The 237039-nt window shown below is 38.6% G+C and overlaps 2 protein-coding genes across 9 annotated transcripts in view; one reads left to right on the top strand and one right to left on the bottom strand.

The window, feature by feature from the left end:
- Positions 1-22199: 22199 nt before the first annotated feature.
- Positions 22200-130585, bottom strand: ABCB1 (ATP binding cassette subfamily B member 1). The gene is made up of 28 exons (XM_082692371.1): positions 130365-130585; positions 129873-129943; positions 123979-124030; positions 112454-112625; positions 97530-97581; positions 95351-95542; positions 94774-94945; positions 85333-85457; positions 77342-77513; positions 75382-75495; positions 75128-75238; positions 74317-74442; positions 74003-74206; positions 73503-73673; positions 65671-65832; positions 64662-64838; positions 63391-63537; positions 61034-61141; positions 56036-56113; positions 53279-53362; positions 46137-46340; positions 39417-39517; positions 38034-38174; positions 34402-34558; positions 33489-33686; positions 26512-26718; positions 23921-24067; positions 22200-22878 (listed from the first exon to the last, which is right to left on the bottom strand). Exons 2-28 carry the CDS (start codon positions 129935-129937, stop codon positions 22675-22677), a joined length of 3843 nt encoding a protein of 1280 aa, XP_082548497.1. The 5' UTR covers positions 129938-129943; positions 130365-130585; the 3' UTR covers positions 22200-22674.
- A 48621-nt stretch (positions 130586-179206) lies between these two features.
- RUNDC3B (RUN domain containing 3B) overlaps positions 179207-237039 on the top strand; it is a 147812-nt gene continuing 89979 nt past the window's right edge. For 2 of the 8 annotated variants that reach the window (XM_082692385.1, XM_082692387.1), the window contains exons 1-3: positions 179558-179780; positions 182697-182717; positions 198380-198495. In XM_082692385.1, coding sequence (XP_082548511.1) covers positions 179653-179780; positions 182697-182717; positions 198380-198495 — 265 coding nt within the window. In that variant the 5' untranslated portion in view covers positions 179558-179652. Of the gene's footprint in view, positions 179781-182696; positions 182718-198379; positions 198496-237039 lie in introns of all 8 variants that reach the window. The other 6 variants (XM_082692389.1, XM_082692383.1, XM_082692386.1 and 3 more) reach the window with 6 other exon arrangements.

Genomic DNA, 237039 nt, shown 5'->3' with positions numbered 1-237039 from the left:
TGGGTAGACCCCGCTATGAACTTCACCTCTGCCATTTATTAGCTGTCTGGTCTTGGACGGTTTATTTAATCTGGGTAGTTTATTTCATCAATTCAGTGGCTGAATCCATAAGATAGGAGTGTTATTAGGATTAGACACAAAAGTGCCCAGTACATAGGAAGCCCCTAATAAGCAAGTATTATGACTAAAACATCAGAAGAGGCTGATGAGGAAGAAGGAGGAGGCAGTCGCTCTGATGCTCACTCTTATACGGATCACTCCTCTCCATCCTGCTCTGCCCGTTAATCTGGAGCTTGGCCGCCTGTGTCTGGAAGAACATTCTAGGGGTTGACTGAAACTACCACATATTCTCGAATTAGGTGACAGAAATGAATTTATTTTAGTAGTTTTTCCTCAGAATAGCTGTTCTTCTTCATCCAGTCTACCATCACCATGAGGATTCTTTTTCGGATCAACCAGAAGGCCTGCTCTTCAGGAGTCTTCTTAACAGGTAGTCATAGCCCTTTTTTTTTTTTTTTTAAGATTTTATTTATTTATTTGACAGAGAGAGCGATCACAAGTAGGCAGAGAGGCAGGCAGAGAGAGATGGAGAAGCAGTCTCCCTGCTGAGCAGAGAGCCCGATGCGGAACTCGATCCCAGGACCGTGGGATCATGACCTGAGCCGAAGGCAGAAGCTTTAACCCACTTAGCCTCCTAGGTGCCTGTCATATCCCCTTTTTAAGGCCAGGATTTCATCCCCAGAGGGACGAAAGCCATTGGAATTCTTCAGTTGGAATGAAGGTTGGATGGTAGCTGGAGGACATTATAAAAGTCGGTAGATAGCCTCTTTGGGATGATAGCCTCTTTGGTTTCTACACAAGAAATTTTGGAGGAGTAAAAGGGCAGATACAGGAAGCAGTTAGCAATCTGTTGAACGAAAACCCAAAAATAAGCAAACAAAGGCTCCCAGTTACGAGATGTGCTTGCCTGGCTGTCTGAGTCATCTCACAAAGTGGTCCCTGAAAAAGTGCTTAGCATGGGTTTTCTGTGTTTCAGAACGGAAGTGAGAATCTAGGACAAGTGGGTGTTCGTGGAGAGAGGAACCATGCCGACGTGACAGTGTTTCTGTGTTTGCCTGTGTTAAGGCCAATTCCAAGGGCTCCTTTAATATTTATTTGATAACAATGAAACAACCCTACTTGCACATCCATGCAGTTACTCACTCATTCAAAGCCCAGATTTAAGCCACTGTGGTAAGCTGGGTTTCTTGATGATATTCAGGCTATAAGAAATCTTAACTTTCTCTTTGGGGTAGGTTTTTGAAATACTTCTCCTTTGTTCTCACTTTTAGAGAGTTGTCTTACCACCACTCTGTTATCTTACTTTTTCCATTTGTTCCATTCATTTTGTCTTTCTTCGTTGATCTTAATTTTTACCTTCTTTTGGATTTATTGAATATTTTTATTATTTTGGTTTCCTTTCTCTTAGCTTATTAAGTATGTATTCTCTTATCTCTTCAATAGTTAACCCCTTTCTGAAGATTATGACACGTATCTTCAACTATTGATACCTTCTTCTATTTTACAACAATGCAAATATCTTAGGACTCTCAAACCTCATTCATCTACCTCTGACTTGAATACCATCGTTGTCATATACTTTGATTTTCTCTATTTATGGCTCTTAATGAAAATGTTACTGCTTTATAGAGTCAATGTTCACTTATATTTATCTTTGTTTTTGTCCCTTTCTTGCTCTTTATTTCTGCCTACATCTCAAAGTCACTATCTTGGGTCATTTTCCTTCTACCTGAAGAACACTCTTGTATTTCCTTTAATTAGTGGTGAGTTTTCTCACTTCTTTTTTTCCTGAAAATGTATTTTGCCTTTATGTTGAAAAATGACTTGGGATTCACCTCACTGGATATCAAGACCTTTGCAATGAAACCACAGCAATTGAGGCAATGTGTTTTGGGCAGGGCTAAACAAAATTAAAGTGGAACAGAATTGAGATCTTATAACTGACAGCCAGAAAGAACTCTAATCCATACAGTGTTCCTAGCCACCGTTTTAACAAGGGCAGGGAAGTGGGAGTGGTGAAGATGTGTCAAATGTACCAGATGGTTAAACACATGCATCCTCCAATCCATTGATCGCACCACCTTTTTACTGTTCCTGACTTCCTTGATGTACTCTCTTCCTTCATAACCCATCTTGTAAACATCTGCAACTCCTTTGTCCTCTCTTTGTATTGCTCTCCCTCGGTAAAACCACGACTCTGACTAATTTAAATGATCCAACTACTGCAAGGCTACACTGTGCTGAAGAACACCACCAAAGAAAAAGCACAAAACCATCCGGATGGTCCCACCATGAAACAAAGTCCATGCCCCTACTTGCCACCAGGTCTGATGGTTGTAGTTTTATATATAGATCCCATCCTCCGAAGAATGATTTTCCTCCTGTTGCATCAACTTTCCCATCCTAGCTGGATTCTTCTTGTTGGTACATAGAATGTTATTTTTTCCATCTTAAAAAAGAAAAAACAAAAAACTCTCTTGACCCTACTTCTCCTGCCAATTACCATCCCATTTCTCTCTCTCTGCAACTAGATTTCTTTTTTTAAAATATACATTCAATTAATTAACATATAGAGTATTATTTGTTTTAAGAGGTAGAGGTCAGTGATTCATCAGTCTTATATAATACCCAGTGCTCATTACATCACGTGCCCTCCTTAATGTCCAGCACCTAATTACCCCATTCCTCCACTCCCTCCTCTAGCAACCCTCAGTTTGTTTCCTATGATTAAGAGTCTCTTATGGTTTATCTCCCTCTCTGTGCAGCTAGACATCTTAAAATTATTATTGCTATCACTGTCTTCATTTCCTGCTCCTGTTTTCCCTTAAACCACTCTTCTAAGAAGTCTGACTCTTTTGCACCACTAAAATTGCTCTTTTAAAAAACACTGATAAACTCTATTTAGCTAAACCCAAAGGTCAATTCTTTGTCTTTATCTTATTTCACAAATTTAAACAATTGACAAGTTCATCATTCTCTTTTCCATAACACGTTTTCTTCATTTGGATTCCAGGACACCACACATTTCTTGGATTTTGTAATGCTTTACTGGTCACTCTTTCTCGGTCTACTTTGTCTTCCTCTTTTTTTTTTTTTTTCTTTCTTTTTGAGAGAGCGAAAGAGAAAGAGCACGTGAGCAAGCCAAAGGGAGAGGGAAGAGAGTCTGGGGCAAACTCCCCACTGAGTGTAGAGCACGAGGTGGGGGCGGGGGGTGGGGGGAGGCTTGATCTCACAACCCCGAGATCATGACTTGAGCTGAAACCAACAGCTGGCCATTCAGCAGACTGAGCCACCCAGGCGCCCCTGTCTTCCTCTTCTTTCAACTTTTATACTACCACTGGAGAGCTCCAAGACTCCCTCTTTGGACTTCTCTGTCTATTCTCACGCTCTCTGTAATTTCAGCCAGTCTCACGGCTTTAAATACCACCTGTATCCAACAGTTTCTAAATTATTATTTCTAGCCTAGGGGTCTAGCTTAGACTTCCTTTCTGGATTCCTGACTCATATATATGACTATATCTTTGACATCTCTATCGGGATGTCTATTGTGCCTTTATGTTGAAAAATGACTCAGATCTTTTCTCCAAGCTGTCCACTCCAACAGCCTCCTTCTCAGTTGGCAGCTCCAGTCTCCCAGCTGCTCAGCAAAAACCTTGGAGCCATTTTGCATGTTCATCTGTCTTCCACAATCCATACTCAGTGTGTCAGGAAATCCCATGGGCTCTACCTTCAAAATAGTTCCATAATCTCATCACTTCTCTTTCTCAAGTTCTACCACCATGGTACAGTAATTCACCTGAATTACTACAATGGTTTCTCCTTTCTTTCTTTCTCGATTTTATTCATTCATTTGAGACAGAGAGAGACAAAGAGGGAGAGGATGCACACAAGTCGGGGGGAGGGCAGAGGGAGAGGAAAAAGCAGACTCCCCACTCGGCAGGGAGCTTCACGCAGGGCTCTATCCCAGGATCCCAAGATCATGACCAGAGCCAAAGACAGCTGTTTAACTGACTGTACTGCCCAGGAGCCACTACACAATAGCTCCTTAACAATCTCTCTGCTGCTGTTGTTGCCCCCTTTTCTGCGTTTGTCCGTTCTCAAAGCAACAGCTCCAGTGATTCTTTTGAAATAAGTCAGATCATGTTGCTCTTCTTCTCCCAATTCCCCAGTGGCCTCCAGTGCACTCAGAGCCATGCCTGCGAAGGCTCAACCTCTCTGTGGTCTCTCTGACCTCGGTTTCTGTTCCTCTCCCCACCTCCCTCCACCCGAGCCACACTGGCTTCTTCCATGTTCCTCAAACAAGAGAGGCAGAGTTCCACCAACTGAGGAGCTAGGTATTTCCTCTGCCCCAATTTTCTTCCCTCAAATATTCACATGACTAAAACCCTCACCTTCTCCAAGTCTCTTCCCAATCACCACCTTTTCAGTGAGACCAACCGTGGATGTCCCCTTTAAAAACTGCATTCCCTATCTTTGGGACTCTCAGTTCCCATCACTCTATTTTGATTCAGAGATTCAAATCAACATTTATCACTTCTAGTATACTATGCAACTCACAGATTTATTAACCTTGTTATTTATTGTCACCTCAGTAGTATGTAAGACGCATGCCCCTAAAGATGATTCACTGAGCTAGCCAACATTTGCTGCCCACACTTAAAATGTGCCAGACTCTGTGCTGGGGTTTGAGGATATAAAGAAAACAGGGCATGGTTCCTGCCCTTCCATGGACTGAGAATAAACCAGTACATAAATCATGCAGAAATATACAGTGCGTTATAGAGAACAGAGCCTATCACACATATATATTATCTCATTCAATTATCAAAGCAAGAATCATGTTTAAGGTCAACAAGGGAGAAGCTATTCTTGATTTAAACGTTAGAAATTGGGATTGCTGAAGAGTAGGTGAATTTCCACGTGGCTCAGACACAGTGGCATTAGGACTCCCACTCTGGCCATGTGACTCCAGCTGCCCTGTTCAGCATCCCTGGGGAAGATGACTGTCAGTCAGAGGCTATGCCTACCTATAGTTCTAGTCTCCACAGGACTAGAAGGCTCATTAAATATGTATTAGGGGCCCCCGGGTGGCTCAGTGTGTTAAAGCCCCTGCCTTCAGCTCAGGTCATGATCCTGGGGTCCTGGGATTGAGCCCTGCATCGGGCTTTCTGCTTGGCAGGGGCCCTGCTTCCTTCTCTCTCTCTCCCTGTCTCTCTGCCTACTTGTGATCTCTGTCTGTCAAATAAATAAAAATCTTTTAAAAAATGTGTATTGAATAGATCAATATTTTAAGCTATAGCATAAAAAATTATAAAAAAAGAGTTTCCTCTAAGAGACAAAAGGAAGAACAAATGCCATCTACTAACATGTTAAAATATATATGTAATATGATAATATGTAATATTTATATAATGCAATAACACAATATTTTTATTTTATATTTAAATACAAATTAATGTACAGCAGTTTTCTCTGAAGAGACTCTGATGGACTCAGCTCCTTCTCCAGTTGACCTTGAGCTTGACCATAATATGCTTTTTGGTCTTTCCCTCACTATACTGTATTTGTGGTGAAAAACCCTGACCTTTCATCTCTGAAGATGGTTAGATACTATCTTCAACTACTGTATTTGCACGTGGTCACACTTAACAGCACTTTTCCCAAACTACCACCAGGCCTTTCCAACCTCTGCTAACTTTTCCATCTTCTCAGAGTTCATAGACTGATTGCCCCTGCCTTTACTTTCTCCAAACTATGCTACATCTAGCACTTCTCTCCAAAATTCTTTTTTCAAAACCTTTTCATTGCTTGAAAAACAAAATATAAATCCCTCTCCATTTCTGACCTAGCTTTCTCCTTAAAAAATTTTGCTTTTGTTCTCAGTCTTCTTTTGTTCATTGTAAAATTCTCCTGACTTATTTGACTCACATTGGAAGGTATTCATACGACGAAGAAGATGGGATTGGTTCCAATTCAGCTCTTTCTTTCCCAGTGAATTCTTCTTTACACCCTCTCAAACCAGGAGGACTTACAGAAGTACATGATGGACCTTCAAGAAGCAGTTGGGAAGAGTCTGCTATGAATCACAGTGTCCTATCATTTCTGTCAGCATAGAGTAACGGCACATATTGAGAGTTCCAAGGTCACATTGCCTAATGGAATTCTTGTGCTCTGTGAGGGTTAAGGGAATGATTAGGTGGACAGGAATGGCTGCAGGGTGTCAAGGTTAGAGACGAAATGAATACGCATGAAAGAGGGTTACTATGCTTTAGGTCATTTATGTTGACTTACTCCTAAGGTTATTACAAAACTGTACCTTTTCAAAAGAATGCTCTTCACTTTGCTACAGATTCAGATATTTGCTGATATTGAAGTGTCCATAAATAGTATAATGAAAAGGAACAGTAACATCAAGTTTGCATTTGATATTAGTTTTCACTTACTCACTACACTCTTTCCTAGCCTTAAAATGGTGGCATCCTAAGGCTTCCTCAACCATTGAAAGGGTATTGTAAAATGTTCAGAAATCCTACTGAAGCCAAATGAACTTGCCATCATGTGTAAATCAATTTTGGAACTCAACGAATAATATCAGATGGAATCTAAATTGTATTCACTCACTCCTTTGCTCTGGTTTTTAAAAACTTCTTATTTTGAGATACTTAGAGGCCATATGCAATTGTAAGAATAATACAGAGAGATCTCCTCTACCTCCCCAGTAGTAATACATTGTATTTTGGTGTCAAAATTCATAAGGAAAAAGAATTCACAAGGAATTTTTTCCTTTCTTCCTCCTTCCCTTCCTTCCATCTGTCTGTCTTTGGTTTTAGTATCAAGGCAATACTAGCTTCATAACATGAATTGGGAAGCATTCCCTCCACTTCTATTTTCTGGGAGAGATTGTGGGTTACGTTTTTTAAACTCCCATTTTGTGTGGTTCTGAGTATCATATAGCGCATATGAATAACTTACCACAGTCTACCACTGTTGCTGCATTTTATTTGCCCAAGTGAAATGTAGAAATGTCATTTCCATTACAGTCATGTACTCTTTCCTATTGATAACCTGATGGTCTTATAGATTTCCTCTACTTACATTTAAAACAATACCAGGCTGTGTGATAATTTTTTAGTCCATTTCTTTCTTCAACCAGCAAAAACATTTAGAAAACACAATAGGAGACAGACAGGTTATTATATTAGCAATATTCTTGCTTACCACATTCTTTTTTCCCAATATTTCAAGCTCCCTTTTATCATTTATCTTCTATTTAGAGGACTTCTTTTAGCTCTTCTTTTAGGGTAGTTGGGGTAGGTGAGCTATTTCCTTAGGTTTCCTTCAATTAAAATGTCTTCATTTTCCTTCATTCCTAAAGGATAATTTCACTGAATATGGGATTCTGGGTTGAGGGTGCTTTTCTTTCAGCATTTGAAAAATAGTTTCTTATGAGAGATCCAGTATGATTCAGATCATTTTTCCCTAAAATGATGTGTCATTTTTTCCCTTGCTGTTCACAATATTTTTCTTTATATTTAGTTTTCTTTTTTGTCTTTCTTTTTAAAGCAGCTTAAGTTCACAGCAAAATGGAATAGAAGGTACAATAATTTACCATGTTCAGTTTGAGATCTTCCCAGTTTATGGTCTATTGAGTGTGACTCAACTGAAACATTGACATTGGAGGTATGATATTATGAAATTCTAGATTTTTCTTAAGCCTTCTGCTTTCCTTGATTTTTAGACATTGTTTCAGCAGAAAGGGGGTATCATTCCTTCCTCATTCCTGTAAATGGGGAGAGAAGTCCAGGCTCTCTGCTTGGGCTCCATTCACACATGAGGTTGGGGGGGGGTTCCTTGTGGCTGGGCACTGGTCGAGTCCTGGCTTCCTACTAGGACTCCTCTGCTAACTTCCTGGCTGGGGGGAGAAGAAGTACATTGTTAGAGTTCTCTAGATGGTCATGTCGGCACCATGGAGGATGAGTGGGGTTGGGAGTGAGGAGAACGGCGAGGTGGCCTTGGGACCAGTTTGCGGTGGTAAAAGTCCTAACCCTTCCTGGACCCCTTCTGACACCACCCAGGAGGGAAAGGGAAGTAAGTGCTTCACTTCTATCTTGTGAGGATGAAAAGTCAGCTTCCTATTTAGTCTTCCCTGACATGGCTGGAGGCAGAGAGTGAGGTTGGGGTGCCTTCTTATAGCCTAGCAAGTATGGAAGCTGAGGCTTGAGACTTAGCTTTTTTAGGTGTGGCTCTGAGTGATATCACAAGTTTTTTTTCCTATGCTGTTTGGCTAGAGTACAGTAGCTACTGTCTAAACATTTTCTGTCTTACTAGGTTGCCCCTTTCCTGGTCCTTTGGCTGAAAAGAACAGGCTTTTGCTGGGGCTCCTTTTTGTCTGTGTACACTGGCATTTCACATTCTTCTGCTCCAAGCTGGGGACATATGGGGCAAGAATGAAACAAAGCGGAAAAAAAAAAAAAAAAAAGGAAAGTGGGAAATTCACTACCATGTCGTTCTTTGGTCTCAAATGTCCTTATCTGGTTTGCCTTTTTCAGAGTCTTCTTATGTTTGTTTTACATACAAAGTTCAGTGTTCCTAGTTGGACTCAGCAGGAGAAATAGGAAAAAATACATCTTATCCATCTTCCTTGATCATGCTGCCTGATTTTCTAAATCTGTTTTCCTTTAATACAATGCACAGGCAAAGAAAGAAAATCCTAAAATCAAATTAGCCAGTATTTGTACATCGACAGAGGAAGGGATGTGAAGTAGTCACTAAAAAGATTTCTTGAACTTATCTGCTCATGTCCTCCCTCTACCCTCATAGTAACATCCAGTCCACTATGTCACTTACAAAAAAAAAATTCTACATAAGACATGAGAGTAGGTGGACACTATCTCAGTCTGGCCTCAAGGTTATGCCACAATAAAATAGGGAGTCAAATGCCAATAATTATGGATGCTGACATAGTGGAATAATGAGGCAATGTTAAAGAAACCAGGGTACGAGCTCTTCATTCATACCGCCTTATGCTATGTTTTGCGTTATGTTAGACTGCATTCGTTATGCTTATTTTTACATTTTTTCCTTCCTGTAAGCTTCCTAGATTGTGTGCTTCTCCAGGAAAGGAGATAATCCAAAAATAGTAGCTGGCACATTGCAAGTACCTGATAAATCCTACTCCTTCTTGTCCACCCCTTTTTCTACCCTTTGCTAGTTCAGGATCAAGGCAGAAAGCTCAGAGGAAAACTGCATCTGCAATTAATCTACTATTAAAGTCTTGAAGAAGACCTCTAGATCAATAGCCAGGTACCATCAACCAGTACCTCAAACTAGATTGTGCAGGAAGTGCTGGCCCCCTCCCAGCGCACACCTATTTAGAAGATCCTGACACAGTAGATACCATGGATTTAAAAGGAAGGGGCTGTCAGGGCGCCTGGGTGGCTCAGTAGGTTAAGGGTCTGCCTTTGGCTCTGGTCATTATCCCAGGGTCCTGAGATCAACCCCTGAGTCCTGGGATCAAGTCTTAGGGTCCAGCCAGCCCCTCACCCCCTCCTTGGGTAAGACCCATAGGGCTCCTCCTATGTCCCCCCCCTTCCCCCTCACTCTCTTTCTCAAATAAATAAAATCTTTGGGGGGAAAAAAAGAGAAGGGTTGCAGAACCCTGTCTTTCACTTCTTTCTTTTAGAGCTTTGACCAATTTTGTAAATATGTGTTCATTTATTCAATACATCTTTATGGAGGGAGAGAGGGATGGAGTTAGAAGTATCCCCCTAGAGCCAAGTTTTCCAAACTGTGAACTGAGGATTGCCAGCAAGTACTAAGTAGGTAACAAAGGTCCCCTAGATAACAAGTTCCCATTGGTCAAATGAGTTTGAGAAACGCTGCTTACCACACCCACCCCCCCCTCAGAGGGTCACAAGGCACAGGGGAGACCGAAAATTTCAGTAGTAAAAGAATCATTCAGCTTTGTTTACCTGTGTTTCCTCCCCCACCGCCTCCCCCAATACCCAGTGAAAACACAATATCCATGCTCTCTTTAGCCATATATGTAAAGCTACTTCTAAGAAAAGTATTCTCAGAGTTCCAAGAGCAGGGACGCCACACAAGAAGAGCTGGGGGTGAAGAGCTGAGCTCTGGAAGAAAGAAGGTGTGATCTTCATTTAGCTGAGCTGAGATGCAGGTAAGGATGCAGTGGGGTTCAGAAGAGGTTTTATACACTATGAAATTTTACACACTAAAAATGAAGGAGGAATTTAGACTTACAGAGGTTATTGAGATGATTTTAAGAAAGCAATTGTTATACTGGTCAAGAATGGTAGGTCCTTTTTGCAATAATACATACTGTCCTTAATCAGTCCAAGTCTCAGCAGGAGAAGAATGGTATGCTCAAATTAGGACATTCAAGGAAGATTTAATTAAGGAACCAGTAACAAAGATATGGGCAGAATATAGGGTGTAGGGGATATTTCATAACGGATAGGGGAGACATTGGGGCCACAAAAATGGGGAAACCAGTGCTTTCCCTAGGTTGGCATGATAGGGAAAATAGCAGTTGCCAGAACCCACAATAAGTGTTAGACAAGGAAAACTGCTTTGAGAAAGGCAGTTGGCCCCTCCAGCTGCTCCCAGGCTCCCCTTCAGCTAAACCCACAGAAGTGGATCTCCCAGGGCAGAGAGCAGTGTGGAGAGAAGGTAGAGAGTAAACAGGGAAGAGCAAAGGGAAGATATTTGGCACATGTCTTAAAGTGGAAGTCTCTGGAAACTGGATAAAGATATTTGAACTGTGCCATTTCCTGACTATGACTATCATGGTTCATGCAACACTTGTAAAGTAGTCATCGACTGTGTCAAGACATGGCATTAAGCCCAGCGAAGACATAAAGACAAGAAGATAGAGACCCAGCCCTCAGGTATGCAAAAATAACCAAAAACAGAGTGAAGAAGCTGCAAGTGATTAAAATACAGAGTGAAATCTAAAATAAAGAGATGTACAAAATATATGGGAGTTTTGGTGCAGAGAATTTGCATAGCTCACTTATGACGTTGGCCTTGATATGTAATGCTAATAGATGAAATTGTTGTCTAAAGTAACTCTTCTGGTGGAAATGCAAATTTTGAGAGTTTAAAGGTATTTGAAATTTAATTTCATCTGTTAATAGCCAATAATAACCCATAACAGAAAATTTAGCTATTCAAAAACTTGTTTTCAGAATTAAAGTATATGCAAAAGATTTTCATGTATGCTAAGTGCTGTGAAACACTGCATCATCCAACATTCTTAACCATCCTTTTAAGTATTTGTTCTCATAGAGGAAACCCTCAAGTAGTTTCTCCCTTTAACCCGATAACTTCCCTCCAGGTTTTGTCTGTATGTTCCAGACTTGGAATATGTCAGATCCCAAAGACTTTTATACCATTTTTTAGTTTATGGAGGTAGATTATTATAGCCATGCACTTTTACAAATGATTCAGACAGTCTGAGCCCTAACTTGGCTGGAGCTGGCACTTTCCCAAAGTGATGTAGAAAAACCACCGATAAATCCCAGGTGAGTCATCTATTTAAACTCTAAAGGGTGGGAGTCGTGGGGTCAATGCCCACACTGATAGACATGTTTTGCCTAAGAGAATTGAAGAAGGACAATGAACTTTTTTGGAAATGAAAGAATTTGTCACTTTCCAATTCTGGTTGAATAGGGAAGCCTCAGCTGAAAACTGGTTTGATTATAGAAATAAACTACTAGAGTCCTGACCTTGATAATACTGTTTTAGCTTTCTCTTTTGACTAAAAAGAGTCCTTTTGACTCTTTTGACTCCTTCCCTTACCATGACCTTTTCCCTCCTCCTCAGAAAGAATAGTGTGATTTCCTGCCTAATATGCTAGGAGTTGTGCCTCCTCGATGCTGGGGAATAAAATGCTATGGACAGAGCTTCTCTCTTGCACATTGGCCACGTGCTTGGGAGATGTGGGGTAGGTTTTTTGTGTGTTTTTTTTTTTAATTTTAAAAAGATTTTACCGATTTATTTAACAGAGATCACAAGTAGGCAGAGAGGCAGGCAGAGAGAGAGAAAGGGAAGCAGGCTCCCTGCTGATCAGAGAACCCAATGTGGGGCTCAATTCCAAGACCCTGGGATCCTGACCTGAGCTGAAGGCAGAGGCATTAACCCACTGAGTCACCCAGGTGCCCCTGGGGTAGGTTTTTAAAGTGTGTTCTTTTCCTCCCTCACTTATGGAAGTTGTAAGGTATACATTTTCACCTTTATAATGGAAGTCAAAAGGTTAAGATGTGGTTCATTTTATGATAGCTCACTGCACCTGTGTCAGAATGCGGACCCTCTAAAATAAGGCCTATCTCAATACTCTCACTATTTCAAATAGACCACAGCAAGAATACAAATCCATCTATCCCAGCACAACAGGCCTTTTGGGGCTGGTTCCTACCTTACTTCCCAGACTCATCCCACCACAGGGATCCTCCCAACACACAACACAGGAAATTGACCACCCAAACTCACTTCCCATTCCAGGCTTCTGGGCTGTTCTCCACTGTTCTCTGTGTCCACACCCTCTCCCTACTGTCTACCTGACAGGTACCTACTGGATTCTCCAGGAAGTTTTCTAACACTCAAACCACTCCCAAGAGAAGTGATCGCTCTCTACTTGATTTTCCAAGAAGTCTTGCCTTGTGGCACCAATACAGATGACCAATCTAATTTCTTGTCTCCTACACTGTGTGCGCCCAACATCCAGTCCAGAAGGCACTTGAGGTAATTGTCAAAAGAATAAATACAAAACACAACTTCCTTTTCACACAAGATAACTGGTAGCCTTGAAGGGCAAGAAAAATATGAAGTAAAGGCAGCCAACATCATTTTTCTGTTTACTGAGAAATTTCTAGATATTAGGTATTGTCCTAAATCCTTTATTGTAATAGTTTATGCCCAAATAATCCAACAAGGAGCTCTTGAAATACCTTAATTGCCAATGAGGAAATAAAGTCTTAGAGAAAAGGAAGTAACTTGCCTAAGAACCATACAAACCGACAGCTGAAAGAGAAGCCCAGGTTTTTCTGACTGGAGAGACTAGGAGCTTCTCCATACACTAGACAACGATCAATAAGAGAGAAAACATTTCTGTGTAGCTGCCCAGTGGAGAAGCGAAAATATTAGTTTTCAGCTCCAAGGTCGCTTTTCCTTATGACCCAAACTGGCTCTTTTGAAAGAGTCCAGGTAAAAATATTTCATCATGTACCTTTGCCTTTTGCACATATCTGGAAACATTCCTGCTTTTCTCTTTGCTATTCTGATTTCTTCAGGCTCCAAGGGCAGAGGTCTTTAACCTTGGTGTTAGCCATTCCAACTGGAACAAAGGACTACAAGTGCAGAAGGTGTTCCCTGAAAATCTTTTGTTTAATCTTTTTAAAGAGCAACACTTTTTTTTTTTTTTTTGCATTTAACCTATACTTTTATTGAGGACTTTCAATGGGCCAAGTATTGCTCTAGGTATTGGTGCCCATGGGTAAATGAGGTGCCCACCAAGACACTGCAGCCTAGAGGGATGCTTTTGAAGATCAAGAGAGTTAAGGTAAGTGAAAATCCTTCATAGGCTGTGGAAGAGTTATTACTTATTAGCTATCAATTAGCTTAAAACAATGTTTTTTGGATTTTTTTGCTTTTTGTTTTTTTTTAATTAGGCTCCACACCCAGGGTGGAGCCCAATGCAGGGCTTGAGCTCACAACCCTGAGATCAGGACCTGAGCTGAGATCAAAAGTCAGATGCTTAATTGACGGAGTCACCCAAGTGAACCAAAACAACAGTTTTTACCACCCCTTACAGTTCTCTGAATTGACTGGGCTCAGTGAGATGGGTCTCGTCTCATGATGGTGCAGTCAGATGCTAGCTGGGTCTGCATCTGAAGACTTAACGAGGCTGGATGTCTGAGATCCCCACTCACATCTGGCCCTTGATGTGGCTAGAGGCTCTGCTGAGTCAAGTCTTGTGGCCTCCCCATGTGCATTAGATTTCTCCTTACAGCATGCTGCTGGGGTCTGAGGTGGGGGATGTCAACATAGCTTAGGATCTGTTTTTTTTTTTTTTTTTTTTTTTTTTTTTAATTTTAAAAAAGATTTTACCGATTTATTTAACAGAGATCACAAGTAGCCATCTCCACTTTGTCAGGTTGGGCTCCCAGAAGAAAGCAGGCAACTGTGCTTACTCCTAGTCCCCCTGGGTGCCTCATGCCACTCTCTGCCTTGGCCAGCCAGCTCCAACCACAATGTCCTTCTTTATGTACTTCAAACTCTCTCTGAGCAGGCTATTACCTTCACCTTAAATCTCTCCCTTCTTCCCTATGGCCTGTCTCCCCACTCCTACTTCCTAGGTAACTCCTCCTTTTTCAGATTTCAGCCCAAATTACTTTCATTTCAAGAGCCACAAATCCTTAAATTTAACTGGTTCTCCTATTTCTTCTTTCTTAACTTTGTGTTGTGAAGTAATTATAGACTCAAAGGAAGTTGAAAAAACTGTAGAGGGCTGCTGACTCTTCATCCAGCTTCCCCAAATGACGGCATATAGTCACTGTAGGACAAAATCAAACCCAGGGCATTGACATTGGTACAATACTGATACCAGACCACTCCAATATCTTAAGAACATTTTTTTTTCTTTTACAAAATTATGGATATAATTCCCATAAGTCTTTATTTATTTATTTATTTTTTCAGTAGAGTTGGAAAGGCTAGATTATAGATTTTATGGTAATGATGTTCTCTCCTCCCTATTTTTTATATAAAATTCTATGGCCTTAGATAAAAATTCTCTTACTATATGTTAACAGAAGACTTTAAGATGTTAATCTGTGATAAAACAAAACTAAACCAGAGGAAGATACACACTAAATAAAAAACTTGGCAAAAGAAAGACACTCATTGAACCTCTACTAGATACCAAGGACTTTGCCAAACCCAAGAATCAAGAGATGCAAAGACACAGTCCTTTTCTCAAAGGGTTTACAAACTGGGAGCAGGCATCTGAAACAGAGATGTGAGTGAGAAAAATGAACCACAAAGGCCTCTTATCACTGAGACCTGGGAACAAGTAGCTACTTTGTGTGTGAAGGAACAGACCGAAATACATTTTGGCCTAAATTCAGAACTTGATTCTGGTAAAGCAAACAGAAGGGCTGTCATTGTTTAGAGGTGGACACAGGTGTATAATCCTACAATTAGAAGGGAACTAGGAAAGTAAGAGTGGAACTCAAGCAAAGAATACACATTAGGACCCATCTGTGCTTAGTTAGTACCCTGAGGACCGCACTTCTGAGCACCTTCTGGTCTGATGTCACTTCTAAACCAGAAGAATAAATCGTCTTTCTTCTAAAAGAGTTCCTCATCTCCATCAATGTCACAGCATTTTTTAAGCCAATTTTTATCACACTTCTACCTTTCTCATATACACTACAGATGTTTCTCTGTTCTCATCAGCCCAATTCAGAGCCTCGTTACCCTCACTGTTTTGTTTTTTAAATAAAAATATATGTTTAGCTTCTCTGATTTGAGGCCTGCATCAGTTTCCTGAGGCTACTGTAACCAATCACCACAAATCTGGTGATACAACATTAGAGAAAACACTCTGGGGAGGGTCATCAAAAAGTTAAAAATAGAACTTCCATATGGTTCAGCAATCCCACTTCTGGGTATGTATCTCAAGAAAATGAGATTAGCATTCTTGTGTTGACTGCAGAATTAGTCACAATGGTCAAGACACAGAACCCCACATGTCCACCAATAGATGAATGGATGAAAAATGTCATGTATATAAATATATATAATGGAATAGTATTCAGCTATAAAACAGAAGGTAATCTTGCCATTTGTGACAAGATGGATGAACTGGAGGACACTATGCAAAGTGGAATAAGCCAGACAGACAAAGACAAATTTTTTGGTGAGGATTTTAGTAACATATATATTTATTTATATAAAGTCCTGGTTTTTTTTTTACAACCAAGACAATTTTACTTCTTCCTTTCCAATTTTATTTCTTTTTCTTGCCTGGTTGCTCTGGCTAGGACTCCAGTAGTATGTTGAATAGGAATGGTAAAAGTTAACCCGTAACGGAATTCCTGATCTTAGAGGAGAAACTTTCAATCCTTCACCGTTGAGTATGATGTTAGCTGTGGGCTTATCATTCATAGCCTTTATTATATTCCTCTATACTCAATTTGTAGAGAATTTTTATCAACAAAGTATGTTGTATTTTGTCAAGTGTTTTTTTCTTCCGGTATTTAGAGGATCACGTGATTTTTATCCCTCATTCTATTAACGTGGTGCACCATATTTATTCATTCGCCTATGTTGAAACATTCTTGCATCCCAGGGATAAATCCTGCTTGATCATGGTGTGTGATTCTTATAATGTGCTTTTGAATTCGTTTTGCTAGTATTTTATTGATAAATTTTACACCTATGTTTATTAGGGATATTGGTCTGTAGTTTTTTCTTGTAGTGTGCCTTTGCATTTATCCACCATCCATTCATTTATTCAATTTTATTTCTTAATTCCAATATAATTAATGTTCAGTGTTATATTAGTTTCACATGTCTTGTAATATTCTTTTTTTAAAAAAGATTTTATTTATTTATTAGTCAGAAAGTGAGAGAGCACAAGCAGGGGGAGAGGCAGGCGGAGGAAGCATATTCCCCACGGGGCAAGGATCCCGATGCAGGACTTGATCCCAAGACTCTGTGATCATGACTTAAGCTGAAGGCAGACACTTAACCAATTGAGCCACCCAGGTGTCCACATCTTGCAGTATTCTTACCTGGCTTTGGTATCATGGCAATACTGGCCTGGAAAATGAGATTTAAATTGTTTCCTCCTCTTAAATTTTTTGGAAGAGTTTGAGAAGAAATAGTACTAATTCTTCTTTAATATAGAATTCACCAGTGAAACCATCTGGTCCTGGTATTTTCTTTGTTGGTTTCAGTTAGTGATTCAATCTCCTTATATATTGGTCTATTCAGATTTCCTATTTCCACAGTTCAGTCTTGGTAGGGTGTATGTTTCTAGGAATGAATCCGTTTATTCTAGGTTATCCAATCTGTTGGCATGTAATCTCTTCCTAGTAATCTCTTACAAACCTTTGCATTTCTGTGGTATCGTAGTAATGTCTCCTCTTTTGTTTCTGACTTTATTGGAATCTTCTGTTTTTCTTAATTTGAATCAAGTTTTGTCAGGTTTGTTTGTCTTTTCAAAAAAAAAAAGACCAACTCTTAATTTCATTAATCTTTTCTATTTTTTTTTTTCTGGTCTCTATTTCATTTCTTTGTTACTTCCTTCCTCTTGCAAATATTGGGCTTAGCTTGTTTTCCTTTTTCATGTTCCTTAACATATAAAATCAGTTTATTCTAGATCTTCCTTAATGTTAACATTTATATCTATAAATTTCCCTCTTAGAACTACTTTGGCTGCATCTCATAGATTTTGGTTTGTTGTGTTTCAATTTTCATTTGTTTGCTTCTTTCAAGATTTTTTTGATTTCCACTTTTATTTTTTCTTTAATTCAATAGTTGTTGAGGAGCATGTTGTTTAATTTCTACATTATTATGAATAATCCTGTTACTGATGCCAAATTTCATATTATTATAGTTGGAAAAGATACTTGGTATGATTTCAGTCTTCTTAAATTTGCTATGACTTGTGACCTATCACATGACCTACCCTAGAGAATGTCCTGTGCGTGCTTAAGAAGAATGTATATTCAGTTGTTATTGGATGGAATGATCTCTACATATCTGTTAACCCATTTGGTTTTGAACATTTCTTTGTTGATCTTCTGCCTGCATGATCTATTCACTATTGAAAGTGGGGGCCTGAATACTCTAGCATTGTCTGAAGTCTCCTGCTATTATTGTATTATAGTCTATTTCTCTCTTCAGATCTCTTAGTATTTTGCTTATTAGATGCTCTGTTGTTGGATGCATATATATTTACAATTGTCTTATCTTTTTAAAGAATTGACCCCTTTATCATTATATAAGGACCTTCTTTGCTTTTATCATCATTTGTGGGTTAGAGTCCATTTTATCTGATATAAGGACAGGTACCCCTGCTTTCTACTTGCATGGAATATTTTTTCCATCCCTTCACTTTTAGCCGACGTGTATCTTTAAAGCTGAAGTGGGTCTCTTATAGGAGCATATAGTTGGGTCTTGATTTGTTATCCATCCAAACTCTCTATTCCTTTTGATTAGAGAATTCAATCAATTTACACTGAGTAATTACTGACAGAACTTACAATGTCATCTTATGGTTTCTGGCTGTTTTGTCATTCCCTTGTTTCTTTCTCTCTTGCTGTCTTCCTGTGTGAACTGATGATTTTCCATGACTGAGACACCCAGGCACCCCTCCCTTCAGCATTTCTTATAAGGCAGTTCTAGTAGTGTTGAATTCCCTCAGCTTTTGTTTGTTTGGGAGAATCTCTCTTTTTTTCTGAAGATCTTTGCCAGACAGCATATTCTTGGTTGGCAAGGATTCCCCCCCTCCCCAGCACTTGGAATGTATCAGCCACTCTTTCCTGGCCTACAAGGTTCCTGCTGAGAAACCCAAGTATAGCCATATAGGGGGCCTTTATAAGCTTTTATATTTTTCTCTTATTACTCTTTTTAATAATATGATTAGCTGTGCACTAGTTTATATAGTTGTTTGTTATTTATTGTCTTCTTCCACTAGAATGTAAATGCCAACTCAAATTTTGTTGATTTAAATATTAATCACATCTAAAAATAAATATAGAGTACTATTTGGAATGGTGCTTGATCAGAGTTGGGGATTGCATTCTATCCAAGCTGACACATAAAATTCACCATCATACTAGATTCATTATCAATTTAGGACTCATACACTTCTCCTTAAATCATACTTAATATCCTAATAAAGACAATAACAAAGTCACACTTCTGTCTAGAATGATGCATCTATTCTGTGTACTATTATTAAAAACTATTAATTCTGTCCCCAGAAGAGGATGGGAAGTCCTTGAGTGATGTTCATACTTCTCCTTGATAACCTGTAATTTAAGTACTATGATGAAAAGTTAACACTGATTATGTTATATGATATAGTGATTAAAAAGGCAAGAAAACAAAGAATTTAATACACATGCCAATTCAAAACGAAATAAAGAAGAAATACTAATAACAACGACAGTGCTGTGAAGTGTGTAAGCCTGACGATTTACAGACCTGTACCCCTGGGGTAAATACTTCATTATATGTTAAAAAAATAATTAATAAAAAAAGGAATGGTGCTTGCTAGTGAGTTGGGGGGAGGGAAATGGTTATTCAATGAGTGTAAATTTTCAAAAAAAATTTCAGTTATGCAAAATGAATGTGTTTAACATCTGCCGTACAACATAATTCTTATAGTTAATAATACCTAATTGTACACTTAAAAATGTGTTAAGAGGATAAATTTCAAGTTCAATGTTTTTGCTGTAATTAAAACATACAGTAGCAGAAATCACTCAAAAAACCACGTGATTAGCCAGCTGAGTGCCTGCTTAGCTCAAAGGGAATAGAGGTGTGCAGTGTAAGAAGGTAGTATTTAAAACTACCTTTTAAAACTATTTTTTAGTAAAAATACTAAACTAGTATTTAAATACTAGCTACAGCTGGGTGCCCAACTGCAGAAATCTCTTATTACTTTTAAAAGTCTTTGTCTTTAATTTTTGACAGTTTAATTATAATGTGTGATGAAGAGAACCTAAATTGATTTAATGTGATGCTTTGCAAACTTGAATATCCAATTTCTTCCCAGGCTTGAGATGTTCTTAGCCATTATTTCTTTCAGTAGGTTTTCTGCCCCTTTCTCCTCTCTTCTCCTTCTGTAACTCCAGTAATTCAGAAACTGCTTCTTTTGATGGTATTCCACGGATCACATAGGCTTTGCCCACTCTTTTCCATTCTTTCTTTGTTGTTCTCCTTCAACTAGATTATCCCAAATTATCCCATTATCTCCTGTCTCACAAACTCTTCTGACTGAATCTCTATTACATTTTTCATTTCATTCATTGTATTCTTCAGTTCCAGAAATTGTTTTTTTTTTTTAAATTTCCTCTTTGTTAAACTTCTCATTTTGCTGAATTCTCTTTCTGTGTTACTTGAAGTTCATCAAGTTTCCATAAAACAGCTATTTTGAATTCTTTACCAGATAAACCACAGAGCTCCATGTTATGGAGTCAGTTACTGGAAAATTACTGTGATCCACTGATGGTGTCACGCTTCCCTGATTTTTTCATGTTCCATGAAGTTTTACATTGCTGTCTTCCCATGTGAAGTAGCGGTCACTTCCAGGTTTTATTCACTGGCTTCAGAAGAGAAATATCTCCTATCAGCTCTGCTAGTAACTTGCAGGATTCATCAGACCCTCTATGAATACAACTGATTCACACTTCTTGCTCCCCATATTGACAGAGATCTTAAGCTTATGTGCTGTCTCTTGACTCCACACCGGGCCATGTAGTGACTGCCTTCCTTCTGTTTCACCAAAAGTAGCAGGCAAGCTCATGTTTGTGGCCGCTCTTTGGAGCCAGCCTCCTGTGTGTGCTCACCACTAGCTGTCTGTCAAGTCTTGCCCTTACCACCATCATTGAGAACTTGTACAAGAACCAGTCCCAGGACTGGGCAGAAGATATATGTGTATGAGTGAAGAACACTGAGCATGGGGATACTCCATGGGCTAGTTGGGGGGAGCTACAGGCAACATATTCCGTGTGGCTTGCAGCTAAATTTCTTGATAGAGTCCATGACACAATTGGTAGGATCTGTATCTTTTCAGTGCCCTCTGAGAGTCTTGTTTGCTGCTCGCCCAGTTTCTTCTCTTCACCTCCTGAAGTCATGCAGCTCAAGATTCAGTACTCCGGATGAAGAAAATGCACCTCTTCGGCAGCATTCTGCACAGCTGGGGGAAGCCATGTACTCATTCATGCTTTCACCTCCTTCCAAAAGAGAAGGAACTAAGATCTCTCTTGGGCCCTCAGCTGTCTCGCCATGGGAGAGGAGTGGTACAAGTCAAGCTGTTCCTCTTACCCTCTCCAATGCATTAAATTAGTATTTTTTGCTTTAATTTTTTTTTTCCTGGAACTTCTCCTCTGGACTCCTGGGCTTCTACAGAGGCTCTCTCATCCACGGGTTATGGTCTAACAGGGTTTTCTAGGCCTGTGGCTGAGAGGGCCTAGGGTCCATAGCCAGGACCAAGGTCTATATGCCTATTACCCAACACACAAGTGCGTGAGATTTTCTCAGGACCCTGGGTTTACGGCGTTGGATCCTATAGCTCCCCAGAGGCATTTCTGTTTGTTGATGGATGATAAACTATTGTTGTTGAGGGAGGAGGACAAAAGCAAGGAACCTCTTATTTCACCATGAGGCTGCTATTACTAGTATTTTCTTTTAATCTACATTTCTCTCATTATCAAGATTGTGTACTTCTTTTTTTTTCTAATGCATTTCTTCTTTGGGAACTACCTGATCATGTTCTTTGCCCATTTTTCTTTGGAGGTGATCGCATTTTTTTTTCTTTTAAAATTCTTTGGACCATAAGGATATCAATTATTTAGATAAATATGGCAAATACTACTATCAGATTTTGTCTTTCAATCTTGTTTGTAGTGCTTTGGGTTTTTTTTTTTTCTTTTCTGGCCACAGTATCCTTCTTTGTGGTATTTTCTTTTTTCATTATGTTTGCATACATCTGCCACCAGAGGCGTTAGCTTTGGAAGAAACCAATTACTGGGGGAAATGATTCATTATCAAAACAGAGAAATAGTTATCATATTTTTTAAAGTGCAGAAATATTAAAATCCTGTAAGAGCCCTTTATAAATGCAAGGCAAAATATTTATAGTACATCAGAGTATGCACTTCATAACTTCACATCCTGAGCCTCACCCCAGCCCCTAGAATTCTGTACTGATGTGTGTGGTTGGTTTGAGAGCCATGATAATGTGAAAACACAAGAACCAGCAGGATCACGTCCACAAAGAATGAAGACTGGTGGTTCACTGTGAAAAGATGTGTACAATGGGAATTATTTACACTCCTCAACCATTCTCACAAAAATTAATGGAAGTTTTAAAAGCAGTCTTTTTATTCTTTAAATGCAGAAATAATCTTTAATATTCCAACTGGGAGATGATGTATTTACAAGCATTTTAGACAAGATGATTCTGGTCATATAAAAGTTTAGTTTTATTATAGCACTTGATGCAAACATTCAGTACTTTTTGCCACTTCTGTCATCTTTCAGCAAGGCAGTCAGTTACAAATAAACAAAAACTATACAATTTATTAACAAAATCTACTTTGAATTATTCTATAAGTTTTAGAATGCAATTAATACCAGTATTTCCGTCCATTTGATAATGTGTCTTCTGGTTCCTTTAATCTTAAAGTCTGCAGACTCTGAACTTGGTGGAATGATCTTTGGTTGCGGTAGGAAATGTTAAACAAATAATTCTACAGAGTTTTTCCAGTAAGCGCTTGCTTTTTAACTTTGATTAAATGCCATGTTTTACACAAATATTAGAAAGTATTTAACAGCTGCTATGGTCACAGTTCACTAGCGCTTTGCTCCAGCCTGGACACTGACCATGGAAAAGTAGATGCCTTTCTGAGCCAGCAGCTGTTGATGCGTGCCATGCTCCTTGACCCTGCCGTTCTGAAACACCACTATTAAGTCTGCGTTCTGGATGGTGGACAGGCGGTGCGCGATCACGATGCAGGTGCGGCCTTCTCTGGCTTTGTCCAGGGCTTCTTGGACAACCTGATCAATAACCACATAAATTAATTCTGATAAAAACAGGCCTCTCCTTTCTTTCTCCATCATAAGGCTCACAATCTTCCAACAAGAGGTGCTTCTTTAATGACAGTATCCGTGAAATATCACAGAATTGATAAAGCAAGGAATGTGTCATCTCAGAAGATAAGGGATTCCTAGACTGGATTAGTTCTGAGGCAGAAGACATCTATTCTTGGAGTTATAACAATAAATACGGTCTGTGCATTCATCATTTGAAAACATGTACTGGTGTGCCCACCCACACAACATCCGTCAGCGCGGCCCTCCAGTCCGTCCAGCTCTACAGCAAATCCAGGGAGACCGAGTGCAGTCTGAACACAGCCTCCTTGAATTTTGGGATTTTAGTAAAGATCGGGATGTCTCAGAATTAATATGTCTTTCAGATACCTGAAAAGCCAACTTTTTCTCAAACTGAAAATGATTACTAATATTTATCTTAAGGTAGAGTCAGTTTTTATACTGCATTAACCACCCACTTCTTCATACAGTTGCTGGAGAGATGCCACTGGTGGAAATGGGAAAGTGGCCCCTGAACACGGCGTCTTCGGTCAATACAAAGTGATCCAGGGTTATTTTTTTTTGGAGCCTGGGTGCTACAAGACTAATTTCCCCTATTTTGTCTTAGGGTTCTTGAATCACAGCAGCAGAAGGTATCCACATTCTGCAGAAAGCTGATGTAAGTAACAATCAACATAGCTTGGCTGAATTTTGTTCTCTACCATGGAAGACAGAAGCATTTAAAGACAACCAGATCAAGGGTAATGAATCCAATTTTAATTCGTACCTTTTCGGGGTACCTGGGTGGCTCCCTCATTAAGTATCAGCCTTCGCCTCAGGTCCTGATCCCAGAGTCCGGGGATCAAGCCCCACCAAGGGCTCTCCCTGTTCCGTGGGAAGCCTGTTCTCCCTCTCCCACTCCCCCTGCTTGTGTGCCCTCTCTTGCTGTCTGTCTCTGTCAAATAAATAAAATCTTTAAAAATAAACAAATAAATAAATAAATCTGTACCTTTTCACTTTCTGTATCCAGAGCTGACGTAGCTTCGTCCAGAAGCAAAATGTGAGGCTGCCGAACAAGGGCGCGAGCTATGGCAATGCGCTGCTTCTGGCCCCCAGAGAGCTGGGTTCCTTTGTCTCCTACTCTGGTGTTGTATTTCTGTGAAGAGGGTTTTGTTATTAGGAGACACAGAACTAACATTCCTAAAAAAGAGTTTGTCCGCAGATAATAGGATAACCGCTTCCATAAACACACAAAAATGTTTCGGTTCAGAAGCTAAGAATGGGCTCACAGAGGATTATACACCAAAAATGCAGCTCTCAATGGCAGATTTGATCTCTCTTCTTGAAAATAGACATTTGGGGGGCACCTGGGTGGCTCAGTGGGTTAAGCCTCTGCCTTCAGCTCAGTTATGATCCTGGCGTCCTGGGATGGAGCCCTGCCCCACGCTACCTGTTCAGGGGGGAGTCTGCTTCTTCCTTTTCCTCTGCTCCTGCTCCCACTATCACATGTGCTGTCTCTCTCTCTCTCTTCCTCTCTCTCTCTCAAATAAATAAAAATCTTTAAAAACAATTAAAAAAAAAAAAGAAAATAGACATTTAGGTCTGAGAAGCTATGTTTTAGTGTAAACAAATCAATATCTTTATGAGAAAGAATACTGTTACAATGTTAGTCTCTTCTAGTCTTCTGGTTTCGTTATATTCGGGGCAAAGTTTGGTTCAAGGAAGGAAATCTGACTTAAAATGGGCTAAGCAATACATAAAACTCATTTTACTTACAACCAGCAGGTGGTGCTCTCTGCATTGAAGTCAGGAAGGGAAGCCATTTCTTGGGATGCTAGCTAACCTTCCGGTATCTGTTTTTATAAATCTCAAAACACTTCAAAAATCTTAATGGATGCTAAGGAATTCCATCTTGATATCTAACCTTAAAGCTAACATAAATATCCTGGTTTAATTTTTGTGACTTCAGAGTTCTCCCAAAGTTCTTCACATATTGTGTCCCACAGTAGATAACTGTCAATAATTACTCAATAGAATGATAGTGACAGGAGTTAAAAGGACATGTAGGAGAGAGCAGGAACAAGATGTGACAGCATGTGTAACCTAGAAGACAATACTCATAATTTTCAGCTCCTTGCTAGGCTGGAATTTTAGTCAAATCCTGGGCTCTGATTCTGACCCCCAGAGTTTCAATTAAAAATCCATGTTCTGTGGGGCACCTGGGTGGCTCAGTGGGTTAAGCCTCTGCCTTCAGTTCAGGTCATGATCTTGGGGTCCTGGCATCAAGCCCTACATCGGGCTCTCTGCTCAGCAGGGAGCCTGCTTCCCCCTCTCTCTATGCCTGCCTCTCTGCCTACTTGTGATCTGTCTCTCTCTGTCAAATAAATAAAATATTTAAAAAGAATTCATGTTCTATGTAGGATTGCCTATTTTTATTGGCTGTGTCTGGCTGCCCTAGTCCAAGGGCTGTCAGACTGAGATCTCCCCCAGCGGGTGGAGTCCAAGGACCCCAGAACCGCAGGCGCCTCAGGAGGCAGGAGTGCTGTGTGTCCCATGTGAGGGCAGGGGTTTCCAGGCTGCACTGAGACCCTATGATCCTGCTGTAGCAGGTAAGGCAGGGCTGTGGCTCTGAAGGAAGACAGTAACCAGTAAAGGGGATTAAAGCTGTATCTTTCAAGTTTTCTAGCCTTGGGAAAGACTGATCATCCATAGTGGGGCATGAAGCTTAAAAGAAGGGGAGAGGGACAATTCCTCCCCCAGGGGGGCCTATGATGTGGGGGCAGCAGATATCACAGGAAGAGCCTCAAGAAAAGGAAGTCTGGGAAAGAGCTGGTATTGCCGTCTTTCCCCATAAGGAAACTGCCTTCCCCACTGGTTTGAGGCTACTGAGCTTTATTTTTGAGGGGTGCTTCCTTGTGATAAAGAAACTAGTGATAATGGGGTGGGTACAGACAAGTCAGGTCAAAGTGACTTCAAAATGCAGTACCTAACCTAAGGGTCTTAAGAGAGGGCAAGAGATTCCTTTTATGTAACTTCCCAGGAAGAATTCAGAGGGCATCCATGGGTAACAAACAGCTCGGGAGCCCCATGGAAGATTTCAAGAATCAGCCCTCTAAGCAGAGCCTGGGGGCCATGAAATGTGCAATGATGAGAGAGTACATAGTAATACAGTCACACCAAGGGCTCAGCTCTATTCAGGGAGAGCCTTCTTTCTGACCTGGGTTCAGTTCCCCAGCCTGCCTGACTCCCCAGAGGTAGGTTTGCAGCTTGGGGGAGAGCAGCAAGGAGGCAGAAGGAAGGTTGGGAAAGAAATGGGGGCAGAGGGGCTGTGCCTGCTTCTGTGGGTGCTGTACTGAGTGAGACTCAGAGGGAAAGGCTTCCTCCATATATGTCCTTCTCGGTCAGGCTTGCTCACCAGGGAAGCCAGCCGGGTGATCAGGCAAACAGTATCAAATGGGGATAGGAAGTGTGGCAAGACATTGTATACAGGTGTGTATTTTGGTTGCTCCCTTCTCTTCACCTTTGGAAAACCAGCCCTTTAGAAATCCAAGTGCAGGCCAGGGAGGCTGCCGTAGGCTCCTATTTTGGAGAAAGACTTACATCAGGGAGTGTCTCGATGAAGGGGTGTATGTTGGCCTCCTTGGCTGCCTGCACGATCTCTTCCTGTGACACGACCCGGCTGTTGTCTCCGTAGGCGATGTTCTCCGCGATGCTGCAGTCGAACAGGATGGGCTCCTGGGACACAATGCCCAGGTGGGCTCGGAGCCACTGGACGTTCAGGTTCTTTATCTCCTCGCCGTCAATCAGCTGAAAATGAGCGTTCATAGGTAACTTCAGGACCGGCACATTTTTAATTTAGCAAAATCGGTATCCTTATCTCATACACTAAAATTGCCAAGTTACCGTGGGACACTTTTGCTGCTGTTGCGTTTGGACTGTCAAAGTTAACTGAACTAGGTCACAGTTTTACACTCTGATGAACTGTCACGTTCCTTCTGTTTGAACTCTGGGTTCTCATATGCATGTGATAAGCAGGATAATCCCCCCACTCCCAAGATACCCAGAGTCTAATCCACGAAACCTCTGAATGTTACCTGCCATGGCAAAGGGAATTAAGGTACAAGGTTGCTCATCAGCTGATCTCAAAATAAGAAGATGATCTTGGATGATCCAGTGGGCCCGATGTAATCATGAGCGCCCTTCACTATTCAAGAGGGAGGCAGGACAGTATCAGAGTGGGGCAATAAGACCAAGACTCAATTAGTCATTGTTGGCTTTGAAGACTGAGGGAGGGGCCAGGAACTAGAAGAAAAGGGTCCCCTAGAGCCTGCAGAAGGAACGCCATCCCGGTGACACTTTGATGTTAGCTTGCTGAAATCCATTCTAGACATCTGCTTCCAGAACTTGTGAGATACTAAGTTTATGCTGTTTTATTCCACAAAATTTGTTGGCACCCTTATTCTTACGTATCGGTTTTTTCATAAGAAAAGTAGCCGAGATTAGACTGGAAATCAGTAACTCCTGTGAGCACACAACAGGTCTGCAAGTCAGTCTTCTCAGAATCAGGTTTTGGAAGAGCGGGGTGCCACAGTTAAATGGAAAAGAAGTGTGGGAAGGTGGCTGTTGGATCTCTAAGTAGTTGTTGATCTTGGAAAAAATGAATTAATTTCTCTGAGCGTTTCTTTGTGGGTAAAATGGGAATTATGATAATAATTCCTAAACTCCTAGAACCAGGTACTGCACAAGATCCTGAGTAGACCCCACCCAGCACAGTGCTGGGCACTGGGTATGTGTCCCAAGACCATCAGAGACTGGTAACTCCATGTCACTGTAATTAAAACTACAGTAGAGGGATGAAGGCTGGGTGGACGGAATGATAGCAGACATCTACCATGTTGGGCCAAAGGAGTGGGAAGCAGAAGCTGTCTCTTCTCTGGTGACCTGGCTCCCTGGGTTACCCTGCAGGAGCCTGGGAGTGCTCCTTCCAGCCTTGCACAGATGCACAGATGTCTGCACCAAGCATCGACTTTGCAAGAGAACTCTGGTATTCAAGTGAGATAGCTAGTCGTTCCCTCTGGAGAAGCCAGTGAATCAGCTTCAGGCTTTTCCTGTAGTGCTAGTGAGGGTCTACCATGCTATATATACCATCTGGATCTCATGTGCCTGACTGGGTGCCCCTGGGAGATAGCTGGCAGGTACAGTCTCTGCTGCAGGAACATGGCTTCTGTTTGTGAAGCTGGCAAGTGTAGGGATAGGAAACACAGTCATGACCTTCTTAGTACCCAGCCCAGTTGCCATGGAGACTATTTCAGCATCTATGTTCTAGGCTTCCTCACAGTGTTAAGTGAAGTGGGAAGTAGAGGGTAGAGAGAGGCAGTAAAAACCATACAAGAATGTGGCACAACAGCAGATCTTGTGAGATGGAATACTGTACTTGAGAAATGGAAATTTCAGGAAAGGAGTAGCTTAATTTTCTTCAAGCTTACGCTGCTGGCAGGAAAACAGACACTGCTTAACTAGTATCATTAGACAAATTTCAATGATCCCACTGAATTTTAATGAGTTTCTTTATCACGCTGAATACAGTAACACTCTTGGTCCTCCTCAGTCCCACATGATACACTGGAATTGAAAATTCTTAAAGCCTGTGTTAACTGAAGCATCCGTTCTGTAGAGAAAACATGTTTTAGAAGCCCAGATGGAAAAGAGACCAATGCAGAGGCTCTTTGGCAGAGGCACAGGTCATGGTCTGAGGGAAGACCAAGGAACTTTGGGGGGTCGGGAAACACTGTTCAAGAGACACTGACCTAAATAAAACTTAACCAGGAAATTCAACCCCTTGGTAATAATAAGGTAAAACCAGGTTAAATTACTATCTTGTTTTAGATTGCTAAATGTACTGCTGTCTTCATTAGCATAATCAAAAGGTAAATATGTAGTATTCTGCTATATGTACTCTGATTACATGATTACAGATATAAATTATTGAGCACTGACTGGATTATAAGTCCTGTGATAAGCTTGACTCAGGCATTCTCTTTTTTAATCTTCACAACACCCCTAGTAAGATAGCTGTTTTTTGTGGGTTTTTTTTTAAAAGATTTATTTATTTTAGAAAGAAAAAGTGAGTGTGTGGTGAGTGGGGGGAGGGGCATGAGAGAAAAACCCAAGTGGATTCCATGCTGAGTGACCCGGGGTAGGGGGGACAGCGGAGGGTGGGGGCTCTATCTCACCGCCCCTGAGATCCTGACCTGAGTCAAAACCAAGAGTAAGACACAACAATTGACTGAGCCACCTAGGCACCCCTGGAGTAGGTGTGGCTTTAATCTCCATTTTACAGATTAAAAAAATGAGCAAAGTTAGGTGACTTACACAAGATCACACAGTAACTATGGAACCTGGGGTTGAAGTTTTACACTATAAGTTGGGTTTTGGTAACACATTGCCTTATAATTGAAAGATGATCTCTGCCTTCCATCACAGAAGAAAGCCCCCATGTTAGCTCAGGCGCTCACCCGGTAATATCCAGACCATGATAACAGGCTTCTGATGATGGTGGGTGTGCTAGGAGAGGGGAGACAGGAAAGGTCGGGGAAGACTAAGACCAGAGGCGATTTAACAGTGAGGGTAATGAAGTTCAGCTTCAAGAGTCCCAAATTGCAGGTAATTGCTGGGGGCTGAACTGTGTTTGGGGTGAGAGGGAGGCCAGGCTGCAGTCAGGAATCTCTTCTGGGTGAGTATTTACGTATCAGCCTATAGAGGAAAGGGACCTGAGCGGCACCTGGGGGGGCTCAGTCGGTGAGGCGTCTGCCCCCCATTCAGGTCATGATCCTGGGGGTCCAGGGATGGAGCCCCAAGTACTCCCAGTGCTCAGCACCGAGTCTGCTTCTCCTTCTCCTACTCCTCGAACTCATGCTCCCTCTTGTGCACATGCCCGCTCTCACTCAAATAAATAAATAAATGAGAAAAAGGATTTGAATCTTTAAGGTTTCACTATTTTCTTGTGATTTGTTTTATTAGAAGTAAATATTCACTTTTGTACCTAATTTTGCATTCATAATTTTGTATCTTTCTTAGGTAGAGTCCCTAAAAACGTACAACCTGGGGGTGGCTCAGTGGGTTAAAGCCTTTGCCCTTGGCTCAGGTCATTATCCCAGGGTCCTGGGATCGAGTCCCACATTGGGCTCTCTGCTTGGCAGGGAACCTACATCCTCCTCTCTCTCTGCCTGCTTCTCTGCCTACTTGTGATCTCTGTCTGTCAAATAAATGAATAAAATCTTAAAAAAAAAAAAAAGTACAACCTGCCGGCCCCACAAAACTTGGAATGCCCCCGCTATACAACTCCATAGCTTCATTTTTCAAGACTCTCCACAGGTTAACCTACACCTTTCAAATTTATCAGTTAAGTGGTTCTCAGATGATGGCTGCCATCAGAATCATCTGGGGAAATTGTAAAAATTAATAGGCCAGGTCCTGACAGAATGCAATGAGCCAGGCTGGCTGTGTTCTTCAGTTGTTCTGAGAACCACAGCTCCAGTCACCATGACTCAAAGTATCATTCAAGGCCCACCGACGGTCATGAGGACTTCCGGACCTCAAGGTCACGTCCTTCTTCAGTTCTTATGGGCAATCATGCCCAGAGCCATGTTCATGTTTACATGGCAAGGAGAACTAACTACTAGTCACCTACAGACTGGGTTATTAAGGGTTACTAATTGATATGCATCAACAAAACTTGGCACATTTGTTCGTGCTTCTTGAGGACACTTCCGCTAGAATTCTGGCTGCTGTGTACCACTTGGCAGGACTTCAAAGCCCTAGCACAAATGTACAGGAGCCGATAACAGTGTTCCTACAATAGACAAGGACACGCTGTTTTTCTTGTGTTTTCAGTGTTGTCTTGAGATGGTTATTGCCCTGTGTACTTGGCATTCATTTCCATATTCTTCTCTGCCTTTCCATATATGAAGGGAGTGGAAGGCTAACGGCTGTTTCCCAGACTCTCTTCTGGTTCTGAAAGTAACTGTGGTTCTACCAGCGAGAGGCACTGTGCAAAATCTGGAAGGCCTAGGCTGATTCTCTTTAGTAGCCAAACTAACAGAGGTGTCTATGAGTGCAGTGGGGTGGTCGTGAGATTGTTTTTTTTTTTTTTTTTTGCTCTCCCTTAATGGATTATAATTTAAAACTTTAAGAATCACAGCTCTCATTAAGTCTGCTATTTCAGCCAAAATCAGCTATATGGACATTGGGAGCAAATCACCTACCAGCCACAGCTCACGTTATCCTTTTTTTTTCCATTTCAAATTTATTTTTCTCATTTTTGCTGAGGTTTTTATTTTTTTAAGTTATTTTTAAAATTTAAATTCAATTAATTAACATATAATGTATTACTGGTTTCAGAGGTAGAGGTCAGTGATTCATCAGTCTTATACAATACCCAGTGCTCATTACATCACATGCCCTCCTTAATGTCTATCAGTTACCCCCTCCCCTCACCCACTATCTCTCCAGCAACGCTCACTTTGTCTCTTGCATCAAATGACATCTTGACTGCTCAGTCTTTCAACCTCAGGTCCCGTAAGAGCCAGCTCTAGACCTATGTTCTTTTATATAACTCATGGAAGTATATGTCTCATCTCTTCAGGTAAAAGTCTTTGAGTGCAGACATCATAACCTATAATTCATTAGAGCTCAACATTTAATACACTGCTTACTCAACATCTGTTAAGGGTCATAATCAGTGTCTAAGAGCTAACATTTCCTTCTATAATTGCTTCCTTCGTCTCTTCCTTTAGAGTTCCCTGTTCAAACTTTAATAGCAAAATTGAAGCATAAAATCAGAATCCACAGAAAATATGAACCAAGAAAGTAAAAATAAGAGACAAAGTTCATGTAGCTGTTAAGAAACAGACTGAGTAGAATACAGTTAAAAAAATATTTTTTTTCTTTTTTTTTTTTTTAAAGATTTTATTTATTTATTTGACAGAGAGAGATTACAAGTAGGCAGAGAGGCAGGCAGAGAGAGAGGGAGGAGGAAGCAGGCTCCCTGCTGAGCAGAGAGCCTGATGCGGGACTCGATCCCAGGACCCTAAGATCATGACCTGAGCCGAAGGCAGCGGCTTAACCCACTGAGCCACCCAGGCGCCCCAGTTAAAAAAATATTTATGGCTAAGTGTGACTGAATTTAAAAAGGGCCCTGGACTACAGGCTGAAACCTCTACTTTCATGACCGTCCTTAATGCAAGTGGGGTCCATGCGGAGCTGAGGCACCAATAAGACTATACGGAACAGGTATCCATTCTGTTTGGTCAGTGCCCATGAAATTCTAGTAGTTTTTTTTTTGTTCATTTGTTTGTTTGTCTTTTAAGAAAGGGAAGGGTGGAGAAAGGATAGAGAGAGAGAATCTTAAGTCGATTCCCCACCCAGCATGGAACCTGAGGTAGGGCTTGATCTCATGACCTTGAGATCATGACCTGCACCAAAATCAAGAGTTGGACGCTTAACCAGCTCAGCTACCTGGATGCCCTTACTGTTAAATATTTTTAATAGCACCTCTGAGTACAACCAATAATTAATACTCACATGATAAAAATTTCTTCTATTCCTTCCTAATTTAATTCTTTCCTATTCTCTCTTGTAGTCATTTAAAACTTCACCACTCCCTTTATGACTCCTAGCTCATCCTCAGGACCTAAGATAGCGTCTGACAAGCACTCAGTAAACGTTTGTTGAATGTTGAATGAATAAATGCAACCCTTCATTTATTCTTTTAGTTCATGAGAAAAAGGGGATCCCTCTATATCCTTTATCTGGTCCCTCAAGTTGTTGATCTCACTTTTCTTTTTTTTCTTAGAACGTGTTTCAATGCCCTCTCAATGATTTTATCTCAATCCTCAGCCATAAAAATGTTCCAGCTTTCCCCGTCCTGACCGTCTCCCTGGACTCTGCCTTCCCGCTCACACTGCTGTTTTAATTGTCTTTCTTTGACCTTTGATCTTTTAAATAGTCTGCACTCAGTCTCCACCTCCCCTTCTTACTGGGCCTCAGCCAAGCTAAATGCGTTCCCACCACAACCCCCATTCGCCAAGAACACTTAAAAATGTCACAAGTAGTCCATTCATTATCAAATCCTATCATGTCTTTTCAGTCTTCATCTTCCTACCTGTCCCCAGGATCTGTCATTGCGGACTCTACTTTCTCCTTCTTGAAACATACCCCATCCTTGGTTCCCATCTTACTGTCTCTCTTGGCACCTCTCCCCCTCCTCTATCTTTCCGGCTACTTAAGTTCTTTGCTAGCTCTTCTCCTGTGAGCGGAAGCCTAGCCAGGGGAAGGGGGAGGGTGATAAGAAAGGCCACTCATGAAGGAGAGCGGTGGGGCCGTTGCAGAGAGCGCCCGGAGAAGCAGCCTGGGAAAGCAGACACAGCTTGGAGCCCATATGTAGGATGTAAGACTTTCAGGGAGACTGTTGTTCAAGGGTTGGAAAAACTGTGGCTTAGAGTCAAGAGTTACATACATGCAGGCATTTAGATGATAAAAAAGTTGAAGTGAGGAGGTGAGAAAGAAAGTGTGCTCACCACTGTACCAGCCAAGGGGTCATAGAACCGCTCAAGCAGCTGGACCACCGTGCTCTTCCCACAGCCGCTGCTGCCCACCAGCGCCAGCGTCTGGCCCTTCTTCACCTCGAGGCTCAGCCCCTGCAGCACGGGGATGTCTGGTCGAGTGGGGTAGTTGAACACGACTTCATTAAATGTCACGTTTCCTTCCAATGTATTCTAAAATCAGAACAGTGACAATAAAGGTGCTAATGGCAATCCTGAAAACTCACAGTACAGAGAACCCCCTCTAACACCAGGTGTCCAAAGACAGTGAACTTGTATTACAGTGACGCTGCAGCTGTTACTCCCAGAATGCAATCAATAAGATAAAAAAGAGTCAGGGGTTTTATAGCAGGGATTGTTAATGCAACACAAATATGCTAACTCAGACATGTTCCCCAAGAATACATTAACCTATAGGGCGCCTGGGTGGCTCAGAGGGTTAAAGCCTCTGCCTTTGGCTCAGGTCATGATCCCAGGGTCCTGGGTTTGAGCCCCTATCAGGCTCTCTGCTCAGCAGAGAGCCTGCTTCCTCCTCCTCTCTCTGCCTGTCTCTCTGCCTACTTGTGATCTCTGCCTGTCAAATAAATAAATAAAATCTTTAAAAAACAAACAAACAAACAATACATTAACCTACATATAATAAAACCTGGTAAACAGGATTTGCTTATAAATTGGGCAGTCTATCTCCTTGTAGCCTTGTTATACAAAAGTACTGGATGTAAATAAATGATTAGCATTTACTAAAATCACCTCATGATCTAGGCAGTTTCTTTTTATTCCCAGCAAATTAAAAAAAAAAAAACAACCCACAGATTTTATTAAATTTCCTCTTAGAATATTTCCACTCATCAGTTAGGAATCTGTCTTACCATCAAAACATCAGACTTACCGGCTGGAGGCCTCCTGTGCTGTAGCTGTCAATCAGAGGGGTTTTTTCAATGATCATGATGACGTGGGCTGCTGATACTTTGGCTTTGGCATAGTCAGGGGCAAACGAACTGACCTGCCCCACTGCCATGGCACCAAAGACAATAGCTGAGAAGACCCTGCAAAAACACAGACGAAGCATGTGCAGAGTTTGGGTTATAATGCTAGACAGCTTACCGTTCTTCAACCACAGAGCATTGCCGCAAACAGTGAAAGAAGTTAAAAAATAAAACCAACAGACTCTTCTCCTCATATATTTCATGTCAGTGTAATACACCGTAAAATAGCCCCATTTTTCATCTGTTTCTCTCACCTCGCCTTCTAGTAATGTGACTTGGCAGCTCCTCCACTTAAGAACAGGAATTCATTTTCCTAGCCTTTGAATCCGAGTTGGCCTATGACTTGCTTTGGCCAACAGGATGTGGTGAAAATGACTCTTGCCAGTTCTAAGCCTATGACTCAGGGGGCTTGGTGTACCTTCTCTCTCTGGCACGACCACAAGCCCAGCTAGCCTGCTAGAGGACAAGGCACAGATGGAGGCAAGCTGTGTGGGCTCCAGCCAACTAGCTTGTAGTCTTCTGCACGCATGGATGAGACCAGCTGAGATCTGCTGTCTACCCCGGCTCAGGAGAACCGCCCAGCTGACCCACAGACTTGAGCGCAAATACGAATGCTTATTATTCCATGTCACTCACTGGGGCTTAGCGGCTGGTTGGTAAGCAGTGTGACTGTGGCAATCAATAACGGGTGTAGGCATTAGAGACAACGTGGACAGACCGAGAGGATATTCAACTAAGTGGAAGAAGATTGAAAAAGACAAGTGTCATATGATTTCCCTCACGTGGAATCTAAAAATACGAATGGATAAATAAAGAGCAGAATCAGACCTAGAAATCAGAGAACAAACTGATGGTTGCCAGAGGGGCAGTGGGGGGTGGGGAGCAAAATGGGTGAAGGGGAGTGGGAGAGACAGGCTTCCAGTTAGGGAATGAGTAAGTCACGGGAATAAAAGGTACATCATAGGGAATCCAGTTCAATGATATTGTAATAGCCTTGTATGGTAAGGGATGGTAGTTGAACTAGCGGTGAGCACAGCATAATGTATAGAGAAGCTGAATCATCATGCTGCACACCTGAAACTAATGTAACATTGGGAGTCAGCTATTAACAAAAATAACAGATATGGGCAGTGGTGCTGAAATTACCTTGGGTTCTTAGAAAACATGGGGAGCTGTACAGCAAAGAGTGAGCTCCTTATAGAGACAGGTTTCATGCTGCTCACAAGATGCAATCCCCATGCTTAACCTATGGCATGGGAATCACAGCAGTTTAAAGCTGGGAAGGACTCTACAGGATATCAAGTCCAGTTCTCAGTTTGTTCCCTGAGCGACTTCCCCTAAGAAAGCTTCCATCCTTTGTTTTAGGAAGTAGCAAGTTTGATTAAGTCTATTGTTAAAAAAGTTCTTTTCAAATGGAAGAAAAGAACTTTTGCATAATCCTTTTGCATAATTCAGCCCTTAACTGGAATATAGTCAAAAAGGCCCTTTACTTCTTTGGTAAGTCCTTTCCCTCTGGACACTCCAGTTGCCCTCCTCTGGACACATTTCTCCATGTGCCTTTTTAGTATTTTATTTTTAAATTATTTTTTCCTTTCCAAGTTTTTATTTAAAATCCAGGTAGTTAACATACAGTGTACTATTAGTCTCAAGCGTAGATATACTGATTCAACACTTCCAAACAATACCCAGTGCTCATCACAAGTGCCCTCCTTAATCCCCACCGGCTACTTCACCCATCCCCCCACCTCCCCTCAGCTAACCTCTATTTTGTTCACCGTGGTTAAGTCTGTTTCTGGATTTGCGTCTCTTCTCCCTCCCCCACCCCCCACTCCCCGGTTTTCATCTATTTTATTTTTAAAATTCCACAGGTGGAGTTCCACAGGAAATCATATGATGTTTGTCTTCCTCTGAGTTTTTCTTTGCTTAGCATCATACTCTGGCTCCATCCTTGTCATTCAAAAAGCAAGATTTCTTTCTTTTTATGGCTGAGGAATACTCTATTATATATACATGTCTCTTCTTCTTTATCCACGCATCGGCCAAGGGACACTTGGGCTGTTTCCATAATTTGGCTACTTCCATACACCTTTTTAAACAGTGGGCCCGAGGGCACCTAGGTGGCTCAGTTGTTAAGCATCTGCCTCAGGTTCAGGTCATGATCCCAGGGTCCTGGGATTGAGCCTTGCATCAGACTCCCTGCTTGGCGGGAAGCCTGCTTCTGCCTCTCACACTCACCCTGCTTGTGCTCTCTCTCTCTGTCTCTCTGTCAAATGTGTCTGTCTCTGTCAAATAAATAAATAAAATCTTTAAAAACAAAAAACAAAAAAACAAAAAAAAAACAATGCGCCTTAGAACTAACACAGTACTTGGGAACCCGCCCAGAAGAATACTGTCACATCTCCTCTGGGCTCTAGAAAATTATACAAATGGTTAATCTCCGGCTTGTCATTATTTACTCTTATAAGATCTTTTACAAATGGACTAATCTTCAGACAGGTCTCTCCCTTCCTTTACTCAAAAGATTGATCCTCTTGATCTAAATGCCCATGTGTCAGCAACTTCCATCAATTCGATGCCTTACCTTGAAGTGAAACAATATATCAAATAATTATCTAATTTTAGCCCCAATGACAATGATGCTTGGTTTAGTCTTTTGGTCCAAGTCATAAGTAGGTCCTGCATATCATTTGTCAGACACTGATATTAGGGAGAAATTGTAAATCTTCTGTTGAGGTCATCATGAGCTAGCCATAATGCATACACAGCAAATGTCTAAACAGAATGAAACCATTACCTCCAACCTTAGATAAGCCAGGTTTAGATGATTCTGGTTTAAATGTAAAACTGTCCTACCACTAATGATGGTATTCTATCAAAGGGCAGAGTCTCACCCACCACCAAATCTAGATGCCCAGAAAGATTATACATACTTTTCACTACCCAACTGCACATCTGAGTATTTCAGAAGAATAATTAAGTGCAGGTCTGTCTTTCCCTGACGGAGGAACAATTTTCTGCCTTCATAGCAATGGAGCACAAATCCCAGTCTAGCTTTTCCTTTGTCATTTTTTAATTTCTTCAGCTCTTACCTTCAGCTCTTCTTGTGTCAAGGAAAGCAAATGTATTCTAGAAACTCCCAGGGCTTGCAGAGCTCAGTGTCCCACACTTGCTCTTTAGTTTCCCTGTTCAGAAATTTCGTTAAAAGGATCCAAACCCTTGGTTCAGGGTTAGGCTTCTTCCCAAACGCCAAAACCTCCTGGAAACCCCTCATTGAATCACTACCCCCACTGAGCCACAGATTCAGAAAGGCCAATGTATGAGTCAGCACTGGGGAAGGGACAGTCATTGATTCCACAAAAGAAATGGGGGTACTTCTGTTATAATACACAGAGACTTGGGCAAGATTTCACCTTCTGAATCACCAGGATCTCTTCATGAAGCTTCCCAGTAAGGTTTTCTATCTAGGCATGAAGTATGTATGTTTACCTCAGTTATATTTCTAGAGTTCAATTGCCAATATTAACCCGATACTTACAACAGAACATCCGGAAACTTCATGAACCCGTTGGCCACCAGGTAGGCACCAAACCGGAAACAGCCAGCGTAGGAAAAATACATCATTGCCTGGGTGATGGAAAATGAGATCCCGAAGATGTGTGCTTTCTTCAAAGAGTTTCTGAAAAGAAGATGTTATGAAGCTAACTTGACTTTCATTGCTCAGTCCTTAAAACATTACCTTTGCTAGATCAGCCACAGGGCATGGCAGATAAAAATGGGTTCAGTTTCCAAAAAGGTAAGATTGGTGCTCACTTTTCTACTTGTGAAATTTTAGGAAACTGCCTAATGGAGGATTAGCTATACCTGAAAGTGTTGAGGTAAAGTTAAAATAAGCCAAGGAAAACATGAAGGTTCTGTTAGGGATTCATAAATGGAAGTTATTTCCCTCTCCCTCCACTTTTGGATGTACAAAATATATGCACTCTAGAGTCAACATTTGTTCAACACGCATTTACCCAATACCTACAAGCTATTCTTGTATTCAGTCATATTCTTGCCCTTGGGGACCCACCAGTCAAGTTGACTGTTGATTTGATTATGCAATGAAGGTACCATATAAAAAACATGCAATGAAGCTACCCTATAAAAAACATGTTAGGGGAAGAAAAGAGGAAGCACTGAACTCCCTGGGGGAGTAAGAGAAGGCAACACAATGGCATAAATGTTGGTGAATTTTCTGAGCCCTGTGACCCAGGTGATGTGGAGGTAAGCACAGGCTGGTGAACGGGCAGCCCTGTGGGCCTCCTACCTTGGCCTCAACCAGGTCAACTCCATTTCCATCTGTCTCATATACTGGGAGTTCAAATGAAAAGTTCTTCAGAAAAAAAGACTTATTTAAAAAAAAGTTTGAAAACCCATCAATCAAGTCCAACTCTCTCCTTTTACTATGTAAGAGACTCAGAGAGGTTGGGCTGACTGTTTAGAACCGTCACTGGATAAGTGCATTAAAGGAAATACCAAAGTTCTCCACTAGAGAAGCCTCAAGAGAGGAAGGAAAGGCATATTCAGGAAGCATCACCCCTTCTACCCAGGTCCCACAGATACATCAAATTTCATGTTCTATAGAGAACTCATCCCCACTGAGAGCAAATAATAGGGTCATTACCTAAACCTGATATCAGAGAGTTATTCTCTATCTGTTCTCCCCCTCTGCTTCCCGTCAGTTACCCACTGTTACAGGATCTACTTCTGAGAGGTCAGGGTCTTGTGATTTGTCTCCTGAATAATTACAAGTGCTTCCCAGCTGGTTCCCTTCTAGTGACTTCTCCACTTGTTCCCTACCTTCTGGCCAAAGTAATCTTTCTAAAACCAAAATAACCCCCCCCCCCACATTCCCCTGCCACTCTTCAGTGGTTATTACCTGTATGGGACTTGCAAACTCTGTGCATACATGTATTCAAACTTCTGTTCCTGGGTCAAAGAAACAACAGTTCGGAAGTTTTCGATTGCTTCAGTAGCAATCTGTAAAAAAGAGCACCAGGTCCAAAGGTGAATGAACAGTGGTGGTTAGTGTGAATGCCATAAAAAAGATTAATAAATTAGTTTTATTATTATATATTATTTATTATGACCCATGAGCTTCTTCCCTATGAAAAAGAAAACTAATATACTAAATCAAATTTTAGATCTGGAAGGAAGATTGGCTGATTCAGTCTCCTCCTTATAGAGAGAGAAGCTAAGGCTTAAACAAATGTGAACACTTAGCTAAAGCCAGAGCTTTCTTTACAGAGGCAGAATTCCCCTGTGAACTCAGTATTTTACAACTATTGCAGTGTTCTTTCTTCTATGATGATCACATTTTAGGTTTATGATTATTTTATATATATATAAATATATATTTTTAATATATTTTAAATGTGATGTTCATATTTTTCTCATTATAATTATCATTCATGACAACTGAGGAATATTTGAAAAATACTGAAAAGAAAAAAAATGAGTAAAAATCTCCATATATGTGTATTTTACATATTAGCTTATATATTGTTTTTTTCTAAGCCTATAAGTACTTAGAAAAATTGGGACCAATTTCTTTTTTTGGTTTTTGCGTCATTATTTTTTTACCTTAACAAATATCAAGAGCATTTTCCAAGCTCATTAAATACACTTTAATAATGAGATTTTTAATGGGCCACATAATATCCCAGCCAGTTAAGCATTCCTTTATGGTTGAACAAGTTTTTCCATTCTCTTCCAATTAAAAACAATGCTGTGTGGGAAGTCAGGGTGGCTCAGCTGTTAAGTGTCTGCCTTTGGCTCAGGTCATGATCCCAGGGTCCTGGGATCAAGCCCCGCAACAGACTCCCTGCCTGATGGGAAGTGTGCTTCTCTTTCTACCACTCCCCCTGCTTGTGTTCCCTCTCTCACTGTGTCTCTCTCTGTCAAATAAATAAATAAAATCTTTGAAAAAAAATAAAAACAATGCTGTGATAAACATCCTTACACATAAACCTTTGTCCAAAGTAAATTATTTTCTTGAGAGGTTTTTTTTTTTTTTGTTTTTTTTTTTAAAGATTTTATTTACTTGACCTACAGAGATCACAAGTAAGGCAGAGAGGCAGGCAGAGAGAGAGAGAAGCAGGCTCCCTGCTGAGCAGAGAGTCTAATGCCAGCGTCGGGGCTTGATCCCAGGACCCTGGGACCATGACCTGAGCTGAAAGCAGAGGCTTTAACCCACTGAGCCACCCTGGTGCCCCATGAGAGAAGTTCTTAAAGGTGAAATTACTAGTCAAAGGGAATAAACAAATTTTTAAGGAACATGGCACATATTATCCATTTGTTTTCCAGAAAGTTTCTCCCATTCAGTTATTTTTTAAATGAATGCAATTTCCAAACAGTCTTTGTAATTAGGACAAATATATCCTTTTAGAGTCTAGGTAAAGGGCTGTGGAAAACCTGAAAAATTCCAGTGCACAAAATAAGATTTCAGCCTGTATCAGCCATGAGACTTTGAAATCTCTCTGTGTCTTGGTCTCCTCATACGTAAAATGAGGGGGATGGACAAGAGTGTCTTGAAGTCCCTTTCAACTCTGTAATTCTAAGAAAAATAGCTTTTAACTCTAAATCTAAATTATGAATCAGTGAGTAAGGGAAATTATTTTTCTATGAAGATGTTCTTCCTTTATCTGGCCTGTACACTGGTCAGAACAGATTTTTTTTTAAGAGCCAGGATTGGGGCAGAGGGAGAGAGAGAGAGAATCTTAAGCAGGCTCCATGCCCAGTGTGGAGCCTGACATCGGGCTCAATCTCACGACCCGGAGATCAAGATCTGAGCTGAAATCAAGAGTCAGATGCTTTAACAGACTGAGCCATCCAAGTGCCCCATGGTCAGAAGTGATCCAATAAAGACACGTTCATTAACAGTTGAATGATTAACAGCTCAAAAATCAAACATGAAACCTTACTTACTTCTTACTAAATCCTATGCCAATTACCTAATTTCAAAAAGAAATGTAAATATTTGATACAACATAAGTCAGTTTTTAAAGAGTAATTCAAAGAGCTATTAGAAGAAAAACAGTAAGACCGTATACTTGTGGGTTAAGCCGCTGCCTTCGGCTCAGGTCATGATCTCAGGGTCCTGGGATCGAGTCCCGCATCAGGCTCTCTGCTCAGCAGGGAGCCTGTTTCCTCCTCTCTCTCTCTCTGCCTGCCTCTCTAACTACTTGTGATCTCTCTCTGTCAAATAAATAAATAAAATCTTAAAAAAAAAAAAAAAAAGTTAAAGGGCGCCTGGGTGGCTTAGTGGGTTAAGCCTCTGCCTTCAGTTCAGGTCATGATCTCAGGGTCCTGGGATCAAGGCCTGCATCGGGCTCTCTGCTCTCTGGGGATCCTGCTTCCCCTTCTCTCTCTGGTGCCTCTCTGCCTGCTTGTGATCTCCATCTGTCAAATGAATAAATAAAATCTTAAAAAAAAATAAAGTTAAAAATATTATTCTCTGACCCAGTTAGGCCAAGAATATTGAACTATGTTTACCATAAACTACTAACAAAGACAGGAAAATGTCCAGATTCAATTCATGTTAAAATATTTTATAAAAATCTGTACACACGGGACACCTGGGTGGCTCATTCAGTTAAACAACTGCCTTCGGCTCAGGTAATTATTCCAGGGTCCTGGGTTTGAGCCCCGTGTCAGGCTCCTTACTCAGGAGGGAGCCTACTTCTCCTTCTCCCTCTGCCTGCTACTGTGCCTACTTGTGCTCTGTGAAATAATATAATTTTTTAAAAATCTGTACACACTATGAAAATAATATACATTTATTTTAGAAAATCCTCAAAGTGCAGAAAACAAAAAATTAGAAGAACAAATTGACCTCTAGCCAAATCTGCACACAACCCTTGTTCAGACCCATGTTAGAAATATTTTCAATGATAATGTGCCAAACAAACGGAAAGGTTCTTCATGTTACTAAGGAAATTCAACAATTTATAAAAATGTCTGCTGAAAACAGATTCTACTGTAAATTTCAGTGGTTTCTAAGAAATATTTTCTGTGCACCATTTTCTAAGTCAGGTGTGTTTTGTTTGTTTTTAAAAAACCAAATGGTCTGTAAATGTGGTCACTCCATAGAGGGTGTAAATAGCCCAATACAAGTGAGTTTATGAGTCACAGACCTCACATAGTGAGTAAAACCATAAAGTAATCACTTCACAACCATCTTCATTTTGCCTCATGATGAAGCAATTAAGAAAAGGCTTAATGAGTACTCTGCATCCTCACAGCTTCATTTTCTCCAAGAATTTTAAATAGAAACTCAGGAAACCACTATGAAGAGAGAACTTTTTTTCAAAGTTTATTTATTTATTTGAGGGGGAGAGAGAGAGCAAGCAGGGGTAGAGCAGAGAAAGAGGGAGAATCTTAGGCAGACTCCCCACCTAACACAGAGCCCAACTTGGGGATCCTTCTCACAACCCATGAGATCACAACCCATGAGATCACCACTTGAGTGGAAACCAAGACTCAGATGCTACAGACTGAGCCACCCAGGAACTCCAAGAAAAGAGAACCCTAATATGAGAAGAGTAAATAGCATTGAGTTTCCTTCAATAGCCATCGTGAACAAAGTAATTTTGAAGAAAGCAATATATACATACACACACACACATATATATATATATATATGTATGCATACATATATATATGTATAGGATAGGAAGAAAAGTATGAGGAGGGTTTTTTTTTTTTCTTTCTAGGGAAAAAAATTATACATACATATATATATGTATGCATACATATATATATGTATGTATAATTTATAAAATTAAAAAATGTAAATTATAAAATGTAAATACATATATATATATGTATGTATAATTTTTTTTTCCCTAGAAAGAAAAAAAAAACCCTCCTCATACTTTTCTTCCTATCCTCAAACAAGATAAGACTCTGCATGATCTCTTCTCCCCTCTGCATGATCCTCTTCTTCCCTGCTAACCTGTGATGTTTGATTATGGTTTTTATTTCTGAAAAGGAAAAAGCACCAATTTTATTAAGATGTTCACTAGTCAATAATAATGTGACAGAAATCAATGGAGCTCAGACAGGGTAGAGGTTATGATCAGACTGCCCCCAACACGGTCTTGCTCTGGAATCCTGGCCCTACTCTGTCTCTGTAAGGGCAAACCAACAGACCCAGTGCTGGTCCCCATGGAGCTTATGCCTTAGTAGGATAGACAGTCCACTATTCAATAAACAAAGAAATAGCAGACAAACAACAAGTGCTGAGAATTCAGGGATCAGGAAAGACCTCACCAAAGGGGTAATAATGCTGAGATCTGAATAATATAAAGGAACCAGGCAAGGGAAGATCAGAGGGAGCCAGCTTGTAATGAGGCCATGAGGCCAGAATGGGGTGGGCATGGGAGAGAGTCATGAAAGACTCACTCAGAGAAGATGTTGGGGCGGGGGGAAGAGATCATGCAGTCTTATCAACTAGGATACAAAGTTGATCTCTTCCCAGTGTGATCAGAATCCACCAGAGGGTTTTAAGTTGGTAACTGGTTAGTGAGTTCTTGTGTTTGTAAGAGATCAGGGTGGCTTCTGTGAGAAGAATGTAGAAAGTGGGTGGACAAGAAGGGAAGGAGTGGGAGCAGGGAGATCAGTTAGAACTATTGCTTTGTGATTTGGGGAAGTTACCCAACTTCTATGAACCTTGGGTTTTATTAACTAATAAGAATTCCAAAAAGTGATTGAGTATCAAAGGAGAAAATGTACACAGAGCTCCTCACATGATGCCTGACATATATTAAATATTCAGTAAATGGTAACCTGGGAATGAGGAGCTTTGGGAGTTGATTTTCAAAACTACACAGACCAGATGGTCTTGGAATCACCACTTTCCCTACCTGTTCTTGCCAGTCTCATGAAACACCCCTGAATCAGAGCATGTATCTCATTTCTCAACCTCTGCTCAGTGAATCTGCCACATTCACACATATCCATGTCTACCTGCACCTCTTCCTTGCTCCCGGGACAGATCTCCAAGAGTCTGAAATCTTGAGTTTCCTTGGGATCTCAAGGAATTCTGGGATCCACTTTAGAAGTGCTAACCTGTGATGTCTAACAAATTACCTTATAATTGAGAATCTTGATCACCTTCTTCCTCTAAACAATGTAAGGTTCCTTTCTGGGACATTCTGAACACCTCAGGAAATGATGATATTCCTAAACACTAATACATTTTCTTTCTATACATTTTGTCCTAGATTTTTCCATGCTCTCACATGAAAAGTCAATACCACAGAAAGAAAAAAACAAGACAGTGGAGTATTAAATGAGGTGACTGTTCACAGAACATGTCCCCTGATAGGGGTCAATGTGACAAGGGCCAGCCCACAACCAGATGCCAGTGGGTCAGCTTGGTCCTGCTGAAGCTTGGGACTGGGTCTCTGATGGCCTGAAGGGGAGCCTCACATGAGACCTTTCTCCCATAGACACTAGTTAGGAAACACTAAAACTAGTCCAATGGAATTCGTGAAGGAATCCAAAGGAAACAGGATAAAAAGTCTGAGGAGATGGCTGGGAGGTAGAGGACAAAGTGTCAGTGGTGATGAACTTCCATGAAGAAGTACCTACTACATCATTCATTATTCTCTGGTGTGGTGCCTGGTCCTGAAACAAAGTACCTCAGATACATGGCCTAGAGAGCCAGAGCCACTGGATCTTTCTGGGTCCCTGCCCTGACTCTTAGGAACTCTGGAGGGTCTACTAATAGATGTATCCCTATCCAGTTTGGGGGCTCAGTCATTGCTCTGACCACTTCTATTTCTGTAGTGATACAAACCATGTGCTATCAGATTTGTTTGGTCATTAGAAGAACTATCTGCTTCTTCACAGAGGCACAACTTTGGATCCTGGCTATGAGGCTTATCAGCTCTAAGGCACTGGGGCCACAACTCACCTGTGCCTCAGCTTCAGCTGAAAAAGGAATGAATCATAAAGCCAACTTCTTAGGGTCACAATGAGGAGTAAAGCATTGCCAAGGAAACACTGTAAATGCCATACAAGCATTTGTTTCAAAACAACAACAGCAACAACAAGTAAACAAGTATGTAGGAAGAGAAGGAGAGGAAAGAGAAGAAAAAGTAGTAATAGGAGCCACACTACCTGTAGTCGGGTAAAGATAAACAGAAATAAGATGCCAGCAGGAGGCATGATAAAAAGGAAAGAATGCTAACAATTTAAGCCTGACAGAATAAATACCTTTAGGACTTTTCCATATTTTAACCACCCCCCCCCCATAACATGTAATAAAATGGGGCTGCTTTCCTCAATAAAGGAATGGATTTCAGCTCGCTTGAGGGAAAGAAGGACAGAGGGAGAGGGCAGAGAGGAAGAGCATGAGGACAACGGTATGAAACAATGAAAGCCTAACAAAATCAGTTGTCAGGCTGTGAGCCTCAGACTTCGTTGGGCTTCTTTTCTTCAGTTTCCAATCTTCCTCCAGTCAAGTGAGACTGCTTGAAGGTCTGGGTATAAAAACATTCTCCGAGCACAGTGAATAGCCGCGAGTAATAGAACGATCCTGATTAGAATATTTCACTCTTTCAGATCAGCATTTATATTTAGGTTGACTCACCTTCCCAGCACCTTCCAGTTCTTTCTTATCTTTCAGTGCTTGTCCAGACAACATTTTCATTTCAACAACTCCCGCTATTGCAATAATGGGTACGATGGCTAAGAGTAAAAGTGTTAACTGCCAGCCATAGATTAAGGATATAATAATGCCTGTCCCAAGATTTGCTATATTCTGGGTAATTACAGCGAGCCTGGAACCTATAGCCTACAAAATAAAAACACAAAACGAATTACAGAAATGCTTTCATATTCTCTTTAAAACCCATGCCTATATTTTCCTCAGGATTATGACTTCAGCTTCATGAAATTCTATTAATTATCTTCTCACTTACAAAACAAAAGGGAAAGTTTTACTCGTAAATTTATCTGGTTTCTAAAATGAAAATTTCCATGATGACATCAGAGTAAATACTGAAAGAAGATCAATAATTCAGAGCTAAGTTACATATTTCTATCTCTTCCAATTTTTTTTAAAGAGTTTTATTTATTTATTTGATAGACAGAGAGAGATCACAAGTAGGCAGAGAGGCAGGCAGAGAGAGAGGGGGAAGCAGGCTCCCCGCTGAGCAGAGAGGCCGATGCGGGGCTCGATCCCAGGACCCTGAGATCATGACCCGAGCCGAAGGCAGAGGCTTAAACCACTGAGCCACCCAGGCGCCCCTCTTCCAATTTTTTTTAAGTAGGCTCCACACCAGTACGGGGCTTGAACTCACGACCCTGAGATCAAGACCTGGACTGGGTTCAAGAGTTGGACGTTTAACCAAATGAGCCACCCAGTCACCCCTCTCTTCTAACTTTTAATACCAAGAAAATTTTCATTAATCAATGAAACCATGATCACTAAAGCAAGCTCTTCAAATAAACAAGATAAAAGGGGCTCCTGGGTGGCTCAGTCGTTAAGCACCTGCCTTTGGCTCAGCTCATGATCTCAGGGTCCAAGGATGGAGCCCTGTGCTGGGCTCCCTGCTCAGCAGGAAGCTGCTTCTCCCTCTCTCACCCCCGCTTCTTGTGTTCCCTCCCTTGCTCTCTCTTTCTCTGTCGAATAAATGAACACAATCTTTTAAAAAATAAATAAACAAGATAAATAATCTGATAGTTACACTGGAAATGGTGGAGATTTCCAATGTTAGATGCATAGCTACTCATAAGTTAAGTCTAATATATGTCATTAAGGAATCCAAATATATATGGGTCTATTTGAGATGCCTATTGGGTTTAATTTAACCTGCAGTTGATTTGGGAAAACTACACAGAGCTGAAAGTTATGGAATTTAACTTAGGGTATTAAGCAAGCGTTAGAGACTTTAGTGTGAATGCCAGAGGGGGCCTGGAGCATAACTTTCAGTAGCATGCAATGACTTCCAGCTCTAAAGCCAGAAGTCAAACTATAAAGTCAATTCAGTCCACTACTCCATACCGTACTTCTCTACCTTAGAAACACCTAAGCCCTCAATCGCTTCCAAAGTCCGGCTCTGATGCCCAGATTTGGGAATGGCCCAGGTTTTTTCTACTCCCAAAGCTTTCTCTGCCTGACCAGGGCCAGACTCAGGTGTAGATTCCAATGCAGTAGAGTCCAGACCGGTCACATCTTCCTCCGTGTATCCCCTTCTCCATCATTCCAGTATCAACCCTCTAAAATCATTCAACACCTACATGATATAAATACCAGACCAGGAATTAGGGGGCAAGGGTATTATAACTACTAGGAGCCTCTGTACATTAAATTCTGTACCAGGAATTGCGCCAGACAGCATGAATAATGGAACATTTCTTTCTGTTTGATGCAGCCGCTGAGTTTCTATCAAAGGGATGCTTAACCAAATTTGGTTTGTCAAAAAATGAAGTGGATTTCAGAGCCAGGTCTCTGCATTTGTACGTTTCCAACCTAAAAGTCAAAGGTTACAAACCGGACAGAGTCCATGGCATGGGGACAATGTAAACTGCTCCTGCTCTCAGAATCTACGCGTCCTACCCAGAACTCACTTCCCACAGCTACTGACAGAGAAGTGCTCAGAACATCCACAAAGCTCACAGCAAGTGAACGATTCTAGCACAACAACCTTCCAGACATAGGAATGTTCAGGTCTGGATGGCAGTCAAGGTCATGAAAATGGATCAGAGAGGACAAATTCTCCTCTCATGTACATGAAAGGTGAAGAAAAGATCAAGAACCTCAGGCTTTGGGGTGTGGGGAGATTATACTCCTCCGTTTGACTTGAGTTAGCACTTGAAGTCATGGCGCTGGTTACTGTTCCTTATGCTAAAGACTAACACTGTTCCACCTCTAGTCATCACACAGAGCAGGACTCTAGAGTTCTGAGGATCACAATGAATGGGACAGCATAGATTAGTAGTAGCCTGGTAATTTTCATTTCAAAAAGTAGAACTGAGAGAAGAGAACACTCCCAAAAACCATAGCCCAAGCTTGAAACAGGGGGAGACAAAAGCAGCCCAACACTTGAAACCCATCAAGACCCCTCATTACCTCTCCACCCGCTGTACTTTCAAGTAATTCTATCTCACTTCCTCTTCTCATTTTCCTGCCCATTCTTCCTTGTTACTCCCTGCCCTGATATTTATTTCCTCCTCCAAACATGACCATATTGCTTGAAATCTAATTTAAAGCACTTGTGCTTACTGGGGGGTGGGGGGGAGCCCATTTCCTGAGCCTCTTTCTGTAATTAGAAACATAACTCCATCTTCCCCTCAACCACCTTCTCCTGGGGATATAAAAATACCTTACATACATAGTGGCTTTTGATCTGTACGTGGCTCTCATTTGCTTTTATTCCCCTGCAGAAATCTAGTCCTAAAACCAAAATAAAACTTTAAAGCTCACTATTTCATATGCAAAATGCTTAGATTATTTTCTCCTGATTTCTTTCCTAGAAGAACATGCTTCTGACTCAGCAATACATCCAAGAAAATGTTTCCTTGATGGTCAAGTTAAATATGAAGAACATTTAACCTAGATAAACACTATCAGTAACTATATACGCACAAACTTGAGTTAGCCCTGGCTTGGGTAGAGTGATTTTTGACAGTATTGCTTCCCTTGGATATTTTTGGATATAAAAAATTAATTTCACCACTTCCCACTGTGGAGTAGAGATACAAACACACAGACACAGACACACACACACACACAGGTAAATTTAAGTGAATATATGTATATGCATGCATATAGCTGCGTGTATGTATGTTTACACACCTACACACATCTGCCCCAACATGAATAGGTCAGCTGGTAGCATTAAGTGGATACAACTGTCCTGTCTCCACCAACCTGTGGTAACGGCTATGTCAGACTTTTCTGCCTCTGACGGTACTCACAGACCTACTCGCTTCCTCTTCTCTGGTCCTTAGCTACTGATCGAAGTTCTGGAGAACACTTCTGAACCGGTGGCTCACACGGGGGTGTGCAGGCTAGTGGGGCCATTAGAGTGTGAGTTCGAAGATACCAATGAAAAGCAGCAGGTCAACACCAGCAGGCAATCCGGGGCTCCCAGATCTCTAGGGGCTGAGGAGCTCACAAACGACAGGAAAGTGACAGGCCTGGCCACCAGTCTTAGACATACAAGAAAGGGCCACGGCTTAGGACAGGCCATAAACCCAGAGGAATTTCAGAGAAGGGAAGAAGGACAGCCAGCACACAATGCCCACACTGTGCCTGCTCAGGGTTCTGCCACTGGGACTGAGTCAGTATTTCCTCTAGGCTGTGTCCTCCACACCAAACAAGGTGTGGGACGTGCATGTCCCTGTGGGCACATGAGCACATTCAACAAGATCTCTGTGAAAGGCATGCTTAAGGGAGGGCAGCAAAGTTTAACTAGGGAAACTTGGATTTCAGAAATTTGAGGACACACTGTGTCCGCACGGAGCCTGATCGCCAAAGACTCACTCTTGAAGGGAGGGAGAAAAATGGATTGACCCCAAGCTCACTGACTGATTCTCCTGCCAAGTTAACTTTTAAAAATAGAGACTGATGCTTTATGTCTTCTATCTAACACCCACTTCTCTTCTCCATTTCCCAAGAAGTCCTTTAACAATGTATCCAATGGTGTTTGTTCTCTTTTCTCCTTTTTCTTGATCACCCTTCCAGCAGGTTTTGCTCCCACCACACCTTGAAACAGTTCTTGTCAGAACCATGGCACCTTCTTTTTTTTTTTCTTCCCCCATCAGCACCTTCTAGAGGCTGGAGCATGGTAAGATGTTCCATCACCTTACAAGGTGATACCGCTTATTAGCGGTATCTGACATCCTTGAATGCTCCTCCTGAAAACACTTTTTCCATGTTGTTTCTAGGACACTGCTCTAGGACCCTCACTGGCTGCTCCTTCCCAGTCTTTTTTGCAGGTACGTCCTCATAGCACGGACCTCATGGCCCAGCACTTTCCATGCTCTCTAGCTGTGTATGCTTCCTTGTCTATTAACCCAGCCCCCTGGTTTACAAGCCATCAATGCACTGAAAAATCTCCAAATGTCTATTTCCAGACCAGACTTCTGTGCTCAGCTCCAGACCCGTGCATCTAATCTGCCTTCTTGATATCTCCACTTGGACATCTCATTGGACATCTCAAACGTACCATGTTCCAAAAAGAACTCTCAACTCTCCCTCAAATCTGTTCTTTCAACAGGCTCCCAGTTTCATTAAAAAAGCAACTCCATTTTTTTGGTAAAGGTTTTTATTTATTTGGCAGAGAAATATAGGGAGAGCACAAACAGGCAGAGCCGCAGGCGGAGAGAGAGAGAGAGGTGGGGAGAAGCAGGCTCTCTGCTGAGCAGGGAGCCTGACGTGGGGCCCGATCCCAGAACCTTGGGATCATGAACTGAGCTGAAGGCAGCCACTTAACCAACGAGCCACCCAGGTGCCCCACAGTTCCATTTTTTAAAGTGATGCTGGTCAAAAATTATGGAGACATTCTATATTCCCATTCTCTTATACCCTACATATAACCAATAAATTCTGTTGGCTGTACCTTCAAACTATGTCCTGAATCTGATTACTTTTTGTCACCTTCACGATGACCACTCCAGTCTAAAATGTTATCATCCCTCCCCTGACTTATGGCAATACATCCCCTGCCTCCACCCTTGCCCCCTTCAGCCTAGTCATACAGCAGCCTTTAAAACTTTCAGATCCCAAGGGGCGCCTGGGTGGCTCAGTTGGTTAAACGACTGCCTTCAGCTGTGGTCATGATCCTGGGGACCTGGGATTGAGCCCCTGGTCAGGCTACCCCCTCTCAGCAGGGAGCCTGCTTTTCCCTCTCCCTCTACCTGCCATTCGCCCTGCTTGTGCTCTCTCTGTCATAAATAAACAAGATTTTAAAAACAAACAAACTTTCGGATCCCATCACTTCTATGTCCAAAACCCTACAATGATTTCCCATCTACTTCCAGATATAATGCAGATCTCAATTCTTATGCCTCTTCCTTTCACTCACTTTACTGCAGCCATACTACTCTCTTTACTCTTTTTAGAACAGTTATGGAAATGCTCCAGCCTCAGGGCCTTAGTAGTTCTGATTCTTCTGTTTAGAACATTCCTCTCTTATTTATCTACAGGGCTAGTACATTTCCCTCATTCAGGCCTCTTGCATATACCACCAAATCTCTGAGGCCTGAAAGCCCTTACCTGTACATCCTGCCATTATTTTTTCTCATAGTTATTTTTAATGATGATCCTGGCATGCTGTGTGGACACCAGAAGGCCAGGTTGTTGTCTGCTTTATGAAGTTCAAAGTTATTTCAAGTAGTACACATGTGGCACTGATAGGTTCTATACAACTTGATCTAAACCTCCATGTTCACTGATTTGTGTGTTTTAAGCAAAGAAATCTGCATTTCAACAAGTCACAAGCCACAAGAGGGTGGCTCAGTGGATTAAGCCTCTGCCTTCCACTCGGGTCATGATCGTAGGGTCCTGGGATCGAGCCCCGCATCGGGATCTCTGCTGAGTGGGGAGTCTGCTTCCCCCTCTCTCTCTGCCTGCCTCTCTGCCTGCTTGTGATCTCTCTCTCTCTGTGTCAAATAAATAAATAAAATCTTAAAAAAAAAAAGTCACAAGATTTACATTGTAATTTAAAACTCTGTGCGCTTACACATTCATAACCTAATTTAGTCTTACGGAAGCCCCCTGTATTTGATAGAAGAAACTTTAATATAGAGCTACCTTAAAGAAAGACTAAAAGATTAATAAGGTTCAAGGGAGGGAAAGGCACAGCAGACATCACATGCTTTTTTTTTTTTTTCCTTCAAATCCTATATCATCTTGTGCACTTTTGCTATCAGTAGTTACAGTGTAGAAGAAATTGTCACTTCCTGCACAAATCAAAAACCTCCTGGTTCAACAGTTTCTAGTTGAGCAGTTAAAGAGTCATGTACTAGTATAATTTGAGCTTTACAACCAAATGAAGTTGTTCCTTCTACCACTGCTTTAATGTTTTAATGTGCTTCTCATTTCTTTCAACCTGTTTTTATTTTTATTATTATTACTATTTTTTATTGAGAGAGAGAGAGTGCACATGCATGAGCAGGGTAGGCAAGGAGGTCTAGAGAGAGAGAGAGAGAGAGAGAGAGAGAATCTTAAGCAGACCCCAGGCCGGCCTAGCGGGGAGCCCGATGTGAGACTTGATCTCAGACGCTGATGGCATGCCTTGAACTGAAATCAAGAGTCTGATGCTTAACCAACTGAGTCACCTGAATGCCCCTCAACCTGTTTTTAGATTTTTCTTCCCTCTCTTCTAAACTGCAGTACTCCTAAACATGTATACAGAACCTACATTCTTTTTTCAGTAGCAATTAGTTCTCTGTTGATTAACTGAAACCAAAACAGACTGATCTTGCATGATATGCTGATAAATACTTCCTTTTCTAAATAATTATCCTTCCATGTGTATCCTGTAAATAATATGACTAACTAGTAAATAACAAAAGAAAGCTTGTAAATTATATATACACTATACAGTATACAATGTTTATTTAAGTGGTTAACATTTTTGCTATGAGGCAAATGATTTATGGTGTTAAATATTTATCTAACATTTTAATGATAACGAGAACACCGAAAATGGGAAAATTAATTCCATGCGGAGATCCAAAATGGCCAACTAAGACTAACACCAGCAGACAGAAGGTACATACCCCTTTAACTTGAGCAGCGTCATTGGCAAGCCTAGTTGTCAATGCTCCAGTGGTGTTTTTAGGGTCATCAAACCAGCTCACATCCTGTGGCACAGAAAAAGATTCTATTATCTTAAAGCTCTACTTATAAGACCCTTAGCTCCAAGGGCAAGGATAAGATCAGGATGGTTATCCTTTATACCCCTTCATTTCACACTCAGGATTTGATACTCAGTAGACAAGAAAGGGACTTAATAGACAAACACATAAGTAATTTCATTTGTCAAAATAATGTTCTGAGTGCCTGCTACTTAGACATCCAGAAAGAGAGGCTGAATAGGCAGTTTAGATAACTGGAGTTCAGGGCAGAATAAATAAATTGGGTTTAAGAAATCAACAAAAGAAATTTAGATTGAAATTTAAGATTAACACAAAATAGGATTTTTTGATAAAGCCATTTACCTTTTAATTTTTAAAATTTACTTTTATTTAAATTCAATTAATTAACACATAGCACATTATTAGTTTCAGAGGTAGAGAACAGTGATTCATCAGTCTTCTACAATACCCAGTGCTCATTATATCACATGCCTCCCTTAATATCACCCAGTTACCTTATCCCCCAACCCCATTCTCACCAACCCTCACTTTGTTTCATATGATTAAGAGTCTTTTATGGTTTGTCTCCCTGTCTGATTTCATCATTTTTTTCCCTCCCTTCTACTATGATCTGGTTTTGTTTCTTAAATTTCACAAGTAAGTGAATATGATAACTGGATTTCTCTGATTGACTTATTTCACTTAACATAATACCCCCTACTTCCATCCATGTCGTTGTAAATGGCAAGATTTCAATTTTTGAGGGCTGAGTAATATTCCATTTTGTGTGTGTGTGTGTGTGTGTGTGTGTGTGTGTGTTTGTGTATGTATATACACCACATCTTCTTTATCCATTCATATGCTGATGGACATCTGGGCTCTTTCTGTAGTTTGGCTATTGTGCACATTGCTGCTATGAACATTGGGGTGCATGTGCCCTTTGGATCATAACATTTGTATCTTTGGGGTAAATACCCAGTGGTGCAATTCTGGAGGGTAGCTCTATTTTTAACTGTTTGAGGAAGCTCCATGTTGTTTTCCAGAGTGGATGTACCAACTTGCATTCCCACCAACAGTGTAAGAAGGTTCCCTTTTCTTCACAACCTCCAACATCTGTTGTTTTCTGACTTGTTAATTTTAACCATTCTGACTGGTGTATTATCTCATTGAGGTTTTGATTTGTACTTCCTTGATTCCAAGTGACGGGTAGCATTTTTTCATGTGTTATTAGCCATTAGTCCATTTATCTTTTTAAGTACATAAGTACTAAAAAGATTGTGAATTTGTAGTATGAGTTATATCCATAATAAAAATAACTATGGTCCTATTATCCATACTGGTGATTTGCAATTAAAGCAATATCTATCATATTTTCCCCAAATATTTAAGAAACAAAAAAGTGTTACAAGTTATTACAGCATGCATCACTTTGCTTTTTAAAAATTGCTGTGTTAAAATGCCTCTTCCAGTGGCATGTAACTTCCTTAAAGACAGGGACTGTTGAGGTATGAATGCCTGACAATTCTTCGTATTATGGCTCTGAAGCTGAAGGTCTTCATATGTATTTGTGAGGCTTAATAATTTATAGAGAGGGCATTACACAAACCATCATCTCGGCTTCCGAAGTATAATGGACTCAGGAGTCAGCCTGGAGGCTGGGACGGTAATGGGGCATTTGGCTCTGGACCAAGATCAACATCCTCAATGGAATCTCAGTTATAATTATGGTTTGACTCAGTGTCCTAGGACAGGGCCCCCCTCAAATAGTGTTCTGTCACTCATTCAAGTCAGTCCTGGCTCTGTCAGTCACTGCAAGCAATTCCCACAAACATGCTTTTTAAGTCATGGTGGCAGGGGTGGGAAAGGATGGAGGAAGCAAAGACAGCCAGGAAAAGGTCTATGTCATTGAGGCACCCTAACGTGGCAACCTGTGCCTCTCAGCCAGGGTTCCAGCACCCCTGGCACGTCCAGGGCATCCTTCCGCCACCTCATTTTATTCACTGGCAAGGGATCAGTGACTTTAAAATGGAGAGTTATAAAGTCACAGACAAAATTTTCAGGATTGTTAGAGAAACTTTCTCTTTGAACTGGGCTGTTTCGGGTGACATTCGCAGAAGCCCCCTCCCCCTTTCCCTAGGAAAACATTCGCCTCTGCCTGTTGCTGGGGTGTTGAAGATCTGAAATGTAAGAGGCATTCCATCAAGCTGTTACCAGCTTGTTAAACTACAGTGTTAATTACTGTATCCAACTAACCCCAGCAAAGAAACTGGGGAGAGGGGATACATTTTGCTTTGTGGAAAGACAGGGTTCAGGTGACATTCCTTAGTGGGTAGAAACATGAATGTCTTGAGTTTCCCGGGGGAAAGAAGGAAAGAAAGAGAGAAAAGGGATGAGGGGGACTGCCTACTCTGCCTCCAGTTGCCCTGAGAAAGGCTGGTGGTGAACCTGCTCTGGGGACCGTCTGTGGCCATCCCATTCCTTGTCCCGCCCACAGCAGAGAGACAGCAGAGCCTCTGAGCCAGACCTGGGGGGTGGTCCAGCGGCATCTCTGAGGGGAGTCGAAGGGAAGGCCACCACAGGAGCTCGCTCTGAGTAACCTGACTGCACTCCCGCTCCATGAGGCCACATGTACAAGCAGGGAGGTCCGCCCAGCCCAGGCTCAGTCCTCAGCAGACATACCTGTCTCAGCATCGATCTGAAAACCAGGTACCGGAGCCGCTTGGTGAGGATCTCCCCGGCTTTGCCGAACGTGAAGCCCTGTGAATGAGAACACGCCACAAGAAAGGAGACCTATCAGAGATCCTGACACCAATGACACAGAGGGCAGGAGCCCAGATGTCACTGCTGAGAGGACACGAGACCAGGTCAGAAAGCCCGATGTCAGTCTTGGCTATGTTTCGGTCACTGTGTTCCAAGGTACAGAGCCACACTGGTGGGTGGGGCCAGGAGAGCCCAGTTTTGAAATCACAACTCCCCCATTACTGGCAGGATGATGAGGGATTTATTAGGAAGTATGTTTCTTTGTCCCGACTCCTATCCCTGTTATTTCTCCCGGGGAGCCGGGGTCTGTCACCCAGGAAGCTCAAGTTGTTTCTAAGGCAGAAGCACTGGAAGAAGGACGGCTGTATTATGTGTCATCCAAACCAGGACACACTGAAAATGGCAAAAGGATGCTGTTAAGAGATACACCAGGACCTGAGGTGTCGTCTGGGAAAACAGAAATATTCAGCCACCCCAGCCATCAAGGAAGCAGGGAATAAAGATAGCAAATTCCTAGTTTCCAAGTTAAAAAGAAAAGAAAAGAAAAAAGCTAAAGTCTTGGAGCAAAACAAGCTGGGCAAGAAGGCTGACCAAGAGAGACTTTTCTGCCCTGGCCCTCTCCTTCCCCCAAGAATCTAACCTTCCTCTGGGAAATAGAGAGTCCCATGTGAGTGTGCTGCCATGCCTGGTCACATCTGGGGAGGAAGGGCAACAGAACCCTCATCCAGTGCATGTGGGGATAAGGACCAGGAAGAAGCAGTGCTCCCTGTCCTTCTGGAGCTCCGGGAAGTGAGAGTCTACAGATAAGGGCCGCCACACAACGGCACGGGGGAAGCAGAGCGGACATGGCCCATGGCGCATCAGAAGAGGAGAGGCCCTAATAACAACCCAATTTCCTACAGAATCAGAGAGGTGGAAAAGGACTTATAGCTCCTCTGTGGCCCCAGCTAGTGCGTGAGCATTACTGAGAGAGGGAAGAAACAGAGGCAAAGAGCGTAAGTGAAGAAAGAGCTAATTCTTCAGAGTGGTTCGGTAAAGGGGGACAGCCTGGTAGGACCATATAACTGAAGGCCATGGGCCATACCAGTTGCCAGCATGAAGCAGGCAGGCACATGATGCTCACAGACCATCCCCCTGCACTCCTCTGCTAACAGAGACACTGACCCAGGAGAAGGAGGAAAGGGAGAAATGCTAGATTCATTGAATTAAAGCCTGAAATTACTAAAACAGTTTAATTGATTTAGAAATGGCCAGATTGAGGTTTCTCTTACTAGACTGAATGAAATGTGAATGATCTTGCTCACTACAGGAATATTACCCCTATTTTTGTCAAGACCTAGTTGTTCAGTGCTTAGCCTGACACTGTAAGTTTATATAAAATACCTGTATGTATACATAGGACAACCCTTTTGGTGATGGAAGAATGTCACCTTTAGGACATCACTACTTTACAAAAGAAACAGGTTTAGTTGCCAAAGGACCCAAATGTAAGGTGGCAGAGGTGGACTGTGAATCTGGGGTTATGAGAATCCTAACTAGAACGGGAACCAGAGCCTAAAATCTTATCACCCACAGAACTCCCTCCTTTTGTTTCCAAATCAGGGGTAGGGACTCTAATGTTGTTGGCCACTGTGCCATCTCTGTAGTTCTGAGGTCCTATATTAGAGCCTGTTTCCACGCAGTTTTGCCAGCAGGTCAGACTCCTGACTGCCCAAGCATCATCACGTTACAAAGGGGACTGCCTTTCCCTGCCTTTGCTTTCCTAGTTCAAACCTTCAGAGTTGAAGGGAGCAGCTCAAAGCCTCCCGCCCTCAAAATCCCTCAACCAACTTCACACGCACAAATCTTTACGTTCTATGGCATTAAGAGTTGCTACAGCAATCTTCCATTTGGTTAAAGCATTCTGTTACGCTTAGGCCAAATTACCCAATGAGATTTTAATTGCTTAGTAAAGAAAAAGTTCATACAGTCATTTTTCTTTTGTACTTCTTATAATGGAAAAAAAAACCCTTTCTGTCTATATAAAAAATTAATACATACCTATAACACATTAAATATAGAGACCTATTCAGAATTTTATCTTAAAAAATTACACATGGCTAATATCTATTCCTTCAATAAGTAACTGAATGTTTGCTGCTGCCTCCCACAGGCCTGGGAACATGATTACATGACTCCCTTTTCTTCTTTTTCTTTCTTCTTCTTTCTTTTCCTTCTTTCTTCTTCTTCTTTTTAATGGTGCAGTTGTTTAATTCCTAGAATCCAGATATGAGGTATCCATTCCTCTAGGAACTAGTTATATTTCCTACTGTAGTCAAAAAGATTTGTTTGGATACAATAAAGTTAGCCTTTTTAATTTGTAATACACACACACATTTATTCCTTCCTTCGATTTTTCTGGCATATCTAAGTTTTTGGTAAAACTTCTAATATGTGGGAACTTGGGTGGCTCAGTTGGTTAAACAACTGCCTTCAGCTCTGGTCATGATCATGGATTCTGGGATCCAGTCCTGCATTGCGCTCCCTGTTTGGTGGGGAGTCTTCTTCTCCCTCTGACCCTCGCTCCTCTCGTGCTCTCTCTCTCATTACCTCTCAAATGAATAAATAAAATCTTAAAACAAAACAATACCTTTCAATAGGCATTGTGTCCCCAGTCTGCAATGGGGCAGACATCATGCTTGTGCAACGTTAAGGAGCCCATTGAAACCCATGAACCAGACACTTGCCCTAAAGAGACACAAAGATCTGCTGGCACTCTCCCAGGGAGTGCTTCTGTGTTAAAAAGTTTAGAAGGTGGAATTGGCTCCTGGAGTTGTATTTGGAAGATGAGTTCAGGAAGGTTGTTGTTAACAGGCTTTACCCTCTGGGGGACTCAATAGCAAGTAAGTAGAGCTTGCCTGGGGAAAACAGCTTCTTCTGGAGGAAAGAGAGCCTAACAGATTGGTGTAGGATGGACCAGAAGCTCTTCAAGGTCAAACTTTTTTCAGGATCCAGCTTTACAAATAAGCTTCTTGCCTCTGAGGATAGAGTCCTCTCATCCATGTTTCAAACATTACAGGAAACAATTTCCTTCCTTCAACTTTATCCAGTTGGCTATTTATCACAACAAAACAAAGGGAGAAAGGTGTTTTAAAACTGATGTTGAGGGCGCCTCGGTGGCTCAGTGGGTTAAAGCCTCTGCCTTCAGCTCGGATCATGATCCCAGGACCCTGGGATCCTGGGATCCATGGGGCTCTCTGCTCGGCAGGGAGCCTGCTTCCTCCTCTCTCTCTGCCTGCCTTTCTGCCTACTTGTGATCTCTGTCAAATAAATAGGTAAAATCTTTAAAAACAAAACAAAACAAAACAAAACTGATGTTGAGACCAGAAGTCTTGACGACTCCTCCAGCTATAATCACAGACACACCAACAGTAGCATCAATCATGGTTGCAATGGCACCTCCATGAGGGAATCCAGGAGTTCCTTGCATATAAGAACCTCCTTATGATATGCAAACTAGCCTTTCTGATTATGAAACATTGTGTATTCAAATCCGCTAGGCCCTCCTCAAGGCTTCTGGGAAAGAGCTGGGTCTATGACATTTGCTATTCTTTTATAAGCTTTGTGTCAGGAGAAAAAGATTTTAAAGTCTTGATCTTTCAAGTAGATTTACATTTACATGAACACGTTTCCAAGAGATGTCTTCACTTTTCTTCACGAGTCAAAGCTCCAGCTGGGGCTAGGAAGAGAATGGTCCTTACAAATGTCCTTCTGGGAAGAAAAATGACCTCAGCCCTGGCCATGGCTCCCTCGCCTATGGGGATGTGCATGCCCAGAGCACCAGAGGCCTCTGGGCATGCGCGAACATTGCTGCTCCACCGCGGGGCTCCAGGGTTCTGCCGGGCTCTGCCAGACAGCTGCCTGGCCGCTCCTCCAAGGCTCCTCTCCAGGCACGGAAAGAACATGTGACACTGGTGACATTATTCATTTTAATCATCAAGAGGAAGGTACTAACATCCCTATTTTACAGATGAGGAAATCGAGGCTTAGTGTACATTATTTATTTGCCTGAAACCACAAAATTAGGAACTGGTGCAAAGCATACTCAAACTTCACCTTACCGCACTCAACTTTTAGAGCTCTGAATTTCTTTGCAATTGTTTTACCCCAGTGATGTGCAGCTGTAAAATCTGACTCTTTACAAAAGTGTCTACAGTTTCTGTTTAGGGCCGGCATTCTTCCATCATTAAAAAATGTTCCTTCTCCTTTACCAAAAGGTGAATGAAAAACTCTTCAAACATTTTTTAGATCGGCGCGACTTGCTTACTGTGTCTTGCTTTTTGTTGTTTTCAGGATATACCAAGACATGTTGAGGATTTAAACTAACTGGCAGTACTTATATCCAAACTCAAGCCCAGGATTCCCCTGAATTCCATTTTTGAGTCCTCAGTTTTCATGTCTAATCATCAGATTAGATCAAACACCTTCTTCCCTCTGATTTCATTAATATTTCGTTTGGGAGAGGTGATGGTGGTAGGGGGAGAAGGTAAGCAGGTGCTCCAGTGGAAGCAAAACATCTTTGATTTAAAATATTTTTATTTTTAAAATTTTATTTATTTATTCATTTGTTTGTTGGAGAGAGAGAAAGAGAAAGTATGTGAGTTGGGGGGAAGGGACAAAGGGAAAGGGAGAAACAATTAAGTAGGTTCCATGCCCAGCATAGAACCTGAGTTGGGGCTCGATCCCACGACCCTGAGCTAAAATCAAGAGTTGGAGGCCACCCAGGTGCCCCAAAACATTTTTGTTTTAAATATGTCAAAGAAACTTGGATGCTAGTAGTCCAAGTAATAGAGCAAATTACATAAGTGTTTAGAAATTTCCCCAGCTGAACAAGAACACATTCCCAAAAATGAATAAAGTGAAAATGCAGACACTTACCTGAAGAAAGAATGTAATAAAAGAAATAATTCCAAGGACTAGAAACAATAAAGAAAACATATTACTATTCTGTCTTTTTGTTTCAGGATCTTCGTCTCTGGTAAAAACCTGTTGAGAAAATATTTACAGGTTTTCAGTTCAAAGACTAAGGAAGTCATTCTGGGTCTGACCCATTTCCCATCAAGCACAATATTTGGGGGTCAAGAAAGGCTTAGTATACTGGAAGTCAGGGCTGGTTTCCCTAATGCCAATCTAAAGATGTGCAAACTTTGTCTTCCTTAAGGGCCAAGAATGGGTCTGTTGCTCCTAAAGGACCCAATACTTATTCTGCGTATACTTCCTCTTAGAGTAATGAGTGCCACAGGGCCACACCAGATATGTAAAGTAGAAATGAGAATAAATACCGTCCTCTTTTGGTAGGAAACTACATTGTATGGCAATTTGTTGTTTTACAATTTGGACATTACAAGCTGGAGAGAAATCTGCCAATGCCATTGTGGTAAACCAGAGAGAGGCAGCCATTCACTGAGCCCACACCCTCGGTAAGAGAGGAGCCTCCTTGAGCCAGCCTCTTTTGTAGGATGGGCAGTTTAGACAGCCAGCTGACCCAGCACCACACATGGAGATCTTTCCAGAGATGGCAAGAAAGCTAACACGATGTCTTGGGCTTAGAGAACACAGAGAAAAACTACTTCACGGGGAAAGAAAACAAACAACTCCCTGCATAATGGGCCAAAATTGTAACAGAGCTACATTCCTAACCCAACCCAGTAAACTTTATCCTTTTTACAGGAAAAAAAAAAATCCACCTCAAAATAGCTAACAATCAGTGAGCTCTTATCCTGTGATAGATATTATTCTATACAAATTCACGTGTACCATTCCTTTTATCTTCACAATCACCTCCTAACATTTATTATCATCATGACTTTACACAGAGGCACAGAGAAGTTAATTAACTTGTTCAAGGTAACACAGCTGGCAAGTGTTGACCCCAAGATTTAAACCTGAGCAATCTAACTTAGAGCCCACAACCTTAAACCCTGTGTTACAAACCTTCAACGGGGTGGATGACTGGTTGCCTAACCAATATCTAGGTGTCTGTGTGCTAGCCCTGGGTCACTTGTTTCCAGACTTACCGTGACATGAGGAATGAAAACAATATAAAATCCTTAGGTTGAGTTTTTGTTACACACAGCCAAACCCATTCCTAATGAGTCCACTTCCATTTTTTTTTTCCTGATGATGCCACGATCTATCTCCCTGCCTATACCACAAATGCTAGACCAGGAATCAGTTCCCTGGGGACCACCGGCCAAATGTTTCTGTAAAGCTTCCATGGAATAGTATCATGTTCATTTGTTTCTGCACTATGGGTGCTTCTACACTCCAACAGTAGAGCTAAATATTTGCAATGGAGACCATATGGTGCCCAAAATCTAAATTGTTTACTCCCTTACCCTTTATAGAAAAAGTCTACTAACCCCTGTCCTAGAACATATGCTCCATGCTATCAAACACTTTATCTCCCTCTTGGCATTTTTTTTTTTTTTTAACACCTGGAACAGTATGTGGCACAGAGCCGTCACTGCAAAAATATTTCTTGAATGACTACATGGAACATACGAATACCAAAGAGAAGTCAGTTAGCCAAGCACAGGGAGACGGGCACATTTGTGGATTTTTTGGTACATCAGAAGTTCGTGTTTGGCCTCTTTCATGCAGGGAGCAACTCCCTTCTCTGTAACGTTTTTAGCCATTATGGCAAGGGTATCCTCCGCTTGCTCTCTGAACATCTACCACAAAACAGAGAGCATTCCTGCCTGGGCGGTGGCTTTATTGTTAAAAAACGTCATCATTAAAAGCAGATACAACCAACATACATCCATATTTCGGAATCCATTCCTTTTTGTTTTCATCTGAACAAGTGGGATGGACGTCTTCCAGAGGCAGCGTGCCAGGCCTGCTCACGCCCTGACGAGTGCGTATGTCATACCACAGCTCTGTCTCCAGTCAGTCTGACAAACACACCTTGAACTCTCTCTGTGCACCAGGGATAGGACTTTTCATGATGTTTACTCAGAGCCCATGGACGGCAGGTGAGACACTCAGGTCAGGTTCATATCACAGACTACCTTCAGGAACCTGGGCCCTAAGAGAGCAACTAACTGCAGGGACAAAGGCAGGCTTGAAAAATTAGCCTTCCTATCCCAAAGCAGACTTACATCCTCAAGTTGCTAAGTTTCATAAGAAGGTACAGTACTTTTTGTGGCTTATGCATGCAGCTACAAATAGAAACAGCTCATTCTTTACTCAGGACTCACACATAAACCCAGAAAATGAACATAAACACTTACCCCTATAATCCTTGAAAATATTACTGAAAAGGCTGGTTGCAGGCCTCCATTTATGACAGCACAAAATATACCAACCACAAAATAAGGCCATTCAGTTATATTCAGCTTCAGAATCCTCCAGAAGGAAACTGGAGGTACATTTTCATTCTGGAAAGCAAAATAATACAACAAGCTAGTTATAAAAAGAATTGATACTTTTTATCAGTTTAATGAGACAGTCCTTCCATAGGTACCAAACAATTTTAAAAAGATTTTATTTATTTGAGAGAGAGCGCGATTGAGAGAGAGAAAATGGGCAGAGGGAGAGGGAGAGTGTGAAGCAGACTGCCTTGCTGAGCAGAAAGCTAGATGCCGGGCTTGATGCCGGCTGATGCTTAACCGACTGAGTCACCCATGTGCCCCTGTACTAAAATTTTTAAAGGAAGGTATCTTATTCCTGTTTATGAGTTGATCATTATTTAATTTTTTAAAAAGTACTGACAGATTCTATTATATTGCTCTTTTATAGTTTAAGAAATAAATGATATTTCCACGAACATTTAATACTGACCTGATATCTGGAGTATTTACAAGTACAGGTAAAAGAAGAGAAGTGTCCACATTTGAAGACCCATTAGAATCTCTTTGTATCACAGAGGCCCCTGAATGGCTCAGTTGGTTAAGCATCCAACTCTTGATTTGGACTCAGGTCATGATCTCAGGGTCTTGAGATCAAGTCCTGTGTGCAGCTCTGCACTCAGCAGGGACTCTGCTTCTCCATCTCCCTCAGTCTTCCTCCCTCTGGCCCACCCCTTCCCCGTGCATGAGTGCCAGCATTAAGAAATAAATAAATCTTTAAAAAAAAAAAAAAATCTTGGGTGCCTGGGTAGCTCAGTAGGTAAAGCCTCTCCCTTCAGCTCAGGTCATGATCCCAGGGTCCTGGGATCGAGCCTCGCATCAGGCTCTCAGCTTGACAGGGAGCCTGCTTCCTCCTCTCTTTCTCTGCCTGCCTCTCTGCCTCCTTGTGATCGCTGTCTGTCAAGTAAATAAATAAAATCTTTTTAAAAAAATCTTCACATTATAAGTTATAATTCTAAAATTCATGTCTTATAAATTTTCATTCATGAATTATAACCTGAAGTCTAAAATGTTAAAGATTTTGGTTTGTGGAACATTTTGGGAATAGGACAGGAGGATTCTGGAGAAATCTTTTTTTATTCCTACTCCTGCCACCCCAGTGCTAACCCAGAGGGAGGACTGAAGACATAACTAACTCTACATCCTCTCCGTACCAAGTCCTCTTCTGTCCCAAGCTTTCTGTCCTGGCCTTGTGGGGCATGTATACTCTTGAGAGTTGATCTTCTCCTTATTAAACTGGATCCTGAGTCTTTTGGAGGCATTTCCAAGGCATCAATTTCACTTTTGGATTCACTAATGGCATTTTCTAATTCAATTTCATTTCCTCTTGTCTAAAATAAATAAGAAATAAGCACAAAAAGGTTAGGCTCAAAAACAAATAAAAATTACTTGCCAAAGATCAGCTATCAAGGAAAGTGGTAATTAACATCATTGTAGGAAAGGACAAAGTTAAACTGCTGCTGGGGGCATGGGGTTGTATGTAAATGGGTGGTACATTTGAAAATTAAACCCGCTGAAGGGGAATTGCCACTGAATATGCTGAAAGAACATGACTTCTCCTCCTTGTACAGTACCTTGTCATCTACTTTTTCTGGGTGTTTTGGGGCTCAGTAATATTTGCTTTGGGCCAGCGCTATCAAAGGAAATATGGCACATATTCCTGTAACCCACATTTATCATTTAAAATTTTCTCAGTAGCCACATTAAAAAATGTGAGAGAAAAATCCATTTTTACTCTGCATTTTATTTAACCTACTGTATCCAAGATATTAGCATTTCAACATGTAATCATTGTAAAAACTTACTGAGATATTTTGCATTCTTCTTTTGTACCACATCTTTAAAATCTGGGATGCATTTTCTATTTAAAACACTTCAATTCAGAATAATTGTCACTGAAGTATTCAATAGCCACATGAGGCCAGTGGCTACTACAGTAGATAGATGACCTTTAAACCTTTTTAAACTTTTAATTTTCTCCAATTACCCTTCTTTATTTCCCCTCCCTTTCAATAGGAAGAAAAATCTGGTCTGAATTCCCTAAGTATTTTTCCTCACCTATCAAGATAATCAAGTAAAGTAACATTTATTTATAGTACTACACACAACAAATCAGTTTGTACTTGAGATATTTCAGGAAAACTCTAGACTTGGACTATATACCTGCATTGTGACGAGTTTGAAGTAAATGCCTTTCTCTTTCATGAGTTCATCATGATTTCCTTTCTCCACAATGACTCCATCATCAAAGCCAGCGATGACATCAGCATTACGAACTGTAGACAAACGATGAGCTATCACAATGGTGGTCCGGCCTTTTCTGGCCTAAAGAGAGAGAAATTAGGTTTTTGAATACATGGACAATTACAGACAAAAATTCATTCAATTTATATTTACTGAATGCCAATGCCTTGGATATTGTAAAACCATCTAAGCTATATAAGGTCATCTCTGGCTTCAGTAAATGTTTAGTCAACAGATCATGGTTTAAAATGATGTTTTATTATAATAAAATTATAATATAATTTTAATAATATTAAATGATATTAATATTATTAATATTACAACCATACATTATATGATTGTTATAATTATATAGTTCTATAATTATATTAATTAATAATTATTAATATAATATTTAATAATATTGTAATAAATGAGCACAAATGTGATGGTCACATATTAATACTAGATAAACTTCTAAGAATTTTACTCAACCTCTATCAGCCTGAGTTTATAATAATAATCAGGGGCTTATACAAAATAAAAAAAGCTATAATCCAGGCACTGGCCAATCAGAGCAGACCCAAGCCAGTGTGTGGTCTGGGTACACACTAGACACCATCAGTCTGGGGACTCCTGGTGTCCTATTTCACAGAACCTCTGGATGATTAAGATGGACAATCAGTGTGAGGCAGCAAAGTCCAGTCTTCAGTGCCAAACTGATCTGACCTCTAATCTTAGCTCTGCCATTTATGAATTCCACAATTTTATCCAAATCTTTTAACCTGTGTGAGGCTCATATAAAATGGAGATAATATTAATACTGATTTCTTCAAGTAGTTGTGATGACCAAATAATATAACGTACACAAAGCATTGTGATATGTATACAATATTAGTTATTGTAATGTTACTTATTCTGAGGTAGATGCATTATGGGAAAACTGAAGAGCTATGCAAATGTTTTTAAGTGCTCGGTGTCATTTTTGTTTAATATGGAAGAGGTCAAAAGGGTTTAATATGGAAACAGAACATTCTGAGATTTCTTTCACCTCTGTAACTTTCCTTAAGGCTTTGACTTTTTGACTTTGTATCTCTCTCCAGGAACTAGCAATAATATCCTCAAACTAACAATACGAGGTTATTAGGATCAATATAAAGAAGAGAAGTGGAAAACTCTGACAAGAAGAAAACAATACATGTAGAAACATTAGGTGGTAGCAACTAGAAGTTAGAGAAGATAATGAATCAATTCTTTGGATGTTTTTTAAAAAAGGGGGGCATTTGGAATTCTCCCCCCAAAATTTATATTCTAAAGGAAAAATATTTTTTAAGAGTTCATGTATTTTGGGGTGGGTGGGGAGGGTAGAGGGAGAGAGAGGGAATCTTGGTGTTTTTTTTTTTTTTTTTAAAGATTTTATTTATTTATTTGATGGAGAGAGAGATCACAAGTAGGCAGAGAGACAGGCAGAGAGAGAGAGAGAGAGAGAGAGAGAAGCAAGCTCCCTGCTGAGCAGAGAGCCCGATGCAGGGCTCGGTCCCAAGACCCTGGGATTATGACCTGAGCTGAAATCAAGAGTCAGATGCTCAACCAACTGAACCACCCAGGTGCTCCTAAAGAAGTATCTTTAGAACAACCTTTAAAATCATTTTCATAATTTAATACATGTTTCACTGTAGAATAATAAGGAAACACAGAGGTCAAGTTACAGATAAGCAAAGTGAAGGGAGAAATCACAGCCACAATCCCATCTGCCTCTATTTTGGTTCACTCAGTTTTTAGTAACTTGCTTTTCCCTTCCTCAACAATCTATTAAACACATTGGCAGGATATTTAAAGGAATATCCAGTGTCATTTTGTTATTAGGGAAGGGGAAAGCTGGAACAAATATGAGTTCATCTTTGAATTCTACTGTGACACTTCTACTCATGGCACTTCTGGGTTAAAAGGTCTTCATATTCTGGAGAGGAAGATGGTAAAGTAGGAGGACCCTAGGTCCATCTCCTCCCACAAACACAACTAGGTAACTATTATATCATCCTAGATACCTGAGAAATCCACCTGAAGACTGAAAGAACAAACTCTACAACTAAGGAGAAAGAGGAGGCCTCACTAAGAAGACCGGAAGTTAGGAGATGTGGTTTAAGGAGAAACAGTGCTGCAGTGGTGGTGGAGAAGGGCATGTGTGAGAGAGGGAGAAAGACAGAGAGAGAAGAACACACAGGGAACTCATATGCAGAATATTTCCCCAAAGCCACTGGCTTGGGAAGCAAGATGGGCTGGATTTTGTGAGTTCTTGCAACCATCAGGGTTTAAAGCCTATAGTTTTAAAGGTCAGTAGGTTGGCTGGGATAAAGCTTGGGGGGCACCACGCTGATCCTGGAAAGAAGGCAGACAAATAACCTGGGAGTGGATAGCATGGAAACCGTGACCTAAAAAATGGGTGTGGTACACTGGGGGATATTATTCACTCTTTGCAAAGCATATCCCTGAGAGGCACTGTTTGAGGAGACAAAGGAACTGACTGGCACCATTTCCCTTCCTCCACCCCTCAGCATAAACACAGCACCAGTCACCTGAGGAAAGCAGCTCAGCTCAGACAATGGCTGCCTAATTTACTTAAACCAGGCCCCGCCCTATTGTGCTCTGGAGGGACTGCCTTCTAAGTCACACTGGCGTCAGAGGGAGCAAGGTAAGTCCCTCTTCTAGAAGACCAGCACAAAACCCTGCCCACTCCCTATCTCCTGACCAGTGAGTTCTACCAGGCCTCAGTTCTTGTAGAGTTGGTGTCAGGTCTCATTTCATTAGCAGACAAGAGCACCCCTAGCTAAAACTCACCACATTCAGGCCAGGGACCAAACACTACCTACAGCAGGCAAGGAGAGCCTCTGCAAATGACTGGCCTTAAGGACAGAGCAACCAAAACACAACAGCAGAGTGCACATAGTACACATCATTGACACTCCCTGAAGCACCAGGCCCTGGATACTACATGACCTCTTCTTCATAAAGCCATTATCTTCTGGAAGCAGGCAACATAAATGGCTTTTGTAGCACATAAAAGAAGGCAGAGACTTAGACAAAATGTCAAGATGGAGGGATTTATCTGAAATGAGAGAACAAGTCAAAGCCATGGCCTGAGAACTAAACAAAACAGAGATAAGTAACATTTCTGATGGATAATTTAAAGCAATAATCATAAGGATATTCACTGGGCTTGGGAAAAGAATAGAAGACATCAGGGAGACCCTTACCAAAGAGATAAGAGAGTTAAAAAAGAATTAGAGATGAAGAATGCAATAAATGAGTTTGGAAACAGGTATGATACAATGAACAGCAGACTGGGAGAAGCAGAAGAACGAATTAGTGACCTAAAAGACAAAATAATGGAAAATAATGGCGCTGAACAAAAGAGAGAAAGAAAAATTACGGAACATGAGAATAGACTGAGGCAACTCGGTGACTCCATCAATCATAATAACATTCATATTACAGGAGTCCTAGAAGAAGGAGAGAGAGAAAAGGGGGCAGAAAACTTATTTCAAGAAACCATAGCAGAAAGTTTCCCTAATCTGGGAATGAGACAAATGTCCAGATCCAGAAGGAACGGAGAACTCCCATCAAAATCAACAAAAGCAGGTCAACGCAAAGACATATTGTAACTAAATTTGTGAAATATAGTGATTAAAAAAAATCTTAAAGGTGGCAAGACAAAAGAAATCCTTAACTTACAAAGGAAAATCCATAAAATTAGCTGGAGCTCTCTTAACAAAAACTTGGGAAGCCAGAAGGGAGTGGAATTATAATATTCTAGGTTCTGGACAGGAAAAATCTGCAACCAAAAATACCCTATCCAGCAAGGCTACCATTCAGAATAGAAGGAGTGTCAAGAAATATGCCAAACAAAAACTAGAGGAGTTTGTGATCACTAAAATGAGCCCTCAAGAAATATTAAAGGGGACTCTGAGTATGGAGAGACCAAAAGTGACAAAGATAAGAAAGGGTCAGAGAAAATCTCTACAAATAATGACAAAGCAAGTAATAAAATGAAAACAAACACAAACCTATCCATAATTACTCTGAATATAAATGGACTAAATAATCAAAAGACATAGGGTATCAGAATGAATAAAAATACAAGACCCATCTTTATACTGTCTACAAGAAACTCATTTTAGACCCAAAGATACTTACAGATTGAAAGTGAAGGGATGGAGAAACATTTATCATGCAAGTGGATGTCAAAAGAAAGCCAAAGTAAATATTTATATTGGATAAACTAGACTTAAAAAAAAAAAAAAGACAACGAAGGGCATTCTATAATCATAAAGAAGGCATTCCAACAAAAAGATATAACAACTATAAATATCTATGTACTCAACAAGGCAGCACACACACACACACACACTATATATATAACATATATATGTAATAATATAAAATTATTATAATAATTTTATTAATACAATGATAATACAATAATGATTATGATAATATGATATGATATGATAATATGATAATACAATAATAGTAGGGGAACTTTAACATCCCACTCACATCAATGGACAGATGATGCAAGCAGAAAGTCAACAAGGAAACAGTGGCTTCGAATGACACACTGGACCAGATGGATTTAACAGATGTATTCAGAACATTCCATCCTAACATAGCAGAATATATATTCTTTTCAAGTGCACATGGGATATTTTCCCAAACAGATCACATATTGAGCAACACAACAGGACTCAACAAATACAAAAAGAGGAAATCATACCATACACCTTTTCTGGCCATGCATAATGAAACTAGTAATCAACCACAGAAAAAATTTGGAAAGACCACAAATACATGGAGGTTAAACAACCTGCTACTAGAGAATGAATGAGTCAACCAGGAAATCAAAGAAGAAATAAAAAAAAAATCATGGAAACAAATGAAAATGAAAACAAAACAGTCCAATACCTTTGGGATACAGCAAAAGCAGTCTTAAGAGGGAACTATAGAGCAATACAGGTCTATGTCAAGAAGCAAAAAAAAAAAAAAAAAAAAAAAAAAATCTCAATAAACAACCTAACATTATACCTAAAGAGACTAGAAAAAGAACAACAAAGGAAGCCCAGAGCCAGCAGAAAGAAGGAAATAACAAAGACTAGAGTTGAAATAAATGATATAGAAACTAATAAATAAATAAACAAACAAACCAAAAACCAAAATACAATAGAATAGGTCAGTGAAACCAGGAGCTGGTTCTTTGAAAAAACTAATAAAACTGATAAACCACTAGCAAAACTTATTTAAAAAAAAAATAGCAAAGACCCAAATAAAATCACTGACAGGGAAAAAAAAAAAAACAAAACACAAGCATCACAGAAATACAAACAATTATAAGTGAATATGATGAAAAACTATACACCAGCAAACTGGACAACTTGGAAGAAATGGATAAATTCCTAGAAACATAAAAGCTACCAAACCTGAAAGAAGTTGAAAACTTGAACAGACCCATAACAGCAAAGAAATAAAATCAGTAATTGAAACACCTCAAAAAACAAAATCTAGGGCCAGATGGCTTCAGAGGAACTTATACCAAACACTTAAAAAGGAATTAATACCAATTCTTCTCAAACTATTCCAAAAAATAGAAAAGGAGGGAAAACTTCTAAAGTCATTCTATGAGGCCAGCATTAACCTGATACTGGAACCAGATAGAAACTCCACTAAAAAAGAGAACTACAGACCAATATGATGAGCACAGATGCAAAATTTCACAATAAAATACTAGCAAACAAAATCCAGCAATATATTAAAAAAGTCATTCACCAAAATTACTGGAGATTTATTCCTGGGTTGCAAGTGTTGCTCAATATTCTCAAATCAATCAACATGATACACCACATTAACAAAAGAAAAGATAAGAACCATTTCATTTCATTTCAATAGACACAGAAAAAAGCTTCAGACAAAGGACAACATTCATTGATGATAAAAACCCTGAACAAAGTAGGTTTAGAGGGAACATACCTCAACATCACAAAGGCCATCTGTGAAAGACCCACAGTTAATATCATCCTCAATGGGGAAAAACAGAGCTTTTCCTCTAAGGTCAGGAACACAACAGGGATGTCCACTCTCACTACTGTTGTTCAAGATAGTACTTACTGGAAGTCCTAGCCTCAGCAATCAGATAACAAAAAGAAATAAAATTCACAGACCTGTACCCCTGAAGCAAATAATACATTATATGTCTATTAAAAAAAACACAACCTATTTAAAGGCAGTTAAATATTGCAATGATTAAAAAGGCATTAGCTGAAAAAAAAAAAAGAAAAAGAAGGAAAGAAAGAACTAAAGAAACTCACAACTATATGGTCAGCTGGTCTTGGTAAAGCAGAAAAAAACACCCCCTGGGAAAAAGTCTCCAATAAATGGTGTTGGGAAAACTGGATAGCAACTTGCAAAAGAATCAAACTTGACCACTTTCTTGCAGCACACACAAAAATAAATTCAAAATGGTTTAAAGACCTAAATGTGAGACCTGAAACCATAAAAAATCCTAGAGGAAAACACAGGTAGTAAACCTCTAACATCAGCTGTAGCAATTTCTTTGTAGGTATTTCTCCTCAGGCAAGGGAAACAAAAGCAAAAATAAACTATTGGGACTTCATCAAAATAAAAACTTTTGTACAGTGAAGGAAATAATCAACAAAACTAAAAGGCAACCTACTGAATGAGAGAAGATATTTGCAAACGACATATCTGTTAAAGAGTTAGTGTCCAAAATATATTAAGAACTTACAAAACTCAATACTCAAAAAAAGTGTTCAACCACTATATTGTACACCTGACACTAATATTATACTGTATGTTAACAAACTGGAATTTAAATAAAAACTTTAGAGATTTTCATATTCCTTGTCCTCTCAGAGCTAGGCTAATTATTACCAATACATGTCAGAGACCAAGCAAACAGTGCCCAGCACAGTGTAAGCTCTCAAATCTGATGTGGGGAATGAGACATGTAAAATCAAGGACTGTAGGAAGGTCAGACTCTGTTGACAGACAAGGACATTTCATGGCCCACGTAAGTTTCCAACATCAATTCTCTTCCCCTTTCCCAAGGACAAGAGATTTTGGTCATTTCCCATGGGATCTTCAATGGGTATTTGACATCTTGAAAATTAAACGTGAACCTTCATTGTATTTTCCTCTTATTGACAACAGCAAAAATAGAAAACCTAAATAATGAGGTTATCTCCACAGCCAAGTTTTCAAGATCAAAACGAAGACCAATTTTCATTTGAATCTCTCTACCTCGTTGTTTAATTTTAAAATTTTGCAAGTTTCTCTCAGTGAAAGTTTATTCATTTCTACTTTAAAAAAATAGAGAAATAAATAGAAATGAAATGAACAGATCCAAAGAGGACTGGAGATGTGATTTTGAAACTTGACAGCATCATGTTAGGAGCCATCAGAAATGTCCTTTTTAAAAAAAATAATTTTCAAGGGGCGCCTGGATGGCTCAGTGGGTTAAGCCTCTGCCTTTGGTTCAGGTCATGATCTCAGGGTCCTGAGATCGAGCCCCTCAATGGGCTCTCTGCTCAGTGGGGAGCCTGCTTCCTCCTCTCTCTCTGCCTGTTTCTCTGCCTACTTGTGATCTCTCTCTCTGTCAAATCAATAAATAACATCTTTAAAAAAATAATATTCAAGAAGAATTAACAGAGGGATGTCCCTATGCTTACAAATTAGGTTGGTTTGAATTGAGGCTCACAGACCTTATCCAGGGCCACCTGAACCACTGCTTCGCTTTCAGTGTCCAGGGCTGACGTGGCCTCGTCCAGCAGGAGGATCTTGGGGTTTCGAACCAGGGCCCGAGCGATGGCGATCCTCTGCTTCTGTCCACCACTCAGCTGGGCCCCTCTCTCTCCAACCAGGGTGTCAAATTTCTACAACACAGAAAATAAAGTGGGGTTGTAGGGAAGTTAGCAAAACAACAAGCTATGCCAGCTACATTTTAAGATGGGAAGTAATCCCATAAACAACCCATAGGCAATATGATCCAGTTCCTTAAAACTCAGCAATAACCAACCCCAATTTTTATCAATATGCCTACTAGGAATTGATGGTGCTAGATCAAGCTTTAAAATCTGAAGTCATCGTGATTTCTCTTCTTAGAAGTTTCCTTTAATGCATAGTGGATTCCTAACTTCTTCTGCATTAGGCTGGCATTCCAATCTTTGAACCTCCAGCATGGCAGAGATCGAGAAGGACTTACATTGGGTAGTTTCATGATAAAGTCATAGGCGTTGGCTTCCTTAACAGCTTTCTCAATCTCTTCCATGGTGACATTCTCACGGCCATAGCGAATGTTTTCAGCTATCGTGGTGGCAAACAGCACAGGTTCCTGACTCACCACACCAATAATTTCCCGAAGGTACCTTACATTGATGGCCCTAATGTCCTGTCCATCAATACAGACCTGAAATAAAAAGTAAGCGTGAGTTCCGTGCATTGCCGATTTGAAACATGAGATGTGCCCGGGGTAACTGCTGGTCGCCGAACCATCGCTTTCGGCATGAGCCGCCTCACCGTGCCGTCTGTGGGGTCGTAGAGCCTTTGCATTAGCTGCACTGTTGTGCTTTTCCCGCAGCCGCTGTTCCCGACCAGCGCCACTGTCTGCCCACTCTCCACCGTCAGGTTGAGGCCCTTCAAGATCTAACAGGGCAGAGGATCATAGGGGAAGGGAGGGAAAAATGAAACAAGATGAAACCAGAGAGGGAGACAGACCATAATAGACTCCTCATCCCAGGAACAAACTGAGGGTTGCTGGAGGGGAGTGGTGTGAGAGGGATGCCGGAGGGGAGTGGTGTGAGAGGGATGCCGTGGCCGGGTGATGGACACTGGGGAGGGTATGTGCTATGGTGAGGAAAAATAAATTAAAAATAAAATAAATTTAAAAAGGAGATGTCTTTAAAAATAATAAAAATAGGGGCGCCTGGGTGGATCAGTGGGTTAAAGCCTCTGCCTTTGGCTCAGGTCATGATCTCAGGGTCCTGGGAATGAGCCCTGCCCTCGGGCTCTATGCTCAGCGGGGAGCCTGCTTCCCTTCCTCTCTCTCTCTCTCTCTGCCTGCCTCTCTGCCTACTTGTGACGTCTGTCTGTCAAATAAATGAATAAAATCTTTAAAAACATAATAATAAAAATAAATTTTTAAAAAAAAGATCTAACAGGACAAACGAGAAATAAACATAAGGGCAATGCACAGATCCCGTGTGAACTGACAGTTCAAGTCAAAACTAGGGGCATGTATACATTTAAAAAAAAAATCACTAATATAAAGTATCAGAAACCCTTCCTCCAATCCATGGTTGAATCGCTGATGAATCAGGTATCACCATACCTTAACTTCCTTTCGAGATGGGTAACTGAAGTGAACATTTTTGAATTCCAAATTTCCCTTAATATTATCTGGTTTATGTCCATTCTTCGAATAGCTGTCAATGCTTGGCTTCTAAACAGAACACAGTTTCAGAAGATGACTAGGTTACACCGCCTATCTTTAGTGACATTTGTGAAGAGTGGAATAAAGCAATAAAGAAACCGACTTTTAATTAGAGAAACTTTGGCATGGATAAATGTCTAGCCTGGACTTACATTGTCAATTATCTTAAAGATTTCATAAGCGGCTCCTCTTGCGTTTGCAAATGCTTCAATGCTTGGAGATGCCTGTCCAATACTAAAAGCCCCGATTAATACAGAAAAGAAGACCTGAGGGATGGGAAGGAAAATCATCAAGTTACTTAGCATTTATTACAATTTTGTGCATACATCTTTCTTCTAGCATAGTTAATTATATTATTATTATTATTATCATTTGCTAATTCACTTTTAAAGTGGCAAGCCGACATAGAGAGTCCTGGGTGTTAAAAACTTTTTAAAAGTTTAAATCTTTTTGATTCACAATACAGGATTAGTCTTACTTGCTCAGTGAAGCAATGGAACAAGTTCCATGGAACGAGAATATAATAGAATATATATTTATTTAATGGCTAGTTATTTGGGTTTAGATCATCAGCAGGGCCTAAAACAAACAAACATCAAAATGAGTGTCAGGAGACCAAGGTCCAAATTCTGGATAAGCCCTAACTGGCTATATGTCTTCAGGGAATTCGCCTAGTGTTGCCAGGCTTTGATTTCTTCATTTGCCAAACTAGGCAGGACTCCATCTGTTTTCCTGACCTGGAAACCTTAGAGTGAAACGGTACATGTGAAATATTTCTTAAATGAGAAAGCACACATCTAGGGCATTATATCTTGATCAGGTTGTCTTCTTTCCTTCTACCAGACTGTGTACTCTCTGAGGTCTGAGGTCTGATAAATGGTTTTTATTTTTTTTTCATTTTGCCCAAATGAAGTTGTTTTTCTTCAGGTTACAGAGAACTAATATCACTATTCATTTCTTTCTAAATCACACAGGAAAATTACCCATTATTTATACAGAAGAAATTTTGATAAGTGATTCTTCATTCATTTTCCCAGTTACAACTTACAACTACATTCAAAGTTAGGGCAAAGTATTCCTGCCATTTCCTTTTGGCAAAAGAGTAGCAGAAACTTGAAAAGTCTACGTGGCTACCCCCAAGTCATACAGTTAATAAGTGGCTGGAATGTGAACCAAGTCAGCCTGATTTCAAATCCCAAGCCCTTACTCATATTCTGCATGCTTCCATTTTGTGAAGCCGTTCTGGGATCAGTGAAAACAAAAATTGAAACTGCATATCTATACCACAAGGAAGTACAACACATTTCTTATTCCAACCTAGGCTCACCAATAGCATTACTATCCTAATGAAGGCTTTTGGTAAACATCATTCTTAAGTAAATAGCCTTGCACATTTTGGACAACACATTTATTATAGCCACATTACAAACCTGGTTCCTAAAAAAGGGAACTGTTTTAAGGGACTCAACAAAATATGGTCACCAACAATATACTTGTGCTCAGCCTATGACAAAGGAATTGAGTGACTCTTCTAACAGTATGTAGTTTCTTAGATCATGATACAGATTGAGCTTGGTTTATTAACTCTTTCATCATTTTTAAATAAAAGAGTATAGCTCAAAAGACAAGCTTTCTGTGCTTCTATATAATTCTATAAGGCAGAGAACCTCCAAATAGAATATCTTTCAAGGAAGAGTAATAATATTTCCCTAACTTTCCAAGGATGGACCAGCTGTCATTCAAAAGAACTTGAAAAACAGACAAATGGTGTATTTTGCCATTTGTCGTTGTGAATAGTCAATCAAAAAATAAAAAATGAAAGGCTTACCATTGAGCCTGCCACAAAGAAATCATCTCAACAAATGAGAGTTAATGCTACAGAGATTAGTGACGTTAACATTATTAAGGCTGCAATACAAACTGTGCAAGGGATCTGCCAAAAAGACACTCAATACATGTCATTTCCTTTCCCTTTTTAATCTAGTAGTATATAGCTCTTTGTCTTATTCAATAGTTCTTCAATACCTATTCTCTAACATCACTCAAGCCAACGCCATTCAACTTCATTGCAATTTTTACAGGAGAGTCATTTTTAAAAATAACATCACTTACAGTGAGTACTTGTCCAATAGAATATTCATGGGAGAGGACCAAGGAGGTCCCATACCAGAATGCCAGAGCATATGATGCATAGATCAACAGGAAAGCAGCACCAATAGAAATGTTGGCCGTGATAGCTTTCTTAATCCCAATTCTTTTAGCTTCTTCTAAGTTTTTGTTGTACCTGGGAGAAGTAACAAAAACTATCACATCTACTCATAAATCATATGAAATGGGCCAAGACAACATGATGGTTATTAAGTACTTAGAATGTGCCCAACCCTGTGGGAGGTGTATTTTCTCCTTTTGTTCATGCATTGACCCTATGGTGTTAGCACTACTGTACTCCCTTCTTAGAGAAGAGTAAATTTAGGTTAACTTATCTACAGAGATTAAATAATCTGGGGAAGGGGCACCTGGGTGGCTCAGTGGGTTAAGCCTCTGCCTTCGGCTCAGGTCATGATCTGCCAGGTCATGATCCCAGGGTCCTGGGATCGAGCCCCACATCGGGCTCTCTGCGCTGCAGGGAGCCTGCTTCCTCCTCTCTCTCTGCCTGCCTCTCTGCCTACTTGTGATCTCTGTAAGATAAATAAAGAAAAAATAAAAAAAAAAAATCTGGGGGAAAGTATTCTAAAATTTCTTCCCTGGCCTCGGCAATAGTGAAATAACGCGAAATAATGTTTAGTAAACTTCCAGAACTTGTACTGTTTCATAGGTGAGACAAAAGAAAAGCTACAAAACCGTATTTTCTCTTTAAAATCTGCATGCCTGGGGCACCTGGGTGGCTCAGTGGGTTAAGCCTCTGCCTTCGGCTCAGGTCATGATCTCAGGGTTCTGGGATGGAGCCCCGCATCGGGCTCTCTGCTCAGCGGGGAGCCTGCTTCTCCTTCTCTCTCTGCCTGTCTGCATACTTGTGATCTCTATCTGTCAAATAAATAAATAAAATCTTTTAAAAAATCTGCATACCTTTTAAGTTTAAGAATAAAAAGCAGATGTAAGGCTAGAAAGTGCTCAACACAAAGACTATATATAAATCACTGAATGCTTAAAGAAACATAAGGAAGATTCTTTTTTCTTTTTCCTTTTTTAATGTGAGCCCCATTAGTTTATCTCCATGTCTCTTCTCTTAAGAAGAATCTTTGTAAATATAGAATCAAGGTAAAATTATTAGAGAAATGGGACAGAGTATAACTGCGTCTTAAACCTGTCTTTATCCTCTTAATCACATCTCCCTGGGAACTTAGACCATTGCCTTGTGGAAAGCAGAAGTTCATAACTGTAGAAAGAACTTACTTCCATATAAAATTAGTATTTTGAGGTCTTTGACCTATTATAAAAGCATGACTATACAAATGTGTTGTATTATATTATTTTTGTTGGAGGATTCACTCCCTGAGTTGGAATGTACAACAGAGATCAAGTTCTGTTCAGGTCAAGGCATGCACTCTTTCTTGCCTTGGTGACTTTTTTTTAGCTAGTTACTTTACCAGTTCAAAGCCTGCCAAATGAAATGTACATGACTACTATATCCACTAACCAAATTTAAACAGAACTTTAAAGTAATAAAATAGTAACACACTATTAGAATTTCTCCCTGTAAAAGCATGTATTCCTAACTTGCCAGTTATAATCTTAGTGTAAAAAAATTATTTTTGACTAACGTGTTTCAATGGTTGATTATTTCCCACCTTTTGAGTTGACCTGAGGCAAAAAGTAAAAGGAGGCATCAACAATAAGTAATTACAAATAAGAAACTTTAATGCATATGACTCACACCTTTTCTATTAGTTCTTGCTTACCGAGACTAATGCAGAACTCATTTCACTGATATGTTGTTGTACCATGCAGCCAGAAGAAACAGTTTCAGAGGAAGAAGCAACAAGGAAGAAAATAATTTAGATACAGGAGAAGATAAATAAGAAAAGGAATAAGGTAAGGAGGAAGGAGACATCAATGATACTACTTTTATACAGACTTTTTGATTTATGTTTTGATAAAAATACCACAGTACAAAACCAGATATTAAAATCACCTACCCATTAAAAGTGTTAGTATGAGAATGGTAATTAAGGTCACAGTTCCTAAAATGGATTAAAGATACATAACAAAAACACCAATATTTAGGAAAAAAAATTCTTCTTATATATTTTGAAAAATATTTATCAGTGATACAAACAACCATTCATAAGAGCAAAAAACAATTTTAGCTGAGCAGAGAAATCAATACAAAGAGGTAAGATACACACAAGGGAGAAAAATATCATTTTAAAATCAAGGAGAGTAAAGCTATTCTTATACTATGGAATTGAACTCATTTAAATTCTGGTTAGATTTCCATTCCAAGAGAGCCAGCTTCCTCCTATACCTGTTAATCGTAAGAGAAAGTCAGACTAAGACCTTAATTACTTGTCCATGCAAAAGCAGAGAAAGGGAGGGAAAGAACTAAAAAGAAAACTGAAGGCTTGCATTTGGCCCAAGAATAATTTTAGCAATCCTGCTTCCAAATTACATCTGAAATCTAGGTACCTGTCCCCCCTCTCCTGCCTGTAGTCCATGTCAGGCCACCGTAAAAGCCTTTTCAGCCAGGCTACAACAACAGCCTTTCCATCAGTCTCCCTGCTACCAATCTATATCTATATCTATATCTATATATTAGATACAGCAGTTAAAATATCTATATCTATATCTTTAGATATAGAATATCTTTATATCTAGATATTTAGATATAGAATATCTTTTTTTTTTGTCGTGTGGTATTTTAGAATATCTATAGATATAGATATAGATATATTTTAACTGCTCTACTTTGTTCACCAAACCAATCACAGACAGAAATGATCTTAAAACATCATTCCTTTGTTTAAAACCCTCAATCACTTCCCTGTGCCCTTGGAGTCAAATCCTAACTCTTCCATGGCCCCCACTTCCTTCAATAGCCTCTCTTCTCATCTCCCCTCACTCAACTTAGCTCCAGGCATACAAGCCTTATGGTATTTTCTAGAACATACCAAAGTTTGCCATCTCTGGAAATTTGGAAGACTCTTTTATACCTAATCCCACCAGGGTACACTCTTCTTCTTCCTTCAAGTCTCAGCCTAGATGAAACCTTGTCAGAGAGGCCTCCCCATCTGCCATATTTAAAGTAAAATTTCCGGGGCACCTGGGTGGCTCAGTGGGTTAAGCCTCTTCCTTCAGCTTAGGTCATGATCTCAGGGTCCTGAGATCAAATTCCACATTGGGCTCTCTGCTCAGCAGGGAGCCTGCTTCCTCCTCTCTCCTTTGCCTGCTGCTCTGCCTACATGTGATTTCTCTCTGTCAAATAAATAAATAAAAATCTTTAAAAAAAATTAAGCAACAACAAAAAAACAAAGCAAAATTTCCCTCCTTACCCTTATCAGCGTACTACTTGATTCTTTCATTGCACATTTTAAAAAGCTGATAATTTCATTAATTTCTTGAATGATTTCTTTTTTATCTTTCTTTCTACCTTCCTCTCTTCCCTTTTTCTCCAACTTATTCTTTGGACTAAGGATCCTTAAAGGGGAAAGTTCTTCTATTTTCAATTAACTATTGAAAACCCAGAGTGTAGTACACTGCTGAATGAATGACCTTCCAAGACATGGCCAACTGTTAAGAAAATGAGGCCAGCATGTTGTAGTCCTGAATCTACTCTTATTTAAAGACAAAACTGATTTCCAATTTGCCAGGATAGAATCTCCTTTCAAAGACATATCCCAATAACTAATATCTTCTGAAGAAATGATGTCACAAATGAAATCAATCTCTGAATACAGTAAGATGTGCCCATTTGCTTAGTCTTTTTTTTTTTTTTTATATCTCTGAGACATGTTTTTTTCTTTTTGAGATTTATTTATTTTGGATTTGACAGATAGAGATCACAAGTAGGCAGAGAGGCAGAGAGAAAGGAATCAGACTCCCCACTGAGCAGAGAGCCTGATGCTCCATCCCAAGACCCTGGGATCATGACGTGAGCCGAAGGCAGAGGCTTTAACCCACTGAGCCACCCAGGTGCCCCTCATTTGCTTATTCTTAGAATAAAAATTTAATCCCCATCTTCTTTAGGAAAAAAAAACCCTTCACTCATTTAAACTTTTACTGAACTAAAATGATCAGATTTATGTAATTTCTAAAGCCTGGACTTAACTTCCATGATGTATTTTCCCTCCTTACTAATGTTATATCCCCTATATAATAATAGTTTTTATTGCTAATAACAATCTCCTTTTAAAATTATCATATTCATCAAATTTAGGACATCATTAATTGGGAGGAGTCAGTGTTATTCTATTATTTTATGTAGCATTAAGGAATTTAGTAGGATACTCCATCTCCAGCTGGGACCCAAAGGGCTATAGCCTCAGTATAATATGCATATACCCCAGGAAGAGTGACTGCAGGGGAACTCGTACATCTCAACCCTGGCTTCAAGTAAAGGGAGCAGAAAACAACTCCCTGAGAATTTGAACCACAGATGATACTCACGCAGGTCTGAACTATAAATTCACACTCCTGGTGTGGTTCAAAAACTGCTAGATGAAGAATTTCATGTCAGGTGGTCTCAGGTCAATACCATCCCCAGGGAATGGCAGAAGCAAATGCAAATCCTGCCTGTAAGAATCGATTTCAATCCAGATCCATGGCAGTTCTAAGATGGCACTGATTGTAGGATTTATCTTAATTTCAGCATCATGAGAGAAAAATATGCATCTTAGAATCAATGGAATTCTGTTTATTATCTTATCATTCATTGCTGGTTTCACAGGATTTTTCTCTGAATTGTGATTAGATGCCCAGAGAACTCACTGAGCATTGTAGGCTGCAGAATCTACTGGAATTTCTGTGCATACAATCATACCATCTGTGAATAATGACAATTTTCCTTCTTGTTTTCCAACCCTTCTAGCTTTTCTTTTTTATTTTTTTAAAAAGATTTTATTTATTACTTATTTGACAGAGACAGAAAGAAAGAGGGAACACAAGCAGGGGGAGAAGCAGGCTTCCCACTGAGGAGGGTGCCCCATGTGGGGCTTGATCCCAGGACTCTGGGATCCGGACCTGAGCCAAAAGCAGACGCTCAACCAACTGAGCCCCCTCTCTTCAGATCACCTAAGTCTTCCGCCTTTTTTGTTTTATTTTTATTACTCTTACTCTTATTTGTTCCAGTGGGTGTTATCTACTGGATAACACTAAATAGGAAAAAAAAATGCTAGCAGATATACCCATTTCATTCATTATTTTAAAGAATGCTTTGCACATTGCACCTTAAGTATGATGTTCCCTTATGTATCTCTGATTTATACTCTATATTAAGAAAATTCTTAAGCCTAACTTTGAGTTTTTGTCATAAATCATATGTAATTAATGCTTTTCCCCCACCCATCAATACAAAACATTTCTTCCTTTCAATCTCTTAATGTGCTTAATTATATTAATAGACTTCCTGATGTTAAACCATCTTTGCACTCATGGGAGAAAGCTAATAAGTTCAAGACTTTTTTTAATCTCATGATATTTTCACATGGATTTGTTTAGCTAATAATTTATGTAAACCCTCTGCATCTATGTTTTAGGTAAAACTGCTTAATAATTTTCCTTTCTCATATATCTGCCTGATTGTGGCTTCAAAGTTGAATTCTCAACTTTCCCTCTCTATATATTTTTCCCGTTCTCTGAAACAATTTCTATAACATAGCTTTATCTCTTTCTTGAAGTTTTGGGAGAACTTGTCTGTAAAATTATGTGGACTCTGTGGGTTTTGCTGTGCATGTAAGGGCAGAACATGGAGATTTTTAACTTTGGATTCAATTCTTCTAGTGACTGTAGGTCTACTCAAGTTTTCTTCCTCCAAAGGAAGAGTTTAAGCCTGTATTTTTCTAGGATATTGTCTATTTCATTAGGGTTTTAAAATTTATTGGTATAAACCCATACTTCTTAAAAATAGTTTTTTAAAAATCTGTAGCAATTTGTCCTTATTTATTCATTTTTAAATTCTTGATTAAATTTGCAAAATACTTGGTTATTTTTCTTTTTGTCTTCCAAATCATGGAGCACAACCCTACTGATGAGGAGCCCAGCAAGAGGAGAAAAAAATCATAGAATAGAATTTATCCTTGGAGGGGCGCCTGGGTGACTCAGTGGGTTAACCATCTGCCTTCGGCTTGGGTCATGATCTCAGGGTTCTGGGATCAAGCCCCACATCGAGCTCTCCACTCAGCAGGGAGTCTGCTTCTCTCTTCCATTCTACTTCTGTGTGCTCTCTCTTTCTCTCTCAAATAAATAAATCTTTTAAAAAATTGTATCCCCAAATGTAGTGATCCGAAGGGGCATGTGCACCCTCACATTTATAGCAGCAATGTCCACAACAGCTAAACTATGGAAAAAGCCTCGATGTCCATCAACAGATGAATAGATAAAGATGTGGTATAGATATACAATGGAATACTACGTAGCCATCAAAAGAAATAAAATCATGCCTTTTGCAATGAGGTAGATGGAACTAGAGGCTATCAGGCTAAGCGACATAAGTCAGAGAAAGACGATTATCATATGATCTCACTGATACGAGGAATTTGAGAAACAAGACAGAGGATCATAGGGGAAGGGGGGGAATGAAACAAGATAAAACCAGAGAGGGAGACTCTTAATCTCAGGAAATAAACTGTAGGTTGCTGGAGGAGAGGAGGGTGGAAGGGATGGGGTGGTTGGGTGATGGACATGTGGAAGGTATGTGCTATGGTGAGTGCTGTGAATTGTGTAAGACTAAGGAATCACAGACTGTACCCCTGAAACAAGTAATATATTTTATGTAAATTTCCTTAAAAACTAACAAAAAATAATTTTTAAAAAAGTAACCCTTGATCTTATACAAAATGTTCATTTAGTATTAGAGAACCAAGAATTGACTTAATGGGGAAAAATTATCATCAGATATAAAATATGTTTCAGCCTTAAGAAACTATTTTATTAACAAGTCAGGAAATAACAGATGTTGGCGAGGATGCAGAGAAAGGGGAATCCTCCTACACTGTTGGTGGGAATAAGCTGGTACAGCCACTCTGGAAAACAACATGGAGGTTCCTCAAAGAGTTGAAAATAGAGCCACCCCATGACCCAGCATTCGCACTACTGGGTATTTTCCCTAAAGATACAAATGTAGTGATCTGAAGGGGCACATGCACCCAAATGTTTATAGCAGCAATGTGCACAACAGCCAAACTATGGAAAGAACCTAGATGTCCATCAACAGATGAATGGATAAAGAAGAAGTTATACACACACACACACACACACACACACACACACACACACACACACACACACAGGAATACTATGCAGCCATAAAAAGAAATGAAATCTTGCCATTTGCAATGACATGGATGGAACTAGAGGGTATTATGCTAAGCAAAAAAAGTCAATCAGAGAAAGACAATTATCATATGATCTCCCTGATATGAGGAATTTGAGAGCCAGGGCGGGAGGTTGTGGGGGTAGGGAAGGAAAAAATAAAACAAGATGGGATCAGGAGGGAGACAACCATAAGAAACTCTTAATCTCAAAAACAAACTGAGGGTTGCTGGGGGTTGGGGGGGTAGGGAGAGGGTGGTTGGATTATGGACACTGGGGAGGGTATGTGCTATGATGAGTGCTATGAAATGTGTAAGCCTGATGATTCACAGACCTGTACCCTAGGACAAATAATACATTATATGTTAATAAAAATAACTAAAAAAAGAAACTATTTTATTTTCACTACCCATCTAGAACATTCTAGAAAATTCTTTGAATTAGCAGATATAAGAAGAGTACAACTAAAATTACAACTTTTCCAGAATATTAGCTATGCTGTATAATATCCTGGAAGCTACTTAAAAATACACATACACACACACATACACCCCCTTATACTTAATACTGTCAATTTGAAGGCCATATATAATGAAACAATTTAAAATTACTAGCAACTTAAAATAAAAATCTCAAACCTTTCAAGTTCTTTCTTTTGTCCTCCAAAAGCAATCACAGTTCTGATGGCTGCTAAGACCTCTTCAGCTACTGCTCCAGCTTTTGCATATGCCAAGAGTTCTTTATCAGTAAACGAAGACAGTATCTGTTGAAAAATGCAATTTCAGATCATTTAAACATTTTTAAAATTTATCTTTTGTAAAATAAAAATAATATATACACCAATGATCCGTGTATGTTAACGTATGTATAGAATAAAGTCTGCCTTTCATTCATCTCTGGTCATGATGTCCTAAGTATACATATTCACACTGTTAGCACTTCAAATTCTTTCTGGACTGAGATGGTATGCAATATTTAAACATTTTTATTTTCTCACCAACTACCTCATGGATCTTCATCTAAAGAAATAAAACTGGGGCTGTGGGGAGATCTTCAAGTTCAGAAAAGGAGGTATATAGGATAATCATAAACAAAATGAGAAAAAAGGCATTAATTACATAAAGGAAATACAATATGAGCTGAACACAGCAATTGTTAATTGCTCTCTGGATTGGAAGGTGTCAAGGTGGGAGACCAGAAAATGCAGAGGATCAAGCACAGAACGGGACTTGGATTTCAAGGTTTCCCAGGGGCCAGAGGAAGGAAAGAGTTCCCTCTTGAGCAAAACAGTGTACTCAGCCACCAGGGAGATCTTTTATTTTATGCTCGCTCCATGATCCTTCTGCTTGGTTCCTGAGCATTTATTCTGTGGCATGGTCCTGGGTGGATTTTATACACGGGATCTCATTTACTCTTCTCAGCTGCACAGTGAAGTAGGTATTATTTTTCCCCACTCTGTATATGAGGAAATGAAGAGGCGCAAAAGTTAAACTAATTTGCTAATGAGTGAAATCGCTAAGATTCAAAGCTGAGTCCATATGGCTGCAAAACCTGAATTAACAGACAGGAAGGAGCGTGAACTTCTCTTGATCTTGAACCAGGCACTGACATATGAATGTGCTCCTGGAGGGCCCTGTTGTGAAAATGGGATCAACTAGCACAGGCAAAGGACTCTGTTACTAGTTGTCCCTGGAATGCCTATGTCAAGTCAGACACTGAAGGGTTACATGCAAGTGATTAGTAATAAAGTTTGAATTAAACAGCATTACACTTTTTAAAAAAGATCTTATTTATTTAATGGACAGAGATCACAAGTATGCAGAGAGGCAGGAGGAAGCAGGCTCCCTGCTGAGCAGAGAGCCCAAAGCGGGGCTCGATCCCACTGGGATCATGACCTGAGCCGAAGTCAGAGGCTTTAACCCACTACGCCACCCAGGCACCCAGTATTATACTCTTTCAATAGGTAATTTAGAGGCATTTGCAGACTCACTTTTTACAAGGAGTATCAGTAAAAAGCACAAAGTTGTTTTGATTTTAACAGCACTTCTTCTTTTGCTGTGTGTTAACGTAGAGGAGCTGCGACAGATTTAAGAGTGGAAAAAAAAAAAAAAAAGAATGAAACTCACAATGTTGAGTTAACAAATGTGTGACTACTGTGAGGAAACTGTGGTTAATCTGATTGCTTTAGGAGCCTGTTATGCAGAAGTTGACAGACCACTGGTAAGACCAGCTGAGATGAGAGCACCTCGGGAAGAATTCTTACAGGAGACACAGAAGAGGTCAAAAGTGAAAAAAGGAACCTCTTTGATAATGCACCCCGCGGTCTCCCCACCTCCACCCCCGTCATTCTTAGGCTGACATTTAATGAGCACGTGTCCCATGAGAAGGCAGGATTCCTGAATGCACATGCTTGGAAAGGAGGACACTTCTCCTTTTCCTTAGATCCATTCAAGCTTATTCCATCCAACCTATGCACCCTGAGATATCTTAATCCCTTAACCTTAAATACACCCCATAACAACCCTTCAGGGAGGCAGATTTGAGAAATTTTCACCTCCTTGTTTGGCATCCTGTAATAAAACACTTTCTCTCTGCCACAAAAGTGGTGTCCGTGTTTGGAATGCAGGACATCAGGCAAAAACCCTTGTCCAGTAAAAAGAATGGGTGGGTGACGGCAATGAGCATTTATTAATCATGTCCTATGTGCAAATATTGTGCCACACGTACCTACCTTTAGTACCCAAAGCAATAACCCAGTTATGCACTAGACCTGCCTGGTGTCTCAAAACAACTCAAAGGAAGCAGAATTTGCCACCCCAAACGTGCCCCTTTGGCATATTATTTTCTTGGACTGAAGGCTTAGATCTGTTTAAATTTAGGGTTAGTTTCAATACTCCTTCCACCTGCCTCTCTTTCTCCTCTTCCTTTGAGACTCCACTGGTGGCAAATGTTGGAATTTCTGTTATTGTTCCATAGGTCCCTGAAGCTCTTTTCATTTTCTCTCTGTTTCAGAGTTCAGTGAATTCTGCAGTTTTCTCTCCAGGTACAGATTCTCTTCTGTCATGACCACTCAGGGAGACAGAGACCATCCACCACACCCCGAGTTCTGCTGTTGTATCCTTCTGTTTTCTCATTTTATTTCATCTTGTTTTTAGACCTTCTACTTCACTGCTGATATTGCCTATTTTTTTCTTTTATTTCGAGAGAATGTGTAATTGATTCATGAAGCATTTCTATGGTAGCTGTTTCAAAAATCCATGTCCAATAATTCTAATATGTGATTTATCTCAGTGTGTCAGTTCATTGTTTTTTGTTTCTTGGTTTGTTTTTGTTTTTCTCATTGAAGCTGTGCTTTTCTTGGTTCTTTGTATGGCAAGTTACATTTTACTGTATCCTGGACATTTTGCCTGGTGTGTTAGGAGAAACGGTCCTGTTTAAATCTTTAATTTTTAACAAGTGGTCACCTTGTATGGGCTTAGCCTGAAATTCCTGGCCTACTTTTGTGAGCTGTGTTTCCAGTGGCAGTTTCCTGTTCAGAGGCTTTGTGCATTATTTTGGTTAGCAGGGTGTATCTCGAGCTGCTAGCACTCCTAATGGTCTCTGTTTCTGTCACCTGAGGGAGTGGAAATGCATTCTAGAAGGTTATACTACTGGCCATCTCTCTCAGTGGAGGCAGTGTGTGGTGGTTCCCCTTGCCTGTGCCCTCTAGCTGCTGCCCTGTCTCTGGGTGGAGAGCACACTTGTCGGAGGCTGCTTACTGGACAAGGAACCTTGCTGTGATTGGGTTCCTTCCTGTTCCTCTTTCCTGCCCCTGTTAGGGAGCAGAGCCTCGGCCTCATGGGGACAAAGAACCTTCCAGGCTGGGCCACATTTCTTTTTTATCATGACTGCTAACCAGAGAACTTATGAAATTAGTTTGAAAGCACACCAAAACTTCATGGCAGAGTGAGGATTAAAACTGAGGTCTCCAGCAATAAGCCTGTAGCTCCGTTTATTAAATAAATAGTATATGAAGCAGTACATAGTTACTAAAAGATTAACTTTCTGTTTTCCTAACTAGAACAGACATCAATACATATTAAATAGTTCTTTAATAAATACTGACATGAAGAGTTTGCCAACTGACTTGCTTGATGTTCCAGTATACAGAAAAATCAATTAACACATAAGATTTTGCCAAGTATTTCAGCTAATAGAGAAATGCTGTTTAACCACCAAGACTATCATTTACACGTTGTTGCTCTCAGCAACAAATTAACCAAGTCCTCAGAACCTCAATTTCTTCCTGTGTTAAATAAAATAATATCTACATTTCAGAAGGATAATACATACTTTCCTGACATATTAGATGCTCAATAAATGGTAGTTACTATTTGTAATATCAAAATACTATCCATCCTACAGGGTAAAACTTTTACAACTTAATATTTACCATCTGATTTATTTTATGTTAGGCTTGACTATGGTTGGCCCATCAGTATCTTATGTTTTGGCCAAATGAGTTTGTAGTGCTTTCTCTAAGTTGTGGTAAACGCAACAGAAACTACAAACTTGACCAATCCCTACTGCCATGCACTCTTACATCAAATCAATTTAAAACGAACACTGCACCCAGCCTTGAAAGGGAAAATAAGTTTTATAAAATCATCAGAGACCTGGGTGCAGAGCTGGGGAGGGCCAATGATACTCCTTTGCCTTTGTGGTTGGGAGGAAAAAACTGCAGGCTTGGATATACATGCACAGGGACTAGAAAGTATATATTTCTTCAAAATTATTTTCATACCAATAGATTTAAATATGTTAAACACTAGAGAACCATTTATAACACTGACAGAACTGTTAAATCAATTTACAAATTAAATGAAACCTAAAAAAAACCTTAAAAATCAATGTTAGTTGAACAGGACATATGTGCTGTTCTGTGAACTTAAATCTCTATGAATATGGGATTTTCCACAAAGCACACAGCTCTTTTAAGAGTTGAGTGTGCCCAGACGTCTGGGTGGCTCAGTCAGTTAAGCATCTGCCTTTGGCTCAGATCATAATCCTGGGGTCCTGGGATTGAGTCCCACATTGGGCTCCTTGCTCAGCAAGGAGTCTGCTTCTCCCTCTGCCTGCTGCTCCCCCTGCTTGTGCTCTCTCCCCCTCTCTCTCTGACACAGAAATAAATAAAAAATCTTAAAAAAAAAAAAAAAAGAGTTGAGTATGCCTTTGGGCCCCTCGGTGGCTCAGTTAGCTACGTGCCTGCCTACAGCTCAGGTCATGATCCCAGAGTCCTGGGACTGAGCCCCACATGGATCTCCTTGCTTAGCAGGGAACCTGTTTCTCCCTCTCCCTCTACCCCTATTCCACTGCCCCTCTCCCCTGCTTGTACTCTTTCTCTTTTGCTTGGCCTCTCTCTCTCTCTCTCTCTCTCTCTCAAGGAAATACATAAAATGTTAAAAAAAAAAAAAAAGACTCAAGCATGCCTTTTATATGAAGTCAGGCGATGAGATGTGAGAGCTACTTCTTTCTAGCTAAACCCTTTCTCAAATAACCACGTGGTCCAGGACACCATGGAATCCAAACAGGGGTAGGACTTAGGGAGTTGAGAGGCACTTATTCCCACCGATTTTGAACAAAGTATTTATGCCTGGGTGACTCAGTCATTAAGCAGCTGCCTTCAGCTAGAGTCATGATCCGAGTGTCCTATGATGGAACCCCACATCAGACTTTCTACTCGCCAGAAGCCCGCTTCTCCCTCTCCCACTTCCCCTGCTTGTGTTCCCTCTCTTGCTGTTTCTCTCTCTTCAAATAAATAAATCAACAAACAAATAATTTAAAAATAAATAAATAAATAAAACCAAGTATTGACGTGCTCCTACAGCCTCAGGACAATTTGGGCCACGTCCCCAGGGAGAACCTCACGGAGCTGACCAGCTGAGGATGGGCTTTGCTGCAGTTTTCCTGGACATTTCCCTAAATAGTTTATTTTAACAAATAAATCAAAACACACCTAGTTAAAGGTCCAAATAGACCCCACTGTGAGCAAGGAGGAACTCTACAGAGGACAGACCTATAAGAAAAAGCAGCCAAAGCATAACAGCAGTGCACACAGCATACACCACAAACACCTCCTAATGCACCAGACCCTGGACAGCGTATGATCGCTTCTTAGCATTACTCTCAGGAACAGGAAACCTACAAAGTGACAAGATGGAAGAACTCACCCCAAAAGATCAAGAAGAAACCAGAGCCAGGGAGTTTCTCAGAACAGATGTAAGCAATCTATCTGAACAAGAATTTAGAAAAATAGTCATAGGAATACAAGCTGGGGGGTGCCTGGTTGGGTCAGTGGGTTAAGCCTCTGCCTTTGGCTCAGGTCATGATCTCGGGATCCTGGAATCAAGTCCCACATTGGGTTCTCTGCTCAGCAGGAAGCCTGCTTCCCCCCTCTCCCTCTGCCTGCTTCTCTGCCTACTTGTGATCTCTGTCAAATAAATAAATAAAATCTTAAAAAAAAAAAAAAAGGAATACTAGCTGGGCTTGAAAGAAGTATAGAGGACACCATAGAAATTTGCTGCAGAGATAAAAGACCTAAATATGAGTCAGACCAAAATTAAAAATGCTGCAATAAATATTAGAGCAAAAACAAATGATATGAAAAAATTTTTAAAACCTGGTAGAACAGATCAATGAAACTAGAAGCTGGTTCTTTGAAAGAATTAACAAAATTGATAAACTTTTTGATAGATTATCAAAAAGAAAAGAGAAAGGACAAACAAATAAAATTACAAATGAGAGAGGAGAGATCACAATCAACATTGCAGAAATACAAACAATTATAAAAGAATATTATGAGCACCTCTATGCCAACAAGTTGGACAATCAGGAAGATACAGAAAAATTCCTAGAAACATACCAACACCAAAACTGAAACAGGGAGAAACACAAAACTTGAACAGACCCATAACCAGCAAAGAAACTGAATCAGTAATCAAAAATACCCCAAGAAACAAGAGTCTAGGGGGCTGATAGTTTCCCAGGGGAATTGTACCAAATATTTAAAGAAGAGTTAATACTTATCTTTCTGAAACTGTTCCAAAATAATAGAAATGGAAGGAAAAGTTCCAAACTCATTCTATGAGGCCAGCATTACCTTAATTCCAAAACCAAAGATTCCACTAAAAAAGGAGAATTACAGACCAATATCCCTGATGAACATGGATACAAGAATTCTCAACAAGATATTAGCATATTGGATTCAACGGTACAATGAAAGAATTATTCCCCACAATCAAGTGAGATTTATTCCTGGGCCTCAGGGATAGTTCAATATCTGCAAATCAATCAATATGAAAGACCACATGAATATTAGAAAGGATATGAAAGAAAAAGTGAAACAAGATGGGATTGGGAGGGAGACAAACCATAAGAGACTCTTAATCTCACAAAACAAACTGAGGGTTGCCAGGGGGAGAGGTGAAGGAGAGGGTGGTGGGGTTATGGACATTGGGGAAGGTATGTGCTATGGTGAGTGCTGTGAAGTGTGTAAACCTGGCGATTCACAGACCTGTACCCGTGGGGCTAATAATACATTATATGTTAATAAAAAATAAAGAATTTAAAATTAAAAAGATTAAAAAAGTTTTAGAAAGGATCCTTTCAATAGGTACAGAAAACACATTTGACAAAATACAGTATCCTTTCTTGATAAAAACCCTCAAGAAGTGGGGATAGAAGAACATACCATGACATCAGAAAGGCCATATATGAAAGACCCACAGCTAATATCATCATCAATGGGGAAAAACTGGGAGCTTTTCCTCTAAGATCAGGAACACAACAGGGATGTCCACTCTCACCACTGTTGTTCAACTATGTTGAACTGGAAGTCCTAGCCTCAACAATCAGATAACAAAAAGAAATAAAAGGGACCCACATTGGCCAGGAAGAGGTCAAGCTTTCATTATTCACAGATGACTACGATTTTCTCTGTAGAAAACCCAAAAGACTCCACCAAAAAATTGCTAGAACTGATACACAAATTCAGCCAAGTTGCAGGATATAAAATCAACATACAGAAATCTGTTGCATTTCTATACATAAATAGTGAAGTAATAGAAAGAGAAATCAAGCTATCAATCCCATTTACAATTGCACAAAAAAACCATAAGATACCTAGGAATAAATCTAATCAAAGAGGTAAAACATCTGTACTGAAAACTATAGAACACCTATGAAAGAAATTGAAGACACAAAGAAATGGAAAAACATTCCAGGCTCAGGGATTAGAAGAACAAATATTGTTATAATGTCTGTATTACCCAAAGCAATCTTCACATTGAATGCAATCCTGATCAAAATACCAGAACGCCACCAGTGTTTTTCACAGAACTAGAATGAATAATCCTTAAATTTGTATGAAACCAAAAAGACCCTGAGTGGGCAAAGGAATGTTGAAAAAGAAAAGAAAAGCAGGAAGCATTACAATCCCAGGCTTCAAGCTCTTTACAAAGCTGTAATCATCAAGACAACATGGCCCTGGCACAAGAACAGACACATAGATCAATGGAACATAACAGAGACTCCAGAAATGGAACCTCAACTCTATGGTCAAGTAATCCTCAACAAATCAGGAAAGACTATCCAATGGAAATAAAAAAAAAAAAAGACTCTTTAACAAACAGTGTTAGGAAAATTGGACAGCCATGTGCAGATGAATGAAACTGGACCATTTCCCTATGTCACACACAAAAATAGACTCAAAATGGATGAAAGACCCAAATGTGAGACAGGAATCCTTCCAAATCCTCAAGGAGAACACAGGCAGCAAACTGACCTTGGCTGCAGCAACTTCGTATTAGACATGTCTCTGGAGGCAAGGGAAACAAAAGCAAAAATGAAGTACTGGGACTTCATCAAGATAAAAAGCTTTTGCACAGTGAAGGAAAAAAACCCAACAAAACTAAAAGGGACCCTCTGGAATAAGAGAAGACATTTACAAATAACATATCAGATAAAGGGCTAGTATCCAAATCTATAAAAAGCTTGTGAAAATGAACAACCAAAAAATAAATAATCCAGCTAAGAAGAGGACAAAAGACATGAAAGGTATTTTTCCAAAGAAGACATACAAGTGGCTAAAAGACACATGAAAAAATACTCAGCATCACTCATCATTAGGGAAATACAAGTCCAAAACCACAATAAGATACTATTGGTCAGAATGGCTAAAATTAACAACTCGGGAAACAGCAGACATTGGCAAGGATGCAGAGAAAGGAGAACACTTTTGAGCTGTTGGTGGGAGTGCAAACTGGTTCAACCACTCTGGAAAACAGTGTGGAGGTTCCTCAAAAAGTTAAAAACAGTACTATTCCATGATCCAGCAACTGCACTACTAAATAGGTACCTGAAGGGTACAAAAATACTGATTCGAAGGGGGCATGTGCACCCCAGTGTTCACAGCAGCTCTACCAACAACAGCCTAATTATAAAAAGCCCAAACATCCATCTACTGATGAATGGATAAAGAACTGGTGTGTTTCTGTGTGAGAGAGTGTAAACATCTATACACACACTGGAATATTACTCAACCACCAAAAAGAACAAAATCTTGCCATCTGCAATGACATGGATAGAGCTAGAGTGTATTATGCTAAGAGAAATAAGTCAGTCAAGGACAAATATCATATAATTTCACTCACATATGGAATTTAAGAAACAAAATAAATGAATATAGGGGAAGGGAAGGAAAAATAAAATAAAAACAAAGAGGGAGACAAATCATAAGGCACTTAACTGTAGAGAACAAATTGAGAGTTGCTGGAGGGAAGGAGGGATGCACTAAATGGGTGATGGACATTAATAAGGCCACTTGTGGAATAACTGATAAATCACTAAATTCTACTCCCGAAACCAATACTACACTATATATTAACTAACTTGAACTTAAATTAAAAATAAATAAATAAATAAAATAAAACCAAGTATCAAGTATATAGTCTGGGTCACCATATGATATAAAAACAGCCTTCCACCATGGGGGAAGGTGTAGTGGGGACCGTATAAAATCTGGATTTACATGCTTTACTCACCTTTGCCCAGATAGCAGCTGACAGTCCAAGAACAGGACTGATGGCCAAGATCACAAGGGTTAGCTTCCAACCACGTGTAAATCCCACTATAAAACCGATGAAAAACGTTGCTATTGACTGAAAGAACATTCCAATTTTGTCACCAATTCCTTCGTTGATTTTGGAGACATCACTAAAAGAACAGACAGTGTTAGAAGTAAACATGAGAATTGCGGATTAGAACTGAATCCATTTCGCTGTTACGTTCTGAGTGTGGGGCAATTGGTTTCCATCCAGGATTTTGCTCAGAAACTTCCTCAGAAAACATCATGTTGTTGCTCTCCTGCACTGCTCTCAGATGACTTTGAGTCTGGCAGGTCTCCCTCATTTGTTGCTAGTCATGCAAATGCCTTCATGCCCTGCCAGGGTGGTAGGGACCAAAGAATGTATATGGCATGGTTGCTGCTCAGAAGGAATTCAGTCTCATAATGACTTCTGAGTTATGCACTGATATCTCTGAACAGATCTGACAACCTCTCTTTTCATTTAAGAAGGAATAAGAACCGTGTCTGAGTTAAATGTAAGAGCGGGTACTTACTCTGTGAGCCGGGTGTTAAGCTCCCCCACGTCATGCACATCAAACCAGCCAATCTCCTGTCGCATGATAGCATGAAAAAACTGTTTCCTAATCCTGAGTATCTGTCTTCCAGCAGCCAGGCACCAGAAGGACACCTGGATGTAAGCAGCCACCAGCACTCCAGCCCCGATCCCACTGTAATAATAGGCATACCTGCAAAGCAACGAGAACTCTCCACAGACACAGTTTTATGATCGCCATGGCTGTCCCCAAAGACTACTTGTACATATATTTTCAGTCACCTAGCTGCCTTACCACCCTTAAATTAGAAGGGATGGTGACAGGCAGTATTGGTGGGTGGCCTCCAACTGCATCTACACCAAAGAGTGGGGTTGTGGCTTCTACTTTGGCTCAAACCCCAGCTCTTCACTTTGCTGCTGTATCATCCCGGGCAAGTGGCTTGACCTTCCTAAAGCTCAGTCTTTTAATTTCTTATCTGCAGTGAAACGCAGATAAGAGTAGGAAGGCAGCAGTGTGTGCCATGCACTTCGGCCAGTGCTGGGCACCCAGTAAGCTTCAGAGGATATGCCAGTTACTAGGAAAGGCTCATGTGATGCCTTGAAGCATCAGAGCATTGAGTAAGACCTACTGCTGTATTCCTGTCTACTTAGATTGCCTCGGGATGGGTTGATGAGCTCTTTGAGGTGTTTCTGCACATTGGAGAATAGAAAGAAGTGACAGAACTGGTCAGAAAGTGGAGCCCAGAGATGGAAATGGTCCCTTGGCCTTCTGGCAGAACACATAAGTCAAATAAAAAGTATTTTTACATCATCTTTCCAACTAGCCTTTGTGAGTTACCATAAAATGCTTAATGAATCAAGTACCGTGCTTCCCAGTTTAAACTGAAACAATAAAAAATTTGACCATGTTCTAAACTAGACCCTTGATCATCTAGAAATGGTGAACTTATGTTTCTTTGCTCAGAATCTTTATTTTTTTTAAAAAAGCAAACAAGTCTTGCACCTTACTAAATGAGTTCATTTTTAGGTTAAAGACAAATATTCTGAAATGAAATATGGGATTCCAATATTCCTATCTTTACAAGTTCATTACTTGCCACCCTCCAATAAAAAGACTGGTATGAGCCACACAGAAGTTATAAAAATGATTATGTAACAACATAATCACGGAGATTACTATTTGCAACAGGGTGTTCAACCAGCAGGCATCTTGGTAAACACATCTCCCCGAGGTTATCCCTTGTGATTACAATGTATTTATCTGGGATGAGGTAATGAGAATACTAAATTATAGTTAATAGACAACTCAATAATTAATTATTATCCAAGTGTTAAGCAACATAGAAAGAAATGGCTCAAAAAAAAAAAACCCACTTAGCAAGCAGAATGCTTAAGAAGGAGTTAATGTATTCTAAACCATCAGTCCACATTAATTCAAACAAAATACAGTTAAGTATTTGTAAGAGTATCACAAGACACTTCCATCTCAATATAAAAAAATGCCTCTCCATAGGAATATTTTCTTCTCATCTTTCAAAATATGATCAAGAATCTCTATTTTCTTCAAATCTAACAGATCATTTACAGGATAATGTGAAATCACTACTTTCTGATTAACCAACTAGTACCTTTGGACATTTCTTATAAGCTGTTTTGGGGAACAAACTTCGAGATACATAAATCATTAACAAAAGCTTCCCAGGGTGAATGAAGGTCAGAGGGACTATATTTATTCTGGGATGTTTTATTTCATTGTTTAGAATCTGATGCTGTGTTAAAGAAAAAATTATGTTGATTGATATCATCATATCTTGACTAAAAGAACCCAGGAAGCAAGCTAATAATTACAAAGTCATTGTAAACATGTGATTCTTAATTTAATTCCATTTTTTAAAAGCCACTTTGAACTCCTTTAATTTCCCTGTTATGATATTCTATACTTACAATGCATATATATATATCTAATGTAGGCTTAACCTTGACTACAGCTCATACTGCAAATTCATTTCTTAAAAAGTAAAAAAAAAAATTTACATTGTATCCTCCTAGAAAACTAACAATGATATTATTCTTAAAAGTCTAACTCTTTATTATAATAAGGTAAAATTTTATGCTACAAAAATACAATGCTAAGTTGGATACAGAAAAGCTTAACAATAGTAAGGAAAATGTCTAATTACGTGGTCATTTCCTCCTCCAGAATGTTGACGAAAGGTGGTTCATTTGGATTACCTAGATCACCACAAAACAAACATATACCATTATGTCTCTTTGTTCTCCATTAAAAATAAGCATGTAAAAATGACTCAAACTTGTGTCACTTAATAATTTACACAAAAATAGGTTAAACTGATGTTCTAACTATGTGGAAGCCTTATGGCATCCATTCAAATTCTTCACTGCTGGCCATGTGCAACCACACACAGACTTAATTCAGTGATGTTTATTTGCAAGAAGAAAACCACATTTATTAAGAAGCAGTGTATCAGCTGGAATACTGGCATCCATGAATTAAAATATTTTATGAAATACTACTCTGAGATGACAGAGAGAAACTCTTTTCTAGGACCTCTATCCTGATAATTAAATACCACTGCATACTCAACATTAAAGCACTTAGCATTTAAATCTAGCACTGCATTTTTCCAGCTTTTATTTTTATTTAAAAAATATAAAACACAAAAGTTTATGAAATAAGCACCACCAAGCTCATCATGCAAGATTAGCAGATGTCATCATTTTTAGACAAGGTACATTAAAACCTCAACACTGCCCACCCAAAACACACACACACACACACACACAAATACACACACTCTACTGTTCAATATTTTGGTGTTCATTTTTTCAGTTTCTTTTCTATATGTATGTCTACTCACACATAAATACACACACATGCTTCTTTTAAAAGAAAAATCACAGCCCACAATCAGTGGCCCATTTTCTGTCAATCTGTGTGTATGAACGTGTATCTCCATATTTTCAAAGTTGTGTCTATTTCAGTTCTTTCCAACCTTTCACTGTTACAGGCAATGCTGTATTACACATATCCACACCGGTCTATTATAGAGGAATGCATGGCATATATTTTTATAGGATAAATTATCACAATCAAGTTTGCTGGACCAATGGGGATGCACACTTCAAATCCTATAGTCATTTCAAAAGTTAGGTCATGAGAGGGCCTCATTCAGAGGAGTCTGATTTTGACAGGCATGGGGAAGAGGCGTAAAGGCAAAAGCAAAGCAATGAGGACAGAAGTCCACAGGATGTTTGAAAAGGGAGGAAGCCAGTTTGCCTGGCGTATGTTGTGGGGATGGAAGAAGGTGGGTATGTGGCTGGAAAGGTCGTCTGGGCCCCACAGGTAACGTGTATCAAACTAGTAGTCACTCAGCAGTTTGAGCAGAAGAGGACATGATTAGAAATGGGGCTGGGATGACTTACCTGCTAGAAATGCATAGGATTACCTGGACTAGAAAGAGATTGAACAATGTAAGCTATTACAGTGACATAAGCACAGAGGGTCTGAATAGAAAAGAAGGAGAGTACCCATAAGATTCAGAGAGAGAAGTTATAGGTTCTAGCAACTGCTGTGCAAACAGTAAGACCTCAAGCCTAAGCATCTGGAGAGCAATGGTATCATGCTGGGAAATAAGAAGTCAGGGGGACGGTAGGGGGGAAGCAGATCTGGTCAGATGTGAGAAGATTATTGGTTTAGTTCTGAAGATTTTTATTCTGTGGTATCTGGAACAGTCAGCTGAAGATGTCTAATAACTATTTAGACTCTAGAGTTCCCATTCTGCAGAGAGCTCTGGTCTGAATGATTTAGGAGTCATGTGCTAGAGGCCATAGATAAATTCAGGAAAGAAAAAAGCCATCTCTCCTTATCAGTGAGGACAGGGTGAGGGTTAAAGAGAAGAGGGTAAGCAAGCACAGAACCCCAAGGAATTTACATTTAGGGGTAACAGAAAGTAAGAAAGTAATAGAAAGATGCAGAGACAACAGCTCAAAGCACATAGCCCAGAACGCTTTTTGCTCTGTATTGCCTTCGGTAAGGCAAGAATACATGTAACCAGATGGATTTTTCAAATCAGCTATGAGATTGTTTCTGCTCTGTATTTTCAAGGGCAAAATATTAAATAGCTAGCTGGGTAAGGATTTTTCTCCACATGCAAAAAAGATCATAGGTATCTTAGAAGATATCTCATTAGGGATTTTCAATCTTTTCCATCTAGCCAGGAAATGCTTCTAATTGGTATTCATTGTTGCTAGTGCGTATTAATACCAAAGCAAGACAAACTTTCAAATCTAACTCTAAATCTGTCTATTCATTGCTGCTACCAGTTTTCTCAATTCTAGAGATAAGGAGCAAAGAGAATTTAAACAAATGGTGGCTTCTAGGTCCATAGTCACTTTAGACTGCTCGAAAAGCAAGAAATTATGTTAAAGGTCAAAATTGACTCCTTCATGTTTTTGTACAACACATACATACACTCACACACGTGTATGTATAATATCATAAATTAAATATATGTATGTAAATATGTATCTCTCATATATGAATATATGTATATGTGTATGTATATACATACAGAAATGTAGTCATCAGACTCTAACTTCAGCAAGTGCCTTCTACTTGTGCTTCAGTTGTATCAAACTGTGCCAGTGAGAATAACAATGAGGCATTCAAATCATCTGACAGAGATAATTGCTACTGACCAATGAAATAACAACGTTACATTCTCTCAACTCCCTCCAACCAACTTTTCTTTTCCTCCAATCAAATCCTATTAATTAAAAGTGCTCTGGCCCAGAGATTTTCCCTGCCTCTATGAGCTTCTCACAAAACGCTCATCCTTAGTTAGGCATGCCTTCACAAAGTCAAAACTTTAAAAAGATTTATTTTGGAGAGAGAAAGTGAGCATGTGCATAAGTGGAGGGATGGGCAGAGGGAGAGAATCTTCAAGTGGACACCCCACTGAGTGCAGAGCCTAACACGAGGCTGGATCCCACAACCCTGAGATCATGACCCAAGCCAAAACCAGGAGCCAGATGCTCAAGTGACTGAGCCACCCACGTGCCTCACAGAATCAAAACTTTCAAGCTGAAATGACCTGAGAGATCATACAGTCCAATTACTTTTTACTTGTATAGATCTTAAAGGTTACACCCAATCCAATAGTTATAAGGAAGAATGCTTAAATAGTATCCAAAAATTAATACTGTTTTTAAGTAGAAAAAGCCAGAAACTCTCTATATAACATGTGTGTGTTTGTGTATGTGTGTGTGTGTGTGTGTGTACATGCCTAACAATATCAACCAAATAATGAGTACAGGAAAGCCAAAGATTTTTTTCCCCTGCTTTTTTTTTTATTTTTTATAAACATATATTTTTATCCCCAGGGGTACAGGTCTGTGAATCACCAGGTTTACACACTTTACAGCACTAACCAAAGCACATACCCTCCCCAATATCCATAATCACACCCCCTTCTCCCAACCTCCCTCCCCCCAGCAACCCTCAGTTTGTTTTGTGAGATTAAGAGTCACTTATGGTTTGTCTCCCTCCCAATCCCATCTTGTTTCATTTATTCTTCTCGTACCCACTTAAGCCCCCATGTTGCATCACCACTTCCTCATATCAGGGAGATCATATGATAGTTGCCTTTCTCTGCTTGACTTATTTCGCTAAGCATGATACGCTCTAGTTCCATCCATGTTGTCGCAAATGGCAAGATTTCATTTCTTTTGATGGCTGCATAGTATTCCATTGTGTATATATACCACATCTTCTTGATCCATTCATCTGTTGATGGACATCTAGGTTCTTTCCATAGTTTGGCTATTGTGGACATTGCTGCTATAAACATTCGGGTGCATGTGCCCCTTTGGATCACTACGTTTGTATCTTTAGGGTAAATACCCAGTAGTGCTATGGCTGGGTCATAGGGCAGATCTATTTTCAACATTTTGAGGAACCTCCATGCTGTTTTCCAGAGTGGCTGCACCAGCTTGCATTCCTACCAACAGTGTAGGAGGGTTCCCCTTTCTCCGCATCCTCGCCAGCATCTGTCAATCTGTCATTTCCTGACTTGTTGATTTTAGCCATTCTGACTGGTGTGAGGTGATACCTCATTGTGGTTTTGATTTGTATTTCCCTGATGCCCAGTGATATGGAGCACTTTTTCATGTGTCTGTTGGCCATCTGGATGTCTTCTTTACAGAAATGTCTGTTCATGCTCTCTGCCCATTTCTTGATTGGATTATTTGTTCTTTGGGTGTTGAGTTTGCTAAGTTCTTTATAGATTTTGGACACTAGTCCTTTATCTGATATGTCGTTTGCAAATATCTTCTCCCATTCTGTCAGTTGTCTTTTGATTTTGTTAACTGTTTCCTTTGCTGTGCAAAAGCTTTTGATTTTGATGAAATCCCAATAGTTCATTTTTTCCCTTGCTTCCCTTGCCTTTGGCATTGTTCCTAGGAAGATGTTGCTGCGGCAGAGGTCGAAGAGGTTGCTGCCTGTGTTCTCCTCAAGGATTTTGATGGATTCCTTTCGCACATTGAGGTCCTTCATCCATTTTGAGTCTATTTTTGTGTGTAGTGTAAGGAAATGGTCCGATTTCATTTTTCTGCATGTGGCTGTCCAATTTTCCCAGCACCATTTATTGAAGAGGCTGTCTTTTTTCCATTGGACATTCTTTCCTGCTTTGTCGAAGATTAGTTGACCATAGAATTGAGGGTCTTTTTCTGGGCTCTCTATTCTGTTCCATTGATCTATGTGTCTGTTTTTGTGCCAGTACCATGCTGTCTTGATGATGACAGCTTTGTAATAGAGCTTGAAGTCCAGAATTGTGATGCCACCAACTTTGGCTTTCTTTTTCAATATCCCTTTGGCTATTCAAGGTCTTTTCTGGTTCCATATAAATTTTAGAATTATTTGTTCCATTTCTTTGAAAAAGATGGATGGTACTTTGATAGGAATTGCATTAAATGTGTAGATTGCTTTAGGTAGCATAGACATTTTCACAATATTTATTCTTCCAATCCAGGAGCATGGAACATTTTTCCATTTCTTTGTGTCTTCCTCAATTTCTTTCATGAGTACTTTATAGTTTTCTGAGTATAGATTCTGTGTCTCTTTGGTTAGGTTTATTCCTAGGTATCTTATGGTTTTGGGTGCAATTGTACATGGGATTGACTCCTTAATTTCTCTTTCTTCTGTCTAGATGTTGGTGTAGAGAAATGCAACTGATTTCTGTGCATTGATTTTATATCCTGACACTTTACTGAATTCCTGTACAAGTTCTAGCAGTTTTGGAGTGGAGTCTTTTGGGTTTTCCACATATAGTATCATATCATCTGCGAAGAGTAATAATTTGACTTCTTCTTTGCCGATTTGGATGCCTTTAATTTCCTTTTGTTGTCTGATTGCTGAGGCTAGGACCTCTAGTACTATGTTGAATAGCAGTGGTGATAATAGGAAAGCCAAAGATTTAAGTGCACCTTTTGTTTTAATAAAATACTTGCTCAGACTCTTAACCACGTTCTACTCCTCTGGCTTCCGGAACCTCCTTCTCCTAGTTCCTCCATGACTGTGATGCCTTTTAATTCACTGATGTCTCATGTTCTCCCTCTCCCTTCAAGCCGGTGTTTCCCAGGCCTCCACGCACACTCCCAGGGTGACTTCAACCACTTCCACAGCTGTAGGGATTCCCAAATCTGGACTGGAGCTATTCAAATCCTCTCCTTCCTCAAGGTCCTGACATGTTCAGGACCTGTCAGCCCATTCCTCTCCTCTAATAAGAGATCCTAACTTGTTTTTCTACTCAATCAGGTCTTCACATTGTCATCAGATTTTATTTTTGCCAACAAAAATATAACCATGCTGGGGCACCTGGGTGGCTCAGTTGGTTAAGTGTCTGACTCTTGATTTGGGCTCAGGTCATGATCTCAGGATTGTGGGGCTGAGCACTGCATTAGGCTCCACAATGGGTGTGGAGTCTACTTGAGATGCTCTCCCTCCCTCTCCCTCTGTCCCTACCTCCCCCATGCTCTCGCTTTGTCAAATACACACATATGTATATGTGTGTGTGTGTGTGTGTGTGTTTGTGTGTGTGTGTGTGTGTATCTTCCATGAATAGCCTTCAAGGACAGTCACTGCATCAAGAATAAAGTCCAAGATCCATAACATGTCATATTAGCACCTTTTCAACCTTGTCACAATATATCTGACAGGATAACATTTTTGAAAGGTCAATGAATGATCTTCTGAACATTTTATTTACCCCCACACCTTTCTCATTTCAGCACTAGGGCACTGTACAGTCACTGTCTGGAGGGAGGTTTTTTGCAGCATTAAAAAAATAATAGTTTTTTCTTGGTTTCTCTGTTCCTGAAGCATTTGTCCTTGGGGACTGTAGAGTACACAGACCATGACAAAGTATTTTGATTAAATGTCATTAGGCTGAGCTCTACCCTTTTAGACTGAAGAATATTTTCCACACCCTGAGATTCAGCAGAGAAGTGATGACAACTTTCTTTCTCCAAGCTTCTATTCATTCTCCTTTCTCTACCAGTAATGCCTTTTACCACATTTTTCTGATAACGATTCCTTCTGATAACGATTCCTTCTCCATGAATACGTTCAAATAAGACCGCGTCTCAAATGGCTTACCCCTAGTAGAGTGACTCACCTTGTCAGAGAACTCCAGAGTAACCGACACATGACTCAATTGACTAAGTCAATGCTAGAACTATGGGGATCGATATCTATCTCTGCCTCCCATGCCCACTGGCATGGCCCCTGCATAAATGGACTCCCTTAGTCTTCTTTGTCTCCTCAGTACCCTGCTCTACCTGCTGTAACCTAGCTTGTCCCAAAGGTTTACAAGTGGTTTCACAAAGCCACCACACATGCAGATGACTGCACAAAATATTCCATCCAATCATTCTATTTTGTATGTAAGTGCCTCATATAAGATTAAAAAGATAGTCTAAACCAGTACCTTACTACCCAAGCAAGACTTCAAAGAAACCACAACGGAGTAGTGCCCACCACCATGACCAAAGATTCTATGCTATTTAAGGATCACACTACATTGCATTTTTATCTGACACAAATATCTCAGTATGTTTCCTAATTTTACCTACTGAACACTTAAGAACAGTATGAATAAAAGTATGAGACATAAATACGTTTTGCAATTTTCCTAAGGGAAAAGGAGAGTGTATTATAAGAGTGATTTTTAGAACCCATCTGCCACAGAGCTTTCATGTTAGGCACTATTTCAGACACCAGAGACACAACCTAGCATGAGAAATCCATTTTGTTCTAATCGTAATGGACTTCTGCACAAACAGGAAATGCTTTTACTTTCAGGCCCAAACCTCCAATGCTGAAATTTCTAAGATAGTTTTTCCCAGGAACTTCCTCTCTCCCTGCCCCCGATGCCTTTCTTCCCACTTGACAAGATGTAATAAACAAGTAATCCAATAAATCCACAAGATAATTTTTAAGTAATAAATCTTGTTGAGATAAGCAGTAATGCTATAGTGACTTTCAGGTGAGTTAGAGACAAAAGGTCTTTCTGAGGGAGAAGTGAAAGTTAAGAAGCCCTTACAGAGAGATGGGCAGTTTCTGCAACACCCCAAGCCAAGAAGAAAAAGGGAACACTCAGAGAACAGAGAGAAGGCTGCTGCGGGTGGGGTAAGCAACGAGACTGATGGGCAGGAGGGGGCAAGGTCATGCGAGCCATACTGGCCAGTGAAAGGAGTTTCTATTTATTCCATGCAACAGAAAACCACTGGGAGAGCTGTGACCTGACTTGGGTTTGTAAAAGCTCACAGCGACAGCTTGTGAAGAACTGGATACAGCTGGGCAAAGTGGAGTTAGGAAGTTAGAGTCACATCGGCGGCGACGAGCATGGCTCCATGCACAGGTTGCAGCCAGAGATATTTCTGGTGGGCTCTATGTGGAGTGAGCTCAGCGCTGTGGCGGGTGGTAGCAGAGCAGACAATTAGCAGAGATCCTGGCTCTGAGCTCCCTCCCACCTCTTTCAACCAAGGAGGGCTCTCCATGAAGATGACGTTCCATGAGAGACATTATATACTCTGGTGATGGGGGTCAGTGTGATGAGATGAGCCACAAGGGGCATTCTAGCTCAAGAACACTAGGAGCCCAGTCCTTCCAGTCTTCCTGGGCAGGAAGCTCCATCAACCACATGCAAGCGGAATTTGGGCCTTTTACCTAGATGATCAGTCCCTCCATCACTGGCCCAGGCTAGAGCCTGCTGCTCAGTGAGGCTGGGCTTAGTGCAGGGGACAGGTGACTCCGGGAGCCACACTCTCCTCAGGTGTGCTTTCTTCACATCCCTGGCCTGAAGAGCTACATCTCATGGCTACCTTGCCTGACATACCTATAAGCAAATGTACAGGATGTCTTCATAGAGAAAACACCAAGTGAAAATTTGTATACCACAATTTTCAGCAGAGTTTGAAACCACTAATAGTAGAGTTGACAAAATATTAGACTAAAAGGTAGCTCTGAAAACTGGCAAGCAATTCCATTGTATTTACATGGCTTCAACTTCCTTGCTCTTGCCTTCTATAGATTAAATAAATTATGATTAATAGATTAATAAATTATGGATTTGGGCCAAGTTCTAGGCCTCTTTTTGCCTATGAAATCCCATGATTCAATCTTTCATTAGGTTCATTCCATTTTTTAAGGATCAGAAATAGGTCAAATATCATCTACATATCTTTTTTAATGTTGTCTTTACTATAAATTGGAGAGATGACATGGTAGCTAATCTACATTTTGGCTTGAAAAGCATTCTCCTAATAATCATACACACAAAAAAAATCTGGCTATATTCTACTACTATTCTAGAAATACTAGCCATATCTTTTTTTTTTTAAGATTTTATTTATTTATTTGACAGACAGAAATCACAAGTAGGCAGAGAGAGAGGAAGGGAAGCAGGCTCGCTGCCGAGCAGAAAGCCAGATGCGGGGAAAGCCTGATGCGGGGCTCGATTCCAGGATGCTGGGATCATGACCTGAGCCGAAGGCAGAGGCTTTAACCTATTGACCCACCCCGGGTGCCCCATACTAGCCATATCTTTAACATTAATACAAACTTCAAAAAATGCCACGCTGAAAGTATACTTCCAAATATGTTGTCGATATTGGATACTCAATTTTCTAGAAAGTGAGCTCTAAGAATTTTTCTAGTGAAATGTTTAGAGGCAGAGGAAAGCCTTGAGCAAATGCAAGAAAATAGATCCATTATGGAAATTTTTACAAAATACTTAGAATTCAAATATTATCTATATCATTCTACTTTGGAGCATACAAAATGCTGGCCTTGAGGGCACATGGGGCAATGTTTTCTTTGTGTACGTCAAAGTCTTGAAACACACATTCAAGGTCTGTACATGATTTATTCACTCATAGTTAAAGCAGCAAAATACAGATGATGTTGTGAGGATAATTTTACAGATAGTTTTCATGTTCCTCACAAGTTTTAGAGCAAGGGAATGGAAATGATAAATATGAAAGTAAGCTCTTTCCACATTTTCCCTTCTTGTCTGAATTATGAAACTATACTAGATTTTGTGTGACTTACATTTTCTCCATTCCTTGGCTACCAGTGTGGAGGAGACAAAATAGAACCAACCCTAATATAGTTATGGAGAAAGAAAAAAGCCATCAGGGTGGGTGTATCATAAATTGAAGCATTAGAGACAATAAGTAATCAAGTGTGTATTGAACGAGTACCTAGGGCTGACAACCACCACAAGGCATGCAAAATACCCTCCGTATCCCTTAATTCTGGATCAGCGTGTTATCTTTAGCATTCTCCTTTCTGCGTGTCCCTCTGTCTCCTCCAGTGCATGGGCCTGGGACCAGACTGCCTGGGCTCGAATCCTTATTACCATCTCTATGACCAGAGGCAATTTAAATTTACTCAACCCTCTAGACCCCTTTCCTAATCTGTCAAGAATGAAGGAGTCCATACATGTAATGTATTAAGAAGAGCGCCCACAAATCTTAAATGCTCAGTAAACGTTAGTTTTAGTTATTGTAAACGATGGAGTCTTTTCTCAAGGCTCAAGGCTCTCACTCTTTCTACGTTTCTCTACATCCTATCCCAGGAAGTTTAACATCCCTTCCACTCAAATATTGTCCACTCTCTAGTCTTTTTCTGAAAGCCAAGATTCAGTCTTATTTCTTCAACTGCCTGGCTGTCATTTACAGTTGTACCCAACCTGTCATCTTCAACACATGTCTAAAATCACAATCGTCTTTATCTGTGCATTTCCAGAAAGTTTAAAGTCTCCCGAGAAAGATGAGAATTCACGGAATATGACAGAAATTCAGCGGTGGTTAATTTTTGTTCAGCAAAGTTGTATAACAAAACCAGAGAGTTCCCCAGGCCTGAATCATCAGAGATTTTCAGGCAAAGGAAAATTCTAAAAACAAGATAAAGACAGATGGGAGTAGGGTGTCAAGAAATCAGGTCCACAACAAAAAGAGCAGGACAAAGGCCCATGTCTGATTATCAGCACAAGACATCGGCAGAAAAGAAAGACCTCTTGCAGGGGTTTACTGTAGCAGCATAGAGGGATCTGCTCACTTTAAGTTTTAAGAGCTGTCTGGTTAAACCCAATGTTTACTGTAAAACTCGCAGGCTTTAAAAGCCTTAGCAAATCCAAGTCTCCTCTACATAAGGAATACTTCTTGTCCAGAAAGGAGGTTCTGGTCCTTAGTCTACCCCCATGGAGAGGTAATGAGGTATTACAGTGGGAGGGCAAAAGAAGAAAGGTCAGAGTGTCAGGGTCCTGGGAGTCCAGTAGACTGGCTCTGCCTCCAGAAACATCAGGGAGCTCATTTGCTCTCATCTCTAGGCCCAGCATCAAAGCCTTTGAGGCTGTCCCCACAAATGATTTGTTATCTGGAAATGGCAATCTGCAGACAAGCAGGTGAGCGACAGGGAACTGAGTGTCCCTGACTAAAAATTGCAGTAGAGATTGCACACTGCTTCTGGAAACACACGGAAGGATATATAGCAGGGTAGTGGCAATAAGGGGTGGTGCTGAGAGAAGGATATTAACTTATTTCTTCCTCAATATTTATTTTAGAGGAATTTCACTTGTTACATAGAACATGTTTATTTTGTGCAGGAGAGAGGTACGATGCTGATCAAATCTGGTTATCACCTCCTCTTGGACCCCTCCTACGATTCTTATATATGGAGTCAGGTGCCCTTCTCCTTTCCCAGGTATTTTGTGCATCTCTGTATCACAGCACTAATACCCACATTTGTGGGTTCATGTATTCATTCCTCCCACCCCACTAAGTCTCTTGGAGGGTGGGAATGAATACTTAGGACATGTACTGTGCCTGGCATGTGGAACAGTTTAGCACAAATTTACAGGTTGAACAATTGAAGATAATAACCCCCCCATTCAGTGCCCGACCTCAGGGACTGGTGATCCTTTACCAGAAAGAGACAGAAGGTAAATACTTTAGGCTTTGGAGACCATATGGTCTCTGTCACAATAATTCTACTGCACAGAGGAGTGTCAAAAAAGCCACCAAAAATATGCAAATGATTGGGCATAGCTGTATTCCATTAAAATTTTATTTGCAGATACTGAAATTTCAATTTTATATAATTATCCTGTGTCAAAAAATATTGTTCTTCTTTTCTTTTTCTCCCCCAATGATTTAAAAATAGAAAACCATCCTTTAGCTCACAAGCAGTACAAAATTAGGCAACAGGGGTGCCTGGGGAGTTCAGTGGGTTAAGCCTCTGCCTTTGGCTCAGGTCGTGATCTCAGGATCCTGGGATCGAGCCCTGCAATCCTTCTTCCCCCTCTATCTGCCTGTCTCTCTGCCTACTTGTGATCTCTATCTGTCAAATAAATAAATAAAATCTTTAAAAAAAAATTAGGCAACAGTCCAGATTTGACCCCTGGGCCATCGTTTGAGGACCTTGCCTTCTCAGGCATGGCTAGTGGTTCACAGTTACTAAGGAAATGCTGCTGAAATGTACAATTATCCACATCTATAACAAGGACTGAGTAACTCTAGATATGTCTCAAGCTTTAAACAATATAAAAATGAGTGTCACAGAGTTCTGTAAAGATGAAATGATATAAAAAACCATATCATCATTGCAAGTTATGTAGGTTTTCTGTGAAGAACATGGAAGCATGAGTTTACTAATGACATGACCATGGTAATGACCATTTACTGAGTGCTTTTTATAAACTAGGCCCTGTTCTTTGAGCCTTAAATGACTAATCCATTTAATTTTCACAACCACTCCATGAAATATGTTCTACATAGAATATGTTCTACGTAAAAGAACATTAAAAAGTCAACATTTTTATAGACAAGGAAATTAGAATATGAAGAAATCCCCCAAAGCTCAAAACTAAAAAATGGTGAAGGTAGGGAGGCTGTGGCCAGGCAGTCCAATTCCAGAGCCTGCTTCTAACATTGAATATGGTTTCTCCTAAAAGCCTGATAGAAGCACAGTTCAAAGCTTTCCCAAGATTAGAAGAGTGAGCTAAAGGAGGAGTACAGGCGAGGAATGCAACGTCAACTACAACCCCAGCTGGAAAACACGTATTGCAGGCATCTATGAAGGAGCCTGCTGTGACCAGCCCATGCAGTCATTCTCCAGTCTGGGAGACTGATCAGTAGACAAACACACAGGCCTCTCAGGGAGCTAGTCTCTGCACCTGGACCACTGTCTGGGAACTCATTCATGCTTATTAGATAAATGAGTCTGATTACTGTCCATCTCATCATATCTGCAGGAGGTAGACATAGTCATGATTAGTACTCCCACTTAAAGAAATCTACTGTTTTTTCATAAAGTAAGAGATAATATCTGGGTAATGAAAATATAGTGTATAAAAATCTTGGTGGCTCAGTGGGTTAAAGCCTCTGCCTTTGGCTTGGGTCATGGTTTCAGGGTCCTGGAATCGAGTCCCACATCAGACTCTCAGCTCAGCGGGGAGCCTGCTTCCTCCCCTCTCTCTGCCTGCCTCTCTGCCTACTTGTGATCTTTCTGTGTGTCTCAAATAAATAAATAAAATCTTTTTAAAAAATCTTAATGCAGTTTCTAAAAAAAGGCCACTGGACATTACAGTAGTTGAGAATCAGCATGGGCACAGATGGGGGCATCTGGATGGCTCAGTGGGTTAAGCGTCTGCCTTCAGCTCAGGTTATGATCTCAGGGTCCTGGGATCAAGTCCCACATTGGGCTCCCTGTTCAGTGGGGAATTTGCTTCTCCCTCTACCCTCCTCTTGTATGCTCTCTCTCTCTCTCTCTCTCAAAAAATAAAATAAAATAAAATCTTAAACCAAAATGAATGGGCACAGATGTATACATAAGATCTACTGGGCTACCAGAGTACTAAAGAGTTGATTCTTCCACTGTAATGTGTTAGGAAAACTAACTCCAAAGAATATTGCCAGATACAGCATGCAGAGGAACCAATAAACCTAGCGCTGTGAACTTCCTTTGGGTGAATGGTATAAAAGAAAGGGGCCAATTCCAAGATGGATCTTCTGGCAGCTCCTTTTGGATGCCATAAAAGGACATAATAAACACACAGGAATTTTACATAGCTCAAACATACTTTAAAATTTTCTGGCCCAACTCCTATCTGCATTCACAGAACTCAAGTAAGCCAGCCTCAAGGTAAACAATGCATTCTCCAGAATTACAAAAATGGGGTTCCTAGGACCACTGACAGGTATCAAAGGATCTATAAGTACCCCAAATCAGTATGAATATTTATACGCACATTTTGGGGGAAAAGATTCATAACATTCATCAGAGACTAAAAATTGAAAAAGCTATGTGAATATCCATGTATTATCAAATGTATTCTCAAACAGACATTTTCAAAAGCTCTACCACTTGAGCGCACACCAGGCTGTAAGTCTTTGGGAAGCTGAGTTTTAATCAATCTAGGCTTGACCAAAGGTGACTCTTTTGCTCAGAGATATCAACCAGTTCCTCCTCGGTCAACTGTGAATGTGAGAGTGTGTATGGCTCCCAAATATTTTCAATGGTTCAGTCTCTTTCCTGCTCTCCTGGAAGACTGTTTTAGATCTCCTTCCTTTATCAGCCACGTGTCTTACTTCTCACTTCACTGAGAAAATTGAAGTAATCCCAAGAAAACTTCCACAAATTCTCACCTCCTCCTTAAGTCAGCTTTGGGCGCTGGCACTCACATGTTCTCCATTTCCACCCATTACAGTGGATAAGTTTATCTGTGCTTCTACCTAAAGCAAATATTCCTTTGGGGCATTATATTCCATCCTTTGTCAAGGACATCATGCAAACAACTCTCTTCCCTCACTCTCAAAGCATCATTTTTCTTCCCTATCTTTTGGATCATTTCTACTAGCATACAAATAAGCTATTATTTCTTCCATCCTAACACACACACAAGCTATTATTTCTTCCATCCTAACACACACACACACACACACACACACACACACACAACTTCTCTTGGCCATATTTCTCCAAGGAGCCCAACCTGTGACAATACCCAAAGTTAAGTTTCTGGTATTTATTGCCCAAACCTACTGTCTTTTTTTTTTTTTTTTTTTTGGTCTTTCTTGATAGTAACTGCATCCAGATCCAGTCTATTCTGCTTCTCAGGCTACACATTTTAGAATCATCCTGGACTCCTATCTCTGACACACATATCTATCATGTCAAAGAATCTCATGACTGATTCCTACTTATCATTTGATGTCTAGATTAGGTGGGTTTTTTTGTTTTGTTTTTTTACCTCTTCCTGAAACTTCCTGGGATTTTTCTGACTTAACAGAGCTATCTTTTTCTACATATCTCTGCCAGCACTTCCAAAGTGGATTCTGATGCTTGTGAATATTATCTTCTCAAACTACCAATTACCAATTGGTACCAAGTACCAATAGGAACTGTAGGCCAGATCCCTTCAACTTCCACACAGGTAAACCCACTAGTATATTTACTAAACATTGCTTTTAGGTGACAGATTTTTAAGTTTCCAATAAAATCAGTGCTGCAAATAATACTTACTTCCATTAGTTGTGTTTATGAAAGTTACGTTTCCTGCAATTCCTGCATTTGCAAAGCTATCTGTCATGTTTCCAAACACCAGCATCATGAGGGGGAGTGCAGCTCCATGGATGATGGCAGCCATTGTCCCCACCAGCATATACAACTTATCAAGCCAATTTGAGTAGCGAAACTGAAAAAAAAAAAAAAAAGGAAATGTAAAGAAGAGGAACAATTAGCACAGTATTTTTTTTATATTATTTTTTATTTTTTATAAACATATATTTTTATCCCCAGGGGTACAGGTCTGTGAATCACCAGGTTTACACACTTCACAGCACTCACCAAAGCACATACCCTCCCCAATGTCCATAATCCCACCCCCTTCTCCCAAACCCCCTCCCCCAAGCAACCCTCAGCTTGTTTTGTGAGATCAAGGGTCACTTATGGTTTGTCTCCCTCCCAATCCCATCTTGTTTCATTTATTCTTCTCCTACCCACTTAATTAGCACAGTTTTATGGATAGTTTGCTCTACTTTCCAAATACATCCAAAATCCTAACATTTCTCATTTCTAACAATCCTAACAATCTCATTTCTTCTACTACTACTACTACCATCCTGGTCCAACCTAAACAATTATGATAGCCTAATTCTAAATGGGCATTTGACTCTTATACTCAGTTCTGACCTACTTCTTCATATTGGACTCAGTTTGTCTTCTTTTCTTATATATGAGGTTTGACGAGAGGGATGGGACATTCTGGAAAATTGTAAAATTCTTTAAAGGTACAACTATAAAAATATGTATTTGTTCTTCTGATTTCCAAGGGTAGAAACCACTTTTCATCTCAATTTTTTTTTAACCAAGAAAAATCTTTACTGTCAAAGTCCCCTCTGAGGCCACCACTAAGGAAGTATTTTGCTGCTTTGGAAAATTGCTTGAGTAAAAGATCTGCCACATAATGAAATTAGCATGAAGGTAAAATTATCTGAATGCAATCAGGCCTCAATAGTAAGAAGGAAGGAGAAAGGAAGAATCCATTATATGCATGCTTCCCCAAAAGAGATTTCCTTAAAAGGTAGAATATAGCCATAATGCCTGACCAATGTAGATGTGCATAATCTCTTTAATCATAGGCAGGTCAAAAGTAAAGACAGCTTCTCTAGACCCAGAAAGTGATGAGAACAGACAGTAATGGGAATGGGCTCAAGGCTCTGTGGCAGTGCACTTGAGAAGAAATCAATACTTCTGCCATATTATTCAAGGAACTAGTTAAGGACTGAAAGACAACCAAATGAAAGAAAACAGACAGATGAAGCATTCTGTGAGGGTTTGTGGATAAACCCCAATGCAGGGGATTGTCCTGTGGTTGCATGAGGTAGAGTCAGCAGGTTTGTAATCTAGGGAGGAGAGTGGATAAAAAAAGAATCATAGGTCTAGGCAGGGAACCTAAACCAAAACAAAGATCAAGATCAGGCAACATAAAAGACACATCAGCAGAAAGATTTGAGACAAGGAGACAGAAACCAATCTTAAAGTTAGCTAAAAAGGAACTAATAGTAGTAACAACTAGGAATACGTACAGAATTGACAAGTGGAGAAATAAAAGGCAGAACAGTTCTTGGCAGTAGTGACTGGCAGCTCATGAAGTAGGAAAGCATTGGTAAAGCTGAGCTTTAAAATTAGCAAAAATTCAGGGTGCCTAGGTGGATTGGTTAAGTGTTCAACTTTTGGTTTTGGCTCAGATCATGATCTCAGGGTCGTGAGATCAAGCCCTATGTCAGACTCTGTGCTCAGTGTGGAGTCTGTTTGAAGATTCTCTCCCTCTGCCTCTCCCACATATTTTCTCTCTCTTTCAAATAAATAAATATTTTTTTTTTTAATTAGCAAAAATTCAAGTTTGGTGGAAGAAAAATATCTAATATATACTTCAAACTTTTTCTAGGGGCACCTGGGTGACTCAGTCAGTTAACCATCTGACCCTTGGTTTCAGATCAGGTCGTGATCTCATGGGTTTTGAGATTGAGCCCGGCATTGCGTGAAGATTCTGACTGACTCAGTCAGTTAACCATCTGACCCTTGGTTTCAGATCCGGTCGTGATCTCATGGGTTTCGAGATTGAGCCCGGCATTGCGTGAAGATTCTCATCCTCTACCCCGACAGAAGCAGAGCACAAAAGCCTCTCTCTTTCTATCTCTTAAATAAATAAATATTTTAAAAAACATTTCTAGCTCTTAGAAAAGCAAGCTCAAATTTGAGTTAATGACATATCCATAATCAATAACATCCTCTTCTTTATAAACTAAAACAGGGAAAATGTGTTTTTTGGCACTTCTTTCATATTTTATTGAAACATAAGCTAAATTTTGTCATTATTTACTTTGTCTTAACTAAGCATTCATCCATCTCTTAAAAAAAAAAATCATAAATAAGGGGTGCCTTGTTTAGGCGACTGACTGCCTTCAGCTCAGGTCACGATCCCAGAGTCCTGGGATAGAGTCCCACATCGGGCTCCCAGCTTCATGCGGAGTCTGCTTCTCCTTTTGACCTTCTCCCCTCTCATGCTCTCTCTCACTCTGTCTTTCTCTCAAATAAATAAATAAAATATTTTTTAAAAAACATAAATAAGGAGAAAGAGATGGACAGAAGCCATTTATTTTCTCTTAGAGACTCCTTTAAAGTGGATAAAATATCATGTTCCTTAGTAGAGGAAGAGAAAATAGTTGATATACAAAGATTTCTCTCATCACCACTCCCATAGGATCTTTTACCACCAAAACTAGTCACTGACCATAATAAAAACAAGCAGGCCACGAATATAAATATTTACTCAATGCCTACCCAATGACTAAGAAAAGACAGATAAACACCAAAGGTGTAAGTCTTGCCGTCAAAGTGCTTAAAAAGGAGAAGGAAGGCCAAGCAAAGAAGTATATGCAATCTATATACTGCACGCTAAGACAGCGTAGTGTATGCAGTAAAGCAGACATAAAAAAGAGCAAATGGTCATTTCCTCCTTTGTGGAAAAGCCCCACAGAGGAGGTTTTTCATCTTCCCAGGCTTGAAAGTTTGGCATGTGTTCAGAAGCAAGAAAGAAGGCGTTCCAGCCAAAAAGAACAGGCAGCAGAGCAGTATGCTCAGAGAAGATGGGGGTATGTGGTGTAGAAGCAGTAATAAAAAGCTGACTGGCCAAGAAGCACCCTTCACGGAGTGAGGGCAAACCAGAGGAGACAAGAGTTGGAGGGAAGGGACACAGGAAATTTCTTTTTGTGCTATTTGATTTCCAGGATGATGGCTCATCCTGGAAATGCTATCCGAGAATGCTCATGGAAGGAATTCTGAGTTTGGAACGCAGTTTCATGATACTGGCGTATATAGCAGAAGTCATGTGAGTTGGATAAGATCATCCAGGAAGAGAGAAAGAGTGACTGGGATCAAGAATAATTTGAAAATGAAGTAATCAAGACAGCATGTTGACTGGGGCAAAAGGAAAAGCAAGAGAACGGACACCTGACAGCAACATCGAGGACAGACTAGTTAATGAAGTCTCACACATGTTTACAGGTACATCAGGCACAGTGGTGACTGGTAAACAAACAGGAAGGAAACTGAATTGGGCAACATCCTACAGAACAAAGAAAAAAAATGTTTCAAGAACCTGAGTAGATGGATCATTAGTGGATCTTATATCTAATGGGTAAACAAGATATCCCCATGATGCCCCAGCACCACTCAGCTTCAAGGGGGTACAAGTCCTTTCACAATGGAAGGGTTCAATATGTCATCACCTTAACCAAGTGATCAAATTTAGTATTGTAGAGAAGTCAAATATTCTGACATTTGATATTTCCAGATATGAAGCACACAGCATCCCCCACACAATCTTCTTACCGCAAAATATGTAATGTGAATGTTTATAATTTTCAGAATATTAAAAATGTAAGCCATAGAAGAACAAGTGAAATGATGCCATAAGAAAGCAATAAAAAGAGTCTAGAAGATGAAGCATTCTATAGGACAAACAGTATAGTCTTTTCAGCATGTATAGTCATTTCAGTCATTCAACAGTATAGTCATTTCAGTCATTTTGAACAAGAAAGCTTCTAGACTTGGAAAACACAATATCTAAGTAATGTCACTGACTAGATCCTCTTTCAAACAAATCAATTGTAAAAGATATTTCTTTTCAGAGATAACAGGAAATATGTGAACGTGAACTGGACATTACATAATATTAAGGAATTAGTCCTCACTTTATTAAATTCAACACTATGTTATGTTTTATAAGAAAATGTCATGTAGGAAAAATTTTGAGGTGTGTCAACAGGCAGCTATGCAAGAAACATCACAAAATCTATAATTTCAGGTGAAATGGGAGGCAAAATGTTAACAGTTGTTAGATACAAACAATGGGTATATGAGCATGAGTTTTATTGTTCTACTTTTCCAGATGTCTGAAAGTCTTCACATTAAAACTTGGTAAAGGGAGAATGGTTCTCAAACAGGCAAAGCTTAAGCTTCATCTCAAGCTAGAAGGAACAAGCTAAGAGTAGGCACAGATACAAACATGTTTCCAAGAACAAGGACAAAGCAGACAGAGCTCAGAACCTCATGTTTATTTGTGACAGGAGACACAAATTTGATTTCTGGAGACAAAGTAATAAGATTTGAGGAAAGTAGTAACATAAGACTAAGTAGCACAAAGGCCTCAGTGAAATGTCTAGTTCTATCACTTAATAGGAAGGGAAGTTTGGGGAAAATAATCTCTTAACAATACCTCAGTATCTACATTTATAAAATGAGGAAAATATTCATATAGGCAGCAAGCCTCACATGGTGGTTGTGAGAATGAAAGTGAGAAATAAACTTTAATTAGGCACACAATATAATATAAGCAAGTACTGTTATGGGTTTAGGAAATGTAAAAATTAATAAGACTGTTCATTAGTTTACAGTGAAGGAAATGAAAACAATGTTGTGACACATCAGGTAAAATGTCAGACAGAGGCTTAAACTAATTATAATCAGAGCCCTTCAAATATAAGGAAATGTAAGATGTTTGGCTAGATATTGATAAGAAAGATAGGAGGCCTGCACCCAGAACTATGTAGAAGGAAGGATGACATAAAGGCAAGTGGTTTAGGTAATATTCAGCAGGCTTGATGGTTAACTTGACTTACCATGGTGCCTGGGTTGGAGAAAGAAGTCAATGAATCCATGAATTTATTCATTCATTCAACGTTCGAAAGATTATTTGTTAAGAAACTAGTAAGGCTCATGTTTGGTTCTAGGTAGTGGCAACAACAGTGAAAAAGACAAGCTACCCGTCCTCATAGAGTATACACTCAAATGCAAATAGAAAAAGGGGGGATTGATGTATTCAATATTCACTCAGTATGTAAATACCTAGTAAAGAAAACATATAAAAACTCCCTCCCTCATAGAGCTTAGACCACAATGACAGCAGAGTCAGCTGGCTTAGCCTGCCTGGTTAGGGACTTCCTGTCTGAGAAGACAACATTTGAGCTAAGACCTCAATGACAGGAAGGATATAGTTAGTTTCTTGATGATCTGGAGACAGAACATTTCAGGCAGGAAAGGCAAATGCAAAGGTCCTATGGTGAAAAAAAGCTCTGTGTATCTCAAGGACCAAACAGAATCATCACTGTGGCAAGGACAGAGTACAGGAGGTTTGTCTGCAATGAGATCAGAGACGAGCCAGAGGACAGATTACACAGGGCCTTTCCAGCCAGAGGAATGACTCTGGGTTTTACTCTAAACTTCCCAACTAAATACAAAAGAAAGGCAGGAACTGAGGAGATTTTATGTGGCTACCAAGGATAGAATGGCTTTCAGGAGAGCAGAAATGGAGCAAGGGGACCAGCAATAGAGAATGGCTGAGAGAACAAAGCCTTGGCCAGGTGTGGTAGGCACTATAATGCCCCTGCTCCGTACACAGGACCATATGCTAATCCCAGGAAACTGTGAATGTTTCCTTACATGGTAAAAAGGACTTTACAGATATTAAGGATCTTGAGATAGGGCCTGTATTATAGATCCTGTATTATCCAAGTGGACCAAATGTAAAAACAAGGATACTTATAAGAGGGAGTGGGGGGTGGGGTGGGGTTCAGACTCAGCAGGAAAAATGATGACTGAAGAGGTTGGAGGGATGCAGGAAGAGGCCTTAAGTCTAGGAGGGCAGGCAGTCTCTAGAAATTGAGAGGGGGGGAAGGAAACATTTTATCTTGAGTCTCCAGAAGGGATCCTGCTCTGTTGACACCTTGATTTTAGCCCAGTGAGACTTCAGGTCCCAGAACTATAAGGTAATAAATTTGTGTTGTTTGAAGACACTAAATTCGTGGTGCTTTATTACAAAAGCAAGAGTAAGTTAGTACACAAAGTCCAAAAAAGGATAACAAAGATAAAAGGAATCAAATATTGAGGCTGAAATGTTGAAGAGTGACACCTTTGAGTTTATAGCTTCTTAGGTGGAAGTCCACCCAGGTGATAAACCCAAGGTCCGTGTTCACAAGTATAATTTATTAGGGCAGGAGTGAAGGCTGTTGGAACTGAAAAGGTCAAAGAACATCAGGCCAAGGAGTCATTATTAAGGTTACCCAAATAAAAGAATGATGAGAGCACAAGTGAGAGACCTAGAAGCAGTTACATGCCAACGTCCTCAATGGAGGAACAAAAGTAACTACAAATTGGTAAAGGAAACCGCTGCAAATGGATAGAAGATACTAAAACTGTGTGGAGTGAAACTGAAACGGGAAAAGTCTTGCATGAATTTGGAAATGTCTATGTGAAAGGAGATTATGCTGAGTGAAATAAGTCAAACAGAGAAAGTCAATTATCATATGGTTTCACTTATTTGTGGAGCATAAAGAATAGCATGCAGGACATTAGGAGAAGAGGAAAAATGAAGGGGGAGAAATCGGAGTGGGAGATAAACTATGAGAGACCCGACTCCAGGAAACAAGCAAGAGTATTAGAAGGGAGGGAGAGTCACCCAGATGCCCCTCATGAATGATAAGTTTTAAGAATCAGATTCTTGTGACACCTGGGTGGCTCAGTTGGTTAAGCAGCTGCCTTCGGCTCAGGTCATGATCCCAGCGTCCTGGGATCGAGTCCCACATCTCCCTCTGCCTGTGCCTGCCATTCTGTCTGCCTGTGCTTGCTCTATCTCCCTCTCTCTCTCTGATAAATAAATAAATATCTTAAAAAAAAAAAAAAGAATCAGATTCTTCCTCTGTTACCTTAGGAGGGAAGGAGGAAGGATCTGACCCAGGGAGAGACAGGCTTGTATATTCTGTTTGTGAAATAAAAGAAGAGCTCATCCACCAAAGGGGGAAGAAGAGAAGAGAAGTGGGAAATTTGAAAAGTGTAGAGGTTTGACTTAGCCAGTGAGAAGAGGAGGGGTAAAATTCTGGCTGGGAATATACCTGTTGTGAGGTGTGCGACAACAATCAGGTGAAAGAAAGCAGACCGTGATGCTGTTTGGATAACATGTAAAAGGATGATTTTTAGTTTGGGCAAGAGAAGCAGCTGCTGGAAAAACGGTGGGGCAACGGGCCAAACATCCAGAGAGAATAGTGAGCAGGTTGAAAAGAAAGGAGATGGCCAACTGATTTAAGCTGCTCCTCCAATAGGTCACTCCAGGGGCACAACAGTTTCAAAACATAATAAAGGATGTTAGTGTACAAGCAGATGGCTGACGTGAAGGGGGTAAATAGATGATTGCACCTGTGAAGGTCAAGGAGCCATTATCCGAACACCATAAAACTTATGCAAGATAGTAGGAGCTCTGAGAGCGGAAAGGGAGACCCTGTGCCTGGTGCTAAAGTCTCCAATGATGAATGACCAGGTGGCCAGAAGATAACGCATAAAGAAAAAGACTCTTTGATTCCGGGCAGATAAAAACTTAACCGATCATAAACTATCATAAATGATTCAAGTTGTTAAAGGCTCTAGCTCTGGAGGGGTACTTGGGTGGCTCTGTGGGTTAAGCAACTGCCTTCAGCTCAGGTCATCACCTCAGGGTCCTCAGATGCTGCGTCGGACTCCCTGTTCAGTCGGGATTCAGCTTCTCCTCTCCCTCTGCCCCTTCCACTGCTTGTCCATGCATGTGTGCTCTTTGTCTCAAATAAATACATAAAATCTTAAAAAAAAAAAAAAACAAAAAACCTCTCTAGCTCTGGAGTAAGCAGATTGTGGCAAATTCTGGACCTGCCCTCTTACTAGCTATGTAAATCTGTGACTGTGAGTGCATTGCTTAACTTGTCTGAGTCTGTTTCATCATCTAGCGTAAGGTCAGCGCAACCTCGTAGGTTATCAGATCACTGTGCTTAACAAGTATGTGGCACAGAGGAAGCACTAGATAGGTAATAGATCTTATCTATTTAAAAAAATTAGTTTTTCAATAAGATACAAGAAGTAGAACGTTCAGAGTCGAAACCACCGCACCTTTCTGGCAAGAGCGTGTAATCTTTCAGGAGTGCTATGTGTAGGAACCGCAGCCCCACTGGTATTTTTCTTGTCCTGATTTCCATCTGTTCCGTTTCCTTACTTGCTTTAGATTTTATTCTACTTTTATGTTTCTTGTTCTGTTGAAACAAGGCCCAGTATTTTTTAAAAAATGCTTGTAGAAAAACTTGAATATCGCCTACCTCTTTTTGATCACAAGACTTTCTCAAGATTGCCAAAAAGTCTCATAGTAGAAGTAAGGTAATACTGTAAGCTGAAGACTTGCAGTTTCGAAAGACCTGTATCCAAGGCTGGACCTTGGAGGGCATCTAGAACTTGGATTTAGGGTTGGAGTTAACTGATAAAAGTGGCCAAATTATTTGGCATAGGTGTTCTATGCTGAATACCTGCCTTCCTTCTATGAGTCTGGAATTCTGGTATATGCCAAGCCTATATGATCAGCCCCTAGCACAAATTTTGAGTGCTGAGTTTCTAATGAGCTTGTCTAATAGCATTTCACAGTTGTCCCAATTTAAGTGTGACTCCACTGGGCAAAGACTCAGGGGAGCTTAAGCCTCGTTTCTCCTGGACTTCTGCCTCACTCTTTCCTTTTCCCCTTTTGATTTTGCTTTGTATCCTTTTGCTTTAATAAATCTTAGCCATGAGCATTACAAGTAGGACAATGTGCTGAGTCCTGAGAGTCTCTCTTCTGAGTGAATCACTGAACCTGAGCTTTTGGGGGGCCCTGACACATGAGTTTTAGTCTTAGCTGATAACATCAGCACTATACTGTGAAAAGTTCTGAATGTGTCCTCATGTCTGTAAGTTTTACATACAAGTTCAGTTCAGTTTTCTGTGTCAGCTCTTCAGGAAAAAGACATGAGGAAAAGCCATATAAATAATACAACTCTTCCTCAAAAGGCTTGCAGTATATTCCTTCTATGCTATCTTGAGCAATGTGATTGAGAACATGAACTTCACAGGTCTGAATCCTGGCCCTGTTGTGTACTAGGTGGGCAAGCTAGTATGTCTGGACTTAGTTCCTTTACCTGAAAGATTAGAATAATAGTAGTATGTGTCTCAAAGGGAGTTGTAACAGTTAAATGAGTTTTATGTACTTAGGACAACACATGGCATATAGTATTGTATGTGCTGTTATTCCCTCACACTTAAACTCCAGATTTTTTTCTTCCGTGGCTTAAATTGTATGGATGGTATTACCTCTCTATATTAGATTTATTAGATTTTCTTTTTTTAAAAGATTTTATTTTTTATTTGACACAGAAAGAGACAATGAGAGAGGGAACACAAGCAGGGGGAGTGGGAGAGGGAGAAGCAGGCTCCCCATTGAGCAGGGAGCTCGATGTGGGGCTGGATCCCAGGACCCTGGGATCATGACCTGAGCTGAAGGCAGACGCTTAATGACTGTGCCACTCAGGAGTCCCTAGATCTGTTAGATTTTCTAAAATGAGACTTAAAAAAAAAAAAAGATTTTATTTATTTATTTGACAGACAGAGATCACAAGTAGGCAGGAAGACAGGCAGAGAGAGAGGAAGGGAAGCAGGCTCCCGGCCAAGCAGAAAGCCCAGTGCAGGGCTGGATCCCAGGACCCTGGGATCATGACCTGAGCCGAAGGTAGAGGCTTTAACCCACCAAGCCACCCAGGCGCCCCAAAAATGAGACTTTTTTTTTTTTAATTTAAGCTACAAATAATAAAAACTAAACAAAAAAAGACAGAAACATTTTGGTCTCAAAATAACAAAACTGAAATTAAATCTTGGGAATAAACCATATATATATATATATATATATATATATATATATACACACACACACACACACACACAAATATACATATATATAAACTTTTTAACATAAAAGATTCTTTTAATTAATAAGAATGAAGTATAAAACAAAACAAAAACTGCCCCTTGGTCACCTGAGTAGTCTTTTTTTTTTTAAAGATTTATTTATTTTAGAGAAAAAGAGGGGGCAAGCATGCATGAGCAGGGGAAGGGCAGAGGGAGAGGGAGAAAAAGAATCCCAAGCAGACTCCAAGCTGGGCATGGAGCCCAACATAGGGTTCAATCCCAAGGGCCTAAGATCATGAACCTGAGCTGAAATAAAGAATCAGACACTTAACCTACTGAACCACTTGGGCACCACCCCCCCGAGTGTCTTTTTAAGAATGCCCCAAAAATATAGTTTCATTCTCAAAATATTCCAAAGAGAGGAGAGATAGGACAAAAGGTGAAACCATAGCCAGAGCAACTTTATGGCAAGAAGATGACCATGTAAGATTTTATAGTCAATTTGCTAATATCTGCTTTATAAGATAGCCTACACCTCCCTCACCACCAACTTTTAAAAAAACATCTGGTGTGTTATGACTGAATTATAAAGTATGCACTCACTGTCAGACTTCATTTGTTCAGTAGTGTTACAGGTTCTCGGGAAAGAATAAAAGAAGGACCCAGGTAGAGAGAGACCATCATCCAACCACAGCTTTAAATCCCTGTCTTATTCTAAATCTGACACAAGAAAAATTCTAAGCAATGACCATGCAACCAGAAAATGAGATGAAGAATTTTATAAAGGTTTTCAAATTAGAGATTATTATTTAGCACAAAGAAATGATGACAGGTACTAGGTTCATAGTCATAAATAATGCATTGCTAACTTCTATTTTTTGGGTGCCTGAGACTTTGACCTCAAATCTGCCAGAATTTGAGAGCCACTGATGACAAGGAAACTTGTATCCTGTTAGAACCACACTCTACCTAGTGGCTGAGACCAATCACAGGAAAAGTGTTTGCATAGATAACAGACCAGAAGCCACATAAAAAAATTAGCAGAACACTGAAATGTAAGCCAAGAAGAGTGGCTGTTGAGGCTCAATCATAATACGACATGATTGGCATTCCACTGAAAACAAGCTAACTTAAACCTATTCATTTTGCCTCTTCATTAACATATGCTCCAAGACTATTATTATACCAGATGAAATATCTCTTTTCTAGGGAAGAAATCAAATTTCCAAAGCAATTTGATCACTAAGTAAATTCAGACTCACCATTGCAAATGTACTGACAGTTGGTTTCTTTTCTTTCTTCTCATCTTTTTTACTGAAAAATAGTAATAGGATTACACAAAACTATTAAAATTACATAAATTTTTAAATGACCAAATGAACATAGATCCTATATTTAATAATAGGACAAAGAAACACATCTGTATTATTCCATAAAACCATATGTTAATAGTATGATCCCATTAATGAAGTTTAAAAATATTTACATGTATTTTAGAAATCTGTATATGTGATTATCACTGGGTATTGAGATTTCTATCAAAATATTTTCTTCTTTGTACCTTTGGTATTTCCTAATTTTTTATGATGAATACACAGACATACAACTTTTGCAATTATTAAAAATAATACTAGGGTGCTTGGGAGGCTTGGATGGTTAAACATTTGCTTTTGGCTCAGGTTATAATCCCGGGGTCCAGGAATCAAGCCCCGTGTTGGGCTGCCTGCTCAACGGGGAGTGTGCTTCTCCCTCTCCCTCTGCCCCAACCTCCTGCTTGTGCTCTTTCTCTCAAACGAATAAAACCTTTAAAAATATTAAAAACATAAGAGAACGTACTGTTTTCATTCTACAGTCTCCAATTTACAATGGTTTGACTTTTGGATGCTGAGAAAGGGTTATGCATTCAATAGAAACTCTGCTTCCGGTAAGGAAGCTGGATGTTTTCCCTGGGCTAGCAACATGCAGTACAGCACTCTCTCTTGATGCTGGGCAGAAGCAGTGACCTACAGCTCTCCGTCAGCCATGAGATCATAAGGGTAAACAACCCATACACTTAAAACCATTCTGTACCCATACAACCATGCTGTTTTTCAGTACAGTATTCAATAAATTACATGAGATATTCAACACTTTGTTACAAAATTGGCTTTGCATTAGATGATTTTGCCCAACTACAGGCTAATGTAAGTGTTCTCAGCACATGTAGGGTAGGCTAGGCTAAACTATGATGTTCAATAGGTTAGGTGTATGAAAGGTATTTTCAACTTACGATATTTTTTTTTTAAAGATTTTATTTATTTATTTGACAGAGAGAAATTACAAGTACACTGAGAGGCAGGCAGAGAGAGAGAGAGAGAAGGAAGCAGGCTCCCTGCTGAGCAGAGAGCCCGATGCGGGACTCGATCCCAGGACTCTGAGATCATGACCTGAGCCGAAGGCAGCGGCTTAACCCACTGAGCCACCCAGGCGCCCCAACTTACGATATTTTTAACTAACAAAATGGGGCTGGGGGAAATACCTAAGTTAAGGAAGATCTGTAATTAAAAAATCATTCATATTCTCCAGAGTTAATTCTCTTAATCATTATCTAAGCAATGCTAGCAGTAGATATTCTATCTACATACTACCTACATATTATCCTCAATCTTTCTACGAATGGAGAGTGGTGGCAATCAGAAGCTGGGCATAAACTAACCTAAGAAGAAAGATAATTAAATCATTCTCTCTCAGTCAATCTAATTCTGAAAGGAAATCTGGAGCCCTAAATGTACCATTAAGGCAATAAATCCAATCTAGAAAAGCTATGATCAGAAAAGATGGTCTGTAAACTGTCAGAAAGCTGTCCTCAGGAATAAGAAGGCTGATTATTACTTTGAGCCCAGATTCAAATGACTCTAGCTATAAGCTGTTTTCCACTCTGTGTAACAGCCACCTAGAACATGAAAGCCAGCTAACCGAAAGAAGCCTCTGCCTCTTTATTTTCATATGTACCAACTAAAGACTATTCCAGAGAAGAATCACATGATTTTTATACAGATTTTCAAGTTCAAAAGTAAATTCGTCTTTGTCTTTGTTCTTTATGCTAAGCAAGGTCAAAGAATTGAAGAGACTTCTAAAGGAAAAAAAAATCCACAGCTTACTCCATATTTGGCTTTAAAGTGATGTTAGACGGACATGAAAACACACAAAATACACAAACATAACTCTTCAGAATTGGTCCCACCCTATTCCCAATAAAGCATGGTTTCAGTATCTCTGGAACCAGGATGAGAGGAAAAAAGCAGTCACACATAATTGAATTTTAGCTCCAAGCCTTTTATTTATTTTTTCATTCTCTAAAACTGCTCCTATTCTGGAAATTTTATAATATTTCAAATACTGGCTAAGTAAACACTTCCCATACACAATCTCATTTAATCTTATCTCAATCTCTGTGAGGCAGGCACATTTTTGTCCTTCTGTCAGAGCTGAGAAAGCTGCAGGTGAAGAGAGCTCAGGAAGTTGCCCAAGGTCACACAGCTGGAACAAAGCCAAGTTTAAACGGAAAAGCCTGTCCCCTAAACACTAAGCTACTATTCAGGGCAACCTCAGATTTCTAGGATACTGCATTATATAAAAATACATTTCCACATTGATCTCTCATCCCTACTAGATCATTAATTTATCCTCATCAGCTTGAAACACAGGACTTATAAAAAGCTAGTCTCTTATCAGACCTTTAGAAATACATATATTCCAAATGATACTATCACCCAACCAATATACATATTAGGAAAGCCACATGCTTCTTTTTAATTCCGAATTAGAACATATAGTTAAAAAAAAAAAAAACTCACAGAACAAGAGATGGGATTTGTGGTTATCAGAGGCTGACAGGGCATGGAGATGAGAAGAATTTGATCCAAAGGTACAAAGATAAGGCTGTCCCAGGGGTGTAAAGTACATCAGGAGGAGTACAGTCAACAGTTCCATATGATACATAGGAAAGTTGTTATGAGTAGATCCTTAGAGTTCTAATCACAAGCAGAAAAAAGTCTTTTTCGCTTTTTCTTTTTATTGTATGTGTATGAGATGCTAGATGTTAACTGAAAATAGTGTGATAATCATTTCACAATATACGTAAGTCACAACATAAAGCTGTATACCTTAAATTTACATAGTGCTGTATGTCAATTATATCTCAATAAGACTAGGGAAAAATATACAGTTATACCAAGAATAATTAAAATCAGTGATGATGAACACAGCTTAGTAAGAATTTCTCACCTAAAAAACCCACAATTTTGTGTTAAAAGAAGTCTATAGGCAGGGTAAGAAGCAATAATAAAATGAAGGTATGAGCAGGCTCCAACACATTTCTTTACCATCTCCTTCCACATAACCTCAGTACTTCTTACTCCAACATCCCTAAGTGGTTGAGTATTTTTTAAAAAATATTTTATTTATTTGTTTGACAGAGAAAGACACAGCAAGAGAGGGAACACAAGTAGGGGCAGAGGGAGAGGGAGAAGCAGGCTCCCTGCTGAGCAGGGAAGCCCAACGTGAAGCCCAATCCCAGAACCCTGGGATCATGACCTGAGCCGCAGGAAGATGCTTAAGGACTGAGCCACCCAGGCGCCACCCCCTCCAAGTGGTTGTATATTAAGGACATAATTCTTTAAGGTATCAAACAAAACAAACAACCTAAAAACAAAAAGGGCAATATCTTCCTTCCACTATGCAGAGTTTTTTTCTTTTCGTGTATATGAATATTTTCATTAAGAAAACTTTCAAATAGAAAAACTGAAAAAGAAAAAACACTGATAATGACTACGCACACAAAATTCACCTAGACTCAACAATTGTTCACATTTTGACCATACATTCTTTTATCTGTCTAAGTCAGTACACATTATCATCATTAATATTTTGCTGAGCCATTTGAAAGTAACTTGTAAACATCGTGGCACTTCACATTTTCCTACCATTTTCACATTTCAGAAAATAGCAATTTTTATATCAACTAATATCCAATCTACTGTCAAATTTCCTCAGAATATTTTCTATAGGTTTTTCCTTTTCTGATTTTGAACTTAGATATAATCGAGGTTCATATATTATATTGGATGGTTTTGTCTCTTTATCTCTTTTTTATCTTTTTTTAAAAGATTTTATTTATTTGACAGAGATCACAAGTGGGCAGAAAGGCAGGCACAGAGAGGGGGGAAGCAGACTCCCCGCTGAGCAGAGAGCCAGATGCAGGGCTCGATCCCAGGACTCTGAGATCATGACCCAAGCCAAAGGCAGAGGTTTAACTCACTAAGCCACCCAGGCACTCCAGTCTCTTTTTTAAATCTATAAGTCCTTCTTCTGCCTCCAACCACATTGACTTTTTATAGTAATAAGAGGTCTTGTAGACTGACCTGCATCTGGATAGGTCAGTGTCAAACTGAGTCCAAATTGGGATGTGTGTAAGTATAAAATGCACAGCTGATTTGAGAACTTGGTATGAAAAAGAGAATGTAAACTGTATTATTAATAATTCTGATTACATATAGAAATATCTTAGATATTCCAGCTTCTTTAGAACATACCTTCAAAATTAATTTCACTTGTTTCTTTTTTAGTTTTTTAATGTTACTACTAGCAAATTAACAATTACAAATGGGGCTAACATTATATTTCTATTGGACAGCATCAGTCTAGAACCTTGATAGGGTTCAGACCAAAATGTTTTTGCAAACATACTTCCCAGGTGGTGTCACGTCACTAACACAGGACTCCACTGAGTGATGCTAGGTCTGATCACTAGGTTAAGATTGCTAACTGCAAAAATCTCTCCACTGAAAATCCTCACTTTCTTTTTGCCTAGCAAACAGTTGGGATAATCATTAGATACAATTTTTCTCCAAATGGTTTGAGATCCATAACAACACTTGCCTGAGTCAGTGATAACAATGCAGGTTCCAATAAGTTAGCTGGCATTCTTCTACAAAAAATATTCCTTTATTCTCACTACCTTTTCCCACCTTTTTTGTTTTCCTCTTCATTTCAGAATTTTATTAAAGATTCATGGACTATAATGTATACAGTATTTCACAATCAAGTACAGTGACCAGCTCTTGTGTTCTTTTTGAACAACAAAAATAGTCCAAGTTCATTTTTGTATGTGTCCCCCCATCCCAACATACATGGTTGTAATTAGCCATTTCTCCAGGGAGTACAGCTTCCATTTAGTGAGGAATGATATTCAGAAACCAAGATCTGGCAATAAGTGTACTCACTGCTACTGTCCCCTTCAATGGATAGAAAGTGAACTATTTTAAAACTCGTGAGTTCATACTGAAGTACAGTTCAAATTTAATATTGTTGTTGAAACCTTCTTTGATGTCCCTACTTACATTTTTCTTTTACATTGAAAAGCTTCGTTTCTAATAATAATATACTCACTAAATAAATAAAATCGTTAAAAAAATAATATACTAACTTCTTTTAGTTTTTTTTTTTTTTTTAATTATTACAATTTACAACTAAGAATGAACCTATGGAGCAAAGTTTAAAATTTCCTGTATGGACACTGCACTGGGATCAAAATTTACTTAACATTTCCCTATGTGGTTCCATGACCAATGATTACACACGAGGCTAGTAGCTTCCTAGGTCCTGCAGTCTTCTTTTTTCAGAATTTATTCTACAAGTGTCAGATATGCATTTCCTTTAAAACAATAACAACATCAACAAAAACCCACGTTTAACACCTACATGTGGTTTTGGCTTTCTGTCCCATCTGCCATGCCACAAACATGCAATGTTTCTGTGACCAGAACGTTTATGTTTTACCGGAAGCAAGAGACTGGACCACGGAGCAGAGCGCAAGCAGCACATGTCCGGGGACGTGGGCGAGCAACAGCGCTCGTGAAGCAGAAAGTTCATGAACCACAGAAAAGGATGTGAGAGCAGTGGCGTGTCAGGGGCAGGAAGGCTGAGAAAGAAGCTCGCCAAGGCCGTGGGAATGCGTAAACGCAGTCCTCCACTCAGCCAGAGAACTTCCGCAAAAAAACCATTTGCGTTTAAGGTTAAAAATACCATCTTCTTTTATTTCAGAGCTGGAGACTAGAAATCCATCTCCCAAATTTCTCAAGCCACGCACAGTATGAAAGTGAAACAAAGTGGCTACCTTTTTTTGCCCATTTTCAAGAAGTTCTTCTCTGCTCTTCCATTACGGCCACCTTCAGGATCCATTGTGACCTGAGGAGAAACCACAGGCCACCGGTCAGATGAGGAACCCGCAGGAGGTGGAGGTGACAATAGTCCACGCCGGCAGCTGGAGGGCGGCGGCGCATCCTGGACTTTGGCCGACGCCGCCGCGGGGGCTCTCGGTCCGGGCTCCTCTCGGGGCGGTGATGTTGCCCCGCGCACCTGCGGCCGGCTGGGAAACCCGCTCCCCGGACCGCGCCGGCTCTTTGCGCTCAGGGCAGGGCAACCCAGTGCGCTTGGTAAGCGCGGAAGACTGCGGGCTGGGGTGCTCCAGGAGCATCCCGGGGGACTTGCTAAGAGGAACCTTCCCCTCCCTCCTCTCCGAAGCCCTTCTCCCAACTCAGGAAATTGGGGAGCCCGACCCTTCCTGCGAACTTGTCCCCATCTGGCCCTCAGCTTCGCGCGCCCCTACCTCGGACTTTCCTTCGGACCAGCCACCAAGATGTCAATTTTGGAAGAAGAGAGATCGTAAAGGAAAGACCGGTCAGACACGAACAACGGACTCGGCTTCTTAGAGCCGGGAGGAGCCGCTGCTCGAATGCGCCCGGGTTTCCTGCGTCCCTGGGAGTGAGGCGAGAGCTCACAGCCCACACCCTGGCGCTCCCGTGCCCAACCAATCAGCCTCATCACTCCGGCTTGCTCCGGGCCGTGCTCGCCTTAATGCTGATTGCAAGACGAGTTACGTAAACAGGCTGGATTTGCGGGAGGAATGTCCTCTCCTTTCTCTTGCTCTTCAGTAGAAGTACCACAAGAGAAATGCGTATCAGCTGGATCATGGGGGACACTACACATTTACAGAGTCATAGCTCTACATGTCTGCATAACGCTCCATATCCCTGGAAATATTTATATTCATCAATTTCCAGTGAAACCCAATAACTTCCATGGGTCTCGAGTAGATAATAGAAATTTTCTTTGCCATTTCATCTAATACCTTTGATAAAACAATCTCCGACCTCGTCCATTCTGTAGTTAAGGCAAGTTAAACTTAGCTTTCTAGCAGCACCTGGAAAAAAGCCAGGTGAAAATTTTCTCCAAGTCTTTCTTCACTATGGTTGGCGGTTTCTGAGGTGTAGCTGTTCATCTTTTATTTGAAGATAAATGGAAGGAGAGAGGAAGATTTTTGAAGTACGTAAATAGAAAATGGACATTTCAGAGTAAAATTAATATTTAGAAGTATGTGACCTTTACAGGTTTTAGCCATCAGATCAATGTCCACGTTTTCCCCAAGGCATTTCTAACTTGATATTTTAATTCGGATTATCTTTAAAAAGTATCATACGTTAGCATATTACTTTAGTTGAAATCTAATTCCATATTTACTGCTACCGTTTACTATTTTTTCTTGTCCACTGTTTTTTCTCACTTTGATGAAAAGTGCAATGTTCACAGGAAGAATTCATAAAGCAATGTTAACTCACATAAGAGCTTTTCTTCTTATAAGCCTAGGGGAAATAAATGTTTTTGTCACCTTTAGCCTTCATTCTCTGACCTACACCTGTGCCTCTCAGCCAGCTGCAAAAATTTAAAAGAAGAAAAACTTTATTTAATTGTGCTGTGTACTTTGTGCACTAGAGTACACCTGTGCCTCTCAGCCAAATGCAAAAGTTTAAAAGAAGAAAACCTTTATTTAATTGCATAGTGTACTTTCTCTACCTTCTTTAAGAAAATCATCCTTGAAAGCCCTAATTTTCTTTCCATCTTCTATTCCAAATATTCCATGCCATACTCCGGTTTCTCTTCAGATTGTATACATCTTTCACCTTTTACCAAATATCCTCTGAATTGATTTTTTTTTTCTTAGCCATACAGTCAAGTTTCTTTACAAGCTATAAATTAGATTTTCTACCTGGCTACAAATTTTCTCTATGTTGTAATTGGATATGCACGTGACAGCAGGGGTTCACTGGCTAAAGGCCTATCACCAACCCTGTGGTCCACCTGGAGTAAATGTATAAAGCTTTCATCTTTTTCACATCCATTTTTAATTTGATTCATGATTCTGCCCTTTGTTTCCACTGTTGTTTTACTTTGTCCCACCTTCAGCTTATGTAGTCTTCTTATATTTTATGTATCCATGAAAATGGCCTTAAATCCTCCCTAAAACAATGCAGGATTTTTTTTTAAAGTTTAATATTATGGTAATAATATATCTACAGGCTTAAGCTTCAGGGGAAAACCTCTATCAAGAACATAAGTACTTTAAGGAATAGTTCAGAGAGTATATTTTTTAAATTTTAAATTTTTAAAAATTTGTTAATCTAAATTCAATTTAGTCCACATATAGTATATTATCAGTTTTTTTAAATTTTTAAGTGTATTATTAACTTTAGGCGTAGAATTTAGTCCTACTAAATTCATCATTTGCATATGACACCCAGTACTCATTACCTCAAGTGCCCTCCTTAATGCTCATCACCCAGTTACCCTTCCAGCTTCTCTCCAGCAACCCTGTTTCCTGTAAGAGTCTCTTACGGTTTGCCTCCCTCTTGTTTTTATTTTATTTTATTTTTCCTTCTCTTCCCCTATGTTCGTCTGTATTATTTCTTAAAGTCCACATATGAGTGAAATCATATGGTATTTGTCTTTCTCTGACTAACTTCGCTCAGCATGATACCTTCTAATTCCATCCACATCATTGCAAATGGCAAGATTTCATTCCTTTTGATGCCCGAGTAATATTCCATTATATATATGTCATATACATAAAATCTCATATCTTAATCCATTCATCTGTTGATGGACATCCATAGTCCAGAGTTTTTTTTTGTTGTTGTTGTTAAAGATTTTATTTATTTATTTGAGAGAGAGACAGTGAGAGAGAACATGAGCGAGGAGAAGGTCAGAGGGAGAAGCAGACTCCACATGGAGCTGGGAGCCTGATGTGGGACTTGATCCCGGGACTCCAGGATCATGACCTGAGCCGAAGGCAGTCGTCCAACCAACTGAGCCACCCAGGCGCCCCCATAGTCCAGAGTTTTTAACAAACCTCATATATATATATACATATGTATATATATATATCTTTGAGTTTTTTCACTCCACTGGCATGAAAATATAGATATACAATGTGATGGACCTAAAGCAAAGGACTGTTCTAGCTACTTCTGAGCTGCAGTTTTGCCTTCTTTAAAAGATTTTGACTCCTGTCAGGCATTTCTTCCCAGTACTCCTGGTAATATCTAACAGCTGAACTTGACAGTTCCTTCTCAAGCTTCCTTGATTTCCAGTGAAACCCAAGTCTTCCCTCACACAGCTTCAAACAAGCAGCTATTTTTCCTTTGAGAAGTGTGCCTCTCCATAATTCTGCACCTTCCTGTCCTCCACCGGCATGCAGTCCTTCTACCAGCTCGTCTCTGTTCTCCCAGCACTCAGTGTTTGTGTCCCTGCACACCCTGTGGGATTAATAACACTGGCTAACATATACTAAGCACTGGCCATGTACCAGGAACTGCCCAAGCACTTGAAAAAGATGAACTTGTGGGATCATCACCAGAATCCTATGAAATAGGCACTATGACTTGTTGCTCCCATTTTACAGGGAAGAAATTGAGGTTTGTGTTATTTTCACATAGTTATCTGATTGGTAAGCAGCTGACCCAGCTCTGGAAAGCAGTCCAGCCACCCTAATTACCTCTTAATCACAAGACTACGCTGCAGTACACTATTATAGTGCACTTGTTTGCACTGCCTTTTGAGGCCCCATTAGACATTTTCATCTACGACACTGTCTTTGAAAACCTGCAATGACTCCGTACCACCTCCTATAGCATATTTAAGACTTTCCACCAGCTTTGGGACCATCTTCATCTACCTCACCTCTTTCTAGTCTCTCCCTTACCCCCAGTACATACATACATACACACATACATACATACATACATACACATTTGTTCCATTTCAGCCTCAGATGATCGACTCTCTTCATCCTCAGTGGAAATCTTTCCACATGTAAATCTGCAACTAAATTGATTTACAACAGTTTCCATCTTCAGTATCTGACTCCACTAAACACTTTGGGAGTTAGAGTCAGAAAAACAGATTCAGTGTTTCTGCTGTTCTGTTGCATAAGTTTGAATGGGTTACTTAACTTCTCTGTTTTTCAGTAATGTCTTTGTGAGACAGGGGATAATAATGATACTGTATGGTGTTATGGAAAGATTAGGTGATCTGTGTATTTAAAAGGCTAGTACATCACCCAAAATAGCCCCAAATATTCAATAGTTGTTATGCATTTATAAAAATACCCCTTCTCAATTGATTTTTACCTTTCCTTAACACTCTTTAGCACTCATGTATATAACTACATTCATTTATTCTCTGTTGCTTTCAGTAGAGCGACAGAGAAAGGAAATCCAGGTGTGAATAACATTGTACACCTTCATGGCCACTGCCCCCTGCATCTGTCACCATGAATACTGAATACTGCAATATCTTCAAAACTGGTCTTTCTACTTCTACGTTGACTCCTATTTAACAGTCTTGCTCCACCCTCTCATCCCCAAGTTCTACTGTTAAAGACTAAGTCAAGTCAAAATCTGTCACTAGCCCATGGTTTCCTCTCTTACTCAGACTAAAATACAAAATATTGGGCGCCTGGGTGGCTCAGTGGGTTAAGCCGCTGCCTTCGGCTCGGGTCATGATCTCAGGGTCCTGGGATCGAGTCCCGCATCGGGCTCTCTGCTCAGCAGGGAGCCTGCTTCCCTCTCTCTCTCTGCCTGCCTCTCCATCTACTTGTGATTTCTCTCTGTCAAATGAATAAATAAAAATCTTTAAAAAATAAAATAAAATAAAATAAAATAAAATACAAAATATTTCCCATGGTCTGTAGTCTCTGTGTGATCCGGCTTCCTCTCACTTATAATCTCATCTCCTATTATTCTTCCCTCATTCTGTTCCAGTCTCATTAGCCTCTGATCTTTGTTTTCTGGCTTTTTATTTTTTTAAGATTTATTTATGTATTTGAGAGAGAAAGAGAGTGTGTGCGTGTGCACGTGCACGCACACACGCACGTTCAGGCGCCAGCATGAGAAGGGGCAGAGGGAGAGGGGAAGCCAGCTCCTCACTGAGTGCGGAGCCCCAAGGGGGCTGATCATCCCAAAACCCCAAGATCATGACCTGAACTGAAACCGGAAGTGGGAGGCTTAACCGACTGAGTCACTCCGGTATCTCTCATCAGCTTCTATTCTTTTTTTCCCCCCGAAAGACTTTATTTATTTGTTTGAGAGGAAAGTATGATCAAGGCGTGGGGGGGGGGGTGGTGGCAGGGGCAGGGGGAGGTGCATGCAGAGGGAGAGGGAGAAGCAGGCATCTCCTGAGCAGGGAGTTCCAGGAGAAGCTAGATACCAGGTTCCTGGGACCATGACTCCTGGGATCATGACCTGAGCCAAAGGCACCTGCTTAACCAACTGAGCCACGCAGGCGCCCCTCATCAGCCTCTGTTCTTTGAACATGAAAAGTATGCTCCCACCTCAAGGCATTTGCACGTACCATTACCTCTGCTGGAAACTCTCTTCCCCTAAGACAGTTGTACAGCATGACTCATTTCCTCATTTTTTCAGATCTTTACTAATATAGCACGCTATATTGCTTAAAGCATCTTGGTAAATGCTCATGAAATAGCACATGGTAAATGCTCATGAAATAAATGTCAAATAAATGAATGAAAAAAATAAATGAGTCACTTGACTCAGGAATGTGTGGACTAAGTGTAAAATTATATAAAAGTTTTTGATTCTAAGATAGAAAATTGTTTTTAAATTGTATAAGATAGAAAGATTCTAAGATAGAAAATTGTTTTTAAATTGTTATAAATTGTGTTTGTTTCTTTCCCTGATCTCTCCAATAATTCATGTCCCCTATTTCTCCTGGTCCTCTATTTCACCAATCTGAGTCCAAGTTGAAAGTTCAATATTGTGAAAGAAGAAATACAAGTTTGTGTCAATGAACTTAATTGACCTGAGTCAGAGAAAGAATATACCTGAAATTTCCAGTCCAAAGATCAAGACAAATGATTCAGTTGCGGCAATAACAATAAAGGGTGAATATATTCTCCACCCATTTAGGAGCAATTGCTTTTTATGTATGAAAAATATGTGACTGTCTTAATGACAAGTGAATTGAATGCTTGTGTGTGAACTCACGTTGGATTATCTCAGATAGCTTCTATGCACACGTGCACTTAAAAAAACAAAAGCAAGGTCATCGGGGTGACTCAGTTAGTTAAATGTCCAACCTTTGGCTTCGGCTCAGGTCATGGTTTCAGAGCCATGAGATTGAACTCTGTATCAGGCACTGTGCTGGGCCTGGAACCTGCTTAAGATTCTCCCTCCCTCTCGCTCTGTCCTCTCCTCATCCCCACGGCTCTAAAAACAACAAAACAAAAACAAAAATAAAAAAGCAAAAGACTAAACACTTAACAGGCTCTATCCATTCCCAAAGAGGTTATTTCTGGTAATGTTATTTAGTCAAAGCTACAACATGACCTGTACCCCTGGAGCTAATAAGACATTATATGTTAATAAAAATTTAAAAACAAAATTTTTTAGAGCTATAACATGGAAATAGTGACCAGGATAATAAACTGACTTAAAAATAAATTATTGAATCAGGTGTCAGTCAGTGGCAAATAGAAGCCTGAATTTTACCCCTCTATGAATCCTTCTCTGCCTACACCGGCCAGAAGTGATTTCTACCTCTCTCTAATCCTGCTGCTTATTATCTATAGTTCTTATTTGACATTTATTGTCAATGTCATTTATAATTAGGACTTTTAAAATATTTTAGCAGTACAACAACCTACACAAAATAAAGGTTTAATAAATGCTTGTTGAAAATATTAAGCATTGGAAGTCTGATGTCAGAGACAGTTTTACAGGATTTAGATCCACAGGCTAACTGCCTGAGTTACCATTAGAGTCCTTTGAGAGTTCTATAGTCTCTACCAGCCTTAAAACTGAGTGAGTCATGGTTTTCTCTTAAAAAATAAATCTACCATAATAGCATAAGAAGAGGTTTTTGTTTTTTGTTGTTGTTTTGTTTTTTTTTATGAATTACAGAATAAATGGGAGAGAGAAAAAGGAGTAGGATGAAGGGGAAGGTAAGAATGAAGTGAGTCTCAGGAGGGTTTGAATTCCAACCTCATCATTTATCAGCCAAGTGGCTTTGGACAACAGGTTACTTAGACTCTCAAAACCTTGACTTCTCCCTCCTGAAAATGGAGACAATAAGAGAATCCACCTAGGTTTATGTAAGAAGTAAATCAAGTAAGACTTGGAAAGTGTTTGGTATTGATTTTTACTCAGATATGCTAACAAAGATGATCGATGAAATACCAAGACAAGAATAAAAATTAAGAACTCAAGAGCAAATGTCATGACTAGAAAGGGCTAGTGACGGCATTAAAAGAAACAATGATATGGAAATAATTATATGTAATTGTTTTAAATAAAGCTAAAAAGAAGAACATGAAAATTATATTGAAGAAATTCAGGAAAAATAATTAAATGAAATATTGTATAAAGCATGCTGGTGGGGATAAGGAAGTAGGTCCAGGATCCTGGACTTCAGTGGTGTTCATCCTTCTCTCAGTGGCGTTGCTGTTTAGTAGGGAGCAAACAGCGAATACTATGTGGCAGATGCACTGATAGATGCTGATGATATAAAGATAAATGGGCACAAAGTCCATCAAGGGGTGTGTGTGTGTGTATTTTTAGGGGTGAAGACTATTACTATAATTTTAGTGTACAGGGCAATTGTTTTGTATTTGCATTTTTACAAACAAAACTGAACTTCCACATCTAAAATGATCACTGTCTTCAATGTCAACACCCACGGAAGCTATGAACCAATTTCAGTGATGCCTGCCAAGAAATAAAGACATTTGAGCTTTTAAAAAAATTTGTCTTCAGAGTCTGCAGAAATGTGTTTTGAATGTTCTTAATAGTAGCAAATTCTGCCATTTAGTGAAAGTTTTAAGTTTTAGAAACAAGAGACAAGCTAGCGTTGCAGCGAAGAACGTGGGCTTTGCCATTAAAGTTTGAATTTAAGTTTGGATCGTTTGACATTGAACCATAAATTTATTCTCACGGCAAGTGAAATTCCTCAATCATAAAATGAGGTCGTGAATGTAGAGCAGTTCACTTAGTCTCCGGATGTGTAAGTTCTGAGCATTTACTTCTATTGTTCTCTTCATTATTGTTATTATTAATAGACTAGTGAGGGACTTACTTAAGAGAAGTTTCAGTGGAAAAATGAGTTATTGCTATCAGGGAATGAGCCCAATTTTCTGCGTGCTTGGTAAATTTGTTCTAAAGATTATTCCTAAAGGGAAATTTCTTTGAAGCGCAATACTTATTGGGTTAGATCAATCCTGGTATATAGTATCTATTTAATCATTGTCTTACTTAACAGCCAAATCTTTTGCCCTGACACATCAGCACAGAGGAATTTCTGACATAAAAATAATAACGTGTCCTTGAATGGTTTTTGAATTTGCAGAGTTCGTTAAAAAAAAAAGTCATTTCCTTTTTTATTTTTTAATTGTTTTATGATTCATTGACTTTGAACTTGTCTAATCTGAAATGAACTCTCTCCTGGGAACAAGGTCAAATCAGTTCAACGAGCTGGTGTTCACTCATTTTTTTTTTTACAGTTTGTATTATTTCATAGGTCAAATCTCAAATCTACTTAAAATCTATTTCCATACGTAAGAAACATTGTGCTAATAGACCAATTTATGGTTGGTTAGATGTGCTTTTACAATTATAACCCAATTTAAGGAATGTTTCATTTTACATTTATATTGGGAATTCACTCAATCATTCATTCAACACTAGCATTTAAGCACCTGCTATATGTCACATGCTATTCTAGGTTGGCATGCATCAATGAACAAAACAAACAAACAAAAAATCCCTGCCCAGGCAGAATTTATGTTTGATGATGGGAGTAGGCAGATTGGCAAAAGTATGAAACAAGATAAGTGATTTAGTATGTTACAATGTGAACAGTGCTATGGAGGAAAACAGACCAGAGGAAGGAGACCAGGTGTGCTGGTCAGGGAAAGATCACAATTTTAAGTAGGATGACCTCATTTGAGCGAAGACAAGCTAGAAATGAGGAAAGATCTCAGTAAGCAGTTAAGCTCTTGGAAATCCTCGAATATTAACACTTTTAAAATTATTTCTGTAAAATTGTTGCACTGCAGGGTAATTCTCATGTTCTGGTGTTTCTAGATTCATGGATATTCAGGTTTATGAGAATGTGGAGGTCATCGTCTGAAGTTCCTTTGTTAAACCTGGTCTCTAAAATGCTAAGAAACTGGGTTGTGTGGGTGGCTCAGTCATTTAAACGTCTTCCTTCGGCTCAGGTTGTGATCCCAGGGTCCTGGGATCTAGTCCCACCTCGGGCTCCCTGCTCAGTGGAGAGACTGCTTCTCTCTCCCCCTCTCCTACTCCTCCTGCTTGTGTACTCTCTCTCCGTCAAATAAATAAATAAAATTCTAAAAAAAAAAAAAATTAACAAAAATAAAAAATAAAATGCTAAGAAACTTGACCAAGTCCACACAATCAGTTAGAAGGAGGGTCAAGCCAGCAACACACGTTTCCTGACACTGAGTTTGCTGTTCTTTCTAAGGTATTGAGAGGGGTTCTAACAGTGAGGTTTCAGATACATGTTAGGGAGACAGGGACATTCATATTTTCTAGCTGTTTTACTTCACATTTGAGTAGAGTTCCCCTCATTTTAATTTTGTTTTTGTCTTTGATGAGTGATACTGTTTTAATTACCATTCTTCAGGACCCAGGAAAAGGACTATCAATTCCAGAGTGCATTCTCTTTATTTGCCTTAATAATGTCTGCAGTCCAATTTTCTAAAATGTTGGACCTGAGGTTTATTTCATGGTTCAATACTTAGAAAAAGAGGGAAAATAATCATTCACTACAAGTTGCATTTTTATTGTAACTACTAATAAGAAGATCTATGAAAACACCTTCAATATTGCCATATAAATTGAAGGGATGATGCTAACCATAGTAACATATAAAAAAAAAAAACTTGTATTGTGTGATCTTTGAATGGGATGATGAAATCTGGTTGTTTTCTTTTAGTTTTCCTTGCATTAGTCCTTCCCAGTGAGTTATTCTATAATTCTGCCAAGTATTTGGTTGTCCTATCTCTTTTGTGTGGCGTGGCATGCCATGACATTGTAGTTATCTAATTGGCCATTGATACTTCAGTACTTTTTTCTGGGCACCGACAACTGAGTTTGTAAATAATATTCTGTTATCATCTCTAGCTTTGTGCCTTTTATTTTATTGATTACTATGCATTTCTGCCTCAAAATCAAATAGTGCTCGTCCAAGCCAGCTATATTATAATTTCATCATATGGCAAAGGCAAACCTTCTTACTATTCTGTAATCAGATTTTCCTCATCCCCCATCATCTTTGTTACCATTAAAGATCGCAAATTCTAAAGCTCATCCTGTGGAAATTGGCACCTGGAATTGCCAACAGATCTCACACTGAGCACTAAAATTTTGATCCGGTCCCCAAGTTGTTTTCTCTTCCAGTGAGCACATCTCAAAACACAGCATTTACTTTGTATCAGAAACCTGGGGTGGACAGAAGTCATCCTTGGAACCCCTGCTTTCTCTGTCCAGTTCCCAAATCCAACTTCTTCTCAACAGTGAAAAGAACCTTGTCAGAACCACTATAAACACTATTCTTTCTTACTTAGGCCACTATCAGGACTTCCTAACTAGTTTTCCCAATTCCATTCTAGATCCCTCCTAATCCACTCCCCACACAGCAGCCAAACCAACCTGTAAAACTGTACATATGGGGGTGCCTGGGTGGCTCAGTGGGTTAAGCCTCTGCCTTCGGCTGGGGTCATGATCCCAAGGTCCTGGGATCGAGCCCCGTGTCAGGCTCTCTGCTCATCGGTGAGCCTGGTTCCTCCTCTCTCCTTCTCTGCCTGCTTGTGATCTCTGTCAAATAAATAAAATCTTTTTAAAAAGTGCACATATGACAATGTTACACTGCTAGGTAAGACTTACAATGGTTTCCCATAGCCCTCAGGTTCTATTGTGAAGGCCCTCCATGATCTGGTTTTTTTGCTCATTTTTTGAGACTCAGGCTACTTCTCTCTTTACTCCTTCAGGGTCCAGCCTTGCTGGCCTTTTGGCAACTCCCTGGAGCTTTTGCTGTGACCAGTGTTCCTATTGCCTAGATTCCTGACACAGTCTTTCTGTACTCACTTCCACTCCTCCCAATGGCGCAACATGTGTGTGCACAAACACATACACACACACACCATTCATCACCTCACTAGCACGGGTTCATTCTTCTGGCTTAGGGTAAAAATCACTTCCTACAGGAAATGTTCCCTATGCTTCCTGATTAGTATATCACCTTGATATTAGCTCATGAGGTGTCTTGTACTTCTCTCCCATCACAATTGAAATTTTTGCTTATTACAAAATGTGCCTTTCACATTCAGATGTGAGCTCTATAAGCACAGTTTGTGTTTTATTCTTTTGTTTCCTAACAAATAAAGCACAGTGTGCACTCCATAAATATTTGCTGAATGAGGAAATGACTGAATTAATACCACAGCTAATTCCCCTCATTTCCCCCTCATTATATCCCACTGGATACACTTGTTTTTCAATCCTCATTCCACATTTGTAGAACAATATTACAAGGTTTTAGCTGGCAAACAACATGACTACCCTCATATATCATTCTCAGAAAGATTCCCACCTCTTGAGACTAGGAAGGAAATAACACAACGGTATTTTTTTAAAAATTGGTTCAATCATGTCTGAAATTCTTTGATTTATGGAGATTTGATATTTGGGTTTATTACATGTTGTTTTAATTATATTCAGAAATGCTAATACTTTGTTAATATTTTGTCATTAGATTTGGACATCTTCCTTCTTTAGGGTTTGAAGTAGTATGTGAGTTTTTTGTACAGAAACTAAGTGATGGATACATACCTTTTATAACTAAATGATGTTCTATAAACAAATACATCTCAATTTACCAATTGTATGGTGTCTTGAGTATTATCTCTTAGATCAATGCTGTTTTAAGATTGTTTTAGCACTTCTATAAGCTCTAAGATATCTAAAAGATAAGATATTCAGTGACAACCTGACTACAGAAAGTCAGCTAGAAAGACAACGTTCTCATTTCATTGAGTATAGAATAACTTGTCATTAAATTTCTTTTTAAGAAATCATAGTAACTGTTAATCCACCTTAAGAAAAGGTCTATGTTTTTGGCTGAAGTTTTCCTTCTTAAACACCATGTTTAGAACAGTGATAATAGTGATAATATTCACTGAATATTGTATTATGTAAAGCCATTATCTTCTATCAACTCATTATTAAAAATTACGGGCTTATGGAATGTCAGAATGTGGAGGGAAGAAAAGATCCTAAAACATATGCGTTCATACCTTCCCATGCTATGTCTTTCCTCGTTACCCCAATTATTCCCATTTTTCCAGACACTTCCTTTGCTTCCTTTAACTGAAATAACTGTATAAATCCTGTAACTGCCTTGATGGAGAAGACTTGACAAAGAAGAGGGTTTTTTTTTCTTTTTTAAAATTTAACTTTTAATTTATGTATTGATTTGAACTGCCGCATCAGAACAGATAAGGCAAATTTTCATCAAGTTTAATTGTAAGATTAAGGTTCATATAATAGAATTTTCTCACTGCTACTTACAAACACTGCCATGACACTACCACTATGGATGAAGAAATCTAGGAAGGATATTCTGGTCAAATTAACATCTAGATCCACTAGGGATTAACTCTCCAGGATTTTGTTTTGTATCTACCCTTTCTAAATTGTAGAAGAAAACATTTAAAAATGACAAAACCATTAAAGTAGGATACTATTGTTTCTTCACCATCCTAGGATCATCATATATGATACTCTTTTAGTCAAGAAGACATGAAAAAATACTTGGAATTGTACAAATCATTCTTGACTAAGTTTCCATGCCATTACTCCCAGAAAGTAGCAGTACTAAAACTCTTTTCATACACACTCCACTCACAGTGACTCTGACAACACCTTTCTGGATTTAATTACCAATCTTCTTATGTTCCAGGGCTAAGTACCCTGAGTACCATGTCATCCAGAAACTAGCTTTGAAAATCACTCATCAAATCATTCAAATATACTCCAGCTTATTAGTTTTGTTATTCCTAATTTTACCTTTTAGAAACTTGGAAATAGGAGCACCTGGGTCGCTCAGTGGGTTAAAGCTTCTGCCTTCGGCTCAGGTCCTGGGATCGAACCCCGCATCAAGCCCCGCATCGGGCTCTCTGCTCAGCAGGGAGCCTGCTTCCTCCTCTCTCTCTCTGCCTGCCTCTCTGCCTACTTGTGATCTCTATCTGTCAAATAAAATAAATAAAATCTTTAAAAAAAAAGAAACTTGGGCGCCTGGGTGGCTCAGTGGGTTAAGCTGCTGCCTTCGGCTCAGGTCATGATCCCAGAGTCCTGGGATCGAGTCCCACATTGGACTCTCTGCTCAGCAGGGAGCCTGCTTCCTCCTCTCTCTCTGCCTACACGTAATCTCTCTCTGTCAAATAAATAAATAAAATCTTAAAAAAAAAAAGAAACTTGGAAATACATAACAATTACAGGTTCATGTTGGCTTGAAGTTTTCATGAACTCAAATTGCTTTCCTTGTCACCTTGATGGAGACCATTTTAAGTTCTCCTTCCAACAACACAACAATGCACCTCAAATATTTATCCTCTCAAACTCTGATATAGTTACATTTAGTATTAATTTATGTGGTTTACTTAGGGGGAAAAAAATCAAACATGGAAATACAGGTTCTCAAAAAAAAAAGATGCCCTTAAGTAGTACACTAGTTGTCTGAAAAATCTCAATTCTGTTTCTTAAACATGTAATGTTGCTCTGAACCTGAAGAAGCATGATGAGGTGGTTAAATATATGGATTCTAGAATTCAAATTTCTGTATGGGATTCTGGTTGCAAATTTCTGTTTTGTCACTCCCTGACTGTGTGGTATCATGCAGCCTTTTAACTTCACTGAATCTTCATTTCCCTTTTTTAAAAATGAATATAATTGTAGCCTGATTGTGTCAGAATTGTGTGAAAAACATCTGACTTTTAGCTCAATAAATATTAGTCATTATTTTTATTTCCTTTCTTCAAATGCATTAGGAGTTTCTTTGAGGGAAAGGTATTTTCTAATATACAACAGAGTTAAATTTGGAGTCACCAAGCTCTTCTCTTCTGATTATTCAATTTGTGCCACTATTGTCTTTTGGCACCATAAAGAAAATAAAACATTAATGTTTTTAAATGCTTCTCTGAAATTCTTTGATCTTTGCAGAGGTTGGTTTTGTGCACATGTTGCAAATAAAAGAATCAGGACATGAAGTTTCATGAGAAATCATTTCTGATTTATGAGTTTGCATTAAAAATGTTACAGAGATAAATATGAATCATGTGTAGTTGTGCATATAATGAATTATCTTTATGAAGAAAATTATATCGTTTGGGGGGTTTTTAGATACTCTTGTATGATCAAGATTTGTGACCTATATTGTAAGGAGGTCCCTACTCTTTGCTACCACATACCATGCCTTGGTAATCTGATCCCAAAGGAAATATATTATTTTAAAGTGTTTCATAGAATTTTGTTCTCTGAGTTCTGGGAACTCTGTGACAAAAGCATTTGACAAATATTTATTGAGCAATTGCACTGAACACTCTAGATATAAAGAGAAATGAGGTAGTCCTTTCCCTCAAAGGAACTCCTAATGTATATTAGAAAATACCATATAGTAACAGAACCAGTGCAAGTAATGATGAAGAAGGGATTTTTCGATAAATTATATTTGAGCAATTGATACTTATGTAAAAATAAATCCATTTAGATTTTTACCACATACCACCTACCAAGGTTATTTTGGACATGTGCTTTAAAGCATAAAGAAAATTAATGACTTTAAAGTGCTGAGAAAGCACTGTGTAGACACACAGCATGAGGCTCTTGGCAAAACAAAATTAGACATTTTAAAAGATGGAAATATTCAACCCAAGTGCAAAATAATAGTTGGTACTTAGTAACAATAACTTGGCCTTTTTGTTGTTGTTTTGTTTTTGCTTGTCCTCTATGGAAATATTTTTTAAAAGTAATACCTAACTGGTAAGGTGTGGTGAAACATGCATTTTTATGCATTGCCATTGCATTTGTTCTTATTTTTTTCTAAGATTTTATTTATTTGAGAGAAAGAGAGAGAGAAAATGGGAAGGGAAGGGCAAGAAGAGAGAGAGGGGCAAGCAAATTCCCTGCCAAGCATGGAGCCTGAAGTGGAGCTGGACCTCACATCCCCAAGAGCGTGACCTGAGCTGAAATCAAGAATCATACGCTTAACCAACTGAGCCCCTTAGGAGCCCTAGCATTGCCATTGTAATTGCAAATTAATATAAACTTCTTAGAAAACAATTTGGCCTTAAAAAACGGGGTGCCTGGGTGGCTCAGTGGGTTGAGCCTCTGCCTTCAGCTCGGGTCATGATCTCAGGGTCCTGGGATTGAGCCCCACATCAAGCTCTCTGTTCAGTGGACAGCCTGCTCCCCTCCCCTCTGCCTCTCTGCCTACTTGTGGTCTCTGTATGTCAAATAAATAAATAAAATCTTAAAACAACAACAACAACAACAACTAAATCAAAAACCTTACAAGTGGGATCCTTGGGTGGTACAGTCAGTTAAGTGTCTGACTCTTGGTTTTGGCTCAGGTCAGGATCTCAGGGTTGTGATTGAACTCCACATCAAGCTCTATGCTCAATGAAAAATATGCTTAACACTCCCTTTCCCTCTGCCCTCCTCCCTACCCCCAGCTTTTCCCTGTCAAATAAATAAATAAATCTTAAAAAACAAAGCCAAAACACCCCTTACAAGTATTAATATCTGTTCTAGTAATTAAATGCCTAGATAATGGTTTTAGAAAAGTTATTTTAAATACAAAACAATGTTTTTTGGTTTGGGAGCAAGATGGTGGAGGAGTAGGAGACCTAGGTTTCGTTGGATCCCAGGAGTTCAGCTAGATAGTTATGAAACCATTCTGAACACCTACAAACAACAGGAGATCAAAGAGAAGAGCAACAATTCTAGGAACAGAAAAGCGACCACTTACTGGAAGGTAGGATGTGTGGAGAGTGAATCTGAGGTGACGTACAGGAAGATAGACCTCGAGGGGAGGGGCTGGCTCCCAGCAAGCAGTAGAGGAGCAGAGCACAAAATTGGAACTTTTAGAAGTTTGCTTCACTGAGGGATGTCACTCCAGAGGGGAAGCAGGTGGTGAGGCCGTCATGGGGACAGTGTGGTCTCACAACCCAGGGAGTCACAAAAAGGCCAGGGGTGTCTGAGTGTGGCAGAGCCCTGAAGTATCAGAGCAGGTAAACTGGCTACAGAGACAGAGCTAAGGAGTGAGCTCTCCATTCAGGGTTACCTTCAACTGTGATCCAAAGCACAGTTGGGCCACTGGTCTTCAACAAGGGACCCCACAAATGGCAGATCCAGAGAGATCCCCTCCTTCCTCCTCCGGGAGGAGTGGCAGGGTGGCACACAGCAGGAATATGCTGGGTTTGGAGACTCCAAGTGGGGCCCTGCTCCAGAGATAGAAATGCTTGGTCACCTGCCAGGTGAGAATGGAGTGTGGACAGAGACCAGGGAGATGGGAGGGATTGATTGCTTTTCTCTGAGGGTGCACTGAAGAATGGGGCCCCAAGCTCTCTGCTCCTCCATGTTGGAGATCTTCATTCTCCTCCAAAGCTGTAGAGAAAGTGTTCAAGGAACAAAATATACTGAGAGCAAACCTGAACAGATCACTTAGCCTGGCCCCTGGCAAGGGTGATACAATTCCACCTTGGGCAAAGACAGTTGAGAATCACTGCAACAGATCCCTTCCCCAGAAGGTCAACAAGAACATCCAGCCAAGACCAAGTTCACCAATTAATGAGAACTGCAAAACTTCAGAGCTATGGGAATACAGCATATAGAATTCATGGCATTTTCCCATGATTCTTTATTCTTTAAAAGTTAAAATTTTTTAATTTTATTTTTTCTTTTTCTGTTTTTAAAAAATTTTTCCTCTTTCCCATTTTAACATTTTTAAATTATCTTATCAATACCTTTTAAAAAAATCTTTTTAAATGTTCATTATTATAGTCATTTTCTATCCCTCCATTGTATTTGACCTTATTTTTTGTATACATATACGTTTTTCTTTCTTTAAAATTTTGGGATACAGTTTCTTCTAATAGATCAAAATATACCTTAAATCTAGCGTATGACTTTGTTCTAGTCTCCACACTGACCACATTCTTTCTTCTTTTTTTAACCAACTTCTTATCTTATCAAATCCTTTATTAGAATCTTCTTTAATTTTCATCTTTACAGTCATATTCATTGTGTTTACCCTTACTTTGTATATACATAAGTTCTCCTTTTTTTTTTAATTTTGGGAGGCAATTTCATCCAACAGACCAAAACACAACCAAAGTCACATGTGTGGCTCTATTCCATTCACCAGTCTAATAGATATATACACATATATAACATACACACACACACATATATATATATATTTCCCCCCCCCCTCCATTCTTCTCCCCCAAGATTCAGGTCTCTTCTGATTTGGTTAGCATATATTTTTCTGGGGTCATTGCTACCCTTTTAGTATTTTATTCTCTCATTCATGTATTCTAATCTGGATAAAATGACAAGGTGGAAAAACTCACAACAAAAAAAAAAAAAAGAGGACAAGAGGAAGTACCAAAGGCTAGGGACCTAATCAATATGGACATTAGTAATATGTCAGAACTAGAGAGCTCAGAATGAGGATTATCAAGGTGCTAGCTGGGCTTGAAAAAGCATAGAAAATACTAGAGCATCCCGTTCTACAGAAATAAAATGCCTTTCTGGAAAAATAAAAGAACTAAAATCTAACCAAGCTGAAATTTAAAAAGCTATTAATGAGGTGCAATCAAAAAAGGAGGTTCTTCTTTAAATGTTTGGTAGAATTCCCCCGGGAAGCCATCTGGCCCTGGGCTTTTGTTTGTTTGGAGATTTTTAATGACTGTTTCAATCTCCTTACTGATTATGGGTCTGTTCAGGCTTTCTATTTCTTCCTGGTTCAGTTGTGGTAGTTTATATGTTTCTAGGAATGCATCCATTTCTTCCAGATTGTCAAATTTATTGCCGTAGAGTTGCTCATAGTATGTTCTTATAAGTTTGTATTTCTTTGGTGTTAGTTGTGATCTCTCCTCTTTCATTCATGATTTTATTTATTTGGGTCCTTTCTCTTTTCTTTTTGATAAGTCGGGCCAGGGGTTTATCAATTTTATTAATTCTTTCAAAGAACCAGCTCCTACTTTCGTTGATTTGTTCTATTGTTTTTTTGGTTTCTATTTCATTGATTTCTGCTCTGATCTTTATGATTTCTCTTCTCCTGCTGGGCTTAGGGTTTCTTTCTTGTTCTTTCTCCAGCTCCTTTAGGTGTAGGGTTAGGTTGTGTACCTGAGACCTTTCTTGTTTCTTGAGAAAGGCTTGTACCGCTATATATTTTCCTCTCAGGACTGCCTTTATTGTGTCCCACAGATTTTGAACCGTTGTATTTTCATTATCATTTGTTTCCATGATTTTTTTCAATTCTTCTTTAATTTCCCGGTTGACCCATTCATTCTTTAGAAGGATACTGTTTAGTCTCCATGTATTTGGGTTCTTTCCAAACTTCCTTTTGTGGTTGAGTTCTAGCTTTAGAGCATTGTGGTCTGAAAATATGCAGGGAATGATCCCAATCTTTTGATACCGGTTGAGTCCTGATTTAGGACCGAGGATGTGATCTATTCTGGAGAATGTTCCATGTGCACTAGAGAAGAATGTGTATTCTGTTGCTTTGGGATGAAATGTTCTGAATATATCTGTGATGTCCATCTGGTCCAGTGTGTTGTTTAAGGCCTTTATTTCCTTGTTTATCTTTTGCTTGGATGACCTGTCCATTTCAGTGAGGGGAGTGTTAAAGTCCCCTACTATTATTGTATTGTTGTTGATGTGTTTCTTTGATTTTGTTATTAATTGGTTTATATAGTTGGCTGCTCCCACGTTGGGGGCATAGATATTTAAAATTGTTAAATCTTCTTGTTGGACAGACCCTTTGAGTATGATATAGTGTCCTTCCTCATCTCTTATTATAGTCTTTGGCTTAAAATCTAATTGATCTGATATAAGGATTGCCACTCCTGCTTTCTTCTGATGTCCATTAGCATGGTAAATTGAGAAAGACACAAAGAAATGGAAAAACATCCCATGCTTATGGATTGGAAGAACAAATATTGTGAAAATGTCTATGCTACTTAAAGCAATCTACACATTTAATGCAATCCCTATCAAAATACCATCAATTTTTTTCAAAGAAATAGAATAAATAATTCTAAAATTTATATGGAACCAGAAAAGACCCTGAATAGCCAGAAGACTGTTGAAAAAGAAGGCCAAAGTTGGTGGCATCTAGACTTCAAGCTCTATTACAAAGCTGTCATCATCAAGACAGCATCGTACTGGCACAAAAACAGACACATAGATCAATGGAACAGAATAGAGAGCCCAGAAATAGATCCTCACCTCTATGGTCAACTAATCTTCGACAAAGCAGGAAAGAATGTCCAATGGAAAAAAGATAGTCTCTTCAACAAATGGTGTTGGGAAAATTGGACAGCCACATGCAGAAGAATGAAACTGTTCCATTTCCTAACACCACACACAAAAAGAGACTCAAAATGGATGAAAGATCTCAATGTGAGACAGGAATCCATCCAAATCCTTGAGGAGAACACAGGCAGCAACCTCTTTGACCTCAGCCACAGCAACTTCTTCCTAGAAGCATCACCAAAGGCAAGAGAAGCAAGGGCAAAAATGAACTATTGGGACTCCATCAATATCAAAAGCTTTTGCACAGCAAAGGAAACAGTCAACAAAACCAAAGACAACCAAAAGAATGGGGGAAGATACTTGCAAATGACATATCAGGTAAAGGGCTAGTATCCAACATCTGTAAAGAACTTATCAAACTCAACACCCAAAGACATAATCCAATCAAGAAATGGGCACAAGACATGAACAGATATTTCTGCAAGGAAGACCTCCAGATGGCTGACAGACACACGAAAAAGTGGTCAACATCACTCAGCATCAGGAGTGTTGCGCTACACTGTTGGTGGGAATGCAAGGTGGTACAGTCACGCTGAAAAACAGCATGGAGTTTCCTCAAAAAGTTGAAGCAATCACACTACTGGGTATTTACCCTAAAGATACAAATGTAGTGATCTAAAGGGGCACATGCACCTGAATGTTTATAGCAGCAATGTCCACAATGTTCATAGTTTTCAAACTATGAAAAGAACCTAGATGTCCATCAGCAGATGAATGGATAAAGAAGAAATGGTATATATATATACATATATATATGTATATATATATATACATATATATATACATATTATGCAACCACGAAAACCCTTGAAATCCTGCCATTTGCAACAACATGGATGGAACTAGAAGAAATGGTATATATATATACATATATGTATATATATATATACATATATATATACATATTATGCAACCACGAAAACCCTTGAAATCCTGCCATTTGCAACAACATGGATGGAACTAGAAGGTATTATGCTAAGTGAAATAAGTCAACCAGAGAAAGACAAGTATAATATGATCTCTCTGATATGAGGAATTTGAGAAGCAGGACAGGGAGTCATGAAAGGTAGGGAGAAAAAAAATGAAACAAGGGGCGCCTGGGTGGCTCAGCAGGTTAAAGCCTCTGCCTTCGGCCCAGGTCATGATCCTGGGACCCTGGGATCGAGCCTCACATTGGGCTCTCTGCTCAGTGCAGAGCCTGCCTCTCTCTCTCTCTCTCTCTGCCTGCCTCTCTGCCTACTTGTGTTCTCTGTCAAATAAATAAATAAAATCTTAAAAAAAAAAAAATGAAACAAGATGGGACCAGGGAGAGAGACAAACCAAACAAACTGAGGGCTATTGGGGGTGTGGGGGGAGGTATAGGGTGACTGGGTTATGGACTCTGGGGAGGGTATGTGCTATGGTGAGTGTTGTGAGTTGTGTAAGACTAATGATTCACAGACCTGTATCCCTTAAGCAAATAATACATTATATGTTAATTATAAAAAAGTTTTTTTTTAAAAAATCACCTTTATGACAATGGTGATTATCACAGTATTATTTGAATTACAAGTAATATACTGGAAATTAATTAATTATCCTACAATAGAGATACGAAGAAAATGGTTTATGACCACTTTCAGACACAAAAGGACTCTGAAATAACATAGTAAGAGTTTGCAATACAAGTAAGTAAAAAACACAGGATATAGAATTGTTTTTAGCATATGATTACAATTGTATGGCACCGGAAAAAGCCCTAACTATTTGGGTAAAGAAAATGTGAATATCTTTCCAAATTAAAAAATAAGCATGTGCTATTATTTTATGAGACATCTGATATATTTCTATAAATATGACAACTTGAAGTAAAACCACACTGAAAGAAAAGCTTATGCTTTAGCTTTTGAGTTTTGCAAAGTACTACCAGAATATAAGGGACTATTATTTAAAATGAAGAGTCAATGTATTTTTGAAAGTCTATTTACTGTCAGTTTTTCCATTTAAATATTTGATTCTGTGTTATGTGCAAAGCATTGTGCTCTGTGGCACAGGTTTTGTGGCAGATAAAAAGGAGTACAAATTTGCACTTGGCTTTAAGAAATTCACAATTAGTAGAATAAATAAAGTCTTGCCATTTAATAGAAGTTTTTTAATAGTTAAATATAGTACAATATATATTATGGAAAGCATAGGTAACAAATGTTTTAGGAGACATGGACCCTTTGAAAATTTATTCTGAGTTATTGAAATATAAGACTTAATTTGAGGGGTCTACCTGTAGGTATGTCAAGCTTTATGGACACAGTAAATGAGGATATGTGGAAATTATTACATTAGCTTTCATTTTAAATGAAATATCAAATATCTTATGTCTAGGTGCACAGTGGAGAGTTATTTGTCCCTAGGGGAAAAGAGGCACCTTTAGTGAGGATATTCCTCACATGAATGGGTCTCCACCGGGTTCTTCCAACACTTAGAAAAACAATAGGCTTTCACAGCTATACTAATTGTTTCCATTTTTTCCCTTACCAATACTTTCACATATATTGAATATATCTTGCTTTCTGTATGTTTTAAGGTATTTGGTATATTTTTATTCTGAGTCATTACATGTAGGTTTTAAAATTGAGCCATCAGAGGAAAATCTGATATCCAGGTTCAGTAGAAAAACTTTATTACAGCTCTTAAGAACAGAGCAAACACTTCAAACACAACTATTCCCAATAAACTTTCTTTTCTATTTTTCTTCTCTTATTTTCTGTGTTTTTGTAATTTATTTCCCAGAGATATCTGAATTACATTACAGCAACTTTATTTTAAATATTCTACCCTCAAATAAAATTTGAATTTCTTTCCATCCAATATTAGCTCTAAAATGGGAAATTGCCAACTTTGAAAGCTTTCTTTCTTTCCTTTTTTTTTTTTTTTTGAAAGCTTTATTTCTGTTTATTAACCTGTAAAAACTTGACTTCTATTTCTATCCTTTGGCTTCGTGATAATATCTAATATCCTCTATTTACTTGCTCACTATTTTAACCAAACTATTCTAGATACTCTAATATTTCTTTTACTTTATAAAGTTAGTTCTTTACCCCAAACCAAAAAATAAAATTATGATATGATGATAGAAAAAAAAACCTGACTAATATTTATGTACTGTAGCTTACATTTCCTAGTTTTTAGCATTTCGAAATTCACTCATGACCTTGCATTGCAAAGCGTCAGATCAAATAACGATATTTCTCAAGGTGAATCTTATTAAGTAAGAGGAATATTGCAATCTAAAATAAAGCAAAGTGAAATGTGTTAAAAGTCAGCCAGTTTAGATATTTACAACAATTATACTATTGGTTTCACCTTTTATTAGTATTGCTGGTTTGTTTCTTATCTCTCTGGTTACACTGCAAATTCGTTAAGGAAAGAGCTCTGTGTTATGTCTATTTCTATATTCCCACAAAGCCTGTGCCCGGAATAGGGGCTTCATCTATATTGGTTGACTTAATGAATGAATAAGGTTGGGCCGTGCATTCACTCCATAGATGTAACAGGAAGCCTAGAAACGAAGAAGGCCTTCAATTGAGAATCTCAATCCTCTCCCTTTCAAATTCCATAGTGCACCAGACCTTTTTAAAGTTGATAGAAAAACAAATCTAACCTGGATCTCTAACACAGTTCGATGACTCTCAACTGCCTATCACAGTCCAAACACTTCGAGGGAAGAAGTTGCCTTATTATTTTTGTAACACCAGCAAAATACCCAGAATACAATCAATAAATGATGAATGAATGAAAAAAAAAAGGGGAGATAAAGGAGGAAAAGAAAGTTGAGGATTTCACTGACTCAAAAAGTCATGACTGAACAACTATCAAATGTCAAATACTATTCTTTTTTTTTAATTTTTATTTTTTTATTCACATATAATGTATTATTAGCCCCAGGGGTACAGGTCTGTGAATCACAGGTTTACACACTACACAGCACTCACCATAGCACATACTCTCCTCCTCAAATACTGTTCTACATCCATGAACAAAACACAAAAATTTTTGTACTAGTGAAATTTTTTTGTATTAGTGAGAAGAGATAGAAAAGGAACAAAGAGATGAGTGGAAAATATATAGTATTAAGATGGGGATAGCTATTACAGAGACAAACAAAACAGTGAAAGAAAAATAGCGAATTCCAAAGAATGGGGTTTGTGATTCAAATAGGCTATCAGGATGCCTCGATGAGTAGGTGACTGAAGGAAGAAAGAGAATGAGCCCTGTTCCTGTTGGAGGGGTGTGGTGTACAGCAGTATAAAGGCCCTAAGGCCCCAAGGCATGCCTGGAATGTCCAAGGAGCAACAGGAAGCCAGTGTGGCCAGAGCAGAGTGACCAAGGGCCATGAGTAGTAGAATACCATGTCATAGGATTAAGAATGAAATATAATTAGATTCCATAGGGCCTTTCTCTTGGAGTGGAAGAGAAAACTCTTGGAAAGTTTCGAGCAGAGCAGTAACATAACCATCATTGCCTCCCAGTTGAATTGAGACTGTTGGAGGCCAAAGGCAGAAGCAGCAAGCCAGTCCAGAGGAGTGGCAGTGGAGGTAATAAGAAATGTTCAGATTCTCCATTTATTTTGAAGACAATCCCAACAAGATTGTAGAAGTGATCAAAGGAGGAAGGAAAAGGGCAAATGCTCATTCAGGATTTCCAAGTTTGTTAACTTGAAACGATATGTTTAACCTAATTTTATATTGGGGAAAAATGATTTTTCAATATAGACCACGGAAAGTACAGATCTACAAAAGCTGACTGGTAGGGATGAAGGATACTGAGATTACCGAAGAGAGTATTGAGGGAGAGCCTAACAATTAACCTTGTGCTTGGCTTTGTTAATAAGTATGTTCATAGTAAATGGAAGTGTGATTTGTATCACTATGGCTATTGCTACAAGTAAGTATGATACACTTTAAGAAGAGTAGATTTTTAAAGAACTATTTTATTTCTTTTAAAGACACAGAGAGAGAGCACAAGCAGGGGGAGCAGCAGGCAGAGGGAGAGGAAGAAACAGGCTCCCAGCTGAGCAGAGGTCCCAATGAGGGGCTCAATTCTAGGACACCAGGATCATGACCTGAACAGAAGGCAGATGCTTAACTGACTGAGCCACCCAGGTGCCCCAAGGAGTGCAGATTTTAACACACACTTTGATGTGATAGTAATGGGATAAAATAATCAGCAGCATCTGCCTTGTAAACTTATGTACCAGAGTGTTATTTGTATCTTATATTCAGAATCTTCTATTAGAATAATAAGGCATTTTAAGTGTGAGCATATCCTGGGCTGTTAACTGAATTGTTGTGACTTCTGGGCTGTGAGGTCTTGGAGGTCTTGTGCAGGGTGAGTGTATAGAAGAAAAGGACAAAGATGACACAGAATACCCAATTGGGCATTGGGCAAACCTGCATAATTAGAAAACATTCTTTATAAAACTATGAAAAAGAGGAAATATCTGATAAGGAGGGATAGATGGTCTGCCCAATCTGGAACTGACACAATTTCTTGTGTTCAAAGAAAAAAAAGAAACAAAGAAAGAAAACAGTATTAAGGTCAATTTCACAAAGCCTTTGCCAAGCCACGTAATACAGTTTTGAGGTACTAGCGGAAGCCAGACTTGATGTACTAGTGCTTCTTCCAGAAAGAATAATTAATAATAATAGTTAATAGCTAACACTTGCAAACACTTCCTATACGCCCTGTTTTAAGAGCCTCATTTGTATTTCTTTTAATCTCCTCCAAACCCTATGTAATAGGTAATGTCATCATTATACAAACTTCAGAAATCAGAAAACTGAAGGACGTGGAAATGTAATTTCCCCAAGGTGACATAGAGCTCATGAAGGACAGAGCCAAGAGTTATTAGTTATTACACAACTTCATGGTAAGGGCAGATAGAATTGGTCTGAAAAGAGCTCAATAAGCCATATTCACTGTATCCTTTGAGAGTTAATAAGAAAATCTGTGTATATTGTTAAGGAGGACTAGGTAGAGTGATAGATAATTTTCTGTCAACTAGACAGGCTGTTGGGGGCCCAGATTAAGATTACTTCTGGGTTTGCCTGTGAAAATATTTTGGATGAGATTAGGTCTTGAATTGATGGATTCAGTAAAGTAGATTTCACTCCCCAATGTCAGTGGGCATCATCTAAGCTACTGAGGGCTTGAATAGAACAAAATGTAGAGAAAAGAGGAATACACCTCTTTTATTTTTCCTGCCTTACTGCTGAGCTGGAACCTCTCATCTTATCTCACCCTGTCCTTGGATTAGGAATAGGCTCCCATAGTATATATTTTATATATATTATATGTACATAATATTTTATGCACAACATAGGATATATATACAGTGTTGTATAATATAGTATTTTACATATGTTATTATTTATTTTAAAGATTCTATTTATTTGAGAGAGAGAACATGAAAGGGAGGAGCAGCAGAAAAAGAGGGAGAAACACGCTCCCCGCTGTGCAGGTTGCCTGATGCGGGGTCTGATCCAAGGACCCTAGGATCATAACGTGAGCCAAAGGCAGACACTTCACCAACTGAACCACCCAGGCATCCCTATATGCTGTTATACACATATAACACAATGGTATATATATAAAATACAATGCATACATATATACAATAGCACACACACACACACGCACACACACACACACACACACACAATATCTATTGACTTTTTTTCTCTGTACAACCTTGACTGATTTAGATAGAGAAAGTGTGTATGTGGCAAGGAAGAGAAGGGCACAAGCCCATTGGAATGAGATATGGGCTGATTTAAGTTTTATGTTCTATTTAATCTATCCTATGGAAGTTCTGCCCAACCCTGCAAACTGGAAATCACAAACTCAGTAAAATAAGGTTATCTGGATCTGCTGGCCTGGGGTTGTGTTAAATGGCTTAAGTCATTGGTCTGATTGACTCAAGTAGAGGGTTGCTGAGGCATAACCAGGACAATTCTGTACTCGGGCACTGCCTTTGAAAAATATCCACTAGAGGGACGCCTGGGTGGCTCAGTGGGTTAAGCTGCTGCCTTCAGCTCAGGTCATGATCTCACGGTCCTGGGATCGAGTCTCGCATCGGACTCTCTGCTCAGCAGGGAGCCTGCTTCTCTCTCTTTCTCTGCCTGCCTCTCTGTCTACTTGTGATCTTTCTCTGTCAAATAAATAAATAAAATCTTAAAAAAATATATCCACTAGTTAAAATAAAATAAAATCATAAAAAATTAAGAGGAAAGAATGAATGAGCCAGCATCCTTGAGGCTGGGTAAGGATGATGGATATCCTGAGGATCAAGAGACTGAATTGAAATGGGCTGTCTCTCACAAGGATCTCCACCTACCAGATATCATCTGCCAAACAGAGGCTCTGCTCAGCTTTCTCCTCTCTCCATCCCACACTAGCAGACCCACATCCCATGAACAAACTTCCATCACATGTTTTGGGCACAAACGGTGAGCTCGTAGACATATGTGTGGGGCTGTGGTCAGGAGAAAGCCTTACTTCATATCCAAGTACAGGTTATAACCAGTTTGGATTCTCCCTGTGAATCCGGGCAGGATGCGTATAGCATCTCTGTCACAAAACTACAAGTGGAAAATCAGAAAACAATGGGGTACAGCCTGTGAGTTGATAAAAGGACAAACCTTCAGTCTATGATCTGCATGGTTATTATACCTTAGATTAACGATTCATTCTGAACTTCCTGGCAGATAGAATATAAAGAAAAAAAAATGGTCTAAGATAGATAGGTAGATAGATAAATATAGAGATATCTTATTTATATATTATAATATTATATTCAGGGTAGGATTGCCCTCCTAACAATGGAGTCTAAAGGAAATTGTTTAAAAAAAGAAAAGAAAAAAGTTATTCACCGTTGCCCAAGAAATTCTCATACTCTTGTCTGTTCTCTAATTTACTTTATTTTTTCTTGGGTAGAAGATGATAATGAGCCAAACAACCAAACCCTGATAAGGCATATGTCAAGTGGGGATTCCCATGTATTATAAAGAAGGGGTTTTCCAACAACAATCTCACACACTGTGTTGATGGTTAGAAATCCCTGAAGAATAACAACATGTAGGCTTCCCATCTGAGGCAGCACCAAAGTCATATTACTGCAAAAGCAGTGGAGGTCTTTTTTGTTTGTTTGTTTGTTTGTTTTGGTTTTTTTCTTTTTTGGTATTGTTCTTCTTCCACAAAGTACCACTTGGAGCAGTGCGTGAGATTGCACAGTACAGGTACATGTTATTAGGGACATACTAAGGCTTTCAAGTGAGAACTGGAGTTTTCAATCACAATACATCTGACCCTAAGTTGTTAGATAGACTCTAATGAAGTCTTGTATCTTGAATGTTGTCAAATGGTAAAACAATTGTTACTTGCTGCTCTCAGCCATGCTCCACATGGCAGTCAGGAACTGGAGTCATCATGTCAAAACTCAGATAAGGTCTTGTCAGTCTTCTGTTACAAATAGTTTTGGGCCTTCTCAGTGCTCATACAATAAAGATCAAAATGCTTAGTGTGATCCATGAGTCTCTGTGTAAAGAAAATCCTATCCTCTTTTCTGCTCTTATGTCCAACCATACCCTTTCAGTCCTGCTTTCACTATGAGCACCAGGCACACTGACCTCAGGCACAGTGTATTTCCTTTAGTCATGGGTCATTTGTACATGCTCTTCATTCTGCCTACATGCTTTCTCCCAACATAACCCCCTTTCCCTAAGTAATTCCCAAGTCTTCCTTCATATCTCAGCTCTATTATATTTCTTCCCTGACACCCCTGCAGGGACACAGGGTCATTCAATTCTGGGAGCACTGTTGACATCATATCCTATGGGAATAATACCTCCTGGAGTCCTGTTCCCAACTTCCTCTTTTACAGGGTTTTTGTCTCCTTTGGAACACTTACCATAAATTTACGCAAGTTCATATGTGTTTATTTCATTAGTTTGTATTAATGCCTCTCTCTTTCTCATCTAAACCTTAAACTTGAAGAAACCAAGAATTTTTGCTTACCATTGCTCCCCCACATCCTAGCTCAGTATCTGTCAAAAAATGGGGAACTGTGGGATGATTAATTTTATGTGTCAGCTTGACTGGTCTCAGGTATACCTTGATAGGTCTTAAAACATTATTTCTGTATGTGTCATCTGTAAGGGTATCTATGAAAGAGATTAGCACTGGATCAGTAGGCTGAGTAAAGAAGACCACCCTCACTGATTTGGGGGAGCATCTCCTGATCTGCTAAGGGCTTGACCAGAATAAAAAGGGAGAAAGGGTGAATTACCTTTCTCTGCTAGTGGAAAGATCAACTGTCTCCTGTCTTCAGCCCTTATGGACTCAGAACAGAACTTACACCACCAATCCTCAGATTCTTGGGCATTTAGAGTCAGGCTTACATCACTAACTCCCTGGTTTTCAGGCCTTCAGACTTGGATGCTGGTTTTCCTGGTTCTTTAGCTTGGATGTGACAGATCCAGGGAATTTTTGACCTCCATAATTGCATGAGGTCCTTGCTATAATGAATCTCCTCTTATATCTATCTTTAAAAAAAAAAAGACTTATTTATTTTAGAGAGAGAAAGCATAAGTGGGGTGGGGGAGGAGAAGAAGGGAAGGGAGAGGGAGAATCTTAAGCAGACTCCATGCTGAGTCAACCAGGGGTCTCGATCTTAGGACCCTGAGATCATAACCTGAGCTAACACCTAGACTCAGATGCTTAACTGAGTGAGCCACTCAGGCACATCATACCTATCTTTTTATGTACATACACATACTATTGATTCTGTTTCTTTGGAGGACCCTGACTAACGCAGCAATTGAAAATATATGTATTGAGTGAAAAAAAAAAAAAAAGACAAATGTTTCCCAAGCCTTGGAGACCCCCAGTGGGTTGAAGTTAGCCATATCAAAATGTCTGTAAGAACAACAATAGAAATGGTTTGGAGCCAGGAGGAAAAAACCAAGTTAACAAACACTTAAACAAATAAATGACTTTAAGGAATGCATTGCTTCTTTCACCACCATAGTAGGTAAAGTCTTAAAATGATCCTTATGATTTCAGCTCCCTGACTTTATGCCTCTGATTACACTACTTTACATGGCAAAAGGGATTTTACAGATATAATTAAAGTTAATAATCAGTTGACCATGAGATAGGGAGATAAGCTAAGTGAGCTAAACTAAATCACATGAGCCTTTTATCTTTTCATTTTCTACTTTTTAAAAAATTTTTTTAAAAGATTTATTTATTTGAGAGGGAGAGCAAGGCAGAAAGGCAGAGGGAGGGGGAGAGAGAGAGAATCTCCAACAGACCCCTCCACTGAGCTCAGAGCCCAATGCAGATGACGACTTGAACCAAAATCAAGATTTGGATGGTTAACTGACTGAGCCACTCAGACACCCACACTTTTTATTTATTTAAAGATTTATTTTAGAGAGAGAGGGCACTTGAGTAGGTGGAGAGGAAGAGGGAGAGAATCTTCAAGCAAACTTCCTACCGAATGCAGAGCCCAATTTGGGCTCAACAGGGTGCCACATGGGGCTCCATCCCACAACCCATGAGATTGTGATCTATGAGATCATGACCTGAGCTGAAGCTAAGGCCTGGCACAGCTTATCCCAATGAGTCACCCATGCACCCCAACATGAGCCCTTTTAAAGCAGAGTTTTCTCTGCCGGTAGCAGAAAAGAAAACGAGAGATTTAAAGCATGGGAGGGTTTCCATGTGTTGTTGCTGATTTGAAGATGGAGGAAGCAAAATGAAAAGGATTTGAGAATGATTTCTAAGAGTTGGGAGTAAATGTAAATCTACTTACTTCATCATGTACGATTTAATCTTTCTGATAACTTGCTAAGACAAATAATTATAGGAATCATAATAATTCCATGGAATGTTTATTGCATACTTAACAAGTACCTGTCAATATTATGAGTGCTACATTAATAAACTTAGATGATATCACTGTTTACCTGGAAAACTAAGAGAATCAACTGAAAACTTATTAAAAGCAATAAGCACACTTAGAAGGATAGTTGTGCAAGAATGAATAGTTTCCCTTTGTAAAAATTGTATCTATTCATTCGGAGAAAGGGGACCCCTCTACACAGCTGGTAGGAATGCAAGTTGGTGCAACCACTCTGGAAAACAGCATGGAAGTTCCTCAAAAAGTTGAAAATAGAGCTACCTTATGACCCAGCAATTGCACTACTGGATATTTACCCTAAAGATACAAACATAGTGATCTGAAGGGGCACGTGCACTGAATGTTTATAGCAGCAATGTCCACAGTAGCCAAACTCTGGAAAGAACCTAGATGTCCATCAACAGATGAACGGGTAAAGAATGTGGTATATATATATACCATGGAATACTATGCAGCCATCAAAAGAAATTAAATCTTGCCATTTGTGGCGACATGGATGGAACTAGAGGGTATTATGCTTAGTGAAATAAGTCAATTGGAGAAAAACAAATATCATCTGATCTCCCTTATATGAGGAAGTGGAGATGCAACATGGGGGATTTGGGGGGTAGGAAAAGAATAAATGAAACAAGATGGGATTGGGAGGGAGACAAACCATAACAGACTCTTAATCTCACAAAGCAAACTGAGGGTGGCTGGGGGGAGGGGGGAGGGAGAGGGTGGTGGGGTTATGGATAGTGGGGAGGGTATGTGCTATCACCATGTTTTGTGAAGTGTGTAAACCTGGCGATTCACAGACCTGTACCCCTGGAGCTAATAATACATTATATATTTATAAAAAATTAAAAAATAAAAAATAAATTTAAAAAATTGTATCTATTCAGAAATACAATGGAAGAAAAAAATTGTAATATCAATCTAGAACACTATGACAACAATTATAAAACTCCACCAATGAAATAAAAGAATATGCAAGGAAATAAAGAGACATACCATGGTCTTAGTACAAAGCAAATACCATAAAGCTAATTTTTTTTTTGCCAAATATAGAAATGTAATGTAATTCTAATCAGAATTTCTATAGGCTTTTTGGAGGGAAGAATGTGTCAAAATGATTCTAATGTTTATATGAAAGAACAGGCATTCCAGAATTACCCAAGAATATTCTGAAAGAAATAATTAAGAGATATTAGTCCTACTATATATTTAAAATAATTACAAGGCTTCATAACTTATTCAGTTTTGGTACCACTAGCTTGCAATGATAAATCAATGGATCAGAATAGAAAATCTACCAAAGGACTTGAATATTTGGAAATACTTATTACCTAATGAAGGTAGCATTTCATATCAGTGGAAAAGAATGCATTATTTAATGCCACTATTGGATAACTATTGGCCATCTGGAAAAGTTAGACTTTTACATCAATTGATTCTTACATAAAGATAAATTCTGTAAGTATCAAATATACAAATGCAAAAAAAAATCCCAATATACCACAGAAAGATATGTAAACATTTTTATAATCTAAGCATAACAGAAAGCTTTTTCTAAGCATGAAAACCCAGAAGCCATAAAAATGAAAATGTGTATATTTGGCTGCATAAAATACACAATATTTGAAAGGAAGAAAACATTATAAACAAACATAAATAGTGACAGGTTGTGAAAATATATATCAACTGTATGTAACATGAGCCCATCTGGGTAAAATTAAGTACATTTATCTCTACTGTATGCCTGGAGAGACATCTTGAAAAAAGTTGCTGTGAATATTTATGTTAGTTGTTTCTGTGGATTTATTATTAAGAACACAAACTATTGCAAGTGCAAATTACTATTTAAAAATTATTACATGATAGGTTTAATATCTCAAATCAGTAGGGAAAAGATGGATCATTTAATAAGTGGAATAGGATAAATGGCTAATCATTTAGAAAAAATAGTTATATCCTAATTTCACATCTTCCTCTAGTTCATATAGATAATTTTTTAATTCAAAAAATATTCATTGAATGCTAACAAAGATATAACAGATGCTAAACTTAATGAACATGATATCTCCCTTTCTGGAGCCATAACGCAATATGTTTTTAAATGATAACAATAAGTTAACTATATCTGATAGAAACAAGCAACCATGATATCTTTGTATAATCCTGGGAATAGCAATGGCCTTTCTAAAGTGACCAAAGGAAAAACCAATAAAGGAAAAGATTGATGAAATTCATTTATATAACGCATTTCAGTGTCTCTCTATGTAATAACTTAATGGGCATCATAAACCAGGGAATCTCAAACAAGAAAAAGTAGTTCCTGTACATATAGCAGACCAATATGATAGTAAGCCATTATAAAAAAGACTAATGCTCCTTTTAGAAAATACAGGCAAAGGGCTCAAATAGGTGAAAGTCAAAGACAAAATATAAGTGACTAATAAGTACATGAAATAAATGTACAATTTCACTACCAATAAAAAATTAAAATTAAATATGATAATGCTCTTTGCTTATTTTATTTAAAAAAAAAAGGCAAAAAGAATGATAGTTCCCAGAGTGAGAAAGTCTGTAAGAAAATGCTCTTATGTACTGTTAGTAGGAATGTAAATTGGTAAGGCATCTCTAGAGAAAAGTTTAATTTGTATCCATTAACATTTTTCATATTGTTTGACTCAACAATACTTCCTGAGTCAAAAAGTGTATGCAACCATTTCTCTTAAAGCAGTAATCATGGATATGCAAATATTGTAGTGCTAATGCTGTGTTTAATCACATAATTGGAAAAATGCTGGATGTTCAACAATGTGGGGTTAATTGAATAAATTATGGTACAAGTACACCGTGGAACATTATTTTGTTATTATTGTGCTGCAGATGAGTTTTACTGTCATTAACATTATTGTCTATTAACATAGAAAATGTTGTTGATACTTATTAGAAACACAGAAGAGAAGGGGAGTGGGTAAAAACCAAAAATAATGTGCTGGAGATTGTTAACAATGGTTCCCTTTGGCATAAAATCGTTCAATCTGGTCCAACATGAGGCCAAGGCTCTAGTGAAAAGGGAAGGGTAAGATGAAGGAAAGAAGTGAAAAGATTGCTGCCCTCTCTACACTGATTAAGTGACTTTCTTGAGAAAGCTTATTCCACTTTTCTTATAAAGCATTATGGAGCTTGAGCTCTGCTGCTCCCAACTCTGGAGAACCCACATTCCATGAGTGATGCAACTGGTCATCATATACAACTCTTCCTGATTCTTAATCATGATGTGTGCAAAGCAGAGGTTTTATGTTTAAGCCTCACCTGAAGCTACTTCTTAAAAAGGTAGCAAAACTTGTTAGGAAAAAGAATGGATCTGAAAAAAACAGTATGGAGTTTCCTCAAGAAATCAAAAACAGACATACCACATGCTCTAGTAATTCCACTACTGGGTATTTACCTAAAGGAAATGAAGATGCTAATTCGAAAAGATACAAACACCCCTGGCCTACTGCTGCAAGATGGTGGAGGAGTAGCAGATAGAAATATCATTAGGTCCCAGGAGTTCAGCTAGATAGTTATCAAACCATTCTGAACACCTACATACTCAACAGGAGATCAAAGAGAAGAAGAGCAGCAATTCTAGGAACAGAAAATCGGCCACTTTCTGGAAGGTATGATGTGTGGAGAAGTGAATCCGAAGCGACGGGAAGTTAGACTGCGGGGAGGGACGGGCTCCTGGCAAGCAGTGGAGCAACGGAACAAAAAATTAGAACTTTTAGAAATCTGCTTCACTGCGGGACATCGCTCCAGAGGCTAAGCAGGAGTGGAGCCCTTACAGGGACAGTGTGGTCTCAGATCCCGTGGGGATCAGGGCCACCTGAGTGCAGCCGAGTTCTTGGGTATCGGAGCCTGGAAGCCGACTACAGAGACTGAGCCAAGGAATCGGTTCTCAGCTTGGGCTTACCTTAAACATGATCGAAGGCACAGTCGGGCCACTGCTCTTTGACCAGAGACCCCACAAATGGCAGATCCAGAGAAACTTCCTCCTTCCTCCTCTGGGAGAAGTAGTGCAGGACCACACAGCAGGAATATGCTGGGTTTGGAGACTCCAAACAGGGCCATGCGCCAGAGACAGAAGCACTCAGTCACAAGCTGGGTGAGCTCAGAGCATGGCCAGAGACCAGGAAGTCAGGAGGGACTGACTGTTTTTCTCTGAGGGCGCACTGAGGAGTGGGATCCTGAGCTCTTGGCTCCTCCCAGCTGGAGACTGGGAGGCTGGCATTTTCATTCCCGTCCTCCAGAACTCTACAGAAAGCATTCAGGGAACAAAAGCTCCTGAGAGCAAACCCGAGCAGATTACTTAGCCTGGCATCCTGGCAAGGGTGGTACAATTCTGCCTTGGGCAAAGACATTTGAGAATCACTGCAACAGGCCCCTCCTACAGAAGATCAGCAAAAACATCCAGCTAGGACCAAGTTCACTGATCAAGGAGAACAGTGGGATTCCAGAGGAGGGGAAAGCAAAGCATGGAATCCATGGCTTTCTCCCCGTGATCCTTTAGTCTTGCAAAGTTAAATTTTTTTAATTTTATTTTTTTTCTTATTTTTTTCTTTTTAACTTTTCCTCTTTCAATATTTTTTAACTGTTACCTTAACAATACCTTTTTAAAAAGAGTCTTTTTATATTTTCATTGTTATAGTCATATTTTATCCCTTCATTGTTTTTAACTTTGTTTTTTGTATATATATATAGGTTTTTTCTTCTTTAAAATTTCGGGATACAACTTTTTCTAATAGATCTAAAAATACCCTAAATCTAGCACATGGCTTTGTTCTAGTCTCCAGCCTGATCACATTCTCTCCTTTTATTTTTATTTTTCCAACCAACTTATCTTATCAATTCCTTTTTTAGAATCTTTATAAAATTTTCATCTTTACAGTAATATTCCATACCTTCATTGTGTTTACCCTTATTATATAAGTTTTCTTTCCTTAAAATTTTGGGATGTAGTTTCTTCTAAGAGAACAGAATACACCTAAAATCAAGTGGGTGACTTTGTTCTATTCACCAGTCTAACACATATATATTTTTTAACTTTTTATTATTTATTTTTATTTTCCCCCTTTTCTTCTCCCCCTGGTTTTGGGTCTCTTCTGGTTTGGTTGGCATATAGTTTTCTGGGGTCTTTGCCACCCTTTTAGTATTTTATTCTCTCATTCATATATTCTTATTTGGGTAAAATGACAAGGCCGAAAAACTCACCATGAAAAAAAGAATAAGAGGCAACACTGACAGCTAGGAACCTAATCAATATGGACTTTGGTAATATGTCAGAACTAGAATTCAGAATGAAGATTATCAAGGTGTTAGCTGGGCTCGAAAAAGGCATGGAAGATATTAGAGTATCCCTTTCTGGAGAAATAAAAGAAGTAAAATCTAACCAAGTTGAAATTAAAAAAAGCTATTAATGAGGTGCAATAAAAGTGTAGACTCTTACTGACAGGTTAAAGGAGGCAGAAGAGAGAACTAGTCATATAGAAGACCAAATGACAAAGAATAAAGAAGCTGAAAAAAGAGAGATGAACAACTACTGGACCATGAAGGGAGAATTCAAGAGATAAGTGATACCATAAGATGAAACAATATTAGAATAATTGGGATGGCATTGAATGTATAGATTGCTCTAGGCAGTATAGACAGTTTATTCTTCCAATCCATGAGCATGGAATGGTCTTCCATCTTTTTGTGTCTTCTTCAATTTCTCTCATGAGTGTTCTGTAGTTCCTTGAGTATAGATCCTTTACCTCTTTGGCTAGGTTTATTCCCAGGTATCTTATGGTTCTTGGTGCTATAGTAAATGGGATCAATTCTCTAATTTCTCTAATTGTTAGTGTATAAGAAAGCAACTGATTTCTGTACATTGATTTTGTATCCTGCCATATTACTGAATGGCTGTATGAGTTCTAGTAGTTTGGGGGTGGAGTCTTTTGGGTTTTCCATATGAAGTATCATGTCATCTGCAAAGAGAGAGAGTTTGAGTTATTCTTTGCCAATTTGAATACCTTTTATTTCTTTTTGTTGTCTGATTGCTGTTGCTAGGACTTCTGGTACTATGGTGAACAACAGTGGTGAGAGTGGGCATCCTTGTCATGTTCCTCATTTCAATGGGAAGCTATCAGCTTTTCCCCAATGAGGATGCTATTTGCTGTGGGTTTTTCATAGACAGATTTTATGAAGTTGAGGAATGTTCCTTCTATCCCTATACTTTGAATTGCTTTAATCAGGAACAGATGCTATATCTTGTCAAATGCTTTTTCTGGAGCAGTTGAGAGGACCGTGTGATTCTTCTCTCTTCTCTTACTGATTTGTTCTATCACATTGGTTGATTTGCAAATGTTGAACCACCCTTGCATCCCATGGAAAAATCCCACCTGCTCATGGTGAATAATCTTTTTAATATACTGTTGGATCCTATTGACTAGGATCTTGTTGAGAATCTTGGCATTCATATTTATCAGGGATATTGGTCTGAAATTCTCCTTTTTGGTGGGGTCTTTGCCTGGTTTGGGGATCAGGGTAACGCTGGCTGCATAAAAAGAGTCTAGAAGTTTTCCTTCTGTTTGTATTTTTTTGAAGCAGCTTCAGGATAATAGGAATTATTTCTTCTTTGAATGTTTGGTAGAATTCTCCAGGGAATCTGTCAGGTCTTGGGCTCTTGTTTTTTGGGAATTTTTTGATTAAATCAATCTCATTACTAGATATTGGTCTATGCAGGTTGTCAACTTCTTCCTGATAAAGTTTTGGAAGTTTATAGGTTTCCAGGAATGTATTCATTTCATCTAGGATGCTTAACTTATTGGCATATAACTGTTGATAATAATTTCTGATGATTCTTTCTATTTCATTGGTGTTAGTCATGATCTCTCCCTTTTCATTCATAATTTTTAAAAATTGGGTCCTCTTTCTTTTCTTTTGGATTGGTTTGGCCAATGGTTTATCGATCTTATTGATTCTTTCAAAAAAAACCAGCTTCTAGTTTCATTGGTGTGTTCTACTGTATCTCTAGTTTCTATCTCTTTGATATTTGCTCTAATCTTGATTATTTCTCTTCCTGTGTGTGGGGTTTGCTTAATTTCTTGATCCTGATCAAAATTCCATGAGCATTTTTCAAAGAGCTGGAACAAACAATCTTAAAATTTATATGGAAGCAGAAGAGAACCCAAATTCCTAAGGAAATGTTGAAAAACAAAACTGGGGGCATCATGTTGCCTGATTTCAAGCTTTACTACAAAGCTGTGATCACTAAAACAACATGGTACTGGCACAAAAACAGACACATAGACAAGTGGAACAGAGTAGAGAGCCCAGATTTGGACCCACAACTCTATGGTTAAATAATCTTAGACAAAGCAGGAAAAAATATACGTGGAAAAAAGACAGTCTCTTCAATAAATGGTGCTGGGAAAATTGGACAGCTATGTGTAGAAGGACAAAACTCGACCATTCTCTTATACCATATACAAAGATAAACCTGAAATTGATAAAAGACCTCAATGTGAGGCAGGAATCTATCAAAATCCTAGAGGAGAACATAGGCAGTAACCTCTTCAACATTGGCCACAGCAACTTCTTTCAAGATATATCTCCAAAGGTAAAGGAAACAAAAGCAAAAATGAACTTTTGGGACTTCATCAAGATCAAAAGCTTCTGCACAGCAAAGGAAATAGTCAATAAAACAAAGAGGCAACCCATGGAATGGGAAAAGATATTTGCAAATGACACTACAGATAAAGGGCTGATATCCAAGATCCATAAAGAACTCCTCAAACTCAACACACACAAAACAGATAATCATGTCAAAAAATGGGCAGAAGACATGAACAGACACTTCTCCAAAGAAGACATACAAATGGCTAACAGACACATCAAAAATGTTCATCATCATTAGCCATCAAGGAGATTCAAATCAAAACCACAGTGAGATACCACCTCATATCAGTGAGAATGGCTAAAATTAACAAGTCAGGAACCAACAGATGCTGGTGAGGTTGCAGAGAAAGGGGAACCCTCCTACCTATTGGTAGAAATGCAAGCTGGTACAGCCACTCTGGAAAGTGGCATGGATGTTCCTCAAAAAGTTGAAAATAGAGCTATCCCATGTCCCATCAATCTCACTACTGGGTATTTACCCTAAAGATACAAAGGTAGTGATCCAAAGGGGCATGTGCACCCAAATGTTTATAGCAGCAATGTCCACAATAGCCAAACTATAGAAAGAACCTAGATTTTCATCAAGACATGAATGGATAGAGAAGAAGTGGTGTGTGTGTGTGTGTATATATATATATATATATATATATATATATATATATATTATGCAGCCATCAAAAGAAATGAAATCTTGCCATTTGCAATGATGTGGATGGAACTAGAAGGTATTATGCTGAGTGAAATAAGTCAATCAGAGAAAGACAATTTTCATATGATCTCTCTGATATGAGGAATTTGAGAGGCAGGGTAGGGGTTGTTGGGGGTAGGGAAGGAAAAAATGAAACAAGATGGGTTCAGGAGGGAGACAAACCATAAGAGACTCATAACCTCACAAACAAACTGAGGATTGCTGGGGGGTGGGGGATAGGGAGAGGGTGTTTGGGTTATGGACATTGGAAAGGGTTTGTGCTATGGTGAGTGCTGTGAAATGTGTAAGCCTGATGACTCACAGACCTGTACCCCTAGGACAAATAATACATTATATGTTAATAAAAATAGTTCCAAAAAAAGATACAGAGACCCTTTTGTTTATCACAGAATTATTTATAATAGCCAAAATAAGGAAACAATCCATGTCTATTGACAGATGAATGGATAAAGAAGATGTGAGATTTATATATAGATATATATATAATATTACTCATAATACATACGTAAAATATGTAATATTATTCACACGTGTATAATATGGAATATTAATTGCCCAGAAAAAGAATGGGATCATTTGTGACAACATGGGTAGACCTGAAAAGTATTATGTATGTGAAACAAGTCAAAGAAAGAGACAAATATCATATAATTTTATTTATATGTGGAATCTAAAAAGTAGAAACAGCTCCATAAATATAAAAAACAAACTGATGTTTGCCAGAGGGGTCAAGGGGGGGATGGGAACCTGGGTGAAGGGAAGTGGGAGATATAGGATTCAAGTTACAGAATGGATAAGGCACAAGGATGAAAAAGATACAGCATAGGGAAAATAGACAATGATATTGTGGTAGGTTTGCATGGAGACATGTAGTAACTATAATTGTAGTGAGCATAGCATAACATATAAACCTGTCAAATCACTGTGTTATATTCCTGAAACTAATGTAACTTTGTATGTCAACTATACTTCAATTTAAAAAAAAATGGCATAATGAAAAAAAAAAGAATGGATCTAATAGATCCATTTTGCAGCAAATAGATCAAGAGTTTAATCTTGGCTCTGTGACTTACTGTGTGACTTTCTGCAAGTTACTTAACCTCTCTAAGTCTCTGTTTTATTGTTTGTAAATGGGAGAATATAACTACCTACTTCAGAGAACAATTCTGAAGATTAATTGATATAATCCATGCAATGTCTGGAGTCTGTAATTTTTCATTTGTTAAATACCTTCTCCAATATTTGGAGAGAAGGAGAGCGAAAGAGGAAGAAAGAAAGAAAGAAAGTCAGTCAAAGAAGGAAGGCAGGGAGGGAGGAAAGAAGCAAGGAAGGTAGGAAGGAAGGAAGGGGTAAAGGAAAGGAAGAAAAAGCCCTCTGAGCTAAGGGTCCATGTTGCCCTCCTTAAGGAAACTGTTAAGGCAAAATTCAGTTTGTTTTAATCAGCCACTATCGAAAAAGTAAGTCTTAAAAAACAAACAAACAAACAAACAAACACAACTTGTGACACCTGTCAAGGTATTCTTCAACACAGCCTGTAATGCCAGCCTCGCCATCCCTACCTTATTGTACCAATATATTTTGCACTTCTTTGATCTTGACCTTATCTGCCACCACTTCCATGGTGACCTCTTAATTTTTGCTCTTGGTCTCTCCACCCTCTTTCCTCAACGGAAGCCTAGATCTCCCCTGAGGACTCTTGCTTCCCTTGTACTCTCAAACAGATTTTTGTTTTGTTTCATTTTGTTTTGTTTTGAAATATTTTCATCCCTTTCAAAACTTAGAGCCAGAAGACTAGTGTGCTCCTTGGTTTCTATTGCCACTTCTTGGCCGTTTTTCTCCACTCTCTTGTAAAAAGCAAGCAAACCAACAAAATTTCTCTCAGTCCTTGAGGTTTAAGTGATTTGACCATACTGTCATCTACTAATCTTCCACTTACTCTCCCTAAATTATTGGAGGTAAGAACACAATAGCTCCTGTGTATGCTAAACCCTGCCATAATTCTGGGTGACTACACAACATAAATGGCCATTCAACAGTCAGACGTCTGAATTTTTTTTTTTTTTTAACCTGCTCTCATCATCAGACCTATCCACACACCCTGCTGCCACACAATACCGTGATTACAAACACTGGGTTTTCTCATCACCTATAACTGCTGTAATCAGAATAGGCAATCTAAGCCTACTGCTCTCTGGCCACAATATCCAATCTCTTCTCCCAGTTTGCTCGTTTAACTATGCCCATTATGATTATTCTTGGAATTCAACAGACCATCCAGTCCTTTGGTCCTTCTCCACCTCAACTCCTCAGTTCCCTCCTTTTTTCTTTCCCTCTATATCCAACTTAAAGAGCATTAGTCATACTCTTGTGAAGACAAACTTCCCTGTATTTCTGTCTTTTTCTTTTATGCTCCCATAAAATCTCAGTTCTGCTTGAAATCAATATCTTCCTTATTACCTGCATGCCGGCTGATTCTAACTGTTCAGGACTGAATGCTTATGTTCCTCTCCACCCCCGATCCATACATTGAGATCCTAACTCTCAATGAGATAACATTTGGAGATGGAGCCTTTGGGAGGTAATTCAGGTTAAATGAGCTCATTAGGGCAGGCATTGATGATTACATTAGTGCCCTTCCAAGAAAAGACATCAGAGATCTGGCTTTCTCCCACTTCCCAATTCCATCCTTTGCACACAAAGAAGAGGTCATGCGAACGCTTTCTCCCACTTCCCAATTCCATCCTTTGCACACAAAGAAGAGGTCATGCGAACACAAAGGAAAATGGCAGCCAATGATAAGCCAGAGAGAGAGAGAATTCTCTCCAGGAAACAAATTGGCTAGCACCTTTATTTTGGACTTCCCAGACTAGAACTTTGAGGAAATAAATCTCTATTGTTTAAAGCCATCAAGACTACGGTTTTTCACTATGGCAGCCAGATGAGATGTCTAGGACAATAACAATACCAAAGAAAATCACTTGACAGGGTGGATATGTCTCAATATGATTTCACCATCATCACACTCAAATGGGTCTTCAAACACTGACCAAGAATTCTAGATTTCATTAGTCAACTTAATCTACTACTCACTATTAGAGGGTCTATTTCAATTTCTCACCCATTGATGTCTTTCATTTTGCAGATAAGGCAGAAGCTATTAGGTGGGAACTTCCTGGACTTTCTAATAATAAAATCTCAAAATTGCTTACATCTGCACCAACACTCTCAGCCTTTTCCCTTGTTACAATTGTAAATTGGTGCCTTTAACCAAAGCTCAATCCATCCTTCCATGCCTTGGAACTCATGGCTTCTTTGCATTCTCTTTTCTGATCACTTTTTCTCTGTCTTGGTTTACTAACCTTTCCTTCTTAGCAGATTCATTCTGTCACATTTAAAATGTGCTCAAGTCATTTTGGTGAAAAGCAACAACAAAACAATAGAGATAAAATACCCTCTATCTAATATAAAGGATATATAAATATCCCTCTATCTAATATTCCCCTATGCCACTCCCCTCATTCTCTTCTTCATGTGGCTTCCACCTTCATTGTTCCACTGAAACAGTGCTTACTTATCTGCAGGAGTACTGTGTATAAAGGAAATGAGCTTTTTGTCCATGATATTAGTTTTCAAGTATGTTTCTTAGTCTGTCATTTTTCTTTTGCTTTGTTTACGGAAAAATTTGCTCCATGAGTTTAAAAATGTTTTTATATGAGGAAGGTGCAGAAATTTCTGTACATTCCCTCCCCTAGAAAAAATATTCCTTAGGGCTGAGTTGGGGAAAGAATGACAGACTGGTCTAATTTAGCATAAGAGGTCCTCTGTATGGGGCTGATAGCAGCTCTCTTCATTATAGTGCTGTATAACATTGATATGACCTTGTCTAAGAAAATCAAGGAAATGAGAGTCAGTGGAATGGCTCTTACTCAACTTAATATCAGGTCAGTGAGGACCAACAAGGGGATATGCCTGCCCAGTTTGTGTAATCCAAACTGTATCAAGAAAAACCTAGAGACTAGAATAAGGGAAAAGATAGCTCCACCACATCCTCTTTACAATGGATCACTTCTGGAATGATCTCTTTCTAGAAATACATGTTGGGGTACCAGTGATACTACAACTTTGAGAACTTGTGCCCAAACATTGATGTATACTTTGTCTATGCTCTAGAGTCTCAAAGTGGCTACATTTATTATCTCACTGACCCTCAATATAAATCTATAATATAGCATTATCCCCATATGACAGATGAGAAAACTGAGGTCCAGAGAGGATAATAGACTAGCCAGGAGGTGGAGCTTCCAGAATTTAAATATAAGCTTTTTGGTTCCAGGATTGGCTTTTTTTTTTTTTTTTTTTCTTACTATACTGTGCATTGAGCTGTAATAAGCCCAGAGGCAGGGGGCCAAGCTGAGGATTCTGGAAGCCATGTGCTAGAAGGAGCTTTTGTACAATATAGAGATGTTTGGCCTGAAAGAGAGGTGCTTTAAGAGGGTCCATGGTAGCTGTTGTCAATTATTTGAAACCAGATATATGGAAGAGGGAGGAGACTTCTTTATAACTCTGGAGGCCAGAACTAGGACTAATTGATTGAAATTAAGGTGAACCCAGATGGTGAATACAAAACTGTCTCAAAGAGTGACAAGTGTTGAGCTGCAGAAATGTATCCAGATATTTCAACAAAGTAATGACCCCAGAGAAACAGAGAAGCACCTGGTTGCCTGAAGTTGGTGGGAGGCAGGGTCGTTAGCACAAGTGTCTGCATCTGGATTTTCACCTGTTTTGGTGGCCCAGCTCTCAGTCCAAAGCGCCAGTCCTGCTCAGTTTTGATTCTGTTCCCCGTAGTTTCCTCTGACGTGAGGTTTTGTCCTAGAAGGGAACCCTGGAGGGTCATTTTGGAAAGTTCATAGTTCCATGCTAACTGTAGACCCCTCCCACTCCTGACTGGATTGGACAAAGCCCCTCCCAGTACCTGCACAGTTCTCCATGAGCCTGTGAGTGTTTCCACCTTTTGGCTCTTTCAGATTTTCCAGTTCTAGGTCTGTAGCTGCCCTTTGGCTTCCCTCTGCTTTCTCACAGCTGCTGAGAGCACCCAGGGCTTGGGGCTCTTGGTGATTCCTCGAAACCTCTTTGCACTTGGGGTCATGAGACCATCTCATCAGCGAGTTTTGTGGTAAATGTCCACAGCTGGGTTTCTTGGTTTTGCTCTTCAGTAGCTCTATTTATGTGTGGGACTTCAAAGAGATCCTAAACTTCTGCTAACCCACCCCCACAATCCTGCCAGAATTCTCAGGCCCACTACTGATACTTCAAGCTCCTTCTTTGGCTCTCTGGCTAGGTAGCTGCTAATTTAATTATATTCAGTTGTCTCTTAGAAACGAGTATCAGCATATAATAAAACAACACTTCTGTGAAGGGGCTTGGAGTTACAAAACAAATTAAGCTCTGCTAAAATAGAACTTAGAAAAGGAACTCCAGAAGATTTAAAAACAAATATAGACTATTTTTTTTCACGGTGAGTTATGGTCCTGGGTGGGTAAGATATGCCATTTATTCATATTTTTGCATTCTTCACCCCAGTAGAGAACAATTCTCACAGTTGGATGTCTGACTCAGTAATCTGTCGGTTTTGCCTGACTAAAGTCCCATCACTGACTGATGCCAAGTCTCGCTCAATTAAAGGTTCATTTTTCTTTCGGTTGTTGGCAAAGGCAACACTGATTATGGGTTATTAGCACCCACCCCCTCAGATTTCTAATGTGCTGGGAGAGGCGCTGGGGGTGCTTGCCTGCAATCCAATTACAGCAGCAGCAACAGAGCTCTGCCATACCTTTCTATTCTGGGCCCAAGGACACCTGCCAGTAAGTCTGACTGTAGGGAGGGATATGTTTATTCAGGTCCTTCCTAGGGAGATTAAAAGAAAAAAAGGATCCTTTCCAATCCCCATCTCACTGCCAGCTCTGCACCTCCATGTTAAGAAAATGGTGAATTTTGTGACAACATTTGGTTCTTTTTAACATGTCTATTTATTCACTTGTTGGGTTGCTCTTTTATTGTATTCATCCAATAAATAGTTTTGAGGACTGGCTCATGTCGCAAATGAAAACAGTTAGAGACCGAGTCTCATAAGCCATGTGTGGAAGTAGTCTCTGCTTCCTTGCAGGAGGTCCTGAGCAGGATGTGGAAACCCTGAGACAATTGTGGTAGTCTCGCCTTCCTGCGGGGGCCCTTCTTCTGATGTTTTCTGAGGAGAAAAAAGGCTGGGTCTGCCTTTGGCACATTCTGCCAATGGACTTTAAGTATTTCACTTGTTATCTTCCATTTTGGGGTGTCCTCTCATCCCCTCAACACGCTCCAGCCTTGAACTGTGCTTCCTTCCATAGCAAGGCTTTATGAAGATGAAACATAGCTGATCCTCCCTATGCGGCTGAGGCCTCCACAGGAACGCAGAAGCAGCCTAGAGTCCATGTTCCCAGGCTACCCTTGTTGAGTTTTCTCTGTGTTCTTGCTTCCATGCCTGATTGGGTCCACGGGCCTCCACTATTACCCAGGGCATGGGTTTGTGAGGGCTGTTTTTCCAGCTTCCACAGGACCCCTGGGCTCCTTGGCTCCTGGCCCCCTCCCTCCATCTTCAAAGCCAGCACTGTACTGTCTTCTCTCCTGTCTAACCTCTGCTCTGTCTTCACATCCCTTTTCTCACTTTGTGGATTTAAAAAAAAATACATTTATCCATTTTTTCTGTCGTGCTTCTGTGTTTAGGCATGCTTAGGCCACTTCTTTGGGATTAAACTAAGCAATGGTTTAGTACTCTCTCTCTTGCTTATAGCACTTTAGATCTGAGGATATTTAGATGTAGAGTGTTTAAGAATTGTAATATTGTCTTTCTTGATGGGGAAAAAGAGGAGGTTGGGAAAATGGTGAATACTCAGTTCTACAGTATTCTTATACATAAAGTTAGGCACCTACTATTTTCATTATTTTTCTTGGGAGTCTCTACATCTCCAAATAGCCTTGGTTCAAATGCTCAGATAAATGAAATGCAGAACTGCCACCGGTGCCAGAAAGAGTGAGAAAAGTAGTGTGAAAAGTCATGTGGCTTTATAATAGTATTATGCTTTTGGATACAATTGATTAATTAGTTCCAGATTTGTTTTCTAGAGAAAGAAGGAAACGCTGGACATATTGCTCAGGATAATTAAGAAAAAGCGTTATCAAATAAGGCCCCCATGTGGCAGCTGAATAATTCACTGTACATACAAAAAATGGCCTTTCTTAACAAGAAATCTTTTTCAGCAAATACCTATGTCAACTGAATCCCCCAAAAAGTAGCATTTGAAAAAACTTTATTACCTATTCATCTAAGATGGGGTTTTACTAAGTCTCAGTCATAAATATAAATAAACCACAAACAACAGGAAAATATACTTGAGGGTGCCTGGGCGGCTCAGTTAGTTGAGTGTCTGCCTTCAGTTCTGGTCATGATCTCAGGGTCTTGGGATCAAAACTCAGCTCAGCTCCCTGCTGGGTGGGGAGTCTGCTTCTCCATCTTCCTCTTCCCACTGCTTGTGCTCTATCATGTTCTCCCTCTCAACTAAACAAAATCTTTTTTTAAAAAATGTACTTGAGACTATAAAGCTAATTTTGAGAATGATGCCTCACTCTTCCATATTTGATATGACCACTCAGTTTTGTCTTTTATTTATTTTTAAATTATTTTTTTAAAGATTTTTATTTATTTGATAGAGAGAGATCACAAGTAGGCAGAGAGGCAGGCAGAGAGAGAGGAAGGGAAGCAGGCTCCCCACTGAGCAGAGAGCCCAATATGGGGCTCTCCCCAGGACCCTGAGACCATGACCTGAGCCAAAAGCAGGGGCTTTAACCCACTGAACCACCCAGGTTCCCTTTTGTTTTGTTTTGTTTTTTAAGATTTTATTTATTCTGGGAAATGGAGAGAGAGGAGGCAGAGAGAGAAGCAGACTTCCCTCTGAGCAGGGTGCCCGATGCGGGACTTGACTCCAGAACCCTGGGATCATGACCTGAGCCAAAGGCAGATATTTAACCTACTGAGCTACCCGGGTGCCCTCGGTTTTGTCTTCTTGATAAGTATTAAGGGTGTGTGTGTGTGTGTGTGTGTGTGTGTGTGTGTGTGTGTGTGTGTTTTCTCTCCCTTGGGAAAACCAGCACAGGTACCTAGGAATTTCCTTGCTAATTGATGGCTTTCCACTCTTTCCTCATGCAGTTTCTTTCTTTTTTTTTTTTTTTAAGATTTTATTTATTTGATAGAGAGAAATCACAAGTAGATGGAGAGGCAGGCAGAGAGAGAGAGAGGGAAGCAGGCTCCCTGCTGAGCAGAGAGCCTGATGCGGGACTCGATCCCAGGACCCTGAGATCATGACCTGAGCCGAAGGCAGCGGCCCAACCCACTGAGCCACCCAGGTGTCCCTCCTCATGCAGTTTCATCTGTGTTTAAATAATAAAAATTTCAGTGTGAGTTGTATTTGTCATAGCCAGTGCAAATACTTTGCAGAGACTGCCTGTCTAGTTAGTGCATCTGTTTCCTGATGGCTGCTTCTGAATTCAAACTGTTGGTGTAGCAAGAGGAAACAAGTTAATTGGAGCTTCTAGAACGCAACTCTCCTTAAAAACTTCCATGTTACCATAGAGAAGACAAGAAATGTTTGGGAATGAGAGCACTAACATAGATAACAGTCCTGTTTTTAATATTGTGAAAGTTTAAAGTCTAAGTTATTTTTTCTAATTTTAATGTGTGAATGTTTATTGCAGTAAGTTAGTTGAGACAAGTATTTTTTTTTTTCCTACACTGATCTTTATTCTACTATGATTAAACTTAGTCACTGAAAGGGCTGTCTTTGCTTTAATAATTTTAGAGATTTAAAATTTTCTACAAACTCATATTAGTCATCTACGGCTTTATTATACAAAACTGTTTTTAAAGCGTTCAGCATTCCCTCCACCGTAACAGTCCCTCCTTCGTATAATATACATGACGTACAGGGATATCTATCCTAAACTATGTTCTGTAACAATGTTCTTTGACAAAAACTTCAGAACCAGAGGTGAAAGTTATATGGGCTCTGGAGCCACCAAAATTGCGAAATTTCAGTAAAATAATGCCAAATGTAACTTCAAGTTACATTAACGAACATTTATTGAGAACTTGTTATATGCGGGGTACCGTGCTAGGATCTACAGGGACAGTAGTTAACGGACCTCACTCCGTAGTCTGAGCGTATTGTTGCAAAGGGAGAGAGCCACTTAGGTGAGTGCCAGAGAATGCAGCAGAGGGTAGGATTTCCTGCTGGTAAGGCTGGAGGATGAAGAAGCATTGCAAAGTGAGCGCTATATTCCAAAAATGCACGACCAGGGCGGCCCTCTTCTCCGGGAGCAGCCCAGAAGAGCCAAGGCCCAAACTACCCTGAGACTCACGGTTCCTCATCCAGTTTCGGGGTCTCTGCCCAGGCAGCGAGAAGGGTGCACATTAGCACCGCGCTCGTTCTCACGTGGGCGGCCGGTTCCGGCTGCAGAACGTGCTGGGGCCAAGGTAGGAGAGACTTGGCGTGGACGGTCAAGAAATCCTACCATCACAAGCCCAAAGGGGGATATTCTACGGGCAGTTTCCTTCCCCGGCCTATTTGTAGCTGTTTTCCAGACCACCGGAGGGAGTTAGGACAAAAGGAACCCTGCTCCTTTCCTGGGAGTCAAGTCCTGGGTCTGCTGAGAGCGCCGGACTGCCGCATTTTCTGGGCTGAGGACCTGGGAATAGGCTTTCGCCGTGGAAATATTAGCCGCTAAATCTAGAGATCCCAGCAGTTAAAGCTGGGCTCCCGACAACGATCTGCATTCCTCCCGGGTCTCTCCGGCGCCTCGCATCCCACAATCCCCATGCAAACTGCAGCGCTGCTCCGCGGCATGCCCGCTGCCTGCGGCACGCGGGCTGCGAGCGCGAGCCCGGCGTCTTGACAGCTGCCCACGCGCCGGGGCGGTGCTCGAGCACCTTGCTTTTAAAAGCCGCGAGGCCGATCCCGCCCCCTGCGTGTCGCGATTGGCTCCAGGTGGACTGCGTTGACCTGATAGGTGCAGGGAGGGCGGGGCCGCGCGTGCGAGGCTCGTGGCCTCACCGCAGCAGTCGCGTCTGGGGCGCGAGTGGCGGCCGCAGGCAGGTGGTAGGGCGTGCGGACCGGCGGGCACGCGCGCGTGCTGGCAGCCGAGGTCCCTCGGGAAGCCGGGGAGCGCCGACACCGCCCCGCACGCTCCGCCTGGCGGCCGGCGGCGCGCGCGAGGGCGGGGGAGGTGCGTGCGTGTGTGCGCGTGAGTGTGTGTGTGAGTGTGTGTGTGTGTGTGTAGCTTGGGTGCGGAGCGTGAGCCGCCAGTGCCCGGGTACGAGTTCCCCCGCGGTCTTCCACACCCTCCGTCGGTCCCCGCTCCTTCCCCCCACGACTCGCCAGTGTCCCCACGGTAGCAAAACGAACAGGAGCATTGGGAAGCAGGTGTGGGGGGTGGGAGGGGTAGCAGCAGACAAAAGGGGCGCGGGGGTCAGCCCGCCATGGCCTCCCGGAGCCTGGGGGGCCTGAGCGGGAGCCGCGGCGGAGGCGGCGGCGGCGGCGGCGGCAAGAAGAGCCTCAGCGCCCGCAATGCTGCGGTGGAGAGGAGGAACCTCATCACCGTGTGCAGGTACGGCGCGGCCCGCGGCTCGCGGCGACGGGAGGGGGCCGCCGGCGCCGAGGGCTGAGGGCGAGCGCGCGAGCCCCTGGGGGTCCCTCAGACTGGGGGGCCGTGCTGTGTCTGCCGCACCGGGCGTGTCCGCGGTCGCGAGAGCTCTGACAGGGGCCCGGGTCTGGGCACCGTGAGGCCCCGGACTTTCAGACAGTTTCAGGACTGGAGCCGAGCGAGGATCAGGCTTGGGGCGGGGCTGGGGGAGGATTTGTTTTGAATGTGTCTTCTAGTGTCAGAGTGAGAGAGGAGGACAGGAAGGAAAGGCTCTTTCATTGAGTGCCCATTAAGCTGTCAGCCACGTTTTGGCGAAGTCGTCGTTTCTGTGATTGCTTACCGTGTTGCCTCAAAATCGGAATGCATTTTGTTTTTGTTTTGGCTTGTTTACGTATGTAGCCAGTTATTTCATTCCCCCAGTATTGAATGTCTACTACAAGCCTGCCGTGTGTGTGTGTGTGTGTGTGTGTGTGTGTGTGTGTGTGTATGTTTTCTCTCCACTTTTAAATTGCAGTGCTAGTGCAGTTTCTGCAGTTGTTATTCTCCAAGTGGGACTTGTGGAGGGTACTTAGTCTTCGTGTCAATGATTTATTCCAAGTCTCCCTTTCCTTAAAGGTTTTCTTTTCTTTATTTTTTCAAAGATTTTATTTATTTATTTGACAGACAGAGATCACAAGTAAGCAGAGAGGCAGGTGGGGTTGGGGAGGGGAGCAGGCTACCTGCTGAACAGAGAGCAGGATGCAGGGCTTGATCCCAGGACCTTGGGATCATGACCTGAGCCCAAGGCAGAGGCTTTAACCCACTGAGCCACCCAGGCGCCCCTCTTTAAAGGTTTTCTGATTATAAATGGAGTATTCCTTTACTCTAGGAAATACAGAAAGGTAAAGGGAATAATTAGTGTCTATATTTGGAAATAACTGATTTTTCACCAAACACCTCAACAGCAACCATTGGTAATCCTCTAAGAGTTAAAAAATGACACCTTTCCCTCCTTTTCAATTTCTGTGTATTTCTAGTGTAAAAATGTATCAAGCATCTGACAGAGCATACAGATACTTATGCTGGGACCTCTATTCAATAACTTTGAGCGACTTTTTGTTTTTTTAACCTGGACTATTACAGATGTTTGCCTACACAGCAGGAAGGCTGCCTCACTAACTGTATGAATTTTTTTAAATCCAGGCAAATTTTTTTTAAGTTAGGAAATTAGAACAATATGCAAGGCTAATGTATTTTACATATATTAAAGATTATTACTTGATTTTTTAAAAAGATGATTATCTTGAGCAGGATCCAACATTCTTGTGGTAATGTGTTTCATAAAAGCTCCCTCAGAGTTAAACTTTACAGTGCAGTTTTTTGCTCAGTTGTTTTCTTTCTTTCTTTCTTTCTTTCTTTCTTTCTTTCTTTCTTTTCTAAAAGTAATTCTTCATACTATAGCATCCAATGCTCAGTAAATATTTATTGATTGAATAATTTCAGTGGTGGGTACTCTTTCTTTTGCCTCTCCGTTTTTGTCCTGGCTGATTTTAGGTTACTTGATGTTCATCTGCTCCCTCATCAGAGGAAGGCCAGAAGAAAGGACTTGTACCTCAATTTTATTTAAATAACATTTTAAGTTATATTTAAGACATATCAGTCATATCACACTGATTTGTGTGGACAGCTGTCCAGGCTTGCTGTATTTTCATTAATTTTATTTGCATGATTATTGTTTTCTATTGCAAAAAGAATATAAGTGCTGACCTCAGTTATAATTTACACATAAATATAGTGTTGTAGCTAAAATAGATTTCAATTTTTGGCTTAGATTTCAACTAGTGTATTTATGTGGATTTACTACTAAGGCTGTTCTTCACATCTGAAGAGTTGATGGTTTATATAAATTATCATCCTCCTTAATAATAATGGGAACTGTTTGATAGGCTTTGTCTAAAAGGCTTTTACTTTTTGGGGAAAAAAGTCATTCAAGGCCATTTAGATGTTTTAAGTAGCTCTGCCTCAACAAATCAATATTGATGCATTTATGTTTCTTTGCCTTTCAAAGTTACCAAATTGTGGTATCTCACCCTTGTCTCTTAATGAACTCATTTTTAAATTTTTATATATTAAGTAGAGGTGATTTGATATTTAAGTTGTGAAGAAGTTGGTTTAGAGTTTGAGTTCTAAATTTACTTTGTTGTTTAGTTCTATGTCCTTTAACAAGCCATGCAAGCATTTCATTATCTAGTTTTCAGATCTGTAAAATCATTTTAGCCTAGATCATTAGTAACCTTTAATAACAGCCTTAAAACTAATGATAGATTGCAAATAAAATGTGTTGATACTTTCTTTTGAATTTCTCCAAATATGAGCAGGGTAATGGTAGACATATGTTTAATGGCAGCTAGATCAGGTATGTGCATTTTTCTCTCTAAACAAAATCATTTTGAACTGTGCCTTCCATTTTATGTTCCTCCACTGATATTCTAGAAAACTTGTGAACAGTTTACCAAAGCAAATCAAAACAAAATGCTCCCCCTATCACCACATATCATTCCACTGTATCTATATTAATTATACGATAATGCTTTTCTTTACCCCTTAAACAACTTAGACATATTCTCAGCTGAGTTTTAAAGCTTTATTATGTAACTAAGCAATTCTTTAGGTTTAAAGCCTTGCACAAGAACAGTATTGTTATGGTGTGGAGTTTTTGAAGTGGGTTGCTGGGTTAGGTAAGATAGGACGTGAATTGAATTTAATTTCTATTCATTGTGATTGTGTATGTAATTATTTCATCTCTTATTTTTGTTCTACTGAAAATTTATGCATTGTAGCCTTTAAAATACTTGTATGGTACTTAGTACTATCTTATCATCCTTTTTTTTTTTTTTACAGATCGTGGTGGAGAGAAACTAGGTAATTTGAGGCCTCTAAATATTCCATGCTCAACTCCAGAATAATCATAGGCTGATTTTGGCTCTGTGTACCAACTAGCATTTCCCTTGCATATTCTTTACCATTTAGAACTTTGAAAAATTAATTTTTTAAAGTCCTACAGGTTTTTTTTTAATTTCTATTTTTCATCCATAGAAAACCAGGCACATTAGTCATTTTTTCTGTCATTTTATGCTTCTTGTTTTATTGAAAAACTTACATATTCTTTTTATTTTACTTCTGTTGGCAAAGAGAATTAAAATGGAAAGTCTCTTTCTGTAGGTTAACATCATTTTATGAGAAAGTTATTTAAGTATTCAGTTTATATATGCATAAACAGATTTTAATATAAAATTTGTTAAACTTTTACCTAATACCTTAAGAGAAACTCCTCACACAGTCATAATTTTTCTGTCTTGTGGATATAAAGGATTAACAAGAACCATTTAGGGAGAAAGTGTGATGACTGGAGACAAACGATGGTTTTCAAAATTCAAGTACTTCTAATAAGATGTACATAGTTATTCTTGGTTTTCTGTAGGTGAAGATATTATTTCATAATTTGAATCTTATTTCAAGTAACAGTAGGGCCTTGTTTTTCCAGTGTAGTCAGGGAATGAGGTGCTTATCTTTTCCATGTTATAAATGTTTGAGTTAAGCTTAAAATTCTCCCATCAACTATAGTGCTCTACCCAGCATTGGTTGTGGATTGCAGTCTTCCGTATAACTGAAGTTTAGAATTTAAGTGTTTAAATCTAAGCCAAAATAAATATTAATATTTAAAACATTTTTGGGAGAATCACTTTTAAAAATGTACTACACAATTTCCCTATCTTCTTTAAAAAGACTCTCTAAAGAGTAATAGAATCTTTATTGAAGATTTCACTCTGAATCTCTTTCTGTGAATATGTGCGGTGGCTGCCCTTGAGGACTCTTGAGATATAGAGCTTTTTGCGACATAGCCCTAAGAAGCCTGTGTGTTTGAAGTTTTTTCCTCTGCGTTTGCATTCTGCTATTGCTTCCTACCAAGTTATCTGTTATTACAACTCTGCCTGTTTCTAGCAGCTCTTTCCTTTGTGCTTCCTATCTTCACATACTTATTAGAATTGGCTGTGAACTAGGAAAGCAAATAAGTAAATTTGTCATGTGTTTAAAAAAAAAAAAAAAAGGCAGCCAGAGGCCTCAGTTAAGTAAGCGAGCTTTAGCACTCTGAACTCAACAATCTAGTTGATGAATAATCAGAAAAAATGTCTCTAGCTCTGTTTAAACATGGTGGGTGAACTCCAGATACATAAAATGTTAGTGTGATTGGCAAGATAATCCTTTAAAGAACTTCAAATTGAGGGCCTTACTTTCCTAGTAACTATTTGCTTGAGTATGCCTCATGAGACTCTTCATACCTTGGCTAAAGTGATTATATTTTTGGCTAACGCTCTTTTAGTCATATTCTGTGTAGCAAAACTTTGGGTTTGGTCTTTGATCAACATTTTTAGTTGTATTCTTTTGGAGAAGGTTCAGTATCATTTCTGAGGATTGTTAAGAGCCCTGATAGGTATTGGTGACAGAGGTAGCATGATCATCTTTTCAGCTATTAGTCCTGGATAAATTTCACAGCATGTATAGGTCATTATCTCTTTTCTTAGCTAAAATGAGTTCATACTCAGGGAAATAGCTGTCCTCCACATATGTAACTTTTCCTGCTTATCTTAACTTCCCTGCTTATCTTAACTCATTGCTGATTGATAAATGTCAGAAGCTCTGTTGAAAGATTGGATATTCAAGGGGGAATATGTGAAGCTTATCCGCTCATGTGTTCAGTCTTACAAGTTTAGAAGATCTGTATCTGAGTTGGTCCAAATATCAGAAAGCAGCTGGGTATGTAGACAGCATTGCTTCACACAATCCTGTCACCACTTGCTTTTTCACAATTGTGCATTGGTAAGATTCCATCGGCCTATATTGTGTGTCATCAGAAGAAACAGTCACAGAAGGTCTTGAAGTTGTCAAGAACATTGTTTATTATGTCAAGAAGTGTCTTCTTTTTGTTAAGATTTCAATGAGAAATAGCTGTCTTATTTTAGTGCCAAGAATTGTATCTTTAGGCAGTTGGTTTATTTATATCTACTGGACACAAATGTGTAACTGACAACTTCTTTTTTCTTGTAAGCTTTAGAAATTTTAGTGTTAAATCTGTGGCCAAGCTCTAAAAGACACGTAGAACATGGGAGTATTGCATTTAGCATTATTCTTAGCTCACTTTGCTTTCACATTTTTCGTATAAATTATTATTGATTTATAATCTGCATACAGAAGTGCACATAGCATAAGTGTACAGCTCAGTGAATTTTTGTGAAGAGGATGCTACTTTGTAACTAGCAATCAGGTCAAGAAAAAGAGTATTACCCTCCATGTACTTAAATAGTCTTAAATTTTTCTCAAAAATATTTGTAGTTCTGAAAATATATGTATGTCCCTTTCTAAACTTATTCTTTTATGTTTTTATATGGTAACAGATCACTAAATTTTTTAAATTTTCTTTTTTTGCTGGTATATAGACATAAAATCAACCTTTTAAAATAATTGTCTTGTAATGTAGTAATCTTACCAGATTTACTTATTAATTCTAACAGATTTTCTGCCATTTTTTATTTTTTTAAACTTTGAATACAGTCATGTTATCTGCTTGTTTAAAAGTTCATGCCTTTGTTTTCTTCTGTTACTGCACTGGATAACCACAGTATTGCAGAAAATATTAAAAATTTTGCCATGGGGTAAATGTTTGCAATCAAATGTTTTTTTCTATCAAAATATACATAATTTCTCTTCCTTTTTTTCTGGTTATGTAGTGAATCATATTGATTGACTTTTGAAGGTTAAACTACTCCAGAACAAAAACACTTCATTGTGTTGTATTATCTTTTATACTTATCTTTGCATTCGATGAGTTAATATTCCATTTGGGATTTTCACCTGTACAGGGAAGAGATTTATCTGTAATTGTTCTTTCTTACAGTGTCCTTGTTTAGTTTTGTCACTAAGATTATAAAGCAAGTTGGGAAATATTCTTCAGCAGAAGAACTAGTATAGCATTAGAATAATATTTCTTTCTTAAACTTTTTAAAGAATTCACCAGGGAAGAAATCTGAACTGCTAATTGTCTTTGTAGGAAGTCTTTTTAGTAACAGATTCAATTTATTTAATAGACACTGTACAACTCATATTTCCTGTTTCTTCTCAAATCAGGCTTCAGTGAGTTTTTCGTATATATTACCAAATTTATTCTTAAGATCTTTCAAATCTCTTCATATCACTTTATTGTTTAAAAAAGTTATAGTGGGTTTCCATTTTCTTTCCTGATACTGCTAATTTCTGTTTTTTTTGTATTTTTGCTTGCTAGGAGTTTATGAATTTTATGTATCTTTTCAAAAGTGAGCTTTTGGCTTTGTTAGTTTTCTCTGCCATGTATTTATTTCTTAATTCATGGGTTTCTTTATTATTTCCTTGACTCTAAGTTCCTGTTTTTCTTTTTTTTCTAATTTCTTGAGATGGGAATTTAGATCATTGTTTTTAGGCCTTTCTTCTTTTCTAATATATGCCTTTTAAATCTAGAGATGCCCTTATTTGGCATTACTTTGGGATTGCTCACAATATTTGAAATGTTGTATCTTTACTATTAATTAGATTAAAATGTTTTCTAATTTCTGTTGGGATTTCTTTAACTCAAGGGTTATTTAAAAATTTATTATTTAACTTTCAAATAGTGAAGGATTTTCTAGTTATTTTTAGATAACGATTTTTAACTTAATTCCACTATACTTATAGAGAACATACTCTGAAAGACTTCAAACATTTGAGATTTTGTCTTGCTTTATAATATAGTATATGGTTAATTTTTATATTTCATGTGTGTTTGAAAAATATATATAATCTGTCATTGATTGCATGTTCCATGTTAATTGTATCTAAGTATGTTAATTGTGCTTTCCATATATTCTTTATCCTGTACTAGTTTTTTATATGCTTAGTCTAATTTTGTGAGAGATATGTTAAGGTCTGTCTCTGAGTATACTTTTGTCTATTTCCTCCTTTAGTTCTGTCATTTTCCTTTAGTTCTGTCATTTTTGCTGTCAATATTTTGTTGCTTTATTATTGGGTGTGCACAGATTTAGGATTGTGAGCTCTTAGGGCACCTGGGTCAGGCAGTTGGTTAAATATCCAACTCTTGATTTTGGCTCAGGCCGTGATCTCAGGCTCATGAGATCAAGTCCTGCATCCAGCTCTGCTTCAGATTCTCTCTCCCTCTGCCCCTTCTGCTTATATTCTCTCTCAAAAAAATAAATAAATCTTATTGTGACTTCTTCCTAGGGGTTGGATTCCTTTGTCACCATGAAATATCTTTCTTTAATACTGTTACTGTCTTAAAGTCTATTTTGTCTGCTATTAATAGAGTTAAAACAGCTTTCTTTCAGTTAATGTTTGTATGGTGTCTCTTTTTCCATCCTTCACTTTTAATCTTCTTGTCCTTAAATTTAAAGTGTCTCTAATAGGCAGGATAGAATTGAGTTTGGGATTTTATCTAGTCTTTTATGTAGAGTATTTAGCCCATTTATATTTAATGTTATTGTATTTGGGTTTATAGCTACCATTTTTCTCTTTGTTTTATGTTGACTTTTTTCTCTTTCCTTGCCTTCTTATATATCTGTATTTTTTTAAAATTCCACTATTCTAGTTTTTCTCTCAGTGAACTTGGTAGTCATAATTTTTTTTCTTATTTTGTATTTATGTTAGGTTCCCATTCTTTTGGCAATTACTCTTGATTTATCACAGTGTAATATAAATTTAATTAATTTATTCCTTCTCATCCTATACACTTTGTCTATATATATTTTAAATTCTGCAAGAATCTTACTGCTATATTTATACTTGATATTCAGTTAATACACATTTATATTTACCTGCATATTTACCCTTGCCATTGCTCTTCCATTAGGTTTGGAAAAATTTGGGCTATTATCTTTTTTTTTTTAAATATTTTATTTATTTATTTGTCAGAGAGAGAGGGAGAGAGAGCGAGCACAGGCGGACAGAATGGCAGACAGAGGCAGAGGGAGAAGCAGGCTCCCCGCAAAGCAAGGAGCCCGATGTGGGACTCGATCCCAGGATGCTGGGATCATGACCCGAGCCGAAGGCAGCAGCTTAACCCACTGAGCCACCTAGGCGTCCCTGGGCTACTATCTTTTTATGCTCCAGTTACATGTATGTTAAATTTTACCAGGGCCTACTTGCCTTAGGTTCTTCCTTTTCTGCATCTTCTCTTCTTTATTCTCTTTCTGCTTCAGTTTGTATATTTTCTATTGACTTCTTTTCCTTTTCATTAATCTTGTTCTACTATTTCTCATCTACTGAGTAAATTAAATGAGTTTTTAATTTTAGATAGTTCTAGAATTTTGATTCAATTCTTTTAAAATAGACTCTAAATCTCTTATAAAAATATGTATCTTTTTATCTATATCCATCTTTTCCTGTCTTCCCTAGGTCATATTAATTATAGTTATCCTAAAGTTTTCATCTCTAATTTAGAATATTTATATCATCTTACATCTCTTTTGAGTTTTCTTTCTTCCTGTCTTTGTCATGTGGTCTTATTTTTTTTGGCATATCTAGATTTATTTTATTGAATGCCAGATAGTATGAAATTTTTTCAGCACTTTTGTTCTTTAAGTTCTATTACACTTACCCTTTGTCAACCATTATGTCAAAAGTATTCATCAGAACATAACATAAAGTAGGAAAAGACCACAGAAGAGTAAACAGGTGGAGTGCATCTGTCAATTTGAAGAAAACATGGTCAAGAGCATACTAGGGCCCATGGCTCATAATACAGGGTAGTGCTCACTTTCTTTACTAATGTTATCTTCTTCTGGAAGCTAGAGTGGTAGATGATCACCTTCATCTAGTCAGGGATGTGCCAAATCCAGGCTGGATTTCAACCCTGGTAAGTCTTGCTCAGCCTTTCATTTGCCCCTGACCATCCACAGTTTTAAACATAGATTAGGTATATTTTTCAGCACCCTTTCTCCAATAGTCCTAAACTATTACTTTGTTTTCTGGAACTATCAAATGCTATATTCTGTTAACCAGAGGCTTTCTGATTAGGATTTTAGTCTTCTGATGACAAGAAGGTGTTTGAGGTCTTCCCAGGTCTCCTTCAAAAGCTTTCCTGGTGTTTCTGTTCCTAGCAGCCTTCTGTGGGAGTTAGCCCTGCCACACTCAGAACTAGCAGACACTCCTGGGTAAAAGCAACTATAGCAGTGCACTGATTTTTGGCTTTCTTCTTTCTGGAGTCTTAAACCTCTCTAATTCCTACTGTTTCAGCCACTCTTTGCAGGTTTCAAACATATGATTCCTGTAATTCCTCCCAGTTTTTCTAGCTGTACTCCGTACATGAGTCTACCACCATTTATTCCATCTTGCTTAGTCTGTTCCCACATTTTTCATCTTCCCCAATTTTAATTTATGCAACCAACTGATGGTATTTTATATGCCCTCATAAGCAATCTGAAGTCTTATCTGGAATAGGTTACATAAATAAATATAGCCCCAATTATGCTGAAATCTAGTTATCTTTTTTGTCTTTTACTAGAATGTGAATTTCTCAAACACTGGAATCTGTTTACTTAGCATCTAGTTTATTTCCAGCATTTAGTGCATGGTAGGCATGTTTATCAAATGAGGTAGCTATAACTAGTGAAGAATAATAGCAGTGGATGACATTTCCAAAATAAGGTTGAAGGTTGAATTAGAAAATCATCATCACTTATTTTTTAAAAGTCACTCCAATGATTACTCAGAGGAGTTTTAAATGTCTAATAGTTTCAGCAGTAGAATTTGCTTTCTTCTGAATGGAGTTATGCTAATTCAATTTAATGTGGAAATAGAAAAAAATTCATCTCTTCCAGTGTTCGAATAATAGTTTTTTTAAAAAGGTGAGGCTGAGCTAAACAAATTTTTTTTTAGTATTTCCTTACCAAAGCATCTACTCTAATTTTAAAGTCTATAGAGCTTATTTCACAAAAATGGGTAAAAAATATAAAATGCATACTGTTTTGAAAATATTGTCTAAAAGAAAATGCACAAAATGCACACATTTTTTTGCCTTAAATAAAATCACATTGTCCATTTTTTCCGGTAATGGTGATTGTCCTTATAAGAGGTAACAGTATCCCCCATATATTCAAATTTAACATTTGATTTTGAAATTTTTAATTTCTTTTAGTACATTCACTTAAAAATTAACACATCTTTTGTATTCTGGATGAAGTCTCAAAATTAATATTAAAATGTAAGTAAAGAGATACCTGGGTGCCTCAGTTGGTTAAGTGTCTGTCTTTGGCTCAGATCATGATTGCAGAATCCTGGGACTAAGACCTGTATCAGGCTTCTTGCTTTGTGGGGATCCTGCTTCTCCCTCTCTCTGCTCTGCCTACAGCTCCCCCTGCTTGTGTTCTCTTTCTGTTTCTGACAAATAAATAAATAAATAAAAACTTTATAAATAAATAAAAACTTTATATATATATATATTTTATTAATATATACTTATAAGTATAAAAACTTTATATATATATAAATATATACTTATAAGTATATATTTATATATATATAAAGTTTTTATTTATTTATACCTATATATGTATACACACATATGTGTGTATATGATACATATATACATACAGGTATACATACATGTATGTACAAATTTTAATAAAATTAAAACACGAAACAACTGTGTTTAACATCTGATGAAGATACATTAATTTATTTCATGCATGCAGAATATGCTTTTTGGAGGAAAAATGCTAGATGAGCATTTATGACTAGTAATGAAAATTCTTTAATATGCTCTTCATATATGAAGCAATTTCTATTTCAATCAGATTTATTTTATATTTAAACCTAACATTGCTAGAATTCAAACCCAAATATATCTGGTTTCAAAATACATTGTGCTTTCCTCTTAGATGCTTCCTTCAGTGTATCTGGCTACATATGAACTGGTTCTAAATCGTGCATGGGTATATGTGTTTGTATTTGAGCCATATAATCAGAAAATGGGAACCATCATTTTCTTAGCATTTCTGATATTCATAAACCATGACTGCTTCCTGTGAAGTCCTTTAGAAGATGAGTTTACACATAGACACTTGAAATTCTTGCCTCTTTTTTCTGTGTTTAGATGTTATTCAGTGAAATACTGATGCTCTAAAAAGAAAGAGTATGTGCTAACATTTAGTAATTTTTGTGTAAGTTGAAAAATCCTTTATGTATGGTATCTCTTCTAATCATCACAATAATTTGGTAATTGATTACTGAGGAAACTGAGGTTCAGAGAGGTTAAGTGTCTTGACAGGAATGGATAATAGCACAGACAGGTCTGAATCTAGGGCCTTCTGATATTCTTTCTATTGCTGTATTGCTGCTGTGAATATCTAGTTTACTAGTTTATTGATGTTAAAATGTGTTTCTTGAATATTCTTGTTTGTTATTGGATAAAGAGCATTTGGATTTTAGAAGAATAAGTGGTCCAAGGGCATAAAGTATTCTTCATTAAAATGATTTTAATTGGGAGTTATTTCATATAAGAGATTTAATAAGTTAATTTGTCTTAAGATGGGAAGTTTTCTTGGTTTATTAGCTTTCTAATTTTAGATGTTTGTTTGTTTTTTGTTATTTTTTGGAAAATTTTGTCTTGCCCCTGCCTTTTTTTTAAATATAGTGCATCTAATGTTATTTCTTATGTTGGGCAATCTGTTGTCATCAGTCTGCTTCTATAGTAATACAAGATGTTAATTATTTAGTATCTCATTCTTAAAATACTTAGATTAACAATTCTCTTTAAAAGAACTTTTGTCAACATATAGTACATTATTAGTTTTTGATGCAGTGTGTTGGCTAACTGAACATAATAAAAATAAATAAATTATTAAAGAAATAAAATCATGCACTTCACAGGTGCTTAATAAAATAAATAAATAAAAGTACAGAGAGGAAAAATATCTTAAAATACACTTTTCTGGGGCGCCTGAGTGTGCCAGTGGGTTAGAGCCTCTGCCTTTGGCTCGGGTCATGGTCCTGGGGTCCTGAGATCGAACCCCACATTGGGCTCTCTACTTGGTGGGGAGCCTGCTTCCTTTCTCTCTCTACCTGCCTCTCTCTGTCTGTCAAATAAATAAATAAAATCCTTTAAAAAATTAAAAAAAATACACTTATCTCTCTCCTTTTAATTTTTATATAGGGTAAAGTTTTTTAAAATAGTCAAGACTATTGTCTTGTCTAAGTGATAGACTTAGGCTACCATTTCAGATAAATTGATTGGGACTTTTTTTTTCCTGTGTTCCACTGGCAACAGTTTGGATTTGGTCTGTAACAGTAGTTGTAGACTCCTGCTAAAAGGATATGTGTAAATAATTTTTTTTAATTATAAAAAGATTAAAATTACAGAAAATTAAAGTGAAATACACATGATGTTTTGGAATTCTTACTTTCATAATACTTGAAAAAAGAAGACAAATTTCTGATTCTAAATTTTTTTTTAGTTTCTAGTATAAAATATAAGAAAAGAAATAAGTTATTATCCATAGTTACTGATATCCATGTCCTTGTTGATTATTGATGATGGATACTGTATTAATGGCAGAAGATAGTTACCTCCCCCTTTGATAAAGACCACTAGCAGTAATAAACATTCTAAGGAATTCTGTAATTTTGGTGTGAAATAGTGGTAAGAATTTTATTGCAAGATTTAGATAGTTATGTTCTACTTAAAAATACAAATTATGAATTACTTATCTGAAATCCTTTTCATTTTGAAATGTGGTGATTCTAGATGCTTTTATGTACTTTGGTTATCTTCAGATATAATTCTTTGGTGAAGAGATTTAATGGTATAAGTAAGAAAATCTGTTTTGTGTGACATTTATGGTTTGTTGTTTTTTTTTTTTTTTAAGAGGGATAGAGAGTGGCAAGGGGTGGGGGGAGTACAGAGGAAAGAGGAGAGAGGGAATCCTAAGCAGGCTCTACAACCATTGCAGAGCCTGAAGGTGAGCTCCATCTCACAACCCTGAGACTATGACCTGAGCCCAAATTGGGTCAGACATTCAACCAACTGAGCCACCCAGGCATCCTGAAATTTATGGTATTTGAAGCATGTTTGCTTATTGTAAGGGGATAGGAATGTATTTTTTCCTACTGGATCATTCTGCATGTATGTGAATATATATGTATATATAACTAATGCAGAGCCTCAAATATTAAAGGCAGATTTCTACTTTTTAACAGTTTCTTTCCAGTAATGTAGAAATTTAAGAGAGTACTAATTTTATATTTTGTTTTCACATTTTTACTTTTTAATTATTTATGGTTAAATTGTGTACAAATCTATGACTCATGGGAGGAATTAGTTTAATGTACGGTAATGAAAATCTTTTAAACATAGTTTGGGTAACTATCTCATTTTTGCTGGTATGTCGCCAAAGAGAAGAAGGTAGTTTGTGCTTTCTTAGGTTCGACGGTTTTATTTACAATCATTCTTTCCTATTTCTGACCTAACAAAAATTTTCTTTGGGCATTGAAAGGAAAAGAGAATCTGTGCCTCAGGGGTGCCTGTGTGGCTCAGTGGGTTAAGCCTCCACCTTTGGCTCAGGTCATGATCTCAGGGTCCTGGAATCAAGGCCCTCCTCAGGCTCTCTGCAAAGCAGGGAGCCTGCTTGCCCCTCTCTCTCTGCCTGCCTCTCTGCCTACTTGTGATCTCTGTCTTTGTCAGATAAATAAATAAAATCTTAAAAAAAAAAAACAACTGTGCTTCATTATATGACCCTTTTATGTACATTTTTGAATTTTTAATTCTTATGTAAAAGCTGTTACTTAGACTTGGATTTGGTATTTTTAGACATTCATCAAATTGTCATTTCATTATTTTAAAATCAGTCCTTTTCAGGAAATAGATGACTAATATTAATGTCATCATTTATCAGGAAATAGCTCAGCATCTGTGTTATATTTTTTTAGATGTATTGAAATTCTTTTTACAGGTTTGGTTTTTATAGCACATCTTAGCTAGTTACTGTGTTATGGAGGAAAAGATTCTTATTATTTTGGCATAATGGAGCTAGCTACATAATTCTAGAGAAATAAGTGTTGAGTGGGAAGACTTGGCTAGCTAGAAGTAAAACATGGATTCTGAGGAACTGAGTTACCTTCTGAAATTTTGATTTGTGTTGGTAGGAAGAAAATAGGATATAAATGATGAAGCAAAGGCAGGAAACATTATTTTTTTTCCTTATCAACCTTGATGTAATAGAGTATTTAAAATGCTTTCTCACCCTTAAATATCTTCATGCTTGGAAATACCAGAACTTGTGTCTAAAGGTATGCTTTAGGATATCTGGACTTTGTTTTTATTTTTATTCAGGTGTTGGATTAAAAGTAATTTAGTGTTCTGAGATTTACCACCCTAGGTTTTCATCAGGCAAATAGTGTCTTCTGTAGGAATAGAAGCTACTGATAAGATAATAAAAAGATGCATATATTTTATTGACAACTGATGTGTGTATGGCTCTTGGTGCTTCAAATATATATGTATTAATATCCATGGTCTATCTTCCCATTATAATTTACAATGTGGATAATTTGTGGTATTATTTCTGGAAGATAATAGTGACAAAAATCTTATCAAATTTTTATTGGTAGAAATTGAATATCCAGGGGCACCTGGCTGGCTCAGATGGTTAAGCATCTGCCTTCAGCTCGGGTCATGATCCCAGAGTCCTGGGATGGAGCTCACATCAGCTCCCTACTCAGCAGGAGCCTGCTTCCCCCTCTCCCTCTGCCTGCTGCTCCCCCCCCAACCCTTGAACACTCTTTCTCTGTCAAACAAACAAACTGAATATTTAAACATAGCTCTTTTTTTTTTTAAAGATTTTATTTATTTGACAGACAGAGATCACAAGTAGGCAGAGAGGCAGGCAGAGAAAGAGGGGGGAAGCAGGCTCCCCGCTGAGCAGAGAGCCTGATGCGGGGCTCGACTCCAGGACCTTGGGATCATGACCTGAGCTGAAGGCAGAGGTTTTAACCCACTGAGCCACCCAGGTGTCCCCAAACATAGCTCTTTTTGATGAAATAAGTACTGTGTTATTTTTAAGTAAAAATTTCTGTTCATTTTGCTGATACGCATTACAGTCTTAAATGCCATATTTTATTTATTTATTTATTTAAGAGATTTTATTTATTTATTTGACAGAGTCAGCTAGAGAGGGAACACAAGCAGGGAGATTTAGGGAGGGAGAAGCAGACTCCCTGCTGAGCAGGGAGCCCAATGCTGGGACTCCATCCCAGGACCATGGGATCATGACCTGAGCTGAAGGCAGACGCTTAACAACTGAGCCACCCAGGCGCCCCATAATGTTCCAAAGTTTCCTTTTATTTAGGTCAAAATCCAGACTAGGGGTTTCGTTTATTCATTTTAGGAACATTTTTCAATCTCTTACTGAATAAGAACATTGTACTTATTTGTTCTTATTAAAAGTTTGCTAAGGATTGGCAGAATTTTCCCCTATATTATCAATGAGATGGGCATAAGAACAAAAACAAGTTTTCAAGTTTCTCTAACCTGGTTTATCTGTTTACCTTCTTTTTGTTTCTATTCATTTACTCATGCATTGCCTCTGATGTTTATCTAACTTGACTATCTTTTAGGTACCAGAGACCACTTCAGTGTTACTTCTTTCTTAGCTGTTCTTACTTTTTCTGTACATAATGGCTTCTGCCTTTGAGTCCCAGTTGTAGTTATAGATAGTCGTATGTACTGAACATTAATCCACCTAGGTAAATGTTATTTGTCCTGACCAAAGAAGGTTGAAAATTATTTGAATAATTATTTTCTCAGTGCTCTCAAGAATATATAATTACTACTATTCTGGTTACCTAAGAGAAATGTTATTTCATTACATACAAAAAATGCCTTAGGTAGTAGTTCTCAAAGTATACTCCCAGACCCTCACCTCTTCAGAGGTCCAAAGGTCAGAAATTATTTTCTTAACAGTTCTAAGAAAGTATCTGCCTTTTTGTTCCCATTCTTTAACAAGTCTGTAGTGTTTTTCAGAGGCTGCTTGGTGTATAATACTAAAGTAGACTGACCACAGAAGCAGATGGGAGGATTTATTCTCTTCTGTTCAACACATTAAAGATATTTGCAAAGAGCTACAGCAGTGCTATTCTGGCTAATTTTTTCTTGTTTTGGAAAAGATATATTTTATACATTATTTATGCTAACATGCAATGAATTGTTCTGTTTGTAATTAATAAATGGGGCAGTCCTCAATTTGTGCAGTTCTACTATGTACTGTTTCAGTTACTACAATTTGTTTACTACCAGCCTATACCAACACAGTTTGAGTTTGACTACCATGGTTCTTTAACTGTAATTGCTTAAAAGATGAGATTTTGTTGTTGGCACCATAGTCTACAACTCAGTGTGTTAATAACATATGCACACCACAATCAGTGACCACTCACATCATTTGTTTCTAAGTCTGCCTAGCACTGGTCACTCTGCATGTGTTATTAGTTCATGCACAGAAATCAAAACATGTAATTGTATAGCTTCCTTATGTCTTGGTGATAAACCCACATGATGTTTTACAAAATAAGGGTAATTAAAAGAGTGAATTGTCCAACAGAGATGAAAATGTGTTAAAGAAATTAAAGTGCTGACACTAGAAGTGAAATTTGAATTGAACTTAAGTGGAATTACAGAAGAAATAGTTAATCACAAGGGTGTCTTGAGTGGCACAGTTGGTTAAATGTTTGACTCTTGGTTTTGGCTCAGGTTGTGAACTCAGGGTCCTGAGATTGAGCCGCACATAGTCTGCTTCAGAGTCTCCCTCTCCCTCTACCCCTCCCGCTTTTGCTCTTTCTCTCTCAATTTCTCTAACATAAATAAGTAAATCTTAAAAAAAGAGAAAGAAAGAATTTGTTTATCATGGGAATATTGACATTTCTGCTATTCAAGGGAATTTAGGTAGAACATAGTGAAGTTAAGTGTCATAACCACCGAGTGGTTATGACAAAAAGGAGGTCTCAGCAAAGTGGTGGCAAGCCATTTCACATTATAAGGCCTCCCTAAGATTTTCACAGTTGAAAATGCAAAAGGATAAAATGTTGGAAACTGGTCCACACTTAGAAAGGAATAATTTGCCAAAGCATAGAAAATACACTCACTCCATATTTTTAAGTTATCCAGTAAGAATGCAAACTACTGTTGGTAATTTTTTTTTTTACAAAGAAAACTCCTTAAATTCTCAGTATTTCTAATATTTTAAATTATAGTGTACTACATAAATGTTTTACTACTTTTTTTCATTTCCCTACACATTATAACTGGAGACAAAGAGAATTTTTAGTGTAGTGTTTTTAGATGTAATCATATAAAAAGATCTCTTTATATTACCCTTTATATTTATTTCTATTTTCTGTCCTGATTGAATAGTATAAACCAACAAGACTAAAACCTAAGAAGTAGTTTGTATTCCTTTATCTCCCTCATAGTTTACATTTCTAATTGCTTAAAAATGTCATAGTTTGCCCTATTTCTTCCTTCCTCACTGATTGTCCTTCCGTAGGCACTCATTTTTCACCCTTTGTAGGGTATGACTATAAAGGCATGGCATGAAGCAATTGCTTGAGATGACAGAACTGTTTTGTATCCCAGCTTTGATGCTGGTGACATGAATGTGGTTACATGTAAACAATCATAAACTTTTTCTTTTGTCTTGCCATGGTATTGGCATGTAAATATTTCTTTCCTATTCTTTCATAATAGAGCTTACATATAAATCAAGTAGTTAATGACAAGGGATCCTCTCTGCTGAAGCTGAGGAAATTTTAAATGTGCAGAAGATATGTTTCCACACATTTATAGTTGCCCTGAAGGAATTTATATTCTAGTAAGATAGATACTACAGATAACAACAGTAAGATAAACTGGAATGGTCTCTTACGGGGCCCTACAAACAAAATGCTCGTGCTAGGAACATACAGGAGATAATTTTTCATTGAAGAGGTGGCGTTTGAGCTGAGTCTTGGAAAACACATTGATTATGACAGTCAAAAACAGAGACAAGGGACATTCTGATAAGAAGGAAAAATACAGCACACTTTACAGATTTGTAATTTTTCCTTTTTATGAAGCTCAGAAAAACTTTGGATCTACACCTCATGCATACTTGCATCCTGTTTCATTCAATTTTGTGCTCTAAAACTCTTAAAAGCGTTTGGGTCAGACACTTAAATTTCTTATTAGCTATAGGGTAGCTTTTGAGTTTTTGGATTTAATAATTTAGATCATTTTCAAATTCTGATTTTAATGTCCGTGAAGACCATGAGCTACTCCTAAGTCTTACTGTGTTCGATAGATAGGAAGTATGTAACTGAAAGACTGGTGTCTGTGTAAAATTTTCTAATCACAGAGAAAATTTGAATAAGTAGAGTTTTCAGTATACATAATACTTATGAAGTATCTTTATAATACTTTATAATACTTCTTTCCATTTTTCCTACTTAGGTGAATGAATTAACTCTTTCTTTCCCAGGTTTTCTGTGAAGACCCTGATTGATCGGTCCTGCTTTGAGACAATTGATGATTCCTCTCCTGAATTTAACAATTTTGCAGCTATTTTGGAACAGATTCTAAGTCACCGGCTAAAAGGTAACAGAATCAATGTATTTTTAGTCTCACAACAACTTTCTTTTTTATAAGCTTGAAATTTTAGAATCCATACAGTCTGGTATGATTTAGATAATAGCCATATTGCATCTTAAGAAACATAAAACTGATCTTAGAATGCCTAGTCTTTTGACCTATCCTTTGTCCCTGGAAATGAATTTCTGTTCTCCAATTTATGCCTGTTTCCAGGATGTATTAAAAGTGTTGAATGCATTAAGTGTCAGATACATGGAGCAGAGTCACTTTCTTTAAGTAATTAAAATGAAAGCTTAAATTAAAAAGTAGCCCATCTTTGAAGATTACTAGATAGTATTTTAACTACCTTACAAAGAAGCATCCAGGCATGAAGTTTTTTGCTTAATCTCCACTTCATTAAACTTCAAAATCTTTAAAAAGCTTTTCACCATAAATAGTTAAAAGAGGTATGTAAAAAATGTGCACAATTATGGTTTTAAAATAAGTCAGTAAATATATTTACATTAGAAAGATAAATCTCTTAAACCTTGAAAGGTAAGATGGGAGCTGTGGTCTCTCAGATTTATAAAATACGTTTACTTTTAAAATACCTGTAAAATACAGATGATAATACAAAGAAATATTATGCAACATAACACTTAGAAGTAATAAATAATAACTTTATTACATTAATTCCATTACCTTGGTCTTCCTAAAGGAAACTTGATCATCAGATGTTTTCACTTAACTTTTTATTATCTTTACTATCCTAATGGTACAGTTTTAAATCAGTAGCCTGCTTTGGTAATATAACTTATTAGAATATCAAATTTAAGGTAAAGGATAATTCTTTTCTGTGGTTTATGATGCTGAAAGCCTCAAGCTTTACTCCTAAATGTTTATATAAGTTGAGCAGTCCTCCGGACCTATATCAAAGGGTTGAATTTAATTACATAGGAAAAGAAAATCTGGATTCGGTCAGCCCTTTGCAATTTAAAATGAGGTCCATAAAATCACTGATGCTTTTCTGTTAAAAGTTTGTTATTTTTGCATTTAAAAAGTTACATTTTTATTTTTGCTGTCCTGTATTTCCTAAAATTTCTGCCATTAATGTTACCTTTTATAAGAAAGTAAGTTTTTATAAAAGCAAAGGATAGGAGAGTATTTTGACATATTGTTTGGGTTACTATATTGTGTGGTGTAATATTTAAAATTTTTACATATAAATTTATAAATAATACATGATTAAAAAACACATGCAACACAGTAGAACTTGATATACTTTAATGTTTACAAATATTTTATCATAATACTTCAGTTCCTTTGATTGAGTATACCATTTAGCATATGATTTCTTCACAAAATACATAAGCAGCTATCAGAAGAAAACAGGCCATGTTGAGATATCCATGCAAAGTGACTGGGCAGGCCCATGACCACATACATGGACCCCTTCTGCACACTAGCCCGCCATCTTCTGAATCCTGCCTCAGCAAAGTCTAGATGATAGACCTTTGGAATTACTTAAGTGTCATTTCTGAGGAGCCAGTGAATTACCATGTTGAAAATGGAATCCCTGGTTGATTCATGGATAAGAATTCCACTAGTATGACTAAGACAGTAAGAATGATGAGACAATGAAATTTATATTACCTTTTTAAGCTAAGCAAAATTAATAATTTAATATACATTTTTTTAAAAATCTCCTGTACATTAACAAATATGGTCACTCTGATTGGTATAGATATGAAGCATGCAATAATCTTTAATTTTTGAGATGAAGTATTTTAAAGACTTAAGCATCTACAGACTTCCATATGTTATTTTAGTATTCTAGCATATAACAAATTGCTTTTACATTTGGAGAAGTTATATAATTATTTTGATAGTACACCAAAATTTAGTATATAACTACCAATTTTTCCAATGTTTGCCTTTATAGAAGTACAAATTTAAAATGTATAACTTTGTGGGTTTGTGAGATTTACTTTTCTCCAGCTACTTTTTTTTTTTAATAAAAGGACATTTAGTTTAGATATTAAATTTTTTTGGAGAAAGATAAAATCTACCTCCAGGCACAAAATAGGCTGTATTGACACAGGTAAAGTAGAAAACTTGAAACAGATTTCTTTATTCATTTTAAAAGTCCCCTAATTTTTGAAAGGAAGCTTTTAAAATGACATACATTATCCTGTTTACAGTTATTGTTCAATAAGGTGATGATCTTACTTTTCTGGAATATAGCTGAGAACTGGGAACTAATCACAAATATAGAATTCAAAGAGAACTCAGTTCAGATCTTAGCTAATTTTTGGACTTTTTTTTTTTAAAGTATCATCTTTCTCTCCACCCCATCTGCACCTGCCCTAATAGAAAGGAACTGCAGATGCTGGGTATATAAGTGGAATGTCTTGTCTAAGCAGATTGGGGTAATTGGATGTTTTACCTGCTCAGCAGCCATTGTATCCCACCCTATAACTCTATAGTGCCACTTCAGGTAGCGCCATGAGTCACAGATTAAAAATTATTCTAGGCTCTCTCTTGAAGCAGTCCACTCAACAATATTTGTGACTGGTGGACATATAGTCTTGGTTTTAATACTTCCGATGGGGGAACTAAGGATAATAAAGCAGTTCATCACATTTGGGGGCAGTTTAGATTGATAGAAAAATCTTACATAAATAAAGCCAACCTATCTGACTCTGCTTTGATCTATTGTCAGTCACAATTTTCTAGTTTTGAGCCTAATAAATATTAAAACATTGCTATTATAGAATCCTTTCTCCTTAGTCCCCCATTTTTCTAGGTAATGTAGCTCTAGTTCCTTTAATGTTCGGAACCACCACTCTCTTATTCTTCTGGTTTATCAGTGGTTTATTAGTATTGCTCTTAAAATCTGATACTAAAAGCTGAGTAAAGGGTTTCAGAGAGGTGAACTCTGTATTAGTTCAGAACTTAAGATTACAGTGACATTTTGATTCCCATATCACACTTTGGGTTTACATTGAAATTAAGACCAAGTCAAATCCCATAGTTTTTAGAAAATTGAACTATTCCTTATTTAATATTTTAGTTAGTTCTCTAGTAAGTTGCCTGTGTACAAGTTTGATAGGGATAAATATAGTATTGTTTCCTTTGTCATCCACTTTAGAGATGGATGAGCTGGCTCCAAAAAAGAAATTTAGGAGAACTTCTAAAGATGAAGAGGAGATACTTTCCCCTATATCTCTCACTAAGTATATCTAAAACCCTGGACATTATTATATATATATAAAAAAAAGAAGACTCCAAAAGGTAGAAGAAGGGAGACTTTCTAGGAACTGTATGACTTTGGGAATGACTTGATGGGTTCTTTGATTTTCTGCTTGCCTTGTATATCCAAGACTGGATAAGCCAGTAGACTATAAACAATAGCAGGTACAGAAAGCAAGGCAAAGAGCTTTTACTTTTAATTTTTTTTAAGATTTATTTATTTATTTTAGAGAGCACAAGCAGGGGGTACAGAGGGAGAGGGAGAGAGAATCTCAAGCAGACTCTATACACTGAGCATGGAGCCTGACATAGGGCTCAATCTCATGACCCCGATATCACGACCTGAGCTGAAACCAAGAGTCAGACGCTTAACCAAATCACATAGGCAGTCCAAGATGGATTACTTTTAGACATTCCCTCCTCCAGCCAAATGACACAGAAAAAGGCTAGTACCACTCCCACCCAGGCCACAAAAAGCTAAATGGAGAACTTAGAACTTTCTGTCCTCATGAGATGTAACACTGTACCACCACCACCATCAGTGTGGTATCAGAGAAGGCCAAGCAGAGAACTGGGACTTCTTCCTTTCTGGCTGGTTGTGAGCCTTCCCTTCTCATCTAACTTCCACCACCACTATGTTAATAAAGAACCTGGACTTCCATTTCCACCCAGCAGTAATGAGGGGTCATCTCCCTGCCATTCTGAGGCTGATTGGAAGAGACCTGTTGGAGACTTATGTCTTTCACCATTACCCAGCACTATCAAGGCTACTCCCAGGTCATTGTCAATGGAGACCATGTAGAAAGCCTGGACTCCCACCTCTACCCAGCAGCAGTGAGGACTCCCCACACTCAAATGTCAGTGGAAGCCAAATGGGAAAAGTGGACTTCTTCCTCCACTTGAAAGTAATGGAGTGGTGCCCCTTTCTCCTTCCCTTCCACTGCTAGAACTGTCAAAGAGAGCCAGTGAAAAGAGAAGTTTTAAATAAGGTCCTGAGACTTATGAAAAGAACATGTCCAGGTTTTATTTGAAGATGACTCATCATACCAAGAACTAGGAAGATCTCAATTTGAATGATAAAAGGCAATCAATAGTTATCAACACTAAGATGACAGAGATACTAAGTATTAGTGACAAAAATCATAAGTTTAATAAAATGGGTTTATAAAAATGCTTTAGTGAGCAGTTACAAACATTCTTGAGATAAATGAAAAAGTGGATAACTTCACCAAAGATATAGAAGATATAAGAAAGAACCAAATAGAAATTTTGTTACTGAGAAGTACAAAACCAAAATAAAAACTCAATGGATAGGCTCAACAGGAAGATGGAGGGGACAGAGAAATCAGTGAACTAGAAGACAGAAACATATCTAAACAACAAAGACTAAAAATAATCCAAAATTTAAAAGTGGACTTAAAGAAAATAAATAGACCTGCAGAGACCTGTGGGACTATAACAAAAGATCTAACTCTTCATTTGAGTATCTCTAAGAGGAGAAAGAGGAAGGGACTGAAAATGAGCTAAAAATATATGACTGAAAATTTCCCAAATTTGTCAAGAGATGTAAACATATAGATTTGAAAAACTGAATCATAATACAAATCCAAAGAAATTCATGCCAAGACATATTATAATTAAACTTTTGAGAAATAAAGACAAAGAAAAAATGTTGAAAGTAGCAGGAGAAATACACTCTGTCTGTAGGGGAAAAACAATTTGAATGATAGATCTCTCATCAGAAACCATGGAAGCACTTCTTTCAAGTGCTAAGAGAAAAGTGCCAACACAGACTCCTCTATCCAGCAGAATTATCCTTTAGTAATAAAGGGAAAATCTAGACATTCTCAAGTCAAGGAAAACTAAGGAATTTTTTACCAGTAGACTGGGCAAAGAACTGTCTTCAAGCAGAAATTAGATGATAAAAGAAGCAAGAAAGAACATGGTAAATACAATAGGCTTTCCATTTTAATTTTTAGTTTTCTGTTCTCTCTGGTTTTGATTTTTCTGTTTTCCTTTTCTTGTCTTCCTGTGGGTTATGTGGATGGTTTTTAGAATTCCATTTTTGTCTATCTATATTGTTTCTGAGTACTCCTCTTTGTATAAATTTTTTAGTGGTTGCTTCAGGTACTACTTTGTATATCCATAATTTATCACAGTCTATGAATGTTATCATTTTCCAGTCTTAAACTTAAAAGCCACACTTTTCTTCATTTTCCTCATTCTCCTCCATTGATAATAGAGTTGCTTTAAAAAATTAAAAATAGAAAAAAAAATAAAAATAGAACTACCCCTATAATCCAGTAATCACACTACTGGGTATTTATCCAAAGAATACAAACACAGTAATTTGAAAGGATATATGTATCCCTGTGCTTATTGTAACATTATTTACAACAGCCAAATTATGGAAGAGCCGGTGTTCATCAATATACGAATGGATAAAGAAAATGTGGTACATTAGGACACCTGGGTGGCTCAGTCAGTTAAGCATCTGCCTTTAGCTCAGGTCATGATCCCAGGATCCTGGGATTGAGTCCTGCATCGGGCTCCTTGTACAGAGGGGAGCCTGCTTTTCCCTCTGCCTGTTGCTCCCTCTTCTTGTGCTTGCTCTCTATTTCTCTCTCTCTCTCTCTCTCTGACAAATAAATAAATAAAATCTTTTTTTTTAAGTTTTTATTTATTTATTTATTTGAGAGAGAGAGAGAGACAGAGTGAGAGAGCATGAGAGGGGAAGTCAGAGGGAGAAGCAGACTCCCCATGGAGCTGGGAGCCTGATGTGGGACTCGATCCCAGGACTCCAGGATCATGACCTGAGCCAAAGGCAGCCACACAATCAACTGAGCCACCCAGGTGCCCTATAGAATCTTTTTTAAAATATGCTCTGCATACACACGCGTTCGCATGCGCACGCACTGGATATTATTTAACCATACCAAAAATGGGATGCCTGGGTGGTTCAGTTGGTTAAGCATCCAACTCAATTTCAGCTTAGGTCATGAGAGTGAGCCCCACCCGGGCCCTACACTGAGCCTGGAGCCTACTCAGGATTTTCTTTCTCCCTGTGCCCCTCCCCCTGCCCTCACCTGTGCTCAAGCTATCACTATCTCTCTTTAAAAAAAAAGGAAAAGAAATCTTGCCATTTGCAAAAACATGGAAGGACCTAAAGAGTATGATGCTAAAGAAAATAAAGGAAAGACAAATACTATATGATAACACTCGGGCGAAATTTAACAAAGAAAACAAGTGAACAAAGGAAAAACAAAGAGACAAACCAAGAAATAGACTTTAACTATCTAAAGAGAACAAGCAGGTAGTTACCAGAGAGGAAATGGTGGTGGGTGCATTAAGAGTGTACTTTTCATGACGAGCACTGAATATTATATAGAATTGTAGAATCACTGTATTGTAAACCTGAAACTAATATAACACTGTATGTTAACTATACTGGAATTAAAATTAAAAACTTTTAAAAATACATATAATTGCTTTAAATATTCCCCTACAAAAGATTAGAACCACATTAGACTGTTAAAAGTTTTGTTTCCACCATTAAATAAAACTGAGAACACTCAAGAGAAGGCCAGCCTGTTTCAGGTTGCTAATGTGTCTAGCAGAGTCTGGGACTTAAAAGACAAGGAAACTTACCTGCTGTGTCATTTTTTGGCTTCCAGTGTCCCTGGCCAGTCTTCCTTTTATTCTCCATCTTCCGAGTCCTCTCATACTTGTTTTATATGTAATATTGAGAGTTTGTATTTGCATTTAGGAAAAAGAAAGAGCATCTACTTTATCTTATCTGGAATTAGAATTCTTCTTTAATTTTTTAATATGAAGACTTACATAAATGGTTTTCCTAATGTTAAATCATCTGTATAATCTTGGGATAAATCCAGCTTGAGCCTCATGTATCATTTTAAATCTTTTTTTTTCTTTTTTTTAAGATTTCACTTATTTGACAGAGAGACAGAGATCACAAGTAGGCAGAGAGACAGGCAGAGAGAGAAGGGGAGGCAGGCTCCCCGCCAAGCAGAGAGCCTGATGTGGGGTTCGATCCCAGGACCCTGAGATGATGGCCTGAGCCAAAGGCAGCGGCTTAACCCACCGAGCCACCCAGACGCCCCTCATGTATTATTTTAATATACTTGGCCAGATTTAGGATTTAGTTTGTTAATACTGTAGGAGTTTTTGTTCTGTGTAGTTTCTCTCTTTTGTACTTGTTTGGTTATCAAGATTATATTATTTTCACTAAATTAATCAGAGGTGTTTTATCTTTTTAAATTCTTTGTAAGAATTTTCTATTAGTTTGGAATTGTTGTTAGATTTTGCCAGTAAAAACCCTGGGCCAAGTAGGGTATGTGTGTGTTTATAGATCTCTTCAGGTTGTTTATGACTTCTCATCTCTATTCTTTGCACTATTTTTTCTTCTCTGTGCCCTCTTAATTGTTTAATGCCTAGTTAGTTGTACTTTTCCCTTTCAATGTGGCACATTTTAAAAGTCAATAAATTTAAATGATTTTAGAAAGTTGAAGCTTACTGAAGAGACGGAAAGAATAAAACTTAAGGCACATGTTCATCTTTGTAACAATTTTTTAAAACTAAGATTCTGTTTTTTCTAAAAAACTTATTCCTTACCCTCATTATTTGTGAACCATCTTCGCCTTCTTCTGAAGGATTTGATGCATTTCATTTACGTTTTTGTGAAAGAATGAAATTTCCATTAGTGGATACCTGGTGCTATTATTTTCCATGTAGTTGTTGGCCAGTTGGTTCCCTTTTGCATTTCTAATATTATTTCTTTTTCCCCTTTTTTTCATAAACAATATTGCCAGAGATTTGTTAATATGATTAGTCTTTCAGGTAATTAACTTATGGCTTTTTTGATCATATTGTATGCTAATCATATCATTATTTCTTCTGTTACATTTTCTTTGAGTCTATTTTGTTATGTTGGGCTCCTAGCAGATTATTTTTCTTTTAAAGATTTTATTTATTTATTTGACATACAGAGATGACAAGTAGGCAAAGAGACAGGCAGAGAGAGAGGAAGAAGCAGGCTCCCTGCTGAGCAGAGAGCCCGATATGGGGCTCAATCCCAGGACCCTGAGATCATGACCTGAGCTGAAGGCAGAGGCTTAACCCACTGAGCCACCCAGGTGCCCCTAGCAGATTATTTTTCAAACTTCTCTCCAGGTAATGCTTTAGTTACATGTGCAAGTTGGGATATATAATATTTTTACCCATATTGATTTTTAGGTAAATTTTACTTTTCATTATTATTCCTTTTTTGGCTTATGTGTTATTTAGAAGTTAATTTTTAATGTCACTGGAAACAAGAATTTTACCTTTTCATTTTTACTTCTATGTTAACAGAATTGTCAAAGAATTTGGTCTTTATGGATGATTTTTTGAAATCTGTAAGTTCTGCTTAATGGCTTAGCTTATGGTTACTTCTAATAAATGATTCATCTTGAGAAGAATGTGTATTCTCTAATTGCTGATTATGTTCCTGGAGTGTATTTACATTTTTGACAGCTTGATCTATTAATACTTAAAAATTTGAAACTTATTATTCTGATGGATCAAGTTACTCTTATAGGTCTATTTTTGCTTTCTATATTTTGAGTCTATTTTGGTATATTCAGCTTTAGGGTTTTTATAAATTCCCTTATTTACTGTTTATTTGTCATTTTTGGCTTTCTAAGAATTTCTGTGATTTTTTTCATGTGCTAACTATATTTTATTTTATTTTAATTTTTTAAAGATTTATTTATTTATTTGAGAGCGCTGGGATGGGCAGAGAATCTGAAGCAGTTGAGCCTGGAGCTGAGGAGGGCTCTCTTGCCCTATCCTGAGGTCATGACCTTAGGGGGAACAAAGAGTCAGTTGTTTAACTCACAACTGTATTTTTAAGTGTGTTTGTTATATTTTATCTGGCATTTCCAATTTTCCTTTTGTTCTGTGTTAGGTAGCAGGAGGATGTTCCTAAAATTCATTGTTTCCCACTCCATAGACACATTAGTGCTATCTCTAAGGAGAGCTCCAAAACTTTCTCTTCTCTTCTTTGAAAATTATCCTTGCCCTTTGTTGTTGATTTGAGTGAATAGCTAAACTTAATGGGCAAATTATGTAATATTGAAATAAAACAACTATGGCCCTGATTTTCAGTGTTCATTAGTTCCTTTTAGATAGTCTCTATTGTGATGTGCTTCAAAATATTTTTCATTAAAAAATACTCAGGGGTGCCTGGATGATGCAGTCAGTTAAGTGCTGGACTCTTGATTTAAGCTCAGGTTATGATCTCAGGGTCCCTGGAATGAGCCCCACGTAGGGCTATGCATTCAGCGTGGAGTCTGCTGGAGATTTTTCTCTCTCCCTCTCCCTCTGCCCTTCAGTCTCTTTCTACCTCTCAAAAAAAAAAAAAAATACTCAGGCATGTATATATATATTAGTACAGTATATATCACATATACTGTAATATGTAAATCACTTTATTATATATGTTAATGTTTATCTGATATAGTATATAATATATTTTTATCTATTTATATAAATCCACCTATTTCCATTGTGAAAATCCCATTTTTTCCCTTGGATGCAAGGATCCTTTAAAAAAAAATTATTTGAGAGAGAGAGCATGCAGGAGCAGGAGGAGGGGCAGAGGAAGAAGGAGAAGCAGGAGTCTACAAGGTTCTTTCCTACTTGAGCATGAGGTATACCCCTGCTTATTATCCACTAAAGCTTTTATTTCACTAGTCATTTCATTTTCCAGTTCCACTGCATTCTTGCTTCCTTTTTATTCCTTTCTTTCTAGCCAGTTTACTCTCTCTGTCTCTCTTTTTTAAGATTTTATTTATTTATTTGATAGAGATCACAAGTAGGCAGAGGCGGGGGGCGGGGGGCGTGGGAAGCCGGCTACCTGCTGAGCAGAGAGTCCAATGTGGAGCCCGATCCCAGGAACCTGGGATCATGACCAGAGCCCAAGGCAGAGGCTTTAACCCACTGAGCCACCCAGGCACCCCCCCTCTATTTTTAAAAATATTTATTTTAGATTAAAAGAGACAGCAAGGGGGGAGGTGGAGAGGAAGAGAGAGTCTCAGCACAGAACCCAACTTGGAATTGATCTTACAACCCTGGGATCAGGACCTGAGGGGAAACCAAGAGTCAGATGTTTAACTGACTATACCACTCAGGCACCCCTCTAGCTGGTTCTTAAGCTTTTCTTACAGGTGGTTTTTCTCTTTGCATTCTTAACTTTTCATTTCATTCTTCTTATCTCTGGCAAATTTCCTAAGAAAACTTCCCTTATTTTTCTACTGTATCCTTTTTCAGGGAGCATGGGTTCTATTTATCTTGTGTCTTTTACTACACTGTACTCTTACCATGTTATAGCCTTCAAAAATTGCAATGGAAAAACCTAACTGAATTTACAGTTCTAGCCAAGATGGAGTAAGCCCACTATGATCCAAACTGTCTGTTATAGTCAGGATGCTATAGCGAAATGTCACAGACTAGGTGGCTGAAACAACAGAAATCTATTTCCCACAGTTCTGGAGACTGGAAAGTCCAAAATCAAGGTACTAGCTGATCGTGATTCTGGTGAGAACTTTTTTCCTGGCTTATAGATGGAAAAGCAAGAAGGTGGTTACCTTCTTGCTTTGTCCTCACATGGCAGAGAGAAATAGAGAATGTTTGCTGATGTGCCTGCTTATAAAGACACTAGTCCAATCAGATCAGGACCCCAGCCTTATGATCTCATTCAACCTTAATTACCTATATAATCATGTTGGGTGTTAGGATTTCAGTGTATGACTTTTAAGGGAGGTAATTCAGTCCATACCTCTCTCCCACTGGCTACATCTAAAAACTCTGTAAAGAATACAGAAAACTAGTACTTGTATACATCAAAAAATAAACAGTAGCATCAGACTGAGGAAAGATGCCAAAATTTGAAGAGAAATTTTTATAGGAGTGAGTGTCCTGTGTATTTCTTTTCCCTCCTGTATCCTTAGCTTTAACCTCAGGGGGCCTCAGTTCTTATTTGCCCTGAGGACGCAGATAGCAAAAACTCCAACAGTAACCTTCTTTTTTGGCCAAAGAATAGGGCAAAAGAGCCTCTATGAGTCAGAGAGTGTTGGAGTTTGACCATTTTTTTTTCTTTTTCCTTGCTGCTTTCACCTAAGTGCAGCTTAAGTTGCCCAAATCTGTTTGACAGTGGGGGAAAGAGGTAAAAAAAAGTTCTAGTAAAAGAGAAAAAACTTTCATCAGGCTAGAGAAATTAATAAAGGAAGGACCTGAGAGCTGAGGATCCTTATCAGAGAAGAGAAAGCTGGAGAGAAGAATGTCCTAATTCTATATGCTAATGAGCAGCATGAGTTCTGGCTTCACACCCAAGATTCTGAGTACAGAGCTAGGATACTGCCAGGTTCCAGAATGTCAGGTATATATGGGAAAGACCCAAAGCAAAGGCTTTACAAACTAAACTTATACTGAAATCTCTTCCAAGTTAAGAGGCAAAAAAGAACTTGGCTATCTGAATTTAAGCAGACTGATTACCTCCCAAAACAAAGCACAACAAAAATCAACATACTCCAAAGGATTTTTTAACAGAATTCAGAGTTTAAAGATAATATAAAAACATCTAGTGTAAAACTCAAAATTGCCTCATGTATGAATAACTAGGAAAATATGACCAGTTCTCAAAAGAAGACAAAGATGCCATCCTGAGAGTAACTACTGAAGATATTATAGCAGCCATTATAACCATGCTTCATGATGTAAGCATTCTTAAAATGAGTAAAAAAAAAAAAAAAAGTAGACATTCTGAATTGAGAAATACAAACTTTTAAAAAGAACAAGTGTAAATTTTAGAATGCAGAAGTACAATATCTGAAAATACTATGTGGAGCTCTATAGCAGAATGGAGATAGTAGAGGTATTTATGAATTTGAAAATAGGTCAGTAGAAATTACCTAATCTGAAGAACAGAGCTTCCAAGACATATTGGACAATAGCCAAAGATACACCAAATAGCAGTGGAAAAATATCTTTAAAGTTCTAAGAGAAAAGAGCTGCAAACTCAGAATTCTATATCCAGTAGAAATGTACTTCAGGAGTGAAGGCAAAGTAAATACTCAGATGAAGGAAAACTAGAATTGGCTAGAAGATCTGATGTAAAAGAATGCTAATGAAACTTCTTCCCTTTACAAGGGAGATGATACTACAGGGAAACTTGGAACTTCATCAATTAAGAAAGAACAATAGAACTGGTGAATATATCGAAGTTGAATAGCAGATTTTATTTCTCTTCTTAAGATCTTTAACATATGACTATTGAAAGTGAAAATTACCAACAATTGTTGGGATGTTTTATGTTTTCGTGTATAAGTGACTTTTTTAAAAGATTTTATTTGACAGAGACTACAAGTAGGCAGAGAAGCAGGCAGAGAGAGAGGCAGAAGCAGGCTCCCTGCTGAGCAGAAAACCCGATGCGATGCAATGTGATGCGATGCTCCATCCCAGGACCCTGAGATCATGACCTGCGCCAAAGGCAGAAGCTTAACCTACTGAGCCACTCATGCACCCCAAAAGTGACATTTAAAAATCAGAAAGTAAGGGACCAATATGGTTGTCTATTTCACTTGAAATAGTAAAATAAAAACTCTAAGTAGACTGTTAAAGATTAGGTATTATTTTGTAAGAGCTAAAGCAGTTACTATAAAATCCTAAAAGATTTGGCCAAAAAGCCAATAAATAGATTAAAATGGAATGCTAAAAATATTCAGATGATTCAAAAGAAGGAAGGAAAAAATGAAAGGGTAAACAAAAAACTATAAAACAATAAATCTAAATCCAGCCATATTAGTAAATGCATTTAATGCATATAAATGCTGTGTCAGTTGAAAGAGATTGGGTAAAAAAAGAATAGACTCAATGTATAAAGAAATCCACTTTAGATATAGTGATACAAATAGGTTAAAAGTAAAAGGATAGAAAAAGATATTGCAGGGGTGCCTGGGTGGCTCAGAGGGTTAAGCCTCTGCCTTCGGCTCAGGCTCAGGTCATGATCTCAGGGTCCTGGGATCGAGTCCTGCATTGGGCTCTCTGCTCAGCAGGGAGCCTGCTTCCTCCTCTCTCTCTGCCTGCCTCTTTGCCTACTTGTGATCTCTTTCTGTCAAATAAAGAAATAAAATCTTTGAAAAAAAAGAAAAGAAAAAGATATTGCATGCAAAAACTAATTGGAAGTTGGAGTGATTATATTTAACATCAGGCAAAGTAGAGTTTACAGTAAGGAAAATTGATGGGATTGTATGTGAATATTTACATAATAAAAGGGTCACTTTGCCAAGAAGATAAATCCTAAACAACAGAGCTTCAAATAGCAAAGGCTGATTGAACTGACTAGAGAACTAAAAAACAGAAAATCCCCATTTATACGTGGTACCTTCAGCAATCCTTTCATAATAATAGATCAAGTAGACCTAAAAACATTAAGGACAGAAAAGATCTGAACAATATTATCAACCAACTGACTTAATTGACATTTATAAAATAACTTGTTCAATAACTGCAGAATGTATATTCTTTTCAAGGGCAAATAAAATATTCAGAAAGATCTCATTTTGAGTCATAACCCACAAACCTTTAACAAATTTAAGGGAATTGCAATCATTTAAGTATTTTCTCTGATTATAAACAGCTAATGTAGAAATTATAAATAAAGATCTGAAAAATCACCAAATATTTGGAAATTTAAAAAAAAACTTGTAAATAGCTCATGGGTCAAAGAGGAAGTCTCAAGGAAAACTACAAATTATTTTAAGTTGATGAAAAACAAAAACACATCATAGAAGAGAACATGTCACAAGAAAAAAATTAAAGGCCAGTATCCCTGACAAATATAGATGCACAAATCCTCAACTAAATATTAGTAAATTGAATTCAACAATACATTATAAGTATTATATACCATGATCAAGTGAGATTTATTACAGGGATGCAAAGCTGGTATAACATCTGCAAGTCAGTCAATGTGATATACTGCATTAACAAATGAAAGATAAAAATCATGATTATCGGGGAGCCTGGGTTGCTCAGTGGGTTAAAGCCTCTGCCTTCGGCTCGGGTAGTGATCCCAGGGTCCTGGGATCGAGCCCCACATCGGACTCTCTGCTCAGCGGAGAGCCTGCTTCCTCCTCTCTCTCTCTCTCTCTCTCTCTGCCTGCCTCTCTGCCTACTTGTGATCTCTGTCTGTCAAATAAATAAATAAAATCTTAAAAAAAAATCATGATTATCTCACAGATGTGTTTGACAAAATTCAACAGCCATTTTGATAAAAATTATCAAGGAAGTGGAAATAGAGGGAATGCGCTTCAACATAATAAAGACCACATATGACAAGCCCACAGCTAACCCCATACTCAACAGTGAAAAGCTTAAAGTTTTTCCTCTAATATAAGGAATAAGACAGGAATGCTCACTCTTACCACTTTTTTTCAGCATAGTATTGGAAGTTCTAACCAGAGCAATTAGGCAAGAAAAAGAAATAAAAGACACCCATATTAGAAAGGAAGAAATAAAATGGTCACTATTTGCAAATGACATGACATTATATATAGAAAACCCTAAAGCCTCCATTAAAAAAAAAAACTGTTAGAACTGATAAACAACAGTGAAACAGGATATGAAATCAATACACAAAAATCTGTTATATTTCTTTTTTTTTTTAAGTTTGTTTTGTTTTGTTTTGTTTTTGGAGAGAGAGAGAGTGGCAAAAATAGAGCATGAGCTGAGAAGAGAGGAAGAAGCAGACTCTCCACTGAGTGATGTGATGCAGGGCTTGATCCCAGAACCCTGGGATCATGACCTAAGCTGAAGGCAAATGCTTAACTGACTGAGCCACCCAGATACCCCTATCTGTTGTATTTCTATAGTAATAATGAACTATCAGAAAAGAGAGATTGAGAAAACAGTATCATGCACAGTCAAAAAGCATAATACCCAGGAATTACTTGAGGTGAAAGACTTATATACTGAGCACTATAATGCAATAATGAAAGAAATTGAAGAAGACACAAATAAATGCAAAGATATTCTGTGCTCATGGATTGGAAGATTAAAGAAATTGAAGAAGACACAAATAAATGCAAAGATATTCTGTGCTCATGGATTGGAGGGATTAATATGGTTAAAACATCTGTACTACTCAGAGTGATCTAAGATTCAAAGTAATCCCTATCCAATGGCATTTTTCATGGAAGTAGAACAGTCCTGAAGTTTGTATAGAAACATGCAAGAGCCCAAATAGCTAAAGCCATCTTGAGAAAGAACAAAACTGAAGGCATCACACTCTCTGATTTCAAGCTATCTTATGAAGATATATTAATTCAAATAGTATGTTGTTGTCATGAAAATAGATTCATAGATCAATGAAACAGAATAGAGAGCCCAGAAATAAACCCACATATATATGGCCAGTTAACTTACAGCAATATACAAGAATATACAGTGGGGAAAGTACAGCCTCTTTCTTAAGTGGTATTAGAATAATTGGACAGCTGCATGCTAAAGAATGAAACTGGACCACTTTCTTATACCATATACAATAAGTTAACTCAAAATGGATTAAAGATGAACCCAAGACCTGAAGAAACTCCTAGAAGAAAACATAGGCTGTAAACTCTAGGTCTTGGTGGTGATTTTTGAAATCTGACTCTAAAAACAAAAGCAATACAAGCAAAAAAAAAAAAAAAAAAAAAAAAAAAGAAGAAAGAAAGAAAAAGAAAAAAGAAAAAAACTACATCAAACTAAAAGTTTCTGCAAAGCAAAGGAACCCAACTAAATGAAAGGGCAACCTACTGAATGTGAGAAAATATTTGCAAGTCATATATCCAATAAGGGGTTAATATCTAAAATATATAAGGAACTCCTACAACTCAACAGCAAAAACAAATCTGGTTTTAAAATAGGCAGAACATCTATATGGTGGCTAACTGAACATAGTAAAATAAATACATAAACATTTTAAAAAGAACATCTAAATAGACATTTTTTAAAGAAGACATAGAGATGGCAAATAGGTACAGGAAGAGATGTTCAGTATCACTCATCATCAGGGAAATGCACATCAAAACCACAAGATAATACCTCACACCTGTCAGAATGACTCTTGCCAGAACGACAAGAAATAATAAGTATTGGTGAAGATGTAGAGAACAGGGAGCCCTTGTGCAGTGTTGGTGGATGTGTAACTTGGTACCATCACTATGAAAAACAGTATGGAGCTTCATCAAAAATCGCGAGTAGAACTGCCATATGATCCAGCAGTTCTGCTTCTGGCTATTTGAAGAAATCAAAACACTGTTTTAAAAAGATATCTGGGGGCGCCTGGGTGGCTCAGTGGGTTAAGCTGCTGCCTTCGGCTCGGGTCATGATCTCAGAGTCCTGGGATCGAGTCCCGCATCGGGCTCTCTGCTTGGCGGAGAGCCTGCTTTCCTCTCTCTCTCTGGCTGTCTCTCCGTCTACTTGTGATTTCTCTCTGTCAAATTAATAAATAAAATCTTTAAAAAAAATAAAAAATAAATAAAAAAAATAAAAAGATATCTGCAGGGATGTCTGGGTGGCTCAGTGGTTAAAGCCTCTGCCTTCAGCTCAGGTCATGATCTCAGGGTCCTGGGATCGAACCACATCAGGTTCGCTACTCAGCGGGGAGCCTGCTTCCCCCTCCCCCCACCTCTCTGTGCCTGCCTCTCTGCCTGCTTGTGATCTCTGTCTGTCAAATTAATAAATAAAATCTTAAAAAAAAAATCTGCACTCCCATGTTCATTGCAGTATTATTTACAGTAGATAAGATATGGAAACAAATGTCCATCAATGACTGAATGGATAAAGAAGATATGGTATATATATGGTATATATTAACCCATGAAATATTCAGATATAAAAAAAAAGGAATGAAATCTTGCCATTTGGGACATCATGCATGGAGTGCGAGGTATTAGGCTAAGTGAAATTTGAGAAAGACAAATGTCATATGATCTTTCATGTGGAGTCTAAAAAAATAATAAAAAATTTTAAATACCAAGCTCATAGATATAAAGAACATATAGGTGCTGCCACAGGTGAGGGATGGGAGGGTAAGAGAAATGGGTTAATTTTAAAATAAATTAATGAAATAATATAAGGAAAGTATTTTGAACTGAATGAAAAATGAATGTGCATTATATCAAAATTTGTGGGATGCAGTTAAAGCAATGCTTAGAAGGCTTTTTTCTAATTAATTAATTAATTTTCTTTTTCCTTAGAAGGATATTTAAAGCACTAAAAGCTTATGTTAGAAAAGAAGAAAGGTCTAAAGTCAGTAATTTAAACTTCAACCTTAAGAAACTAAAAAAAGAAAAAAACCCAAAATAAGCAAGCAAACAAACAAATAAATAAATGTAGAATAAATAAATGTAGAAATCAGTGTACACAAAAATACAAAAACAATAGATAAAAACCAATGACATGAAAAGCTACTTGTTTGTAAACATTGATAGAATTCAGAAGTCTCTAGTTAGACTGACCAAGAAGAAAAGACACAATTTATCAATATCAGGAATGAAAGAGGGCATATTACCACAAACTCTATATTCAAAAGATATGTGAATATTATGAACAACTCTGACCGTAAATTTGGCAACTCAGATAAAATGGACCAATTTTTTGACAGACAGATCCTAACAAAATTAACAAAAAAATAGATAGCCTGTCTAATATCTATTAAATTAGTAATTAAAAACCTTATAACAAAATTCAAGGCTTACATAGGTTCACTTGTTGATTGTGACCAACTGTTTAAGCAAGAAATGATAGTAATCCTTCTCATTCTTTTCCCCAGAAGAAGAGACAATACTTGCCAACTCATTTTAGGTCAGCATTAGCCTGATGGAACAGTAGACAAAATATTATAAGAAAAGAAAACTAAATACTGATACTCTTTGTGGACATAGATCCTCAATAACATAATAACAAATCAAACCCTGGAATGCAAGGGCATTTCAATATTTGAAAATCAATTCATATATTTCATCTTATTAACAGATTAAAGAATAAAAATCTCAATAGATCATTTCACGAAGTTTCAACATTTATTTATGGTAAAACCTGTCTACCAACCAGGTATTAGAAGAGAACTTCCTTAAAGGGCATTGTGTTAGTCTGTTTGGGCTACATAGCAGAATACCATAGACTGGGTGGTTTATAAACAACAGAAATTTATTTCCCATGGTTCTAGAGACTGGTAAGTCCAAGATCAAGTCACTGGTAGATATGTTTGGTGAGGTCCTGGTTCTTGGTTCTTTTTGCCTTTCTCTTCAAATGGCAGAACGACTGAGGGAGATTTAGGAGGTCTTCTTTATAAAGGTTCTAATCCCATTCATGAGGGTTTATGACCTAATTACTATGCAAGCAGTCCACCTCCAATACTATCACATTGGGGATTAGGTTGCAAAAATGGGCAGACACAAATGTTCAGTCTGTAGTACGCATCTACAGAAAAGTCTATAGCAGGGTTTCTCCACTTTAGTACTATTGACATTTTGGACAAGATAACTCTTCTAAAACTGAACATTAAGATGTCAGTTCTTTCCATATTGGTCTATAGATTCAATTCAATCTCAGAGTCATAGCAGGCTTTTTTGTAGATACCAAACTAATTCTCCGTGGCCAGACAAATTGGACAGTTTCATAAGGAAGAAAAAGCTGTGCACTCAAACTGATTTTAAGACTTATTATAAAGACACATGAGTAAAACAGTGTGTTATTAGTGAAAGCTTAGATAGTAGATAGGTAAAGAAAAAGAGTAGAATAGAGTCCAGAAGTAGATCCACACAACTATGCTTGATTGATTTTTGGCAAAGATAAAAAGGCAATTCCTTGGTGAAATGATAATCTTTTTCAACAGCTAGTACCGGAACAATGGGATACTTATATGCAAAAAAGAACATTGACCCATCCCCCACACCATATACAAAAATTAATTCAAAATGGATCATAGACCAAGTTTAAAATATAGAACACCTTTTATATGTTCAATTAAGCTAGTGGATTTTTGATATAATAATGGAAGCTTAATCCATAAAAACAAAAACGTAATACAAAATGAAACTTATCAAAATTAAATATTTCCTCCAGAAGATACTGTTAAGAGAGTAAGACACTCATGGGATAAAAGAGCTGCAAATCACATCTTGAATCCAGAATATACATAGAGCCATAAAAATGCAATAATATGAAAACAACCAACGCAACTTAAAAATGGGCAAAAGATTTGAACAGATACTTTACCAGAGAGAGTACACATATGCCAAGCGATCACATGAAAAGATGCTCAATGTCATTGTCATTTGGGAAATGCAATTAAAACCACACTCAGGTGCTACAACACACCTCTATGAAGTTCTGATGACAATGTGGGGAAATTGAAATATTTTTATGTTACTGGTAGGAATGTAAAATGGTTTCCCAGCAATCCTAGTCCTTTACTCAAGAGAAATGAAAACTTAGTTTATACAAAGACCTGTTTATAGTAGCTTTATCCATAATTGGTAAAACAGGAAACAACATTATTGTCCTTCACAAGATGAATGGATAAATCGACTGTTACATATCCATACAATAGACAGATTCAGCAATAAAAAGGAAAAAACCTGTTTCTACACACAGCAACATTGATGAATTTCAAATGCATAATGTTAAGTGAAAGAAGTGAAACTCTGAAAGTTAGATATTATATGATCACATTTATATGACATTCTAGCAAACGCCAAACTATAGTTTCAGAGAATAGGATCAGGGTTTAGAGGTTGGTGAAGGGGTATTGATTATATAGCCACAGCATGAAGAAGTTGTTGTCAGGATGTGTGTGTATTTGATGATGGAACTGTTATGTATCTTATGGTCTTTTTTACATTATTTGTGATATCTTTCAAAAATCATAAAACTGTTCAACATTATATTTACTGTGAATTTTAAAATATGACCCATCCAAATTCTATTGCTTCCCATTAAGCCATTTTAAAATAGGGGGGAAAGATCCTACTTTTTCATTGTAAAACTTAAAATTCCCACTCTTTGATCCCCAATTAATTTAGGAAGTTTGGTAGTTTATCATAGAACACAAAAAGACACTCAAAGAACATTCTTTTACCATCACCTTTTCACATTTTTCTTGGTTAAATGTAACTTTTACTTTTCTTCTTTGGAAATGAATCATAGCATGAATTTCTGTTCTTTTTCTGGAGGATGTGTCTTACTGACATTTCACCTTTACTTTCTTCTCCCCTGCCCCCAACTATCCCCTTGTTTTCCCTGACTGTTTCTATATACACATAACCTATTCTCTTTGTTGCACTCAATAACTCATTTAGTAATTGGTCTAGGCCCTGTGGTAGGATCTTGTGAGGTTGGTTAAGGTACGCTTTCACATGAAAGTCTGTCTTGGAGGGCAGAAGGAGAATACATTAATAATAGTGTATAGTAGTGTTATTGAGTCATAACAGAAGTATTAATGACCATAATGTAGCACAAAAGAAGGAATAAACTCATTCTGCTTGGACAGGTCAGGGAAGGCTTTATACAGGGAAGAAGCATAAAAGTGCCTCAAGTAAAAATTGAATTCTTTAAAATGTCACCTGTGACTTTGATTATAGATTAGTAGTATAGACAGTTTAAGGAAAATATGAAATTTAGTAGTAAAGTGGCCAGAAACAGTTGTAAACTTCAGCTAGGTGGTGTGGGGATGGGATCCAGTAATGAATTTTGTAAAGGTTATATGGAATATAACTGATTAAAATGAAAAAGTTCTGAGTATCAATTAGTAATGTTATCTATTAGTAAAGAAAAATGATCAAGTATAAGACACTATGTCAGATTTCCTGTGACTCTGCTAATTTTACTTATTAACATTGGGCTTAGCTGACTCACACTCATTTTAGATTTTACCTTGATTCTGATATTATTTTCTGGTTGTACCTGAGTGCAATGGATCCCTTTTCTCTTTTTAGATTGCTGTGTTCTAGCCTTATCGGTCTTCTGCTTTCACTTGATTGCACCAGGCAAATTCCTGCCAGAGTCCACTAGTGTAGTGTCTGTTCCCTGTGTACAGAAAACACTTCTAGATATCTGAATGGTTAACTCCGTCATCCATTCAAAACTTCTCTTTGATGCCTAAACTCTTCTACCATATTTTAAATTATAATTCACCTCCTCTCCTTTCATCCCCCAAACACTCCTCTCCTCTTTTTTAAAATGTTTTTAAAACTATTTTTAAGTGTTAACTTCTAATGTATTATGTGACTTTACTTACTATTATGTTTACTGTTAATGGTCTGTCTTTACCACCACTGAAATGTAAGCTTCACCAGGGCAGAGATCTTTGTCTTTTTGTTCCCAGATCTCTAGTGCCCGGGACATGGTAGGCACTCAGTGAATATTTGTTGGAAAATAGAATCCTTGATGGAAGAATAATAATCTCTGGGGTTTTTTTTTTCCTAATAACATCTGGATTCATATTCTTAAAATAAGTTAGAGTGCCTGTGACTTAATATTTTATAATTTCTCCAGTCCACTTGAACTGTTATGATACTAAGCATTACTCAGGAACACTGGCTTGAACCTCAAAGCTCTTCCTGACTTCTATGATAAATAGTTACCTCCCCATGTGGCCACCTTTTGAAGTGTAGTATAAACACTGTTAGAAACAATGGATAAAGATAAACCTGTTCATTTGGCTTTTGAATTTTCTTTGTTCATTTTTGAAGGTTTTCCAACTTTTGATTCTTGGTTTGCACACAAAATGAGACTGGAATTGTTTCTGTAGTAACATATGAATGCAAACTCACCCAATAAAAACCCATATACTTAGGCCAAAACATGATATAAAAGATAAGAAAGTGGCTCTGAAGGTTACCAGAATTTGGCTCTTAGACAATGGACAAGGCCATTCTGAGAAACACCCTTTTAAGTTATGTACTTGGAAATTTAGGAAAGCTTGAGCAGATTTTGTATCTCAGAAAATGATAATATTCAATTCTTGAAAATACCCAAGGTTATATGTAGCGTGGTAAATTTTGTTTAGTGTGTTAAATTGTATAAGGAATAAAATTAATCTCTATATAATATACTAAATTTAAGTTTAGTAGTAAATAATAAACAAATAGATTCTAAAGACAAAAAGCCTTAGTTTGTAAAGCAAATATGATGAAAAAAGTAACTGGAAAAATTTAAGTGTCACTCAAATTTCTCTCTTATTCATGTACCTTTTTCAATTCAAGTTATATTCCTATGCTTTAGTATTAAGCTTGTAAACTGTATTTAGTATTAAACTTTTTTAGTATTAAAGCATAAAGTATTAAACTTTAAATTAAACTGATTTTTTGTTGTTTTTCTGTTGCCTTTTCAAAGCCTCATTCTTCACGTTCAGATTTCATCCCCTAACTGACATATAGACTACTTAACTTGACTTTTTAACTTAACTTTTCTCTGTATATACTTTTATCTTCTTGGGCTGTCATTTTTTGTCTTCCCTCTTCCTTTCTACTCATAAAAGTGATCAGAGGTTCAAATTTAGAGCTGCAGGAATATTACTAAAATCTTCCAGAAATTGCAGATAAAATTGCAGCTGCTATAACTGTCACATATATTATATATTTATGTATGTATGAATGTGTATATAGTTGTATTTCCTTTGCTATGATCTGTATTTGCCCTTAGTATATTTTAGGTATCTTTCCATGGCCATATCGTATTTTCCATTTAGTTTTATTTTTTAGTAGTTTTAAGTGAGATTAAACTAATGCATCATAAAACTCACCATTGTAACCATTTTGAAATGTATAATTGATTTATATTTAGTATATTCACAATGTTGTGTAAATTACTAGTACTGCCTACCTAGTTCCAAAACATTTTCATCACTCTAAAAAGAAACTCCATACCTTTACGGGGTCACTTCTTTTCCCTCTACCCCTTCTCCCCTGGCAACAACTAATCTACTTTCAGACCTTATGGATTTACTTATTCTGGACATTTCATGTAAATGAAATCATAAAATACATGACCTTTTGTGCTTGGCTTCTTTCACTTCACATAAAGTTTTCAAGATTCATCTATATAATAGTGTGTATCAGTAGCTCTTTCCTTTTATGGTTAAATAATATCCCATTCTATGGATATACCACATTTTGTGTACCTATTTAATGGACATTAGATTGTTTCTGCTTTTTTTCTCTCCTAAGTAATGCTGTTGTGAACATCCATTTGTAAGGTTTTGTTTGAACAAATGTTTTCTATTTTCTTGAATGTATTTCCATTTCATATTTAACAAGTACATAATTTGTTGCATGAATTAACTATAATTAATTTCCTATTTATTTTACCCTAATTTTCCCTTTTATAATCATGCTGTTAAGGTTCTGATATTTATGTACACATAGTTTTCTAATTTCCCTAAAATTATTTCCTGTTAATGGTAGCAGCTAATGAATTCTTAGAGTTGTAATTACTGAAATCACAGTATTTACACATTTTGATATATATACTATGATTTTAATACATGTTGTTGTATTGTCTACCATAAAAGTTGTACCAATAATTATGTAATTTTTATTTTCTCATATACTCATTGTATTTTTGTTAGTATTACAATATTTATAATAATTTAAAAATCTTAATTTGACAGGGGAAAAATACCTTTTTGGCCTATAAGATATAAAATATAACATAAAACATAAAATATTCTGTTATTTTAATTTGCATTTATATGCAAATGAGATTGAGGATATTTTCATGTTTAGTAAAAATCTTTTTTTTTTTTATAATTTTCTTACTATGACCTATGCCTGTTTCTTTTTTTGGAGGGAGTTTTCTTAACTACCCTCAAATAGAAAAAAGCTATTTATATCACATAGAACTAGCTTTTATGTAGTCCATTTTGATCAGTAATGGCCTTTTTTTCTCCTAGATATTGGTCTTTCTACATAATTTCTTTGGTATTTTATTATTTCATTTTATGCTTATCATTTTTCACTTGAGGATTTATTATTTGTTTTGAAACATCTGAAATATTTTCTAGTCTTAGTTTAACAATATGTTATATAATTTTGTGCATGTTTAAAATTCTAAAACACAGTCTCCACATATTTAGGTACTTGCTTCTGTTTGGAACCATATGATCGTAGTACTACTCTTTTTTTTTAATTTAATTTTTTATTTTTTATAAACATATATTTTTATCCCCAGGGGTACAGGTCTGTGAATCACCAGGTTTACACACTTCACAGCACTCACCAAAGCACATACCCACCCCAATGTCCATAATCCCACCCCCTTCTCCCAAATCCCCTCCCCCCAGTAACCCTCAGTTTGTTTTGTGAGATTAAGAGTCACTTATGGTTTGTCTCCCTCCCAATCCCATCTTGTTTCATTTATTCTTCTCGTACCCACTTAAGCCCCCATGTTGCATCACCACTTCCTCATATCAGGGAGATCATATGATAGTTGTCTTTCTCTGCTTGTCTTATTTCGCTAAGCATGATACGCTCTAGTTCCATCCATGTTGTTGCAAATGGCAAGATTTCATTTCTTTTGATGGCTGCATAGTATTCCATTGTGTATATATACCACATCTTCTTGATCCATTCATCTGTTGATGGACGTCTAGGTTCTTTCCATAGTTTAGCTATTGTGGACATTGCTGCTATAAACATTCGGGTGCACGTGCCCCTTTGGATCACTACGTTTGTATCTTTAGGGTAAATACCCAATAGTGCAATTGCTGGGTCATAGGGCAGTTCTATTTTAAACATTTTGAGGAACCTCCATGCTGTTTTCCAGAGTGGCTGCACCAGCTTGCATTCCCACCAACAGTGTAGGAGGGTTCCCCTTTCTCCGCATCCTCGCCAGCATCTGTCATTTCCTGACTTGTTGATTTTAGCCATTCTGACTGGTGTGAGGTGATATCTCATTGTGGTTTTGATTTGTATTTCCCTGATGCCGAGTGATATGGAGCACTTTTTCATGTGTCTGTTGGCCATCTGGATGTCTTCTTTGCAGAAATGTCTGTTCATGTCCTCTGCCCATTTCTTGATTGGATTATTTGTTCTTTGGGTGTTGAGTTTGCTAAGTTCTTTATAGATTCTGGACACTAGTCCTTTATCTGATATGTCGTTTGCAAATATCTTCTCCCATTCTGTCAGTTGTCTTTTGATTTTGTTAACTGTTTCCTTTGCTGTGCAAAAGCTTTTGATCTTGATGAAATCCCAATAGTTCATTTTTTCCCTTGCTTCTCTTGCCTTTGGCATTGTTCCTAGGAAGATGTTGCTGCGGCTGAGGTCGAAGAGGTTGCTGCCTGTGTTCTCCTCAAGGATTTTGATGGATTCCTTTTGCACATTGAGGTCCTTCATCCATTTTGAGTCTATTTTTGTGTGTGGTGTAAGGAAATGGTCCAATTTCATTTTTCTGCATGTGGCTGTCCAATTTTCCCAGCACCATTTATTGAAGAGGCTGTCTTTTTTCCATTGGACATTCTTTCCTGCTTTGTCGAAGATGAGTTGACCGTAGAGTTGAGGGTCTATTTCTGGGCTCTCTATTCGGTTCCATTGATCCTATGTGTCTGTTTTTGTGCCAGTACCATGCTGTCTTGATGATGACAGCTTTGTAATAGAGCTTGAAGTCCGGAATTGTGATGCCACCAACGTTGGCTTTCTTTTTCAATATCCTTTTGGCTATTCGAGGTCTTTTCTAGTTCCATATAAATTTTAGAATTATTTGTTCCATTTCTTTAAAAAAGATGGATGGTACTTTGATAGGAATTGCATTAAATGTGTAGATTTCTTTAGGTAGCATAGACATTTTCACAATATTTATTCTTCCAATCCAGGAGCATGGAACATTTTTCCATTTCTTTGTGTCTTCATCAATTTCTTTCATGAGTACTTTATAGTTTTCTGAGTATAGATTCTGTGTCTCTTTGGTTAGGTTTATTCCTAGGTATCTTATGGTTTTGGGTGCAATTGTAAATGGGATGGACTCCTTAATTTCTCTTTCTTCTGTCTTCCTGTTGGTGTAGAGAAATGCAACTGATTTCTGTGCACTGATTTTATATCCTGACACTTTACTGAATTCCTGTATAAGTTCTAGCAGTTTGGGAGTGGAGTCTTTTGGGTTTTCCACATATAGTATCATATCATCTGCAAAGAGTGATAATTTGACTTCTTCTTTGCCAATTTGGATGCCTTTAATTTCCTTTTGTTGTCTGATTGCTGAGGCTAGGACCTCTAGTACTATGTTGAATAGCAGTGGTGATAATGGACATCCCTGCCGTGTTCCTGACCTTAGCGGAAAAGCTTTCAGTTTTTCTCCATTGAGAATGATATTTGCGGTGGGTTTTTCATAGATGGCTTTGATGATATTGAGGTATGTGCCCTCTATCCCTACACTTTGAAGAGTTTTGATCAGGAAGGGATGCTGTACCTTGTCAAATGCTTTTTCAGCATCTATTGAGAGTATCATATGGTTCTTGTTCTTTCTTTTATTGATGTGTTGTATCACATTGACTGATTTGCAGATGTTGAACCAACCTTGAAGCCCTGGAATAAATCCAACTTGGTTGTGGTGAATAATCTTTTTAATGTACTGTTGAATCCTATTGGCTAGTATTTTGTTGAGTATTTTCGCATCTGTGTTCATCAAGGATATTGGTCTATAGCTCTCTTTTTTGGTGGGATCCTTGTCTGGTTTTGGGATCAAGGTGATGCTGGCCTCATACAATGAGTTTGGAAGTTTTCCTTCCATTTCTATCTTTTGGAACACTTTCAGGAGAATAGGAATTAGTTCTTCTTTAAATGTTTGGTAGAATTCCCCCAGGAAGCCGTCTAGCCCTGGGCTTTTGTTTGTTTGGAGATTTTTAATGACTGTTTCAATCTCCTTACTGGTTATGGGTCTGTTCAGGCTTTCTATTTCTTCCTGGTTCAGTTGTGGTAGTTTATATGTTTCTAGGAATGCATCCATTTCTTCCAGATTGTCAAGTTTATTGCCGTAGAGTTGCTCATAGTATGTTCTTATAATAGTTTGTATTTCTTTGGTGTTAGTTGTGATCTCTCCTCTTTCATTCATGATTTTATTTATTTGGGTCCTTTCTCTTTTCTTTTTGATAAGTCAGGCCAGGGGTTTATCAATTTTATTAATTCTTTCAAAGAACCAGCTCCTACTTTCGTTGATTTGTTCTATTGTTTTTTTGGTTTCTATTTCATTGATTTCTGCTCTGATCTTTATGATTTCTCTTCTCCTGCTGGGCTTAGGGTTTCTTTCTTGTTCTTTCTCCAGTTCCTTTAGGTGTAGGGTTAGGTTGTGTACCTGAGACCTTTCTTGTTTCTTGAGAAAGGCTTGTACTGCTATATATTTTCCTCTCAGGACTGCCTTTGTTGTGTCCCACAGATTTTGAACCGTTGTATTTTCATTATCATTTGTTTCCATGATTTTTTTCAATTCTTCTTTAATTTCCCGGTTGACCCATTCATTCTTTAGAAGGATGCTGTTTAGTCCCATATATTTGGGTTCTTTTCAAACTTCCTTTTGTGGTTGAGTTCTAGCTTTAGAGCATTGTGGTCTGAAAATATGCAGGGAATGATCCCAATCTTTTGATACTCAGGTTGAGTCCTGATTTAGGACCGAGGATGTGATCTATTCTGGAGAATGTTCCATGTGCACTAGAGAAGAATGTGTATTCTGTTGCTTTGGGATGAAATGTTCTGAATATATCTGTGATGTCCATCTGGTCCAGTGTGTCGTTTAAGGCCTTTCTGTCCTTGCTGATCTTTTGCTTGGATGATCTGTCCATTTCAGTGAGGGGAGTGTTAAAGTCCCCTACTATTATTGTATTATTGTTGATGTGTTTCTTTGATTTTGTTATTAATTGGTTTATATAGTTGGCTGCTCCCACGTTGGGGGCATAGATATTTAAAATTGTTAAATCTTCTTGTTGGACAGACCGTTTGAGTATGATATAGTGTCCTTCCTCATCTCTTATTATAGTTTTTGGCTTAAAATCTAATTGATCTGATATAAGGATTGCCACTCCTGCTTTCTTCTGATGTCCATTAGCATGGTAAATTCTTTTCCACCCCCTCACTTTAAATCTGGAGGTGTCTTTGGGCTTAAAATGAGTTTCTTGTAGGCAACATATAGATGGGTTTTGTTTTTTTATCCATTCTGATAGCCTGTGTCTTTTGACAGGGGCATTTAGCCCATTAACATTCAGGGTAACTATTGAGAGATATGAATTTAGGGCCATTGTATTGCCTCTAAGGTGACTGTTACTGTATATGGTCTCTGTTCCTTTCTGATCTACCACTTGTAGGCTCTCTCTTTGCTTAGAGGACCCCTTTCAATATTTCCTGTAGAGCTGGTTTGGTGTTTGCAAATTCTTTCAGTTTTTGTTTGTCCCGGAAGCTTTTAATCTCTCCTTCTATTTTCAATGATAGCCTAGCTGGATATAGTATTCTTGGCTGCATGTTTTTCTCGTTTAGTGCTCTGAAAATATCATGCCAGCTCTTTCTGGCCTGCCAGGTCTCTGTGGATAAGTCAGCTGCCAATCTAATATTTTTACCATTGTATGTTACAGACTTCTTTTCCCGGGCTGCTTTCAGGATTTTCTCTTTGTCACTGAGACTTGTAAATGTTACTATTAGGTGACGGGGTGTGGGCCTATTCTTATTGATTTTGAGGGGCGTTCTCTGAACCTCCTGAATTTTGATGCTCGTTCCCTTTGCCATATTGGGGAAATTCTCCCCAATAATTCTCTCCAGTATACCTTCTGCTCCCCTCTCTCTTTCTTCTTCTTCTGGAATCCCAATTATTCTAGTGTTGTTTCGTCTTATGGTGTCACTTATCTCTCGAATTCTCCCCTCGTGGTCCAGTAGCTGTTTGTCCCTCTTTGCTCAGCTTCTTTATTCTCTGTCATTTGGTCTTCTATATCACTAATTCTTTCTTCTGCCTCATTTATCCTAGCAGTGAGAGCCGCCATTTTTTATTGCACCTCATTAATAGCTTTTTTTATTTCAACTTGGTTAGATTTTAGTTCTTTTATTTCTCCAGAAAGGGCTTTTATATCTCTCGAGAGGGTTTCTCTAATATCTTCCATGCCTTTTTCGAGCTTGGCTAGAACCTTGAGAATTGTCATTCTGAACTCTAGATCTGACATATTACCAATGTCTGTATTGATTAGGTCCCTAGCCTTTGGTACTGCCTCTTGTTCTTTTTTTTTTGTTGAATTTTTCCGTCTTGTCATTTTGTCCAGATAAGAGTATATGAAGGGGCAAGTAAAATACTAAAAGGGTGGCAACAACCCCAGGAAAATATGCTTTAACCAAATTAGAAGAGATCCAAAATTGTGAGGGGGGAGAAAGGGGATAAAAAGGGGTTCAAAAAGGAAGAAAGAAAAAAAGAAAAAAAAGAATTTAAAAAAAGAAAACACCTTACCATGCTAATGGACATCAGAAGAAAGCAGGAGTGGCAATCCTTATATCAGATCAATTAGATTTTAAGCCAAAGACTATAATAAGAGATGAGGAAGGACACTATATCATACTCAAAGGGACTGTCCAACAAGAAGATTTAACAATTTTAAATATCTATGCCCCCAACGTGGGAGCAGCCAACTATATAAACCAATTAATAACAAAATCAAAGAAACACATCAACAAAAATACAATAATAGTAGGGGACTTTAACACTCCCCTCACTGAAATGGACAGGTCATCCAAGCAAAAGATCAGCAAGGACAGAAAGGCCTTAAACGACACACTGGACCAGATGGACATCACAGATATATTCAGAACATTTCATCCCAAAGCAACAGAATACACATTCTTCTCTAGTGCACATGGAACATTCTCCAGAATAGATCACATCCTCGGTCCTAAATCAGGACTCAACCGGTATCAAAAGATTGGGATCATTCCCTGCATATTTTCAGACCACAATGCTCTAAAGCTAGAACTCAACCACAAAAGGAAGTTTGGAAAGAACCCAAATACATGGAGACTAAACAGTATCCTTCTAAAGAATGAATGGGTCAACCGGGAAATTAAAGAAGAATTGAAAAAAATCATGGAAACAAATGATAATGAAAATACAACGGTTCAAAATCTGTGGGACACAATAAAGGCAGTCCTGAGAGGAAAATATATAGCGGTACAAGCCTTTCTCAAGAAACAAGAAAGGTCTCAGGTACACAACCTAACCCTACACCTAAAGGAGCTGGAGAAAGAACAAGAAAGAAACCCTAAGCCCAGCAGGAGAAGAGAAATCATAAAGATCAGAGCAGAAATCAATGAAATAGAAACCAAAAAAACAATAGAAAAAATCAACGAAAGTAGGAGCTGGTTCTTTGAAAGAATTAATAAAATTGATAAACCCCTGGCCCGACTTATCAAAAAGAAAAGAGAAAGGACCCAAATAAATAAAATCATGAATGAAAGAGGAGAGATCACAACTAACACCAAAGAAATACAAACTATTATAAGAACATACTATGAGCAACTCTACGGCAATAAATTTGACAATCTGGAAGAAATGGATGCATTCCTAGAAACATATAAACTACCACAACTGAACCAGGAAGAAATAGAAAGCCTGAACAGACCCATAACCAGTAAGGAGATTGAAACAGTCATTAAAAATCTCCAAACAAACAAAAGCCCAGGGCCAGATGGCTTCCCGGGGGAATTCTACCAAACATTTAAAGAAGAACTAATTCCTATTCTCCTGAAACTGTTCCAAAAAATAGAAATGGAAGGAAAACTTCCAAACTCATTTTATGAGGCCAGCATCACCTTGATCCCAAAACCAGACAAGGATCCCACCAAAAAAGAGAGCTATAGACCGATATCCTTGATGAACACAGATGCAAAAATACTCAACAAAATACTAGCCAATAGGATTCAACAGTACATTAAAAAGATTATTCACCACGACCAAGTGGGATTTATTCCAGGGCTGCAAGGTTGGTTCAACATCCGCAAATCAGTCAATGTGATACAACACATCAATAAAAGAAAGAACAAGAACCATATGATACTTTCAATAGATGCTGAAAAAGCATTTGACAAAGTACAGCATCCCTTCCTGATCAAAACTCTTCAAAGTGTAGGGATAGAGGGCACATACCTCAATATCATCAAAGCCATCTATGAAAAACCCACCGCAAATATCATTCTCAATGGAGAAAAACTGAAATCTTTTCCACTAAGGTCAGGAACACGGCAGGGATGTCCATTATCACCACTGCTATTCAACATAGTACTAGAGGTCCTAGCCTCAGCAATCAGACAACAAAAGGAAATTAAAGGCATCCAAATTGGCAAAGAAGAAGTCAAATTATCACTCTTCGCAGATGATATGATACTATATGTGGAAAACCCAAAAGACTCCACTCCAAAACTGCTAGAACTTATACAGGAATTCAGTAAAGTGTCAAGATATAAAATCAATGCACAGAAATCAGTTGCATTTCTCTACACCAACAGCAAGACAGAAGAAAGAGATATTAAGGAGTCAATCCCATTTACAATTGCATCCAAAACCATAAGATACCTAGGAATAAACCTAACCAAAGAGACACAGAATCTATACTCAGAAAACTATAAAGTACTCATGAAAGAAATTGATGAAGACACAAAGAAATGGAAAAATGTTCCATGCTCCTGGATTGGAAGAATAAATATTGTGAAAATGTCTATGCTACCTAAAGAAATCTACACATTTAATGCAATTCCTATCAAAGTACCATCCATCTTTTTCAAAGAAATGGAACAAATAATGCTAAAATTTATATGGAACCAGAAAAGACCTCGAATAGCCAAAGGGATATTGAAAAAGAAAGCCAACGTTGGTGGCATCACAATTCTGGACTTCAAGCTCTATTACAAAGCTGTCATCATCAAGACAGCATGGTACTGGCACAAAAACAGACCCATAGATCAATGGAACAGAATAGAGAGCCCAGAAATAGACCCTCAAATCTATGGTCAACTCATCTTCGACAAAGCAGGAAAGAATGTCCAATGGAAAAAAGACAGCCTCTTCAATAAATGGTGCTGGGAAAATTGGACAGCCACATGCAGAAAAATGAAATTGGACCATTTCCTTACACCACACACAAAAATAGACTCAAAATGGATGAAGGACCTCAATGTGCAAAAGGAATCCATCAAAATCCTTGAGGAGAACACAGGCAGCAACCTCTTCGACCTCTGCCGCAGCAACATCTTCCTAGGAACAACGCAAAAGGCAAGGGAAGCAAGGGAAAAAATGAACTATTGGGATTTCATCAAGATCAAAAGCTTTTGCACAGCAAAGGAAACAGTTAACAAAATCAAAAGACAACTGACAGAATGGGAGAAGATATTTGCAAACGACATATCAGATAAAGGACTAGTGTCCAGAATCTATAAAGAACTTAGCAAACTCAACACCCAAAGAACAAATAATCCAATCAAGAAATGGGCAGAGGACATGAACAGACATTTCTGCAAAGAAGACATCCAGATGGCCAACAGACACATGAAAAAGTGCTCCATATCACTCGGCATCAGGGAAATACAAATCAAAACCACAATGAGATATCACCTCACACCAGTCAGAATGGCTAAAATCAACAAGTCAGGAAATGACAGATGCTGGCGAGGATGCGGAGAAAGGGGAACCCTCCTACACTGTTGGTGGGAATGCAAGCTGGTGCAGCCACTCTGGAAAACAGCATGGAGGTTCCTCAGAATGTTGAAAATAGAACTGCCCTATGACCCAGCAATTGCACTATTGGGTATTTACCCTAAAGATACAAATGTAGTGATCCAAAGGGGCACATGCACCCGAATGTTTATAGCAGCAATGTCCACAATAGCAAAACTATGGAAAGAACCTAGATGTCCATCAACAGATGAATGGATCAAGAAGATGTGGTATATATACACAATGGAATACTATGCAGCCATCAAAAGAAATGAAATCTTGCCATTTGCGACAACATGGATGGAACTAGAGCGTATCATGCTTAGCGAAATAAGTCAAGCAGAGAAAGACAACTATCATATGATCTCCCTGATATGAGGAAGTGGTGATGCAACATGGAGGCTTAAGTGGGTAGGAGAAGAATAAATGAAACAAGATGGGATTGGGAGGGAGACAAACCATAAGTGACTCTTAATCTCACAAAACAAACTGAGGGTTGCTGGGGGGAGGGGGTTTGGGAGAAGGGGGTGGGATTATGGACATTGGGGAGGGTATGTGCTTTGGTGAGTGCTGTGAAGTGTGTAAACCTGGTGATTCACAGACCTGTACCCCTGGGGATAAAAATATATGTTTATAAAAAAAAAAAAAAAAAAAAAGAAAGGACAAATACCCAACTTTTGTAGCAACATGGATGGGACTGGAAGAGATTATTATGCTGAGTGAAATAAGTCAAGCAGAGAGAGTCAATTATCATATGGTTTCACTTATTTGTGGAGCATAACAAATAGCATGGAGGACATGGGGAGTTAGAGAGGAGAAGGGAGTTGGGGGAAATTGGAAGGGGATGTGAACCATGAGAGACTATGGACTCTGAAAAACAATCTGAGGGTTTTGAAGGGGTGGGGGGTGGGAGGTTGGGGTACTAGGTGGTGGGTATTATAAAGGGCACGAATTGCATGGAGCACTGGGTGTGGTGAAAAATAATGAATACTGTTATGCTGAAAATAAAAAATAAATTAAAAAAAAAAAAAAAAAAAAAGAAAACACTTAAGAAAAATATAAAAAAGAAAAAATATATATATATTAGATAAACTAGTAAAAAATCGTTAAAAAAGAAAAAGGTAAAGTTAAAAAAAAAATTTTACCCGAAGGCAAGAAAAAAAAACAAAAAAATGAAAAAGAAAAAAATTAAATTAACTGCAAGACTAAAAAAAAAATCACAGGGAAAAAGCCATGAGTTCCTTGCTTGGCTTTCTCCTCCTCTGGAATTCTGCTGCTCTCCTTGGTATTGAAACCGCACTCCTTGGTAGGTGAACTTGGTCTTGGCTGGATTTCTTGTTGATCTTCTGGGGGAGGGGCCTGTTGTAGTGATTCTCAAATGTCTTTGCCCCAGGCGGAATTACACTGCCCTTACCCAGGGCCGGGGTGAGTAATCCGCTCTGGTTTGCTTTCGGGAGCTTTTGTTCCCTGAGCGCTTTCCGTAGAGTTCCGGAGGACGGGAATACAAATGGCGGCCTCCTGGTCTCCGGCCTGGAGGAGCCGAGAGCCCAGGGCCGCACTCCTTAGTGCGCCCTCAGAGAACAGTGCCCAGTTACTCCCGTTTGCCTGACCTCCGGCCGCGCTCCAAGCTCACCGAGCCTGTGACCGGTTCAAGGTCACCCCGAGCTGCGACCTTACTGTTGGCTCTGTCTCTGTAGCCGGCTTTCCCGTTCCAATACCCGCAAGCTCTGCGACACTCAGACACCCCCGATCCTTCTGTGACCCTGCGGGACCTGAGGCCACGCTGACCCCGTGTGGGCTTTGCCCCAGATAGCCTCTGGAGCGATGTCCCTCAGCAGAACAGACTTTTAAAAGTCCTGATTTTGTGCGCGGTTGCTCCGCCGCTTGCCGGGAGCCGGCCCCTCCCCCCCCCCCCCCCCCCCCGGGGTCTATCTTCCCGTCGCTTTGGATTCACTTCTCCGCCGGTCCTACCTTTCAGAAAGTGGTTGTTTTTCTGTTTCCAGAATTGCTGTTCTTCTTTTCAATCTGCCGATGGATTTTCAGGTGTTTACAATCTTTAGATAAGCTATCTAGCTGATCTCCGGTTAGCTGAAGTAGTCTCAGCCTGCTACTTCTCCGCCATCTTGACTCCACCCCCCGTAGTACTACTCTTAATTATGGTATTTGCTAAGGAGTTCTGGGTGAAGAACAATAAAAATGTCTTCAGTATGTGTACATATTTGGAGATGTGAACAAAATGGTCTTTATGTTTTACAACCAAACCAGAATTTTCTTTTTTTTTTTTTTTTAAGATTTTATTTATTTATTTGACAGACAGAGATCACAAGTAGGGAGAGAGGCAGAGAGAGAGAGAGAGAGGAGGAGGAGGCAGACTCCCTGCTGAGCAGAGAACCCAATGTGTGGCTCCATCCTCAGACCCTGAGATCATGACCTGAGCTGAAGGCAGAGGCCTAACCCACTGAGCAACCCAGGTTGCTCAGTCATTAAAATGACTCCTTGAAAATTCTGGTTTAGAATTTTCAAGGAGTCATTTAATCCCCCAATTTAAATATTTATTTATTTATGGAATGAGAGATTTACTAGTGATTTTAAACTTTGTTAGTTCTGGAATATTTTTAGATTTATTTTACATGAATTTCACTTCCCAAATCCCTTCAAATTGAAGATTCTCAATTTAGATTTGACTTCTGAGTGGGAGTACCACACAAAAGAAAATATTTTTAGAATGCTTAAATAATATTTACTGTTGATAACATTGCTTCAGATATTTTTGAATTTTTTTTAATATATGAGAGAGGTAAAGAAATTTATGAGTCTACCAGGTAATACAGATTCTTGGCTTTTGGAGGAATTGATGGTCTCTGATGATAGTTCTTGCTTATGTTTATTATCTCTATCTGTAGCCCTTTGGATTTCTTCTGGAAATATAATTGGACATTTCCAGTTTGACCTGATGGTTTTTGTGGAATTTTGTGGAATTTTGTGGAATTAGTATAGAGCATCTTACAGTATTTATCACAAGTAGGCAGAGAGGCAGGCAGAGAGAGAGGAGGAAGCAGGCTCCCCGCTGAGCAGAGCGCCCAATGTGGGGTCAATCCCAGGATCCTGGGATCATGACCTGAACTGAAGGCAGAGGCTTTAACCCACTGAGCCACCCAGGTGCCCCAAATTCAGCATTTTTAATGCTCAAATATTTCTTATTATTATAGAACAAGGAAGAGATTACTTCAGCTCATTTTTGGAGGGTATCAGTAATTTCATTTCCTATGTCTTTCTGATTTTCTGATTTCAAGAGATGTTCATTGATATAACCTAATATTTTATTAAAATTCTTCCTGCATATGTTTCCTTTAAAGTCACTATGACCTTAAAATGTAAAATATTTTCATGTTTTTGATATTCAGTTTTGAAAATTGTTGAATCAATGAACAAATACTTTTGTTTCTAATGTACTTATCATCTACCTATAAATGTCATTTTGAAAGCAGTCTTTTGGAAGCTTAAGATGAATTTTATATGACGGTACAATTTAATTTCATAACCTATTAAGAAATGAAAATTTACCACACAGAAAAGAAGATAATATTGTTTCATTGTTAGCTGAATTACAGTATATACTACAGTCGTAAATGTTGCTTCATTGAATGATTTTTCTCTTACATATTTTGAAGATTCAAAATTTCAAATAACAAGAATGTCCACGAATATTATCAGTGACAAAATGAAGTATATTCTATTTGGTATTGCCAATTAAAAAAAAAAACTTGTGAAAATTCTGAATTACTGTCTGATAATTTATAATCAGTTTTGTTATTTGCCTTACAAATGGCTATTTACAAATCCATTTAGGGGTCTTATTTTAGAATCTATCATTTAAAAATAAAGTCATCTACCTTTAACTTTATTAGAAAAATATATACACAGAGAAAGAGAAAAAATTAGGATAGAGCGAAGGCAGATGTTCACCTTCTGCATAGTCATTAACATTTATCAAGTGATATCAATCATAATTAATGTAGCTTAGTCATCAACTCAAAATGAATAGAAAGCTAAAGTTGAAACAAGAGGTAACATGAAAAAAGTTGGAGAATAAATGTCATTAGTGAATTAGAATTATATTCAGTCTTATCACAAAGGCATTTATTTATGGTCAGTGATCTTTTGTGGATGAAGGCCAATTTCCACATTAATAAAAAGATTATAGTTGGATTCATTTTCAGATATTTGTTTTTCAAAGTTCAATACTCTTTGGGTCAGAAAATACTGTATCTTTAGTATGATTAAACATTCTTTTATTATATCCATCTCTGAATAGATTCTTCTTTTGACTGAAACTTCAGAAATTAATACCTACTATAACTATATGTGATAAGATTGCCCTAGTGCATTTGAATGAATATTTTTTTGAACAGGACACTTTGATATATTTAGTTTTGTTGAAACTGTCATTACTTAATGGTAAAATACTGTTTCACTTTTTCTTAACATTAATGTATTTTATAACAAAGGGCTGTATTTCAGTTGCAAATGAGACCCTTTTGTCCAAATAATTCCTTGGGCCACTTTGAAATAATGTGAGCTTTGTAGTTCACTTGTTCATTTACTTTTTTGGCAGCAACTATGCTAAGAATTTTAATTTTGTATGAAAAATATTCACCCTGGTCACACTATATGTTTACTGCTTATTTTTGTTTTGTTTTTCTTATTTCTGAAGCTGTCAGTGAGAACTCATAACCAACCAGGAAAACCAACTGACTGATTCTCCTCCATCTGTCAAATCTTGTCTCATGAGTAGATCAGCATGAGGTGACAGCAAACAGAGATGGGTCTAGGCAGGCTCTCTTTGAGCCTCTGCTTTCTCATCTATAAAATGAAAGAGCTGTTGAAATTTAATTACAGATAATTTAGAATCTAGTGGATTTTTACATTCTCTGGATGCTCCTGGTTCCTTATAACTGATGAAAAGTAAGATACTAAATTATGATTAAAGCAACTAAGGCCTACATATAAGTGAAAGCATATTAGTTTCTTAAAGTCTTCACATGGTATTTTACAGCCAAAATAAAAACCATCTGTGTAATGAGGACATAAAGGCTAACATACTAACAGTTTTTAAAAAAAAAAAACCACTATCTATAAATTGTGATTTATAACAGAGTTAGTAATTGTTTCTCACTTTATACCAGGGATTGATTATATCATGACATAAATCTGGACATGATAGATCTTATTTAATATACTTTTTAAACATTTTATTTATAATTTGACAGAGAGAGAGCATACAAGTAGGAGGAGTGGCAGGCAGAGGCAGAGGGAGAGGGAGAAGCAGGCTCCCCACTGAGCAGGAAGCTCTATCCCAGAGCCCTGGAATCATGACCTGAGCAGAAGGCAGATGCTTAATCATCTGAGCCACACAGGTGTCCCCTATTTAATATATTTTTTGAAGTAAAATTTCTTTTAAGTACGATTTTCATGGACATTGCTTTTACTTTTGATAACTTTTTTGGTTAATCACTAAAAATAAGATACATAACTTTGTTTTTAGGGCAAAGA

This window comes from Mustela nivalis (genome assembly GCF_964662115.1).
Source record: "Mustela nivalis genome assembly, chromosome: 12".
Classification (NCBI taxonomy): domain Eukaryota; kingdom Metazoa; phylum Chordata; class Mammalia; order Carnivora; family Mustelidae; genus Mustela; species Mustela nivalis.
This window is presented reverse-complemented; position numbering and strand designations above follow the sequence as displayed.

Bases quoted from the DNA above. Each gene is read 5' to 3' on its own strand.
- ABCB1 (XM_082692371.1), bottom strand. From the start codon at position 129,937: ATGGATCCTGAAGGTGGCCGTAATGGAAGAGCAGAGAAGAACTTCTTG. The intron at 53,363-56,035 runs GTATGTCTGCTG...TCTGTGCCACAG, and splicing joins TCAGATCGATGCTGAGACAG to GATGTGAGCTGGTTTGATGA. The intron at 24,068-26,511 runs GTAAGTCTTTCT...CCCTCTTCACAG, and splicing joins TCATCGAGACACTCCCTGAT to AAATACAACACCAGAGTAGG.